The sequence below is a fragment of the Sebastes umbrosus genome, chromosome 4, assembly GCF_015220745.1.
Source record: "Sebastes umbrosus isolate fSebUmb1 chromosome 4, fSebUmb1.pri, whole genome shotgun sequence".
Taxonomy (NCBI): Eukaryota; Metazoa; Chordata; class Actinopteri; order Perciformes; family Sebastidae; genus Sebastes; species Sebastes umbrosus.
Window position 1 is genome coordinate 4,264,997 of NC_051272.1, and position 288,358 is coordinate 4,553,354.

Genomic DNA, 288,358 nt, shown 5'->3' on the forward strand with positions numbered 1-288,358 from the left:
TCACTTCACAAGACACGGGAAACCTCTGTTGGTCTGGAGGAGCTGCAGTATTTATTTCTGCACAAACATCCACTGTACATTCACTAGATATTCTCAGAGCTAAACTAACTCTTCTGCAGTGTGTAGTGTGCGCGCATGCACGTGAGAGTGGAACGAAAGCCGCGAGAACGAGCGCGGTGTGTGAGTGAAGGGAAGCAGGCAGAGGAGCAGAGTACAGCAGAGACTCCGGCCCTGGAGACCACAGCTACTGTCTCCCCCGCGTCCTCCAACCGCAGCCAACACTTTTTAACAAGACGAGCTTCACTAGATAGAACTTTGCGATCTTGGTGCTTCACTGTAGTTTGTGTTGGAGTCTTGTCTGAACAGCGTAGCCACACGCGAGCGCGCATGGGACACCAACCCGGATTGATTTATACGTGTAAGAAGTTACAAACAGTCCCTTTAAGTGTGCACTATATTTAGAATATTTTCACAGCTTCATGTTGCCATCAGACAGCCCTTTCCTTCTCCTTTCCACAACTTCTGGTTCCGTCTTAATTTGTTATTTTTCACCAGCATGAAACAATATAGCCTCCTTTGCCAGTCATGCATATTTAAACCGCATATGTGTGGACTTATGCACATATTGATGTTTCCCCTTCATCAATAAAGACTCGGGAGACAAAGGTGTGAGAACGTGGTCTTCAATAAAAGTGCATCCCGGTCATTTCAAGCTGAGCACATTACACCTAGCCTGTTGCTATGACTACGGTCAGGATGAATTCCTGTGGCGGATCAGAGCTCGGTGGACTCACCCGCAGACAGGCAGACAGGCAGGTTGAACTCTAATTTCCCCTAGCATGTTCGACAGGACTGGATGCAAAAATAACACCAACCCTAGTGGTCCATATGGCTGGTTCTGGGAGGACCAGCTGCTCAGGGCTTTCAAGGCCATAATCTTTATTTCACACTCTCAGTGAGCCATTTAAATTTCTGATGAGGGACCGGTGGTGTGGAGGCAAAAGGAGGACAATGAGTGGGAAGAGTGAACCACCTGTGTGCATCTACACTTTGATTTGAAAAAGAAAATGCAGCATTTTAGTCATTCCGATTGCAAAGCCCAACAAAATGCATCCCTGAACATATTTCTCATACTTTACTACTGTTCACAAGCCCTCTAGTTCAAACATGTTTACATGTATAAATCTTTATTGAACCCACACAACAACAAAGCCTTTCACCCATGCTGTTATGCATGCAATGCTTCATATGAATAGGAAACAAATATTGTGTATACTAAAGCCCTCTCTGGGCTGCATTAGTAATACCATGGGAGGCTGGTAATTTGATTTTGCCAATGCAAATTGGATATTTCAGTCAATCATCCAGGCAGTAAAATAATTTAGAAGGAACCTTGGCAATTCAAAAACAGGGCCCTGAGTTGTGTATCACTCAGCCTCCACCACAGCAGAGGAAGAAAACCAGGAAGAAAACATTCTTTAACTGGCTCTATATGAGAGTTAGTGTAACCCATCACTGGAGATATGGCCTTTGCAATTTCGACACTGTACCATGTCGCAAGTCAGTAATTGTGTGAAACACTTGATGTCATTCCAGAATGGGATTAAAATGGCCCCAGATGGTCCAAATTAACTCAAAAAATCCAGCTGAGTTGGTAATTCAGTTGGAATTTTGACCCGGGTAGCCTGATAATTTTATTCTGCATTAGATAAAACTCAAAGAAAAATGAATTTTGCTCACAGTTTCAGTCCCACTTTAGGATTAGTGGACTCCAGCAGACAAACCAACGCACGCTGGGCCGGTCCAACTTCAAACCAGTCCTTTAAAGGCCATCCGAAGGTAAAGCTCATACTCCACATCACACTCCGCCTCCCAGCACAGCCAGGGAGGATGAGATATGCTGAGACAGTGAAAGGAGCATCTCATCTTCTGCTTCTGCTAAGGCCTCGGTAGAATTCAGCATTATGCTGAGTGTGCATTGCTGATTACCTAAAAGGATGTAGCCACCTGTATTCCCATAATGATCTCCATGACTTATTAGACGTGCCAGCATGGCTTCAGGTATTGCATTTTCAGTCGGTTGGTTGGTTGGTTCACCACTTTGGTCCAGACTGAAATATCTCAACTATGCAATGGATTGCCGTGAACATTTATACTGACATTTATTTTTCCCAGAGGATGAATCCTAATGGCTTTAGTGATCCCCTGACTTTTCCTCTAGCATCACCAAGAGGTTGGCATTTTGGGCTTTTAGTGAAATAAGCTCATGCAAATTGGTGCTGATATTCATGATGCCCAGAGAAGTTTGGTGATCCCTGGCCTTTCCTCTTATGACACCAGCAGGTCAAATTTCTATACTGTGATAGAGGCTACCTCTACAAATATCAGCAAAGCTAATGATATTCCCATCAGCATCAGCTGTGCTTGTTTACTGCCACTTAGAATGTAACTAATATTAACATGCTAACATGCTAAACTAAGATGGTGAACATGGTAAATAGTATATATGCTTAGCATTGCCTTTGTGAGCATGTTACTGTGCTGATGTAATCACAATTCGCTACCTCCAGGGGCTGAGAAGTGAAGCCAATGTAGAAATATCTTAAACTTGCATTCTTTCTAACAGCCAGCAGGGGGCGACTCCTCTGGTTGCTAAAAGAAGTCTGATTGTATAGAAGTCTATGAGAAAATGAGCCTACTTCTCTCTTGATTTATTACCTCAGTAAACATTATGAACATGAGTTCATGGTCTCAATCGCTAGTTTCAAGTCTTCTTCAATACAGCATGATGTTCATTTAGTAAATGATGGTCCCATTTAGAGTCAAATAGACCATAAAGCAGGTCACACTCGCTGGTCCTAGCTTCTTAAATGTGTGCATATAACTGTAATCATTTGGGTTTTGCACTCTTGATCGTCTTTTTTTTTTTTTTTTTTTTGACATTTTATAGACTAAAACTTTAATCGATTAATTGACAGAACAATTCACAGGTTTATCGCCAGTGACCACTAATTACCAAATTATTTATTTCCAACTAAAAACATCCTAAAATTTCAAGTCAAGAAAAGTTGGTAGCGGAAATCAGCACTCATGATTTAGAACAATGGGTCCCATTTTATGAGGCGGATTGTATTTAAAGTGCTCCCATTATGTCTTAATCAAACTGGTTATTGTAACGCCAACCAGATACAATAAAGGTATAAAGTGCTCTGAGATCAACAGCTGTGATTTTTGTAATTCTATTAGAGAAAACAAAACACAAAAGACATCACAACTCACAATTAGCAGGATCAAAGGGCAACTCGTGTGGTAATCTGGGTGAGTTTCATCAGTATTTAAACTGCACAACGATCTCATGCTAATGTTGAATTCAAATGTATGAAAAGGAAATTGCTGCGTTTAATAGCGCCATTAATCAAACTGGTGCTGGTGGTCTCTGGAGACCTTTCTAATGCACAGTGGGAGGCATCTATAGGACGCTGCACTGTGGATTAAGTGAGTCGTTGATTCATCGCCATCGACCTTCACATCCATTTGGATTTATAAGCCTCTCATGTTGAAATATGAATGACCCCGTGGAACTTTGAACGGCACCTTTCAGCCTACAGACGTGATGTGTGAAGGCACGCACGATTGGTTCGAGTATTTGATTGAAAATATCATATTGCGTTAGTCAACGTGAGTAAACACATACAACATGCATGTGTTGTGTTTTCATTATTGCATTGCTTGTAGTCCGACTACACTCGCAAGGAAATCAACACACTCACTTGCTTCTTGTCCCCGTCCATGCAGTAGATGCTAATAACGCCATTACAGAGTGTGCAGATCTGCCTATCCATCCTGAACCCATATCCCCCTCCTACTAATGGACTGTCATATGAAAACACACAAAGAGCCGATCACATCTTTTATTACTGGCAGGTTTTTGCTCTCCGGTGGGAAATGTTGTTTTGCTGTCAACCCATCCCTCTTCCACGGGCTTATATTTGTGGAGACAGCTCCCAATTAAACACAGCAGCCAATGACACATATCAAAATAATGCATGCCAAGAACTGGCTGAAATTGAGAAAGTTGCAGCTAAATCTTTCATTTCAGCTTGTGATGCGGACAGAATGAGGCATGGGTATCTCGGCGCCCTGAAAAGACAAAGCTGTATATTCACTCAGGAACGGATGAATCACTCCGATAGATGAACATCCTAGTCTATAGATATGTAGCGGCTATTCGTTTTCCATGGAGAGATTTAATGAATTTATTATAAAACCAAACAGTATGTGGATGCATTGATTAACCACACGGAGGCCTGTCATAAAAATTGAATTCCTTCGTGCTGGGTTTTCCGGGGATATCTCACTAGGGGCCGGTCAATGAAGCTTAAACATTTTTCATATTTCTTTTTTTTCATCAGCATCAAAACATAAACCCTCTAGCACCTCTACTTCAGGAGTAAATACATCTTAATATATAAATCAGAGCACCACAGTGGAGCTTTTGCAAAAGCACTTACTGTAACTCGGTTAGAACGATTTGTACCCAAGGGCATGAGAAACTATGAACTGCAAAAGAATGGGCGAGGAGCAAATTTGGAAAACGTCCTAATATGATATTTAATCAATTTTGTTTAATCAAGAACTGATTCTTAATTCAGGAGGTCTAATTGGAACAGAGATTGCACACTGTGGTAGCTGAGGCAGAAAAAAGAATGATTATGTAGGACAAACTTCCAGGCCCAGGGCCATATCCAAATACCAACGTGAAATATTGCATTAGTTGTTTGCAAAACAAGCAAACATTTATGAAGACACACACATGCTGGTAATTTTGAAAGTGAACCTTTCACTAACAAGCATTATTTGCGCTATATATGTCATGAACTCCAAACGCTTACATGATCAGCGGTTACCAGAGGTGGACTCAGGCTGTCTGAGGGCCAGGGGTGGAAAAAAATAAATGAAAAGGGCACCAGCTGCATGCTGTGGAGCACCAGTGTGCATGAAGTATTCTAGCATGTAGGGCAGCCATATTGCACTGCATCATGTTTTCTCAATTTTAAGTCCACCCTAGAGGGTCATTCATCGCACTTTCTTCATTTAAGGCCACCTTAGAAGGCACTTTATCATGTTAAGGTCAACCTACAGGAGAAAGCATCACATTTTCTCCACTGGAAGGGCACCCTGGAGGACACTGTATCACGTTTTCTCCACTGGAAGGGCACTTAATCACGTTTTCTCTACTGGAAGTGCACCCTGGAGGACACTGCATCACATTTTCTCCACTGGAAGGGCACTTAATCACGTTCTCTCCACTGGAAGGGCACCCTAGAGTGCACTGCATCACATTTTCTCCACTGGAATGGCACTGCATCACAGTTTATCCACTGGAAGGACACTCTAGAGGGCACTTTATCACATTTTCTCCACTGGAAGTGCACCCTAGAGGGCAGAGACATCCAGTGCTGGGATGCCAACTCCAAAGGTTTTACGTGGCATTCAAATTCTGTTCTCTCTGCACCTCTGCTGCACCGCGTGCCCCTCCATCTACTTTAGCAGCATTATTCACGGTTTATGCAAACTCATAATGCTGCTAAATTGCCTGAGCAAAGTTGAGGTGCTTAAGTGTAGGTCCAGTAATCTGCCAGTCAGGAAAACATGACAACACTTAGCCAAAAAATCAGAATTAATCCTAATTTTAACCTCGCTTCGCTGACCTGATTACAAGTTACGGTTTCCTCACAGAATAAAACAAATTGCACTCGTGCTCAGAGAGAACAGTGGGAGGCATATGCAAATAACTCAGCCGATATTTGAGTTTGAATAATGCATTTCATAATCAAAAGTGGAACATGAACACTGGTGTATATATTATTATGACTGATGGAATTTGCCCACAGCAGTCCCAAAGTTCATCAACAGCGGTGCATTCACAGACATGATAACCTGCAGTGCCACAGAGCTGCCGTGCTTTTTTTTCAGTGTTTCCACTTTGATTTATGCCGTTTTCTGTGTCAACATTAATGTCATATCTACTGTAAAGGTTTTGTTTTGATTACAGACACACATGCATTTACATTAAAGCTACATAAATGACTTATTCATGCTTATTAACTTGTTTTTTTCTATTCCAAAGTACTTTTCATCTCACCTCATAACATATATTTTATATGCAGCAGAATTATACAGATTATTCAATTATTAAACAGATCCTAAATAATTATGTTTGGGTCAGTAGAGGACACATCTGGAATTGTAAAAGGGTAGATATGATTTGTCTCCTTAGACGTGTTTGTTCCATACATATTTTGACAGTATACGAGTGTAGAAGTCATCATGTGGAACTTTTAATCTATAGAGTCCGTTTACGGAGTGATAAACTGGCTTTTATTGCACTCTATGTGTTGAAGTTATTTTGAGCTAATGAGACACGTTTATTTTGGCATTAATTGTGAATTAATTGTCTATATTTCTCTGAAATTAATTCAATATTTTTGTTCCGTATTTATTATAATGTATTGTTTTGCTCTATATGCAGATGAGATTAACTCTGCAATTATGCACCATTTGGTTGAGTTAATTATAACCGTGTGACTAGTGTAAAAAAAAGAAAAGACAAAGAGAGTCAACAGGAATTTTGAGTAGAAGCCTTGAGAGTTCGTAGTCCTGTAAATGACCACATGTGCTATAATAGGGAACTCTAAATGAATATGTAGACTGTCTGTGGTCTGCTTGATGTGTAGTCGTAATCTGCGTGTGTTGGGCTTGACGGCTGACTTGACAGAAAGACTAATCACAGCTCAGAGCAACACCCAGGACTGTTCTCAGTCAAAGAATATTAATGTTAACCGCCTGACTAAGGGGGCTCATTAGAATATTGTACAGAACCAGCAGATTTAGCTTGTATTCCCACCATGTCAGAAATCTTGAATGTTAACCATCTTGGGGGCGTTTTCCCTCCAAAAAAAAAATAACATGAAGGTAATCTACCTATTCAGCTGCTGCAGAGTCATCCATCACCCTTTATGAATCCAATCTAGTAATATTGAAATTGAATGGGCATGTTGACGATCCAGTACCCTGTACTCAATGTTAGTGCTTTGTTTGGGGGAAAAAAAGCCTACAACTACTCATGTTGGCCTTGTTCTTATATAAACTTCTGCCATGAGTGATATTGAAAAGGTATAACTCATAAAATTAAAGGATTTATACCTTTTGATTACCACAAAGGAGTCTATACTCCTGTCTCTGATAAGGATTTTAGAGATGAAAATGACAGTGCCAGCTTTAAACTGCCTTTTGCTTATGTGAATAAAAACACGCTTTTCGAAATATTGAACACTTTTCAAGAAAGAATTGACTCTGAGAAAATAAATTTGTTATTTATAAATTTATAAATTAATTATTATATTAGTCTTCTCTGATTCCTGTCCAGATATTTTTCATTTGAATTTAATGCATTTGTGTAGCACCAAGGACAAAATACATTATAAAGTTAAAACAGTAGGAGACTAATACTACAGGGCAATGGTCAAAGCCAGGACTGGATCATTCAGCATTACTAATATTCTTGTATTTTTGCCATATCAAATATAATACAACGAATATAAACCATTTTAATAAGTATTTGCCGAAGTCAATTTGAAAGTGTAGCAACAGTTTATTCGAGTCACAGAGCCTGGCCACCTGTGAAAAACCCAGAAGGTTGTTTAACAACATGCCGTTGTGAAGTTATTTCCTTCAATCCTTTAAAGACTCTTCTAACCATCTGGATGAAAAAATATTCATTCTATTGCACAATAACCCGCTTTCCCAAGTTGAACCTCTTTTTCGTAAACAAATATAGATGGGTGCTGAAAATGAAATGAAATGATTGCAGACTTTTTACTACGTGAACCAAAATAAAGAATGAAAAATGCATTAATTCCACAAAATTGGTGCATTTTGATGTTACTTTTCAATATTTTCTATTTTCATACAAAAGGAGCTTTTGTAAATCAAACCATGTTGCCAGTCCTGTGAGTAATGTCATTGAGCGAGTGATTTTGATGAAAAACGATGGTGCTTGTTTTGTCTGTTCAACCATTTTGACGGAGTAACGGCTCCTCTATTCAGTCTAAAACAACCACTCTTGCTCGGTTGAATCCATGTTGTGTTATGTCAATCCATGTTAAAGTCACAAAAAGCATTTACGTGAAAATGCTAGCGATCATCACTTTAAGTGTGTCTGCAACATTTCAAGGAATCACTTGTAAGGAGGCTCAGTTTGTGGCTGTCTGTTGAGCTGACAGTGGCTGGTATGTGTTGTTTTGTGTAACGGTAAAGACGTTTTATCTGACAGGAAGCTATTGTCCTTCCATGAATGGCACCGCTGATGCTGGTGTCTCTTTTTACCTGAATCATATGATGAGTCCAGCCTGTGTTTGTCGTGTGATACGAGGGATTTGTTCAGGGGGTAAAAGGATCATTAGATTGATAAATATGACTGAGCCTTATCAGAGTCTATACACTATCAGAATCAGACACACTTTAAAGGCAGTAAGATAACAGTGAGATATTTTGCCTGGTGACATTAAAGCACTGATATGGACAATTTACAACATTAAAAAGTGTCTATATATACACATTGTTCATAGATAGAACCACAAATAGTTTGTATCCCTCATAAGAATTGCATCAGGTTTTCTGGATACTCTGCATACAGCAACTGCTTTTTTCCCACTGAAACATAAAAATATAACATAATAATAAGCAATAAAATATAATGACAAAAATAGAAATGCGAACATCTACAATTTCATGGCAACTGGGCTAACTCCATCTGCTTATGATCATTAGATATAATGGAAAGCTCCAGTACAGCCACTAAATGGACCTTGTGGTAACATTGTTTTCTCAATGAATGGTCACAGTTAAATGTTAAGAAATGTTAATATGTAAAATTTGGTATTTAAATACATTAAAGGGGACATATCATGAATACATATCATATCAACTCATTTGTTGAGTGCTTGTGCACATACATTTGGGTATCTGGAGATCCTACCAACCCACAAACTGTGAAATAAGACAACCCAGTCAGTTTTTTGTGGGCTGTCTAGATCAGAAAACATGTGATTCAATAAGCCATTTGTCTCCCCTTCCTACGTCACATGCAGGATCATTAGAATATACCTCCCACTGCTTGGGAACTACCTTTGCAAAGGTGCACCATATTTTTCTCGCCAGCCAATCCGAGCATACTGGGCTTTTTCGGGAGGGGTTCTTAAAGAGACAGGCGCTAAAACAGAGCAATTCAGACAGAGGGTGAATACAGATATATTCAGACAGACAGTATGAGAAAAATAATGTTTTTTTTTTACATTAAAGCATGTAAACATGTTCTAGTAGAAACCCCAGATACAAGTATGAACTTGAAAATGAGCATGATATTTTATATATCAATGATATTTAAAGGATAGGTCTAGTGATATTCTGTATTTTTGTTATTGTCAACCCATGAGAAGGCCAAAACAGTAGCTCAGTCCTCTGTGCCTTAGCGGTATATTGACCAAAAACTTTTAAAAACACATCAGTGAGCGACACCATTGTACTGGGTGACATGTTCATTCATTATAATGAGCATGGGCCTATTTTAAGCCAATCCCACATTCACTGTACTGCAAATACTTAAATGTGCATTGAACGTGAATCATTACAAACGTTTGCTAAAAGCTACAGTGCCCAGCTGTTTTAAGAAATTATTGAAACTTTTAAAGCAATGAAAACATTACTGACCTTATTCTTTAGACCTGTTTTAATCTTCTTCTTTTTTAACTGCACTTCAAATAGTGGAATAATTTTAGCTCCCTTATAAAGTCAGTAAAGTCGCTTGTGACCTTCAAGTTCTAAGCCCTTAAGTCATTCATTCCTTTTGACGTCTGTTTAGCAAAAGAAACTGTACATGTGTAACGTTAAATCTTTTCTCCAAGTTTTGGGATGTGCTCCTGGTGCACTTTTAATCATATAAATATCCACAAGCTTTTCAGGATTTGGCCTATGTCAATCTCAGCTGTTGTGACTCAACACACCCAGAAGGATGTATCAACAATACTGCCCTCTTAATACACGGTTAGTGTCAGTCACTCTTCAACTCGGTTGGAAACATTTCAAGTCACTACTTTTGAAAACTGCCAGGTTGACTGAACGGTAAACATAATACATATCCATCAAGATGACAGGCCTCCTGCTTGTTTTGAGCCGTTTCATTAAGACCTCAGCCTCACGAGTCTATTGATGTGTCCAATGTGATGCAGCCGTAATCTGTTCATTACTCTGTCCGACAGTAGAGTCTCATGCAAAGCAATCTAACGTGGGTCGATGCATTGAAGAACACAGGAGATGCACCAAACCTCATGGTGGCTCAACGGATCATTGGCATTTTGTCCTTTTGACTTTGATATTTAGGAAAAAGTAAAAGAAAATAACTTGCAGCAAAAGTAAGCTATTGTAATAACGCACAGATACGGCATTGATGATCAAATCTAAAGACAAAACCTTGCAGTCATTTTATTGCTTAAACTGGGATTAAAAGCACTTCTTGAAGGTATGGCACATCACACGCACTTTGAGCCTCAGTTCTTCAGATCAGCTTAGGATGATATGTGAACGGAGGAAGCTTTAAAATATAAAAGGTAAAAACGGTCGAGTGGAGAGGAGATACTGAGAAAGGAAAGTATTTTGCACTGCTATGTGCATCAAAGAAAAAAAAAACTGTGGAATGAAAGAAAATATCTAATACCTCTCACTTTTGGGACAAACATTCAAGTAAAGACTCTAAGACAATGAAAAATAAAGGACAATCTTATTCTGTTTCTCAGTAAGAACGTCCATCAGTGTGCTGTTCATAATTCATGACTTCTTAATTAGCTTGATGGATCGAATTTATGGTGAATAGATTAGTCCAGCAGTGACCTTCTGAGAGAGTTTGCAAGGAAAAGGGAAGCAATTACAATCAGACACAACACTCAATACCCATCTATATGCAAGTAAATATGCTTCACATCCAGATGTTGTTGAAAGTGTTGCAGATGTCGGAGCAGATAAAGGCTCAGTTTACAGATTACCATGAGACACACGCATAGATCCTCAGCATTACTCAAACAAGTTATGTGGTAATTCTTCTGTTTTTGTTGTAGAAAAGAATCTTTGGAGCTATGCAGACGCCACTATACTGTGATGTTTTAATGTTAAGGCTGGCCCACACTAAATTATTTTTCAAATCTTAACAGACGTTTAAAATTTTAAGACCCCACAGATAACGACATGTTACGATACATTTTGCAGTTTTGTTCCTATAGTGTGTGGTGAGCAACAATTTGGCCAAAACAGCCTCCACACATTAACAAATTTCATTCATGAACAACAATCAAAAACCACAATATGTTGCGATCAAATGCGACTTTAGTGTAAAAAAGCATGGCGGATGACGCCAGGAAGAATTTGCGATCTTAGTTCTTGCACTACTTTGTACTGAAATTTCACAAAGGATGGATGGATGAAGTCATGGAGACACGTTAAATAAACACTCGTGTTGTTGCCACAAATCAACAAGTTGGTCCTCCGTTTCTGAGGTCCGTCTTACTACTACTTTATTCTTCACATTTTGCATTAGCTCATGCATTAGCTGTGGCTTCAGTCAGCTGGGTTCTCAACTGGCTATCGTTCTTACCCACGTGACTGCGTCATCGGCTGTCCTCTGGGTTCCCCTCACACAACAGGAAGTCCGATCATAAAAATATTGAGCATGTTTATATATTTACAGTTTGAAATCGGTGCGGCCAGGATGGACTTCCAAGCCGATCGGGGATGTAAAAAACACAACATACCACACATCAAAAATGATCTGGAAAGATAATCTTTAGAACCATTTTAAAATCAGGGCTTTGCTGACCATTTTTGGGAGGGGGAGGGATCGGGCCCAAATTCGGCTTGATTCTTGTGTAGTGCCCCGCATTACCCAGAACACACCAGCATCATCTGGCAGTCAAAAATCATTGACTGTTGTGACTGTGGGACGAGAGCCTTTTCCTCTGATAACTGCATCAGATAACTTTTCCTGTAATATAGTTTATCACAAAAATATGATTCCAAGGAATAAAGTTCAGATTCAAATCAAAAACAATAGTGGGACATTGGCAGTGATGGTTTCTTACCGTGAGTCTGAACATTTAAAGGTCCAATGAAGGGCTTTTTCCTTTTTTTTTTTTTTTACCTCTGCTGACATTATTCAGTTTCATCTTTATCGTTATCCTGAGAGTCACAAAATAATGAACGCTCTTGAAGGAGCAGTATTAAAAGCTGTCAAATGAGCATTTTAATAATATCGTAGCAGCAGCTCATAATGTTAATATTTGTAATAGTTCTAGGTAGGGCTACTAACACTTACTGTCTCTTAATAACATTTCTTATCGCCCCATATTCTTGCATCTAGGCATTCCACTGATGCACATCTTCAGACCTACTTACACATTTAAACGCAGATTAAGTTTCGGTTCATAGATCTCCTGTATTACAATAAAGCTGTGCAAAATTTAGAGACCTGGCAGTGTTGCTGTGAGCCTAAAGTGATCATGTAAGAGAGAAAATAAATGAGGGGAATGGTTCAGTTTTGAGTAAAACATAGAATGAAACCATGACAAGGTTATTCAAACAAACTCTGTGACACTATTTTAATAAATCCTCACAGGTGCAGCAGCTATAATACGTACTTTATTGGAAAAAAAGTGAGATTAATCACGAGTAAAGCATTTTTGAGTCATTAGTAAAATACATTAGCTGAAATCTTCCTTTCTGCTGCGCCGGAATGATAGATTTTTTTAAACAATGAACATTTGCTTATCAATGTGTGTGTTTTTTTCCTAGGGGGCAAGGATGCCCATGAGAGAAATTTCTGCTGTTGAGAGATAACTTCTTTTTCACATCAGAAAACCTATTACTAAAAGGCATGCACCAAACATAAAAGCAAGTACAATAGCCCACCGTCGCCCTGCGAGATGGAAGAGCAAAGCAGTTCTTCACATTGTGGAGATTTTTGATATTTGGTAAAAGGTTCTGGCATTAAAAACGCAACGTGATAAAACTATAGAGGCTTCTTGAAAAGCAAAACTTTTTCATTTTTTATATATGACTTGTTAACTCTTAAAGATTGCCTGTGTTTGCAGAGTTGATTTATTTTACATTGTTGCCTTCTTTTTGGTCTGGAAACGGTGGAAATGATCACCTCTTTGACTCAGAAATGGCACAACAGCTGTCAGTTTAGTGGTCATTTAACCTGAGGCTTGACAGGATATGACTTAAAAAATGCTCACTGAAGGAAAATAATACATTTTAGCATGGACTAAATACAGCTTAAGCAAATACTTTTTTTTTATTTAACTCAGTTACAGCAAAAGACATTTTATTTGGCTTCATATGTGTAATTTAAAACAACCTATTAGACAGGACATTCTCCCTACTGACTACAATACTCCTGCTGCTAGTGTGCCTGACATGTAATAGATTATATTAAATACGAGGCGGGATATAATCCTCGCCCACTCACCAGCGGCGTGTGTGATTTTTAAATCTCGGGGAAATCAAATATTAAGATTGCTATTCCATTAGCTGAGTGAGAGCAGGTTCTAACTAAATGCAATCCGAGCAAACGAAGCTACTGTAAAGTGGAAGTTAAACCAGGAAGCCCACCTCGCTTTAGCACTCATAACAACAGGTCTGAAACAGTATATCCCTGAAGCTCTTCGCTGCATTCATTTACTCCCCTTCTTCCTGTGTTTGTTCCCAAACCAATCGGCACATTTCCTTTTTCTCTCTGTTTACTCCCAAACCATTTATCCCTCTTGTCTACGGGATACTTACAAACCTTTTAACCAATCTCCCGTTTTATCCTCATGACACAATGACGGTGTCAGGAACTTCACCTGAAAATAAATAAAAACACTGCATGGGAGATGTTTTTTTTTCTCCTTTTCCATACTTGTGAAAAAAAATCAGTTGCCTGGAGTCCAGCACTATACGGCTCAGTCGCACAGAAGTTAGTGAAATAGTCACAAAGTTGAATGTAATGATTCGTGTAAATAGAAAAAGAAAATTGAATTTTTTCATGGTGGTCAGCACAAAATTAATTTGTATGTAATCAATGTAATTGTGAACCAGGAAATATAAAGAGTGGCGAACGCCACGAAGGAAGGAGGTCGGGGTGGATGGGTGGATCAAAAAAAGACTGGACATTCACCCAGGAGACCGGTGTTTGTGTCCCATGTGAAACAAGAAGTCAAAGGTGATTTATTTGTTAGGAAACTTCCGTACTTAAATTAAACTATTTCAACTCAATCCGCGATCTTTTCCTAAGCCTAACTAATTAGTTTTGTTACCTAAACCTAACCAAGTCGATCTATTTCTAAACTAGACTAAGTTGTTTTCTTTTGAAAAGACTGGAGAGGAAATAAAATGGCACGAAAAATACCTTGTTAAAAGTCGTGCTGAGCCGAGTCGTACACGAATCAAATAGATTGCATTTCGGGACTATTTCTCAAACTGGCGTGAGACTGTGTTGGACTATAATGTCATCGCTCAGACCTGAGGCTTTAGAAAGGCAGACGGCTCTTTAGCTCACCGACACAAGCAAACATACAACAGGAGCAGCAGCAGCAATCCTGAGAGGGTGGTGTGTCACTAATGATACATGGGTTGGACAAAGTAACAGGGACATATTGCATTTCAATAGAACAAACTTCAACAAAAATAGAACTTTGTAATCTTTAAAAATGTATTTGATTGTTATATTGCAAGGTGTTTCTTTTATTTTGTCTACTCACTGTGTTTATTTCAATCACAGCAGTATTTTAAAAGCAAAATGCCCCAAAAGACCAGCTTTTTTCTACCAATTACATAGTTTTTCCTAACATATTATATAATTTGAAACATTTATGCGTTTCTTCCTTTCTGATTAATGAGCCTTAACCTCTGCTACTTTAGATCTCTTCATAATTCATGTGAAATTACTCATTCAGAAACTTCCAATCTTATGTTACACTCAATATATATGAATAGTTCTCTCAACAGGATTTAAATAAATCCATTCCTCACATGTGCGAGCGAGTGAATCATCACGTCTTCTTTTTTAGCGCAGCACAAATCCAGGAAATCAAATTGAAATATCACTTGGCACGCTGAGCAATTCTGCTCCCTCTGTCCCTCCTCCTGCAGCACAAAGTGCAGTCCCACCGTGTGCTTGATGTTCAGCCACAGGCTAGTCAGCTGTTGGCCTCCTTTTTTTTTTTTTAAATGGCCTACTTTCCAACCAGGATGGAGGTCTTTGGAACCTGGGGATAAACACTCCTACATCTGTGCTCAGTGCCGCGCAACTTATGTCTTGCATTGTGGAGCTGCAGCTGTACGTCGCATTGTGCTTTCTGAACGTATCTCACATCTGATGATCAGCTGGAGAGGAGCCAGGTAGTTTTAACCCTGAGCCAGTGGCAGCTGCACGGCTGATCTCATGCCAGCGTTATGTGAGGCTCCCATTAGGTACCTCTGTCTGGAAATGTCATTTTTTAATGTGAATTGATCTGTTTTATTTAAACATCAATATTAATGGTTGGATACTTCCTAGTTCCCATAGAACTATGATTATGTTCATTATCTCTTTAATTCTGCCTATTGTCAAACATTTAACTTTGTTTTTTCACTATCATTATCTCCGCCAGGAGATTGTGTATTCGGTCGTGTGTGTGCACATCTGTGTCTGTCTGTCCACGGCTAATCTCGCATCCCACTGGACCCATCAGCCTAATATGTGTTGTGCTCATTTATGACTGTGTGCTCAATGGCCGCACGCACATACACACAGACATCTGTACGAATATATCGGCAATTGACAGTTGTTGGGCTGACATGTCCAGCTGAAAAACTTTAACATATCGCCCAACTCTACTGGGCAGCAGAGTCCTGCGGTGTGTTTGGCTAACAGGGCTAAAACAGCTGACAGAGCTAACAGCTAATTGTACTAAACACACAGGACTGAGAGTTTCTGTTCAGTGGGAAGCATTAAAAAGTCAACATAAAGCGTCACACAGTGAACTGCAATTTAGCTGCATGGAGCCGGTGCAGACAGCTGCATAGATTAAAATGAGAGTGCATCTGTTGCGTGAGATGTGCGAGTGAAAAACACGTCTGTTACACTAGCAAGGCAACTGTGGCTTGTATTCATTCAATCAAACGTTACGTTGCAGGCACACCTGACGGAGATCTGCACTCGACTGAGTGCACTTTTCTAGATATGCTTGTGATTGTTATTCTTAGCTGCATAGATATACGGCTACACCAAACAACAAAAGTCTTTGACTGTCATAACAATAATCGCATGCAAATCCCTTTAAAGTTTCTGATAAACTATGCGCTTAATCACACGATTCTCATGCTCACGGCTAAATAACCAGAATAATGGAAAACCTCTGTCAGCATTTCAACCATATAGGATTAGTGATGGAGGATAAAACACTGCTCCTAGATTAACTAACAAGAGTCACGCAGTCCAGTGCCATGCCGCCCTGCAACACCAAGATAATAATCAGTAGATAATCTTGAATGTGATAACCTACAACTAGTGGCTCTGTTCCTCTGTCATCGATGCAGTATACCCTCCACCCCCCTTCAGCACTATGGCAACAAAACGCAAATAAAAACAAACCCCACAGTGTGCACACTTCCTTTATAGTCCAAACTGAAAATATAATTATCAGTCTGTTTCTCCTTGGTGTGTATTTTGACTCGTGTACTTACACGCTCACCTAAAAAGGAAATTGAAAGGGTATTTATTTTTCTGCATTTATGAATATTGGTGATCTCCAGTGTGTGTGTGTGTGTGTGTTTGTGGATGGACACAAACATTGCATTTTAACAGCCATTATACTGCATTTTTTAACAACATACCATGCCATACACATCCCATATAACTGCAATGCACCCAGTCAGTTGTGACTGAGGACCTTTGTTGGATGTCATATCCCCATCTTCCTCTCCCGATGTGTCATGTCCATTTCTAAACTATCAGGCATCCAATAAAGGTGAAAATGCCAACAGGTCATCTTGTAAATATCCTACTCTGTAGCACTCTATGGTGCAAGACATTATGGTCATCTGCAATCACCACTACTGAAGAAATACTGATAGACACCCTCCTGCATACGGTGCATCATAAACACAACTTTAAAATTTACAGGAACTTTCCATTAGCAATCATCAAGTGTTGCAATAACGTTTATTGGGAATTGGTGTTGATGCTAGCTAGCTTCCACTTTCCTAGTAGACAATAATTTAAGAACACCATTGTTGAATGTTATCAAGGGACAGACAGCATCACTAATGAGAGGTAGCTATGGGAATTTGTTGAATAAAGAAAAAAAAAATCGATGTGTGTCAACATGCGTGGGCAAAAAGACACGTTACAGATAATAGCGCACCATGGAATATGACAGCTCGTCTATTAGCATCGCCCACTCTCAGCTGTCACTCAACGGATGTCCACACCGAGGCTGGAGGCTCAGACGCTGTGTTTCCACAAACAGTTGTTTCCTCTTTTGAACAATGGACAAATATGACCATTAGCTATTTATAATTCCTTACACAAAGAGTGAGGAGAATTCAAATTCCAGTCTGGTTTTAACAGAATCATGTGACTGAAGGTGTCCTGTCTTATGTAGCTCCTGTTTTGCCACAGTGGCAGAAGGAAAACCAGACAACAAACATAGCAAACAATTTATGAAAATTTAAAGAGCAGATCTAAAAATAGCGAGGGCTCCCTGTAAGATTGCCAGCTTACGTGTTGATGTGCATCATCCGCAGTGGAATCTCATCAAACTGAATTAATATTCCTGCCTGAAATGATTACAGATGCACATGCAACGTATTAATCGGAGTGAGTGTTTCTTTGTGTGAAATGACCCTGAAATATTCGTAAACTGTCTTGGTGGCCCAATATTCAGCTGGGTGCTCATGGCCATTAAACATGAGATTCCTATTAAGGCATAACGCACAGTGTGATACGAGTGACTTGGGGCATGCACATCACCTCGAGAGATTCACTGGTGACACTGAGGCCAATATGTGGCTCATCTGTGAGGCGAGGAGGAGGATGAGTTGTGAATTCTGCTTGAGAAGTTTTCAATTTCTTCCCTTCCCTAGACTCACTGGTGAGGAAAATACACAATCAGAAACATTCAACACAAAAGAGCCAAAGTTTAATGAGTGCCACAAAGTTGTCGGAGGCCAAAAAGCAGCAGGAGGACGAATACGTACATTAAGCACAAGTTTATGTGCATTTCTAAAGCACATTATTATACTTTTTTTTTTGTTTCACTTTGGTAAAAAAAAGTGCTTATTATGCAGGGAGGGAATCTAGAAAGTGTGAATGCTTCTTAAACTGCAAACAGGCGGCGACCTCTGGGTCTGAAAAATGAAGCCAATGCTGAAGTGCCTTAAATGTGCATTCTTTCTAACAGCCAGCAGGGGGCGACTCCTTTGGTTGCAAAAAGAAGTCTGATTGTATAGAAGTCTATGAGAAAATGAGCCTACTTCTCACTTGATTTATTACCTCAGTAAACATTGTAATCATGAGTTTATGGTCTCAATCACTAGTTTCAAGTCTTCTTCAATACAGCATGATGTTCATTTAGTAAATTATGGTCCCATTTAGAGTCAAACAGACCATAAAGCAGGGGATGCTTTGGGGCGTGGCTACCATGTGATGGACTGGTCGCTACCACGGCGTTGTCTGGTCTGGGAGTTTTCTGTGTTTTCATCTTTAACCCTTTCACAGTGTGTTTTCAGTTCATGAAAGTTAATTGTAACATTTTGGTTGCCTAAAAATGTCTTATTCAGAGTTCGGTTGTACTTAGCTCCACCCTCTCGTGCCAACTCTGGTTCCAAAAATAACAAGATGGCGACAGTTGAAAACGAAGATTGCGACGGCCAAAATGACAAACTCGAGGCTTCAAAACTGTAGTCCACAAACCAATGGGTGACACCACGGTGACTACGTCCACTTCTTATATACAATCTATAGGTGCAACCAAATCCAACAGTATGAGCATTAAGTATTTGGTAAAGATCAAGTGAGTGATCATCCTTTTGAGGGCACAATCTTCTCTGCAATATTTAACTACATCCTGGTGAATTGTTGATCCAAGCTGAAAAAAAAAAAAACCCAGAGCTATACATCCCCCCCCTCTTCCCCCTTATTTTTTCATTTACATTGTAGTTTCACTCCACTGCTCAGCATTTACGACTGCCATAAATGGATTGTTTTGTCCAGGCATCAAATCAATCTGCCATTCCCACTGACACACAGCATTTGTTTTGCGCTCGGGGTGTTTGAAAAGAAACAAATGGGAAATTGGCCATCACCTTGGTGTGAAGTCCTCGGGAATCCGCTCGTTCTCAGTCACTCGCATCCACTCTCGCTGCTCCTAATACGCCCATATCAAATGAAGCAGTGCAGTATTATAGCACTGAGTTGGATGACTGCCATCACAAAAGCAGTGAAATGAATATATTCCTGGCGCTTTTGGAGGATGGAAATTTAATCAATTGGAAACAGGTCGAGGGTATATTATTGAATGCTTGCCAGTGCTGCCCCATTAGTAATGACCTGATTCAAAATTCAGACGCGGTGTAATTTGTAGACAGAAACTTAAAACAATGTCTCACAAAAAGGATGCAGACTCCTTTTATAAATATGAATGAAACTGTATTCTAAGATGGACAGAATTCAATTTAGCTTAGTGACTCCTGACATGCAAAGAACATGCACTTAATGCAGCGACAGATGTATAATAAGCCAAGGTCAAAATGTTAATCTGCTCAATAATCATATCCACATTGCATAATTATTGTGATATGGACACTAAAGCTGGCCTGTGAAATAGAGATATTTAAATCTTAAGCCAGAATGGCTTTATGTAATATTCCTGCTCTCCATCTCTTATGATCTCGACAAACACATATATTTGTCTGTATGTGTGAGTGTGGGTGAGAGAGGGGGATGAGGAGTAGTAATATATGAATTTTTAATATGTTTGGCAAATCAAAGTATATGCCAGACTGAAATGTAAACCTCGCATCAGAATCTCTGTCAAATAAATGGGTATTTTAGGCGTATAGAAATAAATGAAATTCCATTCACTTATTTCATTTGCCTGCTCCTAATCTATCAAGGTGGGATGCAGACAACAGATGTTCTTCATTATGCTGTTGTTTATACAGCACATCTAGCTTTAGGCTGCGGCACATTGAGCAAAGGGCTGATTCTTGGATACACAAGAACAACAAACCTATTAAAGATTGTGGTATGAACACCAGCATTACAGGCCCAGAGGAGGCGATTTCATTAATATTAGTACGCGTTTTGGAAGACAACCAATGAAACAGCAAAAAAAAATAAAAATGTCCCCTTGTTTCTTTCGTGCGAGGGACTGATCATTACTCCGCTGTTTGGTTGGTATGCTGAACTTGGAAGTGCACTGCAGGCAATATCTTGTGTTCTCACGTAGTGTTGTGATCTACTCACAGGGGAGGAGAGAGGCTATAAAATCCAACAGCCTGCAGCTGAAGCTTTACAGGGGGAGACAAATATGAGTTCCCTCCATTCAAAACAAATGGATCCTCTACTCTGACAAAATGAACAAGAGCAGGAACCAAAATAAATGATAGTACTTTTTTTTTAAAGGATAGTGGGTAACTGTTCAGTTCCTGGGTGGCAAAATGAAACAACTTCTTAACTGGATCTTTTCACAGCATGATCACTAACTGTGTACATTTCTTCAAAGCATGGCAGCAGATTTTTGCAGAGCCTGATTAATCACTTTTTAATATTTGGTTTAGAAGGTATTAGTGTATATATACGTGTTTTAATCATGCAGACTAAGGCTGCAAACCCCTCTACTCTAAAAGATAATAAATCCCCTTTTAGTACCCCTCTATAACCAATCATCATCTGTTTCATATGTTGTTTATAATAATAGGTTATGACCAGGTCAACCAAAGAGTGATTTTCTTTTCCCATTTCCCACTTTCTTACAGGGAATTGAGCAGCGGAGGTGGTAAATTTAGCCTGATTGTGGCTGTTTTTCTGACTGAGTAAAGACTCAAAAAGTTTTTCCCTATTGGTACGACGTGCTGCTCTGATTAACTACTGATGCGATGAGTCAATCAATCGCCTGCTGAGCCGACTCAGACAGTTCCTGATGCATCTCATCTGGTTATCAATAGTTACTCACTGAGGTGTACACTGTATGTGTGGCCTTTGCTGTGCAATTTACCACCACTGCTCATTTTCCCTCATAAGTATGTAATTATTTTTTTTTGATGTTAGCAGAAGCACTATTTATCTCTGTTTTATTTGAATAGTTGTTAGAGGCCTGGAGAGGTAAAACTGTGCAGTTATGCACTTTCATAGTTAACACGATAACGCGTTAACACAAATATGTTTTAACACCACTAATTTCTTTAATGCATTAGCGCAATCAATCTTTCCGAGGTTGTAGATTGTCGTGAAGGTGGTTGAATTACAATCAAAACGTGCGCTTAAATTTGACGAGGAAACACTGTCATAGCCATGTTCAAAGGGGTCCCTCGACCTCTGACCTCAAGATATGTGAATGTAAATGGGTTCTATGGGTACCCACGAGTCTCCCCTTTACAGACATGCCCACTTTATGATAATCACATGCAGTTTTGGGGCAAGTCAATGTCAAGTCAGCACACTGACACACTGACAGCTGTTGTTGCCTGTTGGGCTGCAGTTTGCCTTGTTATGATTTGAGCATATGTTTTATGCTAAATGCAGTATCTGTGAGGGTTTCTGGACAATATGTCTTATTGTTTTGTGTTGTTAATTGTTTTCCAATAATAAATATGTACATACATTTGCATAAAGCAAGCATATTTGCCCACTCCACTGGGTAAGATAAGAGTATTACTTGACAAACCTCCCTTTAAGGTACATTTTGCACAAATGCGTGATTAATTTGCGATTCATCGTGATTAAATATTTGTATCGATTGACAGCCCTAATAAAAAAAATATGTTATAGTATAATATATTATTTTATATAGCATGAGTGTTCAATTTCTGGTTTTCTGCCCATCTTATGACCCCCCCAGATTTATCTTGTGACCCTTTGAGAGGTTCGGACCCCCAGATTGATGCAGCAAACTCTAGACTGACTGTGCATTCCAATACTAACATACTATTTAGTATGCCAGAAAAATATTTAGTATGTCCCAATACATAGTCTGTCAAATGTAGTATGCCAAAGATACCAGGATGTCCTACTACATGCTTTTCTGGATATTCTGACCTACAATCTTCTGTGCAGTGGATATATGAACAGGAGGGTCAAAGTAGCATGTCCCAATTGTTTACATACTGCATGCAACAGTATACATACGCTGTAAGGGCAGCTACAGTATGTGCTAAAAGTAAAAAAGAAAAATTCTGTGATTTTAATCGTAGCCACATTCTATTAAAAAGATTCAGTTTTCTTAATTTTTTACATCATGAAAGGAAGATTTTCTAAAAAAAACAAAAAGTGACATGCTCAGGAAAAAACGGTCTGTCTTTGTTAAACGCTTCATAACTTTAAATCAAAGCTTTCAAGAAGCAGCCTCAAGTGTTTCTCTTTTTCTAAGCGTTCCCTCTGACACCACTGAACACTGACGGTACTCCGTTTTTCTTTGTATCCATCAAGAGCTGGGGTATTACTATTTCCAAAACAAGCTTAATGAGCAGTTTTTCTCAGGTCAAGAGATTCGACTCGGCTTTTCTTCACACCCAAATTTCATTTTGGAGTAAAATGTTTTTGCGTTTTTCCAGCACACTTCCCCTCAACTTGAATTCATGACCATTCAAATTGTGACACTCGCTGCCCTGGAATGAGTATTCAAGACTGGCGTTTCAATGGACAAAACAGCTTTTTCATATACGCAATTAAGGATACACAGAAAAAATTGTATTACCTTCCCCATCCTGTTTTTCTTCCATTATGCGTCTGAAATAGGTTGACACTATAAATGAAGGAAAACAAAAAATGACTGGCAGGAAGGCTTTTGGGTGGGACAGCCATATCTGGAAGATGAATGTCATATCTCAATGTGTGTGTGTGTGTGTGTGTGTGTGTGTGTGTGTGTGTGTGTGTCAGGTAAACACTTTTTCCACCAAAGTAAATTCAAATAGTTTTTCCACCCCTCATCACAAGCTGACCACCTATGGTACATCATTTAAAATGTACTATAAATATATATATACTATACTATAAAGCTTCAGAGATGCCCAAATAAATAGATTTTCTGTGAATAGTGTGTATTGCTCACATTGTGTTGCCCTAATTTTGCAGTGTTGTTTCCTATGTTCAGCGTTCCCTCTTGGATTTCAGACAAACACAGTGTTGATTCTCTCCATGAATATCAAATGCGAATGAATATTAATCCATTCCCCTGGCAAGCCTCAACCCGAGTGAGAATGGAATCAAACTGCAAGATGTCACAGTGAAGAGCAAACATCCTGCTGCTCCTCCGTCTATAACGTAGGCCTTCCACGTCTTACAGAGAAAGCAACATGAGGTCTATGTAGCCGGCACACGCCCCTGACCTCACTCTCGACAATGCAAAGATTACATTAAGTCTACCTTCGCTTCACAAGAAAGTCAAAAAGTTTCAAACTTATGCGGGGCCTTATTTCCCACATTCCCTGGTTTTGTTGAATATGCTGATGCAATCTTCTGCCCGGGATTTCAGATAACACCAGGGAGCCGACTGGCGGGGGAAAATCTATTCAAACTTCCATCAAACGGCAGACAGAAAGTGGAATCACGCAGATTTTTAAGAGGTGCTAAATTTTATTCATTACTGTTCGAACAGCAGAAACGGCTAATAAAACAAACAATAGAAATCCTGTTAACATGCTGTTGCTGAAAAAAAAAAATTTTGAACCATAGCAAGAGAACCATCACGTTTGTTTCCATAGGAGGCGATTTTAGTATGCAGGATTTAATACACGAGTTCTTTGGGGAGTTTGCACGGTGTGTGGAGAGGTGCTTACCGAGGGGATGGAGGCTGTGGAGTTGTCTGGCTGCTCGGGAGACCATGCGTGCTGCTGCACCCAGTGGGAAGCTAATGACCGATGCACACTAGCTACGCAACGAAGATCTCCAACACGGCGCTCCGGCTCTCTCTGGCAGAGGGGATTTTCTCCAGTAATTGGAGCTGAGAGCGGGTGCACATACCATTTTAGAGGGAAAAATGGCAGATGTGAGATGCCAGAGGTGATGCAGAAATAAAAACATTTCTTGTGTACTTACAATGCTGTAGCTTATCAGACATCAGTCTCAAGAAACATATGCATCACAAACAAATCTTCAAAAACACCACTTATATTTTTTAAAGGTCTTATTGATAACATCCACAGAGCCTTTAGAAAGGTGCTGAATAAAAGTATGGCTTTTCCTGAAAAAAATAGAACTGTGAATTAATCATTTTAAAGATTGTGAATGAATGTTTTGTTTATCTCTGTGGAAGATATCTGACGTTTGGTTCCCACTTCTAGCACGGCTTGTGAGCCAATAGTAAAATGATGGTGGCATCACGTGGTATCTCTGGGTCGTCAGTTAGTGTGGAAATAGCGGCTAAATGGATGAGATTGATGGTAAGTGCCTGGCAATGACTTGATGTGAAGTAAATACAATGGGACAGGGAGGGAGAATGCGACATCTAGTGGCTGAATGTTAGAATGCTAGTTTAAAGGTGCTATTTATAAGTCTGTTTCATGTTATGTTAAATGAACATTTACCTCCCAGTTCTCATTCTCTTTTGTTGTTTTGGGACATGTTGTCCTGTGAATAGCCCTGGAAGATTCATGTCTAACCGGTGTTGCATGAAAATGGAATTGAATCACTTTGGGGTTGTGAATTAATGGAGTAGTATAATTCCCTTTTTCTGCATAGTTGACTGCCCTATTGTTAGATGTCCCAAGAGAAAGATCGCCCAGGTGTGTTGTGTGTGTGTGTGTGTGTGTGTGTGTGTGTGTGGAGAGCCAGGTACAAAAATAAGTTTGCTGCTTACAGCCGCGTGTATCACCATGTAGATAAGAATGCAATGAGCAAGTGTGTGCACGAATGGTCGCCCAACACAGAGCCACACACGAGGGAAATGCTACGAAAGTTTGCTTTTGTATTGTGCAGACAGCCTTGATATTAAAAAAAAATAGATATTTAATAATCTGAAAGAGGGTGGTAGGAGGAGGACGAATGAAAACCAACTCAGGCACTCCGGTGGCGTCCTTCGGTATATTCATATGTTCACATAACTGGTGGCTGCCATTGTCCTTATGCTTCTGCTTCACTCAATACTGGGAAATCTAGCTGTTTGACACCCTTACTGCCTTATTTTCAGTTAGTTGTGTTGGATTGCTCCCAAAATAAATTCATAATGGCATCAATAAACATGAACGAAATAGAGCTATCTATCTATCTATCTATCTATCTATCTATGGAAAGGTAGAAACATATACGTTTGCTGGTAGAAATGTACCTTTTCTCATGGTAGACATTTGGATTTGTCACAGCAAGTAAAGCACAGGTTTAACTAATAGCATTAACAATGATTTATTTTTTATTTAGGTGTGCCAGTAGGTAATGAAGTGAGTCAGCATGCACAATAGGACCCTTTTCAAAACAGCCATTTTGACATATCATAGCAGGGTAAACACAGGTGTAGTAATTAAGACTGCATACTGTCCACTACATACTAAATATGTGTACTATCGTTAGACATACTTTCGTGTGAATAAACAGTAGAATGTATGTTTTCAGACGCACTGAGGAATAATTTACATCCTGAGAGCCTCCTTGCTGGTTCAAGATGTGTAACCATGGTAACCCGTGTCAGCCTCATGACTAAACGATGATTTGTGAGAATCATAATGTCAAAACTAATTTAAAATATATATTACGCCTAGCAAAATTAAATTATATTACACTTAAAATGAAGTGTTATTGACGTTACAGAGCTGTCCATCAACATCTGTTATGAATGTTGCTGTCATACTGCATTGCATTGTGGGATATTTATGCTGCTGTAGTGTACAGCACTGCACACTATATAATATTTCAAAATAATAGTAGGAAATAGTATGCAATTTACGTACTATTGGTTTCATACTAAGGTTTCGGACATGCTAAAATATATTGTGTACTAAATAGCATGTTAATGTGGAATTTTGGACGCAACCAAAATGAATTATGGTCCCGTTCTATTTAGTGTGTCACATCCATTCCTGTGAGCCAGCATGCAAAATACCAGGCCCCTGGCCCACCTAAATAGAACAGGGCCATAATTAAGGTTATTAATTACACCTGTGTTTACCCTGCAATGACATGTCACAAAGGCTGCTGTGAAAAGGGCTCTGCACCAGAAATCTGGCACAGAAACAACCCGAATGGAATACAGCCATAATAATTAATATGATTAGTAACACCTGTGTTTGACGAGTCAAAATGTCCACTGTGAGAAATGTCTACTGCAAGCTCATTTAACTGCCCTCTTTCTCCCAAATCTGCAGTGAACTGTGGACAGCTGATGAGTGATTAAACACCTCCAGTATCGCACATTACTGCGTCGCTGTCCGTGGAGCTGAACGACCATATCTGAAGTGACAGCGCTACAACAGTACGCTGCTTTCGTAGAGGGACAATGCAGCCTGCATTTTGTCAAACATTGTATCTTGACTGTCAAAGAAGCTTCATAAATCATAGAGAAGTTCCACAATAAATAGTTCCTACTCTAAACATTATCGTGTCCTGATCATGCAGTGTAATCATGAAATGTGCTCACAGTATTTATCGGTGTTCGAGAACTCGCCGGCTTCTGAATGTGTTCAGATTATGCGCATGAATCAGCGGTGTCCACAGATCTTTAAGTGCCCCGAGCGGAATTTCAATGAATTGAAGAATATGAACAAGTACTTCATATATCTATAAGTGAATCATATGTTGATGCATGTGGAATTGAGTTGAATAATGAGTGCAATTTACCACACACATAGCTTATACATTACAACTGCATCACAGTTTCACAGTTGAAACCCTCACATTATGCTTCTATGCCTGGAAATACATGTGTCTGTTTTTTCTTAGTAAACTAGAAATAAAAGTAATTACATAGTATTTGTCAGGATAAATGTGCCTTTTGCTAATGTATGAAGGTGTGAACACATTATCGAATATGAATACGTTATCTTATGTTTGTATTTGCTATATAAAGATATAGTGATAACGTTCCGGCTGCATCTGTGTGTGTGTGTGTACCTCACTGGCTGTTAGCTGCTGGCTGCCATGGATGTATAAAGAGAACACTGGCTCAGTCGTCTCCATGTTGAGAGCCGTGCAGAGGCGATCCCTCAATCATAGATAAGCTCTGAATTTCAAATTTAGCACCTTTAAACAAACTTGGCTCTCCGACTGTATAACATATTAGAACCAACTTGGCTATGTGGCAGAGCTTCCTGCTTCAGGCTTTAAACAAAACAAAACAACAAAACTACATGCTACCAGCAAATTCTTCCAGTTGGCTAACTGTTTTATCTAAGCCCCCCCAGGAAGAGCGCCAGGCTTTGAAGCACATTTTCTAAATGGCCAAACAGCGATACTACAACTTCCATATCTGTCATGTGATGCAATTGGGCCCAAAAATAGTTTTTCCCATAGACTTACATTGGGAAAGAGATTCGAGTCTGTAACTCGGCTGAGGTGAATCAACTTCCCAGTATGAACACTTGAACAGCCCTTATTTAAATCATTAGGTCCTAAAAGTTGTAAAAAAGCACTAACAGCTGAATACAGAGTTATTTCCCTTCCTCCGTTCATGTGAATGAGACCCAGACCGCTGTTGGACCGAGGACTGGGAGACGGAGTTAAAGGAAAAGAGCCGGCTACTTTATCACTCTGCAGGTGAGCAATTTAGGCTTCGTGCCCCACTGAGCAACTCTCATAGGAACGAACGGGCGCCCGCCTCCAAATCTGTATCCAGTTCTCTTTATACATCCATGGTTCTATCCTATCCTGTTTTTTTTGGCTGTTAGTAACAAGCAGTATACAACTATTGTAATACATAGACATCAGTGTAGCCTGTGTGACTTCACCTAAGGCAGTATGTTTAAGCCCTGTGGGGATGCATCCATTTGTATCTGCTGCAAAGAAGAGAGTGGTGGGTGGTCGCAGTGTGGCAGCAAGGCACGGATTGGAAATATAATACTTTTGAGCAACAGCCCCCATTGGGATGTTAAACAGATGTGTCACATACTGTGGGGTGCTTTGAGCACAGAGCAAAGGTAACAGATGTAGAGCCCTTCATTCTGCAAAACACAACGCCTGCAGAACAAAATGCATTGTGTTGCGATGGTCACAGTGGATGGAGTTGCAATGATGATTAATTCAAGCTTCACACGTGCATTCTTTTCAGCTGTATACATGTGCCGTTATTGAAATCCACACCTCTTTGAGATGCATTTACCAGATAAAAAAATAAGAGAATGAAATATAAATTGTTGTAACCATGTAATTGACAGTCTACCTGTGCTCGTGACAGAGAGATATCAATATTCATTTCCATGTCCCTGCTCCTGGCTGCTGGCAGCTCCACGCTCAGAGCTCATTTGTGACTCTGAGGAGTAATGACACACAAGACGCTGTGATACTGAGCGAATGCCTGCTGGCCACAAACACAAAAAGAGTGATGCAGCGTCCGCCAAAGAAGCTTGCTTCCCCACATCTATTTTGACATTTTTCAACATTTCTGTTCACATTATTTGTTTTGCAAATGTGTCTTACATATTCATTTCTTTTCATCTTGACGTGTTCACTGGCTAGCTAGCAAAGCTTTTTTCTCATATGAGATGTGTTAGTCAAGCAGTACAAAGGACCTACTGAGAACGAGGCACTGCTTCGGATTTTGATCCACTGCTTCAATCTAACAATAAAGAGATGAGGAAGGCTGTGATGCGGATGCGGGGTTATCTGTTATTAAATACTGCAATACGAGGGTTAAATAACTGGCTTTTGTTAAGAATGTCCAAGAAAAAGTAGACGGAAGAAATGAAAATAAATGGAGATGTGACTCCAGTATGTTCAAAATGCAATAATGCTTTCCACCAAACCTAACAGACGGCACCTTATTTCCGCTTGATTTAATGTCTCTTCAGAGACTGTTCATTGTAGAATTCAATTTTCTGATTATTTTGAAAGCTTCGCTTCCCCCCCTCTTTCTGAACTTTTGATTCCTTTTATAGCTTGCATGCGGTAAAGATCCTCAGGCATAGTAACTATAGACTCCTCCTGTGTTTAGGTGACTAAAGGTTGTTGTTGTTGTTGTGGAAGCACATTTTTATTATTCTCTTTTATCTGTGTAGCCTAATCTGAACTGTTTCAGACCTAACCATTCACTTTGTTTTCTGAGCACTGTCATCATTCATAATTATGTTTCTTAGTTGTAAAAGATGCTGCCTTTTTTTAGACCGGTATCAAAAAAAAAAATCTTTTAGCAATGATATTTGTCATTATAATCACACCTTTTTATATTGTATACCATGACTGAATTTGGGAAATTGGATTGGCTTTTGGCAATCAGCCCATGAACACATCCCAGTCATATCCTCTTGTCTCCTGACCTTGAAAGGGACATGTTAGGTGAGCTCTTGGAAATAGCTTTTTGGAGAGTGACATTAAACTCACCTCCCTCGGCGGCCCTGGAAAAGCGGTGGTCTGATCCCCTCTTGTTATCCAGCGGAAGGCAGATAGTGACTCCCTGACAACATTGGGACTCAATTGCCTGCGCTTATTATCCTTTGGCATAGAAACATCTCACGTCTTGCTTGCTGCACAGGCTGACCTCTATTCCACCACTTAACCGCTGATGATAAGATGGGGGAGACTCGAGCTGACTTATTCATGTTGAACCAAGCGAAGGTGAAAACACAGCATGTCAGAGTTCCCAGGTCAATCATGTTGACACGTGTCAGTTATTCGATGAATCCAAACAGTAATGGTGAAGGTTAGTTCTACATATTCAAGCGGTGATATCATTGTCCCTCGTGTGTTTTGGTAGAAAAATTGCATTTTGGCCGTTAAAATAGTGTTTTGCTTGAGGCGTTTTTTTAACGTATACAGATTGCGTTATTGACCAGCTTGCATTGAGTAATGTGTGGCATAACTCTGTATAAACCTTTGTGAATAATGACTACACGTACCATTAAACATTCAATATCACTTTCTACTGCAGCTGAAGGGTTCATTCTGGAGTAAAGGTCAATGGTGTAGGGTTTGGTGAGGCTATTAGATATCTGCAAGCTAAACCAATCAATGCTCGACGTTATGAGAGCGCCTTCTAGCTATAGAGTGGAGGCCAATCTCGCATATTCATGTCAAGATTGTTGGATATGAAAGGATGAATGGCCAAAAATAGATTTCAAGCATTCCAGAAATATAACACTTGCGGTAGGTATCCAACATATTAAGAGCAATCTCCTAATAATGCCTTCTTTATACAGTCTGTGTGACGTCTAAAGGCCTGAACACATTTATTTAACCAGTAAAGGATTGAATTCAGCTGGTCAGCAAAAAAAAATTAACTAATATTAGGAAACTGTTTGTTCTGTTTTGTTATTCACTTTTTTTGTTTCGTGGTAATATTTTGTTTACCCAACTAATTATCCTTTTAATAGAGTGTTTACAAGGGTTTAGAAAAGAACAAATTGCTGTTAGTCTCCACGAGTTGATTTGTTTTATTTTCTCGGGCTGTTTTTCCCATCATGTGTTCGGCTGTTAATTTATTTTGAGTTTTAGTCGCCTCCTCATCGATAATGTATTCTGTTATCTTTTTCATTTTACCATTTGGTGCATGAGAAGCCAATTAAAATATAGTTGAGTTTGTGCTTAATGTGCTGTATGAAATAAAAATGACAAAAATCCCATCTTTATTTAAATGAGAAATAGCATTGCATTAATCATGCTTTCACGTGACATGGCGTGTGGCATGGACTTCAGTGCAGACATGTGGAAATCAATCACCGGAGTGTAAAATTGGCCTTAAAATCGTATTTAATTTGTAATCGGTATTAAATGTGGTGATTGAATAAACTAATTCCAGTTTAATCCAAATTGTATTTAAATTAACAACCTAGATACAGGTGTAGCATGTTAGTGTTATCGACAAAATGACTTGTCATAGTGGACATTTTATTGCACTGCATGCATGTGGACACTTTGAATCTGTGATATGTTATCGGCGAGCGTGTCAAAACATCTTCACATGCCATCTGTCCACATTTTCAAAGGTGCAATGAAAGAGATCCTTTTAAACTCTGTAACACTAATACAGAACTCCACAATCAGACCTTTCGAGGGGATTTGCAGACCATTAACTTATAACATTCACATGCACATAATTGTGTCCAGCCAAACCATTAATGAGAGGAGGAAGCACATTTAAGTACATGCGGTGACCTGCAACATTACGATGCATGCGTCCCAGGTAGTAGAGGTTTACAATGGTGAACTGTCTGGTTTGATGAGGCAGAGATGAATGGATGCTACTTGCTAATTAAAGTGGTTGCCATGTAACTTACTGACTTACAGTCAAGACTGCAGAACTGGATATGGTTGCATACAGTGGGCTTGATGGTTCTCCTGTTATGGTACATTTAACAAGGGTTGAATGTCTGTTTATGTAAGGAATACGGGTCTTTTTTTCCTACTTTTAGAGTTTTGGCTATCATTCCCATTGATTGTGATGACATCACATCATCCTGGTAGCTCACCGGCTGAAGCTTGAATCAGTAAGGCTCCTAAGGTCCTTACTACAGATGCCTTCATCTCTCACCATCAAATAAAACAGAAATGTCAAAAAATAATAAATAAAAAAAAAAGATTATGAGCAGGATAACACAGGTATTATATGTTAACATCTCAGGGACAGAATAAGTGATCGGTCGTGGCAACTAACAGTTGCACAGCTTTTATTTAGACTTAATTTAGACTTTTTTTTTTTTGTCTTGGAGCTGGGGTCCAAATACAAATCATGTGTTGTTATTTGATTGTTTCAGGGACATGATAAAAGTATCATGTTCTGTATATCAAAACAAACAGACACAGGACTTTCACCCAGGAGACCGCTGTTCGTGTCCCGTGTGAAACCAATTCAACGTTGAGGGTTTATTGTAGTTTTCTTACGTAACTTCTGTACTTAACGGCACTTCTGTAACAAGCGTAGTTATTATACTTAACAAAAATACTTATTTTAACCCCAACCGCAATCATTTCCTAAACCTAACTAAGTAGTTTTGTTGCATAACTACCATACTTTACTGACGCCAGTCACGTAACAAGCGTAATTGTTTTACGTAACAAACATACTTATTTTAACCCCACCCACAATCATTTCCTAAACCTAACTAAGTAGTTTTGTTGCATAACTACTGTACTTTACTTACACCAGTTACGTAACAAGCGTATAATTTTACCTAACGGACATACTTATTTTAACCCAAACCACGATCTTTTCCAAAGCATAACTAAGTAATTTTGTTGCGTAACTACTGTGCTTTATTAACACCGGTTATGTGACAAGCGTAGTTATTTTACGTAACAATCATTCTTATTTTAACCCCAACCACGATCTTTTCCTAAACCTAACCAAATAGTTTTGTTGTGTGAGTAAACCTAAAAACTATGTAAACCTGCGCTGAAAGTTCATTTTGAAAAGCAACTATACTGTCACGAGTGAAACTGTATGTTTCCTGTGAACACATAATTTTATTTTGAAAAGAAACTATCCATGCAAGGAGCGAAGTGAAGTGACACGCCGTCCCTGACACGTTCAAAACTAATGCTAGAGGGGTAGAGCGTCATAGTTTGAAACGTAGAGCCACTGACCAAGTGCCAGTATTTGACAATTTGGGAGTGAGAACGTTTTGATAAATCTGAATCCAAAATTATTTGTGACATAAACAGATACAGATAGTAGCTTTGTGTTACTTCTCACTGTATGCTCTGGCCAAAAAATGTTTCAACTTGAGTAAATAACTCACAGCTATCCAGAGTTTTATGACTCCACTTCCTTAATGTAAAAAGCAGAGTGAGAGTGAAACGGAGATGCCCCGGAGTGGAAGAAAATAACAACTGGACTTGAGCTTGAAATATGTCTGTCTGAGCTGTCACACGCACATATACACAGACAAACACCACTCACAGCCTGGATGTGTGTTATTACATCAAACGTCTGTGCTGTCAGGGAACAAGGCTATCGGCTATTTGTGGCCAAAAGATGGACTGCAAAAACAGTCCAGCTGCCAAAAATGGCCAAATAAAACGAGACGAGTTGCATCTGAACACAGCTTGCTTGTGGGATGTGGCAGTTTCTTTGAGTGAGGAGGAACACTCTTACTTTTAAAACTACTGCTCTGCACTCCGGGCATAATAGTAAGCTACCGCTGCTCCCATCGCCACACCGCACCGCAGCTGCTCGGAAACAGAGGGAGCCCTGTTCCTGTAGAGTTCCCTTTTTAAAGTGCAATGAGTGGAAGCCCATCTAACCAGTCGTAGTGAGTCTGATTCAGAGAACGTGCCTTTGTCCTGACAAGCACTTACTGTAGCCCAAGAGGCTGGAGCTTCATAGAGTACCTTCCAGGAGTACCTTCATCTCATTCCTTGGGTTTGTTTGAGAGAGATTCTCTTTATTTCTAAACTTACAGTATATTAAGCTTATATCAGATGTCAGATCCACTCAAACACTGCACTTCTGCATAAACATATTCTGTCAAACTAATTCCATATGGTATTTTTTGAAACAACCATCACTCATATAATTGTTTCACCGCCTCATTTCCTTTTGTTGTACATGAATCATCTTAAATGCCAAACGTATCCCGATTCTGTCATAATGAGCTGCAAATACACAGAGTTGCAAAATTGTTAAATACAATGAGACTGATTTCATCATGATATGTTGACTGATTTCATCATTACATTTATAAATAATATGGAGGATATAGTCAGTGAAAGCAAGGGTTAATAACCATCATTTAGCATAATGTGCAGCCCAGTCTTCAGTCATGCATGCATGAAGGTGCAGTGTTTTGTAGTAACGGTTGTCAAGGGACGTTTGTCATGTGTTGTGTAGTGACAGAAGTCTAAGTTCAGAGCTAGTTACATAGTATATAAAGTGAGAAAGACCACTTACGGTGGGTGGGTGGGGAGGTGGATGGGTCCAACAAACACAGGACTTAGTTCGAGAGGTGTTTTTTTTGGTATGGTATGTTAATCACGTGACGTTTGTCCGTACCGACATTACGTTGTTTCCGTACGTGTTTAACTTAGTTTATGTACCTATTTTAAGCCCAACCATGACGTTTTCCCTTAACCCAACTAAGTGGTTTTCTTGCCTGAACCTAAATCAGTGGCTTTGTTGCCCCCTGCTGGTGCTGCACGTTCATACAGGCGTGTAATATCCACGTCTCTGGGAAGCAAAACGTGACACTGACACGCTATGCTCTGGTGGACAGGCGGGCCTATCACACGCTTTGGCGTGATACCGGGTTGTAGTGTGACATAATTTAGTATTTTATTTTTTTTATCAGAGAGTATTCATCACTTTTCTTTAGCGAATATATTTAACAGATGTTTTAGATAAGTGCTTCAGTGAGGAAATTCCAATACAAATACTCCTTTTTTATCTTGTGACAGTGATGTCATGGTGCTGTGCATTAGCTTCAGCATGATGTAATTTGTCCCTGTTGCTAAAACCACTTGATATTAATGTGTAGCACTGGGGGTGAAATTACATGCTACTGTACTCTAGCATCTCACCAGAGCAAACAGAAACACGTCCACTGGGGACCTGACACGACAGCACCTGGCATCACCAACATCACATTAGAGTGTGATTATGCATAATATGGATAATTAATACTAATGAAGTATTCCTTTTACAATATTACAATCCAAATGGCTCAAGATCATTTCACAAATTACACAAGTGTGTGTCTGTGTGTGTGTGTGTGTGTGTGTGTGTGTGGATTATTGTAGCAAAATAATCCATTTCCCAGATGGTGAAATTCATCACCCTCCATAATGTCACAGTCATGAAATAATAATTAAAAGCAGTGATACTAAAGCCTCTGAAATGCTGCAGCTCTGCTGCAATAAAGTTGTAACCTGCTCCTGCCTATTGCCAGCTAACTATCCTGCAAACAGAGAAACCCTTCAAGGCATTATATTGCCAGCTCTATAGTGTAACCAGACTTGCAAGGGCTGTTACTCAGGCTACAGCAGAAAAAGTTCAGCATTTGCACCATAAAGCTTCGTTCACTGAGTGAGCCGGCGGAGATTTCAGTACAATCCAAATCCTGGGGGGAGCTGCCAATGACTGAGCTCAAAATCCAATCAGACGAGGAAAAGAACAAAGAGGATTGATCGCACTCTACGCACACTACCTGTTCATTCCATGTAAAGTATTGACAGTGCACCGTGCTGCAGGGTAATCCAGTCAACGAGAAAGGAAAATGTAATTTTGGTCCACCGAGTCTTGGTAAACAGTCCAGCAGTTCGAGCAACATAATCCATTTCCCAGATGGTGAAATTGAACCGAGATGATCACTTATTTGTCCTCCCGTTCCACTAACTTTAAAAGTTGATTTTGGGCTCAGAGCAAATGCTCATGTACATTTAATATTGTGCTGTCATTTTCTTTGTTTGGTTAAGTTGACTATTGCAACCATTATGGTTGACTGTGATGCATACTTCTTCCTTTCCTCTAGACTTAAACGGGGCGTATCGTGCTCATTTTCAGGTTCATACTTTTGTGTTCAAAAAACACATCATTTTTCTCATACTGTCTGTATGAAGCCAAAATGGCTCCACTGCTGAGTGATAAAGTACCCGGATCATCCGGTGATCTTCCATCCATTGGGCCCATGGAGCAGGCGCAGCAGCGTTTTCGTTTTCCGTGTCCAGCCTAGGTCTGGAGCTCATTCACATGATGGAGGAAGGGAAATAACTCTTGATTCGGCTATTAATGGGTTTTCAACTTTAAGGACCTAATGATTTTAATACGGGCTATTCAAATGTTCGTACCGGGCAGTTGAGTTACCTCAAAATAAATTATTTGCTGATTTACGGACTTTTCCAATGTAAGTCTATGGGAAAAAGTATGTTTGGGCCCAATGACGTCACGTGACGGACACAGAAGTTGTAGTACTGCATTCAAAACTTCCTGGGGGCTTGGGAGATGGAGACCCAGATGGAGGGTGGTATATCTAATGAGCCGTGACTGCATTGTCTTATACATTTGGGTATCTGGAGGGCCCACCAACCCACAAACTGTGAAATATGCACACATTTTTCAGCTTGAATAAAATGATGGCATCAGGAAAATGATACATAAGCATAGCCTTTATAATACCGTTATCTGTACTTACATAATATAGTACTTTTTCTTTATCTTTGTAATACCGTATGCAACATTTTAATGCTATAATACTATTTATAGATGTAAACAAGTGAAGAATACACAACCAAGGATTAAATTGAGAGATAATCTCATCTAACAACACACATTGCAGGGAAGCTTTACTAATAATCCTGGACTCCAAAGTCCTATATCTAGGTCCTTAACTTCAGTCTCTGCTTTGCCGGCCGCACATCTTTCATATAACAGATACGATTATTAAAAATAGAGGCAACACAAAGATATGAGACTTATTTCAGCTCCTCAGCAACAACGTTTTCCTGTAAACGGCTTTCGGCTCGACTATCTGGTTTCGCTTCGCAAGAACCTAATGTTGACAAATGACGCTGTCTTGTCAAGGTGGTTTATTTATGGTCGGTGTACAGTACCTATTGTTGGGCACAGCTCAGTGAGTTGACGGCCTGACCCACCTCCACCATCTTGCATCTCTGTTCTCCCACTCATTCTGTCAGTGCTCGCCATATAGGCAAAAACATGCGTGTTCAATAACATAGCAACGACTTGTTTGCTGAACTTAACGGAAAAAGAAGTTTGAACTTTCAGTTACTGTATGTCATTCTAGAGAAATGAATGATTGAGGAATATATAAAATAATATAATGATTTATGCATAAAACAAAAGCAGGCACAGTGAATTCCAAATCTTTTCTCATTCACAGCCTTAACCTCAACGAAAGTGGCAGGATGGGTGACTCACCCCCTTCCCCTACCTTGAGCCCCTCCCTGCCCTTCCTGCGTGGTGTTTATTAAATCACAGAGCACATGAACGCTTTATTAAATGAGAAAATATTGAAATTCAGACATTCCTCTCCAGTTGAGTTTGTTCTCACACTCCTCTGCTCTTAAATTGATTTCACGCTCCGTGGCTATCTGCATGGGAAAATAATGTGCAGCATTATTAACTGGGAGAAGGGGAGGAGAAAATCACAGGGGAGGACAGGAGGTTCTGAGTGAGAATCGGGGCCCCAAATAAACGCCGCCAGTCTGTCATCTAAAGCCGCATCCAAATCTAAAGTGGGTATTCAGCATTGTTCTGTTGATGCCGTACTTCTCTGAAGGGGCCGAGTAGTTTGAGCTTTGGGAAGCATTGTGTTGATTGCGTCTCCACTTTTTTCTTAGTCCGCTGTGCCAAAGATGCCAACCTCTTCTGCCCCTCATCAGGGGTAAATTGATTTCAATCTTCTCTCTGAAGACCCAGCTGCAGGGGAAAGTCACTACAATGATGGGAAACCTTAACTTTAAACTTATGGCAATACAAAGTCTTTTGTTGTGCCTTTAATCATTGCTTCTGTTAAATTAAACTCTTCTTTTTAACATCACATTGTTTCCTTGGTAACCATGTCGTCATTGTAAAGTCAATATCTAAACAAAAGAGTAGAGAATTACATGTTAATAGCAGCATTTCAAACACTCGTCTTGCTGTGCACTCAAAGACCTGCGTGGTGAAATACAATCAACACTGTCTCCCACAAAATTAGATTCCCATACAACTAAACTGCATTCCCAGTTACGTTTCGAGGTTAACATATTGTCTCCTGGATTACATTCAAAGTTTTATAATTGTAAATTGAAACAAAACAAAACAAATTTACCACAAAATTACTTGGTTATGTTTAGGAAACACGTTCTCACACTTCCAACTCGTGAAATACCGCCGCTTGGACAATGCCCCTCGGCATTGGAGACCAATGCACAGCGTGTCAATTTACGCTCGTTACATGCATACTGTTCTTTCAAAATAAACTTCAATTTTCACAGGAGGTTAGGTTTAGGCAACACACAACCACTTAGTTAGGGTTTGGAAATGGTTGTGATTGACAATAACTTCACTAACTAGCAACTCACGTGTCTCACAGGACTGATGATCCAACTGGGTTTACAGTGAAGTTAGTTGAAAGCCTGGTTTGTCCCATACTGTCACTAAAAGGTGCCTCCGTGCGTCAGTTTCCGATGCCAAGGGGCGCTGCCCAATCGGCGGTATTTGATGAGTTAGGAATGAGAACGGATTGTAGACAGCAAAACTACTTGGTTAGATTTAGTTACACTTAAAATATGTGTGTTTATGTTATTTAAGCTACGGACGTAAATTAAAATAAGTTAATATTGATTTTTAGTTACACACGGGACACGAACAGCGACCTCCTGGTTGAAAGTCCTGTGTTTGTTTGACCCATCCAACACCCCAACCGCCTCCTATGTGCACTTCTGTGACTTTGATTAGAAACGTATTGTGATATGTCAAAAACAAGCGTAATCCGTGAGAAAATATGTTTCCCTTAATAATCCAGTTTCGTTGTATGGAACATCATTTTTAGTAGACCAGTCTGAATAAAATATACGTCTTTCAAATTGTAATCCTGTGCACAATTATTATTCTTCAGCTATCTCTTGGTATCTGGCAATATGTCAATATGATCATCTAAATATAACAATTCTTCTGTAACATATTCCTGTTAAACAAGAAACAAATTCTAATTTATTAATTCCCCTCTCAGCTCCCACCTCTGATCAAACATGATGTAGGTGTGGGTGGAGGCAAACTGTTCTCTGCAACCGTATAGCAGTTATCCCACTCCAAAACAGTGTGCTTCTTAGGGTAGAAGTACACAGAATACTAGGAGCCGCTGACATCGCCTGCACCCGGCCACCCGTGTGCAGATCAATTGTGCTGCCAGTTCAGATCCATTTTACAGCTGCTCTTACTGTTGTTGCTGCTCACAAATAAAGTAGATTCTGGCCTGCTTGTTGCACTCTGTGTATGTAGTCCATGCTCGCTACAGTATGTCATGCACACTTTTGAGCAATCAAATCAAATCCTCCATAGTAGTTATAATAACAGTTAAACCCCCACTACATGTTCGATTCCACATGTTTTGGATGATATCAGTTGACAACTCCGGGGTCTGAAAAGTGAAGCCAATGCTGAAGTGCCTTAAACTTGCATTCTCTCTAATAGCCAGCAGGAGGCGACTCCTCTGGTTGCAAAAAAAGAAGTCTGATTTGTAAAGAAGTCTATGAAAAAATTAGCCTACTTCTCACTTGATTTATTACCTCAGTAAACATTGTAAACATGAGTTTATGGTCTATCCACGGCGTTGTCCGGTCTGGGAGTTGTCTGTGTTTTCGTCTTTGAACTTTAATCCTTTCACAGTGTGTTTTCTGTTCATGAAAGTTAATTGTAACCTTTTTAGTTGTGTAAACATTTCTTATTCAGCGTTTGGTTGTACTTAGCTCCACCCGCTCTTGTCACTTCTGGTTGCAAAAACAAGATGGCGACGGCCAAAATGTCGAACTCGAGGCTTCAAAACGGCAGTCCACAAACACACGGGTGACGTCACGGTGACTGCGTCCAATTGTTATATACAGTCGGTGGATGATATGATGACTAAAAGCAATGTTTACACAACTGAGGCTGTTAAGCACCTGTAAATGGAGTCAGTAAAATGAAAATCTGAAATTGGCCAAATAAACACCACACTATACTCGTCAAATGAAATATGTTAGAACTTGCTAAACTGGGGAGAAACACTGGTGGGAATTCTCCTGTAGAAGTAGAGCCTCATATTGGATGTATCACAAGTTCTGTATATATACAGTTGTTAATGTTGTGGCATGCAAGGAACAAATTAAACACCGAAACCAGAACAAATACATTCACCAATTCGCTGTTGTTTGTGTGGCCTAGTGCTTCCTACATCAGGGGAAACAAACACAACTAAAAGGCCCCAAACATGACAGCTTGAAAACACATTGAGTCACATAGCTGGCAGCAACATTTCTGGGAGATAAAAAAAAAAATCTCCTCATCAGCTGCCCAGTATCACAAGTGGAATCCCTTGATGGTGGCAGGAAAGCAAATTACACAGTTTGAGTTCGGCTGTACCGGTTTAGAGCTCAAATCGTGTCAAGGCAAGGCAAGGCAAGGCAGCTTTATTTGTATAGCACATTTCAACAACAGGGCAATTCAAAGTGCTTTACAGAAACATTCAAGAACATTGCGACAAAATGCAAAAGAACATTAAGAAATAATTAAAACAGTTATAAAAACATAAAAACATTAAAATTGTCAAAGACCCGAACTGTGTCGATCAACCAGTTTGAGCATTTCCTGTCGTGCTGTTTCATAACCCTGCTAACAGATCTGCTCAGCAAACAAACATCGGTGAGAGTACCAACAACAAGGTAATTAACGCTTCAAATTGTGTTTCCCTTGCATAATAACTCGTTGTTTACTACAGTGTGTGTTTATCTTTCTCTGAGTTTCATGTAATCCAAACGCAATAATGTTGTTTACAGATGTGATGACAATTTAAAGACATGCTCTCTATTTAATTTAAAGCTAAGCAGGTTAAACGAGAAGGCGCTGTAATGAAAGCAAGTATTTAATTCATAACAACTGTAGTGTCGCTGCTCTAAAATAGAAAAAAAAACAAGTACAAACTTCGACAGCAGTTTAGTCTCTTACATAACCAGATAGGAAAGTGCAAATGTTATGCCCCAACGTCCTAACGGCAAACACTAAACTACAGCAGCTCTGAATCTCTTGTGAAATGTCAGTAACTTGATACTCGGGGCCAGATTTAGACAGTGTGCATGGAAGACTGGAGAAAAAAAAGTGTCTATACACATGTGAGTTCAAGTGTTCATGGGACATTTTTTAGGAATCTGATACAAGCTGGCTATGAATGAGGCCTTTGTCATCATTTGACTATTACACTTTGTGTAAGATAATTACAAATTGTGTCCAAGTTCAATTGACTATCAGAATTAATCAGAAACATATCTTTAAATTAATTACTAAAAGCACATACTGCTTTGACTCAATGTGATGTCATTACTGCTTGTCATATTTTGCCGTAGTGTCTTGACGCAGAAGGTTTGCCTATGGTTAATGTTATGAAACGTTGGTTAATGGTTAATATTGTGAATTGTGGCAGTTAGGTTTAGGCAACAAAAGTACTTGGTTAGAGTTAGAAATGGTTTGGCTTAAAGGATCAGTTGTAGGTAATTTGGAGCAGAGCCAGTGCTTACAGTGTGTGTGTATGTGGGAAGTGAGTGGTGAAGCAAGAGAGAGAGAGAATGGCGGCAAGCAGGAAAAGTTAACAGTGTTTGGTTTGTCCGTTCTGAGCTACTGTAGAAACATGGCGGTGCAACATGGCGGACTCCAGTGAAGAGGAACCTCTCCCTATGTACTGTAGATATAAACGGCTCATTCTAAGGTAATGGAAACACAATTCATATTTTTAGGTGATTATACATGAAAGAAAGCATACTTATTAATATTATATTCCATTTCTGCTAATAGATCCCCCTGAATGTTACACATTGGTCCTTTAAAATAAACTACGCTTGTAACACCACTTAAGTTATGTGACTCAGTGACGTGGCGTCACGTCACCTAACGTTAACTCAACTTTTGGATTCACATGGGTGACAAATGCCGGTCCCTTGAGTGAAAGCCCTGTGTTTGTTTGACCCACACACTACCCCTCCAACTCGCTCTCAGCGGACTTTTCTGCTCTTTATACTACGTTCGTTGCTCTGGACGTCTAATACTGACGTGGATGAGTTTACATTGGATTTGGTTGAAAGCACGGTGCGTCTCATACAGACGCTAAAGGGTGCCTTATGCATTGGTATCAAGACGCCGAGGGCCACTGCTCAAGCGTCTGTATTTGACGCCCTGGGAGAGAGACCATGGCTGTTTGACTCTATGCCGTGAGATAGTTCTGTTGTGCATGTAGAAATATGAAAATAGACATGCGATATAGTATATGTGATGTCATAAAACTTGCAAATAATAGATTAACATTTTGCCAAATACTGTTATTTGCCTTTTTTTGTGATTGAGATATGATTGATATCAATCATTTTTTGATTTTGGTTGTGATTTTCAAAAATAACTGACAGTACAGTTGCCATCCAGGCTATTTGTTAAGTATGGAGCTGGTCTGAGGATGTGGTTTGCCAAGACTGGAGACGGGGGGGAAACAGCTAACCTGGCTCTCTCCAAAGTTTAAAAATAGACATACCAACACCTCTGAAGGTGACTTATTAACACATAATGAGTTTTGCTATTTTAACCCATATATGAACAGAAATATGAAAGCAATAATTGTATGTATTTTATATGTTTCAGCTATGTCTTGATGAACAAGAACTTTGGATAAAGCTTCCAGGGTAGCTGTTTTCCCCTGCCTAACCCCTAAGCAAGCCTAACAATTCGGGACTCCATGCTATGTATTTAATGCACACAACATGAAATTGATATCAATAGTTTGATTACACTTCACAGAAAAGAAAAAAAAAATGAGTTGGTTTCTCAAAATGTTTAACTAATTCCTTTAACAAACAATATATAATCGCATATAATCCACATATTTCCACATATTTCCACATATTTACATTTCAGAAATCCAGGATCAGGATCAACCCTTCGGTACACGTACAAGTAATCCATCTGTCTGGGCTCACCTGCTTTTGATTCAGTTCACATGTCTTAGTCTCTCCTGTCAATCTTTGATGCACTGTTGGCTCAGAATCATTTCTCAAAACACTGAACACAACAGTCATACAGCGGCAAACAGGGACAGCATGAGCCATGAATTGGGATCTGGTCAGCAAGAAAAAAAAAAGAACACGCAACAAACCTTGCAATCTGGCTCGTGGTGACACAGAAAGTGCTTTTTAATCTAATAGAGAGCTTTTGAGCTGTGAATTAGTGTGTGTATGGAGTGGAGGTAGTAATCCTCAGCCTGGCATGAGCTGGTGCTCAGAGTCCTCCTACGCTGCTGCAGGCTGACACAGACAGTTCTCTCAGTAAATTCTCTTCCAGTCTTTGGCTTGTTAGCGATGTATGCGAGTATGTGTAAACAGTCCTGAGAGGACCCCGTGTCTGGTCAAATACTGAATAATGTTTTGCTGCACTACTTATTGGCCTCGCCAGCTTTTGGCCATGTGTCATCTTCACTGTCTGATGCTAACAGTGCTACATTAGACTAGAATAGTACTTCATGCTCCATTTGCGCGTAAACACACTCCGCTTAGTGCACTGACCTTGGAACAGCTTGACATCTGGTGCCTTGCTCAAAGGCATTTTTGACGATGATGGAGAGTTTTTGTAACGCTAGCTGCTCTCCAGTCGCTGGCTGGCACTCCACTCGCATCACCACCGACACTGGCGTCATCATATTAATATTTCAGCTGACATGCTCTTGGTCGCACATTTCAGTTTACCTACTTTCCAAATTGAGGAAGTGGAATTCCATGTTTCGATTCTTTAATTTCCGTCGCTGAGTGACTCACTCCCATCCAGGGAGGCTGGGAGAGATGCACGCTGAAGGCTGGGGACAGATTCACAGCAGACTATCAGTCTGGGGGATTGCTTTGGAGGACAGTGAGTGAGTCTCCAGGGCCAGCCACCGCTCTGATATACCCGACCAGACATTTCTGCTGTTTCCCCTGCTTGCCTCCTGTGTCCTACTGTCCTTTCGCTTTGTCAAACTGCAACATCCCCGGAGACAAAGGTAAAAGGAAAAAAGGGGAAACTCTACCTTTGCCAGCTCTACCTCACTGTCTTATAAATAGCCCATCATTCTGTGTGATTTATACTGAACCACAAGCAGCATCCACATGTCATTTCTATTTAAAGCTTTCTTTGTTGGCAAATGCATTATTTATTAATTCTGTGTGACTGCTCTATGTTTAATATTTGTGATGAGATGAGGAGCTACCGTTCATGACGCATTCTGAACACCTTATTATGCACATCACAACAGCTCAAATACATGGCAGTCAAGTGTATTTATATGGCACATTTAAAAACAACCGAAGTGCTGTGCAAGTTAAAGTGAACAGCGAGTAAAACATCAACAAAAGAAAAACAACAACAACAACAACAATAGATTGCATTGGAAAAATACAAGACACTATTATAATATGTGCACAAATCTTAAACAGAAACAGAATAAAACTTGTAAGAGCAATTCAATCAGGAAAGACTCGTATGAATTGAATGATGATTTATTACAAAGTGCACAAATTATGAATAGTAACAGTCTTTGGCGATTTAGACCCGATGTGAAATAATAAAGGGCAAGTGAAGCTGTAGTAGGATGTAGAAATATTCCCCCCGGGTCTAGACACTGGTGGTGGTGAAGACTGATGCAGATCCGATGAATGAAGTGGAGCAGGATTACTCTGATGTGATGAATCTGGAGGTGATGGGGTGGTGGAGGGTCGCGTCCGTTAGTGCTGAATGCTGACACTGAAAACGCATAGAGGAGAATGGTTTTTAAACTTTTGACAGCAGCATGTTATTGTTTGAGGGAGATATGGCACCCTCTGATTGGTCACTGAAAAGAGAGACGCCTATAATCAGCTGACATATTAATAGCCCATGAGAGAGAGAGAACCAGAATGAATGAGGATGAATGAGCTTGCACCCCTAGTCTTCCTGTCTGAATTTACGCATAAGCTTCATTTAATAAATAAATAAACAATTATAAAACACTGTACCAACAAACACTCGCTGTACCAACATAGCCCAGCCATGTAGTTCTTTCCTAAACCTAACTACAGTGGTTTTGTTTTGTTGTTACGATTGTTAGGCTGTTGTTAATGTTACATTATTATTTGAAAATAAATCATGATCTTTTTTCTAATCTTAACCAAGTAGTTTTGTTGCCTAAACCTAACCAATCGCTTCACAACGTTAACCACGCTGAACTGTGTTTCTGTAAGCGTGATACGAGGCTGCCATGAAAGGTATTTTTGCTTCAGAACTATTGCCATTCAACGTATTCGTGGTTTGCAGAAACGTCCAATGCCAACATTTTTTTCTGCCGCCTGGGTTGATCTTAAAAGTGTCAGTGGAGAGTGAACATTTGATAGAAAGCGGAGGGCTATTTCAATGCTTTGGAGCTAAAGACTGGAGCATTATGAAAACTAATTAATGCTGTAGAACAGATTGATGTCGGTTACTGGGTCAAAAAGCATTTGTTTTCTTCAAAGGCTTGTCTTTCATAAAATGCCAGTTGCCAGGACGTTTTTTTTTTTTTTTTTTCAAACAGATGTGACCAGATCTATTATAGATGTGCTTCAGCTCTAGCCAGTTTCCAGACCTTTATCACCCACATCCCCACAGAGATTAAGATACCTGGTGTTGTTCTCATTGTCTGTTGGTTGGAGAAACAATCAACCACTATGAGCTTTGTAAACAGGATAAAGAATGGGAACATTCATTAGAGGACACAATAATTGTGAAATACGTTAACTGCTATATGAGCAAATGCTACTGCTAACTTCTGTGTCGACTGAAAAGAATGTCAGCGATGGATATGTCACTTGCTACTCATTGGTAAGGGCAAAACAACTAACATTATAAAGTGAGATGAAATTCAGTCAAATTATCAGGCTACTTCATGTTTTGGGGTCCACAAAAACTATCTATCCATCCATTTATATTCAGTCCAGGCTACTCTGGGCGTAATGTAGGAAGACACTCTGACTGAGACGCTCATCTGTTACAAGGTCAGTTACACTTGGCGTTAACATGCGTCTCGAGTGATCCGATCACAAGTGGACAGCTCTAAGTACGTCAGTTCACACCTGGCATTAGAATGCGTCCCCACATGAGTCTCAAGTAGTGGACAAAGCCAGCTTACCGGATTTGACAACCAACTTGAGATGAGAAAAAGGAGGAACAAAAGGAGAGCCGCGGCTTCTCCTGTTACGCCCTTGTCGGGGACGCATCAGGGCGCATTAGCGTTTACACTACGAAAGATATGTGGTCACATGCGTCCCAGACCACCTCAGCAAGTGGTTTGAGTGATCGGATTTGGATCGAAATGCATATCGGTGGTCGTTTACACCACCAAGAGACATTGTGATTGCTGTTCACTTGTGATCTGATCGCCTAAGACGCATTTTAAATCCAAGTGTAAACAGGGTCTTAGTTAATACAATCTTCATACAGTACAGGCACTGGCAGAGGGTCAACAATTTAGTTTGACATCATCTAGATTTCTCTGAAAACCCAAAACTCTTTTCACAGAACATAGTTCATGTACAGACAACTTGATTTCTGCCCATATATCATTTCTAAAACAAGGTAGAGCAGGTGATTATTGATTGGGCACAATCAAACAAGACTAGACTGAACTTTTAAGGGGTGCCAAAGCAGAGGGCATTGACCAAAGAAAAAAAAATACAGGACATTTTAGAAAATGCAACCTCATTGTCCTGAAATCACATATGTGCAAGCAACAATTGCTGCTATATTACATTGTAAATTGAATTGTATTTCTACCGTTTACCTCATGATCGTTGCAACGAAAGATAATAATATGATTGCCACCGTGATAACTTTCCATAGCAGTAAAATCCTACCTTGCAGTATATTATAAACCGATGTGCAGTGTTTTGGCAGATGAAAAGCTCCATTACACATGGATCATTGTCTAACCACCTGAAGCAACACGCCCCCACCAACACATTTGTTTTCAGTCTTAATGTCCACCTGGACTGTTAGTATGAAATAAAGCGTTTCTAAAAATATGTTCAAATGAAAAGTACAAGATAGAGAGCTAACTTTTGTTAGGAAGTGTACAACTCATCATTATTTTTAGCAAGTTTTCTCCTGAATTTTTTCCTCTACAGCTCTTGCTGGGTTTGATCCGGAGGCTGAGCGGAAGGAAGAGGCTCTTGTGAGACAACTGATATGACCACAATTGTACCAGGGCTAGTCAGCATGATCTCAAACTTGATATACAGGTGCCACAACAACAATTCTATGAAATGAAGGGATTATACAGCAAAATAAACAACAGGTGGCATTGCAACTGTTTTTAGGTTTTAACAGACACACACACACCATTCTACCATCCTGTCTTGTAAAGGACAGCTTGAAGTAACAGAGATTTTGGGCCGTAGGGTATCAAGAAAGATATAAGGCGATATGAGTGTCAGACGGAGGTGTTCGCAACTTGGAACAAAGGATCACCTGTTTTCTCATGGTTTGAATAGGGTTTGTCGGGCACTAAAATTAACCATGGAAGTGTTTTCTGGAGAAAACGAGAAGCTATAGCTTTTTAGTGGAGACTTTGTGTTGTCTTCTTGTCTAGCATACAAACCAGTTCTCACTCACAGTTTGGTAAGTGCCCCTCGGCATCGGAAACCGACGCACAGAGGTACCTTTTAACAACGGTATGTGACGAACCGGGCTTTCAACTAACTCCAATGTAATCCACCAGTGGTGGATGTGTCAAGCAAACACAAGACGTTCAACCAGGAGGCCGGTGTTCGTGTCCTGTGTGAAACTAAAAGCGACGTTGACTTATTTTGTCAAATCAGTCTTTAGTCTCGTGACTCGTCAGTATCGTCAGTCCTGTGAGTCACGTGAGTCAGTGAAGTTAATGTCAACCATGACCGTTTCCTAACCCTACCCCTAAGTGGTTGTTTTGCCTGAACCTAACTTCCTTTGAAAACGGAAGTTTATTTTGAAAGGACACTATGCATGTAACAAGAGAATATTGACACGCCATCCCCAGTCCGTCCAAAAGTAACTCAAGAGGGGTGCCCCGTGCATCGGTCTCTGATGCCGAGGGCCACTGATCGAGTGGCGATATTTCCCAAGTTGGGAGTGAGAATATGTTGAGCATATTAACTCATTCACATCATCTTTGCAGCCCACACCAGCAAACCAGCACTCTCTTTTGACTTCTTTCTCTCGGACATATTTAAGCCCCAGCCAGCAATGGGACACTTTCTTATGAAGCAACAACTTTTAAGGGCAGGCCATGCTCCAGTCTGTCATCTTATTCACCCAATTCCCATTCTAGAGATTAATAATATAACTTCAAAATCGTTCTATGTAAATGTTAAACAAATCCATGTTCTGTTTCCAGAGGGCATACTTTTTCCACATTAGATTTCACATCTTATCCACCATTTCACAGAAATTAGTAACAGATAAGGTGTCTCAGATCACCCGGTAGGGCGAGAAACACACACCTTTCCAGTCATATTTAAAAGCATCGCCTCGGGCAAATTCATGAGAACGTTTCAGTGTTTTTATACTCTATACTGAGAAAAGAGCAGCAGCTCCTACGATGCTCGAGAATAGAAAAAATACCTTTGGCAATTACGGCAACACGCTGAAATCACGCACAGCTTGTCTTTTGACAAACACACTAAATCTTTGAACTATAGTGCCAGCAAGAAGGAATTGCCAAAGATTTACCAAATGTTTCTTTTTTTAAAGGAAGATAAACTGCACAACGGTTAAACACAGTTATTCAGCCATCAGACTTGTGGGAGGAGCAGGTTTTGAGCGAAGGTTTGCTGCTGTGGTACAAAGAAAGAGAAGTGCACTGATGGCATCCTATCAAAGAAGCTGTCATGAAATGTTTTGTCAGACCCTATATGCAAATGGTGTTTACCTCTCTGAACAACTTCTCCCCTTGCACTCAAGCAAGGTGCTCATGCATATGCCTGTCAAGACAGAGAAACGCATTTGTTTAAAGCGGAACACATGCGGATGGAATAGACACCTTTGCACAAGTGAGAAGCTCAGGTGCCAACTCAGATGAACACATTTGGGGTATCGGAAATGGGAAGAAACACAACATCATGCTCAATGTGTTAGTTTTTATACAACACAGAACATATTTAGCTTCCTAAGACATCTCTGTTCAAAGCAATGGTTGTACATTAGATTAATTGGATGCCCAACGTTTTTCTATAATGCATAATATTATGGTGTTGGAAATGTTCACATGTTGACTTGTTACGGTTATGGAACAAACTAATTTCTCAAAGGAGGCTAAGACGACTGAGATTCACTGATGAAGCCTGGCATCATCAGATTAAATCGATTACACTAACATGTGACTTCTTCTGCTAATTCCACTGGAGGATGAATGCAGAGGGTCAGATGACTTGTGAGCTTATTGTGTCCTGAAGCAATCTGAGTGGAGGGATGCACAATTCAAATTGGAGTTGTCAGAACGTAGTACAACATTTACCACTGTGTCTTTCATGGGAGGGCATTACAATCCTGCAAAACATTTGTGAAGGCAAAGTTCTTATGAATGCAGCTATATAAGTTTTCTTTGAATGTAACAGTCTGACAAATATAACCTTTTATTCAAATCACTGAAGGTCAATTTGACAAACAAAAATGCAACCATTGAAAGGAAAAAGAAAAAGAAGAAATGATGTTTAATACTGAAGAGATTAGTCAGTTGTCTAAATATGTTCAAATCATCGAGAATGGCAGGATCAGTTATCACACAAAATCCATCTTGTCAGGCTTCAAGTGATGCGTTTGTGTCCGACAAGCCAGATCATGGATCAATCTGGCAGCTAAGGGCATGGCTTAGGTGTGCGTGACAACACTAAGAGCTGACCATTCTAAACAACAATGGCGGCTCCTGAAGAGGTTAGCGTAGACACTGCAATACTGTCAGCTATATCAGAACTGGAGATTATTTCTTCATTCAAAGAAGAGCGAAGAGCTTCACTGGAAGCTTTTATCTATGGAAAATATCTTTTTGCTCTTCTCCTGACTGGCTTCGGCAAGAGTTTGATTGACAGATAGTTCATCCAATCACCTTCCAAATATTTTTGAAAGTGCCTGGCTGCCCTTTTCCAAACCGTTTCCAATGACGGAATCTCAGATGGTTCTGTGTAACAAAGCATCTGGCGGGTCAGGTTAATGTTATAGACCAGACAACTGATGAAACCAAAAAATAAATAGATTATTGATGATCAAAATAATCTGTGGTTGAAGCTCTAAAACGACGCATTATTTTCTATTCAATTGCACAACATTCAACTTAAGCAGTATGCTATCATCAGAGTGTTGTGTGAATCTGTATCTCAACATGATGGATTGATATCCGAATAAGTTTGCTGTTTGCTGGCTGGCATACCGCTGAAGCACGACAGTCTGAACCAGGGGAGACTTTCTATTGCGACTGATATTTGTTGTCTGAGGAGGAGCATTCACGGAGGAAAAATAACAGATGTTGCAGATGGAATTAATTTTTACACAAGAGGCTTATGAACAGATGAATGCGTGTCAATAGCTCTTAACGAGGCTGAAGGGGCAACACTTCCAATGAAAGTGGATGTAAATGATCTTCCATATAGGAGCCGTTTCACCAACCATAGGAAGGGCCCTGAGCAAGAGGCAGAAGAGCCAAGTTCCACTAGGGCCTTTCACTTTCCCTGTTAGGTGATGTTAAGGAGGTGAGCACAGCTGGCTGGGCGCGTTCTTTCCGCTTCATGCTTTCTAGACATTACAATATATCTATACGCTAGCAACTGTGAACTCATCTTCAAATGCAAATTGCAGGATGTCCAGATATTTTGTAGCCCTAAACTTTCTTCCTTTTCGTTAAGTGGTGTTTACTGAACCGAGGAGCCAGTCTTGTAAGAAAATGGTTGTTTGAAGGAGTCCAAACACAGCAACTACTTGTTTGCAGGACTCAAAGTGAGTGGAAGTAATGAAGAACAGACAGACAGAGCTTCAAAGAATATGTGCTAGAATCACGATGCCTTGAGGTTCACAGTTTTTCACTGGATTGTAGAACACCGTTGAATAAAGCTGGCACGACGGTAGGTTTTATTTATATCTGTTTAAAATCTTTTGAAAAAATATATCTACTGTATGGAGCCCATAAATGTTCAATACTAAATAAATAATATATTTAGAAACACATTGAATACATTGTGTAAACTAGCCTATATGAAGCAAAACATTGTGAAATAATTTAAGAAATGATTCAAACTCATCCTCATCATAGTCAATTTTCCCCAATAACAGCTTTTTTGGGTTTATTTTCATCTCAAAATGTCACTTTTCATAACGTGACACTTTATTTCATAATGAAATGTCACCAGTGCCCGCCTCGCACCTTTCAGCCAATCACTTGCCGTCAGCTTCTAGTCTTACACAAGCAAGCTCAACAACCACTAGCAAATTTAACATTAATAACTTATTTATTTATTTGAACACATAGCATTTAATTAAAAAAAAAATCAAATGAGATTCAGAGTCGGCGCCAGAGCATTAGGAACATACGGGCAATCAACTTTGTCATGGGAAACATTATTTTCACCTCACATAGGCTTTAATACATGTATAATTAACATTATCATGTTTCATGAAATAAACAAACTATGAACAAGAGCCATATACATACTGTCAATTATGTGCACAGGGGTGCACGCACGCATACACATGCTATCACGTCCACAAAAACAGAGGTTATAATCTTAGATGCACAACGGGAAATATAAATGTTTTGAATTCAATAAACCTATACATTGGGCCACCTTCACATGATCATGTAGCAACAATTACAAATGTGCAAATAGTACCACTCACACTGTACTTTACTACAAAGCAGGAGTTTATCAAGATGCATGATTTTGGATTTATGAACTCACCACTAGAACAGCTGGAGTCTCCGACTGCGAGTGCGAAATCTCCTCAACACAACTTCTTTCCATTCGTTTCGCAATTTTCGAGTGAGATCATGCCCGTTGTCTGGTCATACAATGTGGATATGGTAGTTGGTTTTAATTGGCTAGGGAGAGGTGTGTTTTATGGATTAGTGCAATCAAAACTTACTTCCATCACCAAACTGTATGATTTAATTTTACTTATAGCTATAAAAGTATTTCAGTTTAGTTTTTTGTCAGGAGAGATTTCAAGAGGGCACAGTGGCCTTTTTGGACGGGCCTGGACCCCCTAGGCCTGCCCCTAACACCGACACTGATGAGATTGTTATTATAACAATCATCATACTCAACATTAAAATCTATAACATAACATCCTTTTCAAGGGCAATAATCCCTTTTGCTTAAAACAATAAAGTTTAAAGCTACAATTTGGAAAGGAATCAAAAAAGCAGGTAAAAAAAATTAAATACTGGAGAAAAAAAAATGGACTCCTTGATGTTCTCTCATTCTGGGTTTATTCCAAGTCTCTTGTGCTTGTGTGTTTTTAATAGCGCCTTGCTCTTTAAGTTTTATTGATTTAATTTGGTCCATTTGAAATCTGGGGGATTTATACGTGGATAATGCCTCAAACAGAAATGTCTGAATGTGATGGAGATCTCTATCTCTGGCTGAAAGAGTCAACGCAATTCATCCTTTTTGTCCGCTCCCTATTTCCTGCACTGAGCCCACCCATTAAATCCTCCAACCCACAATACATGCAGGGAGGATCATCTATCCTCTCGTATGTAAACAACCACCTACGCAGACTCCTCTACCACTTCTTTTATTATTTCTCCCGACAAGCAGTCTGTGGATTTTCTTCATTTCGCTGTTAAATTTGAGCCGTGATAAAACACAAATCACACAGATGCTTTCGCTATTAGAGATTTGTGCAATACAGTGATGCATTGTTCTAGGACAGATCAAGGTTAGTCTTGTGTGGTCTCTCTACATGAATTATAAATAGGTGCTCTGTGTGTGTGTGTGTGTGTGTATGTGTTTGCAGCTTCATACACAACGGTGAGGGAAAGTATACAGGCCTAATTGCCCAGCAGGGATGAAGAACCCCTGTTTGGTTTGTGTAATGTTGTCTTTGCTCTGTAAGACTGAAGATCTGTGTTTGATCTGGTAAAGATTGGACTGGTTGTAGCAACAACACTAGACCATGATAAATGTGTTGTTTTGTCTTTGTTTAGTTTTCCCTCTAAAAGTTTATCAGATGACTTGTACAACTTACAAAAAAAGGTCCAAACCAACATATGAATTCTTCATATAACACAATTTTTCACATTTCATAGCACAATCTAATTTATTTATTTTACACAATAACTATGTAATTATGCAATAGAAAAAAAAAAAAACAAGCTACGTAAAGCAATGGATCCGTATTTTAGGAAAAGCCCTTATTAGCCTCCTTTTCAAGAGTTAGATGAGAAGATTCATCCCACTTTCTTCTCTGTGCATTAAGTTGAAGCAGGGAGGAGATGTGGTTATTTTAGCATAAAGACTGGAAACGTGGAAATAGCACGCCTGGCTTGCTCGCTCCAAAGCTCAAAGATACACATACCAACACCTCTGAAGCTGACAAATCAACTTGGCCTCATAAAAGGGTTCGTATGATATCTTATGAAAATATATTGTTATTATTATTATGTCAACACCTGACGCATGTGTCAACTTCAACTCCAGCCTCAAAAGCAACTTCCGTCATCACGGGAAACAACTTGGTTAGGTTTAGGCAACAAAACTAAGAAGTAAGATTTAGGGAAGGGAATAACTACGGAAGTGGCATTAATGAAGTACGTAATTTAAGTGACAAATAAATCAACGTTGGCCTTTGGTTTCACACGGGGTACGAACACCGGTCTCCTGGGCAAATGTCTGGTGTTTTTTGACCCACCCATCCAACCCGACCTACTCCCTACACTGCGTTTGTCGCTCTTTATACTTGATACCTGATTCACAATTATGTGGATTACATACTAATTTATTTTGTCGGATATATACAAAAATGCACTGCATTACTTTCCGCAGGTATAGCTAGGAACAGTGTACAGATGTTGTTGGTTTAATTTGACAGGATTGCCGCTGCGTTACCAGGGTGATGTCACGGCGGTGTGCCTGGGGTGTACTTGATAACTGTATAGATGCAAGATGGCAGCAGAGTGCTTGAATCCTGATGACAGCCTGGACAAATGAATGGACTGTATCTCGTTTGTTTAATATGCACACAAATAGGAAAACAATGTGGTTTTATAACAAATTACAGAAAAATAGCTTCTGGGTAGATGGATATCAAAGCATAGCAGTAGATAAGCTAAACTTATTGACTTATAGCTCCAGTTCTATACTTAACACACAGAGAATATTAATCTAACTCTTAAAAAGAAAACATGAGCATATTTCTTAAAATGGTTGAACTATTCCTTTAAAGTCACACTTGGGGTTTCACTATTTCCTCTCAATACTCCATCCCCCAGTATGAATAGTATTCTGTTGCAAGAGTGCTTCCATTATTAACTATGTCTAGCTCTATGGCACAGGATTATGTTAAAGGCCACAGATACCAATTCAATCCCAGGAATGTGTTGTTTTCGTACCATTGTTTTCCGCATCGTTAGTAATTTAAACATTACGCTGCATTCCCCCTTTTTCCATTAATTTTACATTTACCACAGCCTTATTGTAGAGGCCCTGTCGGTGGACGAGCATAATTGATGGTAGAATGCAACATTTTTTTATTTGGCCTCAAGTTCAGAGCAAATGCATTTACCTTGCACAGATTAGTTTCGAATTAAACTTATATAACATGGGGTCTAAGCAATCAGACCTTTCCCGGTAGCTCCCCGCGACTCATTTCTTTGAGCAAGTTTAATTATCTTTAATGGCAAAGTCAGGCTCTGCATATCTGGTGAGAAACAAGGTCCATTCCTCATAAATTCATTATAGCGTTGGGCCTTGGGTAGGAGGTGGTGCTCAAGGCAAGTAAATGTCTTGTGTCATTTATGGAAATGCGGAGAATGAAGTTTGCTGCGGTATTTTGTTTTGATTAGACTGCAAAGGAAATTACCCATCGAGACAGAAATAATTAATTGTAATCAACTTGTATAATAACCAGGCACACACCCTGAAGGATGGACATATGTTCAGATTTGTTAAGATAAATCTATATCCGATGTGTAGGTGTGTACAGGCAGGGGTTGTATTTATTTTTAGAATGAGGATCCAGTCTAAAATATACTTTTGAAGGCTTATATTGAATTATTTTATTAGATAGGGGAACATTATCTCAAAAGCACTCTTGACCAGGCCAACAAATAAAGTAAGAATTAATTTTCTTTTCTTCTGTTCTTTTCAGGCAGGCAAACCATTTTGAGCATATTTTTTGCTTCTTTTGGAGATAACTGTTGCTGTTACCTTGTTACCATGGTTACTTGTGCTTTTTGTTGAGGCATCACCTGATATATCTTTTGGTTGTTACAAAAAAGAAGGATAATCAGTTAAAAGATTTGCTTAGATAGCAGTGGTCGCCTTCTGTTGTTGGCTGTCATCGGCCTGTGTCACATGATAAAATGGTAATGTGCTATGTATCCTGTGTGTGTGAGGAAACATTAACTTATTAAATTTCATGTAGATTGGGGTTTTAAATTATGCAACCATTACTCCGAGTGAGAGGTGCTCTCCAGACAGACATGGTATCGTTGGCTGAGTTAAACCTAAATGGGTGGAGGTCAGAAATCCACCACCAACGTGTTTTCTCGCCGAGTAACGTTAGACTGAAGATCAGGGAAAGGACAAGTAGGAGAGGAGGTAACTAATACTGTCAAACCGTCTCATGCTACTAACTGAAAGAATGTAATTTAGCTAATTATTTACTGTAGGTTGGCCAGTTTACCTTACCGGCCAAGTTCACGGTCTTATTACCGTACCATTACCTCAATTACTAGGTTTATATCTGAACTTCACAATGAGGTGCAACGGATGCGAGACACAACCTACTGTTGTCATTCTAAATCTCTCTACTCAAGATTTGCACTATCCAAGTACTGGAGAAAAGTTTGGCACAAGCCATTATCATTACTAAATAGATGGAAAAAAATTCTGGTTTGTTAAAATTTCTGAATAAAATATGAATATTTAAGGGGTACACAAATATTGTGCACATGACTAATTATCTGCCCTGCGAATGGTTAGCATTCTACAGTTTTTCATCAGTTAGCTTGTCAGCTTGCTACAATATACTAAGAAAATGTACCAAAATAAAAGACACCAATAGTCACCAAAGTTAAACACCGGTTCATACTGTGGTGCAGAGCAGCAGGTGCAGTGTGTAGGAATTGGCAGCATCTAGCGGTGAAGTAGCAGATTGCTACCTGAAACATGTCCCGTGTGCCAAGCGCGTAGGAGAACTACGGTGGCCGATGCAAAAATGCGAGTAGCCCTATCTGCAGCCAGTGTGTGGTTTGTCCGTTCTGGGCTACTGTGGAAACATGGCGGTCGACTCCGCATGTAAATATAGACGGCTCATTCTAAGGTAAGAAACACAACGATTCTTATTTTCAGGTGATTACACACTAAAGGAAACATAATATACTACTATATATTATTATTATATTCAATTTCTGCCAATAGAGTCCCCTAAATTATACACACTGTTCTTTTAAGTAACAGGTATTTAAAATTGTCAACCAGCGAGATGCTGTCAGCTTGCAACTTGTCACAATCTCTCACACAATTCATGTGGGTGTGTGACTCCTCTCTCTCTCTCTTTGTGAGGGTGTATGACGTCCTCAGAAGCTTCACTTTCAATTAAATCTCACTTAAAAAAGTAATTCTTTAATATGCTACTGTATGTGCAAGTACTTGTTTCTGCTCTTGCAGTCACATCAAAGTAATTATACTAGTTAGTGTAGTTAATTGTAGATCCCTGTTGAACACGAATCACCTAACGATGTAGTGTTTTTCCTCTATCAATGCATTGTCTTGATTTACTTCCTATGCTATTTTTACATCACTTATAATGTAACATATTGACATCATTTTACATCCATCCATCGGGAGATTGAGCTGATCTGTGAAACCATACATCTGAATCTAGAGGTCCTCCCTTACAGAGCTCATCAACAAAAACAAGAACAAGAACAAACCTGCCGGAATCCCTCTGGTGTAGCCCATTTCTGGCATGGCTGTGTACAGTATCCATGGAAACAAGAAAATAACCTGGCAGAGCTGAAGAGGACCCTGGCACAAAAGACAGGGTTGTCAAGTTTATTGCCCGAGAACAAAGCAAACAGAGAGGACACTTACTACTAAAAAAAAAAAACAGCAGCGCACTGTAACATAATTCAAGTTAATTAAGAGGAGCCTTGGACCTCACAAGTGACACGTATAATGACTCATTCTCCAGGAGGCTAATATGGGTGCTATTAGCTGGCCCAAATAGCTACAATGTGAGTGGTTTTGCTAATGTGAGCCAGAGCACTATTTTGCCTAGGGCCCCGAAAAGGCTGGACTCAACTGCTAAAGAACAAAACTCTGTATTTGACATTAACCAAGACATTAGCACTCAAAGTGTTGATTAAATTAAATAAAATGTAAAGAAAATATCTTCAATTCTCACTCAAGTCACACTCTCTGTATCCTCGAGGAAATCTTGCCAAAAAGCTGGGCTATTTAAAATGTGAGGAGTTGTTGCACTAAGTCACCTGTCCTTGTTTATCGGCTTCCGAAGATGCTTTTAATGCCGTATTTGATACAGTGTGAAGCTTATGCGGCCACCCAGTGATAAAATGAAAATTGGGGACAGCCTTTATTTGAAATGTGGCACAACTGTGGCAGTTAACTCAGCAATTTCGGAGCTTTAACGCTGCCCACCTACACGAAATATATCCTTTTTTTATAGAGCACTTGGCTGCATGCTGCTCTAGTGTTTTTTTTTTTATTCCTTGTAATCTGTATCCTCTCTGCAGCACCTTTTTATTTTCCTTTATCAGGCATGCAACTCTGCAACTGCCATGAATTATCTGTGCATGTGCATCTGCGCCATTTAAATACCTGGCACATACTTGACTACCTGCGCCAGCACTTGTTTTTTTTTCTTTACTATATCTCAATCTGCTCCTGTTTCAGAAGTGCCAAGCCATAGTGTAACAACACATCTGTTTTCCACTGTACTTTGAAGAGTGGCAAGCTCTCAGCTTATGCTGCTTTCTTGGATCACGGAGCTTTGAGTCTCTCTTTAATGTTTCAAAATAGTCCTCAGGTAAATTCACCCCAGGAACACTTGGTCTCTGCTGTTGGATGTGTCACAGATCTTGTCAGAACAAGGGATATCTTCCTCACTGGCTCGTACCATTCTTCCACATGAGCTGAGCCTGGGATAACCAGCCAGAAGGTATACATTCAGATCTATTGTCTGCAGGGCGAAGCTGTGCAGCTCAGACTCCCAGTTAAAGCTGCTCACGTCCCTAATGGGGTCAAAAGTTACATCTCTCCTGTAGTGCTCATCATCAATAAGCTACTGTACAGTTTTCCCAAAACTTTTTATGTTCCCACACAATGTTTTGCTGTAGATGCACTCATGCTTCACACACAAACACTTACTCATCCACACTTTACCACTGAGCAGATTCACACCAACAATGGAGCCTGAAGAAAACCCAAAGCTCCTCCTCAACAGCAGTTTAGATGCCTTTGAGCAATGTAATCTCATTTTGCAACCCGTTCTCACTCCAAACTTGTCAATTACCGCCCCTTGACGCCTGATTACGACGCACTAAGGCATTCTTTAGCATCTGTATGAGATGCACCGGGTTTTCAACTAACTCAAATGTAAACACCTGCGTCTTGGTGGATAGTTGGGTCAAACACAATTTTCACCCAGGAGACCGCCGTTTGTGTCCCGTGTGAAACCAAGTCAGTGTTGACATATTTGACCATAGTTTTGTTATGTAACTTACATACTTCACTAATGCCGTGTACGTAAGTTAGGTAACAAGCATACTTAGTTTAACCCAAACCACAACCTTTTCCTAAACCTAACCAAGTTGTTTTGTTGCCTAAACCAAACCGTAAAGCTACATTGGAAGTTTATTTTGAACTAAATGCATGTGTCGAGGAGAAACTGTACTTTTACTGTGAATGCAGACGTTTATTTTGAATAGAGACTGAATGTTGAAGTGGAAACTGACACGCCATCGCTAACGCTAAATTACGAATCCTGCTATATGGGAAAGCATGACCTGCCCTACTATGCCTCTGATTGACTCGTACTCGCTGCCTTCATTGTTTGGATTGGTTAGGTTTAGGCATGATGAGTGAGATTGGTCAGGGTTAGGGTAGGTATATCATGGTAAGCCAATCAGAGGAAGATTAGGGCTAGTCAGAGGCAGGTCATGCCTTCGCTATAGTAGGATTCGTAATATCACTTCCCTGAGAGTGTCATAGTTTGAAGCTTAGAACCACTGACCAAGCGCCGGTATTTGATGAGTTGGGAGTGAGAATGTGTTGAATTTGACAACATAGCCTACAATGGAAATGAGGAAAAACACTGTGATGTGATATTTTTTCCTATAGCGCACAGTCCCTAAATCTAATATAAGTGTTAGTCTGGAGTTTCAAAACATCAATAGCGAAAGCTGTCTTGTCTCATAAATGGCAGTCCACCTCAAAGTCCCAAGTGGAAAGAGGTGTGCTGTCAGCAGCTGTTACAATCAAATGACTGGGCTTTTTGTTGCAAACAATCTGTAATTTTTGGTGACAACACCAGGTGGTTCCTCCAACCTCCACGTCAGATATAAAGTAGCTGGTGCAGCAGAAGTGACCTCCACATTAGAGAAAGTTTCTTGAGACGGAGTTTTTCAGAGTGAGATAGAGGCCAGCAGCAGATCACTGGGTGTAGGCAGCCAACAGTCGTGAATGTACTCTGACTAAATTCATTTACTTTTTTTTGTTGCTGAATAAGAAGAACAAAAAGTTCTCAAGCTACTCCTCTTTGGACAAATGGAGAATAAATAAACAAAATATGTGCATCTTTGTTCAGTCAAGTGTCGACAGCTGCATATGTACTCCACAAGTACATGCACACACACACACACACCACGTGAACATGTGCAAAATAAAACGATGTAACGAGCAGTTGATGGAAATTCACAAAGAAAAGCACCGAATGTGTGTTTAGTTTGTTCTACACCCGATGTTGTCCTTTTCAAAGATGCAAGCGCCGCAAAAAATCAATTATGTGAAACAGAAAAGGAGGACATTCGTTCTTTGAATTGCATTGAGTGAAAGAGCAGAAGTCAACCCACTGGTCAGAGGCTTGTAATGTGTTTGTGCAACATGCAGAACCAACCTGCCAAAGCTGCTTTTGTGTTTCCTTGGAAACCTCAGCTCAAGTTGTACTTGCTGCTGTGAAAAATGCACTTCTTGGGTATTTGGCTATTGGTTGTCCATGAACTTTGACTGTAAAGTTAAGAGAAGAATAATGTTTTCTTGCTTTTTTTACCACCCGACTGTTCTTTCAAAAGGATTTGCTTGACATAGCCGATGTAGTTACGATTATTTGTAAACTACATTTACATTTTCGTTTGGAAAAGCACCAACAAGCTACCTCAGGTGTTGAACCTGTTTGTTTGCTTACCAATTATCAGAATGTTTGGATTTATGCATTTTGTCATTTTTCTCCTCCTTCATCTTTGCTGGCATGTTAATGTTTTTCAGGGTGTTTGATAAACCATTGAAACAGAGAAGAAATTAGATAAGTAGTACATGTTCTGTATAGAGCTGTCAAAGTTAACGCGATTATCACGCGTTGCTAATTGGTTATTTGTGTTGTTGTTATTTCCAACACAGGCATTTGGGTTATTTGGAAAAATCTTGACAGCCTTTAAAATGCTACACATATGAAAATATTCTCAGTGGATTTGTTTAGCTTGTTTTGTATCCTATTTCTGCTAAAAAATGACAAAGCACTCTAACCCATGTAAGCAAGTTATTTAACCACCTAGAGATTTTAAGTTTACTTATATTGCCCTAATTAGTTGAGCCAACTTTTCTCCTGGCTTCCCTGATATTGTACTAAATGATAGTGTTTTGAATACCGCAGTCGTTTATATCTGTGGGTGAAATATGGATTTGTTGGCTACATGCTGGCCATCTCATAGTAATGACTGTTGGATAGTAATTCTTCCCTTTTAAAGCTCACGCTGAAGTAATAACTGAAAATCATCTGATGTCATTTGGTTCATTTGTAAAATGCTAAGGCTCAGCAGACCATCTGGCTTTTTGATAATGAAAGCACCTTGAGCGAGACGCATGAGTGTTGGTATTGATGTGATTTTGATACAATGACAAAGTAATTCCACAGTCAAGCAATGATTGAGAAAAAACAAAAAAAGGGAAAATAAAAGTATTTCAGAGCACTGTATGTTATTTTATAAGACAACTGATCTCAAGGGCTCTCCTCTGCGGTGTAATGTGAGAGAAACAGGATTTTCTCACCCTCATCTTTCTCCTTGTGACTCCTTTTAAATAATTGAAAGCTGAGCAAAGCCGGGCAATTCCGTCCCACTGAATGAGAGAAAAATTCTTCTGTGGGCTCCTGCAGTGAGACTGTTGAAAAAGCCCAAACAGCTTAGATTTGTAATATCTCTCCAGCTACAGTATGTGGTGTCTCGCCATTGTTGTATTGCTCATCCCCAGGGCTTTGCAAAGAGAAAGTCATTGCGGAGGCATTCAACTGGTTTCTGACATCTGGACTATTTTTACCCCGAGGGCTTTTGGTCTCAGGGAACAACTGGATTGATCATAGTTTGTGTTGTTGAGTCTGTCTCCGTTGGAACTTTAGGACATCAATTGATCTGCTGAAGTTACCCTGCCGTGCAGTTATTACCTCTTTAGAAAATTAGTAACTGCCTCTGGAAATTGCTGTATATGCCATAAAGCACACTCCGACGGTGTATAATAATTATACTGTTGTCAAATGTAAGTGATGTTTAAATATGTCTGTACTTTTTGAGAACAGCCCGTAATTAACATCAGTCAATATGGAGTACTTTCACTTCTATGTGAACAACAGTAATATGCGCTGCATCCAATATAGGGAGCACTGTTGATCATAATGATGACATAACTCGTAATGAATGAATGTGAATGTGCTCAATTTGGAAATCATGCCTCTGATTAGACACAGCTGTGTTTTGGGAATAATTTACTTCCGGAATAGCAGCCCTCAAGAGATTCAAGCGCTTCCATCAACTGCTCGGGGAATGTTTAAGCTAATTTACAGTTTTATTGCATGACATATATGATGACATTCACAGTAAAAAGACTTCAAAATGCGATGCTCTCGGCCATACCTCCTGATGTAAAAAATCATTCAATTATAGATTTCTATTTCATGTAATCCAACAGACATAAAGAATTGTGAGTTTTGATCCTATTCCCCTCAGGACTAATGGATCCTCATCTTAGAGCAGTAAGCAAAGACCAAGATATTCCAACATCACCAAGACGGCCTTGATTATTGCACTTCCTGCCTACTGTGGGACTGTAATACACGTGGGAACGCTACTTACGGACCATCCACTTCACTCAATAACTTCAGTTGATCAATTAGCTGCTAAGGAGACTAAACTATTAGTGTTGAGGCCTGGGAATTAAATAGCTCTGGGCTATTGCCTTAAAATACGAAGGCTAGCTAAGAAATCTATACATTTCTACCATGGCAACTTTATTTATATACACAAGTTTGAATCTGAACAGCATACAGCACCCACTAGCCTTACATCCTTACCTACCTTTGGAGCATTTTGTTTTGTCTTTCCCATTGTGATTCTGAAATGAAATTAAAATGTAAAGGGGCACTCAACTGAATCTGTCAAGTTGTTAACACTTCATAATAACCAGCATTTAATGGTAAATTGATAGTTAATTACATTTTTGTTAATAATTATTACTGTTAACAAACCATGACATTATAATTAATGTTTAGTAATTATGAGTAATGCTATAAACTCTTAAATGATTTGTGAAAATGTAAGAAAAGAAGGAAAACATTTATAAACATTACATAGATAGATTGGCCCGATATTAGTAACACTTTATTAATGGTTAATAATTGGTTTGTAAACCATCTATAAACAATATTTGGATGGCTATTATAAAGTTTCAACTGATGATTATTATATTATGATTATAATTATAAACAAAGTTTAATTAAATATCAATTTACCATTTATAAGTGATGGGTATTATAAAGTGACCACCCAGCTACTCTGCTTTGGTTTGGAGACTTAATTTGCAAGCTGCGTTGCAAACTGGGGCATGGCGTTTGAAAAATGTTATTACCTGATAGAGAGGGTGTAACAAAAAATGCTATTAGGCTGCATAATGGGTGTAGGATCAACCCTGTCTCCGACAAAATTATGTTCCCATACAACTACACTGCATTCTCAATTACGCTTTCAGGAAAACATATTTTCCCCTGGATTATGGTCTCAGTTTTAAACATGTGATTAATGTTGTACATTGAAATAAAACAAAACAAAAACACAACAAAACTACTTGGTTATGTTTATTAAAAGTCTCATGGTCTGGCTTAAAATAGGTATGTTTGTTATGTTATTTAATTTAGAGAAGTAAATTTAAATAAGACAACGTTGACTTTTGGATTCACACGGGACACGAACAGCAACCTCCTGGGTCAAAGTCCAGTGTTTATTAGACACATCTATCCACCCTGACCTCCTTCCTCTACAGACTATGATTACTAAGGTATTTGTGATATATCGAAAATGAAACTAACCCGGGAGAAAAAACGTTTCCTTTGAAATGTAATTGATGATGTAATTTTCTTGTATGGAAATGTAATTTGTAGGAGACATATTTACTGTTTTACCTGAGCTAAAAGGCAGGATATGTTTGCCTCTGCTGGATCAATTATGTCTGTTCTTGTTTTAATCTCTGTCTTTCAGGTCCCCCATCTTTATGGAATTACCATACTAAATTGCTGGACTGGCCCTTTAATATCAAGAAAAACAAGCTTACTTGAGTAAAAGTATCACACATTAATTACATCTCCATTATTTAAGAACGTCTAAACATTTCCTTTTTCAAATATATCATAAAGCAAATCAACAGCAACTCATCATATCAAATTGTCATATTTGTCACAATGTAATTTATAGTAAAACTATGATAAATAATACCAGATGTCTGAACATTTCTGATTTTGCTTCTAAGGATCCCATCTTTTGTTGTGTTATTCTTGTAGAATATGATGAACCTTTAACATCACTGAGATAACATGATGGCGGGGGCCTCTGGAAAAAAAACTACCCAGACGGACAAAAACACAATATCAGAAGGCAGATGGAGAAAATAATGAAAAATGAAACCCATACTCACCTGCAGATATCTTGGAACAATGCTGACAAATGGGAGCAGCAGCCTGGTCTGTGCTGTTTTTCATCAGATCACATCGTCTATCTCGCAATGGCAGCTGCCTCTGCTGCCCCATCGAATTTCAGCCGCCCGCTGTCCTTGAGGCGAGTAGGCAGAAGCCAAATTATTTGCACACTGGTTAGCCACTTCAAGGTGAAACAACAACTGAGCTCTCAATTATTTCACCGTGGCATATTCAGGCCTTACACAGGGGGATTGGAAATAGAACAGAATTATGGGACGGATTGGCCCCTTACCTACTCACCTATTTACCTTGATATTAATTGCCCGGATCACCTTGGTAATACATCTGCCGGCAAACAATCTGCTGTCCCCTAAAGTGATAACGAATTCTAGGTTCAGTATTGACACTCGCCAGCCGTGAGTCTGTTATAGCGGGCTGCCAAAAAGATGGTTTTAATGGCAGACAGATGCAGTCTTTTGGCTGTCACATTTTTTTCGAATTGGGGACTCATGACTCTTTCATGGGGTTGTTAAATAAATAAGGAGGGTAGATTGAGTTGCCTACAGAGACGTGGGCTGTGGCATATGGCCCAGGCAAAAATGGGCCTCAACAGATCGCCTTTTTTTGGACGCCATCCTGGTGCACGCTCGATCGCCACGAGCCAGCCAAGGCAGTAAAACAATAGCAAAGCAGTCAAAAGCGAGTAACTGAGGGGAGTCAGGTGGCTTTCTTTTTTAGCAGCAGGGCTCGGGGAAGTAGTGTTTATTGACTATGCAGAAGTGTCTGCTCTACATCAAAGCAACCGCTAAGTCCCCACATGGGAACCACACCAGACATAAACCCCTGAACCCAGAAGGATCAAAGTCTCACCCACTATTCAACTTAAAGCATATTAAATAAATATGAATATTCTGAATATTATGTCTCAAATATAAATAGACAACCCAGAAACAGGAAGCCATCTTTTTACGCAGATTATATGATAATTAGAAGGGATATTTTGAGAAAATGTACTGGGAGTTGTTTTTTTTTGGGAAGTGAAATCATGCATATTTACTGATCCACTACAGTAGTGGGCTATTTCCACATTACTTTATTTGCACATGCATGTTAAAAATCACACTATATGGTGGTTGGCACATTCTATAGTTAATTATTCAAAAACAAGTATGCATATGTGTTTCAAAATACACTTGAGATTCAATTTTTTGAACTTCATTTCGCTCATGTTTACATCTATTTTTGTGATTACTGTAAAACCATAGTATCTGCTGTGCCAGTGAGGGTCCTGCAGTAAACAGAAGGTCGTTTTCACCGGGGAATCATCCAATAAATGTACTTGAGGATGTGCAGGACAATTTAATATGGGATTTGGTCCTTTATCGGTCGAGCTGTGTCCCAGCTAACAATGATATGAAGCAGACTTGCTGCTGTCTGGCTCGTATGGTAGCCTCTAAACTTTATCATTCAGTCGGTGGATGCCGGTAACAAAATAAACTGTCATGTCCAGTTTCCAAAGAATCCTGAAGAGAGAAATTCAGTCAACAGCACTCCAGAAACAGACACATTGCTGCTCACTTCTGAAAGGATGTTGTTGCTTTGATTTTGACTTTCACTGTAACAAGACAAGACACTCCTACTATGTTTCATGTGTCCAGTCTCATTTAGAAGAGCTGCAAACATGCTCAGCCTTGAGGAATTTCTCAAAATGTCGATTATATATAACAAATACTGTTGAATTTCAGCTTTAATGCACACTATATTTTTTTCTATCTTTTTTTACAATGTATTTTTAACAAAATGCAAAGGAAAATTCAACATAAAATGTTATCAGTGTTAAAACAAATGGGGTGTTTGATTTATAGATCCAGTATGCAGGATTTAGTGACATCTAGTGGTGAGGTTGCAGATTGCAACCAGTGGGCAACTTCTGGGTCTGAAAAGTGAAGCCAATGCGGAAGTGCCTTAAAGTTGCATTCTTTCTAACAGCCAGCAGGGGGAGACTCCTCTGGTTGCAAAAATAAGTCTGACTGTATAGAAGTCTGAGAAAATGAGCCTACTTCTCACTTGATCTATTACCTCAGTAAACATTGTAAACATGAGTGTATGGTCTCAATCTCTAGTTTCAAGTCTTCTTCAATACATCATGATGTTCATTTAGTAAATTATGGTCCCATTTAGAGTTAAATAGACCATAAAGCAGGGGATGCTTTAGGGTGATTGACAGGTCGCTAGGTGTTGTCCATGTTTTCGTCTTACAACTTTAACCCTTTCACAGTGTGTTTTCAGTTCATTAATATCAACATATGTGGTTGCCTAATAATGTCTGAGTGTTGAGTTGTACTTAGTTACACCCTTTCGTGTCACAAAAACAGCATGGTGAAGGCCATGGTGAACTCGAGACTTCAAAACGGCAGTCCACAAACCAATGGGTGACGTCACAGTGCCTACGTTGACTTCTAATATACAGTCTATGATTGCAGCCAACTGAATAACCCTCCGCTCACTCCTCCCTTTCTAAGCGTGTTGGAGAACTAGGGTGCCCTTTTCAGGTAACGTAAAAACTGAATATCTCTCTCTAGAGCCGTTGTTTGGTTTGTCCGTTCTGGGCTACTGTAGAAACATGGCAGTGTAACAAGGTGGACTCTGTGAAGAGGACTTGCCCCCGATGTAGATATAAAGGGCTCATTCTAAGCTAAATGAAAACACAATTTTTAGTTCCAGCTGATTATACACTAATGAAAACAGTTATGAATATTTCATGCTATTTCTGCTAAAAATATCCCCCTAAATCCTACACACTGGACCTTTATTTTGTGTATTAAAATGTCAACTCACTGTTTCTTAGTATTATTTTTCGGGATAAATTTATAGGACGTTTTTGCACATAAGCCTGTGTGTTAAGCAATAACAGCCCCCTTGGCAGTCAGTCTGAGATCATCTGGCATTTTAAAATCTATTTACTTAATCCTCCTCTCCTTCCACTTATTTTTTCCAAATGTACATGAAGTACTTAGCTTGAGATGACTGGAAAAACAAATGATGTAATGTTCAACTAAATGGCACCTTGCAAAATAGGATCATTATTTTTGGGCGAAAAATACTAAATGTAAAGATCATCATTCCAAGTGGGTAATTTTAAATATGCTACAGTCCAGTGACACATACTGTGCCATGCAGGAAGTAATAGTATCTGCCATCCACGTAGAAAACTACAATAATACATTTAAAAGAAAACAATATTAATAGTTAAGCTGTGGCATGTGACTTTCTGGGAAACTGTCACTTTTCAAAGGATGTCAGACTTAATGTCTTGTGTTTTATGAAAATTGTTGTTAGCTGCTATATCCCATTTTTCCTTAATAATGCATGGAAATGACTATTTGCAGCAGATGGAGTTTTACAACAGTGGAGCAATAAACCGTAAACTACCGCACCACTCGTGCATGATAAGTTCTATCTGTCTAAGCTGAATTCATCCCATCACATCTTCATAGTGGTTTTTGACATTAGCATAAAAGAGTGTCTAACAATAAATGCTAGTCCTGTCATGTTTACATGTTTTTGTGATGATAAATGTGCTGGTTGCTCTTTTCAGTGCACCTGCCTTTGGAAAAAACAAAAACAAAAAAAAACACCAGTTAATGGACCATAGTAGTCATTTAGTATGTTCTAGCCCATTAGCTATACTGATTGTGTGTACTACATTACAGCCACCTACTTTACAAGCAGTTTTCAGATTGATTTTGACTTGTATGGACACTGGTATGTTCATTTTCAAAAGCCCCATTAGGATCTGAGAGCAATTCGATGAACAAGTTCTGTGACTATTTATCTCAAGTGGGACACTGAGCAGTTATCAAAAAAGATCGGAATGGAGTAAAGTTAATAACATTTATAAGTAAACAAACATTGATAAATGGTTGATGAAATATAGTATATATAGTATGTGTATATATATATATATATATATATATATATATATGTATATATGTTTCAATTGTTATTTATACTGTCTTACAGCTATACTGTAAAGGCAGTTCATATTTTCATACAATGGTTCGTATGATATCTTATGAAAAAATTATTTCTCCTTTTTTGTTTGTTTTCATACAAATGTCCAGCAACACGTGTCAATTTCCGCTCGTTACATGCAATATTCTTTTCAAAATAAACTTCCGTCTTCACCGGAAATTACTTCATTAGGTTAAGGCAATAAAACTACTTGGTTAGGCTGAGGGAACTTGGTTAGGTTTAGGCAACAAAATTACAAAATTAGCTTTAGTAAAGGTTTTCGTTTGGCTTAAAATAACCTTGGAAGTGGCCTTACTTAAGTACGTAAATTACGTAACAAACAAATCAACGTTGACTTCTGGTTTCTGGTATGCGGTCCTCTGGGTGAAAGTCCGGTGTTTTTTGGCCAACCCATCCAACCCGACATCCTTCCCATGTGGCGTCCGACGTTCTTTATATTTCCTGATTCACAATTACGTGGATTATACATGAAATGATCTTGTGGGATATACACGAATAACAGTGCATTACTTGTCTTAGGTATAGCTACGAGCAGTGTATGAGACCAGCCTGAGGCAGTACAGCTGTATGGATACTCAGTCATAGTTGACAAAAACAGGTTGTTACTGTATATCTACTTTTAACAGCATTATAATGTGTTATAAGGTTTATATGCTGCTTGCCGAAGACATACAAACATGTAGATAGTTTTGGCGCTAAATGCATTACACATATCCAATATGCTGTTTGATGCAGCTGCCTAATTAAAGTGATTAAGATCTAAGCACTTTCAATTAGATGTATGACATTTCAAGTAGATACTATAATTTGCTGTCCACTTAATCCTGTTTTATTAGTAAACTATTGGGATTAGTTTATGATTTAACAATTTAAGTATTTCTAATTGATGTAAGGTTTGACAGACTGGCTGAAATAGGTGGATTAAGATACAGTATGTATAATGTGGAGTTGACCTTAACAAGGGCTTAAATTGGATCCTTTGATATGGATATAATAAGGATATGAGAAACAGCTTCCCTGCCATGTGTTCATATTCCACATCTAAACATAAATCTCGACTGACTTGCCTTTTATTTTAGGCATCTGATGCTTCTATTGTACAACAGAGGCGCCACCAACAGCACATTCACACTTGTATTTGTGTTTCCCAGATGCCATTAGGCACATGGATTTGGATGAGTGCGAGGAACACCCAGAGGTGTGTCTGTATTTTCATGCTCAGTTTAGGGGAGGTGACTTGTCGCACAGTGTCAGAATCCATCAGCCTGTTCCTGACCTAGAAATTTAAGCACAGATGTAATATCTGAGGAATGAAAACAATGGATGTCTCCATTACTCCCCAGGGCTCTGAGGCCTCAAGAATAGCTTCTCTCCTCTTCTATTCTGCCTGTCTGTTTTCAAGTCAGAAGATAAATGAGCATGCTTTGATGCAGCTTGAGGAAAAAAAAGAACGTCAAAAGTCCCCATGGAGCCCTGAGCAAGGAGGCAAGGATGTGGAATAAAAAGCAATGGGACAGAGATACAAACTTAATGCAGAGCAGCAGCATGTTCTCTGAAACTAGGCTGTCCTCGTCGTATCCCTGGTCATTTCCCATAACCTTCAAAGGGTAACCTAATTTGCTTACGTCTCGCTAAGAGACACCCCAGATTAAAAGTATTATTCAATGTTAAACACCTACTATTTTTCTGTTTCATTTTTAAGTTCACTAAGTAATTCCTTTATTGTTTCTTTTAAGAGTACAAATGTGCAGTGCAAATGAATAATATTCCCTATACATATCCTAATGTTTGTGATCCTTTACTAATGGTGGTTAATTAATGTTTAGAGGCCTGGCAATTAAACAAGTGAACTACCAATGCCTTGTAAACAAGTAATTAGCGCTGAAACATATGATGCAAAATTACCTTGCGGTCTGCATCATCATTTAATGAGGTATTCACTCAAAGAAATTAAACTTTAAATTGCTTTTTTGGTCACTGATGGACAAAAAAATACACCCAAAAGCTCCGCTATAGACTTAAGCTTGTACTTGGGTAGCAATGCATTAAAGGGGTATTAGATATTTCACTTTCATAAATCTGTATTGATGAAGAAGAAAGTCATCATTTTACAATAGTGACGAGGAAAAGAGTTTCGATAAATCTCAGCACCTACGTTAACCAAACCCCCCACACACACACAACTGTCATTTTTGGCTACATGACAGAGAAGTCTTTACTAACGACACATTAAAATCAAGATAGGACCATTGTGTGTTTAAAAAAGTCCATAGATTGTTTAATACAACATACCATATTCTCAACAATTCAACATCAACGAAATTTTGTTAATTAAAAAAAAAAATCTGCATATTACCTTTATTGCACAGAACAATTTGAATGTATTTTCCATAGATTTCTTTTTTAGTATCTTTTTTTTTTTTGTAAAAAGTTGGCTTGGACTACATGGTCAATATAGTCCAGGGTCAAAATTAAAAAAAGGAATAACAGGAACAAAAAAACAGAGTCCCAAGATCACTCGGGACCAAAAAAAGGCTAGGTACAGTAGCCACACTTTGAACGAAGAGAGCATTCATAATCAGCAAGAGGGAGAACCTTGAGCCATATCCAGTGATTTTTTTTTTTTCCTTTATGCAAAACGGATTACACCAAAGCTGCTTCAGATTGCTCCATGGGTGAAACCATCTGTGTCACTCCAACCATCTGCATATTCTGTCCATACTTCCAGCCCATTACTGTGTCGTTGTCTGTAATGTCATCCATCATAAATAACTTAGCCTTTATCCTCACACACGTTCGCAAAGCCCAGCTGTCCACAGTGTGTACTTGAAAAGGAAAGGCTGTAACCTCAGATTTCATATGCAGGACCAACTGGTAGCGTACTATGCACAGTTCTTTTTTTCCCCTGACAAACATTGCATGTTTCTGGGGGGAATAACAAACCTGGAAATGATCCTGGAAGGTACTATTTCCATGGCTTTGACGGGGGGGAGCATCTGCATAAATAAATCATTGATTTCATAAAACAATCAAGAAAAATAACCAACAATGAAAGAAATATTCTACAGCTTGAGGAGCACATTGTATCCAAAAACGTGAGCACCACAACCTTTTATTTGTCACAATCATGTTGAGAACAAAGTCATTTCATTACATAATAGTTTTTGAAATTCAATTTAAAGTCAGGGATAAGCGCTTTTTTACTATCAAGGTACCAATACCAGCTATTGTGTTTGATGGCAAAACCGTATGATATATGCTGCATCTATCGTTGGTACAGAGCCCCATCGTATCCGCAACATCATTCTGTATCATGCCCTCAATCCATGTGTGTGCACTGTCTGGGTTACATCTGAAAATTAGGGATGAGTGACACTGATACTGGTATCAGATACTGGGCTCAAAAGGCTTTATTAGAGCATTTACTCAAAGCTAAAATCCTATAATAAGAGCCATATTTAACAGCAAGATTTGCTGCTACTTTTAAACACTAAATATTGTTATAGTTGTCTTTCTAAAAATATTTCTAGTGCAGTACTGAGAATTGGTATCAATAGTAAAAGTTGCCCTGTTGTATCCCTATAACTACGTATTTTGAGAGCACTTATATTTGCATCATTCTGTTTTTCAGGTCACATAATGACCAACTGTTTTACGGTACCCTTCATTGTACTTTCTTGGTCAAGAAGGTAGCTATTAATTAGCTGCTGTGACATTCAAATTAACTGTACATCACTAACAGTTTTGTATTCCCCATAATATAATTGTGCCATACTATGTTATGTATTTTCTACTAATTGCTGGGACATACTCTTTCTCGGTAGGTATCGTGACATACGTACACATTTGATGGATCACAGAACAATCATCACTGTAGGAAATGAAACAGACCATACGTTGCACATAATGTAATGATGATGTACTTGAAATGCATCAACGCTGTATAAATGTGCTCATCAACCCATACAAATCTCATTCATAACTCGACATCTAACCTTGGAAATAAAAAAACAAACAAACGCTGAATAAAAAATACAGACACAAAACAGCAATGGTCAAAATATGATCTGCCCCTCGCATTCTGGCTGTTTGAAGTGTTTTTTTTTCTTTTCTGATATATTTTCCCAGTATAAATCCACAGGAGTATGAACTGCTTATGACAAATTTGACTTTCAATGAATGCCCCCACAGGCCTTGTAGAAACCACCGATGCCCTGTAGCACTGGATGTGCTTTCATTCCCTCTCACTTGTGAAAGTCAGGAACTCTCTAGTGCTTCAGTCAGGAAAAGAAAAACATTTTACTCTAAGTTAACAGACCAGGATCCACAGGTTTGTAAGGGAGGAAAGAAAACGTCTTCTTTTCCATTTGTCTTATTTTTTAGTTCAAAATGAATAAATCCCACAGATCCGTTAAATCATTTTCATGTTAAACTTGCGAGGAGCATCCGCCGTGCTGCTGCTCATGCCAGCGTCCGATTTCCGTGGCACATACTCGATCTCTATGTTGTGCTTGGTGTTGCCTTTGCCTCTGCTCCAAAGGAAGAGCAGCACCAGGCAAAACAAGACGACACCGAGAAAAGAGATGAAGCCCATTGTGGTCGCAATGATCAACGTCTTTATATCAAAGGGGAAAGGGGCGTTGGCTCTCGTACCGTTAGCACCAGTTTCTGAGGGCTGGTTGGAGATGAAGGCAAAAGTCTTGTTGGGCTGGTGTGGCCAGTCGGGCGAATAGCTGTGAATGTGCAGGTGAGCGAGGGAGGTGTCATTTCCGCCTGCGTTGCTAGCTATACACACATATGTGCCATTGTCTTGAATCTGGGCATAGCGAACCTCGAGGGTACCGTCTGGCAACACAGAGAGCCTTCCAATTGTCTTGGTGGTGATGAACTTTTTCTGCGGGGATAGCCACATTATTATCGGAGCAGGATCTCCATCCGCTTGGCAAGCAAAATGGACAATGGCTCCCTCGTCAACAAATTTCTGCTGGGGTTTGCGATCCCTAATCCTAGACTTGCGACACGTGAAGTAGTTGGGCTGCAGGACATCTGGGAAGTCTTTGAATTCTTTGCCTTGGACAAACTCGGGGGAGGCACAGGTGGGCTGCTGCCTGTTGAAGTTCAGTCTCCAGCGTCGTCGAAAAACCCATAACAGTCGGCAGTCGCAGGCCAGGGGATTATCATACAGGGCAAGGGTTTCCAGGTTGCCAACTGAATGGAAAGCAGACTCCTCTAAAGTGCTAAGGGAGTTTCCAGACACATTTAGAATCTTCAGGTAGTTTAGACCACGGAAAGAGTAGGGCTCGATCATCGCCAGTCTGCCTCCTACCAGGTGAAATTCCTGCAGACGCAAAAGATCGTGGAGCTTATTCCCCTCAATGGTGTGGATAGGGTTGTATGAAAGATTAAGAAAGCGCAAATAAACCAAGTGCCGCAGGGCTACATAAGGAATTGTGGTCAGGTTGGCATTTGCAATGGTCAGGGAGGTGAGATTTAATCCATACAAGCAATTTGGGGTCATCGTATCCAGATATGGCCAATTGGCTATTTCCAACACTTTCAGCCGATAGAGCCGTTTGAAGGAATAATCCCGTATGACATTGATATTCAGGAGGCGCAGCCTGAGCGTGATCAAACTGTGGAGGTGGGTAAAAGCCTCTGTTGGCACAGAGGACAAGTTGCACTTCTCCAGACTCAGGTGCTCAAGGCTACTTAAGCCATGAAAAGCCCGGTGGGAGATGAAAACCAGGTCGTTATCGCCCACCTCTAATGACCGGAGGTTGTACAAATCCTGGAACATGTAGTCCAACAGGATGACAATCTTGTTCTCACTTATGTCCAGCTGCGTGAGATTGCTCAGGCCCGTGAAGACACCGAGCTGGATCAGCTTGAGCTTGTTGCTACGCAGACCCAATGTCCGCAAGCCGTAAAGGTTGTTGAACGCTCCAGGTTCAATGGTGGAAATCGTGTTTTCGCTGAGCTCCAGGTGCTCGAGGTTGGCGAAGGCGGCAAACTCGTCCGGGTTGATGGTTCTGATGCGGTTCTTGCTGAGGTCCAGCAGTTTCGTTTCTGCAGGAATGCCCTCGGGAACTGTCATGAGCTTCTTGCGGTGGCACATCACAGAGCGCTCTTGAACGTTGCACTCGCAGCGGGATGGACAGCCTGTAGTGGAGCCGGACAGCACAGTGCCCAGCATCAGGATCAGAATGGGCTGCCAGCAAGCCACCAGGTAGCTGTGCCCAGTCGCTTCCCCGGCCGCCATCTTATCGGTTACCTGGGAAGACACAGAGAAGAGGGAAAACATTAGTTGGGAAATTAAATCCACACAACTGACACACCAATGATTTTGACTTCCTAACATTCCGCAAAATTCTGATCGTTTTTTTTTTTTTTTTAGACAAGAGGGAAACTCATTGCAGATTGTGGATTATTAAAATACATCAGCTCAAACAAGCTTCAGATGAGGTTGTATGGCATGATTTGACATCACTGAGCTATGGGCTGATATTCAAATATGCAGGTCTTTGCTAAATTCTGCAATTTTGCATCATATGTATTGGAACTGGAGTACAGCAGTGTGAACTTGTATTAAAACACTTTCCTTTGGCCATTGTGTCCATTTTCTGCCAGATGGTTGGATTAACAATCATAAGTGCTAAAAGTATGCCATTCTGGTGTGACACAACTCCTAACAGAACAGAGAGTATGAATCCTGCTGCAATATTCATGGCACAGACTCTAGATGAATAGAGGTGGGCGGTTACGAGGCATAAGGTATGTGCTTGCATAATTGAGTGCTGACACTTTTGAATTCTGCATCGTTTACGTTTCTGCACAGATCTTCACGAGGTAATTCAAATGCAAGTAGCTGCTGTGAACGCACAGCATTCTATCAGACCTATTTGTGATATAGAAGAGGAAATACCGATCCTAGCAAGTAAATTAAAGGCCAAATAATTCTAGCAATCTGCATACAGCCTCGCACCGCACACTCATCGTGTCTCTTGTCGAACACTCAACACCATTGCCCCTGCACACCTTGCAGACAATCAATCAGTCAATGCTATTGCCCTGATATGAAGTGAAGGGGTGCAGCTTCAAGTGGAATTAACAGCATTTTTCAGACAGTAATCCAATTCATGCTGTGTAACAGACACATATGCTGAGCACATCTGTGGTTTGTTCTGGTACTGTAAACTCTTTTTTCAACCCTACTCTTGTCTTCCTATACTTCTAGCCTGAATGTGCTGTGTGAGTTAAAAAAAAAAAAAAACAGTAGGGGGGTGTAGCAGCAGTAACAGGAGGATGCAATCAAAGACGGATGGTGACAGGCGTGATGTATGTGCTGTGGCTGACACTCGGCTCATGCAATCCTTTACGATAAAATATAGACCATGCACCACCAGGGAATTGGATACGGAGAGATAAATACAGAGTTTAAGAGCAAAAAACAAACCATATTTAATTCCAATGCCATCTGCTAGCATGCCTCCACCCCTTCCACTAACAATGCAATTAACAATTGATTGTATCCTGTTAGAATTCCCAGTTATATGCAAAATACCATTATGGCACATTTTACATGATAGAGTGAATTGAATATGGGAGTCATCATTTATGCTGTGATTTGCAGACTTGAAGAGTAATGATTTAGGATTTACTTAGTCTTTTAACCCATTTGTGCCCAGAGATTATATTTAGTATAATAAGGAAAAATGCCACAATTGTTGTGATTGGTCAAAACTTAGACATTTATAGATCACATGAAAAATCACACTTTTATTAATAGTCAAATCAGGATTTTTGAAAATGAAGAGAAACACTAACTAACTAACTAATTAACTATCGTATCATATCGTATCGTATCGTATTGTACCGTATCCTTGTAGTTTCTGAGATACAACCATTTGCTTATCATACTATATCTAGTATTTGGGCACATGGGACTACTGATTTTTCCTCAAATATAATGGAGTCTATTGCTAAAACAGTAGTACCGCGTGCCCAAAGACTAGATATAGTATCATAAGGGAAACTCACTTTTCAGCCAAACGGTTTGACCAATTAAAAAATTCCTTGTGCTTAGGCAAGTCCAGAGAACACTCCTTGTTTTTCCCAACATTCAAGCACATGCAGTTGGATTGTAATTCACTGACATGATGAAATGTGCGAGAAAAAAACGCCCCACAGAAGCAAAATCCTTCACATCTAGTTCACACTCATCAAGACATGTCTCTGGGGGACTCCTGTCTATGTGTGATGGCCGTTGTCACAATACGTAGAATTTTGCCAGTGGTGTGCAGTTTCATCTCTCGCTCTAGATATGCCTTTAAAAGTCGATTGCCACATGGTGACATGGTGCTTTTTGCTGATCCACACAAGGTTTATGTGAAGAAGGATAGTGCACACGTTTGTGCTTCTACAGATTTCATGGACCATATTACATGTGACAGATTGAGACTGTAGAGAAAAGGGAAAAAAAAAAAAAAAGTCTGTGGCATTTTGACAGTTAATTATGGGGTGACATGTTACTGCCATTGTGGTCACCACTAATAACTTTTTCCCACTAAACCAATGGACAAGTGGACATCAGACTCATCAAAAAAGGGGCTTTATGGGTTAGATTTACTTCACTCAATTTCATTTTATTCCCTCTGAGGTCAAAGTTCAGATTGGGGATTTGATGATACCATCTGTAATCAAGTGAAACCAAGAGATTTCAGGCAGAGATGATGGCGCACCCAAGACCAGAGACCTTCACCAGAGCCTGCTGCCTCCTGTCATCCTTAATCATTCTTATTCCTCATTGATCAAGTCAGTGCTGAGGGCTGCGAGATGGAGTGGTGTGGGGCTTTGTGTGGCGTGCTAAGACACCTAAGAAGAAGGAGTGGCCTTATCACAAGCTCAATTCCATCTGTCACTCTCTATCATGTGGCTATCGCATATTGGATATCAGTCAATGAGATACTATTATGTCCGACTGTATTACAAGTGACACTGAAACCCAATCAAGGAAATGATCAAATCATAATCCCCAGTTGGTAAAGCTCCACGACTGCACCTTCAGCAGGTTGTGGACCCCGGTCAGGCTTTTTAATAAGTCCTCACACTATACAGGGTCAAAGTCCCCTCAAAATAACACATGCACTTCATTACTCAATCATAATTCAACTGATTATTTTCCAAGATCCATTAGAAAGAGATATTACAAAAGCTTTTACAACCATTCCTTCTAAATGTGAGTCCATGTGTTTTCACAACAGGGTTATTGCACATGGCTTCAGCAGCAAATATGCAGGGAAACAAGCAAAGACGGGGGACACATTAAGATGAAGAATGCCATCCACGGGTAAACATTTGCAGCTCTGTTTTGTTAATGATCTGGTGTTATCATTCCCTCGCAGGCGTGTAGTCTGAATGCAGTTCTTCATTCCAATCAGCACTCGAGTGAGCTCCCAGAGAATTACATTAATTGAGGTGAAGTGAGAGGGGGCGTGCTTCTCGGCGAAAAGGATGTGGTCGAGGAGAAGTAAGACAGCGGCGCTGAATAAATGAAGACCCGCTAGTCCAAGACCAGTAATAACTAGATCAATGAATAGTGAGATTAATGCCTTTATGACAGAATCCACTGGGATCCTGAAGACTCATATCAGGAAGTGGATGGTGCCCTACAGTATGCGCCTATTATAACAGAGTGTCGTAAGAGTAGCCATCAACGGACAATAAATATGATTTTTACTATCTTTTCCAAGCTGCTGTCATTAAGTCAAGTTTATTGGAAACTTTTAATACATTTTAAGCAATTAAAAATCAAATTGCAATCTCATAATGAAATAGTTTTTCATCAGGAAAGAGAATTTATTTCCTGCAGTTTATCTTTGGTGCTGAAGATATCCTTGTTTCTTTGTAGGCAGCAGTGTTACAATTAGTGCAAAGCCCCAATCAAAAGACCAAGCCACCAAATCTGTATAATGTAGCCTCAGGTACTTTTTCTTTTAGAAGATGAAGATCCTTTTTCACTCATTGTGGCTCCATGTTCAACAGGTTTTACGCACCCACTTGTAATACGTTGTTTTAACAGCTTTCTGTCCTCTAGTAGCGTTTACATACGGCGCTATCAATTCACTCAATCTTGTTCCACGTGTCTGAATGAGGCTGTCTGTCATCATTAAGTTCTCCACAATAAGCACAATCAAACAGAAGTGGGGAGGGGGGTATTGTTACCATTTAAGTATCGCCCAAAGCTTTAGTTTACCTGTCACAAGACATCACTCCTGAGCCTTGTTAAATACCAAAGTTAAATACCTGTAAGCTTCCGGGAAATCCCTGAGATGATGCCGAAGTTATCTGTCGCACAAAGTGTTAAAAGCCTTTAAAGCCCCTTCCTCTGCAAATTGCTTAGTCAGCTGGCAGGCTAATCCTAAATGGACGGACCCAGCCACGGAATTTTATTTACCGTATTATTTGCATGACTTTGATAGTCTATCCTAAGACAATTTGTAGCAAGCAGATGCCACTATACCCAATATCTTCCTTAAGTACATGTAACAAATTCATGTGGGGCAGTATGCCTATTTTGTTTTATTAATGTTTAACTATAATTTGATAATTATGATGAGAAGAAAACCCAGCTGCTCAGATTATAAATTAAACTGCTCCGTAAAATACTTATTGGTTCAATTCTTTGCAGTAAGTAGCAGCTTGGAGTTATAACACGGGACATGAATATTATTGACACCCACTCTTTGGCTAAATCCATCTTAACCAGGAGAGTCTGACCTTTAGCTCCCCACGTAAGATCACTTTCACACTGCTATAATGTCGCCTATCTGAATTTCGAGAGAAAGGTTACCCTTGTGTCATTGAGAAGCTAAGCTGCCTGGTGGGATTGCTGGCTGGAGCTGGGCCTGTGAAATGGCAGGGCTTAAATGTAAGCCGACGCCCGACAGATGGACAGCAAAGCCCTAATCCAGGCGAAGAAGCTGGTCGGTGCAACAAGGTGCAGAATTCCAACAGAGTGGCCAGCTGTTGTCCTGATGAAACTCTGCCATGAAACCTGTTGACATGTCCCTCCTGAACTTCACCTCCTACAGGGGTCATATACTGTTTCCGTGCAGGTGCTCTGCTTACTGATGTCTAACTCCATCACACAGCTATGAATACATTTTAGAAGAAAAAAATGTAATGTAACTAGGAAAGCATCAACTTTCATCGTTCATCTGCAGCATGCAGACATGGATAGATACATGAAATGTGTTCCTAACCTCCAAGGGGTGGACAAAATATTAGCAACACTTTGTCTTTTCTTTGTCTCTGCTGTACTCAGGTCTCTCTTGTAAAAGTGTTATTGATTGAGTAAAGGTCAGAAGAATTAAAGGTGATGATAATAATTAGGGCTTTAAAAGCTAACGTGATAATAACACATTAACGCAAATTTGTTTTAAGGCTACAGTGAAGATGATGGCATCACATGAAACTAGAAAAACTTAAGGAATCCATTGGTACCAACCATGAGACCATCTAGAAGGAGGCTAAGTAACGCTCCAAACATACACTAAATTTTGGCACAGAAAAACTGTCATGGCCATTTTCAAAGGGCTCCCTTGACCTCTGACTTCAAGATATGTGAATGAAAATGGGTTCTATGGGTACACAAGACAGGCACAGACATGCCCACTTTATGATAATCACATGCAGTTTGGAGCAAGTCATAGTCAAGTCAGCACACTGACACACTGACAGCTGTTGATGCCTGTTGGGCTGCAGTTTGCCATGTTATGATTTGAGCATATTCTTTATGCTAAATGCAGTACCTGTGAGGGTTTCTGGACAATATTTGTCATTGTTTTGTGTTGTTAATTAATGTCCAATAATAAATATATACCTACATTTGCATAAAGCAGCATATTTGCCCACTCCCATGTTGATAAGAGTATTAAATACTTGACAAATCTCCATTTAAGGTACATTTTGATCAGATAAAAAAAAACTGATTAATTTGTGATTAATCACGATACAATATTTCAATCCATTGACAGCCCTAATAATAAGGCAATACAATTCAACAGAACCACAAACTATGACCACCAAAATGACCAAAGTTAAATTAACACCCTAAAAGATTTGGCTTTCAGCTAGGTGTACCTAATAAATTGACTGAGTGCATATGCACAAATATTTAAACATGTTCCTCAAAATACTATAGGCATGTAAGAATTGGTTAAAAAAAAAGGGTAAAGGTGATAGATTTGTTTCTTGTGTTAGTGGTAAGTTTTCTGATCCAGAGGTGATACATTCAGATAACGCTGTTATCCATCATTTTTTAAGGGTCCTCAAGCCTTTATACATTAAATCCCTAAAGCCGTATGGACTGTTGACCCTTTGCTCTGACCTTATTGAGTGGTGTGGGTGGTAGGGGAAGCGATCAATTCAGTGTATTATTATTTTTGTTGTTGTTATTGGTCACAGGTTAAAGGGTTTTGTTGTATTTTCATTATTTTCCCGCTTGCAAATAATAGTTAAAAAAAAATTGGACACTAATCTTATATTAAGTGGGATTTCCCCTCAAGAGGAGTTTGCAAAACAAACAAACACATTGCTAATGATAATGGCAAAACTCCATAATATCTAAATGGGTGATACTGATGTGTGCAGGGATCAGTAGTCTAATGATTGCGGTTGTTAAAACTCTGAAAGTCATGTTTCATTGCACCCAAGTTCACCCATACTGCTAATTTGGGGCTAGCTTTTTTTTACAGATGTGGTTGATGTGTGAGAGAGGAGAGTGTGTGTCCTTATGTGGTGTTCCATCATTATTAAGCTCATTAGCCTCTTCGTCTCTCCAGCTCTATTCAGAGAAATCACCGTTAATTTTTGGGTTCTTAAGGAGATGTGTTTTCAAAGAGGAACAGCCTCCAGAATGTCAGATTTTTTGAAAGTGGATGCAGGATTTTGGAAGGACTCAGATGAGCACTCACTAATGAGAACCCACACTCCCTTTCACAACATCCAAAAACATATTAAAAAAGAAGCCTGCTGGTTATATTTATCACCATCTGACTATGTTACCTTTTTAAAAAAAGCTACAGAAAGCTGCGTGGTGCCGACAAAATCAAAGATGACATTATCTTTCACTCACAGCTTCACAGTTTTTATGAATAATATCTAACAGTGATCTTGTTTATATAACCATTATAATATTTCACCTAAAATAAGTTATCACACCTTCACGGTTCATTTCATTCAGCTACATCAGTACAGTAAGTAAGTATATCTCTTAAATCACTTAACTGTAATGCAGCCTGTATGACCAGGGAAAGACAAAAAGCAAACTGTATCAAACTATTAATAAACAATTTTGTGATATCTCTAGTATATAGATTAATCTCCTATAGCTCCACAGCTATATAGCTCCAACCAATTCAATCTCGTCTGATATGACCTTGATCAAATTTCTTCAAAGTGCCTCTAAAGTGCAAAAATATTTGATTTTATTCATGCTAAGCTGTGCATTTATGTTTTTTGAAGCATGCCATGCATTTTAGCATCAAAAGTGAAGTTGTAGTTCACTAAAGAAGAAGTAGAAGTATTCATCAAATACCAATGATGTATATGATAAAATATAGCTTAATTATGGTAAACAAGTTGCCGATTCTAAAAAAAAAAAAGCACAACATTTAAATCATTTTATTCTTCAATATCTTCACTAGACTGAGAATCTGGGAGCTCTGTGATGCTCTACTTAGGCACAGCAGTGCTATGAGCTAAATGCTAAAGTACAGCCGAGGCTGATGGGAAAGTTGTCACATATATTTGGCGTAGACTGTATATAAGAAGTGGACGTAGTCACTGTGATTTCACCCATTGGTTTGTTGACTGCAGTTTTGAAGCCTCGACTTTGGCATTTTGGCCGTCGCCATCTTGGGTTTTTTGCAACCAGAAGTGACACGAGAGGGTGAGTACAACCGAACGCTGAAAAAGACATTTTTATAGGCGACCAAAATGTCACAATTAACTTTCATGAAAAGAAAACACTGTGAAAAGTTGTAAGACGAAAACGCGGACAACTCCCAGACCGGACAACGCCGTGGTAGAAACCTGTCAATCACAAGGTAGCCACGTCCCAAATCATACCCTGCTTTATGGTCTATTTGACTCTAAATGGGACCATAATTTACTAAATGAACGTTATGCTGTATTGAAGAAGACTTGAAACTCGCGATTGACGCCATTAACTCATATTTACAATGTTTACTGAGGTAATAAATCAAGTGAGAAGTAGGCTCATTTTCTCATTAACTTCTATACAATCAGACTTCTTTTAGCACCCAGAGGAGTCAGCCCCTACTGGTTATAGGAAAGAATTGGCTTCTTTTCAGAATGCGGAGGTTGCTGCCTGATATTTGGTCATAAACCAAAGTACGAATCAAAGTTTTGACCTGATGATAGAGCTAGATGAAAAGTCAAAATATCACCAAAGATATTATAATTCACTCTGAGGAGAATATGAATGTCTGTACCCGATTTCAAGAACAAACTACACAGAGTAACTTCAATAAAGTCTAATGGAAGACCTCATGTTTCCTCTTTTTACTCATTAGAATTAACTATGCACTGGTGAGTGGGTAAAAATCGAATGTATGTATTATAGTAGCTGCATTACCTTTGGAGTGTTTGGGAGCAGAAAGTAACTAAGCAGAACAGCTAGATTGTGAACAATTGAGCTCCCCCAGAGAGAGCTGCTGGAATCGCCGTTTCCTTTCCTCCCCCTAAGGCTGAGAGAAAATGCTTCACAGGCAGGAGGGCTGCTTCTAACACGCATACACACACACACACACACACACACACACACACACACAGAGAGAGATGCTGTTATCAAATTTCTGTTTGTCTGTGTATTGCTTTGTCCCATAATGCTGTGCCCCCCACTCTGAGGCCTAATCTTTGGGTTTGGGACAACTTGCTGACAGAGCCTTCGAGGCTTGAGGTGATTATGTCACGGGGGCACACGGTTACACATGGACTCTTCTCCAAACACCGCGGGAGATGCCAACCTTCACTGCTCCGGAGCACCACTTGCTGCTAGACTGGCAAAAACTGAAAACACTGCAGCCGTGGCAATAAATGTAGGAGAAACAAGAACCTATGAAGGTCACAGAGGGCTTTATATTTCAGACTGGATGCGGATCTTGGATGAGTGTTTTAGCGTGTGGGCTGAACCTGGCTTGTTCTAGTTTGTTTAGTTTGGAAGATTGAGAGGCCAGCACTAACAAGGTCCCATGAGGTGCTTTAAGAAAGTCTGTTTCAAGCAAAGGGCCAAAGAGAATTTGTGCTTCTTTTTTTCACTCAGCAGTTCTAGTCATACTATTTTCTAAAACTTTCAGATCCCAAACTTTGTTTTTGTCTGTTTCAATGACTACTATAAAAATAGATATAAAAGGGATTAGGATTTGCAGCTTTTCTATCATTAAAATGAAAAATATTTGGGTTTTGGACTGTTGGCCAGACAAAACAAGCAACTGTCATTTACAATCAACAACATTCAGTTACTTACATCAACTTTGTAGCAGATCTGAGCTTATTAAAGGTTATTACAAATGGTTCTGGTTGCTACTTGAGCTCTGCTTTAGATATGCAGTACACAAAATAGCCCCTGAGACAGTATTACAACTTCAATGAAAATAGCCGCAAATACTTCTCATTCTTCAAAGTTGCTTTAAAACAAAACACATGACCGTTTGCACCATATGAAGGGCCCACATAAGAGTTTATATAACTATACACGGTTTGTCTTTTTGTGAACGACAATAGTGTTTTTCAATTTCTTTGGATCCAAAATTAAGAACCATTTTCCTTCTCTTGCATAATGTACCCACAAGCTTCTGATTAGGAAGAAACACTGACGTCTCACCATTATTATTGTAATGACTTCACAGGCTATTGTGCGAAAAGCAAAGGAGCTTAGGCAAATAAACAGGTTCCCCGTCGCTGCTGTGATGAGCAGCCACGAAAACATTTACTTATGTAATCATCCATTTTTCTTCACCTACATGTATATGAGACATCTACTTGTTCTTTTTGGACAAGGGCAACTGTGAGAGAATCAAAATTAGTTGTTTTTCTTATAATTCTCACATTCAACATTTTATTTTGATTACCTTATACATGTTTCCATGTATGGCGGTCAAGTTCACATCCCCAGACTGAAGGACATAAAGTCAGTTCCCTCACATATCCTGCCAGAGCATCCAAATCTAAACTAAACTTTAAATAATACACATTTTTTCGCTCAGAATTAATCATCCACGAGTGATGAGTTAATATTATGCAGCTAAATCAAGCCCTTACCTCTTCTATTGAACAAAAGCATTCGCCGAGACATTGTGTCACATTTCATTTCAGAACGACAGTACTTGTGGAAATCAAAGCAGTCCTCAAGCAGTGCTATTGGGGAAGAATCATGTTTGAAAGGTGAAGATGTTACAATTGTAAAATTGAACATAAGAACCCTCCTGAAAAATAAATCAGAGGTGGAGGAGAGGATAAATGAACGTTTTGAGAGGGGGGGGTACTGAACTCATTACTCTCCTCACTCAATTTGTTTGAATAAATCTTTTAGATGAAGTGAGTGGATTTGACAGTTGCCCTGAGAGTGTATGTGTTGGGCGGGGTGGGAGGGGTGTTTGTATTTGGGCGAGCTCTTATGCTGGCTTATGGAACAACCAGTGCATCAACTCGTCCATATATAGGATGTAGCTTTAATAGCTGCAACCACACCACAAGCTACAGTCGTTCCTCAATTAAGGGAATCAACATGGAAACAGGCCTTCATTTCATGATGAATAATTTAAGCCCTATCTTATCGGCTGCTAGGAAGTGTGATGGGCACACAGCGTGGAGCGTCTTAGGGCCATATTGACTTTAATTGTGACTGGCATCCTCCCAGTGTGGCGAAGAAAATGTCCCCTTTGCTTAGCCGGCCCCGAAGCTCGCAGTGAGGCCTTTAAAGGGAGATGAGCTGTAATTAGTTGATAGAGAGGTGACCCCGATGCACAACATGCCACACTAATGCACTGGGATCTGGAGGATAGTGCTGTTGCTGGAGAGCAGCAGAGATTGCAGACAAAACACTGCGGGGAGCTTCAACAAGGCAGGGATTGTTTCCAACATGCATTATTTTATTTCAGTATCGAAGAATTACCAAGTAAGGCTTGTCATGCTGAATAGGGTTGCATTGTTGGAGAAGAAAAAAAAAAATCTGGCAACCTGCCATTCAGTTTGCCTATCCAAGCTCACTGTACATCGGGTAGAGGACAGGAAACACCTTGGGCAGAATACAAAACAGGTGGTCTACCTCCAGGTCTGAGAAGTGAAGCCAATGCTGAAGCTCCTTAAACTTGCATTCTTTCTAATAGTCAGCAGGGGGCGACTCCTCTGGTTGCTAAAATAAGTCTGATTGTAAAGAAGTCTATGAGAAAATGACGGTAACGGCCAAAATGCCAAACTCGAGTCTTCAAAATGGCAGTACACAAACCAATGGGTGACGTCTAGGTGACTACGTCCACTTCTTAAAAACAGTCTATGTACAAAACAAACACAATATATAAAATAGTCAGGGCCAGTACATATCTTTGTCACAATCTTAGGAGACCCTTATATAAGTTTTATGTATATGTAAAATAATACATAATGGCTGATATAGCATTGTCATGTTTAAACTCTCAATATCAGCTTTAAAACTCCAGTATCCGTCAAGCTTTCTTCTGTACTGTACGTTAACCATTTATTGATCTATTTCATGACTGTTTTACATCAGCTAGCAGTCTTTATAATTCTGTAACTGTTCAATATCACTTTCAAGGACGTCGAATAATGCAGTCCTCAACTGCAACAGTCATTCCTATTCAAGCCATGGTTTTAGTGGCATTGAACGGATGAAAGCAACAATCATGCCATGCTTCTCCAAAGGCCTTCGTCCCATGTACCATTTCGAATCTCACCACTGTCACTGTTTTCACCAAAGGAACCAAAGGAGAAAAAAGAGAAGCAATAAAACAACTCCCTAGTCTCAACCTTGGGTCATTTTTCTCATTTTCTTAAAATGGCATAGTTCTTTCGAGTAGATGTTTTTGTAGGACATTGTTGAAGGTGAATCTAATTCAGAGACGGAGAGGACTGTATTCCGTGGATTTTAAAATGGATGCCAGTGTAGCCACACCTTCAGGAAGGTGACAGAGTATAAGATTCAAGACACAATTGCATCTTTAAACAATACTATACAATATATTTTCCCCGCACAGTTCTTGATTCATGGCTCTCAAATGTACAGCCTCTTGTATAAAACTGCCTGAGCAAAGTCACTTCAGCTTACTCATTTACGATTTATCTCCTTCAATGGTGTGAGCTCAGACAAAAACACTGTCCCATAAGTGCTTTATCAAAAAATCAGTTGCATTATAAGAACTGCACAAGAGCCAGCCAAAGCTCTGAGGCACAATCTGTTTCTGCAGCACAACAAAACAAATGTTTTTTTTTGCTTTTTCTCTCCTCTCTACTGCAATGTGAGAAAAGTCAAAAGGTAGATTTAACCTCGCGAATAATTAGTGACAGGTCTGCAGTGTATCGCTGAGGTCTCACCATTCATCCTTCATTTAAACGGCGAGGGCATACTGGCTGTTGTTTTAACGTGTTGACCCAGACTTTTCATCTGTTGACTTTCAGAGCTAAATATAATGAGAGTGGACCCAGAACAACAAGGCATTTGAAATGCATACAGTGTTGTTCTTGCACTGCCAAACAGTGACTCAGGATTCCTACTTCAACCAAAATGAATCACCTGATTGTATATGCAAACGAAATGGCGCCTGTTGAGGCAAGCAAACGGAGTGTAAATGAATAGTCCAAAGGCAACGGTCTGCTCAGTTATCGATTGAAACGGCTGTTAGAATAGGCCGGACAATTGACACATACCGGCAGTGAAAATAATTTACAGTATTTAGGTTGTAGTGGGGATTTGTTACACACTGTATCTGATACTTTTGCACAGAAGGCATGAATCAATCAAAAACAAAAACAACCCTGGGCCCTTTGAGGATGCAGGACCGAGATGTTTGCCCAAACTGAGTGCACTGTACTATCGATTTCTCCAAAACCTATACCACAGCTCATCAATAAATCCTGTGATTCCCACTTTCAGCATCCAATATTTATATGTTTCTCCTTTTCTGAGTATCATTTCACTAAAACAATCTTATGTCAATGCTTTTTTTTTTTTTTTCACCTCCACAATCTACGGAGAGCGGAGCAGCCTGGGCCGACCCCACCGTGGCTCCGGTGCAGAGATAGGGGAGCTTAATCCATGTCCTCTGAGAGATCGCCCAGAAAGATGAAGCCTTAATTAGCCAGATAAAACCCCACATAATGGCGCTATTGATATAGACTGGGAAATGAGGACTAAGCAGAACAAAAAAAAACAAAGACAACTGCATATGAGATGGCTGAGAGAAGAAGTTAGGAGACAGAAATCAACTGCAGTGGATGAAAAAAAAAAAAAAAGGGTGAGTTCACTCTCACTCTCAACTCCAACAGGGGAGCATTGTCTCATCTCTCGGAGCAATCCACCTGCTCCAAATTCTCTCATAAGAAGCTTAGAGAAAGAAAAAATGCTGACCTTCATATAATCAAAGATTATGTGGAGGAAAACAACAACAGTTTTTTGGAGTACTTAAGCAATAGCACTCATGGGAGGTTCGAGCAATTAAAGGCAAAATTACTTGTCTAAGCTGTCCTTGTATCCTCCCGTTCTCCATCTTTGGTTCCCTGCAGTATGAGAGGAGGTCATAAAGATAGTGAAAAGAAGAGAATCACATCTTACTAGCTCTGCTAATCCTAGGGGTACTAGAGGGAGCGGAATCTCACTTTTAGAAAGACAATCTAGGTATCTCGCATGCTACACATGGATCAATGACAAGGTGACCCTGTATAGTAATACCAGATGGCTTTAGGGTTGGCAAAGACACTGCAAATCCCTTGTCAACACTTGTGCCCTCCTTTTTAAAAGAAGTGACAGAAAAATGCATTAGAACTTTGTTCCTTTCAGCTTTGGAATCCTTGAAGTAATTCTGCTGAAATGGATTTAAAATGGTGCGTTTTGGGCGAGGTTATGTGTGGATTACTATCTCTTAGGAAAACCTCATTAGATTCCGAGTGCAACTCATATCAAAGCCCATCCAACCTCAATCTGCAGAGCTATGGAAGTGAGATCCGTTCTGCCACTCATGCCTTAATTAATGAGAATGACTGTCTGTTTCCTTTGTCTCCCCGCAAAGAGCAGTGCCTTTGTTGTAGCATGCTGACAGGCAGATGATATGCTTGTGGACACACATTTTTTTAGAATTTCATCTTTGTAGTCTCGTCATGTTAGCCTTGTTGTGATGCAACTCGTATGACATTTGCAGAGGAGACGTAAGCCAACAGCGCTGAAAACACTGCTAACTGTGCTTTTTTTTTTCTAGATAACTCTCGGTTTAAAACACAAACTTTATTTGTGCAGTCTGGATGATTAAACACATTCATATTCGTAGAGTTGGCATGATGGTGAAACAGGAATAAAAAAAAAAAAAAACACCATCATCCCTGAGAGCTACAAAACAGAAAGTTTGTGCTTCAGTGAAATGAACAGTTGTACTGCAGAGGTTCAAATGTCACTGACTACATTTACATGCACATTAATAGTCCACTATTATTACAAATATGACAATGTTCCAAATTTGATATGGGTCATGTAAACAGCATATTTCGTTTGGATATTTTGAATTAGGCCTTATTAAGACATGTGGGATATGCCGACATTATTCAGGTTTTAGGAGTATTTTATAAACATGTATACAGCACATTCAGAATATGTGTCTCAATTGGGGTTTTTACGGCAGTTTGCGACACACATCCTCATGCCTGTTTACGGCCAGCTCTGCGCGTTGTACACAAACCAACTAGCCAACAGTTAGAAATGCATGCCCAAAATAAAAAGCCTACATTTCTGGTCAGAATTGAGAAACACACCTACTTTTAAACATCATAAAAGACTTAGATGTCAACAGGTTTTTGGATATGCGCAAATATCGCAACGCAGACCTTTCCAAGAAGATAGCTGAAGGAAGGAAAGAGGGAGGCTGTGTACGCACTGGCGAAGAAATCCGCCACTGCTTACATTAATCGGAGTATTCACGGCTGCATGTAAACTGGAATATTAGTGGGATATTAATTTTCCTTATCCATGTAAACAGCTTCGTGAGAATATTGTCTTTTTGCAATAAGGACAAAAATCAATCAGTCGATGTCATTTAAATGTTGCATTTATAATGGAAATGATTAGTCAATCAATTTGTTTTTGAGCAAAATAAAGTAATCAGCAGCAATTTTGAATATAAATTAATTGTTTCAGTCAATGTTCAAGTAAAAATGCTGAAATTGACAACAACCCCATTGCGACAAGTATTTTTCCACTTTTTTTCTGATGTTTTGAACATTAATAAATAATTATTAAGCAATTAATTGTTGCTTTACTTTTTACATAAATATAAATTCAACAAAGATGGCACAATGATGACATTGCTTGACTTGTATCTGTCCTAAAGCCTGGCCATATTTGCCTCATTGCTGTTGTACTCATTATTGCCAACATGGTAGGAGCAAGCACAAGAAAATGCAAAAGAGCTGAATTATTTATTTGACATTTGCATATCTGTACGTCAGGATCAGGGCGAGGGTAGATTGGGTTATTGAGGGTAGATTACTCCTGAGATTTCATTTTAGGGCATACTGTAACACCAATTTACAGAGCCCATTACTTCTCATCATACGCAGGATTTTAATGCATAGAGTTAGACTTATACCATAGTTCCCTACAGTACAATGCATGTAAGACATTTTTTTTTTTTCCCCACCTTAAATTGACTCATTCTGTCACCGTAATAACTTTTACCACCTCTACACCTTTGAACAGAGTCCCCTGCTAAATCAGTTATGAGATGGAAGGGTTAAATTGCCCGGACCATCCTCTCGCCCCACACCAGCGCTCTGCAGACCTGATCTCTCTCCCCTCTCGATTCCCACAGGTTCCCAAACTACTTTGCACTTCTGTGGCAGCGCGTCACTCGCCAGCGTCCAACAAGGTCAAATGCCATTTCATTTTCTCGCCTTTGATCGCTGCCTGGCCCTTTCATCAGTCCCCATCCACCCACGCTCTACCACCATCACCATTTCACTGCTTAGACATCCCTCATTCATCCCCCCCCCCAGGTTTAGAGAATGTGACTGGCAGCAGCCAAAGTTAGAATATGTGTGTCCAGAGGTAATACATAAGCAAACTCGTAAAGTCAGTGCTTTGCTATTAGAGAGGATCAAACGAATAGTCCAAACAATGTGCATTTAGTTGTGGCATACATACATCTCAAAGCCTTCCACCAGTAATTCTGCTTTTCCCGTCCTTGAATGAAGCTTTCTGCATTCTGTTTTCCTGATTGACACATTGACAATGACTGAATGAAAATCTCCATCTTGCCTCTCTGCTTAACCAACCCCACCCATACTGTGCAGCTCAGCTTAGAGAGGAGACTGTGTGTTATTATGTTGTCCTGTGGGGCTGGGCAATTATGGAGAAAACCAAATATTACAAAAAATGTTGACGAAATACCTCGATATCGATGTTGCGACGATACTGTAGAGTTGATTTTTGACAAATAATCATCACTAATGTGGATTTAAGGATTCAGTGGGTAAAGGGAAATAATAGAACAGCTAGAACAGACTGTTAAGTTCAGAAAATTACATCCCTTTATTTTAATGTAGACTTTAAAACCAGGAAAAGATAACACTTATGCCATATTACAATATCCAAAATCTAAGACGATATCTAGTCTCATATCACAATATCGATATAATATTGATATATTGCCCAGCCCTATAGTCCTGCAAGGTTTCACCAAACTAACCATATTCAAAATCAAATCTATGTCACAACCGCAACACTTCAGTATGCTATTAGCTATACAATTTACATTGTTCTGGCTTCCTATTGACCTATAGGGGTTTAAGCTGCTGGCCATGGAATCTGAACATCCCTGGTTTGAATCTTCGTTACATGTCACCCCTCCTCTCTCCCCTAATATCCATCCACATCTCTGCTTTCTATCTAATAAAGGCAAATGAAACCCAAAATACTTAAAAGATTGACACTGTCCTCACCTTATTACTCATCATTGTGTATCTGTTAGATCCAGTATATTTTGCCTCCCAGCTGAATATCTCCCTGGTAAAGGATGTAAAAACATGGGCATGCATAAAAGATGTCTTATTATGGATATGCCAATAATGATAATAATAATAATATATGACACATTTTGACTTGGCCCATACTTCTGATTCCTTCAATTTTAAAAAAAACAAAATGTACGTGTTCATGTTCAGTCATGTTAAATGATTCAAGATGTTGCTGAGATGGTTAGTTGTTAAGTTGAAAATTGACTCCAGTTTTGATCACTGTTTAATATTTTAGACAACTATTGGTAGAACAAATATATATATTTACTGGATATGTCTGGAGTCTGAAGAGTTGCTTGCTTTTTCTTGCTTGTTTTCATGGCATTATAAATTGAACACTTTGGGTTTTTGGCCGGCGGTCAGAATAAATAAGCAATTTTGACACATTAGCTTGGCTGTGGAAACTTGAGTTGGGGATTTGTCATTATTTTTGAAAATGTTGTAGAGCAAATGAGGATCTTTGGGGGGGGGGGGGGTGGGGGGGGGGGGAAGTAATTAAAATAATTATTAGTCGCAGCCCTGATTCATTCTGGATTCCTCAATGTCTATTTATACATTGTGAACATGTTTTAGACCTATAACAGGAATGCTGGTGGCCAAATGGCGAGGACTCCTGCATTGTTTGTCAGATTCAAAAATAGACAAGATATGGTGCTTACAGAATACATCAGGCAATCGGCATATTCCAGCTGACATAATTGGATATGTATTTTTCCAAGATATAGACTTATCCCAAAATATATACAGAATATGGCACTTAAATTCAAAAGTAGATCATCCTCAGTGACACGGCATAAGTCCCGGTATTTCTACAAGAACTGAGATGGTGGTGTGTATCTGTAGGTGAGATTATTGCTGCTTCTTCGTGTCTAGCAAACTAACATCTCCTCATGCCACCCAGTCTAATCGATTCAGAAATCTGACCCCTTGTTTCCTCTATGCACTTTAGCTCTCCTCCATCGACAGTATTAGCACTTCTTTGTTACAATGTTCTGTCATTCTCTCTCTCTCTCTCTGCGTTGACAGTGAGTGGGTGAAAGAGAGCAAGAGTGAGGGAGGGAGAAAGACGGACAGACAGACAGACAGACGTAAAGAGAGCTTTTCGGAAAGTTAAACAGAGAGATCGAGGGAGAGCACCAAAGAGACTGAGAAAGTGAGCTTTTAGGGAACTAAAAGCCTCTGCCCCTTTATACCTCAAAGCAGGGCCCCTGTTGTCTTGCATCACATGATGAATGGGAGCAGACTGTCAATGGATGAAAAGCACCTACACTTATCCGACGAAAGGAGGGTATAATGGGCTTGATGCACATTAAAATATTTGAATGATCGGAGAGCGCTTTAATCCGAGTATCACAGAGGGTAGCCTTTCTATACCAAGGCAGCATTTGAAAAGGGGTGTCCATTTTCTTGTTGAATTCTAATGGGATTAGTGGCTGTTAATGGCACTTTTCGAGTGCCGTGAAATAGCAACCGCAACAAAGCAAGTTCCTCCAAAACCAGAGGAGACCTGTAGCAGATGCGGCGTAAAGGACAACTTCACTCCTAAGTAGATCCTCGGTCAGCCTACTAGACAAAGGAATTGCGGGTTGAGAGTGCTAGTACGGCACCTAAACACCAAACTCGGTGAACTCTGGATCTCAACAGGGTATTCTAACAGCTATTACATCAGCGAGGTGGGGCAGAAACACGAATCTTGTCCCCACTTATGGAAAATATCACACTGTACGCTCCATGGAAGAGTGGCGATATAAGTGGAGCTTCTGTTGTTCCACTATTGGGCTTCCAGTCGCCACTGAATACCACCGATGCTGAATAGAACAGATGCAACATATTGTCATTTTGCCGCACAAAAGCAATCATTACCGCTGCAAAACAATTTATTCAGACTCTAGTTATAAATGCATGTGCGGATATCAAATGGGACAATAATATTCAGTGTTTACAGATGGAAAGGAAGGCATTGTAAATAACAATTGGTATGGATTTCACACCCAAGAAAAACATTTGCTGCTTCAGTTTTTATGGAATAAGTGAAATTAAAGAGTGCTGTTTGTGTTTTACTTCAGCAACTTCTATTCATGTGTTTTTAGCTCCAGCCTCCTATCTCAAGCTGTCAGTCTGAGGCCGTCGGCTGCCTCCGCTGATGCAATTTACAGCCCACTAGCAGCTTACCAGGGTGACATATGTGTCATTCACACAATCATCTAAAATACGGGTGTCTAAGTTTGAGTCTGCCTGGCAACAGGGGTAACCAACATAGGCACTGATTAGTCCCTATGCAGTGAATACAAATGTCCTCTCCAGAGGATTGGTGAAGAGCTTTAGTAAGCACAATAACACCTCCCCAACCCTTGACCTAAACCTTGTCCACCATCAATGCCTTTTTTAATGATGCATCCTCCCAGGGACTCCATGTGGTTTATGGCAGGATGTTATTCCGGCCCTGGCAACGACTCAGAGTTTGCACCTATTAAATGTACACAATTTTTATTGAAAGCTGGAGGTAGGCGGATTCAAGGGATCATCAAAATGCTGGCAGTGGCCAAGCATTATGACAATAAAATCTAAATGGATGCTGCATTTACATGTAGACTGAGTAGGGTCAAGGCTTGTGGAGGTACAGTACTCTAACTCAAGCCAAGAATCCATTTCTGCTGGCTGTTGCCATTTGAAAACATGCGGTAATCCAGCTTTTCTTTGCGGACACCTTGATTTTCCACACAAGCATAAAAGGTGAAATCGCTCTCTGAAGCCACCTTTGCAGAAACTCTCTGAAGACATTTTTCACAACACTGTGAAGCAGATCAGAATTAGGTGCACTTGTATGAGCTTCTTACATGGATACATGGATGAATGGGCCCTACAAGCAAAGGTGAATGCACAGCATTTAGACATGCCTTTAACATGCCTTTAACAAGGCTCTCTTATAACTATAATTGGTCATTTCAGATATTATTGCTTTTTTCTGCTGCTTTTGTTAGAAAGAGCCCTGAAATACCTGTTATAAAACCACTCAAAATAAAAGCCTAGTCACAGTAGTTTGTAGATTTTCTGTTGCAATTCATGCCATCACATGACTTTGACCATATGGGATCCTTCTATTATTTTTAATAAAGATGGTATTTGCAGCTTTATGACCAGTATCATTGATGTGATGAATGCAATGTCACCCATTTTGGTATAAATTCTGGATTAGTGCATATAATATGTATGTTAATGCATCCGACATCACAAGATTAAGGACAATGCAATGGCAGTTAGACAAATCTGATTGCAGATATGACACAGTGAAAGCCACCATCACTCTGATGAAGGTAAAACAGAGGGCAAAGCATTGGCTGTGTGCCCAAATGTGTGTTTATACAATGCAGTATTTACTGTACTGTAGGAACCCAGGACACACTGGTAGATATTCAACATAGCTTTGTTAAAGCAAGCAGCATGATTTGTTTTTTTGCTTTTTGATGTTTGGTCCCCCAGAGGCTTGAAAATCACTAAACCACTGTTGTTAAGTACAAAACCACATTTTGTTGGACAAAGTTCAACACAATAGAGTACATCTGACAGAGGCATGACCGATGCATGACAACCGGCTGCTGTATTGTAAGAAACAACCAAATGGAGTTTCATTAGTCACTCTCATGTATGGAAATCTACTAGTAGTTGATAATGAGTGCACTTGATTTGAAGTTTTTCAAAACATTTAAGGGGTTGCCATAGCAATTTGCACTCCTACACCTGTTTGTATGTGAAGCTAAGCCACAGTTCAAATAAAACGTCTAAAATGAATTAGGGTTCATAACGTTGGAATTAATGTCAATAACGCGCTAACACAAAATCGGTTAAACGCCAAGGCAATCAATGTTTCGGAGGTTGTAGCGAGCTCAGTTTTTAAGTTGCTAGAGTGAAGATACTACATATGAAATTAAAAAAACCTAAGAAATCCATCGGTAACAACCATGTCATACTAGCTTGTCGCAAAGGAAGAAAAATAACGCTCCAAACTTGCACTAAATTTTGGAGAGGAAAAACTGTCATGGCCATTTTCAAAAGAGTCCCTTGACCTCTGACCTCAAGATATGTGAATGTAAATGGGTTCTATGGGTACCCACGAGTCTCCCCTTTACAGCCATGCCCACTTTATGATAATCACATGCAGTTTTGTGGCAAGTCATAGTCAAGTCAGCACACTGACACACTGACAGCTGTTGTTGTCTGTTGGGCTGCAGTTTGCCATGTTATGATTTGACCATATTTTGTAGGCTAAATGCAGTTTCTTTGTCATTGTTTTGTGCAGTTAATTGATATCCAATAATACATATATATATATTTGCATAAAGCAAGTATATTTGCCCACCCCCATGTTGTTTAGAGTATTAAATACTTGATAAATCTCCCTTTACAGTACATTTTGAACAGAAAAAAAATTTATGATTGTCATGGACAATCATGCGATTAATCACGATTAAATATGTTGATCGTTTGACAGCGCTACTTGGAATGCATTTAAATGTAATTCAAAATTGCATTGCAATGCAAATTGTATGCAAAAAGAGCTCTGATATCAGAATTATATCTGTATCGGCAGATATCTAAAGTCAGGTATCGGATCGGAACAGACAAACAGTGGATTATGCATCTCTAGTTACACTCAGTTTGGGGGAATAAGTGAAATAAATATTTGTTGATACTGTTAAGGATCTGTGCCGTGTGCTGTCTGGGACACTTTCACAACACTGTAGGTGAAAACTCTTCTGCTCAAAAGGGATTGCACTGCTGAACCTTTCAAGAAAGACCAAAAAAAGCTGATGACATCTAGACAGCACTTGCAGCTGCTTTTTTTTGCTTATCTAGTTCAAAAGCCATCCACCAAGGACAACAGTGACTGGTGAACAACAACTTCCTCCTCCCCCTCCATCAAACAGCCACTATGATCCCACCGCAGGCCTTTTGTAAACATGCCATCCAGCCCTGGGCATCCATGTACCAAGGCAGTGGCATCAAGTGAAATGGCAGCCGGGTCTTATGAAGACAACATAATTGCCGTCCCGGGTGAAAACTCCCAGCGTTGTGTCATCGTAGAATTATGCAGGCATCATGGCCTCACAACTGGGAGCTAATAAACACCTTGTCAATGCAGAAGGTGTCGGCTTTACACCCAGGGTGAGTGTCTCTAAGAGACGCGGCCTACTAACACGTCATAAGCCAGCATTAGCCCCGCTATCTAACACTATTGGTCATTTAGTGTGTTGTGAGAAGGCAAGCCATGTGATCAGTCATCATGCGCTAACATCACGGTCCACACCATCACCACCCACTCCGTCTCGACTGCCCCGGTCTGCTGAACGAAGAAGCTGATTTCTTTCACGAGTTATTAAAATGCGGCTCTCATCCTGGTCTTATTGGTTTGCTATTCCATTCTGCCTGCATGTGATCAAATTACAAACATGCCAAGATGTAACCATGCTTCATAGAAACATAATGCAGTTATGAGGAGCATGATTTCCCTGTGACATCTGATACTCTGTATTATATCGGCCACTGCGTAGAGGTTTAGCTTATTGCAAACATTGATCAACGTGTTGTAATTCAATATAGTATGTCAACAGCGGCATAATGTTGTAAGAGAGGAGGGATGGAGGGAGGGGAGCGGGGGGGTACAGTCTTTGTTACTGTGTCCCATAGCCTATCGCAGGGCAGAGAGGTGAATCCTATTGACAACTCCTAGATGGCCAAGGTCAGCGGCCGCACATTTCTTTAATGAAGGCAGCAGGGGCGTCTGAACAAAGCGGATAACACACACACCTCAGCAGCCTCTTGGCTGTCGCAGCAGCCATGATTGAGTCGGCAGCATCACAATCATCACATAGATCAACAGCAAAAACCTGACAGAAATAGGATTTTAAGCCTGTAAGTGAGCCCCTACAGGAATGTAGCAGTAAAAGGAAAACATCTGGTGCGATAAGGTCACTCTGAAGTCACTATTGAGTGCCACAAAGACACAGAGAGAAGGTATTATTTTTAATAAGGAGAGAAAATAACACTCTGGAGGGAAACAAAGAACTCAGGATGGGCTATAATGCACCTCTGAAGCCCCATGTGCCACACCCTTAGCCCCCTGCATCTGTGTGATATCTCAAAGTGCATCAGCTATCTATCATCTTGGATGGTGAGCCCATGATAAAGCCGGGAGAGGCTGCTGATGGTGCTGATGCTGCTGATGCTGCTGCTCGAGCTACGGGAGGCTGCTCCTGTTCTATCTGGCTGTCCGCTCCCTCCGGCTATTTATAACCAATAGAGCTACAGCACTTTATGAATGTCCGCAGGCACAGTATCACACAGCCTTCTGATACTCTGCCGCAACTGTGTTTTTTTTGGTGTGTCATTATAAGAGGCAGAGCTGGACAATAAAGAGGATGGTGGTGGTGGGGATGGGGATGGGGGGACATTTCAGGGGCTCCACTGTCATATTATTCTCTGCAAATGCTGCCTTGAATAACAAACAACAGACGGCGTGTGGCACACACACACACACAAGTTTTCACCCTATGTCCTGTGGAGTTGCATTGTAAAGCTATATATAGACTCCATCCCATCACTGTTGTCTTGGTGGAAATCCAAAAAAGAAAAAGTGAGGATCAATGAAATGCACGACTCCTTTTTGCAGCAGCAGCATCCTGCTTTGCTTTATAACACGCTGCCCATTTAACAGATAGCCATCTTTGCAGATGAATAATAAAATGGCATATGGGGAGGATCACGACTGCCTCACACTTCCACACAATGTGAAGTGTTATCTCAGCAGAGCCGGCCAAATAAAGGCACACACACACACACACACACACACACCCTACATTCTCCCTCTCACACACACATTCGTGGGACAATTACATTTGATTAATGTCTTAAGCCTTGGTCCTCCCAGACAAGCACACACACACACACATAGAAATGCACAGAAAATGAGATTACACTGTCAAAAATTGTGCAAGGATAACAGATCTCTAAATTCATTTCGGATGTGGAGTATTAGATGCATGTTTTACCTGCAGAGGACGCGCCTAACCACACTCCAAGTCCCCTCGTTTGCTTTTCTGTCCTGTCAACCGATTCTGCCCTCATCATCACCGCGGACTTGCAGGGATATTTTAGCCGATTTGACATCAGAATGAAAACCGAGCAGTTTTATGAAAGCCTCTGGTATGAACTGACACAAGATTGACATATTTTGAGGGATGTTTTTCTTTAAAGTAGCCCAGAGAGACTGCTGCGTCCTGGATATATCCACCTCTCTCTACAATCTTGGCCTCACATTATTGAAACTGCATCGACATGAGAATGAACGCTGAGGAGGACAGTAAAAAAACTCCTTTTTCTAATCGGATACTCACCTGCTGTAGCCTTCACTGCTTCCGAGCATCCTTTCGCATTTCTCCCCGACGGCAACTCCCAGCCACCAACACTCAACACAAAATGTAGATGCACTATCTCAAGTCCATCGCCTTGAAAAAAAAAGACAGCTTTCAAAAAAAAAAACAGGAGTAGGAGAAAAAGACAAGCCGTTTTCTTGCAGATTCCCAAATGAGATTCTCCACAGCGGTTCTCTAAGATGATAGTTAAAAACAGGCAGCCCACACACACACACATGCACACATATATAGGCACGCACGCACGTACAGCGCACAGATCCTCCCTCGGTAATGGGACTCCCTGTGCGTCCGAGAGATGAGTGTTGGAGAATAAAGAAAAGGAATGCAAATGGCAGGTAGAGAGAGAGAGAGAGAGAGAGAGAGAACAACTCCCACGCACGCACAGCTCCCGATGCGAGCGCTCCTTGATGCAGTCTCTCTCTGCACAGCCGCGCACTCACAGCTCAGCTCTGTGTGTGACTGGCTGGCGTCAGCGGCGCAGGCAATCTGCTGGCTGAGAGAGGAGAGGAGAGAGGAGGAGGGACGCACTCTGCACGGTGTCCTACTCAAGTGTGTGTGCGTGTGTGTGTGGTAAAACTATGTGAGAGTGTGTGTGTGTTTGATCACCGTGCTCACGTGCAGTCCGTTTGTCAATTTGCTGGTTTATTTATTTAGACTGCGCGTTTTGTTAACCTGGTTCTTATCTGTCCAGATTGGTCTGTTAGCGCGCACACATGGCGTTTACGCGCGCGCAGACGCACGGGTACACGTGCAGCAGGACACATTTCAAAAAAATTCTGAGTCTTCTGAGGGTGAATTGGAAACAAAATGGCTCACATTACCCCCCTTTTGCAACATGCAAATGTTTCAGCGACAAAAGCTGCTGGCAAATAAAGAAATAAAATCAGATTTAAGTCTGTGAGAGTGGAGTGGAGACATGGAGAGAGGTAGGAAGGAGAGAAGGAGGGAGGGTGATCTATAAGAAAGCAGCAGTTCCTCTTCTGAGAGCCTGATGGCACTGTGGGCTTCAGATACTGCAGACAAACACACACACGTTCACAACACACAGCCTTTTGCAGGAGGCAGGCCATGCACATTACATATCTGATCCTTTGTCTATCTCCTGGGATTTTAAAGGGGGTGTAAGGCAAACCAGCCAGAGATTGTAGGTGCTTTAAAAAGCAGGAAGAGTAAATATTTCATAGGAGCAAACTCTTATCTTGTCAAATCCACTGTTCTTATTTCATTGTCTTTAAAGCTAGGGTTGATAATCTTCTTCAAAAACACGTTATATTTGTTCAAATTAACTTCCTAGCAACAATCAATAAATCAAATGCTCTGACGAAAAAAAATTAATCTGGTATCTGTGGCTATTGCAGGACTGTAATACCTATACCTACTTACCTGCCTGCCTGTCTACCTACCTACCTGTGCACCATGCACGTGCCTGCATTGTGCATCGCCGGAGTCTTCCATAAGATGCTATCTTGATAGTTGTGAGTACTAACAATAGCCATGGTCATTGTTTAAGTTCAAAATGAATTTTTTAGGGGAGTGGCTTTTGAGGGTCAAATACCGAGGCTTTGTCACGACCTTCGGCGTGTGATGCCGCCACACAAGGCACCCTTTAGCGCCTGTATGAGGCGCACCGGGCGTTCCCTTAACTACAACGTAAATCCATCTGTGGCAACAGTAAACTCTCCAAGAAAGAGTGCCGGGAGTGTGGTGACGTTGTTTAAAGAGCCACTAAAAGCGAGCGGGGGTGAAGGTTGATGGGTCCAACTAACACAAGGCTTTCATCCAGGAGACCGCTGTTCGTGTCACAGGCATTAAGTTTCACTTTCACGTTACAATCAGCTGTTTGTTTGTGTCCCGTGTTCACAATGTTCTGTTTCATTTTCACTTTACAAATGTAGTAGTTCAAAGCCCAACCATATAGTTATTTCCTAAACCTAAATGAGTGGTTTTGTTGCCTGAACCTAAAGTGACACCAAGGGTAACTATAGTGGTTCTGATGCCACAAATAAAGTGACGCCAAGGGGCGTGACAAAGCGGCGGTATGTTACGAGTTGGAATGAGAATGTGTTGGCTAGATTTAAGGTATTTTGGAGCTACTGCTGCTAGCTACTTTCATTGGAAAAGAGATGGTAACACTGGGCTGGGTTTTTCGGTTGTATATATAATTTTTTTTTGTTTTCAATCTAGCGTACTCTTGCTAGTTTCTTAATATTACCAACCCTAGCTTTAATGTGATGTCAAAGTGAGAGAAGATCAGATTGTCGTTCTTAGATATATGACAGCCAGTTGAATTCAGCATCACTGGATCTCCTTAACTATTCTGGGATCAATTCATGATCCATTAAGTCCGTTTTAAAATGCATTTTAGTAGCTGAGGGATAGGACTCGTTTGTAATCGCTGCCCACGGTGCACATTGATTAGCTAAGGTTTGTGGGAGGACAGCAAATGGGATGGATTCCTTAACACTAGCCTCTGCTCACCCACGAGAGGCCCCAGTTAGTCATTAGTGTGCTGCACGTTTTTAGCGGGGGTGGTTGAGGGTTATCTCATTTGTGGAACCAGAATTCACCAGCTTGTTGTTATAATTTGAAGTGGTCGGTCTTGTTTGCATTTTATTCATTCATTTAGGCATTTGGAAAGATGAGAGGAAGACAACAAGAGAAAGTTCCAATCAGAATTCATCTGTAGCTCTTTGGCCAGTGACAACACAAATACTACCATTTTAACATTACAACAAATCACCACAGGTATTTGGTATCATTTCCATAAACAAACAAGAGGTTTATAATGTATCTTACTCAATAATGAGCAGCAAATTGAGAGGTCCAACCCTTACTAATCATCATTAAGTGTAACTTTGCATAATTGTAATCTCCACATCTATAATGTATTCTATTGTTTTGTGGGGTTTTTAGCAAGAGTTGTGTCCAGGCACTACTTCTTTCATCCTGTTGTGGGAATTGTTTGAAGGACGCTTTATAGAGCTGGAATTCATGTAACACAGCAAATAGCACCAATTGGTGCCCTGCATTATGAATCCAGCCAGACAAACTGCTTTTAGCATCAGTTCCACCACTTTAGCACACTTATTTAATGGATTGTATGTCAGCAATTACAAAGTGCTATTGTTGGCTAATAGTTGCTTTTATTAAAGCTGCAGTACATATTGCAACTCTTAAACATGACATATTTGTATCACCAGTTTTGTGAACATCCACATCAGATATCAAAACCATTTGATCATTTTATTTTACAGATGTTTTACAACGCTTATTCAAAGTTGTGGTGCTTAAAGCTTCAGTAGGCAGATTGTTTTTGGCATCATTGGGTAAAAATTCCATAATAACCTTTCAGCATATTGTAATTCAAGTGTTCTGAAAGAAAACTAGACTTCTGCTCCTCCTCATGGCTCTGTTTTCAGGCTTTAGAAAATCTACCCCGTGACAGGAGACTTTGGCCAATCACAGGTCATTTCAGAGACAGCGTTCCTATTGGCTGTGCTCCGGCTGGCCGTCGGTGCTTGGTATTTCCTCAGCTGATCCCAACATTGGTCACAAACTTTCTCATTTTACAGCTAAACAGGACACTACAAGATGTTTCTGAAACATGGACGGCAGACTTCAGATCAACTCTGATTGGTTCATATAGTGACCATTTTTATTTATTTTTAATCATATTGCCTCCATGTTTACCCACTGCAGCTTTAAGTATTTGCCATATTATTTTAATCAAGAGAATTGGCGTGTGTAGAGGATTAAAAAAACAAGGACTGTAAATATTCCATGTGTGACAACTCAAGTATTGCTATGAGTAAATAATTGGTGACACCTGAAAGGGTCTTGCGTACTTTGTGTCTCTTGGGATTAGTTACCTTTAATTACTGTATAATGTAATGTATTAGTAACTGAGATATAGTTATCATTTATTACATTAAATTTGAAAAAAAAGATGTTTTGCAATGTTTTGCCCTTCGGAAGTTTTTTTAAAAACATCCACATTTAACATGAGCTGAAACTGACGTGTTTCCATCTTGTTAAGTGGTTAGAAGAGAAACAGAACTCAGGCATTAAAACTCAAATTACATTTCATGTGTCTAACCTACCTTGCATCATCTAACACACCCATCACGTGTATATTCCAGTTAAGTTTTCACTCACAGCCCACAACAAGGAAAATACCGCCAAAGTATTTGTCTGTTTAAAACGTGTCTCTGTCCTTTTTGCATCCTCAAGCTTCTCCACTCAGACCCTCAGTGCAACTTAAGCCATTCAGGCATCACAGCTACATGTGAATGTCATCAGCATCAGTTCACGCATGGCCAAGGCACCCATTGCTATGAATACAGGGTATTTTTTCTGTATTTTAGAGCTGTTTCCCACTGCCTGGCTGTGAAACCATTCCTTAAGGGGGGACACAGGCTTCTTCTTTTCCAGATCAGTACACTAGACCTGCGCGGATAGAAACTCAGCTAGTCTAAAAGTCAGTTGACATTATATTCCCCTATGGATATGACATTAAAGAGTAAGCTATTTAAAGGTGCTCAATATGAAATACAGAGCATAGCTAGTGCCTCCCAAGCTCCCAGGAAGACCGTCGGGCCACGAAGCAAGTTTTCGTAGTGGCCAAACGCCGGTACTACAACTTCCGTGTCCGTAACATCCCTCCTCCGTTCATGTGAATGAAGAGGTGGAGTTAAAGGAAACAATACTGCGCCTGCTCTATGGGCCCAATGGATGCGGAAGATCGCCGAATGATCCAGTTACTTTATCACTCTGCAGTCGAGGTATTTTGGCTTCATACGCCACTGAGCAACTCTCATAGGAATGAACAGGAGGCCTCCTCCAACTCTGTATCCAGTTCTCTTCATGGTGCCTCCACAAGGCTCTCGACATGGCGACGGCTGAGCCGGTGGCTCGCAGCTAACGGTGCTAACAGCGCTAATATTGCAAACAACATCAACAGTGCTGACAGAGATAACAGTGCTAACCTGGGGGAGAACCGGAGGGTGGGTGCTACGCTTCTGCAATGGCGGCATCGGTCAGGAAGGCGTTATCAGCTTTAACCGCCGTATGAGCGCAGTGCAGAGCAGCCGTGAGCTAGCCAGTAGGGCACGCTCACATGCACTAACATGCACTAAAAGGCACTGGGCTATGTAAACAAAGCACAGAGAAACTCGGATTACAACACACACATAGGGAGAGTGACTTCATTCTCTGCTCAGGTTGACATTACTCATCTATATCTTTACATATCAAATAACTGTTTGATGCTACATTAATGCTCTGAATATTGTATAAAGCACCATTAAATAGGTTTAAACAAATGAATGACATTTTTCATCTGAGCATGTGTGAGACATTCATATGCTGGTCCTTAGTTTAACAAATAAATAAAAAAATAAACCACCAATTTTCTGCATAGTGGCAGCACGGGTCAAACGTGTCTGGAGTGTTGCTAGATGAATAAAACCCAGAAAAGATGAGGTTAAGAATGAAGTCAAAAAAGAGAAAATTAGCTTTGGCAGGATGCATTCATGGGAAGGAGGAGGGAGGCTAAGTTCGTTGGTCTTTATCCCTGTCTGCCTCGTCTCCATCCTCTCTAAGAGCTCCAAACAACAACAGAGGTAACAACAGATACCTAGTGACGCCACGGGCTTTGAAAGCATCCCATCAATAATTAATTTGCTCTGCTGTGCTCCTCGACACTGGCACGCACGCTTGTCCTTAATCTTTTGCTATACTGGGTGAGAGATGTCCGTCACTCTTGACTCTGAAAAATAAATGGTTCTGTGATGAGATGATTAAATAACCATTTGCTTGTTATGATGGAATCACGTCCCCTGTTATTCAGCAGGTAAGTGGTTTTGCATACTAACCCGCAAGGCTGTCACTATTGCAATTTTACTTTATTGATGAACTCCACCTTTTAATGAGCATCAATCATATTCTGATAGTAATATACTTCACAACATCATTATAATAGAGTCACACTATTGCAAGATTCTTGTATAGAAATGCTACCATATGTTTGAACTCAATCGATTAAAATATTTAATCACGATTAATCGCATGATTAATTGTGAGTAATCGCGAATTAATCACACATTTTTATCTGTTCAAAATGTACCTTAAAGGGAGATTTGTCAAGTATTTAATACTCTTATCAACATGGGAGTGGGCAAATATGCTGCTTTATGCAAATGTATGTATATATGTATTATTGGAAATCAATTAACAACACAAAACAATGACAAATATTGTCCAGAAACCCTCACAGGTACTGCATTTAGCGTTAGAAATATGCTTAAATCACAACATGGCAAACTGTAGCCCAACAGGGAACAACAGCTGTCAGTGTGTCAGTGTGCTGACTTGACTATGACTTGCCCCAAACTGCATGTGATTATCATAGAGTGGGCGTGTCTGTAAAGGGGAGACTCGTGGGTACCCACAGAACCCATTTTCATTCACATATCTTGAGGTCAGAGGTCAAGGGACCCCTTTGAAAATGGACACGCCAGTTTTTCCTCGCCAAAATTTACAGTAGCAAAAAGTTTTGAAGCATTATTTAACCTCCTTCCTGACAAGCTAGTATGACATGGTTGGTACCAACTCTGCGTTAAAGAAATTAGTTGCATTAAATTAATTTGCATTAACGCGTTATTATCGCGTTAACTTTGACAGGCCTAGTTTAAACTAAATCTTGAAATGTGTCTGCAAGGGAGAGGAGCTGCCATTCATTTTCCCTCTTTATCAAATTTAATTCTGGTGTTTGGAATGGATGTTTTTTTTTCTCCCAACAATAGATGACAAATGGAAACTTGAGAGTGATAAATAATACAAATAGGCTTTTGTCCCTTTTGCATCCTTCCGAATAAAACATGGCAGCTAACAAAATGATATCTGATTGCATTCGACTGTACAGATGTCCATGATATTTTTGTTGAAAAACTACTCCAGAAATAGTGTTGCAAGCATTGCAGGCACTGTATTCAAAGTACAGCAGGCGCTGGCTCTAACACATGGATGCAGCGGACCACTTTATAGCACAATAGTTTATGATGTCTACTGTATATCATAAAGGGCCGACGATGGAAAAGACACTCTGAAGGTGGGCTGATATATTTCAACAGCAAAGAAAGAAAGATGTTAAAGTGTCGATGGAGGGTTTCTAGTTAAGCATTCCAACAGTTTTTTGGGGGTTTTTTGGTAGTGAGTGAGTTTTTTGTTTCTGCTCAAGACCTCTTATCAGAAAAGTTTTTGACTTTTGTTTGTTGTTGTTTGACTTTTTTTTAGGTCTAAACAACACTTTGCACCATGCTGTGACAGAAGCCCAAACTCAATGTTGTGTAGTTTTTCTCTCAACACAGGATTTTTGACAGCTCTTGGTCAGAGAGGAAGTTAGCCAAACCTTCCTGCTGAAAACAAATACACACTAAAAATGTGCTCTACATACAATGGATCTCCCTTTTATGGAATTCATATTATAATTTTTGAAAAAGAAAATACGATGCTTTTCAGCAGTAATGCATGCAAGTAAGTTTTTTCCCCTCTCCTTTTAATTTACTGTTATAGCCAAGTCAGTTTTATTTATATTGTCCAATATCACAAATTTGCCCCAAGGGGTGTGCAATGTGAGCATGTACAGATTGTGTACTTTGCAGCTGTGTTACAGGCTGCTAACAGTATGTGTATGCTGTGATTTCAGGACCACGGAGAGCGTCAGTCATTGGCCTGCTTTTTATTCTGTTCAGCACCACGGACAGAGCCAGACTGAGGCAGCTTGGTCCACAGCTGCAGGAATGTCATGTTCTCTTTTTACGGCAGCATAGAAAGGAAGCTCAGATACAGTAGAGCCAAATGATTTGCCACCCTCTTCTTTATTTATTCCTGTCAACAACAAGGACAGTCTCACTTCCCGCAGCAGGAACTCAGACAGGAGGAGAACCCAGACGTTCTGCTCCTAGGTGTGAGAGGGTTATGCTTATTCATGTCAATATGATGTTTTTTTTCCAAGATCTGCAAGGCGAGAAAAATATTCATGCCTGGCAGGTGGATGTCAAAGTAGCAATCAGGCAACTGGCTTTGGAACAAACACTACATCCAGAATTAATATTGTAAAGATACATGTCTGATTATGTATTATTATATATGTATGTAAACATGACCACAGCTGACAGCTGTTATGGTCATGCTACATGTTTACTAAAAACCCAATAGTGTAAAAGTTGCAAGTATCCAGTGATGGAAGAAGTATTAAGATATTTTACTTAAGTAAAAGTCACAGTGGTGAGAAGTAACTAAGTACATTTACTCAAGTACTGTACTTATATACAATTTTTAGGTATTTGTACTTCCCTCGAGTCTTTCCATTTTCTGCTACTTTATATTTATAATCCACTACATTTCAGAGGCAAATATTGCACTTTTTATTCCACTACATTTATTTGTTAAGCTACCCAGGAGAATATAAAGTAAGTAAAATTACCACTACATTTATTAGGTATATATATACCTAATAAATGTAGTGGTGTTAAAAGTACAATATTTCCCTCTGAAATGTAGTAAAGCATACAATTAAAATACTCATGTAAAGTACCAGTAACACAGAATTGTACTTGATTAAATATACTTAGATACTTTCCACCACTCTACTGTAAGTATCATATTATAGAATCTGTAAGCTCCGGTCTGTTTTTCATCTGTTGGTGAGCTAGATTAATACCTAAATCAATAACGTTCACCAGCAGTTTGCACAAGCATCCCAAGCACTGCCACAGCACCACCGATCAATCTTTCTCTGCTCTACCCCTCGTGGCCTTTTTAGCAGTGGCTCCCTAAAAGCTTCTGATTTACCACCATCTTGCAACATGCCCATCCTTCTGACCTTTAAATTGAATATATAGTGGCACAGGCGCTTATTACAATTCTGAGCTACTCTCGCACTTCCTCGTGGGTTTCTTGGCAAAAACACCACACACAGAAACACTCTCTGCACTCCCACTGTATGACCACGGGCACACAAGCACATGAATATTTCCTGTATGATGCATTCTTCGCCATTTTTGTATGTCACATCCATTTCACATTATCAGTGCATGTGCAGACATTAATGCTAATTAATTAGATCATGGTTTGCAGAGTAGAGCTCGTTCAGAGGAACATCACCAATGTTGCTTTGTGAAAACACCATTTCATTCACAGTTTAAAGTGGCTCCACATTTGTCTTCTTGTGATATGATGATGAAGGTGTGCAACTTTAGTTATCACATTTTTTTTTTTTTACCTCTTTCATTCTTGATGTTTCAACTTGCAACATTAATATTCTCATTTATTGCATTTTAATAAGATTTTTCTGTGATAACTTTGAAACAAATTTGGTATCAGCACTGTAGAGCAACTTGGCTTTGTACATTTGCATTATATTTCATCCATTTCTATTTTATATTTTCTTTTATATAATTAAAAGTTTAAACATGCATGTGTGCATCGAAAGTCAAATTTATTCACACAGCGTGTTTTTGCTTTGTCATTAGGGTGCTGTATCTAGACTGGTGGCAAAAAATGTCTTGTATATCTCTATGTATGTGTCTATACATTGTGATATGAATGGATGGATAGATAGCATTTCTATTTGTAGCATTGTACAAATGTTTACACTTATTGAAGTCTTACACCAACAGGTCCAGTAGCTGTAGTGGAGAGAATTGCCATAATTCCTTACAAATAGCCCCACACCTTCTAGCTCTCACACATACATAAACACGCACACACACATGCATTGACTCACTCATTGTCACTCACCCTCACAGTCACTCATTTGCCCTGACTTGTATTATTGTGCTGTTATGTGAAACGCCTGGTGCGGTGAAAAAATGGAACGCAGTGTGTTTGGCGAGGTTGGAGGGGAAAACTACCCTCAATAGGCTTTGAATTGCCAAGAATAAGCATTGTAATATGGGCTTGCAGGCAGCAACCAAATGTGCAAGGAATTGGATTTGGCATTACTGACATTTGGTTTTTATCTTTGCAAATGCATAACCTACAATACAGATTCAAAATCTAACACTAATAACATCCTGTCAATGCTGTAAAGGGTATTATCGAGGGACTGTGTGGGATTTTAGGGGTGGTCATTTTGGTTTTGCATTATGACATCCAGGGATGAAAGATATTTTAATGACAGGCAGTTCAAAGCCATTATGTTGCAAAGATGTCAAACCAAGGTGATAAGGACAATGTCACTGAGATCATGATAATATGTTTGACACAGTGCACCAGAGGACAGTCTTTGTGATGGTTACAACAATGGAGAAATATGCGCAATTTGCAGCTATACAAAGCACCCATAATAATGGCTAAAATACACAATAGTTTCAACACATGATTGGAAACACCTAAGGAGATATGGCTATCTAGCTCCTTTGTTACTAACTCTTAAGCTTGTGTTGCACTGAAATAATCAACTAATATCAGGTGTGCACTGCCTATTCTATAATGAACACTAAATACTTCAGTAGACTATCTATTCAAGTGACATTAACAAAAAATCTATCCTCTATTTCAGAGGGATAAGAAGGGGCTTATTTACACCAAATGCAGCCTATTAGACCTAGCTCTGTTAGGCCAGTGGTCATATGAACAACACTTTTTCTTCAGTGGTTTAGATTCCCCACAAAACAATTGGCAGGCTGCTGCTGCTCTCTCTCTCTGCTACTCAGCCTCAGTGCTGTGCAAGAAGTACTGCAAAGAAAAATGATGCTCCCATGCTACTTGCACTCACTGCTCTGGGCAGGCTATCATTCCCATTAAACTAATAACAGTTAGCTTCTTATCTCACAATGTCTTGGCAAAGTCACTTCCACCCTTGAACAAAACACAATGTCTTTGAATGCCGGGGCTTAATCTATCACTGAGGCTCAAATGAGACCGCATAATCCTCTGCAATTTGCCGTCTTGTATTCTACATTATCACTGATTTCTACTGTGTTTTTTAGTACACAGATTTCTCTGTTTGGGGACAATGATGTCGTCCTTCAACTTCCCGAGCAGGCAGAATGTAATTATTTTTTTCATCTTTCTGCTCAGACAACAAAAATATATTGCATTTAGAACATCACACAGGGTGAGAGTCTCACAACAACACTCTCATCCCATATGCAGTATACTTACAAATGTGTGTTTGTTCTTTTGGTAGACTCATATTAACATTTGAAAGTAAATGTTACTGTTTAAGATTCTAGTGTAAATATTTAAAGTTGGATTAAACAAGTTGAAGCCACTAGAGGTCAGAAGGTAGGCTTCAGGTAGGCTTTTAAATCTTTAAAGCATAGTCAGTCAGCAAACGGTGAAAGACCAAAGGGTGACAAGGCAGATTAAATTCCCCAATAGAAAAATAACATTTTGCTATTATTACAGTAGTTGTTTCTCTGATGCCATGTTAATCTCTATAAACATATTGTACATGTACATGTAGAATCTGTAGGCAATGCAACATGATTTTGGCATCAGAAGTGTTCTGGTTTCTGTTTGTAGCCCAAGTAGTATTGACCAATCACGTTTGAACAGGCTTTGGTTGAATGCATGTAAACAGTCTGTGTGGAGAGCAAAAGAGGTGGAAAGCATTGGCCGAAATGCAATCTTGGAACCCACCAGCTGTCGTCTGATGATGATTTATCTTTTTATTGGTTTAGAATTAGCGTGCAAACTGGCTTCTTGTGAAACAATCCGTATGTACATGTCTTCTCTCAACTCCATCTCAAGTTGCTAATCGGACTGTAAACAATGAGCAGCGAGCAGAAAATACCGGAACCCCAGAAATATAGCCCCTTGCCCCCAGAGACTTATCCTTTGTAAGACCGGATGCCGATGGGTTCCGAGACTGATGCCATGTTGTCATGGAGTAACACATGGAAAAAGATTAAATGTGCTGCTAGTCCCTGAAAACAAACAGTCTTTAAATCAAATAGGACAGTGCATTTCCATTGTTTTACTCCTGTATTGTGTAACTAAACCATGTTTTAAGCGTCCTGATCTGAAATGCCCAATAAAAGGGCTTGTCATGTAGGATTATTCTATGTACCTTAAGAGGTTCAGTTACATCCACTTTTCTGGAAGTACTGCAGTCTGTCTAGCCATTAGTGGAACATTGAGAATTTTTTGAAGACCAGACTGAGAAGTCTGGTACAACAGGGTAACCTGCTTAACCATGACATGCAGGATCATAACCATGGGCATTGTCTATTTATTGATATACTCTGAGAAGGATCAAACTCATCAATTTTGAAGTGAACATGTGGCAATGTTTTAAATATTTGATATTTAAAGAAAATATCATCTGCATAGAAAGATATGTGGTGTTTGTTTTGAACTTGAGAAGTTGAGTTGGGTTCTACCAATGATTTAAGGGAATTGCTAGTCATTATAATGTATGTATTGGTCAGGATGGTGTTTTGCTCATACTGATACATTAGATGTAAAACCAAACCAAATTAAAAGTGTTCATCAATTTCCAACTCAGTCATAGTCAAATGCCTCTTCAGTGTTCAGAGACAGAACTGCTTGCAATTGGATTAATTTGAGCCTGTATTACCAGGGTGGAAATTACGACTGGTTTTACCTGGGAATTATGTATGCTACCCTTGATGATGGGACTTTTGTTGAGTTGAGTTTAATACTGAAATTGGATGAAAACTATATTTCAAATGGATCCTTTCCACTCTTTGGAAACAAATTTAAAGACAAGTTTTCAACTCCTATGAGAGGTGTCAGCCTTGACAGAGTAATTTGGCAAAATAGGTCCAATTACATCAATGGTGGCAGACAGGTCCTTTGATGCCGTCTAAATCAGGGTCTTTTGCTGTTGGCATTGAGTGCTAAGGGTGTTTAAGATCTTGTAGTATGAAAACAGCATCCAAACCATTAGTCTGGATTTCAGACAATGATGGAGGGTAAAGGGAGTTGAGGAATGGTATTATTTTTGTTCCATCACCTTGAGAGTCAGAGGAGTATAATTTGGAGTAAAGACTTGTAAAAAGCATTATTTACCTGTCAACATACTGCTAATAACTCATTATTTTTATAGAACGTTACGTTTATAGAAGATATAGTTTAAGGAAATGCATTCTTAATGTGTGAACCTTTCTTGGGGAGGACCCGTACTCTCACTGTCAAATCCCTACCCAATATACTATATATGCAGTGGTCATATGAAACTATGACCATACATTGAGTGGTCAATAACTGTAGATTATGTTTTATCTTTTTTTGTTTTATCTAGCCATTTGGGTTTTCATTTTGCCAGTGAGACAAATGTGACAAATGTGTTTCACTATAGACAAGCTATTACGAGCAGCACTTTGGCCTCAGACCCCTGCAGATATTCCGCTCATGGCCTCTGAAACAATGGCTCCATTTTTATTTATTTTTTTCATCTGCAGGGCACCATCCATTGCCAGGGCTACTCGCCTGTCAACTCCGCCGCACAGACAATAGCTTCCTGACATGAGAGCTCCTTGTAAAAGATGTTGCCACCTCTCGATCTCTGTGCAATACAGGCCCACACATAAAAGTATGTGCACAGACAAACACACGGTCGCCACAAACATGTGGGTACATGAACGCACATACACACAAATGTAATCCGGCCCTGAATCAAATCCCATCCTTTTGTTTTTCAGACAGTAAAATAGGTGAGGGAGTGGTTTTGGGAGTAGTGTACACTGGTAAAGTAATCACTATTTCAAGCGTTTTTTGGGGTCACCCCCCCCTCCCACACACACACACACACACACTCCTCACCAACAGCACACCATTCCAAAGGGTAGAGCGATTTCAATCACTTTATAGCTGCCACCGTGGCTTTAGTAAATTGTTGACAGCCAAATCCATGTCGATCCGTTGAGTGATTGCATGCTGCAAAAGGTCTAATCTTATTTTCTCTTCAGCTTCTGATTCCCTGTAAATGAACACACATTAAGTTTAGGTCTTCAGTGTATTTTACTCTATACGGTGCGATGTTGCATCATACAGCTAGGGTATTTTATGAATTGAAATTAAGTTAAGAGCAGTATGGGAAATCACCACTTACCATTAAAGCCAAAGTGTTAGGGAGCTTTAAAGGTCCCATAACGTGCTCATTGTCAGGTTCATACTTGCATTTTGTGTTTCTACTAGAACATGTTTACATGCTGTAATGTTAAAAAACAACTTTATTTTCCTTATACTGTCTGCATGAATATGCCTGTATTCACCCTCAATCTGAAACGCTTCGTTTTAGTGCATTTCAATGGAATTGCGTTGCTAGGCAACAGCCTGGGTCCATGTTTATTTCCTGTCAGTTGATGTTATTTACATACACTGCAACAGGAAATAAACTGGGACACATTTAGAATGTTTATGATTAAAACCGTGTAATGGTCTAAATATTGTATATTTGTGACATCACAAATGGACAGAAATCCTAACGGCTTGTTTCAAACACACAATTTCTGAATACGGGCTGTGTGTATTTCTCCCTATATTGAGCGTTTTCATAGTTTAACAGTATTTATAAAGCACTTAAACCTGCTTTATAATATAAAAGACATGAAAATCTCACTTTTTACAATATGGGACCTTTAATACAGAGTTAAGTATAATAAAATTGTCCATTCTGAAAAGTGTCACTTCCTTGAACTGATGCACGCAAGTCCGGCCTTACAATATGAACACTATATGATTAAATCACTGTACACTTCAGAAAGGCTTCACAAATATGTAGATGGTCAGCGTTCATCGATTTTGCTGATGTGACACACAGCATAAAAATGCTTATAGAAGCCCAGTGCCTCTGGCTTATTTTCAAACGCCTGCACTCTTAATGCTTTTCATGCATTTAATATTGTCACAGAAAGACATGACTCATGGAATAATTATGTGCAATATTAAAACAGAATTAAAAAAGGGCTATTTCACACACAAACTAAACTGGTAGATACCGAGGAGCATGTTCAATAATGATTGTATAATACTGCTGATTATAGCGACACCTGCCTCAAACACTCTCCTGTTTATTGTGTCCTTTGAATTGAATTAGAGCACTAGCAGCTTTGGCAAAAAAAAAGTGTGAGACATGTGAAACCAGAATCTATTTTAGCATAGCTTTTGATGAATATTGTGAGGAAATGAATACACCTGAAATCCTTCAGTAACTGTGTGCAAATAACTGCCTATTCAGCCACATTTACAACCATCCCAGGGGGACCTTGTCAGTGCCTACTTTGTAATTCTTTGCCGTTTGTTCTGTTTTGTGTTACGCAAATTCATTCAACATGTTTGTCTAGTATTTATCAGTTGATCACACTGTATATACTCAAAAGACACATAGATGTACTGATGTATAAATATGATCATTTTATCCACATTACAACTGGAATGGAAAGTCCCGTCATGTTGTTATCGTCTCAAATCAAAGTTTCAGCCTCCCCCTCTCGAGCGTCGCTTTGCAACATGACAAACTGTCTCCAACACGCTGGAATTATTTGTCATCTGCCGTACATTAGAGCTCCACTGGGGCATCAAAAATCCATTACTTTTTAAACATCATTTGTTTTCTCAGCAGAACATTTTCATACTACGCAAATGACAGACGGCTCACTTTTTAACCCCTCACACATTTCAGTTTCACAGTGAAAATGTCTGAGCTTGCACAAAGCTAATGGCTTGCATTTGATGCCTCATTTGAACAAGGTGGCGACTTGGACCAAGAATATTCCCACTCTGTCATTTGATTTCTGAAGGCTAGCACCATTAACCCTAATGCACTGATGTTATGTATATGTTACAGGCCTTCAATGTAGCAATCTCTGTTTTTTTCCTTAAACCCTAGACCGTTCGGCGTGTTCTAACATCCGGGGAAATAAGGTGGGCTGGTGACCACAAAGATGGCCACATTTTGCTTTGATAGGTGCAGTGTTTGCTGATGCCAAGGAAGAAAACAATAGGTTTACAGATTCTAAGATACTTGCTGGGTCTGCAGTGTTTTGTAGTGTTCCCAGTAAATACGCAGTGACATCCTCCTAACAACAACATTCATCTTATTGCTTATTCGTAGCATCTGTATAAGCTAACTTAAGCCAGTAGGCAGAAGATTTTTTGGCATCATTAGGCAAAAAGTCCATAATAACATTTCAGCATATTGTAATTCAATTGTTCTGAGAGAAAACTAGACTTCTGCACCTCCTCATGGCTCTGTTTTCAAGCTTTAGAAAATGTAGACCATGACGGGAGACTTTTGCAAATCACAGGTCATTTCAGAGAGAGAGCGTTCCTATTGGCTGTTCATTCAACGGAGGCAGCTGTCAACCACTCACAAACTCTGATGAAACGATCAACCTAGGCAGCGCTGATCAAATATGAATTCATATTGTTACTGTAATGCCTATTTCTTGTGTAAAATGTTTTCAAAAACATCTTGTAGTGTACTGTAAAATGAGAAAGTTTACTCCGGCTGGTGGGCGGTGCTTGGTATTTCCTCAACTGATCTTAACATGGCTGCCGGGTCACAAACGTTGTCACTCTAGCTCGACTCTGATTGGCTGTTTTCTTTCAGTCAGTGAAATCTGGTAGATGCCATTAAGAGCACCGGAGGACACCAAAGGACACAGAGGCACTTGCTTTTTTTCAGATTACCTATCTCATGCACTACTGGATATAGTGACCGTTTTATAAAAACTTTGCTCCAACATGCCTACTCCAGCTTTAAGTTAGTTTGGCAAAGCATATTTTCATTTAAAAGGACATATCTTGAAACACTCACATTTTCAGTGCTTGTGTACTATACATACATTTGGTGTCTGGAGTGCCTACCAACCCACAAACTGTGAAATAAGATAATAGCCAGGTTTTGTGGGCTGCCTATACAGTAGATCAGAAAACTATGTTGTACGGTCATAGACCTGCTCTATATATAAAGCGTCTTGAGATAACTTCTGTTGTGATTTGACGCTTTACAAAAATAAATTGAATTGAATTGAATTGAAAACAAGCCATTCAGATTTGGCTCCCCTTCCTATGTCACATGCAGGCTCATGTGGTCTAAATAAAGAATATAGCGCCCCCCCCCATCTGATTATCTCACATGACACATTTCCTTTGTGTAAACAGAATCTGTACAAACTCACTGTGCTGTGCTGCGCTGCACTCTAAATCATCCTCCCCTCCTGTATTATTAGTTGAAAGCCATTCCTCATGTAACCTTTGTTTCCCTACAGTAGTCATTTGTCTGAATTTATTTCCAGCATCGTGTCCTTTACCATGATTCACAAACTCCACCTTCTGTCGTCCAGCCACTGCGACTATACTGTGCCATATTCGGCAAGCAGCCTTTAAGAAGCAGCCAAAGTTAATATTGTTTGAGTATACTGGACCACTCGGGGTGCTGTTATGGGCATTTGACTATATTGGTGATTAGTGCAATGTGCCTATCTAAGATTGTGCAATTAAATTAGGGTTCACTCATCTGGGTCACATCTTCATCTTTATCCTGTGAAATTAGTTTTGAGTCCCTGAGTATTTTTTTCTTCTCTGACCTTGCTAGAAGTCTACCAGCTGCTATCTGAGTTTAGCACAAAACCACATGGTGTATGGCTTATTAATCACAATGAATCAAACGAAAACAAAATCCACAGTTCTGTCTTGTTTGATTTACAACATTCCAGCACGGACAACCCACTGTGATCCAAAGTCTGTCAGGAACGCAGTCAAACAGAGCTGCATCTGTCAACATTTGCTTGAACACAAACCAGTAGAATTCACTCAACTGAGAACATGAGTTTTTCTTTAATCACCCTGTGGGGTTCTTTTTTTTTACTTTTACAATTTGGGCTTACCAGAAGTGTCAAGAGTGTTAAAGTTAACAATTGTATTGGCTGTAATGTTGAATTGTCTCCTCAGCAAATAAATCTGGTACTTTATTGATCTCAATAGAATAATTATCTTCTTATAGGAAAAGTGTTTTAGCTTTAGGGGGAACTATATTGGCAGAAATGGAATATAACATTAATAAGTAATTAAAGCTGCAAGCAGCGATGAACGGGCCCTCGCCCCTACTTGCGCGTCGGGGATGCTGGCGGGACGCCGACCGACGCGGCCGGGCACCGTGAAGCCGAAACTCTGACGAGCGCCACGACGCCTGCTGCAAGGCTCTACGACAAGCGGTTCACGAGTTAGAAGGGGGGCGTGGCTAATGTGTAGGGGGCGGGCATAACCTTCACCAATGAAATAGGCACTCTCTGCTGAGTGATATGACACCTCCCACAAGACTGTACTACAAACGGATCATGAGTTATGAAAGGGGGCGGGGATAACGTCTTGGGGCGGGGCTATGAGTATAATTTTTCATATACATGTCATCAGTACTGGACCACCATCATACCTGAGAGATTTGGGGCAGATCGGACTATGTACAGTTGAGTTACAATAACTGCCTGTTTCATGGCGAATGGCTCAAAATGGCCGCCACGCTACGGTCCGGTCGTTAAGTGAACACTCATCATTTTAATAACTTTTCATCTTCAAGGTCTTAAGATGATCCTGACCAAATTTCAAGTCGATCAGATCAAATCTGTAGGAGGAGTTCGTTAAAGTACGCGGCCTATAAAACGCTAAAAATGACATGAAATCCAATATGGCCGACTTCTGGGTGGGCGGAGCTAATGAAATCCAATGAGGAATATGTTTCAAATGATGAGTGGGATATGCATACCAAATTTCATGAATATCGGATCAACTTTAGATTTCGACGCGTTAGGGGGCGCTATAGAGCCCGCTGGCGACGCCCGTTCCCAATCACTACAGAACATTGCAATTTTCGCCACTCCCGACGCATGTTCCAATTTTGGTGAGTTTTGGGGATGGCTAAGGTCGTCAAAAACGCGTTCTTGCAGCAGAAAAATAATAATACCGACAAAAACAATAGGTTCCTTGCACTTCGTGCCAGGACACCGTTGGGTCCTGGCACTTTCGTGCTCGGGCCCTAATAAGTGCTTTTGTTACCTTAGAATGAGCGTTTATATCTACAAAGGGAGCGGGTCTTCTTCACAGAGCTGGCCGCCATGTTTCTACAGTAGGCTGGAACGGACAAATAAAACACTGGCTCTAGATAGGGACATTCACATTTTCATGTTTTTGTGTCGGCCACCAGTTCTCCCACACGTTTTGCACATGGGGGGAGTTTAAATTAGTTGCAATCTGCAACCTCACCACTAGATGTCACCAGATCCTACACACTGCACCTTTAATCAGGTCTTGATTAGGTCATGATTAGCTACAAAACATCATGTTAGTAACTATTTGACAATAAGTGATCTAGATGCTTGCTGCCTGATCCCTGCTATTATGACTGAAGGGCGGAACCTCTATTCATGTCACCTCCCTGCTGCCTTCACCAATTAATAAAATGTTGTCCAATAACTGGTAAAAAATGCTGGACTGTATTAGCAATTATTACACGGCTTTGTTGAATACTCAATTCTCATTGGTCAATAACGGCGTTCTACGGTCTGTTATTTCTTTATAGCAGACTGTTGCTATGTATAACAGACCGTTGCTATGGGCGCATTTCTGATGTGGAGGCGGACTGTTTTTCTGTCTAATTATTGATTTCTTAAGTAAGTAGCCGTGTAATAAGCGGGATAATGTACAGCAAGTGGGTCATTGTTGTGAAATAAACCCCGACAGGGCGATTCAAGACCCCTCCGCTGTCGGGGTTTATTTCACAACAATGACCACCTCGCTGCACATTATCCTTTACATAAATGATATGCAAGAACAGCATATCAGCTCGTAGACTTTAATAGTCCATGGCAGAAGCTAATGTTTAGCCTTTTCATCAGCTTGTAACAAGCTGTTGAGCTGTCAATCAATATATTTAAAACATACTTCTGAATTTAATAGCCAAAGCTTATGATTTGAATAGTAAAGAAAGGAAACACAACTTTTAGAGGAAATCTTGCAGTTTCCTCTCCTGTCACCAATCTTACTCAATCCTAGTGGCTTGCTGGTATCATAATGCTCTGTAAAAAGCCGTAGGATGAAATCTGTTATCATAACAGTGTCATTTCTTCCTAGCTCAGGTTAGACGATAGATAGAGCTATGATACAACAGCAATTTCACAGGAGCATGGAGATAGGATTTTCCGCAGCGCAAACAGGCAATAGCAAATAAAACCATTTAACCTCTTCAACCTGTCTAACCCTGTGGAGGCAAATACATAAATGTTTGGGCATATACAGTACATGCCACTGCTCACGCATACACACACAGCCAAGACAGCAAACTGTGGAGAGGTTGGATACAACATATATTGCAGTCACTCTGGCCACTGCATTGGTTCAGCGGAATCTCATTACCATGCAGTTTCTGAGGCAATTATTGGGTGGGGAAAAGCTAGCTCTCTATTGGTTCGGTTCTATTTGTTCCAGGGTTATGACCATTCCTCAATGTGTGGCTCTGAGCAACATGCCGGCCCCCCTTGTGGTGTGTGTTTGGTGTTTGTGTGTGTGAGTGTTTGGAGGATAGGGAGTGTGTTGGGATCATTATTAGCCGTTTCAGTGACGGAAAGCCAATGCTGAAAGGGCTGCTGGGAGTTAAAGGGTAACTTCGGTATTTTTCAAACTGGACCCTGTATTCCCATGTTTTTGTGTCTAAGTGACTAATGGGGACAACAGCTTTTGAAATTGGTCCAGTATTGAGGGAGTATGCTGTAGGTGACAACCGCTTAACAGGCTGCAATGTAATCGCTTTGGGCAATTCCTCACCGTCAACATACGTATGTTCACTAAAAGTGCTTGTTTTTGTCACTGACCTGCTCAAATTGTTATTCTAAGTGTCTGACAACATTATGGAAAGGATCCTACAGAGATATAAGACATTTTTTCTTACCTTTTGCTTGATCCGGTCTGTTTGTTCTTGTGTCTAACCAAGTCTTGCTTGGAGAAGTCTCGTTTTGAAATCTCGTGTCACATCCACATTGTCGAAATCATCTACATATTGACATTGAAAATCTAAGCTACACTTAACAACACAACAAACTCTTACATCACCGACACTCCTTGCTACAGCTCTCACAGTTGTCTTCCGGCAACAAGTCACATGACACAATAACAAACAGACCAGATAAAAGCGAAAGGTAAGGAACAACATTTTCCATAAGTCCTTTCCATAATGTTGTCAGGCACTTATAACAATCTGAGCCTGTCAGTGGCAAAAACAAGCACTTTCAGTGGACGTAAATGGCAATGCCAGCTTGCCCTGAGCAATTACATTGCAGCCCATTCAGCGGCTTCTGCCTGCGGCGTTCTCACTCAATACCGGACCAATTTAAAACATTGTTGTCCCTATTAGTCACTCAGACACAAATACATGGGAAAATAGGGGTCCAGGTTGAAAAAAACAGAAGTTACCCTTTGTGACTTAAGGGTCAAATGTCAAAGAGGTAATAAGAGAGAGCTGATCTAAACCACGCTGAGCAGAGCTCAACCAGAAACAATACAGGAAGCTTCATTCTGCTTCTTCCCCAAGTTTCTGATGCAATAATTCCCTTGCCATTCAGAGGACACAATTGATTGAATTATGTCCGGGACTTCAGAAATAAGCCCAGGAAGTATTAATAATGAAGTGAAGTTAAAGTTTAGCTGCTAGCAGGGATATGGTGGCTGCAGATAAGCAGTTATCGTATGAGGAATAAAAAACAGAAAAACAGAAAACAAGAAAAGAAAGAACAGTCACTGGGGTTGTCCACTTGATCATTATGTCCAAGCCACCTGTTGTACTGTTAGCTGTCCTTGTAAATGATCCCCGTATGAACTGACTGATTGATGCTTTTGTTTAATCATGTCATGAACTCTAATTGGGATCAAGCTTTCAACAAGTAGAAACACAAAGTGGTAAAATGAGCAGCATGTGACTATGGGAGTGGAGGCAGAGGAGGAAGGAGAGGAAGATGGGGCAGTTGTCTGTATCTTCTATTTAGTTTTTTTGTGTTTAGATCTTGTGTTCTCTCCATAGAACATTACTTTTTTGTACATTTGCGGTTTGTTGATGCAGTCAAATTAGGTGAGCTTGCTCTTCTTGCAGCAACATAACAAATTCATACATATATCATTGCGTTTGGATGGAAACATGGGCCCTAAAAGTTTCTCAACCCCCAGAGAAACATGTTGCAAAATGCATTTGGTTTATGTTTAAGAACATGAAACACGTTTTGTACAATTGGTTTAACTTTACCAGTCCCGGCATTTACTCTACTCTTTATATGATTGTTGATGCATGGCTTAGTGACTCTGACATTAAGTGCATGATTTTCCTGTGAGTATATAGGCTGTACGGCAAGAGGTTCACCGTTCTGTTCTGTGAATTAAGTATTCTAAAGTAATAGCCCAAGTAGTACACGCTGTCAAATATTAAAGCCTTTCATCGTGGGAGGACCTAGCACATATTAACTGTTTCCTGCCTCAGAAGAGCTATTAATAAAAAAGCAAGTGACCTCCTCCGCACAAGGAGACCCCTGCTGTGCTGCATTTCATTTATAGAATTATAATTGACGGTGATGAGTGAAACAATGATTGATGGTAATAACATACCAAGACTGAGGTGGGGAGCCATGTAACTAACTAGTCAACCATCTCTTCTCCAACAATGGTGCCTGTGATATTTGAGGCTCAGTCTCACTGCTGAACCGAGTTAAGCCAATCAAAGAAAACAAAACAAGTCATACACCGCAAATGATGAGCGATGCCTTTGGGGACTTTTAGTGGCATGTCAGTCTACATTTGACAAAAAAAGTGCAATGGCATGCATTATTCCCCCAAAGTTAAAGGGGAAATATCAACAAAAACTCACTTTTCAGTGCTTGTGCACATACATTTGGGTATCTGGAGTGTCTACCAACCCGCAAACTGTGAAATAAGACAACCCATTCAATTTTTTGTTGGCTGCTTATATCAGAAAATGGGATTCAACAAGCCATTCAGATTTTGCTCCCATTCCTATGTCACATGCAGGCTCATTAGAATATACCGCCCGCCCCCCCCGCCCCCATCTGAGTTTCTCCAGAGAACTAGAACATTGTTTTCCAGCCAATCAGAGCAGACTGGGCTTTTCCGGGAGGAGGGCTTAAAGGTCCCATATCGTGCTCATTTTCAGGTTCATACTTATATTTGGGGTTTCTACTAGAACATGTTTACACGCTTTAATGTTTAAGAAACGCTTTATTTTCCCCATACTGTCTGCTTGATATACATCTGTATATGAATATACCTGTATTCACCCTCTGTCTGAAACGCTCCGTTTTAGTGCATTTCAATGGAATTGCAACAGAATTGCGTTGCTATGTATACTTCCTGTCAGCTGATGTTATTCACATACACTGCAACAGGAAATACAAGAAAATTAGCATCTATATGTCCCCTTTCAATAAAAAGACTCACATGTGGTATCCATATTGTACATGACACCAAGGAAACTACAAAGGGATAAAAATGTTATTAATGTCATCCCTGGCTTTAATAACCCCGGTTTAACTGTCATGAATGACAGTCATGAATAAATTTACTCTTTGGTTAACGGACAGTGAAAAGCATAAGCAGCACTTAAGATCATAATCATTTTGCCTGTCATTTTATCACACATAACTTTATTTAAAATTCCAGTCATGATCCTTAAATTTCAAATGATGCCAAACTATGTTAAGATGACTGTCAGAAGACATATACAGTTTTTTTTTCCATTTGATGTAATGATGTTGCAATAAAAAACAAGATATTTTAGGCTTTAATATTACACTGAATATTAGCATAATATCTTCAATGCAATGCTGAAACTCACATATTGGACGAATAGAACACATGTCAGTGTTCATTACTGAAATCCACTGAGAAGGATAATGTGATCAACCAGAAAGAAATGAAAGGGTTGTGTTACTGAATCTGTGTGAAGTTCCTAAGATCGTCAACCTTGCTGCATAACTTGCAAGGCAGAAAATTATGTCAAGCTCTCCTATCAGTGGATTTATATTCAAATATTCCAAGTCCTGTACATACACTGTAAAACCAGGTCTCCTAACAAACAGGATACCATAATCACTTTTCCTTAATGGGTTTTCTCACACTGCTCCTTCCCTTCAGTCTTGACTCAGCACTAATCTGCTGGCAACAATACCCCTTTCTTTCTCTCACAGGGAAGAAACAAATATGTACAAATGTCATCCACCAAAATGATGCAGACATGCCATAACTCAACCTCATTTGGCCAATCTGCGAATATTATCGACTGAGAGGGTTAGGGCCTTTCAATTTCAGAAGTGTTGACCTTCAATTACACTGCCTCATCAGACCAATTAGTGTACTGTAAAATACCAAAATAGTGTGCCAATATTTAGCATCCTTGCATGACTCATCACATCAGGGCAGTTTCTGTGACATCATGTATTGGTTAAAAACATTAGTTGTTCACTTTAACACTTTTTCGTTAAAGTTTGGTAAGTCATGGAACCGTAGTCAGATTCAATGGATGTAAAGTGTGAGTATATGTCTGCCTTTGGCTGCGTATCTCATGCAGCATTCTCCTCCCCTTCAGCTGTCTGTGCCAAAGAACGTATATTGCTAAGAAGTAAAAGTCAATTGTTCGTTCCATTGGAACATCAGCACCCAGCAGCAGAGCTACACCTCCGGCATTTTTAGATTGAAAACGACTACCGGATGCCAGTAAAACGTCCACCTACAAAATGCCCGCCTACAAAATGCCGTACAAAAGTAAAACAAAACTATTTTTATTCGATTGTCATACTTTTAATGTCTCTACCAAAATGGCCTGTGTTGAACAATACAAATATACATACTATTATAACTATTTATTTACTAAACTTGTTTGCCCGGATGGTTCCCAGAAGAGCATAAAGTTAGTTATGGACATTAATGAAAGTTAAAAAAATCCAGCACACAGATTTTGAGAGCAATCTCACATTTCTTCATGTCAAGGATCTTAAAAATCGATGTCCAATAGACCACAGACCATGGATGTAAAAGAGGTTATGCCCTGTGCTTTGGCCCTGAGTATAAATAGCCTACAACCACACTAAATCTTGTTTATGTCATGCTACTAGCACTACTAGCTACTGGCCGATAGCCGTTTGTTTGAGAACAGAGACGTTAATACATCCACCACGGCACAGGCTTACAGCATACAGCCCATGGGTGTATTATAAGATAATAAAAGTGATGAATTACAGCCAATATATTCATTATTACAGCCGCATATAGCTACAAGAAAGCTGGCAGAACCGGATATGAGTGTGCAGGGCAGTGCGGTCCCGTGGGTCTGATGCACGTTCATTATGCCGAGGAAAATAACTCTGGATTCTGTCATTAGTGAACTTTACAAATTTTAGGACCTAATGATTTAAATGAGGGCTATTTTAAGTGTTCATACTGGGAAGTTGGTGTACCTCGCTTTCTGTGACAGTTCTGTATATATGAATGTGCTTCACGCTATACACAGGAGCTTCACACCGGACCAGAGTTTCCAGCTGATGGCTGAAGTCAAAGAGGGACTTGATGCAGCCTTGGAAGGAATCTCAGAGTTAAAGGTGAGGCAGGCCACCACAAGTATCCTACTGATACTAAAGCCAATAAACACTCAGTGCTCCCAGCTGGAGACCAGCCAATGCCACAGGGAAGCAGCAGGATTAAAAGGTCTCCTGAACGATTGATAGGGCAAGGTGGGCTCAGCAAAGTGTGTACAATGACACATGCTGCGTCGCCCTGTATTAACAGTGGTCAGTGATGTTTTTCAGCTGAAAACACGTATTATTGCTGCATGTTTCTATTCCTTCAACAAATTACAGGGGGAAAACAAGTCTTTCATCATGTTTCACACCGGAAAAAAAAAATGTTGCTAGTGGTCAAATAGGCCACCTGACTGTGTACAGGACAAAGGAGTTAGTTTCCAAGCCAAACCAGTCGTTTGTGACTATAAACATCACATACATCATTTAAGAGTTTAACTAGATGAAATAAAAGCATTTTATTGTTTAATGTTTTACTGCTACCATTACTATTGTAATCAGTAAACATTAATGACCAGTGGGCAAACTCCCGGTCTGAGAAGTGAGGAAGTGCCTTAAACATGCATTCTTACTAACAGCCAGCAGGGGGCGACTCCTCTGGTTGCAAAAAGAAGTTTGATTGTAAAGAAGTCTATGAAAAAATGAGCATACTTCTCACTTGATTTATCACCTCAGTAAACATTGTAAACTTGAGTTTATGGTCTCAATCGCTAGTTTCAAGTCTTCTTCAATACAGCATGATGTTCATTTAGTAAATGATGGTCCCATTTAGAGTCAAATAGACCATAAAGCAGTGGATGCTTTACGGCGTGAATACCTTGTGATTGACAGGTCACTACTACAGCATTGTCCGATCTGGGAGTTGTCCATGTTTTCGTCTTACAACTTTAACCCTTTCACAGTGTGTTTTCAGTTCATGAAAGTTAATTGTAACATTTTGGTCGCCTAAAAATGTCTTATTCAGCGTTCGGTTGTACTTAGCTCCATCCTCTCATGTCACTTCTGGTTGCAAAAAAACAAGATGGTGACTGCCAATAACCAAGATGGCAACGGCCAAAATGCCAAAGTCAAGGCTTCGAAACAGCAGTCCACAAACCAATGGGTGATGTCACAGTGACTATGTCAATGACGTACATTTAGTGTTACTCCATTTATTTAAATTGGAAGTGGGGCATCCTAGTGGCCAGGTGATTAAGGCGGTGAACACTTCAATGCCCCTGGTTTGTGTCGGGGACCTTTGTTGCATGTCTCTCCCCATCTCTTTCTCCCTCATTCTTTTTGTCTCTCTACTGTTAGCTATCTAATAAAGGCATAAACTCTAATTCCCCTAAATAGTGGAAGTGTTAGCAGGTTCCAAATGTTGGTAGTAGCACTAATTTTTTGTTTCTAATTGCATCACAGATTGTGCCTTTAGCACGTGTAAGCATGCAGGCATTGTGGCAGACTGAGAAAATATAAAATACATTTTAGTTTTTGGTTGATAAAGCTGTGTTTGTTTTGGAAGGAATCCAGAGTGTATTTATGGGTGCATGATTCTGCATTAAGTGGGAGTCCAAAACAAGCTTAATGCCAGCTGCTTGATGAAAACTATTTACTACACTATTCTTTCACTTTCAATGTTCATGTCATTATTTCACCAACTGTAAGCTCACACAAAAAATTTTGTAAATCTCTTCTGTTTCTTCCCATTTCACTGACAAGTGGTGCGCTTGTTTTTTATTTAATAGGCTTACAGTATTATATTTATGTGGCGAAATGGCATCCGACACAGCCAGTAAGGGGGAACCTTAGTTTAATGTATGGATCGTCATTATGCAAATTCTGCAGAATTAATATTGTTTATGAATGAAATTGCTTTCGAAAAGGATTCCAGACTGCAAGTTTTCTAAAAGCAGCCCCATGTGTGTATTTTTCTCTTTTCGGTGCTGTCAGCATATCATAAACTTTTTAAAGTTTCCAACAATGATGTGTGACTCATAGGGGCTCGTACCATCTATTTGTTTCACCGTTGAATAGATTAAATTTTTTTTTTCATGAAAATTTGTTTTAAAAGGACTGCTGCACCAGAATCAAAAGAAGACCTTGTGTCATTATTTGTATTAATCACCAATCATCAATGCCTTACTTCAGTTGTCGTGACATGCCTAAATGGCATTGAAATAGGGGCATGTGAGTGAGAGGCAGTGAGCTTTTCAATTTGAAGTAGTTGGTAATAGCAGTGTAAACATGTCACACAGGAGGACTGGGACAGAGTGTGTTCATAAATATAATAGAGGAGAAGTGGAATTATTAATATTAACGGTGTGATCTTGATCGGTGCTGGAGCGCCTTGTTAGCCGGCTGGTTACAATGCATGACGTGTAATCGCAACATCCCGGGTTTTATTCTGGCCTTGGGACCTTGTTGCACGTCATACCCATCTCTCTCCCCCCGCATTTCTACACTGTTCTGCCAAATAAAGGCAAAAATGCCCAAAAAATGTATTTCAGTTTGAAATTGGTGGCTTTTAAAAGGCTGGACATGTCATTTATCCGGAAGCTCTACCACTGTGAAATGCGGATGTTTATTACAGAGCACCGTGGCTCCTTACTGTGCATCTACTGAAGCTTTTAAGGGTTGTGCCAATCTTAAATGTGACCCTGTAATTAATCTCCACTTCCCAGATAGAGCGGAACAGTTCTTCTACCACCTTTGTAAAACCAGCCTTTGCACTAGAGTGAGGTCTAAATGTGACCTTGCAGTGGCATTTTGCACGGCCCCTTGAGTCCTACTTAGCACTTTACTTTTAAGGCTATTGACACAAAGTTGTGGCATGAAAGGGCTTTCGAGACAAACACGCTGCATAATTGCTTTTGTAAGGAACCCTTTTTGAAGTCTCAAGGGTTCTAATGCTATTCCCATGATAGTGCCATTATCTAACATTGCGTTCACCTTCCTACCGTGATACAGCTCAGAGCTGCGAGTAATCATGGGTCGAGGAAAAGATTAGAAGCTGCGCTCTGAGGGGTTCTGGTCGGTGTGTGCGATCACCTTGATGCATCTCTTTTGTGAATGATTCATTGCCCTTCACTCTTTTTCAATGATCCCTCTTACAGATCATTAAAGCACCTTTGGCTTGAACTGTGGCGTGGCACACATCATCTCCCCGCCCACTGACCCGCACCTCCAATATCGAGAAGCCATCCTTCAACGTTCTGCAAAAACAGCAGCCAACAAATCGCTCCTCCATAGGGAGTAAATGGCTCTTTCACAATCAATGCTATTTTCCTCAGATGCGACGCATTAGTTACTGCCACTTGGTACCGCGGCAGGTTATTTGTCAAACAGCTGGTTCATGTATGCTTTCAGCGAGGCTACATTTCTAGATTGGTTTCCCAGTGAAAAGCAGCAAAGAGACTGAAGGATCATTTCAACATTAAAGCGGGCGTGATGAAGAATCCAACATCACACGTGCTATTGAACACTCCTGAACCTGACGGAGAACATATAAATCATCTGCATGCAGGTGCCTCAGATAATGTCAGCTTAAAAAGAGTGCTGGAGGACCACACACCAGCGTTCACACGCTGCAAGTTACTGACTGTAATGGATTCTTGCTGTGATCTGTGTCTTATATCATCGCAGGCAACCGCAGTATTCTCCCTGTTGGTTGTCCTCATCAGACTCACCGAAACCGGTACTGGGACACCTAGTCTCATTAAACCAATGTGCTGCTCGCTGTAACGCGGCACGCTTAGTTGCCAGCAGACAGAATAATTGGCTGTATCAATTAAGGTCTGCTTACTGTCTTACCATCACACTGGCACACTTCACCGCTCTCCAGGGCGGAAAAAGAACAAAGGACGTCCAGCTCCACCTGAGTAAAGCTACAACCAGTAATTTTAGAACAAATTATATGTTCATTAAGTGTTTTTTCATACTCCGAATAAGGGAATAAGAAGCACATTTACCACTACATTTCAGATCTGGTAAATTTTCATTATCTCAGCATTGTTTTCCCTTGGAATCCACGGCCTCCAAAAACAATTTATTTGTTCCTTTTCAAAGCCACTGTCAATCTTTTCTGACTGAACTTGTGTGTACAGAAAGTAAAAAGAAATATGTGAGGAATGAAAACATCAATTTTATTTGTATTTTTTACTTTCCATAGGAGATTTATGTTTGCCACTGGGGATAAAAAAAAGCAATTTCTTGACTTCTCTGTTTCGCTCTTACACTTCTACTCTTGACCTTGAGGAGGAGTACCTCGGTGATCATTGTCTCTTTTATTCCCACCCGTTTACCTCTGGCTCGGAATATTCGCCATTATTTGTTTCTTTCTCTGTGTATGTAAGTGAGTGAGACAGAGATAGAGAGAGAACGTTTAGATTTTGCTCAGTGTATCACATGGGATTTTCAGCTTTGATCATCATGCAGGAAAAAAACATTATGAATCCAGGAATCCTAGAAACACACAGCCCCTTCACAGTGAGATCAACACTTTGAAATTATTTTGCGTGGCCGAGCAGACTGTATTTATTCACGCCGTATCTTATTGTGACATACAGAACACATGCACTGCTAACCCAATTAGATTTTACTCAAAACTGTTGTTCTGCCAAATGTGTGCCAATGAGGTGCGACTGTGTTTGATTGTAAATGATGATTATATACTTGCTGTAAAAAAACAACTAAAAAACACACACTTTAAAGGAACAGTGTGTAGCATTTAGGGGGATCTATTTGCAGGAATTGAATATAATATTAATAAGTATGATTTCATTAGTGTATAATCACCTGAAAATAAGAATTGTTGTGTTTTTGTAACCTTAGAATGAGTCGTTTATATCTACATACGGAGCGGGTCCTCTTCACGGAGGTGGCCGCCATGTTTCTACAGTAGGACAAACCAAACACCGGCTCTGGAGATGGCCATTCGTGTTTTCACGTCTTTGAGTCGGCCACCGTAGTTCTCCTAAACGCTTGGCACACGGGAGAAGTTTCAATTGGTTCCAATCTGCAACCTCAGTGCTAGATGCCACTAAGTCCTACGCACTTCACCTCTTAAAGTATTCAAATAATGCGTTAAAGCACAATGAGAATAGATGAAATTGTTTCATCTTCTTTTCTGAAATTAACATTTTTCAACCGAGGTATAGGTCCTGAGAAATGATAAAATCATGTAATTTTGTGAATCTGTATTTCCAAACTGTCGTCATGTCGAGCATTTTAGTACCACGTTTATTCACTTCAAAGCTTTTATATTTACCTTCCTCGTGTTAGACAGCAAAACAGGCCAATATTCGGCCCATCATTCTCACTAATGTGACAGTATTTATGTCCTGGCTGGCAGAATAAATAACACTTTGGATGGAAAAAAACTAGTGTAAGAGGAAATGTGCATAACAGTTCACCCTTTTAGGTTATTTCCAAGCCGTAGTCATAACGGAAATCACCAGCCAAGTAATGCTATCTTCAGCGGTAACACAGTTTTAGAGAATAAAGTCATATTGTGTCATTTCCATGGAGCTGCATCTATTGATTTAACATCATATCTGGATTGTAATCAAACACATTTCAGGCTGAAACATTCTCCACATAGCCCATGGCAAATGTTGATGACCTTGGCATGATGGCTCCAAAGCAACATTCCTATCCAATCAAAAAGCCATCAGGGCAGAGCAACAACATCTATACAGCTCCCCCATGAGGTAATATGGAGACCAAGCCGTTACATAACTTCCTACCTTGACACATGCATGGTGTAAAACACATATACTTTACAGTATACAACATGTGTAAGGACAATTGATGAGTAGCAATAAGGGCAGGCTGAAGTGGTGCTTAAAGCATTCCACTGTGCAGTGCAGCAGTCGCTGGCAAATAACAGCTTTATAGATGTATGGAACTGAGCATTTCTATAAACCTCTCTTGTATGTGAATGGTTGTGTGAACAGGGCAGACGATGGTCATGTGTGAGCTCCATTTCAGCAAGTTTCTCTTTTCACTTCAAGATGTCACAAGGGGCAAAATTAGTCAAGATACAGTATCTGCATGGCTGAAATACAGAAAAAATAATGTTCAGGAGGTCAGTGAGGTGAAACTCTGTACAATGGATGCAATAAAATGTGCCTCAGAGATGATAAAAAAGAAACGTGAAAAAGTAAGAATATTATTAAGAAAAATAAAGGCCACACAGGAAGACAGTATATAACTACCCTCCTCATTTGTAACATGACAGGAAGTGTAGGCCAGTATAGTTGTGGAGTCAGGGGAATTGTGCAATTTAGCTGAATGAGCCCAACAAAAACAGGTAAGTACATAACACCAATACAAATGCCACATGTGCGTCATAGGTTATGATGTGCTTTTTCTAAGCAGGCAGGAGAGACAAACCACGCATTTTGAAGAATGCAGCGAGGTCATACGAGAGACAAGACCGAAATGATTCCGTCTTTGTGTGTGTGTGTGCGCAGAGGTGGTTGTGAGGTGCGGGGGCGCATTAATCAGGTTACGGAAATAGAATTGTTTGCTCCTGTGTAATAGAAAATCATGCAGTTAGTGCAGGCAAGGTGGGTACTGGTGGAAATAAGCTTCTTCTTCTCCTCAAAGCAGACCGAAAAACAAATCATGAGTACACGGCAGCTTCCTGTGTCCACTGAGCTACATCCCTCACTGAGGAAATCACCAACAAAACCAATGAAACAACTGGTAAAAAACAGTGAACACTGATGGTGGGTAGCATGCATTTTTTTTGACTGCCATGGCTTACCCTTAAATACAAATAAATACGGTTTTCCGAGTCTATAAGTACAGCATTTCATAGTGAGTAGTAAGATAAAAAACAATCTCAAGCATGGACAGCATAGTGACCTAGAAAACAGAGATACAGACCCGTAACCAAAAGATAATAAGCTAGATCAAATTGACAACAGCCCATGTGTCCATTGTGACAGCCCCTGCTTAGTCTGCTGGTGTGTGTGTGTGTGTGTGTGTGTGCTGCATCAGTTACTGGGTATACGTATGTTATTTTCAAGGTGCCAGAGGAGCCTGATTTAGTGTCTATCCAGATCTGGAGCACCTGGGCCCAGTGCTCCACAGGAAATAAAAGTCCCAGCTTCCAGTGTGGCAGACTCTCTCTCTCTCACCAGCAACCCTGAATACTTTGCTTAGTCTTTTGTTTTACTTTTTACTTCACAGCTCACACTACATCATTCACACACATGAACATGTCACTGATGAACACACCGCAGCTCAATTTGCTCCTCAGTTTATCTTCCTTGCTACAATAAATAACGTATATCATTTGGCACTTTGTGTCCGTTCCCATCGACAGCTATACCCGGTGAAAGCGTCCTTGACCTTGAACAAGATACTAAAATCCAACAGACTCATTTATTGTAAATCAAGCCTGATAAGAACATCAGCCAAATGTCAAAAAGAAAATGAACATAATCAAACCCATGTGCCAAGAAGGACTTATCAACAAATCTCAATGTAAAGCTAGAATTACCGCCTCACGGTTGTATGTCGTATGCCAGCCAGTCAAATTGCAGTTTACATCCACGTCTGTCCAAAATGACATCAATTCATCATTTTATCGTATAAGACATGTGTGTACAATTGTCATAATTAGCACATGAATTCTTGAGTTATGGCCAAAAACGTGTTTTGTGAGGCCATGGTGACCATTTACCAACAAATTCTAATCAGTTCATCCCAGGTGGCTACCTCCAAATCTGAGAAGTGAAGCCAATGCCAGGTGGATGTTTGTGCCAAATTTGAAGAAATTCCCTCCAGGCGTTCCTGAGATATATCGCGTTCACGAGAATGGGGCGTACGGACGGACAACCCGAATACATAATGCCTCTAGCCACGGTTATCGCCAGCGTGGAGGCATAAGAAAACTCTTATTGAGTTTACTGAACAAAACCAAGAAATGTTCACAACATACAGGGTATAAAATCAGTTTTGGAGTTATTGCAATATGAGTTCACTATACAACAGACTACTGAATTATATTCTTTTCCATTTCTTTTGTATTTTTGCGATTCAACACACTTTATTGTAACTGTAATTTATAACTGTGCATCAGATTCTCCCCCCTGCAACTCCGTGTTTCTTGGTAAACTGCATCTGCTCTCTCTCCGCTGTGCTCCATCCACTGTAAGCCATTTCTCGTCAGTTAAACGCATCAATATTTGATGTACAATCAGCTCTAAACCATTACGGCCAACCTTGGATGAAGCTCGGTAGTATAATCTTTGGCAGCGTAGTGCACCCACCAATATGAGAGGCGATGACCTTCATGCGCTGATGCTTCGCAATCATTTTAAAAGCAGAATCACACCACAACAGCGTCGGGAGATAAGACTAAACCTTTACAAGAGGAAGTTGCTGCTCACCCTTGAGCCCAAAATCTGTTTGCAAACTCTAAACATAAATCCAACAAACTGCTGGAACTCAGAATATTCAAGAGACATACTCATTTCAACCCAGCTGCACTTTCTTAATACGTAAACTTTGAACTTTAGACGTAAAAAAGGAAATCCCATTGCCGACTATGATCATTCATTAATTTAGCAAACACATTGACATCCTACTGTCAGTCCTTCTGAGCAAGATCCTTGTAGAAATAATAACAAAAGCCATTTCATATTTAAGATTAATGACTATTGAATATCCATTTAGAGAACCATTAAAACTTACATCAGAAGCAATGCAGATTAATTCCCAGGGACATTTTAATATCTCTCCACACATACAAATTGTAGGAAAACATAATGTTTTTTGCATTTCTTGTCCCGCTGAGTGTCAATGAGTGTGTTGACATTCACATAAATAACACTTCAAATCCCAGTTGTGCTATTATTAGAAACAAGCTTTTGTGTATCATTATGATCTATTCACAAACACCCCTCTATATGTGAATGCACTGTCTGTTGCCATGGCAATAGCTTATGGCAAAGACAAAAACATAATGTTCATACATGTACATTAAAGAGACAGGCGTCGGTACTGAAGGAACCTGTGCATTGCAGGGATCTTAGTCAGCTTCTCTATATTATATTATATTATTATGTTGGTGTGGCTCAGGGGATAGAGCGGATCGTCCTTTAATCACAAGGTTGGCGGTTCGATCCCCGGCTCCTTTTGTCCGTATGAGCGGATGGGTTAAAGCTAGAGGTGGTATTCTTCTTCAAAAACATTTTGTTATATTTGTTGAAATTAATGAATACCCCACTCATGAATTTTGAAGCCTGTTTGTCATAAAAAAGACGGTTGCTAACAAGTGGCTAAATGAGACTACTGCAATAATTCAAAACCCAGTGGAACAATCTCATTGGCTTTTTGTTGAGGGAACCAGGGAGATGCGAACTTTCAGGTCGGCCTACAAAAATATGTCATCCCTGGAGCACTCTATTGCGCGTCACCAGAGCCATGTTTGCTGTTCATAATGATAATTTTGGGGGAGTGGCTTCGGGGGGAGGCCTGAAGGGACGGACTGTCAGTGTTGCAGACTTGGCAAATTTCTCGCTAGATTTAGGGACTTTTGGAGCTCGTGCTGATATCTGCTTTCATTGGAAAAGAGTTGTCAACATTGGGCTGTTTTTTTTAGTTGGATAATTTTTTTAATCTAGTGTATTCTTGCTAGTTTCTTAAGATTACCAACTGGCTTTAAATCCTGAGGTTGAATTTCATATGTGACAATAAAATAAAGTTTTAGTTTTACCCAGCATTTAGAGCCTACTTGGTTGCTTACTCTTTTATGCTACATTTCAAGCCCTGATTTTCTGTGTTACACTGATATAAATAAGAGTATTTTTTTCTTTTAATCTGAAGCATGTGTGTCTGAGCTTTCAGTGCACTATACTGCCACCACTGTGCAGCCGTAAAAAAACATACATTTCAAAGCATATTCCCTACCTTTTCAGCCTGCGCCTTTGCTTTGTGTTATGTTAGACTTTGTGTGTGTTCACGAAAAATATGTTCAACTGGCACGCATTCTAGACAAAGGTAGTAGAGCACTCATGTACCACAAAGCTGCGCTCCGTAAATCCTTTGACATGATAGAAATATGGCCCCTGCATCCTTTGGAAAGCTGACCTTGGATTCTTGTTTTGCGCTTAGCAGCAAGGATTAGAGGAAATCTTCCACAAACACACATTTTGCTCCGAGAGATCTGGGCCTATTTTGCCTCAGCTTTATTTCAGAAACGCAAAACAAGGCTACTTTTGAACTGCAATCTGTGGCTATTGACAGAAGGGGAAAATACTGTGCAAGGGGTTGATTTTTCTCTTATCATCTTTCTTTTGGTGCCAAAAGTAGGTCGCGCTGAAAGGCAAAGGAACTTACTGATATTCAGTTCTTTGAGAAGAAAAGACTTTTGAAAAGTCAAGCTAAACTCTTGGGCAATGTGACCTCCCCATAAAATAATGAACCTTTTTTATTATACTCTTTTTAGCTCTCTGATGTTGCCGTAGCTGCCTATTTGTGCCAAGTATTACTAAACTCCAGATATGCTGGATGACATTTGGATCGGACAAAGTAAACTTCTCTTAATAATTTGTCATTAGCAGCATAAAACCAAAATCTTGTAGATTTTCTAAAGCTGTCTTGGCTTTAATAATTAATTTATAATCCTGATATAACACAGATGCTGAAATGTCTCTTGCCTTTATGGATTTAAGGCATTTAAAATCTCATTGTGGACTAGAAGCTAGCAGGGTTTGGAGATAATAATTGTAACAATCAACTAAGAAGGTATAATTAATAGGAAATGTCTCATATATCTGGAGGGCAGTCCAGATTTCCCCACATACATTCATAAAATACATGATCACAAACTTTGAAGATTCCATGTGATGGATATCAAATGTCTGAACTCTATGTTTTTTAATCTTAATTTGGACACAAACAGTGATGATTATGGGTTTATTCTAAGTTCAGGCAAATCAAAGTAACAGTGGTATTACCGTGATCCTGACCAGCTTTACTGTCTTTCAGAGGCAGTAGCAAGTTCAGTTTTAGAGCTAGATTAAAGGAAGATTATCATATGTAACTAAAACACCTAAGGAATCCATTGGTACCAACCATGTCATACTAGCTTGTCGGGAAGGAGGCTAAATAATGCTCCAAAATTCTGCAAAATTTTGGCGAGGAAAAGTGCAGAAGTGCTCGCCATCTAATAGTCGAAAAATGCAATTCTTGCAGAAATCTCCAAATGTCAAAAGTTTGTAATACCAAATCACAACGTGGCTTTTTCTATGGTGTTCCTCAAGGTCTTGGTGACTTAATGTGGTATTTTGGAGGGATTATTGTTAATTTTTATCAATTTTCGATCAGTAATTTCTTTTAAAATTTAGCACCAAATCTCTGCAACAAATGGTATCAACCCAAAAATTGCTGCAACAACTTGTGAGACATAATAGAGTGTTTCTCAGTGCATCTGAAATTAATTTTCAGGTTCCCAGCTTTCAGATGATGTATAATACTTCTATATGACATCTACTGTTGACCTGCTATCTCTCCCTAAAGATCCCCTGTACCCCCCCAAAAAAGACAAAAATGGGTCTATTGTGGGTCTCAGAGGGTTAAGGAGAGGTCACATTTAACAAATGTTTAACTTTGGGAAACAACAGGTAAAATAGGGATTTTATTTTAGTTGTATAACAAGTTACGTAAAAATGTGACATGGGTAATTGGAGTTGGAGACAGATGTTCACACCAATCCCTTACCTCGGCTAAGACATAGCAGGTCAGTCTAGTGGTAAAAGTGTTATGGCACTTCCTTGTTAAACCATTAGTGCACTGCATGAATAGGCTTTGGAACATCTCATAATCACTGAAGCACACTTTACTCTGAGCACGAAGGTGGAAGTGCTTTGATTACCTTTTCACACAGTGGTGAGCTGGTGGGACAGCTTATCTAAATGTAATGGGAGTTGTTTTAATATATCACACTTGAGAAGCTAATGGATTCCTTGAGGGACAGTTGTTGAGTTCACAGGGACACACTTTGAATTGAATGTACAATAGAAATGTTTGTGACTGGCTGTTTATCATTCTACATGTTGCATTCCATGTTTCTGAATTTTGAGTCTGCAATTTCTTTTAAGTCTGCTGCCTCCTGTTGCTTACAAGACGTTACTATTCCCCCCAATAACCCAAGTAGGAAGATAAGGACAGTGAAAGCCCTTGATAACAGACAGTATGCATTCAATGAAAGCTTGCATGACGCTGAAGCTCTGCAGCTAGAATACTGGAACAGGAGTAAACACTGGTCGTGGCCCTGGCATATTTAATGCCTTAGGCAAGGTCATGAATGAAAGATTTCCATTTGTTACTGAGGATAGTCTAAGTTTTCTTCCGTGTGTTGAAGGGGCAGAGACGCTGTGCCTTTGGTAGCATGCTTGCATATGGTGTGTTGACAACCTTTGATATTACCCAAACACCGGAGAGCAGTACTTTATGACAAACAAACTTGCCTCCTCCGTCTGCCAAGTGAACTGAATACACCGCAGAGCACAAACGGTGAGGGGGAGAAGGGAGCGACATATGTCAAAAAAGCATATGACATAAGAGGGATCTTTCTTTGAAACGGATAATGTAGCAACGGACAAAAACTCTGCTGCATCTAGGTAGCTGCTGTCTCAGATAACTGCCCGATCTGACCACCACAGGGAAGTTATTACTTGAAAAAGTCAAAACAGTTACGGTTTCCTGCAATAAAATACAGTTTTGAAAAGCTTTGCAAATTCATAATATCCAGTTTAAGTCAACAGCTGAAGCTAGTACACCATAAAAACAGTAGTAGTGATGGTAGCACAGAGTAAACTGCAGCAAGGGGCTAATTACATATTGCCTCAAAATAAAAATGTATACTATTTCCAAACTGAGCTCATGGGAAGGCGTATAAATAGCACAACATTTTTAAGGACATTCCGCATGTCATGATAATGCATTTTAGGCACCAACCTCCAAAGAGACAGTGATCAACCCTCAACGGATTCAGGACCAGCAGCCCAAGCCCACTGTGTGCTTGTGGAGAGGAGCAAACAGAACACATCATTGAGGCTTGCCCTCTCCAAAGACTGAAAGGAGAATTAGCCACCCTCCATACAGCAGACCAGGAGGCAACTGCTTAATGGCTCAAGGACTTTGCATTTGCATTTGCTTTCCATTTCACGGCATGGGGTTAACATGGTGAAACTGCTTTTCGGGTGTCTTTGAATGCCACATCATTACAGTAAAACACGGTTAAGTTTAGGCCAAAAAATACAGTAATGGCTGCAGTTAGGTTTAGGCAACGGAACCATTTAGTAAGGTTTCGGAAAAATATCATGGTTGGGCTTAAAATAAGTTTGTAAAATATGTATGTAAACAATGTAACATAAGTATGGAAAACACGTCACAAATGTCACCAACTTCTAAATAACTCAACAAAACTTTGGGACATGAACACTGGTCTAAGAAAGTCTAAGCACACATTTTACATCACTAGATCTGAACGTAGCATATTTACGTGGATGTGTTTACACTGCAGTCGATACTAACTACATGGCGTGAAATGACACGCCAAAAGCAATAAAAAATAGCGTTGTTATTGCACAAGAAATGACTTACAAGTTGCCGTTCATTCATTTGGTGAGACCATGGTGACTACTTCATTCCCTTTAAGTGCTGTTGGAGAAAAAAAAATTGTGTGTTCTGGAAGTATCCTAGAAGCCGACATCAACCCATTGCTTTTAAAGTACTGTCTTTGAGTGAGTAACAGGAAATGCTCTACACTAAATACTAAGCTTTCATGTGACATTGCATAAATTGTAATTTTCTTAGTTTCACAGCAGCATTTGTTGGGGGTATGTGGAAAAATACAAACAGTGTCAGTGTCTGCAAAGCCTGCAGCAACAAGACTGAAAGTGTGTGGCTAATTAAAAACAATGAACTGCGAGGGTTGTCCCCTCAAAATCTCTGCAACTGATATCATGAATCTCATCAAGGTTTGGCAAAATTTGAGCTGTACAATTTAATTGTACCACTGAGATCCATCAGCCCTCAGACAAACATATATTTATCTACACCTCCTCCTTTTTCCTAATTTATCCGTTCATTCTGTTGTAGTTACTTAACAGTGAATTTATCATACTTTTCTCATAGGATGGGGTATCATATGATATCTCATATTGTATAATATTATAGAGACTGTTCAGGCGTTCTCCAGTAGGGGGGAGAGTAGGCAGGACATTCATAATGCACCCACATCAGAATCAACACACCCAGCTTGGCAGAAACGCAAATGGTAGAACACACACCACCGCAGTGTTATCGGCCATTATCAACCACTACTGCCAATTTGCCGCCTTGAAATTAGAGATGGAGGCATATTTGTTTTGATATGTTAATTATATTTTTTGTTGGCTTTTTTATTCCCAGGTGTTAATTGGTTTCATTTAGTTTCAACTTACAAATGCAGGTTAAGAGAATAACAAAAAAATAACAGCTTTGTGAGACCGATGCACCTGATTCAACTGTTATCAGGCCGTTAAATAGGCATTATCAGTCGCTATAAGCACAATAGATGCGGCTCATTAGGGGCCTACTACGTTGTGAAAGTGAAACTTAAAAGTAACACGTTCTAATATGTTGAATTGAATGAAACGTCATGTTTTGGACAAAAACAAAAAGGCTTCTTTAGGTTTAAGCAACAAAGTTACAACTTCTTTAGGTTTATGGAAAAAAGTTTAGGGAAAAACACTGTGTTTTGGGTTAAAATAACTGTGAACACAAATACAAATACACATTGTTGCTTTCACACGGGATGCAAACTCCAGTCTCCTCGGTGAAAACCCTGTGTTTTGTGTCCCATCCATCATCCCCGATCACTAAAGGTCGCTGCCATGTTCTTTTATACCTTCTTTCAGTGATCTACCATGTGAATAGATGATAAAACCTACTAGTGGGTGTAGTAGGCCCCTATTGACCCACATCTATGGGGCTTATAGCGACTGATAACGCCTATTTAATAGCCTGACAACAAGACTAAGAGATGTCTTATGTCTACATTGCATTATGGACTGTCGAGGCTCATCAAAGTCAATGAAGTTACTGAGCTCATCCTTTTTTTATTTTGGTGGAAATGTACTTGATATCAGGGCAGAGACTAGAAAGAAGTCTTGAAAGAAGGGGCTGACATTGACTCAGTGTTGGAAAAAGTTAGTGTTATCAAACTCTACAGAACCTTGACACAATATCAAGATGACTAGTCTAAAAATACACCCCCAACAAACCAGGCCAGTGGTGGATGCAAGTTAGAGCACCCAATGTTTTGTGGTGGCATTTTAAGTGTCTTTGAGATCACTAAAAAGCGCTATATAAATCTAATATATTATTATTATTATTATTATTATTTTCTTTTGGTCTTTAATTTTAACCGATGCAAATTTTTGATCAGATGAAATTAAGAAAAACAATGCTGACAAAAAGGTACAACACTTATACTTGTGTCTTTGTTTCCTCGTCAAAGTGTTTCAAAACCCAATGTGCAAGATTTTGAGAGTATTGCTGTCAAAATGATGCGTCAAATCGGCTTTCAATGTCAGTCCAGACAGGAGTATCTTGTAATGTATTGTTCTGAGAGCTCAGACAAAGCTTACATGGATTCTCCTAAAAGTGACAAAGAAGATTCCAGTGTAGCTTATTTGATTTTAAACGGTTGGTGTGAAGCTATCCTTTGGTGAAATCAGAATATAATTATCTACTTTTGACAACTTGCATTGAAGACTAACGAGTCCAACTGGAGGGAAATTGTCCCTAATTGGACAAAGAACGATACACTGCCCCTAAAGCACGAGAAACCAATTATGTTGCAGGTGCTGAAAATAAACAGGCGGCTTCAGTCAACTGTTCTTCGAGGAGAAATTGAATATCCAGATCAATCAAATACAGTCAGGGTGTCTAATGATGTGTACAGATAAATCTTGCATTTGAAAATTGACAGGGCAGCGTGTTTGAAATGCAGCTGCTGTGATGGAAACAAGACGAGGCTGAAGCCAACTTTACCAGCCTGAATGTGGACGTTAGCTTTCCTTTAAGAATCTGATACACAGATTTCATGATACTTTCTCAGCCCTAAACAGAAAAAAATGTAAGAGCACAACGACTCACAGCCATTAACTAAATGGCATCTCATGATGTTTTACTCTACACTCGTCTCCTGTCTCGTCGACATGGATGCGGTTTCACGCAGTGGAGAATGTTCATAATTCAAAGGTCAAGTCGTGGGGGTTTTGTATGCAAGGTGGAGTGCAAGCCATCGAACAAGAACGTTTCTCATTAGAGCTCGCTGAGAGGTGTCGCTTCATTGTTCTTATGCAAATGATGAATCATTTTCTGATGCTGCACATGGCAGTTATCCTGTGCAGCAGAATATATAATCTCCATTCTTAAGGCACAGTACAAGAGCTTGTTTTACGTTTATCCTGTATAAATTGATATTGAATATTAGGGGATTAATCCAATATTTGGGAATTTTGATAATAAATTAATTATGCGTCCATTGTTATACAAACTAGCTGGCTTGTTTGACCGAGTGTTTCCGTGTAGAAATTAAGAGGATTACGGTGATTCGAGCAAGGGTTTGAGAAGAGTGAGTTTCTGGTGCTCCAAGATGTTTGTAGTGATTTCAAAAAACACTGGAAAATAATTGGCCTCGATAATTCAGAGCCAATTACAACTTCCAAATTATTGTCACTGATACAGTTTGGTGAGATAATGTCAAGAGGAACTCTCAGCCTCTGACAATGAGAACAGGAAATAACAATGAGTGAGCAAGTGAAGTGGTTGTTCTTTTTATTTATTCAAATTTATTTTGATTGTGTTCTAGATGCCAAATGGATGAATTTTGAAAATGGGTGTAGTTTCCCTTTAAAATAACTGCAATTTGTTTGGTGGTATAATGACTGTAAAGACAGTCTGACAGTGTGTTTCAATATTAGTGAGCCATATAAAAACAAACAAACAAAAATGTCAGGAAGCTTTTAACTCACTATCCTCCAAAGATTGAGATGCCACATCCCAAAATGCTCGGTTCAGTCTGAGGCACAGTAAGCATCGCTATTTTCCCCGTTGGCACCTTACGGCGGCGCTGAAAATACAATAAAGCAAAGCCCCACTAGCTCGCCTGCACGTCTCATACATCTTCAGTCATGCGGAAGGCCGTCCGTCAGTTTTACTGCACATCGGCTTCCTCTCCCCGCAGCATCGATGACTGATGGCCCTAAGTGCAACTAGATAACTACGGCAGGGGATGATAAAAATGTGAAAACACACATCCTAGACAGGAAATTGGCCATTTTGGAGCAATCGACACAGAGGAGCTGAAGTGATGGCACTTCCTGTAATGCTCATCCCCTGAAAAGCGGAGATGTCTGGTTGTCCGCTGGGAGAAGGCTACAGTCAACTGGACATATTACTGAGGTGTGCTAACCTAATAGATCGCAATTATTTATTTATTTTCTCTATGGCTTTTTATTCTATTTTATCTGTCATGGAGTCAAACCTAAGATAAGATGTCATGGAAAAAAGGTTTCAGTCAATACCCTGGTCATCTGCAGCAAAAAGAATCAATTGTTATGAGGTAGAGAAGAGGTGGAGTTAAAGAATGGCCTGGTAAAAGTAGGGCGATGAGGAAAAGTACCTACAGTATGAAAACGGATCGCTGGGTCTTAATGGCGAATGGAATATTGAAAGAGACAGACAGGCGTATGGAATCATTAGGTGACTTAACTGTACTTCAGAGTGTTAAGCTGGGCATACATTGTACAAATTTAGCCCGTTTCTGGCCTGAATTTTGAGCTGCACGACTCATTTTAGAGTTGGACCGAATTTCTGCTTCGTCGGGCGTCGTTTGCTGTGTCTTGTACGGGGGGGGGGGGGGACCGAGGACCGGTTAACTCCTCCTGACCGGCTGTCGGATGAATTTCTGACATGTAAGAAATTTTGGTCGGCCGTCCACAGGATCTCGCAAAGTTGAAGAGAGCCACGAGTCGATTCCCTCAGTGCCTTTTTTCTGCTTTACTTACAGTAATCAGAGCGTAGCCATCAAGATAATAACGTACAATAGATAAAGTAAAACGTAGCTAGCTTACCTCCAATTCTCTCTGCAAAATGGACAAGCTATACTGTCCACGTCTTCCTAGCTACCTGCGCGTCCATATACGCCGGCGGTTCTTTTTTTATGACGTTTCAGCAGACCAAGGCAGCAAGTTTCTGCCTTGTTAACATTGTGACCCGTACAGACCTCTGCTAGCAAACAAACTTTACCTGCCTCGGAGCTTTCAAACAAATCTTTATTGACAACTGTCAACAGCCGATTATCAGACCGTATAGTGTGAGCACATAAATCGTAAGCTTTGGCTTTACATCGCAAACGATCTACTCGTACAGTAGGAGTAGGAGTTACACTCGTACACTGTATGCCTAGCTTTAGTTATCGGAGGTGAGGACGATGATATCTGAATCTGTAAATACCTGTTTTTATACTCAACCTTTTTCTTCTCACCCTTTACCTCTCTCCTTCTATGCACCACTCGTGAAATAGTGAATTGAACTGAATTGAATTGATTGACGATAATGTGACAGCTGCTCTTCCAGGGTTATAAGCACACATAGAGGTCAGCAGTTTAACCTTTCTTATGGAGTGCAATCAAGGAAGTATATATCATCTCTATATCATCTGATGTGAGTAATGGCAATCACGTCAATTGATCTCAGAAAGACTATTCATCAGTGCGCAAATGTGCTTTAATGGATCGTGTCTCCAGCAGATATTTTTATCACTGACATAAACCTCGTTCACATGGTAAATCTCCGCTAGTTAAAGCCAGCCGCCTGTATACAAGTGGGTGTGAAAATCACTTCAGTGCTGATTAATAATTCATCTGTGTGTTGTCAGAAAGTGTTACTGGTCTAATGCTTATCAAATTGCATTACCTCTGAGACCAGAGGATTGCATTGCAGGGGATGATTTTCTTATGGACCAGCCGTAAATGAAATGTTCTGCTCTTGATTAGGCAAAGCAACTTAAAAGGCAAATGGAGGAGGATTTGTGGCACTACAGCAATGACGGAGAAAACAAGTTCATTTATGTCATGTTTAGCACATAATTGAATACATCAAATGAAGGCAAATCAAAGGTGCACTTAAAATGCAGGGTCTCACACTGATGAATTAAAACACTCCCAAAGCTTTTGCCACAACACACATTCAGGACAGTAGTGGAGTACTATGGTAAAATGAACCCAGTGTCCCAGAAATGACATTCATATACAACTAACAGCAAATGTATTTTGTAGGAAACATAATGAGGAAACGTTGTTAATTCATGTATCTGGCAAGTTGCAAAAGTGTTGATGGTGAACATCTCAGTAAAATATTCATTAACAACGGATTTCATTTCCCTACTATTTCCACTCTTGTAATACAATATATGCTGATGGCAACTAAAGCATTATTACACTTTTGAATGGTTATGTTTAGGGACTCAGCCAGGGACAGTAGCCCAGAACAGACAAACCAAACTCTGTTAGCTTTTCCTGCTTGGTTTGAAGTCAATGGCATTATTCATTCCCATCGCTGCCACTCTCTCTCTCTCTCTCTCTTGCTTCACCACTCACTTCCCACGTACAAACACACACTACGCACAGGCTCTGCTCCAGATGGCTCTATACAGGGCCATTTGCGTTTTTGCGTCGGCCACCGTAGCTCTCCAACACGCTTGGCACACAGGAGAGGCTTCAGTTGGTTGCAGTCTCCTCACCTCACCGCTAGATACCGCCAGATCCTACACACTGGACCTCTAATCACTAATTTTCTATTGAAAAAAATATATATTTAATGTTTTAATATTTTTTCAGGGCCCCTTTCAGTCGCAGACCCTGAACCTTACCCAAAGTGCTTGTTTTGTCTAAACCTAACCACACGCAGGATTCAGGTTGCAAACCCTGTTAAATAGTCACAAATTACTGTTTTCAAATAACCCAGCCAGCTGCTTGAGAAGCACATAAAGTCCATCTAGAAGTCCATGTATTCTGAGAGATGCTTTGATTGACATGTACGGTGCCGTGATGTTAATGTAGACTATTGCACTCAGATGAGGTGATCAGATGTTTCTACATTTTAAATGTGACCTCTGTGAGATGTGTTGTTAGGTCTCTGTTGATAACACCCTCAGGCAATAGCATGCAAGATCGTGTCATGTTGTTTTCTCCATACTTTCCTTAAACTGATCTAATTGATGGCTGGTTTTAAAATGTGTCAGACACAGCCTGCTAAACCAGTGTATATCAGCGCACTGAAGTTAGAAATGATGAAACATTTTCCGACTGCACTCAAATAGTGTGCACTGCGTGCTGATCAGCAGGGACGACTCATAATTCGGGTAGTGCGATGATACTCACAGGCAGTAACTGCTGTCCTGCTGATTCCAAAGAGCTGCTGGAGCTGCTTACTGTGCAGACGTCGGGAGGCTGGAGGTGTGAGGTGGGCAACGACTCCCCTTAATCCACATACCCTCACAGCATTCCCTCTTCACTTGATCAGCCACCTGCAAGAACCAAGAAACAGTGGAAACCTTACTCCAAATACATCAGATAGTCAGGCCATTTACTTACTGTGATACTTGTCTTAACATGTATTACTGAGTTTTCATATCTGAATGTGAAACATTTGAGGAAGTATAACAGCATGTAGAGAAACTTTTTTATTCAAACAACAACAAAAGACACATTTTAATCAGGTACCATCATATTGTACAGTATGTACATGTAGTTCCTGTTTCTTCTGTCGATTTAAAATACAGTTTATTTGCTTGAGTAATTTGCTTTTTAATTATGCTCTTTTAATTATGCTCCACAAAGTCAGAAGCAATTTAAAAGAAGACATGTTTCAGTGGGTGTTCATAATGATTGGAAGACACCCCAGGTGAATAGGGTAAAATTAATAATGTAAAATTTGTTAAAACAGATATCACCATGAAACTTCCCCAGTTGATTGCTTACATTAAGACAATTATTTTTTTATTACAGGTTGTCTGAATATATATGTTTAAATGTGTAAATGAGGTATTATATTATTAAATATACACAAGTTTGCATACATTTCCAGAACAGACATCTGAACATTGGATAAAGCCAGGTTCAAAATGTCATTTTGTTGACATATTGGAGTCAAAGGTTTTTTTTGCAGGAGGGAATTTTGGATATGTATCTCCATAAACCAAAAAATACTGTCAACAACTATAAAACAAATCTATTTTCGCCATGTTTTTAGAGAATAAAATGTCAAATAAAACCGGCTATAAATGATTTATGAACAGACCCCTCTGCAAATAAACCTTCAGAATATAGATAGAAATTAAACTAGAACGTTTGGTGTGTGTAAGTACTACTGAAGTGGAGATTTCTGGCTCAAAGTATGAGAAAAAAACTCACTTTGAGAAAATGGCCTTTCAACATATGTACTGTAGAATTCCATACATTTTGCAAGACACTACAGAGGAATAGGGTACAAATATTTAACTAATAGATATCACTATGAAACTTCCATGGTTGATTACTTAAATTAAGACAATTATTTTTTTTGTATTACACAATTTCTGAAATTGGATTATCTGGTCTCCATCAACTCCTGAGGGAAATATGTGGCTCATTCGCTGCTCAGTGCTCCACTATGTTCACCAGTTAGCCGCTAAATGTGTGTCTGCTGTTTGGTGCTGGGCAGCTAGCGTGAAGTGGGTTTAAGAGAGCAAAACATCTGACATTTATTATTATAGATGCGGCTACCATTCGCAATAAGATTATATTCACACGTGCAGCAACTTTGCTACTGAAGACGCAAAAGAGAAAAACAGTGTTTCTGTTTTTGGACTACTTGCTGCCAGTAATAACCACACGCTCCATTTCCCTCTCAGCAGGGAGACGCGATCAGACTTTGGTAATGCCAAAGAGATCTCCAGTGTTCAGATGTTGTGGATGTCACAGTTAAGTTGTTCCTTCATTACAGAAAATAAATGACAAAAGAGCTTTTAGTGAAATTATTAGGCTAATATTCACATTTCACACCAAAACTCAGAAGCAATGACTTTCATAAATTCCTATAATATCATTTCACCAGCGGAGTTGCATTTATCATCAAACAGTGCAAAAGACAACGACCATCAAATGGCTTGGCAAACACTCGATCTTCCATATTTTGATACGTACACATGGAACTGGCTGATGCATTTGAATCAGAAGGGACGGACTTCCCTTTGTTTTCCTGGCTGGGTGAAAGCGAGACCTTGGATCCGAAGCAAAGTGCCGGAGCATCTGTGCTGCTGTAACTTGTCTGCAGAGTTGTTGGCAGTAACAGAGACACCTTGTTCTTCCTCGGCAAGATGTTCTACATCTCATCCGCCTCATTACTGGCAAAACAATTAATTTCAATGCATGGCATTCGGTTCCAGATTATTTACTAGCATCTGTTGTACAGTTTACATGTCACATTATTGGTGACAGAGTTTGGGAGCAGCTGTAAAGATGCGGCTGCAAATTCTGAACTTATACGTTCTCTAAACATTTGGCATTTGTGGCAGGTACCATTTTGAAAATGGGCAGCAGCAGTCATTACTTTATAATTGACTTACTGGATCCCAGTGGCATATTTATATAGTATGAGGCCGTCATGTTTTTAATGTAAGTAATGCATTTAATAATCATTTTACTCAGACTTTCTTGATGATCTACTGTTGGCAAGATTAAAGATGTCATCTGGTCTATAACAAATGGCAATATGGAGTATGAAGTGGTAACCATGCCATAAAAAAACAACCATAAAACTTATGGTAAAGCTATAAAATTGATGAGAAGCATTAACAACAATGGTGTAACTTGCTTTAAGCACCTTGCTAACAATGTGGGGGACGCTATAATAACAAAATAGCTTTTTAGTGTCTTGTTCGGCCAGTTAAAGGTGCAGTTTGTAGGATTTGGCGACATCTAGTGGTGAGGTTGCAGATTGCAACCAACTGAAACTTCTCCGGTGTGCCACGCATGTAGGAGAACCAGGGGGGCAAATGCAAAAATGTGAAAATGCAATAGGCCCTATGTAGAGCCAGTGTTAGTTAGTTGGCTATAGAAACATGGCGGCCGGCTCCGTGAAGAGGACGCGCTCCGTATATAGATATAAACGGCTCAATCTAAGGTAACGGATACACAATTCTTATTCTAAGGTGATTATGCACTTAATAAAACATACTTATTAATATTATATTCCATGTCTGCCAATAGATCCCCCTAAATGCTACACACTGTTCTTTTAATACATCTGGTGCATAAACCAACTGAAGGAACTCTCGGTTGACATTTGCTTGATTTGTGTCAGTTTGCTTTCAAAAAGCAGTGAATAAATGGATAAAAAGACCCACAGCTTCAAAAGAGGTCCTTTGTTATTTATAACCCGTACCCTGGATTTTGTGCAGAAGTGGGCTGAATCAACAACGGCGGACGATTCATGAGGTCAAATCCCGGGGTCAGGGAAAATCAAGTGATATACTGTGTACAGATGATATTTTCTTTCACCCATAATTCACTTTTATAACAAGCCATGTGTGATCTGATGTGAGGTATTGTGTTATTCTCCCTATAGAGTCCTCGCTGCTTTATTTAAGCGTTAATGACATTACTTGCTGAAATCGCAAACATATTATGCTTGGCTTCCCTCTGATAATGCACAAGGAGCTGCTTGAGGGAAACCTGGAAGTCAGCTCCCCCATCACAACTGCTGCTGGGTATTTTAAGAGTGAAATAGAGCCCGATAAGGGAATTGGCACATTGTTTCCCCACTTGAAAGCCGTCAGCTTGGGCATGCAAAAATTATTCCTGCCACTCCGTCACATTGACGGGACCTCCGAGAATATCACTCTTGCCACCGCCGCTGCCACCGCCTCGCTACCGTCGCCTCGCTACCGCCACCACGGCATGCAGAGTAGCAAGTTGCTACTACTGTACATGTTACTCTGTAAAGTATAGCTGAGATCCAAAGGCAACAGGGATGCTTTAATGACATATTATGAAGACAGACTTAGAGGGGATAACAGGATTCAGATAATAACCTGAAGACAAGCAACTTCTCCTTAGTATACCTTGGGCGCAGCTAAAAGACAAAAGCATGCACATTTTAGTCTAAAAAGAAATTGAACCCCACATAGAAAACAGGGTACTGGGGGAGCGGGAAGATGCGTCATTAAATGTTAAATGCTGTGCAGATGATATGACGCTGGGGGTCTTGTGTAAAATCCCACCAGTAAGCTCGACAGAAAGGTAATTTCAAAGGTAAGAATATGAAATAATAAATAACATAAATGTATGCATAAGTGAATAACGGATGGTGCCTTTGGGAGCCTTTGAGAAGGAGAAAAAAAAAAAAAAAAGTCTCAGTTTCTGTCATGTGCTAGCATGATTTTACAAATCATCTCCGTAAGCAGAAGTCTTTGCAACTGATAGCTTGGGACTTTCCTTTTTTTCCCCCCTCCGTGTCTGTGACAAGATTAGACTATCTCTCCTTGTGCACATGGATGACTGACTCCTTGGGGCCGGTCGCATCTCTCTTGCACCCCCCCCCCCCGCCCCTCCATCCCAAGGCAGAAAACATTTCTATTTTCAACAGGATTAGCTCTCACCACAAGCCACCTGACAGGCAAAAGCATCGCCCGCATGGCACACGCACCCCAGGCGCCCAGCAGGACATATCATGGCCTCGGTGACTAACAGGGATCCTGGGGAGTTTACCTTACAGTGGCAGGCACACAGTGGGTAGCACAGTCCCAACCTCTGTAATCTTTGAACCGCCCCTGTCTCAAACATTAACCACGCAGGATGTTTGAGACCTATCTTTCAAGCAGTAAATAAGACGAGACACCGTCTCTCAGCAGAGTTAACAAAGAACATATTTGGCAGAACGTTTTTTGGCATCATTGGGAAAAAAATCATAATAACGTTTCAGCATATTGTCATTCAAGTTTCTAAATAATCTAGCCCGTGATGGGAGACTTTGGCCAATCACAGGTCATTTCAGAGAGAGAGTGTTCTTGTTGGCTGTTCATTCAACAGAGGCAGCTGTCAATCACTCACAAACTCCGATCAAACGGTCAAACTAGGCAGCGCTGATGAAGTATGAATTAATATTTGGTTACTGTAATGCCTATTTCTCTCCTGAAATGTTTTCAGAAACATCTTGTAGTGTACTGTTTAGCTGTAAAATGAGAAAGTTTGCTCCGGCTGGCGGGCGGTGTTTGGTATTTCCTCAACTGATCTCAACATGGTTGCCGGCTCACAAACTTTCTCATTTTACAGCTAAACATATTGAGTTTTTTAAATAACTATTTTTAATCATATGCTCCAATTCTACCTACTGCTGCTTTCACTTTAGAGGATGGATTGGTTCAATATCCCATATTATAAAATTGCAGACTCATCCTGAAGCAGAGACATAAATAAATAAACAAACAAATAAAAAGTAGTTAAGATGACAGCGCTTAGTGTGTGCCAAAGTAGTTGGAACATCACTTTGCAAGAAAAACACTGTCCTTGTGTTGTTCATGATTTCAGTAGTAATCCCTGTTCTTGTTCCTCTTATCTTTATTGTGGGATAAACTTTCTGTCAGTGTGTTCTGTAATACTTTTCCCCTAATCTGGCCTATGTAATCCTTAACCAAAAATTCCTCAAACAAGGGATGATACAAAAAAATAAGACTTTTGAGAGACATTTTTATGTTTTTGAAATGTAGCCTGATTAACAAGGCAGAAAGTATCAGATTTTTTTACAAGCACAGATTATCAGTGGCAGTTGGAAAAGTCTGAGACTCACCTCCCCCTCAACAATTAACAGCTTTAACAATAGCTTCGAGGTGCCTCCGAGTGAGACACTTAACCCCAACTGCACTGTGGGGACTGTTCAATGACCTGGAGTAGAAAACTGCCTTTACGCTCGCTAGCTCCGGGGCAGGAAGTGTTGTCGCTGACTGAGTGGGTTGGTGTATTTTGGAGGTAAATGTGTGAATGATAAACCTTCACTTACCCAATTAAGGGAAAACACGAGGAAAATCAGCAGTAGCTGGATAATCTGCTAAACCCTGACTATTATAAATTCTATGTAATAAAAAAGGTACTTTTTCACATTTAGTAATTCTGTTGGGTACACCTATTTCTCTGAATTTTCTACAATTCAAATTCTCTAGAAATAAAATCTGACTTTATTTAGTGAGTACATTTATAATCACTAAGTCATTGCTAGAAATTTGGGTTGAAATTTGCATGAATTAAAGTAAAACAATACAGTGAATTATGATTTTATAATTATTTCTACTTAGATAAACAGTTGGGCATTTTGGAAAATGTGTTTGTTAGCTTTGTTGCTGAGAGTCAGATAAGAAAAGTGATACCATTCTCATAACTGTTGATTAAATGTAAAGCTGGAGCCCGGAGAGATGGCTTAGCTTAGCTTAGCATAAAGACTGGAAACAGCTGAGCTCTGTCCAAAGGTGGAACATTACCACAGCAGCTCCTCCAAAGCTCACCAATTATGTGGTTATGTGCCTGACTATTTCTTGGCCACACAGTGTTGACAAGATTTCCAGTCTTTATGCTAAGCTAAGCTAAATTCCCCCGGCTGTAGCTTCATATTTTACAGACAGATAGCCTATGAGAATTGATCTTCTCATCTTCTTCGATTGTGGTTAGTTATATGCCTGTACTAAACAACACAGCATTAAATATAGCACATTTATGGTCATAGCATCAGAGCAAATGAGAATGACAAATCTTTTTCAGTGTGCTATAAGTTTAAAGCCAACTGCCTTCCCTCTGCTCCACAACAACTAGGAGGAAACAGAGCGTCTCTTAAACCAATGAATATTACATGCTCTGCTTACTTCCTCCTCTTCAAAAAAAAAAAAAAAACATCAAATCCCAAGCAGTCATTGTGTCCTGGAGGTCACGGCAGTGTTCAAATACAAGCAAATAAAGCAAATCCCCACGGCACTTCTCTGAAAGCCGAACACTTCTTCGTTTGACTTTACCCCTATCACATTATTCAAAGAAAGTACCTGCGATTTGATGTGATTAAAGATAATTTCAGTTCCAATTTATGCCATTTTCTTGCCCTTCCTCTGATCTTTTGTTTTTAAAAAGCACAAAAGGAAGGAGAAAAAAGGCTGAAGGCTACAGGGTCATGTGGACCTCCTCTCAGAAAAGTCCAACAGCTCAGATCATTAAAGGAATACCTTCAACCTTGACATTCTGGCCTGTTATTTTCTTCAGCCAACTCTGTCACAGTGCAGTGAAAGTTTGTGTGCCATTATTGTTAACTGAAAATTGCACGTTAGCATTATTACAACAATTTCTGAGCAGCTCTGCACGTTATGATGCACATAACAGTGACGCACTTTAATTTCGCTGCTATCTGATTAACTGTCAAGATGGAAACAAGCGTGATTTCAGACTTGTTAGTGATGACAAATTCTGCAGGAACATATTGTATTGTTGAGCCCTGCTGTTTTCACAGTGCAGTCAAAGTATTAGGACAGCATGAAGTTTATTGTTTTGGCTCTTTACTCCAGTAGTATATCGGATTTGAAATGAAACAATGACTACCAGGCTGACGTCTGGCTTTAAAGGTGTAGGATTCCTATTATACATGATCCTCCACTGCAAGACTGCGAGTGGCTCAGTAACAATGATCCTAAACATTCAGATAAAGCAACCAATATGTTTTTAGATCATTTTCTACAATCTTCTTTTAATGTGGATGTGAACACTCTCAAATGAAACTATACGATAAAGCTGTGAATGTAAAACATATTGCCGCACAAGCTTCAACAACAACAACACACATTAAAAACTATTTGTAACTTTCGCAAACAACATTCACATAGGGAATTAAGGTTAATGCTAAAATGTAGTGTAACAGTAGCACAAGTAGAGAGAGTCATAAAGAGTCATGAAGTCATTGTAGGGACTCAGTTTGCTAACATGAGCAAGCATTAACCACCATAAACTACCGGTCATATCCAGACCAAGTCAGGTTGTTAAAGGCTGTTAACAGTTTTGGTTTAAAGGAACAGTGCGTAACATTTTGGGTGATTTATTAGCAGAAATGGAATATGATATTTATAATTATGTTTTCATTAGTGTATAATCGTTGCGTTTTAATTAACTTAGGAAGCGGGTCCTCTTCACGGAGTCCGCCATGTTTCTACAGTAGCCCAGAACGGACAAACCAAACACTGGCTCTGGAGAGAGCCTTTCCAATTTTGACGTCACCTGAAGGCCACTGTAGTTCTCTGACATGCTTGTGAAACTAACGTGATTCGCAGAGTGCAAAACTGTCTGACTTCCATTGTTCCTAAAGTAGTGTTATTATGGTACGGAACAGCGGTACCACGGTTTTGCACTCTGAGGCTCACATTACCGCAGTCTTGGAGTGAGCGAAGGGGTATTCAATTGGTTGCAATCTGTAACCACATCACTAGATGCCACCAAATCCCACACACTGTCCCTTTAAAGAAAAACTAACAGATATACTAAACTTTATTTAAAAAAAAAAAACGTAATTAATTGAATGACATGATAGTAAATTGTATTTTTTATGAAATATTATAGAGAAGCCTCCAAACAGACTGAGGTAACCAAATGTGTAGGATTTCAACATTTCTACGTCTGCATACTACATAGTTTTAAAACTTGAATAAACGGGAGTCAGCCTTTTCCCAATAAGCTATAAAATCTACATTTCAGGATCCTTCGTTATACAGGAAAACTGTCAGCGTCAAGAACATCATCTCTCGACTAACTATAACACATTGTACAGAACCACAAATGTTCATTTAATTGGTAAATGTGACTTAATATTCATGTTTCTTCCCTTTTAAAAGTGGAGAAAAGTAAGATTCTGTCTGCTTCCCATCTCATCAGCACTACTGTCTAGTTTAGAAAATTCCACCACCTGTGTTATTGAATCTTTTCTTCTCAATTCCCCTCAATTACTAGGCCTTAAATTACTCCTGTTATCTATTTGAAATCCCGTTGCACCCCTTTTAAAAGTGAAAGTACACAATATTAAATCATATCCGGTGTTAAATCATTCCACATGGGCTATTAGACGGCTCTGTTGGAAAGCAGAACACAATTGTAAGAGAGATGAACACCAGGTCTCTTTTGATATTTTTAAAGATCTTTTATTCATTTATCACATTTCTCTCGGCCAGATGGGGACAGAAGTAACTTATTTTAAATTCTAATTGGGGTAAAATAGACTACAATGCATCTGTCTGTCAAAATTTAGAATTAGATTACAACGTTGATCACGTGGCAATGTGTGTTTCTGCAAGCATGATATGAAACATATTCATGAAACATGTTTTTGACCGAGGCCGAGGTCCATATGAGTAATTATTGACAGTTGTGTGTTGTGTACATACGAGGTACAGTTATATCATTTAGCACAGACATGTTTTGTTTTCAAAAGGTCCATGTCAGTAAACTTGAAACTAGTTTTGTTCATGTGTGATATGCAAACAATGTGAACCAGGCACATGATCTATGACAGTAGTTATGTACTTTTAGCACGATTCCAAAAGCTTAAATGCTATTAACTCCACCTGCTGATGGTGAACTGTGAGGGAAGCTATTTTACAAATGATCTGAATATGCAATGTATATATTTATAGTAACCATGGTAACATACATACACAGGAGTGCAGAATTTTTTTCCCGATCAATCAGGAAGTGAAAATTATTTGTTTCTATTTTGAGCTCTTTTTGACACCCAAGAAAATACATTAACACATAATAAAAAGGAGTAAATTGCTTCATGACCTGCTGTCATATAATTTGATTTCCTCACAAGGGTCCATGTAGTACTGATGATGCAGAGTGTTTTCAGTTACTTGAACTGTCCAATCAATAAGTTGCTTATCAGTCCACATGCCTTCATGTTTACAGCTCAAAGCCAGTATGAACAGAAAACTGACTAAAAATGGTAAATTACATGAACTACGAGTATGAAAGAAACAAAAAACACGAGACACCATGTTTATTGGTAGTGTCTGTAAAGGTAATATTTGGTCTTAAAACTGTGACCAGATTTTGCTTTTTATTTTACATCTACACTTTACTACCTTTCCATTCTCCAATTTCTTCTCAGCATAACAACTTGAGGGAATTGGCTATTTATGTAGTAGTCAAGCTTAAAAACACAATCCAAATAACCAGAGTCAACGTCCCATGAGGCAACACAAACCTTTTGACATGCAAAAGTAATCATGTGCTCCCCGAGCCCTTGTTTTCACGGTCCATGACTCCTGCCTCCCCCACCCCCACCCCCTCGCCTCCAAAAGGAATCTGAATTCATTTTAATGACTTCATTTAAAAGTACAACGCAATCAAGGTAATAAGTGGAACCTAGCAAAGTTTGGGTGACTGTCAGGTCTTAAGTCCGTGTCATTAAGGCAAAAGATGCTGCAAAGTGCCGGCCGTCACATTAGTTCCAGCTCTAATTGGAGGGCAGCAGTTTAACTGGGGCAGATGAAAGAGTTGTCCAGGGAGCTCCGCAGGTCCACTTTAATTAACGGATAAGCAATTAATCAATTACTCATTTGTGAGGGGCAATTAACAAAAATTGCATGAATCTGATCTTAATTGTGGTGTTGTTTGCTTTAAATATACACTGTGCCTTTCCAGCTTTTACCCTGCAGCCACTGGTCCAGCGGCGCTTAAATAGATTACCATATGTTTTGGTCATTTCAGTGCACGTTGAGAAATCTGAGCACTGTCATGATTTCCCATTTGCACCGCTCCATCCCAATTTCTAAGCAATCCATCAAATAATTTGCTTCACACAAGCAAATTAATCTTCGATGTATAATTATAATACCATTAAGAGGCTGTGTATCCCTGAAAATGATGCCTAAATGATTTCATGAATCATTCCGTCCAAGGTGTTTAAAAAAAATAATAAAAAAAAATACAGAAACACTGTGTGTCTCGCCAAAGAAAAGTTCAGCTTTGTTAATTCTATCACACAACACATTAGCACACACATTTTTTGGGTCATGAGCCATCATACCAAATTAACTCAACACATTATTTTCCATATGATTTAACAACAAATAAATGCAATCATAGACATAGAAACAATAACTCATAGTAACTCATGCCCCACAGCAATTTATACCCAGTTAGTTTTAATAATGAACAACAAAATCACCTTTTAATTTAACGGGATACTGTCTTATACACGTCATTTTTCAAGAAGTGTGTAAAATGTTAATGGTATGTTTCTCGCATGTTTATTGTAATTGCCACACATAGCTTATTATTATTTTATTCCGCTTTTTATCATATATTCCACTTTATCTTTATTGGGCAGTGAGGAAAAGTGAAATCCTTGACCATTGTTTATAATAAATGTAATTGTAAATTACTGTAATTGTCAAGGCCAATAAAACAGCCAAATGTACCTTGTGTCGTGGTACATAAATGCTTGAGATAGCTGCAATTCAATGAGTCACCCTCACACTAAAAATATATTTTCTTTAATGCATATTGAATGTACAGTAAAATGACTGAATAGTGCAAACAGTCTCATAACTGCAAACTTCAGCCAGACATATCAGTAGAGAAGTCCTGGCAGATGCCACTTTTTTTCTTTTTTAATTTTTAATTTTCCTAATGGGTGTCTGTCTCATAATAAAATATTGCCCTCACTTACTGTAATTGCAGTCTTGGGTGGCCTATGTCTGCAGAGACGCAATTACAATATTAAGAAAAGTTTACCGACGGGCTCAAGTTGCTGAACTTTTTTACCTCCTAAGCATATTTCTAGGGGCATATCATCCTTTCAGTGGCCATAAAGGCACCAGCATCTCTTTGAAGACCAAGTCCTTTTACTACATGAGAGGAGGGAATGAAGTAGCAGAGACCTATTATGACAGTGGCTTAACTTTTAATAAGGTAAACAGTTTATAGACGCAGTGCCGCTTTAGGGTCAAATCAACGACTGAATGATAACACTGGGCAGAGTTTAGTATTCATCTCGCATTTTAGGACAGTACTGACACGGGGTCAGTCTCAGCTGCCACATCAAAATGAATGAGATGAAACAAAAATCAGAGGGTTCTAACATTAAAGGAGACATATCATGAAAAACTTTTTTTCAGTGCTTGTGCACATACATTTGGGTATCTGGTGTCTACCAACCCACAAACTGTGAAATGACAACCCAGTCAGTTTTTTGTGAGCTGTCTAGATCAGAAAACATTTGATTCAACAAGCCATTCAGATTTGGCTTCCCTTCCTATGCCTCATGCAGGCTCATTAGAATATATAAAGGGTCGTGTCTAGAAGGTAACCCAGGAGTCGGGAAACTTTTTTGAGATGGTTGAGTTTAGGTATATTTACCTTTGATTGACTCGAACAGTTAAGGTTATACATTGACCTCGAACAGTTAAGGTTAGGGAAAGGTCGTTGGGCAGCGAGTCTCGTGAGAGTTTTTGGAAGTTTTTGCAGATTTCAGATCAGATTTTGAAAAAAAAAAAAAAAGAAAGACTGGGCTTTTTCCGGAGGGGGTCTTAAAGAGACAGGCGCTAAACCGTAGCGTTTCAGACAGAGGATGAATACAGGTAAATTTAGACAGACATTGTGAGAAAACTAATGTGTTTTTTTAACATTAAAGCATGTAAACATGTTCTAGAAGAAACCAAAATACAAGTATGAACCTGAAAATCATGATCATCAGCATGATATGTCTCCTTTAAAACTCCTCACATGCCCATACAGTATAGGCCACACATTTCTACGTGATTAACTTTGGCAGTTATCCATTAGATCAATCAAGGGGATGCTAAGGAAATGAGCTTAGAAGAAGAGGAATAAAAATACAACTTAGAAGAACATAACTATGCATTTATATGCATGATATATCTACTCATTAATGCATATCCATTAGATGCATACTTATGCCCTGCATGTTTTGGTCGGATGACTGTCTTGACAGGAGAACCACGCACAGTTCATGTTGACCTGTTGGCCTGTAGCTCAGACATGAATATTAATGACAACAACATGAGACGACGACACTCATTATAACGTCGGGCCATTATTGCAGATGCTGGTGGATTTGCAACCTTGGGATCAAATGAATCATCCTCATGATACTGAATTTGGCCACTTTAGATTAAAGGAAGACCAACATACAGCTGCCAAAGTAGGAGTAAGTAGACTTCTAACCTTAATTTGATTTCATGGCGTTAATTTCATGATAACATAGAGCATACATTCTTTCATCTACAGACTGATTCACACATGCAGCATTCAGTTTTCCCAGTTTTTTGTAGAGGCAGAAATGCAATTTAAATTGCAAACAAAACAGCAATCACTATCAGCATATGCACTCCACCATGAGCATGTGTCTTTGCATGTGAGGACTGTTGGATGATTCATTTGCAGTGTCGTAACAGCTACTTCTATCTGCATTACATGCCCTGACTGCAGCAGAAAAGTCTCACCATGAATGATGCTGCACTGTATCTGATGGCCAGATGTTGCTGTGGCGTTACACAGCCTCAGAATACACACAGGTCCTTCCTCACCTTGAACCATCCTCATTAAAAAGGTCAGCAACATACATTGCCTTGTGCTGACTCAGTATCACAACGGCTATCACTCTATCACCAATGCCATTGGTGTCTTGGCTTCCATCCCCCCTCTCATCCAGACTGATTACCAGTCCATTATGTTGAAAAAGAAATGAACATCCGGCTCTTCCTCTTCTGTGTAAACAATCACTAATAATGCAGTGGCACATTAAGCCCTCCCTTCCCCTTTTAATAATGATTTTATTGTGACACCAAGTCCCGAGACACTTGCTGTTGGTATTCCCTCACTGATGCTTAGGAAATGATTTATATTAGCGCTGCAACCTCATACCATATTCACCACATGACACTAAAGGCAAAATAGTCAAATTAATACCCGGAGAGACTTAATTCACAAATGGATTGAGGAGTGGTCCAAGGAAAAGAAAGGAAAAAAAAAGAGGCAAATTCTAGAGCAGCAGATGGTGCGAAATGACTTGAGATTTTGGTGTGAAACAACTTGAGATTTAGTGCATGACAAACAAAACAATGCTGCCAAAAGCACTTGAGCTGATTTCATAAGCACAAATGAGATTAAGTGCAATGGAGTTGCATTTTTAGGGGTCTTGAGATTGATGGCGAATGTTAATCTGTGACTGTAAGACGTCCGAACGCCTGACAGGCTCGGGCTCAGAAGTACAAACAGTCTGAATAAGTAAGATAATAAGTTGCTGACACAAAAAGTTAGCCTCTCACAGTGGTTGAGATCTTGATTACGGATTTTAGTTTTGTGTTTTCAGTTTGAGATGAGTGAGAGAAACCTTGTGTTTGGCCAAATATAATGGCATTTTCCAGGGTTAAATGCCATAGAATGTAAAGACAGCATTTAAGTCATGAGTGTGCAGTTCTTACTGTATATCTCAAAAAGCATAGCTGTTATACCGTGCATCAATATATTAATAATACAATTACTAAACATTATTTATCATCATTTTGTTGTTTGTAAACAGTAAAATAACAATTAATGTAGTTTAATTAACTATCAATTTACCATTTATAAATGATGGTTATTATAAAGTGTTAAAGTTTTGTCTAATCTTTGCTTTTTTTTGTTAAATTTTTTATAATCTCTCCTGTTTGAACCACAAAGAGGAATGCAAATGAAACCATCTGAGAAGTTCTTTCAAGTTTGATAGAACTGCTACAGTAAAAACTCAGGAGTCCCAACTATTCACTGCTTTTTTTCTTAAAGTGTTACAATTCAAAAAGGTTGTGAACCCCCGTTTTATTCTTTAACAATGCATTGCATTTTAGCATTGAAGATACAAGCATATCATTGCATGTTTTTTTATGTTAATACTTAATTTGAAAACTTTTAGCTATCAAATAAATATGGTGGAGTAAAAAGGAAGATATTTCCCTCTGAAATTTAGTGGAGTAGAAGTATAAAATGGAAATACTCATAAAATACAAGTACTTCGTTAGATGTACTTAGTTAGTTTACATGACTGCTATTGACTGTCTCCAGATGCTTGTGAACTGTGAATTTAATTAGTTATTTTTAATATTTTGTGCTCACAATGCAAATCAACATCCCCTTGGGAATAATAAAGTTTGTCAATTAAAGCTGAAGTAGGCGAGATTGGAGCAAATATGATTAAAAAAAGTTATTTTTATAAAACGGTCGCTATGTCGTCACAGTAGTAAGTGAAACAGGTAACCTGAAAAAAAATCATGTTCCTCTGTGTCCTCCAGTGCTCCTAACGGCATCTGCAAGATTTCACAGACCGGAGGAAAACAAGCAGTCAGAGCTGATCTGAGGTCTGCTGTCCAGCTGCCGTCTATGAGAGCCGGCTGTCAATCACTCGCGAACTCCGACCAAACGGTCAAACTAGGCAGAGAGGATCAAATATGAATCAATATTATGTTATGTTAATGCCTATTTCAAATGTTTTCAGAATCATCTTGTAGTGTACTGTTTAGCTGTAAAATGAGAACGTTTGTGACGCAGCTGCCATTGGGAAATCCCTTGAAGGAATGCCAAGTCTCCCGTCACGGGTTAGATTTTTTAAAGCCTTCTAACAGAGCCATGATGAGGTGTAGAAGTCTAGTTATCTCTCAGAACACTTGAATTGCAATATGCTGAAAGGTTATTATGGCAGTTTTGCCCAATGATGCCAAAACTATACTGCCTTCTGCCACTTTAATCACAGTCTCAAAAGCTCCATCCATCCATCCTATAGAGTAGTTAAACAATATCACAGATTGCATTTCGATATCGGAAATCAATAACAAATAAATCTCGGTCACAGCTCAGACGAGGTGCACACAGGGGTCCTAAATTCCGAGCGCTGTGGGCTGCCCTGAGATTTCTCCCCTCCCTTCTCAATAGCCTTATCTGTGATGTGCAACTGATGAACTCCTGAAAGACTGTCCTGGCTTCGCCCGTATGGATCAACTGACAGAGGGACGGGGGGGCTTGGTCCATTTCTCTCTCGCTGGGAGATAAGCGCCGTCCGTCAGCTTGATTGACGTATCAAAGAAGGGCAGCCTCTGCCATTGTGGGGGGACTTGACTTCCAGATATAGCTTTCTCAGCCATCCGCAGGGCTAGTTTCTCATACAAACAAGCTAGCCAGACAGACATGGCTGCTTTGTTTGCAGCCATAAAGAGGTATTATGATGCGGCTGGATTTTTAGCACAATAAGACCTGAGAATTGAATAGCAGACTTCAGCAAAAGCAGAAGGGGACGGTACGGCTTGAGAACGGACTACAACGGTGAATTCAGGATCCAGGATACATGTCTGGATTTACAGATTGGAGTGCAGTGTGACTTCTCAGGAGAAAACATGATTCAAGTTTGAATCAAAAATTTCGGTAATCTTTGACAGGCCTTTTTATGCTAAAACCCACTGGCGTCATTTGTTTTGTTTTGCGCTCAAAGTGGCATTGAGAGATACAGCAGTATACTGACTGCTGCTTAACCATCTGAACAAATAATATAAAGCTTTGAGTAGCTCTCGACTTATCAATCTTAGGCATCATTTGGGAGAAATATTTTCTGCAGAGGCTTGTTGACTTCAAAGTAAATAAAAGACTGTAAACACTGACCGAGAGGCCAACTGTCACACAGCGAGGCAGAGCGAGAGAGTTTCACAGTGAAAGACCAAGAGAAGCCTTCTCCTTTGATACAGGAGCAGGCAGTTTGCCAAAACACCCTTATCCCCAATTCACCACTGCTCAAATGAGGCTTCAATTATTTAGCTAGAGACCGGCGAGGAATCATAAGAAGACCTTGTGCACATTTTAGTGCTAACAGGGCTCTCTGATGCAGTTTTCCAAGGACTTCTAAACACCTGACGGTTTTCCAAAAAACTGAGTAGTGAATACTGCAGCAGGTATTCGCATTTAGCACATACGCACACAACACCGCTGCCAAGGAGGTTCGCCTGACTGAAGTTGACAACAAGTGTTTCAAACCTGCATTGACTTCCTGGTCTGTTCTTGTTTGACAATACATAGCATTACAACAAGCACAACAACAAAAAGGTGCAAGGGGAAACAACCCATACATATTTTAGCCGTGGGCTCACACGGGGGCTTCATACATCAAAAGGCTGGAGGGAGCCGGCTGCCGAAAATCACAGAGGCTGTTTAGCATTCACCTCTCCGTCCTTCAAAAGCGGTTCGGCTACCGGCCCGACTGGAGAAGCCACAGAAAAAGTAATTGGAAATTCAGCCCCACACAAGGAGCCACCATTCATCAGACAGTGATGGGTACAGTAGCATTTTTACCCAACTGCTTTTTTTTTTCTCCCCAAGTGGTTTGTTACAGATGAGTCTTGTGATGTAGCCGGGCAAGCAAAGTGTTTTCATGTTTGGCCAGTCGTTGCTTTTATGCAGCAGATGGCTACAGCTAGTATGATCTGATCAGGCTGTTGTCAGACATCGTTCGTAGATATACCTATTCCGTTTTAGGATTAATAGAACTGTGTGAAATGGTACGGAAGATATACTGTAAATCTACAGAATTTTCTATTTTAGGATTAACAGAAGTGTCTGTGAATGGTAGAGAGGACATCCTGTGAATCAGACAGAAACAGAAATTTCCGTTTTAGGGTTGAAGGAAATGTCACTTAAAACACTTAACGGAATATGTACTGGTCATTTCTGTTTTTCTACGGATTTTTGCATACAAAAAGTAATGCACGTACCCCGTGTGACATCATAGTCAACATTGACTTATTTGTCACATAACTTCTCTACTTAAGTTACGCCACTTCTGGAGTTATTTTGACCCAAACCATGATCTTTTCCTAAACCTAACTAAGTACTTTTGCTGCCTAAACCCATAGACTGTATATAAGAAGTGGACATAGTCACCGTGACGTCACCCATTGGTTTGTGGACTGCCGTTTTGAAACCTCGAGTTCGTTATTTTGACCGTCACCATCTTGGTTTTTGGTCCTTGCCATATTGTTTTTTGTAATCAGAAGTGACTTAGTACTTAGTGATGAAGCTAAGTACAACGAATGCTGAATAAGACATTTGTATGCGACCAAAAAGGTTAGAATTAACTTTCATGTACTGAAAACACACTATGAAAGGGTTCAAGCTGTAAAAATGAAACGTGGATAACTCCCAGACCGGACAACACCGTAGTAGCAACCTGTCAATCACAAGGCAGCCACGCCCTAAAGCATCCCCTGCTTTATGGTCTATTTGACTCTAAATGGGACCATAATTTACTAAATGAACATCATGCTGTACTGAAGAAGACTTAAAACTAGCGATTGAGACCATAAACTCATGTTTACAATGTTTACTGAGGTAATTAATTAAGTGAGTAGTAGGCTCATTTCTCATAGACTTCTATACAATCAGACTTCTTTGTGCAACCAGAGGAGTCGCCCCCTGCTGGCTAATAGAGAGAATGTAAGTTTAAGGCATTTCAGCATTGGCTACACTTCTCAGACCCAAACGTAGCCCACTGCCTAAGACTAACTAAGTAGTTTAGTTGCCTAAACCTACAGAGGTTTATTTTGAAAAGACTAGGGCGGTTACTAACATAATATGCATCACGTTTTTGAAATTTGTAGGAAAGCACATGAAAATGAGGAATAACTTTCCGTAAGATATCATATAGAACCGTTGTATGAGGGTGCATTGATCTGATCGCTTGAAGCAAAATAAAAACAAATAAAAGCAAAAGCACTGCATTTCTCACATATGCATTACCATATTACATTTATATATTTAGTCAATGTATTTACATATATATAATTGAGTCATTACCTTCCATGAATAAACTGAAACTCACCAAATAGAAATTAATAAAAACAGAAATTAGTTAGAACTGTCGCTGCAAAGCAAGGATGTTTTAATCAAAGCCACTCAGCTCTTTCTGTGTACACATCCTCACTCTCTTCATCCACATCAGAGTTTGCCACCAGACAGGCAGCTCAGGCAGTTTGGAGACTTCAAATTGCCTAAAGTATGGATGTGAGTGCCTGTAGAGTTGTATAACACCAGTGATGGAGTGACAACCTGCCCGAGGTTTCACCCTGCTTTCCTCCCAACTCAGTGCCCTTCTAGACAGTTTATGACTGTTCGGACAATTTCTGGGCCCCAGAAATGTTGTTCATCTTTTGTTTGCTTTTGACACTTGTTGAAGTTGCCCCTCTCCCTCTAATTAATTCAGATGTTGCACACAGGCAGTGTAGCTGGAGATATCAGGGCTAATTGGCTGATGGATTAATTGACTAATTGTTCCAGCTCTAATTACAGTACAGTACAAAAAAAAAATCATGAAAGGAAACATGGAACCCTAATTTGTTTTTGTTAGGTTTTTTTCCACTCTCCTGACCTTTTTATCGGTGCATGTGTTATGTTACCCTTTGCTTCCTGTCCATAAATAGTACTGTTTCTCACCTCTCAAGCTTCATTGTTAGATCCATGTCTTATTATTTGTTGAATCTTTGTTATCTGGAGCAGCAACTTAATAGTTTAGTATTTTTTTTTTCCTGACATTATGTATAAAGATCTAATTACTTATGATCTGCACTGCAATAATTGCTTGCTAAATTAATAGCTACACCGTTGATCTAATTTACACCATGGTTACCATTTAAATGTTGCCTAATGCCTGTCATTAATGTAATCAAAACGTTGTATTTTATTTGACTGTAAAGTAGCATCTAGGTCTCGGTAAATGTGAACAGCTCTCAAAAATGTGCATGCGCCTCTAAGCCTAATTAGTTTAGTTTTAAGTATTTTGCTGAATCGAGTTATTTGAGCTCACCTCGACAAACGTTAAAGCAAGTCTGTTTTGCGAGACCTGAAACAGAAAACTGTTTTTTAATTATTTTTTGCTGGTTTGTTTACCAATTAGAAGCGCTGACCTAAATTTACTTCCTGTCTAAAGTCTACCCTATTTCCTGTTTACTGATACAGCATACGCCATCTGTTTGCCATAACCATTAAAATCCAATGACTGACACCCCGCTGGCAGGCAGGGAGCGACGTGATTGAGTGAAAAGGAGCAGACACTTTTTTTATTGTCGAGACAGATTTCAAGGTGACAGCAGAGGTGTCGGAAATTTGATTGATCGCGCTCAAATCCAATAGAGTCCAATAACACACACAGCTGAGTCAAACCACCTGGATCAATACAGTTCCAAGTGACTGAGATGGATATGTATTTGTCTCTTCTGTGAGAGCATTATGTCATAAATCAAGTGCAGTTGGTAATTACCTCATATGCTAACTGCCTGACATTATGATTAGCTTGGGAGTCATGCTTATTGCTTGTTATTGCCAAAGTAACTGAACATAAACAAGGGGCTAGTTTCACATGATGTGCAACTTGTGAACACTCAACACGCAGGCTTGGTAGCGGGACAGATGGGAAGCAGAAACACTTAAAATCCCAAACAGTACCACACTGCAGTCATCTAGTATTTTAGTATGACGTACGTACCTATATTTTGACATTGTGTACAGTATTTTCTGATTACTGACTATAGCGCTCCACATATAAACTGTGATATTTCAAGATATCATATCTATAATGGCGCCACATTGAAAGGTCACTTCACCCAAGAACCATTGAGACCTATTTTCTACCAAAGTACAACCACCATTTTTCTCAATGAAACCGTAGACAGCAAGGTCTATGGACTATTCCCATTGACATAGTGATATTGTGTCTTGAAAGGTGTTTTTTTGCAGATTTTTCGAAATGCTCAAACAACAAATGTCCTGCCTCTCCATTGGTAGGGTGGTGGCAGATGTCTAAAATGTACAATTATATGGATGACTTAACAATTGAGCAAGAACATTCTTCTTTGTTTTCCCTGCAATATGGGGGAAAACACAGGAACAATAATTGAAAATGCATGGTCATTGCGTTTTTATTAAGAATGTACCAATCCAATAAGACAGATCAGCACTGATATTGACCCTTTTAAGCTGATCAGATGTTGGCCATGACATAACCAATCTACATTATATTCATTTTTCTCAGTGTCATAAAATGCAGTTTGAGTTTCCTCTATTAGTTATATTCATTCAATCACGGTCAACCACAGCCATCCCTGATCCCATGTTAGCTCACAAAAATGACTCCAATTGTTTCCATGCAGTTAAGCATGTATGTTTAAATTTTGGAAATAACTGGTGTTGGATCGTCACTCAGTATCCACTTTGAGTTTTTTCTGGTATTTTTTTAAACCCAAAAACTTCAAATACATTTAAAACACAGTAAATACAAGTTCAAATAAACATATCCATGTGATTGCCTCCAAATTGTATGATATTCTCTGCTGCTACAGTATGATGCTATAACTAAGCTTACATGCACACTAATATTCCACTATTATTCCGAACATGAAAATAGTCCAAATGTGATACAGGTCATGTAAACAACATGTTCAGTTTGGATATTCTGAATTAGGCCTTATTCAGGAGGAGTATTTAACCATTAAGACATGTGGGATATGCCGATATTATTCAGGTTTAAGGAGCATTCTTTGGATATGCGTTTTTTTTTACGGCAGTTTGCGACACACGGCCTCTTGCCTGTTTACATCCAGCTCTGTGCGTTGTTTACAAACCACCTAGTTGACAGTTTGCAGAGATGCATGCCCAAAAGAAAAAGCCCACATTTCTGGTCAGAAGGAGAAACGCACGTACTTTTAAACAATATGAAAGACTTGGATATCAACAGGTTTTTGGACAGCAACCTTTTCAAGAAGGTGGTTGAAGGAATGAAAGAGGGATGGTGTTTTCACACGGTTGAACAATCCGCCTCTGATCACTTTAATCGGAGCATGCACAGCTGCATGTAAATGGGAATATTAGTGGCATATAAATTTGATTAGCCAGGTAAACAGCTTAGAAGGAATATTGTCTTTTTTCAGATTAAGGGCAAATAAATGAATATCTTGTGCATGTAAACAGGCTTTGCTAGTATAATATATGGAATGTGTAGATGATTTTTAACTTTTAACAACACATGTACATTTTATGTAATGTGCTATAAAGGTGGTAGTATAATTGCAAAGCCTAGTAGAGTAATTTAACTGTAATCACATAACAGATGAAGGCATCAACTATGAAGCTGAATAAATGAAATCCTTGATGAATTGGTAATTATAATATGTCGCTTAGTCGTCATTACAGTATATTTTAGAAACATGTTAAAGCAAAATGTGAATTCAACAGGCCCTAAAGCTGAGTGTATGGGCCCAAACTAAATCAAGTGCATAGACTGCTCAACATTTTAGAAAATACCTAATTATCTCACTCTCTTCCTAAATGCAAACCCTTCTCAATCAACCTAATCTTCACTTTACATTCAGCTCCACTTTCAAGAACATAAACACAGTTGTGCAACAGAACAGAATCTCTCACTCAACTTCAGCCAAAAGACTGCACCAGATGCTTATGTGAGATTATCATGCATACTAATAGCAGCAGACTTTTCACAGCACTGCATCAAAATGTTAATTTTTCCCCAAGATGAAATAATCTAACATTCCGCAGTTTTAATTAGCAGTTAGTTCTCCACAATTTTGAAAAGATGTTATATCTGTAAAAGCTATTATTGGGGGCCTGTCAGAAGGGAGTCGCACTAGTCAAAACCTGAATTTGCGAAGAACAGATATCATTTTTCTAACGTCTTTGTGGACACTATATAGCTCATGGGTCACTAGTTTTTGAGGCCACACCAGCAACATAAAAGGAAGCCGGTATAAGTGGCAAGGAAGATATAAGATCATTTATTTCCCCAATCCCTTCAGTCAAGATGATTCTGGATTATTTAAATCTGCAGAGTGTAAAAAGACTAAATGGAAGGAGTTGTGCAAAATCAGGATGTGCCTAAAATAAATGAATGTAATAGAGTCAAGGGCCACTTCATTTATTAAAATGTTGTGAGTAATCTCCTATCTTAGTAAATGTATGAGACCCATAGTTTAGATGTCATATCTGTTTATATTTTATGAACTGAATGATGATGAATAACAGATGTGACAACAACAAGTCTTTGCGTACCTCAACAAGTTGCAGGGAAAACAAGATGTCTACTAGACATCAACCAAAATAGCAGTTAGATGAACCTGTACACATAAATGTTCAGACTATAAACCAGACAGTGCAAGTAGAGTTCAAGTACGTCCCCAGTTCTTCACTCTGTTCTGAATAGTCTTCTGCCGCTAACATTTTAATTTAATGCTCCTGAAACGCACCTATAACACCAAGAGTCTCCTGTTTTATGAAGGTTATGACAGTACACTCATCAACCTCTTCACACTGTGCCATTTGACATCCAAAGTAATGAGTATGAGGGCTAAAACTCAAACTCAGTATGGCAAATAATGGTGTTTTATTGGAGTACAGGAAGCAGGTTATGATAGCCATACACTATGTAAGCATTTATCTGCAGGATTATCATTTTAAAAAGCAGAAAGACACGACAAGTGTAGATTCTTCTCAGTTATCCAGGTAGTTGAATGTCTGGAGTACATCACAGTACATTAATAGAGTTTCATATCCATCCAAGCCTGTCACAATATATTACCTAGGGAGAAAATGAATGGGACTTTAAAGGTCCCAAATTGTAAAAAGTGACATTTTCATGGCGTTTATATTATAAAGCAGGTTTAAGTTCTATATAAATATTGTGAAAGTATAGAAACGCTTAATCAACAGGGAAATATAGACAGTCCGTATTCAGAAACTGAGCTTTTGAAACAAGCCGTCAGGATTTCTGTCCATTTGTGATGTCACAAATCTATAATATTTAGACCATTTCAAAGTTTTAAATGTAAACATTCTAAATGGATCCCAGTTTATTTCCTGTTGCAGTGTATGTGAATGACATCAGATGACAGGACGTAAACATGGACCCAAGCTGTTGCCTAGCAACGCAATTCTGTTGCAATTCCATTGATATGTACTAAAGTGGAGTGTTTCAGACAGAGGGTAAATACAGGTATTTTCAAGCAGACAGCATGAGGAAAATAAAGTTTTTTTTTTAAACATTAAAGTATGTAAACATGTTCTAGTAGAAACCCAGTATACAAGTAAGAACCTGAAAATGAGCATGATATGGGACCTTTAAGTTCTGAAACCAAGATTGCCCAAAACAACTCCACCCACTTTGCAACTTTATCAGACCGTATGGCAGCAGAGTGGCCTTGTGAATAGGAGACCAGCCTTCAATGTGAGGAAAAGCGTTTCTGTAGATATATAAACCTCGCTCAATTGTCTTTACAGGTGCAGTGTGTATAGGATCTGGTGGTATCCAGCATATTTAAACATGCAATTTAAGAAAACTTGTAATGTCTTAATGTAAGTCATCTACTGGGGAAGATTCATGGTGATATGACCATATGCAGCTGTAGTGTCTTGCAAAATAAATGAAATTTTACAATCCATATCTTTATCTCAAAATGAGGTTTTCTCAGACTCTGAGCCAGGACTCTCCACTTCAGTAGCACTTACATACATCAAACTCCTCAGGGTCATTCCTATCTATACTCTGGAGGTTTTTAGAGAGGGGTTTGTTCATCATTCATAGCCTAGTTTATAGAACATTTACTGTATTCCCAAAATCGTGGCGAAAATGGATTTTTTTATGGCTGTTGACAGTATTTTCTGATTTATGGTGTGATAAAAAGAGATTTCCCAAATCCCCTCTGTAAAAACATTCGACTCTAACATGTCAACAAAATAAAACAAGAATGTTTGAACTTAGCTTTATCCAATATTCAGATTTCTGTTCTGAAAATGTACAAATTAGCACAATTGTGATAAGATAATACCTAATTTGCATATTTAATCATACAATTTCAGAAAACTTGTAATAAAAAAAAACTGTCTTTATGAAAGTAATCAACTTGTGCAGTTTCATGGTGATATCTATTAGTTGTTGTTGTTTTTTTTACCCCTTTCACCTGTAGCGTCTCCCCTTAAACAAAGCACCGAGTCGGTATCAGCAGCAGGATGCTGTTGTAGCCGCTGACTTGATGCTCTGACCTTCCTGTGAGGGAGGGCAAACAAAGAGAAAGCTTATCTCCGATGAGCAAGACAGTAGCTTCTTTTAAATAATGCAGCTTAGCTATCGTTTAAGAATTCCAGTTGATAAGCATTATCTTGTTTCTGAATAGCCCTTACAAATTTTAACACAGCCTCATGTCGGTTAATCTTTGTTAATTCTGGACGTCAAAAGGAGAAGAACGGGATGTGAAAGAATTGAATGAGTTAAACCTCTTCACAGCCGTACTTCCCTACTCTTTCCTCCTGTCTTGTTCTCAAAGCTCGAGGGAGCTCTTGTAGGGAGCGAAAAGGGATATTTTTAGCGGGATCCACAATCCCTCCTGTAAATAATTACCCTCGTTGCTGTTGAAGCTGCCAGCTCATCGGATTGGATGAGTGCACAGCGTCAAACGTCAAAATAAAGCAAACGGGGATAGGGACATCACATCTACGCAGGCCTCTTGGTGATGAGAGACCAAGGATACTCGCCCTCAACACAGTGTAATGGGAACACTGGAGGGATGGAATGGGGGGGGGGGGGGGGGGGGGAATGTGAGCCAGCATATTTTAAATACACTAGGTGAGAAAAAAACAGGGTTTGAAATATGGGAATGGGGAGCGCAAATCTGCTTAGGGAGCTGTTGACGAGAGGTAAATGTGTAAAAATGAACATAAAGAGCAAGATAACCCATTGCTTTAAATGAACATTTTAACACCCCCGACTGCTGTAATGGAACTGCTCAGTGGCCAACAGCAGGCTGCAGTAGTAACGGGCAGTTCCCAAATGTGAGTGTTTATCTGTGTAGCCCTCCCTATTCTTGCAACTACTCCCATAGGCCATTGCTGTAAACAAGAATATGCTCTTAGCCAAGTTTGCCTGGTTAAATAAGGATGAAAGAGAAGAAACTCCAACAAGAAGGTCAACTAAAGTTTGCTGTTCCCCCGTCTTGTCTACTGCACTGGGACGCTTATACGATGCTGCACATTAATAATGATAACGCTGGACTCGATTCAAGTAGGGACAGTGGTGTCCCTTTGTGTTTGTATGTTTTGCTGTGAAGCTACTGAATGGATGGTATCCTCAGAGTGGCAGGTTCATACACAGCCGCTATGCAAGCTGCTCAACTTTTTTATAAATTTAAGGGATGGTTTTACTTGCACAGCTGCTGGATTCTCACGATATCATGAGGTCACACGGAAATCCATCATAACAGTCTTTAAATAATGTGTTTGTATCCGAACCACAGTAGTTAGGACCAATCAGTGTCTTGTGAGGTGCTACTGACAGCTACACGCATGGTTTAGGTGTCTGTTACGAGACAAGGAGAAACAACAATGGCGGCTCCTGAAGATGTTAGTGTAAATGCTGCAATAGCATCAGTTATATCAGAACTGGAGAGTATTTCTGCAAAGAACGGCACTGAAAGCTTTTCACGATGGAAAAAAATGTTTTTGCTCTTCTCCTGACTGGCTTCAGCAAGAGTTTGATTGACAGATAGTTCATCCAATCGCCTGCCAAGTATTTTTTGAAAGTGCATGGCTGCCCTTTTCCAAGCAGTTTCCAATGACAGCTTCTCAGATGGTTCTGTGTATCAAAGCATCTGGCACGTCAGGTTAGGACATGGTTCAACCTTTTGGGAAATACACTTATTCGCGTTCTGGTGGACAAGTTCGACATAGATCAATACCACTCTCATATCTGTCCGTTAAATATAATGCTACAGGCAGCAGCAGGTTGGCTTAGCTTAGCAAAAAGACTGGAAACATCGGAGAAACAGCTACCATGACTCTGTCCAAATGCTGGGACCAGAATCCAGGAAGTTACTGCGTCCGGCCAAAAATTTGTCTGGCACATAACCCCCCTGAATTGGCGGACTGTTGTTTTTACATTTCAGCTTTTTGTACAAATTAAACCAACATATCACCAAGATGTGATATGTTAATTACTGATCTGAAGCATATAGGCGCAGTTTGAACTTAAAGGTTTGGGGTTCACAAAAAAAAAATATCTAAAGGGATTGGCTGATTGGTGAAGTTAAAATGAAGAGTTTTCTGTATGATACCTCCTCTTTTAACTATAAAAACCTAAATGATGGCTATATTTTATGTAATTTCCAGTAAATATCACAATATTGAACGTGTGTTCTCTGTTTAAAAAGTACAAACATTGGAAGATAGCAAGTACTACTCATTCATCTTCTAATTGGTTACGTCCCCAGTCTGATCTCAACCACACGGCTGATATGTAGGCTACGTGGTTTGTTTGCATGACCTGAAAGTGCATATTTAACGGTGGGTGGACAGAGGGCGTTTGATATTATTTACCTATAAGTAAATAAAAAGACCACAAATCTATCTTCTTATTGTGTTGGTTGGTTCTGTCAATAAGAAGACATAATAAGGACGATATTATTCCTCATTACAATAAATTATCAGTTCTGTGTTATTATAAAAAAATGTAGATTTATTTCTAAGGGGTTCAGTGAACGCAAACTGCACATGTGAGCTTAAGAGGTAGGCAGATGTTGTTACCTACTAACAGAAACAGGGTAGCTGTTTCCCACTGTTTGCAGTCTTTGTTCTAAATGAAGTTAAGCTAACCGAAGCAAGGCTGCTGGCTGTAGCTTTATATTTAATGGACAGACGTGAAAAGAGTAACAAATTACTTATCTAATTGTCTCATGTATTTATCTATTGACCCACATCAAATACAAATTGTGGTCAAATGTGATTAATGGTAAAGTTTCTGATTCTGAATCTGAAAAACAGCTTCTTTGAGAAAGCATTGCATCTCTTTGATGAGCTTTATAGTTGCTCAGATTGAACTAAGAGGCTTCTCGGGGCCAAAAAGCGGAGGACTGTGATTACAAACGCACTGTCATCAGATTCTCAGGGGCCCACTCTTTTCTGAGGAGAATAGGCAGTCAGCCCTCCTTTTTGTGAATTTATTAGGACTGTTTGAAGATGCTGACGCAATTCCCCCTCTGCTGTGATGTCACTGATGTTAACTATCTGGCTTTCATCTTTTTTCAGCTTTACTGCCTTAGCAGCATGCTGCGTAACTGCCTAATTTTTCTTTCTATCTAAAGCCTGCCTTATTTCTTTTGTGTGTGAGGCAGTGCGTTGATTTTTACATATCCTCTGGGCCTGCATAAAAGAAACCTAATTTGGCCAAACAATGTCAAATCCTCCGTGACATGTACCAACCGTGAACCTGCTAGATCAGATCAATTATCATCAACGTCATTGACTTTCAATAGCCGCTGCCAAATACATGTCCAAGAGAATTTTCTCAGCTGTCCGTCTCAACCTCCCGAAATCAAAGCCTTACTCTATAAGCTTTGACACACACCATCTTTGCTGCGCACAAAGACACATTCATGTGGTATTACTGTGAGGTAACTGCAACACATTCCTCGGAGGCAATGTTTGTATAGTACATCTATAAGTTATCCATGACATAGCAAAAACCTGAACCAATTTTTTTTTTTAGAGTAAATCACCAAGATTTATGCTAAAATTATTAATATTAAACATACAGTGTGGAATCAATGCAAGGTTTGACTAAAATTTACCCATCAAACAAAACATCGAAATGCATACTGTATATCATATCTTCAAAATGGGGCAAGGGAGTAAGCTTTTTTGCTTCGGTCACTTAAAGCAGCAGTGGGTAGAATTGGAGCAAGTATAATTAAAAACTGATATTTTTTTCATAAAACGGTCACTATATCCTGACAGTAGTGCGTGAAACAGGTAATCTGAAAAAAATCATGTTCCTCTGTGTCCTCTGATGTCCTCTGGTGCTCCTAACGGCATCTGCAAGATTTCACAGATCAGAGGAAAACAACCAATCAGAGCCGAGCTGGAGCCTGCCGTCTCTGAGCCGGCTGTCAATCACTCGCAAACTACGATCAAACAGTCAAACTAGGCATCGCTGATCAAATTTGAATCATTATTCTGTTTCTGTAATGTCTATCCTCAAATGTTTGTAGTGTACTGTTTAGCTGTAAAATGAGAATGCTCATGACCCGGCAGCCATGTTGAGATCAGTTGAGGAAATACCAAGCACCGCCCACCTGTCAGAGCACAGCCAATAGGAACACTCTCTCTGAAATGACCTGTGATTTGTCAAAGTCTTCTGTCACGGGCTAGATTTTTTAAAGACATGATGAGGTGCAGAAGTCTAGTTTTCTCTCAGAACACTTGAATTACAATATGCTGAAATATTATTATGGACTCTTTGCCCAATGATGCCAAAAACATTTTGCCTACTGAAGCTTTAATGTCCATTAGTTCTGCAGTGCAGATGTTTAGTTTACAGACAAGATGGAAATCATGAAACAAAAAGTTATGATGTCTATAAATAACATATCCACACTTGTATGAATACATTATTTATGGATAGGCTTGGGTCATACAGTATGTCTGGGGTGAGGCTGTACTGTAGTTCGTTGGATTTTAAACTAGATGGGAAACTATAGGTGGGGTTAGTTCACTTCACACCTTCCAAATGCATCTAAAAAGGGGTGATGGAGGAATAAACTCAATATGTATATTAGCAACATCTCACCCCTTTTTCACTACTTTCATACATCCAAGCAGAGAATAGCTTAGTATGGTGTCATCACACCTGGGAGGAAGTTAAAAGCTACAAATGGTTTCGGGAACATTTATATGTTAATTACATTCACAGAACTGTATTGTGTTTGAATCCTACTGAGTTATTCAAATGATAGACAAAACTCAGACTGAACACTGTGATTGAACCACGAGTTCAATGTTTAAAGAACAAAATCATGGCAACTTCCTGCCAACCTCAGTTACAGTACAATGGCTGAGATGATATATTTGCCATTCATAATTCTTTTTTTGTTTGCTACTGTCAATTTTTAGAATAGAGAGTGGTAGACTTTTCGCTGTGGTATAAAATAGAAAGTAGCACTACTCGGTGCCAGGCGCACACCCCCACAGCTAGTCTCCCAAAGTGTACGAGTATAGAGAAAGAAATAAAGATATGCACTTTGCCCTCTTTTACTCTCAACTTCCTGAGTGAATTTCACTCTGACGAAGTCGGGTTTGCAGGTTGACGGTTAAATGTAAATCTTTAATTAAATGAAAGCACTTGAAATCACACAGTTTAGGAGGACAGTGAAGCATAACATAAAGTCGGTTGAGAAAAGAAAGAGGATCAACACAGATACAACTAAGATTATTTACATTCAGAGCTCATGCTGAACCATTTCACATCTATCCAGTGGAATTTCACAGTAGACATTTTTTATTTTTTCCGCGTTCATTTTGGAGCTGTACAATACGTGAAACTAGGGCTGTCAATCCATTAGTTACGTTTTTTTTTTATTTGTTCAAAATGTACCTTTAAAGGAGATTTGTCAAGTATTTAATACTCTTATCAACATGGGAGTGGGCAAATATGCTTCCTTTATGTAAATGTATGTATATGTTTATTATTGAAAATCAATTAACAACACAACACAATGTCAAATATTGTCCAGAAACTCTCACAGGTACTGCATTTAGCATAAAAATATGCTCAAATCATAGAATGGCAAACTCGAGCCCAACAGGCAACAACAGCTGTCATGTGATTATCATAAAGTGGGCATGTCTGCAAAAGGGAGACTCCATTTGCCAGTGAAGGGACCCCTTTGAAAATGGCCATGACAATTTTACCTCGACAAAATTTAGCACAAGATCGGAGCGATATTCCTTCTCGATGAGCTAGTATGACATGGTTGGTACCAATGGATTCCTTAGGTTTTCTAGTTTCATATGATGCCACTCTAGCTTTAAAACTGAGCCCGGTTCAACCTCTGAAAGATCAATTGTGTTTATGCGTTAAAGAAATTAGTGCCATTAAAACAAAATTGCTTTTACACGTTATCATTGCGTTAACTTTGACGGCCCTAGTTGAAACAGCTGTTGTTGTATCATGGTATAGGACTCCTCCGTCTAAACGAGACATTTCTGTAGCTTTAATAGCTACTTTCTGTACTGAGAGAATGGGACTTTATTGTTGTGATCAATTACATTTTTAGTGCAATGAGAAGAATCTTAAAGGAGGCCGGAGGATTGCTTTGGGATGACGGTTCTGTTGCCTGGTTTTGTTGCTGTAAAACAAAAGTGATTGTAAGTATGAAATCCCACTCCATGGACCATCAAAATCGATCTCCACAAGACTATATGCTTATAAAATATACAGTACAAAACATTTTTTTAGATATTCAACAGTATTCCTCTCGGAGTGCTTTGGGAATACTGTATATTCTTCGAGTGAAGGTTCATCTTAATAATAAATGAGCATATGGAATGCTCATCGCCATCGGTGCACTAGCGTTGCCCATTTTAAAGCACATGTGTGCCTTTGTAACTTTTTACAGGGGGTAGTTTTGACCTTCCAGGTCTATGAGACCTTGTTTGTCATAACTATGTGATGTTCAAGTGAGCACCATACCCTGTGATGTTCAAGTGAGCACCATACCCAGTAGATTTTAAGTAAGAGAAAAAGCAAAAAGAACTCAACATGCAACATGCTGATTGGCTGCCCTCTTGCCTCCTGGCTGATACGGACCTCTGAGGCACTGGTGGGAGCCTTTGTGTTTCTGCCAAACAATGAATTCACCTCAACAAATAGCACTCAATGCTCCCATCAGAGAGTCCTTTAGAAGACGTCAATACTTTCCCTTTTTCGGGGGTGTTTGTTGCACAGGAGTAGAATAGAAAGTGAGATAGGGTGCTTTTTTGACTTGCAAATGGCAAGCCTGCTGGGACAACCTGAAGATGCAGCAGTGCAGTGCAGATACCTTTGGTTTACGTCTAACACAGTCTCACTCACAACTCAACAAAATACCGGCGCATGGTGAGTGCCTCTCGGCACTGGATACCAACACCACTAGGTACCACTTCTAGCGTTAGTGTTGGACGTGTCAGGGACGGCGGTGTCAATATACGCTTGTGGTTTTCAGAGTTAGGTATATGCAACACAACCACTTAGGATCAGGAAATGATCATGGTTGACGTTAACTTTACTGACTAACGACTCACATGACCACCAAGTGCCTAGACTAACAAGTGTACTAACAAATCGAGTGACTAATGACTGATGTGACAAAACAAGTAGTTTAGTTTCACACGGGACGCGAATAGCGGTCTCCTGGTTGAAAGTCCTGTTTGTTTGACCCATTCAACCCCCCCCTCCATCCTAAGTGGACTCTCGCACTCTTTATACTACTTCACTTGCTCTGACGGTCCAACAATATCACGGGTGGGTTTATATTGGAATTAGTTGAAAGCCCAGTGTGTCGCAAACAGTCGCTAAAGGGTGCCTCTGTGCGTTGGTCTCCAATGCCGAGTGGCACTGACCAAACAGCGGTATTTGACGAGTAGGGGGGTGAGATCGGGCATGAGTGTAATTCTGCAGTGAATGAACATTGTGTTGAAGATCTGCCTTGGCCATCCTCACAAAACAGTATCTCATCTTCAAGTATATTATGAAGATGCCAAAGTAATTTGTAATAGAAAAACAAGTGTAAACAATGTGTAGTTCATGCAACAGGTGATTCATGTGCTCTTATATAGCGCCTTTCTAATCTTCCAACCACTCAAAGCGCTAAAACATTTACCCATTCACACATTCATACACTGATGGCAGAGCCTGTCATCCAATGTGTCAAACTGCTCATCAGGATCAAATCTAAATACTCATTCACACACACTGACACACCGATGGCACACGTTCAGTGTTTTCCCCAAGAACACTTGGACATGCGGACTAGAGGAGTTGGAGATTGACCCGCTCTACCTCCTGAGCCACAGCTGCCCCGATTAGATGAGATGAGGAACAAACAATGCAGTTTGGCAAAGGGATCTTATCTCAAGGTGTATTTGATAACTTTCTATCAGATTTCTTGATCAGTCTCTCTGTGAGATGCTATTGAAAGCTCTAGAGAATGCTAGTAAGCGGACCTTGAGTCATGAATATGTTGCCGTTCTACTTTATTTGTTTATTAAACCATTTGGTTTTCTCAATGGCACGGGCGTAGCATAAAAGACTGGACCCTGTGCATAGCCCCTCCCCTCTTAATATAACGAAATCTACAAATAAATGCATGCATCTATTTTTTTGCAAATAAAAACAGACTTGGAATTCAAACGTTTGATCCCTTGTGAGTTAGTTCCACTACTCCCCTTACTGCTACGCCCCTGCTCAATGGTACATTTGCTGATGATCTTTACAAAAACGAACATGTGTGTTTCTGTAGTTTTAGGTAACCTCATCATCACAAAAGGATCTATGCAGTGTGCATAATATGGCAGGTCTATGTGTGTCGTCTAAACAACCAGTAATACTTACTTGTCTACTTGTTTGTGATTTCTGTGTCAGACCCAAGGCCTATGGAAAGGAGGCTGGGTCTTTGGGGGTATAACACATGCGCAGTAAAATCTCATACCCCATACCCCAAGACCCCTGTTCGCCCGTGACCCAGCCTCCTTTCCATATAGGCCTTGGTCAGACCCCAGGAAGGCTAGCTGTCGTCATGGCGTCAGCTAATGAAGATCCTAATAAACTAAACTAAATGTGCTACTTCTCTCTACTTACTGAAAGTTAAAGTCTTCTAAATTGACACAACTCCCACACACTGAATATGTGCACCGCCTCATTTACTCCACACACAGGTACTTGTATACATACTGATACAGTGTTCATTATATTCATATTACAAAGCTGTAATTTAATGACTCTGCTGAGCTATTGATGTCTCTGGCTCACACTGTGATGAACACATATGCCTCTTAGGGACTTTAAAGTCAGAGATGAATCAGAACAAGCAGCGCATTATTACTCACGGAACATAAACAACTTTGTTATAATGATCCTCCGAAACTCACAAGTCATAGTTAGTCATCGCAAAATGTGTTCCCCCCTCTTTTTATGTCATTGCCTATAGCCACAGCAGCATTTCCGTCTCCTGGAACTCAGTCAGTAAACTCAACAGTAAAGGATCATACTAAAATAGTTTAGGAGTAAGACTGATGAGGACTGTCCGTGCCAAACAAAATGACTGTTGGGGAAAAACGCTCTTATATGTTTTTATATGAATTCATTATACCTGTTGTAATATCACACCTTTTGTATAAAACACTACAGTGAAACATTCATTTCAATATGTCGTTAAATATGGCAAATGAGTTTCCTACATTTTCTCAGTGACTGCTTTTATATTCACACAACCTACTAAAACATTCAAATAAGCCCCAGATGTCTACAGCGAGACTTAACCCGAAACAGCCTGCTTTAGTGCTATTTGCCACTGGGCAACGTATTCTCATACAACGGTTCATAAAAATATAATTTTTCGTGCATTTTCCTACGAATATCCAGCGTCGATTTCCCGTCCAGTCTTTTCAAAATAAACTTCCATCTTCACAGGAAACAACTTTCTTAGGTTTAGGCACAAAACTACTTAGTTAGGTTTAGTGAAAGATCAACTTGGTAAGGTTTAGGCAACAAAGGTACGTAGTTAGGTTTAGGAAATGATTGGTGTTTGGGTTAAAATAACAGCGGAGGTCACAAGTTTATGTGATAAATAAATCAACATTGACCCCTGGTTTCACACGGGACATGAACATCGGTCTCCTGGGCGAAAGTCTGGTATTTTTTGACCCACTCATCCACCCTAACCTCCTCCCAAACCCGCTTTTTACACTTCCTTGATTTTGTGGGATAATAAAGTGCATTTCCTTTAATATGTATAGCTATGAACGGTGTATGAGAACATCCTGCACTGGGTCACACTATTCTGTTTTAAGGCCACAGTCTATATTATATATCTTCCACAATGATTTATATTCTGTATTCACTCAGCTTTAGCAACGTTGTGTACAGTAAATCTTGGAAAACTCCAATCAATTAACATTATCAAGGGAGAAAAAGCGATACCAACTTTGTGCCAAAATCACAAAACTGCACTTAAAAGTACATCATTTTTTTTAAATTGGCAGGGAAAGCAGTTTTAAATGTAAATTATTATGTGTTGCATGTCTATACATACTATGAGAATCAGCAAATCTAAGAGACCATTTTTAAAGCATCACTGGAACCATCAGCCACATTTTGAAAGCTTAAAAATAGATATTAAGAATCATATCATACTAACTTCTTCAACACCTTGAAGATTTATCACGTCCGTGTTATTTTCGCCTGTCAGCACAGAGTTGGGTATTGTTAACTGCTGTGCTCTGAAGGAGCAGCTACAAACTTTGTTGATACTCAAACGATAGATTTTTGGGTGAAGTACCACTTCAAGGGGTTTAGTTTTATACATGCTGTGCCTTTTTACACATCCAAGCACCTTTTAGATGTTTTTCACCAACAGCTCCTGAGCTATTAGTGAAACCTTTCAGAAAAACCACAGCACGTATAATTCTGCTGACACTAAACCATCAAAGAGAGATCTGTGGCAACAACAAAGGTCCTTCCAAGAACACAGGTCTCTTACTTTTCAGGCTGGGTGATTCAGGGATAAATTCTCAAACAAAAAGACAATGCTCCAGAGTTCGACAGACTTTCAATGTGCCTGCATGTGACAGCATCTAAAAGGAAGAAATTAATAATTATATAAGCTGAAGAAATAAAGGAAATGGAGGGGAAGGAGAGAGACAGAATGCTGAGTATTGGCCCAGTGAAGAGATTCAAGGTGGGAACAGGATGAAAGACCTGGCGGGAGACATGGAAGTGTAAGTGAAATGAGAAAGAAGACATACTCTTTAAAATACACAAAGGGAGAGAGAGAGGAGAAACTGGTTGTGAAGTGCATGAGGGAGGGAGAGAAAAAAATGGAAGGATGATAAAGAGATGGCACCACATCTAAGACTAGAAGCAATTCTCGCTGTCCCTCCTTCCCTCCCACTCCCTCTCATTATCACTGTGTTCTAGCCAGCTTCTCTCAAAGTGTCAAGCTCGAGACAGGATGTCGCTGTTGTTGTTGTCGTCAAGATTATTTGTGCATGTAAGGCGCAGTTAGTGGAATGTGGGTATCTTCGCTCCTGCTGCATGCAGGCAGAAAACAAACATCTGTCAATCAGCTCGCTGGGAAAGGTGGAAGAGGTAGTGCTTCACTGGAAAAATGAGCACAAAGCTAGCGAGAACTTGGTGGGTATCCAATGTTTACTTAATGATTCCAGGTGGTTTGAACAGTAAACAAGAGAAATGAGAGCCAAGGAACCCCCCACCAATTCTAATGAGCATATTGTGATCTACCTCCCCTTTAGTTAAAGGTTCTATATTTGGGAATCAGAGCATTGATATAGCATCAAACAACTATTAGCATGTAAATATATAGAGTAATGTCTACCTGAGCAGAGAATGAAGTCACTCTCCCTCTGTGTGTGCTGTAATCCGAGCTTCTCTGAATTTTGTTTACATCAGGCATTTCTAAAGACTGGGTGTTTGGGTCGCCTCATGAATTTGCAGACTTTCTTCAATCGTCAACATTTATATCTGCAGCACATCTTCGAGCCACATGAGGGGGCCTGACTGTTCTTATTGTTCTGATAATTGTAACCTACTTACAACATTGAATGTAATATGAAAGGCTAGTGTACATTCTGTTTGTTTTACTGATGAGAAGAAAAACACGAGAGCCTGTTAACTTCACCTACATGCATTTTCTTGGTCTCATTTATTAAGTATTTAGCATGTGTATGTTTTCAATAACAGATGCATAAAACAAAGTTGTGATTTATTAAATGTATATCTTTTCAAAATGTCTGATATACCTATTCAAGTTAATATAAGGTGATGCAGAAATGACCGGAAAAATGGTCAAGAGCAATCATTTGCGCATGAATTCACTATTCTCACGATTTATAGATAAGGCCTATTGTGAACTGGGTCGCAATGGTTTGTCATAACTGGGCCGGCCGTGCATGCATTTTAGTGCATGCGAGTCCCATGTGTGTGGCCCACTGGCTAGCTAATCGCCTCCGCTCTGCACTGCGCACACACGGCGCTCACACGGCGCTCATGCACCGCTCATACGGTGGTTACCACTGATAACGTCATCCCGACCTATGGCATCATCGCAGAAGTGTAACGCCCACCCTCCGGTTGCAGTTAACACTGTAAGCTCTGTCAGCAATGTTGCCGTTGTTTGTACTGTTAGTGCTGCTAATTGCCGGCTCAGCCGTCTCCATGTTGAGAGCCGTGTGGAGGCAATAGAAATGCTCCGAATGCTGTATAGAGGAACTTTAAAGCTGCAATTATTTATATCAGCGATGGATCAAATTAATACGTGCGATATGACAAAAACGTAGTGAATTATCATCCAATTTTGCAGCATTCCTCGGCTGTGTTGACCATTGTAGCCATTTTTAGCTCATTGTTTAGTTTTTTTGTCCCATAAACTCTTCTCTTAACCTTATTTCTAGTTGTAGAGTTTTTTTTTTACAACAGACAAAGTTAGCAAATACATGTTGAAAAAAAAACAGACAAACAGCTGAAGAGCCAGATATTTTGTTCTGTGGAGTTGGTGGAGACCAAAAGAGAGCTAAAAGGAGTGAATTTTGGATTTACATTCATCAAGTGAACAGAAACATGACTCCTAATTAATGCTGACGTTGCTCCATGTCTGCAGAATATGTACATACATAAGCAGTTGGTATCAAAAACGTTAGCCATCTCAACTTTATGAAATGTTCCACTGCCCCAAATTAGACACAAAAATAACAAATAATGCAACTTTAAGGCATGGTTAAATGTAGACAAGTTAAATATTCCTGACCTGAAATCATGAGTTCAGGTTACCTTTAACACTGAACATCATATTGCGATGGCACTGAAAGGAAATATAAATTATGTAGTATACTGTATGTTTGAACAAACGGATAATTCTGTATTTTTGCTGACAGAGACCCTCGCTTCCTCCAACATATCTAACAGCAACATGATGGTTGAATCTCATTTGTCTCTACAAAACAATAATAACCATCTTTGTTGTTCCCTATTTCCTCAAGCTGCGTTTCTTGACTAGAATTACTTATAGTTAATGCATAAATCATTACACAACCTACTCACTAAAAAATATGTAAAATTAACTTTTTCATAAACCACTGTAAGCCTTCATCAAGTCAATCCGGCGTCTCTTAATACTGCTTTTCAATTAAGCTGATGAAGAACAAAACAAAAGAAGCCATTAAAACTCAACTGAAAGTCAGTCCTCCAATCCCAGATCACATATCTCACCTTTTTCACTGCAGGAAGAAAACAATTTGAAAAACAATAAATGTGTTTTGAAAGCATGAAGTGTTGTGTGCACCCAAACAGATGGCTGATGGGATGTCTTTTAAGACGCTGGTGTGAACACAACAGAGGAGTGAATGATTCATTTTCACAAACAAAAAAACAAGCCATTGTGTGTGTGTGTGGTGCTCCCACTTGACTTCCCAACCGTTAGTTAAACCCCATAAAAGCATCGACGATGATCGTCTTTTAAATCTCTGAAGACACATGTTTACTTTAAAGGGGACATATCATGACATATCAGTGCTTGTGCACATATATTTGGGTATCTGGAGTTCCTACCAACCCACAAACTGTGACATGAGACAACTAAGTCAGTTTTTTTGTGGGCTGTCTAGATCAGAAAACATGTGATTCAACAAGCCATTCAGATTTGGCTCCCCCTTTCTATGTCACATGTAGGCTCATTAGAATATATCGCCTGGCTTGAGAACTACTTTTGCAAAGGTGCACCATATTTTTCTTATCAGCCAATCAGAGCAGACTGGGCTTTTCCAGGAGAGGTTCTTAAAGAGACAGGCGCTAAAACGGAGCGTTTCAGTCAGAGGGTGAATGCCGGTTTATTCCGACAGTATGAAAAAAATAATGTGTTTTTTGACCATTGCAGAATGTAAACATGTTCTAATAGAAACCCCAACCTGAACATGAGCACAATATGTCCCCTTTAAAGCATTTAATATCCTTTCATTTATTTACTTCCTCTATCCCAGTAGCTGGATTTATTTATTGACTTCAGTATGATGAGGGATTTCTCTTCCCCTTTGTATCCAATGTCTCATAAATAGGAAAAAATATTGTCCCTGTTTCTGTATTCACAGACTCGTATGTATTTATGCATATCAGCAGGTTTTTGTGTACAGAGTCATTAGAACAGATACTGCTCCGCGCTGCTTCTCGCTGAGAACTTTACACTGTGCTGAAAATCATCTCTTCTTCCAAATTGTCTTCCTCACAGCATAAAATTGCTGTGCTAAATCCAGCATGGCCTTTAGCTATGGATGTTGCTGTGCGTCAACAGAGTGATGTATAAGGATGGCACCCAACCTTTTCTCTTCATAAGGCTGCTGATTGCTGCCTCTTATTACTCGGCTTCATATTGATTTCATGGCATGTCGGCGTGTGATTGTGATTCACGGGAGTAACAAGTGCTGTATCAACATTTTCGCTCCTCTCTGACCCGATACGACTCGGCAGTGTCCTTGGGTCGGGTTTATCACATTAACTGAAGTTTACAGCTGTAGTTATCTCAGATTAATGACAGAGAATGTCAAGTAGAGACATATGGAAGTGAATCCATACTCCGCACTAGTGTTATTTACATGAACACTATTGATTTTATATAGCCCGTACTGACTTTTAACCTGCAACAAGGGCAACACTATCTATATGTATGCTACTTAAAAATAATCTAAACAAATTTATACCCGGAAAAGAAAATAACTTTGCTTCAGGCGAAGGAATAAATAGAAACAGCTGGGCGTCTGTCTAAAGTTCAGCTCAAAACAGCGAGCCACATCGTGCTGTGTCGCTGACGGCCAAGACATTCCAATAAAAAAGGACATGGTTCTTAAGCAGTGTTGTTAATGACTTTGCGGAGCACAAGACATGTAGGATAAACTTCTAATGAATGAGTACTGGTTTCTTTTTGTTATTATGGAGTGGGACTAGGGATTTAAATAGCACTGTAATTGTTAAGTCTCATATGTTTGAAGATGTGCACCTACTGAAATCTGTGTCTGTGATGACATTTGGCTGCTTAGTCCAGGGCAAGCTGTTAAATTAGCATTGATAAATTTGGCGCTCCGGCTGCTGTCCATGGTGCTGATATAAGGCTGGTTGGTTTGCAGTATGGGAGTTGCACAGTGAGCCTCTCCATGGTGGCATAGCAATTGTCTGTTTTGCAATTGTCTGGAGTGCGCTTCTGTTTGGGGCGAGGGCCCAACAAAAAAAAATTGCACTGGGGCCAATCTCAATTATGTTACGCTGCTGAGCTGCAATAATCAATATTTTTTATATTATGGATCAAATTTCACAAGACTGCTGTTCCCCTTAGCTAAAGGGAGCTTCATTGCATCTTTCAGCTCACTGTTTTGGTTTAACAGCCTACAACGTTTGATTTTTTTGGTATTTGTTTTGGCTCAGCACTCTCGCCAACGTTGTTTCCAGCTGCAGCAGGTGTTCTTGGCGGGAAAAAAGCTCTGATAAACCCACGTACACTATCTGCCTAACGCCAAACAGCAAACAGACACAACTAGTAAGTAGCTCATGGAGCATAAGAGCTGGAACTTTACCTCAGAAGTTGGTGTAGTTGGGTTAATTAATATGGATGTCTAAATGGTTAAATGTTTGCTAACAAGTTCCCCAAGACAGCTTGTGTTTATGACTTGTTCTGCTGCCCCCAAGTGGCCAAAAAAAATCCAGCGTCCCTCTTATCAGACGTACTTCTTGCAGGCACTGTAATATAACTCATGGTATATATATTTGCACAACGGATACAGCAATGCAAATGTAAGTCACAGCAAAGCATAGCAGATTGAGTAAAATGCCTGCCATGGCTTTTTCAATTACAGGACAGTAACATTTGTATCAGAAACTGTATCAGCACGGCCTTAAGAATCTCATTCCACTGAGGATACTGTGCATTTCATCTCTGAAGCTGAAATCTAAATCAGGAATTCTATTTCCTCTGACACCCATAAACCCGTTCACGAGAGTAGGTGTTTGCTTTTGATAGTAAGGCAGTCCAGCTTGTATTTGTCTTTTACACTAGTTGCATCTGGCAGATTGTGACTTTGAAAAGAAGATAGTCCAACAAATCAACTTGAGAAAGAAATTTCTGTCAGCCTTGGTAATTACTGAGTTAGGAAATATAACTGCAGGGTATCTCTTGTATTTTTTGGGAGGGGGGTTCAGTTTTAAAGCACAAAGCCTAATTACCAATTTGGTTGATTATTCATTAAAATGTGTCCACATCCTCCTCGGTGGTTTCCGGCCACTGCCTGTGCTGACTGAGTGCAAAGCAGGGCAATAAAACAGATCGGTTTTCACATAGATACAGGTGGCCCAAACATCTACACCCGGGCCGGTGGTGGCAAAAAAAGGAACACATATTGGTTTTATCTTACTGAGGAGTGACAATGACAATTAACATTATCAGCAGTCATTTTATAAGGCAGGGGACCCATAATTATTGCTGCACCAGGAGCAGTTATATAACCCACATCATTTGTGCAAGTACAGGTAAGAATTCCAGAATATATATCATTTTTTTCCCACCTAAAATATGATAATAACATGTTTAGAAAGATTTTTAGAGAAATCACATGACTGAATTTTGTGCAAACTATTTACAATAACATTCTGATCTGTGATGAGTCTCTGAGGATAGAGTAGGTCCTCTAAATATCAAAATAGCATCAGAAAGGACGGGGCAATTGGCCTTGAAATGGCCAATTAAACCTCTGTAACCACTTTAGATTGTGTTGGTTGATGTGAGGCCACCACATTGTTGCGATCTACGGTAAAGGAGGACATAACATGCAGATGTACTCCTAAGCAGTCCCACTCCACACTAATAGCCTCCTGGACAAAAACAGCATCCAGCACCACATAAGACAACATAGAGCAGATCACCTTTAGATGACTGCTGTTGTTGGCAAAGGACTCCTGTAACTATACTTATAATTTGCAACACGGAGGGCTGTGTACTTCCTGGAGCATTTTCATTAGTGCAGTTAGAAACTTCAGAGCCAATAGCCCGTCCTTCATTCCCTGTCATGTTGCCATGGAAACAAGAGGAGAAGTAGGGAACACACAGGAAATGCATTTATATTTTCTCAGAGTACAAGGACTAGTCAAGTCCTCAGGTTGACTAATTGTGTGCTTTTTTTTATTATTTATTTTTTCAAAAATAAAAAGAAGCAAGTAGCCCAAACAAGTAATGAAAGGAAATAATCTAGAAAATAAATACATAATTTAAATATGAGACGGATGGCACATTCATGGTGTGATCATCTGCTATCTTTGAGTGGGCGCTGATGCTGCGCATTGCTTATCGCACATTATTTTCAGTGTTTGATTACAATCTGCATAGACATCAAAATGAGCATAAACTCTCAGTGACTGGAAGTTTTATGATACGGCTCCATCTTCTGTTTTCTAGTAGAACTTACTGTTACAAACTGGACCTATGAAGAAGGACCTCCCACCTGATTCTAAAATGCCTATTGTTATTGCTGAGAAGCCTTTTGTGTCCATCCTGCTCACACTTCGTCATGGACAATGCAAGTTCATGATGGCCAGCCAAGTAATACATCAACAAACAAATCTCTCTGTTATACCTACTTTAGCAGTTTTGAACATTATAGCATCACATCACCCTCCCTTAATACTGTCTTGAAGGAATTTTTTTAAATTATTATATGAATTAAATGCCAAACCACCATTGTCATCTGTAGTGATTTGTTGAGCATCACCGCTAAGGATTTCATCTAAAAGGTCCATACCATTTTACTACTACAAAAGACTACTACAAAACTATGAAATCCAGATAACATGACTGAACGTAAAGACATTGGGCCTCATGCAGGAAGCGACATACAAACAAATTTCTTCTTTGTTTTGTTCGTTTCCACGATTTGTTCTTATTTTGTTAGTACCCATTGATTCATAGGATTCATTTTTGCTCTTCTCTTAGGTGAGAGAACTTTTTACAAGTGGTCGAGAGCACTCTCAACAAGATAAGACAAAAACATCTTGTTTTCACAGTCCACACATTGTTTGTCCAATACAAGGAAACATCAGTTTTAAATTTGTGGAACAGAAAATGCATATCATATAATCAAATTTAGATTATTCTATGTTTTAGAGTAATTATAATGATTGTATTATTCAATTTGTGGACTAAAGAAATACTATTGATCCATTGATCCGTTCAGCTTCTGATTGGCTTACATACTGTTCTTAGATGCTTTTGGATTTTCCTGTAACACCAGTACTGACGCTCTGGAAAATCACGTTTACTTAGTTTAGGTTTATGTAACAGTACCTCAATTTCACTATTGCTGACGTTCTTGTTCTTAAACATTTTTTGGTGGTATCTCTCCAATTCTAGGGCATTTGCCAGAGTATTTGCACACTGCACATCACCTTATATAGTGTTTAGGGGGCGTTACATACAGTATGCTAATAATAAACAATCGGCCATACGCCTTCATTCAGCACACCTAGGTTAGAGCAGATTTGAATGGCGTTGGATGTTTGGTTAAGGCTAAAGTTAAGATACCAATTCATGACCTTGACTGACTACTATACAGTATGTGCATACAGTATGTATAATTCAGTGATAGTCTAGAGATCTTTGCACCATTATGTATTTGATTTGTGTGCACTGCTGTACAGTACAGTGACAAACTGCCATAGAAAGTTGAGTGAAAAAAGAAGACTTTTGGTTCAAAATAATAGGACCGTGCCTCAAGGCATCCTAGTGGAATCACTCCCCCTTCGGAGGGAGGACCGGGTCATGTGTGATTACATTATATAAGGCTCTCCCTGTGAGAGCTGGCCTACAGTTCCACAGGCCAACTCCGTGCAGTTATTCAACATGCAGGTTGAATTGTATAACACGAAAATCCTCACATAAACCAGAAAGTTTGTCCTGCAGACGCAGGGTTACTAATAGCTGGTGATAACGGCTCACTGTTGGACAGCATGTGAACGAGGTTTTTACAAATCAGCCTGATTGAGAGTAGTTCATACAATCTGAATTGTTTGTGACGATAAATAATACACTCATCTCAACAACAGCACTAAGCTACAGCGTGCCCAGGGGAAATCTATTGTTTGTGTGTGTGTGTGTGTGTGTGTGTGTGTGTGGGGGTGTGTGTGTGTGTGTGTGTGTGTGTGTTGGGAGGGTGAAGTGGATTTTCAGAGTCACAAGTCAATAAATAATTGAAAAGCTGCTCTTGTTCCACAGTTTTCTCTCTGTCTGCTTTTGTCTTTAATTAAGAGGTTATGGACCCGCTAATCCACAAGCTCTGTGTCAGGGAGACCAAAGTCACGAAGGACAACGCGAGTCTTTCAAGACACAAACAAACTTTAGCAATCGGAGAGCACAACAACTGCAACTTCAACAGAAGTGGGAACCCGTTCTCTTTCTCAACTCATGAAGACCCCTCGGTGTTATTTTTCCAGAGACTCTCCCATTTTTCATTGCCCACTCCCGGTTTCCTCCAGGGATTATAATTCTCTGGTATATCTCCCCATTTATGGCAAATTTTCACACTTTTTTTTTTCCTTTTCGTTATCTCAAGTTGTTTCTGGCACTGTACAGCGCATATAAGCCCTACTGTGTCCACCCGGGTAACAATAGTGCTACACCAAATGTTGTATCTGGGCGGAAGAGAGCAGCGCTCGCCACACATCACAGCTTGCAGTGCCCAATGTTGGGCTTTGCTTGACGCAGCAAAAAGCCGTTGTGGCGCGGCACAAGCCATTTGAAATAACAGGTCTCAGAGCGGAGTGGTGCCGTTGTAGCATTGTGTCTGAAAGGGCCTACAGTGAGTGAGAGTTGGAGAGAGAAATGAAGAGTACTAAGAGAAAGAAATACTCAAGCACGGGCAACAAATGAATGAATGAATGAATGAATAAAAACTGATGAATGATAGTTTATGCCAAAGATTCACACAAGTTCATGCCAGAGGGGCAAATTATTCAGTTTCCTTTCTTGAGAATTAAAAGTAAAATTAAAAGTAGGCCATTCATAAAAATGCTGTTGCAGTGTAACCTACTTATTATTTAGCTATATTCATTCTTTAAAAGTCTCCAGAATGCAGGAATCAAAGTCTCTGAAATTATGGAGGAGGACACCCCCAAACCACCCCGCGTTATGCTTTTAAATCCTCCCTATTTTTGAAGTCTCAAGATTGGCAAGTATGCCCACGTGTCAAACTATGATGCTCCACTATACGGGCACAGTAAATGTGTGGTTAACATTGTGAATTCAATCACAAACACGTGCTTGGGTTTGGGCAAAAACAAAAAAAAAACAGCTAAGTTTGGATGATGGAGATGCATTGATGGAACACAGTTACAAGACAATGCAAGTTAATATATATATATACATATATATATGTATATATATATATGTATATATATACTGTAGCACTCAACAACAAGGCAATTCAAAGAGCTTTACATAAAACATACTAAGCATTGAGGCAAAGACCAGTCCACTTCTCTCAAAAATAACATTTCCTGTCCTGAATTTTGGCACTTTATGTGCTACAACATACTTCAGGGCCAAAACTTTATTTTATCTTTTTATGCCTTCAAATTAAATTGCTTTAAGGTTGAAATCAAGCTTCCCTACTCAAGGCCTCGCCTTAGTGAGTTACAAGGTAGAAAAACTGCAAGGAGCATTCTGATAGGAAGCGTCGATACAATTGACCAGTTAGCCTTGTGAACTAATCAATCCACTAAGTGGGTGGATTCTCTTATTAATAAAAGCTCCTTTGTCTTGCAGGGGATAAACAGTGGATAGAGGCCTGTCGGTTATACAATGTGCATTAATTAATTTCCACTATTACCATATGGGGAGATTGCAAAATATTTAAAAAAAAAAATGCATAATAATAAAAACATTCTTGGCTGTAGATATACTATTCACATTTTTACTGACTTACCTCACTGGTAAGTGAGGAAGAAAAACTGAATCTTACTTTATACATGGAGACACAATTTATGTGTTCCCAAAGCACCAAGTGCTTTCAAACATTATTTTCTTTTGCATTTTTCTTCTGCAGTAAAAGCAAAATAAGCTGCCTTCCTTGCTAAAGCAAACTGCAAGACAGATAAGAAGTGTTATTTCACCTCTCTTGCACAATATTTCACTTGTCTGTTTCATTTTGGTTTACTCTGCCCTTAAACGCGGTGAGCATCCACCATGTCATGTCTGCAAAGTAAAGTATAGATTAAGCCATACATTGAAATTGCTATTGATGTGTGTTGTGGTTGTTTTAGGGCCACTCATCTATGGGTTTCTTGACTATATGTCAAGCTTAAAATTACGAAGTAGGTTGGAGGTAAACCACTGTGAAGTGATACCATTAAAACACTGACTCTTTATGCTTATGCAATAGTTATGCTATAATCACTCATTATCTATAGAGGAGGAATGCCAACTCCTTGTTACCTCATATTCTCTGTAAAGGAGGACCTCGACTGAAATGCTCAAATTTACACTAAAAACACACTCAATTTATATTATTGTTACATGGAATATAGATAGATAGATAGATAGATAGATAGATAGATAGATAGATAGATAGATAGATAGATAGATAGATAGATAGATGAATAGATGTACTTTATTGATCCCAAATTGGGAAATCAGTGTATTACAGCAGCAGGTTATCCAGGCAATGCACAGCAACAGTACATAAAATGTACATGTCAACACTAGAGAAATATATCCAAAGAATACAAAATATAAAGAATATTGGAATACGCTATAACTTTACCCGACTACTACAACTAGCATAAAAATCTAAATTTTAATCAAAGAATAACCCACTATATACATTAGCAAGGGTGCAATAACATACTATAGCAAAGTGTGCAAGTTACAATGTCTTGATATTTAATACAAAATAATTGAGGTAGTAAATGCGCAAATGTAGATGTGCAACATTCAACATGTGCAAGAATATTACAGGACTAAAACAGGATGGTTGTTGTTGAAAAGTTTCACTATGAAGTAACACATTTTTCACCTCACCCAACACAGCTCTCGATACTTGCAGTTTGCAAACAGACAACATATCCAATACTGTACAGACCTTGGGAAAATGAGGAGGCTTAAAAGTGCTTGTCGTAAGGCGAGGACAAGGAACAACGACCTTTTCTGTAGCTCTGAGAGACGCCACCATTCACACAGTTGTATTTGCATAACTATCCCTACCTGCACATAATTAGTCAAATAACCTTGAGTCGGCCAGTTGAATGAGGTGTGACTCATTAACTGAGCAGTTTGTGCTCAAACCTTTTCGACTGGGCTTGTGGAATGCTAGGGGCACAGAAATACAGAGCCATAAAACTCCTCATCGGGTACTTGAAGCAGTAAGTTTATGAGGAAGTTACGATTACATGTGCAGACTGCAGAGCGATATAGCCTATGGTGACTCTTACCATCTTTGTCCGTGGTGGGAGATGTAATTTAAGAACGAAAAAATCGCATGAGGTCAGACTTACTTTTCACCCATTTTGACAAAAAAAGCAGAAGTTGAACAAGAAGAAACACATCAGATAAATGCAGATTTAATTCTAATAGTGTCACAAATGGGCAGAGAAGAAGAAGAAACTCATTTGGACTCACATCAGACAAGCACCCAGGCTTTTAAGGAAGACATTGCCATCTAAATGTGTCATTTTGTTCTTTTATCATGTTTCGTATTAACTTTTTCTTGAAGCTATTCATCTAAAATTATGTCAAATGGTGAATAATGTGTTTCATATTGCTTTTCAACCGTATTTTCGAATCAGATGTTATGAGGGATGCAATCAAAATGGTGGACCCTGATTTGCAGGCATTACCGTGCCAGTAGCTCCTGATTGAAATGAAGGAAACCTGCTGAGTGTAAACATTCTGGAGAGAAATGACAAAGCAATTACTGCGTATCTGGCTGATTGGAGGGGTTAGACCGGTTGTTTAGGATACCAATCAATATCAAGCCCAAATAGAAAATGACTACAAAATGGGAAACTCTTTCAAACTGACTGCAAATGTTGTTGTTCAAACTCTTTCGACATCTCACACTCTGACTCGATGGAATACTCAATCAAAAGTGAATGTGGAACTTTTAACAATGATGTGTTTTGGATTGGAGCCTTCGTCTCTCTATCAATATGATGTCCACAACTGGCTGCTATTAACATACGATTTATCAGACAATACTCTGAAAAAATACTGGCAGTCAACAAAAACATGTAATATGAAGGAAAGATCACATTATTGAACATCAGAAACTGAAGTTACAGCCCGTGGCCGTAGTTATGGCGGGAGTAAAGGAGGAAGTCAGGTTATGTAGCATAAAGAGCGACAAATTGCACTTGGGGTAGCAGTTGGGGGCGATGGATGGGTCAAACAAACACAGGACTTTCACCCAGGACAGAGGTGTCCGTGTCTCATGTGAAAACAAAAGTCAATGTTGACCTATTTTAAGTTATGTAATGTTACGCAATGCAGCATATTTATGTAGGTTACCTACCGTACTACATCACGTACGTAACATAGCGTACGTAGTTGCGTGACAAACATACTTATATTAACCTAAAACACAATATTTTCCTAAGTAGTTATGTTGCCTAAACCTAAACTAAGTTGTTTCCACCGACGCTAGAGGGGGTACCTAGAGCATCATAGTTTGAGGCGGAGGGCCATTGACTAAGTTGCCCTATTTGACGAATTGGGAGTGAGAACGTGTTTGAAGTTGCAATTTGTTCCATCAATGTTTTTGATGAAATTACCCAGCCAATACTAACAATACAGATGTGCAGCAATCTTTTAGAAGGTAAAGGAACAAAACTACTGACGTAACTGCGAAACTTACCTAATTGCATTGCCAAATAATACAAATGTGTACTGTAACCAGACAGCCAGGCAATTATCAGAGTGCCTCATACTGCCACAGCTAACGTGACGCAATTCCAGGGGTTGTTGCTACAGTGCAGCTTTGTGTAGTCATAATTAGTTAGTCCACATGTCAAAGGACCCTCTAAGGGTGTTTCCCCTCAGGAGAGCATTTATGTAATGTATTTATGATTTAAATATTCCAATTAATGTTGCCCCACTAACACCAATTACGTAAGGATAGCCATTTAAGTTTAAACTTCGGCCTCAGGCAACAGTAAAGCTTGTACCATGCCAGAAAGAACACAATTAACTTCCTTATATGTGGTAGAGTTACAGTACTGGGACTGAACGTGATCTAAACAGTGTTACCAGTTGTTGTTACATTGATATATAACTTATAACAAAACATTTATCAGACTTCCAAAGTTATCATCCAGCAGTCAGCATTTTGAATGAAGTTTCCAGGCGATTCTGGCATTGAGCCTTTTTTGTCATGTTTATTTAATATCAAACAATAACACAAATTAGAAAGACCTCTCGAACTCTGGGCTTTGATTGATTAATAACCATCCATTCAGCAGATTTTCTTTTCTTCTCAAGGTCAAGAGCCTTTGGTCAAGGTATAGATCAAAAAGTATCTGATATCTGCACTCTGTGTAATCACTTTTGCTTCGCCGTCAGCAAAGTAGCTACAGCCCGAGGCGTGGACTTCACTATAAACAAACCAACAGAACAGCCATGAATTCCAATGAGATCTTCTCAATGACATCATCTCCTATACACACCAAATAAGAATTTAGCATGCACCCACTAACTCTCACTTGTGAGCATATCAAGGGCGAAATACTGGGGAGGGGTGGTCACACGTGGGATAAATCAATAATCAGATAGAGGTCACTGATGAGCATTTACTGCATAAAAAAGTAATCAATTAAGCCTAGGTAGTTCAGCTCCTAAATAGTCGCCTGTACTGTAGGAGATGAGCATAGTAGGAATACATAAATAAATAAGCAGCAAGCACTATGAAACCTGCTACGGCTGCAGAGTGAGTGAAACCAAAGCAAGAAGAGGCTGATTGTTGGTCGTAGTGGTGGTGAAAAGCAGCATCGCTCATCACACACTCAGGAGTGAGCAGCTGTAGTGCTAAGTGGTGGTCACTTCCAGTCAATATAGTCTGCGTCCCATTAGTCCAACATGCCTTTCCTCTCATTACTAGCTGTATAAACAAGTCACAAGACGGACAACACAGTCATTTTAAGTTTAATCAAATATAAGCCATGTAGATATGTATTATTATAGATGTATTAAAATAAGGGCCACTTTCACCTTCAATTCTGTAAGTTAAGCTTAACTTATCATTATGAAGTAAATGTTGATTGCACAATATAATAGCTATAGACACCATTTAGATTGGTACCCTATAAGCCTCTCTTTCACTATGCAATTCTGTCTTTCACTATGCAATTCCATCAACAATTGAGCAATCAAAACAGGAAAAGGATTGTTTTCTTCTTGTTTTATCTTGTTTTACCTGGTAGCTATCAGTAGCTATTCCAGTTCAATGTATCCTCATACAACAGTTTGTATGATAGCTTACGAAAGGTTATTCCTCAGTTTTTGATGCGTTTTCCTACGAATGTCCAACAAAACTACTTAGTTAGGTTTAGGAAAAGTTTAACTCGGTTAGGTTTAGGCAACAAAACTACTTAGTTAGGTTCAGGAAAAGATTGTGGTTTGGGTTAAAATAGCAAAGGAAGTGTTAACTTTGTAACTTTGGTGGTTTAGGTACGGAAGATGCGTGACAAACAACCAACGCTGACTTCTGGTTAAGAACACCCAGGGTTAAAGTCTGGTGTTTTTTGACCCAACTATCCACCCCAACCTCCTCCCGACGCAGCATTTGTCGCTTTTTATACTTGCTTGTTCAAAATTATGTGTATTGCATACAAATTTGTGAGATATACACAAATTGCAGTGCATTACTTTTTGTAGGTATAGCTACGAACGGTGTATGAGAACAGCCTGCTCAGTAATCAAAGAGTATCAATAAAAGTTTTTTGCAGGTATAATGTTTTGTTCACCATCTAAGTTTAGCGTTTCAGTGTGCCAGGATTTTCTAATTGGTACTAAAAACAAAGTACAGCTGAGGCTGATAGGAAAGTTAGTTTTGCAGATATTTAGTCATAAACTGAACGATTTAAAAATTTGACCTAATGATGTAGCTGGAAGAAAAACCAGGGGATCGTCAAAATAATTAGGATTCATCCTCTTGGGACCATGGATATCTGTGCTTAATGTTATGGCAATCCATCCCAGATTTGTTCAGATATTTCAGTCAAGTCCAAAGTGGTAGACCAACTTTGACATCCCATTGCGAGTGTGGCAAAAGATATCAGAATCAGCCTTTAAATCATGTGAGGTGTTTAATTATATGATGATGACTCCACTTTATATGTCCTTAAATCCCTAGATCCCCAGCAATGACCTGAAGTGTCCTCAGATTTCGCTCTGATTTTTACATTTTTAATCCTTTTTGCTAAACTATTTTGAATTTTTAAAAAGACATTTCGAACCACAGCTTCACCGTTCCGACATTAAACGCATCGGGTCGACCGGGGTGCAGCTGTTTTGATGAGACAAATATTGCTTTTGTCAGACTGTCAGAGGTACCCATTCTTTCAACTCTTTTATTGCTCGTAAAACGACTCCCTTCTACCCAATGACTGCGATGCACCTGTGCCACCATCAATAAAAGCAGCTTTGCTGAGTGTTTTAAGCAGCTGTTAACACCTCCTGCAAAAAAAACGGGACAGCAGGTAAATTGAAATTGTAAACCATTTCCAGATCAAAGACAAAAGGAGATACTGAGGAACTGACAGTACCGCCAAAGACAGATGCATTTAGGGATACAGCAGAAGCAGTAAGATCATGGGTGCATTCATGCAGTCTCTGCTGTGTAAGATGACTCAAACTTGAATTGGGCCTGATGTCTGCCTTTGACATACTGTGAAGATATTTTTGTCTTTTTTTTTGTTCTTCCTAGTTGGTTATGTGGAGCAGACAAACAGTTCTTTTTTTTTTTTTTTTCGATAAAAATGTGTGATCTAATTGGAGAGGCGCAGCTGCAAAAGACTAACTGTGAATCTAAGTGTCCTGCCAGAACAGACTTCACTCTACAAATTTTTAAATCATGAGACACTAACGGAGAGAGTGTTCTCTGCGACACACCAGCAGAGCTTAATAACTATACCTAATTACACATGTGAAGAGCACTATCAACACCTAAACATCCCAAACTCATCTCAAGTTTAGGCGGCAGTCACAGTTTATTTTAGTCCCATCATGTATTAACAGATTGTTTGGTGCTACTTCAAGCTGTGAGTAATGCAGGCAGGAGCAGCTACTTCCATTTCAGTCTTATGTTATCAACAAGGGCAAATAAATAAAACACCAAAATTGCTTTCAGAGAAGATGTTAAGTCAAAAATAGTTGTATCTTTGTGCAATCTAGACATTTCCTTAATAACCTCAGTTGACGTAAATTTAATTTTAATGTCAACCTAAAATAAAAAAAAAAAACACCAGCAAATGCCAAAGCAGTAACAGTGTATCTACAAATATGTCAGACAACACAGCCACATACTGTATAAATGTTATATAATATCTGAGCCACAAAATGTACAATTTTCAAAAAAATTAATTGCAAAATTCCTGGATGTTTACAATGATTTGTGCATTATTTTTTAAGTATTTAATGATTACGAAATTATTATGTAAACCTTTAAGAAATTATTTGTAAAACATCTATAAACTTTACATAGATAGATGGACCAGATATTTGTCACACTTTGTTAATGGTTTGTAAAAAGGTTGTTAAAGGTTTACAAATCATTTAGTAGTCATTACCGAATATTTAATATTGAATGTTATAATGTGTGCAGCAATAAACTGTTAACAAATACTTTACTGATGTCATCTTTTACCAGCAACTATACAATTTATAAACTAAATATTTCATATTACACAAACTAATGATACAATATCAAATTATAGCATCACTAATAATTAGTAAATATTACTAATTGCCATTTCTTATTTGTGAACAGTAAAATAACTATTAACTGAGTTTAATTGACTATCAATTTACCATTTATAAATGATGGTTATTATAAAGTGTTATCTTTTCTCTTAATGTCTAAACCTGCTACTATGGCATACTGTGCTAATTCCCCACAAACAACAAGAAGACATTTAATGAACTTCTGAAAATAAATAGCCTCCCTCAGTACTGTGTCTACAGCGACAGACTTAACAACTCCCTATGGCACACCGGCATGCACAAAAACTGAGTAGAAATGTCAGAAGGGACCGGGGCAAAAATCCCAGCGGGAGCCAGGAGTGCCTCCACCACACTGTCTTCCACTAATAGCAAAATGTTAAATGTAAATTCAAGTTTGTATTAGAGGTGTTAGTAACACTTTCAATCAATGAGTAATTTGCCAGACACCTGCACTTAATTATGCTTTCAAAACTGTCTGGCTTGTGCATTTATTTTTAGAGGAAAGATCAGTGCCTAAAGGAATTTCAAAACCAGACTCACAATAACAGACTCACATTGTATATCTGCTCAACAGTGGGGGGGTGGTACTCTGTGATGAGGATGGTGCTACAACACCATGATGCAAATGACAAAGAGTTACCGTTATTGCAGTAGTTTACATCATGATATTAACTTTATTTCAGATGGCACAATGTTTTGAATGTGACTTGTTGTCACTTTACCAGCCACCACAAGCTGTGTTCAAGCTGTTTTCCAGTTAAATGTTGCACTCGTTCTATTTTAGCGTCCGGGATAAAAAGAAAGTAACGGGAGATATCCACTATGTTCCTTTTATGCATTAGTTCTGGTTGGCTTCGAAAAAGTCAGTTCAACTGTTACTTTTCTATTATCTAAGACACAAAACAACTGCATGACCAGGGCATTAAAGATAGGTTTGGTTAAAGCTGAAGTAGGCGAAATTGGAGCAAATATGATTAAAAGAAGATATATATTTTTATAAAACGGTTGCTATATCGTGACAGCAGTACATGAATCAGGTAACCTGAAAAAAACCATGTGCCTCTGTGTCCTCCGGTGCTCCTAACGGCATCTGCAAGATGTCACAGACCGGAGGAAAACAAGCAGTCAGAGCTGATCTGAGATCTGCTGTCCAGCTGCTGTCTATGAGAGCCGGCTGTCAATCACTCGCAAACTCCGACCAAACGGTCAAACTAGGCTATGAATCAATATTATGTTACGTTAATGCCTATTTCTCTCCTCAAATGTTTTCAGAATCATCTTGTAGTGTACGGTCTAGCTGTTAAATGAGAAAGTTTGTGAAGCGGCCGCCATTGTGAAATCTGTAGAAGGAACGCCAAGTTCTGGTCACATGACCGGAGCACAGCCAATAGAAACGCTCTCTCTCTCGGAAATGACCTGTGATTGGCCAAAGTCTCCCATCACGGGCTACATTTTCTAAAGCCTGAAAACAGAGCCATGATGAGGTAAAGAAGTCTAGTTATCTCTCAGAACACTTGAATTGCAATATGCTGAAAGGTTATTATGGAATTTTTGCCCAATGATGCCAAAAATATACTGCCTACTGCTGCTTTAAGTATAGTTATCACTCTACACTAAACATATAGCTGCTATTTACATATCCAATAGTGATGACATATAGGGCAAACACCACATTGCATTACTACCCTTCACATCTAAATACGTATTACCATCCTTCATATAATAACAGCTTATTGGGAAAATAAGATCCTTATGTAGTTCATCATTCATATGTCGTGATATAAGTAACATACCCGGCAAGAATCCCATTTCTATCACTCACATTATACTAGTAGCAACATCTGTCCCATCTACCACCGCCATCGCGGCATCATTTATCACACTGCTTTCAGACACTTATCATAATGATAATAGCATGACCTACAGGGCATTTCTCACAAATCATGACAATAATATATTTCATGTGATAACATTGCCAGCTTCAACCTAGTTAGCCATTAAATTTTGCATTCATGTATTTCAGAAATACCTCCTGTCTGTTGTTCAATTTAAAAATAAATTGTTCATAATTAGCTATGTTGGTCATTTTTTCCCAACCATTCATTAAAAGGGATGATATTTTTTTTTGTTTTTTAGTGCCTGAGCACAATCCTACAACCTGTGGGCCAACCTTCACCATAGATTCCGCTGAGCCGATAATCCCACCCCCTCTGTTATTATACCTATTAAAGTCTGTAGCAACTCTGTTCCAAGTACTTGGCATTCATAAAAGATGTGCATGACTGTGCCTCTGCTCCTATCACATCTCCAGCATATATATGATTCCTGTAGCTTTAGTCTTCCCTCTTACAGGGAGTCCAATAGCCCCTATGAATGACCCTATATGTAATATGCAGTAGGTAACCTTCATAAAAACAACTTTTTTATCATATTTGCTCAAACTGTATTTCCTGACAGTAGAACAAGAGACAGATAATCTGTGAAAAAATCAGGTTCCTCTGATTCCTTTTAGTGCTTCTAATGGTATTAGCCAGATTTCATCACGCCGAAAAGAAAACAACCAATCAGAGCCGAGGAGTCTCAAACGCAGCTGTCAATCACTGCTCATCAATTCTGATTAAACCGTCAAAATAGGCAGCGCTGATCAAATGTAAATCAATATTCTGTTACTGTAATGCCTATTTCTCTTCTCCAATGTTTTCAGAAACATCTTGTATGTACTGTTTAGCTGTTAAATGAGAAAGTTTGCTCTCTGGGCAGTGCTTGGTTTCGGCTCGACTGTTTTCAACATGGCCTCCCAAGCTCTCTTGAGACCGCTGAGTTTCGGTCGGTGAGATTGTCTCATAAGGCTATAAACTCTAGCTGCCCTGCCCGTTTGCCCCTTAACTATTTCCTGTCGAAACTAATTTTTGGTGGGATGGGATGCATGTTCCAAGTGTCATTGTTAAGAGCAATAAACAGTAGCAAAACATAGAACATTTGATTTATTAATAACCCTTAAGTTGGACATTTTTTTTCAAATGTAGTAAAGCTTTTATGTCCAAATAATGCACAACTAAAACCTACATTTTCTGTCAGAAATGCGTCATGATCGAGGTGCCCTGGTAGCTCACCTGGTAGAGCATGTAGCAAGGCTGAGTCCTTACCGCAGCAGCCCGGGGGTTCGAATCCTTGGCTCTTTGTTGCACATCATCCTCTCTCTCTCCCCCTTTCATCGCTATAATTGTCACTATCTAATGAAAGCAAAAGCCCAAAAATAATCTTAAAGCCTTAAAAAAATCCATCATGATCAGTGAAAATCACCAAAAACATGACCAGGATGAGTGAGATGTCAGTTTGAGACAGATACTGAAAAGTACATCCTCTTCAGCAACGGAATGCACCCTGAGAAGGGGGAAACACATTGGTGGTGTGATAAACTGGTTCCCCCATGGTAGAGGATGGTCCATCTGTTTGCAGCGCCAATGAGATGAGATGAAACTTTTATGATTTCTGCCGGGAAATTGGGCCACTGCAGCTGCAAACAGTAGCTGGATACAGCAAGTGTAAATAAGAATGTAGAGGCCGGGTTATACTGACACAACGAGACGGGATAGCAATCCCATTGGGGACATCTGGTCATAAACAACTTCAACACAATATTTTAGCTTAAAATAAATGAGTATTTATAAAATAAATTGTAGTAGTACTGTATTAGACTTGTCAGACTCTGCCGGACCATTTTTGTGTCAAATCATTGATTCTTTAGTAAGTAGCCGTATAATAAGCGGGATAATATACAGCTATTGGGTCACTGTTGTAAAATAAACCCCTTCAGGGTATGACAGGGGTCTTGCATCACCCTTTCTGGGTTTATTCACAACAATGACCTACTTGCTGTACAGTATCCATTACATATATTAGGACGCATGCTCTCACAACAACAGTAGAGAACCGTAGCGTACCGAAGAGAAGACTGCTCATGTGCCCAGAATTTGATGGAACATGGATCCATTTTCTTTGATATTGATACTCAAAACAAGACTAGGTATCGCTAGTATCAACACGATCTTCTGACATCCTCCTTCAATTAAAGCTAGAGCATGTAAATCATCAAAATTAAAATAACAAAGTGTGCTCAACCCATATATAGAAAACTGTACTCTAATTCATAACCCAGGAGAGATAGTTTGGAATAATTTAAGGAACTATATTTACAAAATAAATAGAACAATATGAAAAATTACAAGTGGAATAAAGACATTTGTATCAAAGGGCCTGCATCGGGTCTTTAAAACATGCACGCACAATGTGACCAGGCTTTAAATGTGTTCAAGTAAAGCTGTAAATACAGAGAGGCAGAACTGAGTGTGTACGTGTGCCCTGCTAGCTCTCTATCTTATCAGAAACTCCAGATGGAAGAACAATATGTACAGGAAGATGACAGCGTATCAAGCACATGTGTGTTATTGTCTTTTCGCCTGACTGCAGCGATAATCAGACTCTATTTATAGACAGGAGTAGCTACTGTACATACAGAGAGATCGAAGGTTTTAGAGGTATGCATCAATCCCACATATCAATCAAAAAGATAAATATATACATATATGTGTTTCTTTGGAAAAGAAATATGCATCCATCCAGGAGAGATTGCATATATCTCGGCTTAAACATAACAGCTGTTGGCAAGAATACTAGTCTGTAGAAGACATGATCTCACCTAAAGGTCATGAGAGACCGCCTTGTACTGTAGTTCTGATGCAAAACATGTGTTCCTGTGTATGCGAAATATGCTGTGATTAATGAGAAAGATAACCAGATCTTGTGTCTGTGTTTGGTTTTACCAGCCGGAAATAGTTTAGGTTTATAGGAATCACAATCACTATCGTATTCAAATTGCTCCTCATTTACCAACTAAATGACCTAAAAGTCATATCTGACATTATGTAGGAATGTTCTCTATGCCTTTTGTATTTTTTTTATATATTTATTATTTGTATCCTTTATAATAAAGCCATGAAACAAAAGCCAGTGAGCTCGGTGGAAATATGTGACAAAGATTAATTTATTAGCCTGGCCTAGAAGAAGTCAGGAGTTGGCAGGAAATGGCAACAAAGAAAAAAAAAAAATAACACCCAGGAGGAATCATGTGGAAATCAATTTCCAACCGGTTTCTGGCTGCAAACTGAAATTGGAGCACACACCTGGTTTTTGAAGATGATATCATAACCAGTTGAAGAATCTGAGATAATCACTTCTATAGACTCTCGTAGATAACTGCACAAGTCATTTTAAACAAAGTCGAGAAGCAGCTCAGTCGATGTGCATAGGGCATGAAAAATCCATTATCCACGCTGAAGCATTTTCCCACAATTTCACGCCAACCACTTAAAGGTAACATCCACAATCATATAAACGCTGCCGCTTCACCACTTTCAAAGTGACACTAGCTTTCTTCCTCCTCTTCCTCTGTCTACACCTTAAGGGGTTCGTCCACCGTCTGCTCACGTTGTAACAATTTTTTCCACGCATTACGTCCCGCCACAACATTCACTTTGAACTTGGAAGTGTAGTGCGGATTACTGAAGCAAGACACTCTCCAAATGTGGCTTCGAGTTGTCTTTAAAGGCTTGGAATCCCATTGATACATTTGAAGTATTCACCTCCATTACTGCGAGACACTTTGGATAAAAGTGACCCAAAAAAAGAGAAATGGGATATGTTATGCATATTTTATGATACCGTTGAAATTATAAAAGGTTACACTTACTCACACACACACACACACCAACCCATGGCTGTGTCTTCCCATACAGTGAGAGTCAGATTAAGAGCAAAGAGGGGGCACTTCGATTACAGCAGTAAAGTGACCCGCTTCACACAAAGTTCACCTCATTTTGGTTGCAAATTAAATGTCGGCTCTGGTTTAGAGAGCTGAGCGGGCGGCCTCACAGAATACCAATATGCCATGGCCATTCCTCTACATCAACTTTGTAACCCTATAGGGGTTGTTTAATGAAATCAATTCAACAGAGGTTTTGCCTTCAATATATATTCATTCCAATGAAATACACAACGTGCTCATAAAGAGAATAAAACTAGAGGCGTTGAACAATTTCAATTCTCACAGTGGGAACACAAAAAACCTGTCTCATCAGCTTCAAATTAGACTGTAGCCTCGATCATATTAACAATACATCATCATCATTAGTGGCTTGACCTCAAGTGTAATCACAGCATATTGTAGGCCAGTTAAGCAACAGGGTGGATGCTTCTTTCCAAAGCATGTTACAGTGTGAGTGGATACATGTTTAATCTACTGTAGGTAGTCCCTGGGGGAATTAAAGGGGACATATCATGCTCATTTCCAGGTTTATACTTATATTTTGGGGTTTCTACTACAACATGTTTACATGTTTTAATGTTCAAAAAGCACATTATTTTTCTCATTCTGTCTGTCTGAATATACCTGTATTCACCCTCTGTCTCCGTTTTAGCGCCTGTCTCTTTAAGACCCCTCCCTAAAAAGCTCAGTCTGCTCTGATTTGCTTTTGAGACAAATATGGTGCACCTTTGCAAAGGTAGTTCTCAAGTTGTGGGCAGTATATTCTAATAAGCCTGCGTGTGACATAGGAAGGGGAGACAAATCTGAATGGCTCGTTGAGTCACATGTTTTCTGATCCAGGCAGCCCACAAAAAAACTGACTAGGTTGTTTTATTTCACAGTTTGTGGGTTGGTAGACAGTCCAGATGTCCAAATGTATGTGGACAAGCATTGGAAAAGAGATTTTCAATTTAAATAAATGTCTGTTGAGTCACTATCTTTCGCAGAATGAGATACCACAAATGGTGATTAAACATATGGCCCACTTATGAAAGTATGGATATATTTATATATTTGCAGTAATCTGAAGTGCTAATACACATTTCCTACTGCCGCAGCTTCACATTAAAAGCATTTAAGTGGCGAAATACAATAAAAGTCAACTTTTATTAGGAAGTAGTCAAAGGAAATGCAATGTGTTTGTCAGTGAGCTTGACACGGACTGTTATCGTTCATCAAAAATGCATCTACAAAACAAGACAACGGTCATTTTTAGTCATTTTTTGACAGCATATCAGTTTGAAATATGGCTGGGAGTGATGGAACAATAAGTAGCAGACACAGAGAGCTGTCAGATGAAGAGCTGCAGGTGACAGGCTGCACATCTTCAACTTCTCAGCGAGGTAACCAACCACTTTCACTTTCGCTGTTCGAGGACCCATGCTGTGTGCGGCATAAAATCAGATCACGGTTGTTCACGGAATGATGGAAAAAAGGCCAATTATTTCCACACTTCTTTACTAAAACAACAATAGTTTGGTTTGCTGCAACATCTATTCTTGGACCTATAGTATTAAAACGCATTCCCTGTTACCACCAATGAACAGGGTGTCGCCAGATCAACCAGGACTGAAATCTTACGGTTGCCACTTTAAGTCTTTAAACCTGACAGTGCAACCATGAAAGCATCATGCTCTTCTCAGTGAACAACACAATATCACAATCATCAAAAGAGTCCACTGAGTTCTTACTGTTCCCCTTTAAAGCCCTTCACCTGTGTATTTTTAGAATTATTATAAGACCCATAATGTTTTCCTTAAAGGCAGAGTTGACGATGTTATCCAGTAAACACTATTTGTTATATTGGTTGAAATGGTCTTTACACCCTTTCCAATGTCGTCGACCCTACCTTTAACTACAAGAAGCTCATCTAGGTATAATACTTCCCCAAACCCCTTCACAGACAGCTCACCAGTGCCACTTAGCCCTCTGCTCCGAGGGTCTTTTCCAATTCGACTTAAGTGGAAAGCTCACCTGAGCCTGGCCCACTTAAGGTCGTTACAGCTGAAGACTGCAGCTACAGGGAGCCGTCTCCTGTCTGAACCTCTTCCATCATAATCTGCTCTCTCACCTCCTGACAGCGTTTACTCCCTCCCGGAGCAGGTGATGAGTAGCAACGCCGCGTTAACGTAATGCTATGTAGATCGCTTGTCCCAGGTGGTGATGATACTCAGTCACAAACACATGCTGGCAACATGTGCCATAATGTGCATTAATTCAGTGTATGCATAAGCAGGCACAGCATGTGGTGCATGACAAACAGAGCTGTGCATTACCTGAATGTAAAAATGCTTTTTTTAAAAGAGCTGTTTGCATGTATACATATATTAAAGTTAAGAGCAGCTCAGTGCATGCACTAATACATACAAGTACATGTATTGCATGTAAACAAGATTGTTGATGAAATAACCTACTTTTAGTTGTTGCTCACCAACTACAAACTGCATACGTATAGCCTAATTTTAGGTCAGTGAGTACCAACTACAGACTGCATAAACTATCAGGCAAATCTCTCCAGAGCCTCCTCCAAAGGAAAAAGAAAAAGTTGTGCAATCCCAGCCAGAGAGGAGGATATGACAGACTTGTCTAGACTGTCTCTCATAAAGTGTCTCTTGCAGTCTCCCTGTAGGATGTCTGGTATGAAAAACTATTATCAAGTGAATAAGGCAAATCTGATGTATACCACTGAAACATTTCCAAAGCATGAGTATCACGTAGTTAAAGCCGAAATGGCTGAGACAGACAAGCACGAGCACGACCGCGGCGAGGTGATGACTGACCGACTGAAAAAAAAAAAGGTTGAGGTTCAAAGCCTGAACGCTGGACGCAGGTGCTTTTATTTCACCACGGGTAATTAGCCCTCTGCAGCTGAGCCGTGATATAAATTGAATAACATCAACAAAGTCCATTTACTTTATAACATTGATAAAGGTGTAAGCTGTACGTGACCCAACGGCTGCAACAAAACCAATAAGAGAGAGAAGGAAATGTTAAACATTCACGTCTTTGCACAACCACACCGTCCTGAAAAGAGACCTGATCAGACACCGTGAGTGAAAACACCCGTGTGGGAGGACCACTGACGTGCAGAGACAACTGAAACGTCTCCAATTTACTTCTTCTATCTTTTGATACCTGGTCATGGATGAACAAGACAAAAAAAAAATCTGGGTGTTTTCGTCTTACAACTTTAACCCTTTCACAGTGTGTTTTCAGTTCATGAAAGTTAATTGTAACATTTTGGTCACCTAAAAATGTTTTATTCAGCATTTGGTTGTGAAAAAACAATATGGCGATTGCCAAAAACTAAGATAGCGGCGGCCAAAATGCCAAACTCTAGGCTTCAAAACGGCAGTCAACAAACCAATGGGTGACGTCACGGTGACTACGTCCCCTTCTTGTATACAGTCTGAGTAAAAGACATGATGTGGTGTATTCCTTTTGTCAGCAACAACACACTACAATACACCTTAATGGCCTTAGTGCTTCGCCATATAACATACTAGATGAACTGAACACACAGGAAGCCAAACAACAGATATCATAACTAGGTTTCCCGACCCTTTGAGGCCAGTCCAATGTCCCAACGTTTAGGTGACAACATCCTCACAAGCTCAGACACTGGAGCCTTTTCATGTCATCATATCAATGTCATATTCTTGTATTCGATGTACAGTAGCATATTGGAGGTCACAAACGGCATTGTACAAAAGATGATATATTACCTGTCCCTTAATCAGTAGAACAATAATACATCAGTCTAACAGAGACAGTCTGCATATCAAGTGACCCCGCATGGCATCTCAAATCCAGTGTTGAGGGACCAGATGCAATAGAAAAAACACACAAAATGCACAGTATATACAAAGTATTCTGAATCTGCTTTGTCTGTAATCTGTTGAAGAACATTTTAACATATTTTTCACAGTCACAGTGTCCACTGGCCTGCTCCGGTATAATTATATGCAAAAAGGATGATAAATTTAGCTGAATAATCAGCAGGATTCAGCAAATGAAACAACTGAAAGGCACAAGCCCAAAGCCCCTCTTCTTCTTATTTTTTTCTTCACTCTTAAAAAGTGCCCTCCTAGAATGTGCGCATTAGCATTCATTAGCATTAAGGGGCTTTTGTTTATTTATTTAAACCTGGTCAGTATTTTACTGAAAGAGACTGCCCTGTACAAAAAGGAAAAAACTAATTTCAGATGGGAAATGGCCAACCAAGATGAGAGTGCACAGCACTGACCAGAATACTAATGATAGAGACCTGGTGAGGAGGTAAGAAGCTTTTTCCATCACATAAAAACGCCGGACTGCTTGAACCCTGTTAAAATTAACATACACAGTGACAGTTATTCGTGCCAGCTATCGGCCCGATGCCGTTTTTTTTTTTTTTTTTACATCTGCCGCATTTTCATTTTTTGCTGAATATCAACTTAAGGTATGTTGCAGATAGAATGAGTTTCTGTCGGGGTGGTCAGGTTATTTTATTTCTTTACAGCACTGCTGAGTAATTCAGTTCAAACCATCAGGATCAACCATGTCTGCGTTTTCAACTTCTGTTTCAGTGAACTCAGAGATGCTTTGATCATTTTGTATGGTATCAGGAAAGATATTAACATTTTCAAAATAAAACTTTTGCACAGCTTTATGCTTGTTTGAATATGATGATCAGGCTTCCCTTGTTTTCTTCCTTTTTTTTTACAGTAACTACCAAAGAAGCTCAGCTGCTTACTAACACGCTATTACACATTCAACATATGCTCATACAATGATTTGTGTAATATCTTACCAATAAGTTATTCTTCCTTTTTTGTTCGTTTTCCCACGAACGTCCAGCAAAATGTCGTTTCAAAATAAATTTCAATCAGGAAACAACTACCTTAGGTTTAGGCAACAAAACCACTTAATTAGGTTTAGGAAAATATCGTGGTTTGGCTTAAAATAACACCGAAAGTGGCGTTACTTAAGTACGTCAGTTACCTGACAAATAAATCAACGTTAACTTCTGGTTTCACACGGTACACTAACGCTGGTCTCCTGGCCGAAAGACTGGTATATTTTGACCCACCCCGACCTCGATTGTTCACGATTACTTGAATTCCACACAAATTGATTTTGTGGGATATAAATTAATTAGATGCATTACTTTTCGTAGGTATAGCAACGAACAATATATAAGACCAGCCTGGCACATTTGACAGTGAAAGTGAAAACACACATCCATCCTGTTACACACAACAGTCAAACTCGTATGTGCAATTTTAAAAGCCGTCCAAGTAACCATATGATTTCCTCGGGCCCTCATTGGCCTGACTGTGCTGAATAAGTCATTGTATATTTACTGCCAATTTTGATCGTGACCTGGTCTTAAAAATAAAGTTAAACAAGTATTGACTTTATATTTCATACCTCCCGTGCGTTCTCCTGCCGCGTTGATCCAAAAATAGAGCTCTGGGTGCATCATCCATGATAATTAGAACTATTGGCAGCTTGCTTTAGCCTGTGTTTTCACTCTCAACTGACGCTGATCATAGTGGAGACTTCAGTACAGTCAGGACTGGGAAATGATCCAGGAGCGACGTTGGTGGAAGAGGCACCTCTCACCCAGCTGTGCTTATGTAATAGACTAGCTCTTTTGAGCCTGAAATTAATCTAAAACAAATAAATACTGTTTTCATGGTTTAATTATATCTTGTTTTAGCATGTTTCCAAGCAAGCTGTGAGAGTTACAGCTTTTGAAATATTAGTCACAAAGCAGGATTTGTTGGGAGCGTGTGTTCCAGGGCATCGGAGTAACAAACACGCTGGGGGCCGAGGGAGAGGTCTCAACTAAATGTGTTATTATTTTTAATTTACCCCCGACTGTGAATGAGTGAGTGAGTGTGTGTGTGTGCGTGTGCATTGGTGGAGTGGGCAGGACCAATTTCGAGATTGGAAAGTGATGTCAACCAGCCAAAAACGCAGTATTTTAATAACGCCTGTTTGTAAGTCATCGCCATGCTGAGTCACTGACATTTACAAAAGCTGTGCACACACGGGTCCTACATACAGATGGCCTCAGTTTTCTTCACACATTAAGGCCAACAATTGTAGGCCCATCCGTCCCATCCATCGCCCCCATTCTCCATCCCATATGGAGTCATAATTACTACGGTTGTTAGAGGTCGCTGTCGTCTTCTTTTATACCTTCTTTTGGTGATCGACCATGTGAATAGAGGATAAAACCTACTAGTGGGTGTAGCAGGGCCCTACTTACCCACATCTATGGTGCTTATAACCACAGATAATGCCTATTTAATAGCCTGATAGATAGCCTATGTACCGGTGAGTTCCTTGGCGTACCATGACTGTTTCTTGCGTACTTCTTGGTACTCTTTTCTGCCCTCTCCATATCAGATTCTCTGGGAGATTCATAATGGCAATGCATAACGGCGCAGCGCCGATATATTGGCGCCATGCCTCACAAGCTGTATAAACATAAAAACTATGTTGGGAGCATCTGGAAAGCCAAAGGACAGCACGGAGGAGGGTGAGAACGAGGGTACTGTAATTTATCAATACAATGTTCATGTCCTTTCTGTCCCTTTTTTATTTGTGAACAAATATAATTAATGAAACATTATTTAAAAGTTTTCTGAATCAGCTCTTTTAGGGTAAACGTTTCCAGAATAATTAAATGTTCAGATGAAGGCTGTGATATGTGTAAATAATAAAATATCCATTGAACTAGTAATAATAATGGTCCAAAATGATGTGAAATTGTATAGTTTTAAGTCAAAACCTCCAAATTTGCTTGAGGGATGACTCCCAAACCCAGTATTTCTTAGTACCTTTTATTCACTGTCAAAATTCAGAATGTGTCTCTTTATTCTGCTTCATAATATGTAGGAGCATCCTGACTGGGACACTGCCCCTAAAACCTGAATGAAACCTACTATAGGCTACAGATAACACAGGAAAGCACTTTAACTTTTAACATTAAACACCTTAACCCTATAATGTTCCAGTTGGAATATAATGGGAGTATTGTAGGCTAACTATAAAAGATGCATAGCCTAAGTTTAATAATATAGCTATTAAACCACAGCTACTTATGACTGACAGTATAACATGCTTAAAGAAATAATGAAGAAATAGGAATAAGTCACAAGAGATTGCTGTTACCGGCCGATACACACGCCAACATGTGAATAAGAGAGCACTGGCACTTATTTTTTTTCCACTTCAAGCTCTGCTGCAGGGACTGTTTAAAATATCCCAAACCACATATTGATAGGGGATCAAGTGGCACATGTCATTGCCTAACAGGTGAGAAAATCACCAGCACTCACATGTACCTAATAGATTGTGCACAAACAGGTCTGAGAAATTGCCTCTGATGCTTTGTCCCATGCTTTTTGACTAATTAATATTCATGGCGGTCTAAGCCTAGCACCATAGTGGAGGAATTAAATTAAGATAAAATGTGTGTTAGCTGTCATCCATTGGACAAAGCTCTTTCAGTATAATATTTGCAACTGAGCAGGAGGTTAACCCCGGTAAAGTAAAATGTTTTTTAGCTTGCTGTTTTTAGACACCCAAAGGAAAAATACCGATTTACCAAAAATATCAAGCACTTCTATTAATATTGAGCTACAGCTTTGCATGTTGAAGCTAGCAGCTAAAAACCCCACACAATCTCCTCACTCACATCCGCTGAAAAAACCCCAGAAAAAAACAACCCAAGAGCATCTGGATGAACATTTGGGATTTCTCCAATATGACCTCCCCCTCAATTCCAGTGGGCGGCTCGCTACGTGCGCCAGCAATCACAGAGAATCTATTGAGCTTCCTCCTAGAAGTATTGTTTGTCCTTTCCTTCGGCTGTCGGTAATGGACTGGCACAAACAATTTTGACAGAATTAACAGGTGGGACGAAATGCCAAAGACTTTGTAAATTGAGATTGAACGGTGATTTAACACAGTGAAGGCCACCTCCTTGATATTAGGCAGAAAATAAATGTATGTATTTCTGAGTAGAGCTGTACAAAATGCAGGAGTCTCGCTCCTCATTGCATACGTACATCACTCCCTCCTTAGTAACACTTTCCGTTGGAAGCGGTTTCACTTGGCGGTGGTTTGATGCCAAAACATGACGCGGAAAGGAAGAAAGCTGATGCTTCCTATTCGCAGCATGATTCTGATGAACACAAGCAGTGTTGGCTCATGTGCCACCATTTTTGAGGTGTAAATACACTACAGGAAGTATAGATGTATAAGTGAATCAAAGTGCATTTTCAGCAACCAGCAATTGGTTGTGTCACAGTAATTATAGTAAGCAGGAAATTTTTTTAAACAAAGGCCAGGTTTCATTAAGGAGAGCTTGAATTATATCATTCAGATTTAGATTAGAGCTACTCATCATGCCATGTTTGGAAACAGGCTTGTTCACATTGTAGTTATTGTTGTAGTTTCTTTAGCATGTGTACGCTTCAGCAGCAAGCTGTTCAATACATTGTACATCCTTAAATACCAACTCGGTCCCACAGGAAGGCGTAGAAATACCACTATATTACACGGACATTGTGCGTGTCATGAGTACGCATTTTAGCCTAGTTTAGTGTGTCATTTTTATGCCATGCAAACGTCCACAGTTAGGTTTAGGCAAGAAAACCACTAATTAGGTTGAGGCAAGAAAAACACGTAATAAGGGTAAGGAAAAATCATGGTTGGGCTTAAAATAAGTACGTAAACGATGTTACCCAACTACGGAAAAGACGTTACAAACGTCAATTAAAACATTAACGTAACTTACAAAACAAAATATCGGTCAACAACGGTCTCGAATATTGGTCTCCTGGTTAAAACTTGTGTTTGTTGGGCACATCCACCCGCATCTGCTCACCATAAGTGGTCTTTCTCACTTTTTATACGACGTCACTAACTCTTACCGTAGTATATTTACGGATATGCATTTACATTGCAGTCAGTACAGGATAAGTGGCGTAAAAATTACACGTTGGAAATCAAGAAAGGCGTACTCATTGCACCTAAAACGCCTCGCCCATTATTGTGATATTTATACGCCCTTTCGTGCCAACGGGCTGTAACTACAAATGAGTGGATGGATGGGTCAGCAAAGTATGTGACTTTTTGTCCATTTCTAGTCTATAATCACATCAAGCATCATAAAAAGCATCATCTTCCTTCATAAATAATGTAGGGTCCATATTGGCCAATCAGTAACTAATCTGTCCCCTTGTAACTGTAGCACTCCTCTTGGGCCACTCATTGTCATCCTGAAAATGCTGCAATGCAGTAGCAAAAGCCTTCATTTCCCTAAATTCCCTCTTAATCTAATCAGAGATTTTGCACATGCCACATGGATAACCAAGCAAACCATAGTAGTAGTCTAGCCACTGTTTATTTTAAGTGTGTGAATGAACAGATGAGCAAATTAATGCAGATTCTTATCCATTTGCCCTATTTCATCATGAAGAACAAGAACAAAAGTCTGAATAACATTTGATTTGCTCTTTGAAAGAATTTCCATAGAGGCAATGTGTCTCAAATGAAAACTAGGGCAACAGAGGAGGCATTTTGATGTGATTTTGTAGAACAACAGAATGCACAAAAGGTCAGTGAGGGTTGAATCCTTTTCCTGAAACAACAACATATAAGAATCACTATTGTGTTGGCCTAGCAATGCATCCAAATGCAGAAGATAAAAGCCGTTCCTGAATTATTTATACAATTTTCAATTTATACCATTTAGATTCGCTCAGCTGGCCGGAACAAACTAGGCAGGGGAAGTGAACAAATCTTGCTCTCTCATCCTACATGAACAACTGCTGAGTAATGTCCTTAACCCCCAACTGCTGCAGACTACAGCTGTATTTCACAAATCCCAAATGTGAGTGCATGTGAATGTATGAGTGTGGATTCTAGAAAACACATGTCACACTTTGTAGCAGATTTAATAACTAAACGAGTGACTCATCTTTTTTAGTGTTAGATAAAATGAAATTCCTATGATGGATGATTATATTTTATGTCTAATAAAAGGCGGAGATACTACGGTTCTCTTTTACGTTAGTAAATTCTTACTTTTTACAGTATGTGATACTGTGAGCCTGGTATTTTGATTAAACATCTTTAAAATGTAGGGTATTTAATTTATTGTCCTGCTTGATTTGTGAAAAACCATGCAGATTAAGACTCCAACTATTCAGGTTGATTGTTTTTTGTCTGTGAAGGAGTTCCTCAGGGTTCTGTTCTCGGTCCTCCACTATATCTGCTACATTGGACAAACCATGCCTTATTCTGTTTTCTCTTCCTGCCTGCTGTTGATAATAGGGATCCATTACAGTATATGAATGCCTCAGATCATTGTCTAGCTGGCACACTGCAACCTCACTGCTGAGTATCTGTTGTGATGGCATCACATATATCAAATAATGTGACATTTTGTCACGAATTAGAGATGCTCAGCCACCTACACATCAGATTTATGACATTGTGATGCTTAGTTTGCATAATACACATGACCAGAAGCCCACAACTGTTAACAATGCATTTTCATTAAAAAACAATTGGTTTTAATAAGGTTTGTTCAATGTCCAACTAATACAATTAATTAGATTCATCCATATTTTATATAATTAAAGAGTATAACACTGCACTGGTTTAGTTGGGATGAGAGATATGTGGTACTCCCTCTCCTGTCAATCTCACTTTCAACCCCACCCTATATCCAATCTGCTCATAATCTCCTAAAACCTTCTCTTTGACAAGCTTTTTATATGAAGTTTTTGTTAAAGGCGTTAAATGCCATATTAGCTAAAATAAGCTAAACCATCATATTATAACCATCATAGTGAGAGTTATTGAGTTTTACATTAAGGGACGGAACCTTGGATATATAGTGTTATGAGTGGGTATTAATACAAGGATCAAAACAGCTCTGAAAAAGATTTACATTGACTATGTGTTAAATTGTGTCTCGCAAGAGACTGCACTGGGATGAGAATCTCATACCCACAAAACTTAACAATGCTAGCCCACCACTACGGACACCATTAGCTGCAGAATCGCTGTGACAAATGGGCCAACTTCATTTCATGCATCATGGTAAATCATGAAACCACATCGGTAATAACCATCATTTGCTATAACGGCCTTAAGAATAATTGCCTTGGAGGTTGAGGAAAAGAGGAGTTGTGAATTTCTTATTCGGCGATGGGCAGTGTGAAGGGTTCCTGGCTGTGGGTGGAGGAGCATTCACGGGCACTGTGAGTCACTCTCGGATGTCACCCATTGAATGGCAAGCTTTTACTGCAGCCGAGTCGGGTAAAAATGACTCCTGCTAGCCACATCCTGTGAGCGTGTGCCTGAAGGGGACTGAGATGGAAAGAGGGAGACATCACTTAATAATTACCAATCAATTAGCAGAATACCTTCAGTTCCAAATACAGGAGATCAGCTCTGAATTTATTAGTGAGGCATCCTCGGATATCTCCTTGATTCCATCTTTCATCCACACTAAAAACCCTCATGAAAGCTTCACTAAGCAAAATCCGATCTGTGTTGTTCATTCAGAACCCTTAAATCCAAACTGATAATGCATTTCAGCTCAGCTGTAGAAACTAATAAAGCATTCAAACAAAAATATGCAGCGACTAGATATGTGATACACTAATGAGACGAAACCGTTCAATACACCGCATTAAATCCAATCTGCTCGAATATACGTTTCACAGTTAGCATTGCCCGTGTGCCAAAAGCTCTGCCATACAAACATGAACTGCTGTGGCTGCACCTGTATAGCCTTGCCCTAAGTGCTGGAAAGGAATTATAAAGGAAACAGAAGGTATACCCAAGGTGGGGTAATCTGATTTATCTTTTATTATTGTTCCATCCTCCGGTGTTATCGTGGTTTCTTCTCTGAAATGGGAAATGTGATCAATATTGATGTCCTTTGCAGGAAATGCGGCCGGGCATGTGTTGAGATGCAGGCCGTGGCCTATCTATCAGGTTTTCCGTTGGAGAGCGTGGATGTGTGTGTAAACTGAACCCCTACCAGGAGCTTGAGCCTCAGAAGAGGTTTGAGGCTTGTTAGTTAGCACACACTCACTCCTCCTCTGTCCCTTTTCGTCCTCTTGTCTCTGGCTTCCTGTCAGTATTTCATTGCCATATCCTCTCTCCTTTGCTCTCTCCCTACTTCACCTTCTACTAGCACCTCTCCTATTCTCTTCATTGCTTTCAGTGCCAGTACCAACTCTCTCTATCTCTCTCTTGTATTCCAACATCTTTCCCCTCTAACTCTCTTTACTCTCGTCCCTGAAGAGTTCACAGAGACAAGAGAGAGATGAACAGAGAATTAATAACAAGACAGCAGTAAAGATAAAAGGGAAGAAGCTCATCCAGCATGCAGATGGGACCAAAAATAGCAACATCAACTTCGCCTCGTGCTTCCAACTGACAAAAAGTGAAATAAACACGGCATCTTTGTCTATATGTGATTAGCATTATATCTTCTTAAGGATGTGAATGATAACAAACACAGTAAACTAAATGTAAAACAAATTATTAAAATAATCCTCTATACGCATCCCGGTGATGTGCAAGTCAGCCATCTCAGATCGGCGTCTGGTGATCTCTTTATAAGTCAGAGCTGTTGTCGAAAGGCCCAATCAGGTAATCAGACAAATCAACATGGTGGGAAGCTGCAATTTCTCACTCCCCCACTTCAGCTGAGGAGGTCTCTACGAGAATATGTATAGGTATGCAGGCATGCATCCAAAGTAGGAGTATAAGTCCCACCTTGTCGCATCACAATAAGCCCATCAAGCACACACACACATTCTCTACAAACACAAATTCACACGTCCTCATACTCTCCCCCCTGTGCTGTGAACAGAGGGCAGCACACATTTAAATATGCACGTTAAATTCAGACATTACTAATGCACTTCCGGCTACAGAATCAGAATTTACCTCTTTATTATGACAAAGTCCCTTCCTGTCAGCGTTCACAAATCCAATGCTATCACTGTCAGGTAGACCATGCAAAGTTGTCTCTAAGGGATGGGAGCTGAAAATAACAGCAGATCAATAGCAAGTACCAAGTGGAGCATTTTCCCCCTCCAGCCTCTGAGAGCATGAGCAACACTGCTGGTGTCGGCACACATTTCCGTTCCCTGCTTCTGTCCCCTACACTCTCTCTCGCACTCCCCAGCCAGCCCATCCTCATTTTCTCCCTCTCTCCATGTCCTAAATAGCTCGCCCTGCTTCATTTAACTGCCCCCCTATCCCATAATGTGTGCTGCCTGCACCTGTCAATATGTTATGAGAAGCAAATCAAGTAGGAAGTGCGAGAAAAAGGAGACGGATATACAGAAAGAGAGTGGAGAGGGAGGGAGAGAGGGAGAGACATGTCCTTACCAGAGCTGTAACGAAGGGAATCCAGAAAGTGCTTGCTTCATTCCACGGTGGCTGCTCATTAAATCCAAGATACAGGGGGAAGGATTGAAGATTCCATCGAGATGCTGCCCCGAGAGGAGGGAAATGAGATTCTTTAATAGGTGGATTTTAGAGTGTCTTTAAAAAAAAATGTGGTAAATATGCATAAGGAGAAGGATCTGATATCCAAGTCCAGAGCACTTCATGAGTCCTTCCCGTCAGCTGCGAAGCCACATGTGTATACACACTGACACATGCGGTTCACACGGCAAGCCACACACATACACACACACACACACACAGGGAGGGTGTATCCTCGGTTAGTCTCAGCTAGGCTGAAAGATTGAGGGAGAATGAAGGAGGGATGGAGAGAGAGAAACGGCAGAAGGGAGGGGATCTGGAGAAGGGCAAGGTGGAGGGAGGAGCTGCAGTATGTGATGAGAGATTGAGAGAGAGGGGAGGGAGGAGGAAGAGGGGAGGGGAGGGGAGGAGAGGAGAGAGTCTCTCCATCCCTCCTTATTTCTCCCTCAATGTGAACTGCAGTGGGATCTGCAGAAACGTAACAGTGGGAGTTGATGGAATCATTTTTTACCATATCTCATGTTAAACAGCTAAATACAGGGATGAAAGCGAACAACACGGGAAGCCGTTGCAATCTGAACGCTGAGTAATACCCCTTCTTCGTGCACAAAGCCGATCAGATATATAAGATGGGAAGATGGCTGAGAAAGGGAGGAGGTTGATGCGCTGGGCAGAAAGCCAAGATCTAAACACGCCCTGGGTAGGATAGTATATCAACTTGGTGCATATCAACTAACTTTGCAAACAACTATCACAGCACCCCATCTGTAACCGTGGCAACCGCTAGCTCTCATCGGCATCTCCCTGTTATCGCATTTACACAGACATAAACTTACTTGCTAGTCATGACCACGATCCGATCAACGTTTCCTCATGCAGCGATTATATCTTAAGAAAATGTATTTTGTTATTTTTTGTGCATTTCCTACGATTGTCCAGGCATCAACAGAAGTTAGATAACAAATAAGTAAACGTTTGGGTTGAAATAGCTACGGAAGTGGTGTTACTTATGTACGAAAGTTACATAACAAGTCAACGTTTGGGTCAAAATAGCTATGGAAGTTACCTAAATATGGAAGTTACGTGACAAATAGGTACACATTTGTGTAAACATAACTACGGAAGTGCCGTTACTTACGTATGGAAGTTATGTGACAAATAAGTCAATGTTTGGGTTAAAATGACTTTGGAAGTGGCGATACTTAAGTACGAAAGTCATGTAACAAATTACAGTGCATTGCTTGTGTACACTATGAGAACCGCCTGATCCGTTCTATGCTAATATACTGCATACAGTACATGACATGGAAATCTTTGAAAATCACAGCAAAAGCAGCAAGATATTTTACTGCGTGCCCTCTTTATGTATGACTCAGATGGCTCAGAAATGTGTTTTACTATGGAAATAATAATAAATAAAGTCAAATTAAGTCAAAGGCGACTGTTATTTTGTCAAACAACAAGACAAAGTTTCTTAGTACTTCCTGAAGCAACTTTTTTGAAAGTGAAATGGCACCTGATATATTTATCGTTGAGTCTTTGCCCTACAATGTATCCTCCAGTATCGTCCAACCAACCACGCACAAGACAAAATATTTCCGCCAACGCATCCTTTGAAAAACACAGTGGGCATCCCTTGACTGACATGACTCACTCTATATAATCCTACACTGATGATTCATGCTCTAAATCAGCGTACACTTCAAGGCAGGGGTTAAGAATATGGGTGGCATAAGCGGTCAGGACACCCCACTGCGCTCAGCTTACAGACAGGATTAAGAATCAGTGGTGGACGAATGTGAGGCTGTTGAGCAGGGCTCCGAGGATATCTCTCTCCTCAGTGGAGCCATGGTTGTCAGCGGATGCCCTTCAGTGGTTGAAACTCTTGGTTGGCCTTAAAGGATGAAGATGACTGTCCTTTACACAGCTGGCTTGAATGTTATCGCTTCAAGTGTGCAAGCTGACAGAAATTGGTTAACACACCATACAAAGATTTCTTTTTAGAATATTTTTTCTTTTTCTATTTAACATAAGATGCAACACTTTGAAATAGACTGTTGTGATCTCACTGAAGTTAGTCTCATTGTCTGTTATCCGTACTGGCTCTGTGAGGTTGCACTTTGGCACAGTAGTGCTTTAAGCCAGCTTCAGCATGCTATCATTCTCACAATGATAAAGCTAACATGTTAATAATGTTTAGCAGGTATAATGTTGACTACGAGTGTGTTCAAATCCACGTACTTCCAGAAGTACACTTCAATGTAGTGCACCGTGTGCACTCTGAACTTACTTGAGTAGTGCGTAAATTTCAACGGGGTAGGGTCGTCTCAAATCGAATACTCTGCGGCGCACTGACCGGAAATGACGATCGCAACATTTGACCGCGGCTCGCTACCCGCCAAAATATCTTCTTCTTCTTCGGGGTTTTACGGCAGCTGGCATCCTTTGTGTTGCACGGCTGCCTCCTTCAGGTTTTACCCATCAACTATTCGCCAAAATATCTGCCTGCTTTGTTGAAGAAAAAAATTAAAGCAAAGTGGAAATCAGTTTCCAACGTCGTCGCCTACGATGTGTCCTCCTGTTGGCTGAAAATGCACCGGTATGTTTACATATTGTTTTATTCTGTTATCTACGTATGTTTGAATAGTGGTCGTGGTCCCTCCCCTTCCGCTGTGTAGCCAAGATGGCGACAATTGAGTGTGGAAAGTGTCCAGCGTTCCACTCTCAACGATTTGACCGTTTTGAGTACAACATCCAGGTACTTTGAGTGCACTGCATTTTGCCGTACTTCCCAGTGTGAACGCACTTATGCACTCAAAATAGTAAGTGTAAGTACAGAAGTACGCGGATTGGAACACACTCTAAGTTCACCATCTTAGCATGATAGCATGCTAACATTTGCTAATAAGCACTAAATACAAATGCAGCTGATGAGAATGTCTATGGCCAATGGGAATTTGTATTGCAGGTATTTTGTCATAAAGCAAGGTATTTCATAGGGCTGTCAATCGATTAAAATATTTAATCACTATTAATTGGATGATTGTCCATAGTTAATTCCAATTAATCACCCATTTTTTTATCTGCTCAAAATGAACCTTAAAGGGAGATTTGTCAAGTATTTACTACTCTTATCAACATGGGAGTGGGCAAATATGCTGCTTTTTGCAAACATTTGTATATATATTTATTATTGCAAATCAATAAATTACACAAAACAATGACAAATATTTTCCAGAAACCCTCACAGGTACTGCATTTAGCATAAAACAATATGCTCAAATCATAAAATGGCAAACTGCAGCCCAACAGGCAACAACAGCTGTCAGTGTGTCAGTGTGCTGACTTGACTATGACTTGCCCCAAAATTGCATGTGATTATCATAAAGTGGGCATGTCTGTAAAGGGGAGACTCGTGGGTACCCATAGAACCCATTTTCATTCACGTATCTTGAGGTCACAGGTCAAGGGGACCCCTTTGAGAATGGCCATGACAGAAGTTTGGAGCATTATGTAACCTTCTTCCCGACAAGCTACAGTATATGACATGTTCGATTGCGTTAATGCATTAAATAATTTAGTGACGTTAAAATGAATTTGCGTTGACACGTTAATATCGCGTTAACTTTGACAGCCCTAGTATTGCAAAATTAAAATTTTGACTTGTTTAGCTGAGACACCTGCTCTCAAGCCACCAAAACAAATCTAATGCCAATTAGAGGAAGCAACAAAGCCACTCCTTCATGAAAAAAATATATAGATTTAATTGGCTTTCTATGCACACAGGACACAGTTTCTACATTTTGCAACGTATGCTGGATCAAAAGCATTACAGAGCGCACTAAAGTTGACAGAGATGTGCACACACAGATCTCTCCAAAAAACATAAAACACATTTCATGTTGAGTTTTTTCCCTTTTCACTTTGCTCTACAATTTCTCATCTATGACAAATTGAATCGTCAATAAAAATACAACTTTATACGTGAGTAAGACAGGTTTATTTAATAAGACTCACCAATATAATGTCTCTTCGTGCCACTGAATGTAATATGGGTTTTGCCAAAACGTTAATTGAACGGCTGTTTTGCTTGTTGCTTCAAAGTGTTTTTTTTTTTTTTAGGATTCTTTCCTCATATTTTATTAAATAATTGTAGCCACCACGCAGCAGCAGGAACAGCATGTGCTACTACAAAGTGAGAGAGGTGCTGTGCGCAATTACACACCTGGCACAACAGCCAAACTTCATTGATTATTCACCAGCATTAATTGTCCTTGACACACACTGTAATTTTCACTTTAGACAGGAATGTTTACATAAACAGAATCCAAGTTTATAGGCTACAGTTGAATCATTTGTAACACATATAGCCGTCTGAGCTCCATCAGAGCTTCCGGGACATTTTCATTTTACTGTATCTGCAGACTGAGACAGAGCAGACAGGGCTTTTTTCGGGAGGGGGGTTTAAAGAGACGGGCGCTAAAACGGAGCATTTCAGGCAAAGGGGGAGTACAGGTATATTCACACAGACAGTATGAGAAAATGAATGTGTTTTTTGCACATTAAAGCATGTAAATATGTTCTAGTAGAAACCCCAAATACAAGTATGAACCTGATAATGAGCATGATACGTCCCCTTTAATGCTTCACAGAGTTTAACTTTTTCCCCCCCTGAAATCCACGGGAGCCTCTCTCCTCCCGGGCTATTTAAAGGGCCAGTTCCCCCAAGGTACTACTAAAATTACTATTTTCTACATAACCTCTTGTGGTATCTATCCAGTTTGGATTTTTTTTCCAGGTGTTGTAGGTTTGTAGGTGAATGGAATTTCATTTGTGATGGTCACAGCATAAAAAAGTATCAAAGGAATAAATAAGATTCAACATCTCTTTCCAGAATAAAATACAATGGAGGTGAATAGATGATCCTCAGAATTACGGGTCTGCAATTTTCATGAGAATCATTTACTGCTAAAGAAATGGTCTCTATGAAACTGTGAGGTCTATTGAAAATGCCACCTGTATTGTATTAGAGTGGAAGCAACAATCTCAGAGAGAGATGTCTCACCTGACCTAGGCTTGCTTACATTATACCGCTTAATCGTTGTTATAGAATCGACTAAATGCAAGTGAAATATTACTAAATTCTCTGTTATTGTTTGAGTTGAAGAAGCCTCTAACCTTGTTGTGAAAGTACTGTCTTTGTCACTATAGAATATGGAGATGTGTGAGTCCTATAGATGGATGTACAGAACAGGCTCCAATGGTTTATGTCAAGCTTATGTGCAAAGGTCATGGGAGGAAAGCGCTTTCTGAGAAACCCACTCCCTCTCCATTGTGATTTTTTACTGCTTTGTTATGTAAGAATCTGTAATGTTGAGGATTATAAAAGTATGCAGGGTCTGACGATTTGCATAAGGATACACAATGTTTTCATGTACGTTTGTATTAAATCTGCAGGTCTGTATCGAAAGCAAAATGTGATCACATACATATCCCAAATGCAATGCTTCCTTTTGGCTCCTGACATGACAAAATCACAGTCATGCCTCACAATGTCTGTCAGTGGTGTTGCTGTGTGTGTTGATGAAGTGTTGATGATTCATAAGTGTCTGAACTGTAAATGTACTACTCACCAAAGCACCCTATAGAGTGTTATTATTTAAAGAATTGTGAGGAATGAGTGCACGAGGGAGAGATTTCAGACGCAGCGCATGGTTTCCTCTCTTCAGTTGACAGATTTTGTCTGCGTAGCTTTTTTTTTGTCACAGCTTTTAGCCATATCTGAATCTTGTTTCCTCCCTGACTGACTGTTACCCGAGAAGCTTGCTTCACCTTGCACGCCTGCCAGTTGTTTCTGTTAGCTTGACTTTGAAGCTCAATTAAGTTAGCTGCTTTTCAGTCTAATCCTCCTCCTAACTAATGAGTTCTACTTCCAGGTTGCCAGTTGCCAAAACTGACAAAAAAAAAAGGATGAGTTTATTTCCAAAACATCACACATTCAAAATAGGGAAATATATCTGAAAGTCATCATCAAGTACAGAGAGTCTAATTATTTTTGTCAAACTAAGGATACATCACTCAACTGTGTTAAGTCAAGTGCTAAAGTTAGAAAAATTAAGGCCAAGTCCACATACTGTATATACAGGTATTTTTGTAAATGCCGTTTTGCCCTCCTTCATTCTCAAAAAAAATCTTGTCAAAACAAGCATGGGTTTTAAAAAAAATCTTCATCCAGACAAAAAACGCAAAAGCAAAATTGAAGCGCTGTCAAAGCCAGTGGGCAGGTTGGTCCACACACACACACACACACACACCGGAGACGGAGTCTGTGTCGTGGGAGTTGCATTGGATAAGTAGCAGTGACCTGCATTCAACCAACGCCTGCTCGAACATGGTTGGTCGATACTACTCGGATTGGATTATTAACGTAAACCAGAACGCTTCAAATATCAAAATCTTGTCCTGTTGCCGACAGATTATGCATTCATATGCATATTATAGAGATTAAATATTAGCATACAGACATGAGAGTGGCATCTCCTCATCTAAATCTTGGCGAGAAAGCAAATGAGCGTATTCCCCAAAATACCGATCTATTTCTTAAGAAAAGGCCGGTGGAGGAATAAGAAAATATAATATAATATAATATATAATAATTTGTGCGCAAAATACAATATCTTGCAAGAGAACAAGATGATCATGTGTGACATGACAGCAAGGTGTAGGATGAGACAAAGTTTCACGCTGTAATCGCTCCTGTTAATCACTTTTCTGTGAAATAGGTGTAAAATAACATCTTCTGTTCGAGAGACAACTGTTCACAGTGGTACGTGACTGAATACTAATTCACTTTGAATCATTTGAACTGCATACAGGAATAGACACTATTATGGGGGAAATACTTTCTTTGCTCACATCCGTGGTACCATCTTCAAAGCAGAAATGTCGTGATCATCATTATGGTACACAGAACAAACAGTGATTGCCTATCTGTGTGTGTGAAGTCAATATTTACCGATAGTCCTATGAGCTTGGATATTGGATTGATTGCTAGCTGTTGTTTCAGGGCGATGTCTGCATGCATACTGCCACCCAGAGACCTACACATGTGGCAGTGAATGATGGCATTTATTCTCCTCTTATTCCCCTTTCTTCCCAGAAGTTACAGTAAATATCCACAACGAAGAAATATTGCACCTGCAGTTTCTTTATGCGAAGCAAACAGATGCTTCTGCAGGTTTGTGGAAAAGGGGGTTGGTACTCGCAGCCAATCATACACAACCATGAATTATTAAATAGTACCTCCAGCAAAGCCTGGACTTTTTGTCCATCCGCACAGAAGACAGTCCCAGCTTTCACTGCCATCCAGGCGTTTTTGCTCTTGTCATTGTTTAGCACGTGCGGTGCGGTCCCCGGGGTAATGCAGGCTTCAAAATCGTAGCTTTGTGAATGTCATCATTTCTCCCTTCTCAACACCATTGTGACCCCAAGAGGTGTTCAGCCTCTGAATTTCCCAATGGATCACCCATCCAGTGTAGCATATGCATGCCTCCATCATGGAAAATAGTGGGATTGATGTGTTTGTATGTGTGTGTGTGTGTGTGTGTGTGCACATGATTGCTTCAATACTGTTATAAATTGCTTGAGCTCAAGCAATCTGTTGTGTATCCTCTGCAGACAGGGAGGCTTACTTTGAATTTCCAGCAACATTACACCTATGTGACAGTTGGTGCTGTAGGTCATAGCATGCACACAACATGGGATACTTAAATTATATATTGTTTCTCATATTGAACTCTCATCTCTTTGCAGATTGTGTTGCAGGAGACTTTGAAATAATATGTTATTATAATAATAATATATGTTGTTCAAGCAACAAATGACTCAAATACATGATTTAGTGAGAATAAAATACAAATACAGGAAAATACTGTATAAAATGGTTATTGTGCATTACAAAAAATAAAAAAAAAAAATTCATATTTTACACATTTTGGATTTGAAGGCATTTAAGGTATAGGCACATACAAAAAAGCCTTGATCAGCAGACTATCATTAGGCTCTTACTGTATGTATAATAAAAATAAAAGTACACTATTTTAAATTGCCGTATACACTTGAATTAGTGATATTCCTTTGTGCTTACATAGCAGTTCGGCCAGGAAATATAATTATCCAGCACATATCTTTGGCCTTATTACCTTTTGTAAACTTCATTTGTACTACGTTTGTTAGCAATGGCATTGTTTCTTAGGTAAAATAAGAAAAAAAAAGTAAATGATGGCCATGGAGGCGCAGCCTTTTTCCTATCCTTTAATGAGCATGAGATCCATAGACAATGGGAACGTTGTGTCTCTAATCCCACCGTGCAATGGAGTAGTTCATTATATGCTCAAGTTGGCAGTTGTATTAGCAGTTTGCTACACAATGAAACTGGCCGACTAGCTGTTGCATTGTCTGTGAATGCAAGTGAGAGTTTTACTTTGCATAACCACTAAAAAGGAAGAGCAGAGGACATGGAGGGTCAGTCAAATAGACACACAGACTCACACTGTGCCACCCTCAAAGAATTCATCATTTTCAATATTATCTCAGCTTCTGTGGAAGCATGCCATTATAATTCAAAACAATTGCTCATCAATGCTGTTGTAACTTCTGCAACAACAACGTGATAGTTCATATTTTACACAAACAATCAAAATGGTTGCTGTGTATAGGGACCTTGACATGGGATCATGGGCAAATGTTCAACTCTCTGTTGACTTTATAGTACAGCACAAAGGGGCATTGTGACCACAGAGTCCAGTCTCACAGCAAAGTGTGTAATAGTCCCGCCTGTTCACCGGAAGAATTTGTGTGAGTGTCACGTTTTGCCTCATGGAGACATGAATATTACCCGGGGGCTGGATGGGTCCAACAAACACAGGACTTTCAACCGGGGGCTGGTGTTCGAGACCGGTGTTTTGTGTCGTAAGTTACTTTAATGACGTCTGTCACATGTTCTGTAATGACGGTTGTCACATGACAACCGTTTTCCGCACATAAGTTACGTTGTTTCCTTACGTGTTTTACTTAGTTTACGTAGCCTACTTGTATTAAGCCCAACCATGACATTTTCCCTTACCCTAACAAAGTGTTTTTCTTGCCTAAACCTAAGTGAGTGGCTTTGTTGCCCCCTGCTGGTACTGCACGTTTATGCACACGTGTACTATTCACCTCACAGGTGGGTCTGGACAACATGCACCTTGTCGAAATACTTTAGAAAGAACAGAGCCCTTGTTATAGTATTTTTCAGTCAGTGTGAATCAACAACTTTCCAAGATTGGTTTTACACTAAGCCACACACACACGAAAAAAACAACAACACTTCAGTATACTCATTTGAGTCTCATATGACATTTTTACAGTAATTATTGTCTGACTCCAAGTATAACTCTGCCTTACATCTTTGCTTACAAACATTACCATTAACATACCAGTTATATACATGCAAAACTAATGTCTGGTTGTAAAATCAGTCCACTAAGGGAAAAAAAAGATCTAACTGCTCAATGCATATTAGTAAAAAGCAATTAAAAGGTGACAATGTTTGCATAAGAGCTGTAATAATACAATTATACCGCAGGTCATTCAGGTGTCAACTAAATTTAGTACTACGGAATTATGCAGACAGTAATAAGCCACTAAGACTGATGTTAATGAACTTGCAGTGAACACTAATGGAGCAGCAGTTTTTTGAGCCAATGAGCCATTGTGTAAAACATGTTAAGGTCATTCTGCATGTGAATGTATTATCTGCAGAGGGGAGATCAGAAACTCAAAATGAAGACAATTCTTTCAATATGATATATTCTGCAGCTTTGTAATGTTTTGGTAATATTTTAATTATGTGTTTCATTCATTTGGATGGTTTGCTGAATGTAATCAATTGATTTATGTGTTTGTTTATTTGACAGAGACAGTGCAAAGCTTTTTAGCTGCACCACAGTAAGCTATAAGCTGCTTTAAAGGAGCTGTGTGTATCTGTCGGCATCTAGTGGCGAGGTTACAGATTGCAACCAACTAAAACCTCTCCCGTGTGTCAAGCATGTAGGAGAACTACGGTGGCCAATGCAAAAACGCGAATGGCTCTCTCTCTCTAGGGCCAGTTGTTGTACGAAGAGTAGTGTAGGTCATTTGGACAATAGCAGAGCCAGTGTGAAGAGTGTGTACGTGGGAAGTGAGTGGTGAAGCCAGAGAGAGACGGGGGTTAACTCCAGAGCGAAGTAATGTTATCGACTCCGGCTCAAGTGGGAAAAGTTAACACAGTGTTTGGCTTGTCCATTCTGGGCAACTGTAGAAACGAAAAAACAATGATTCTTATTTAGAAAACATACTTATTAATATTATATATTGGGCAATCAAAGTTTATGCAATAATAATACATTAACTCTAATTTGTTTTAACGCCACTATTTTCTTTAACGTATTAACGTAACTTGTTATTTTTGGGTTGTACCGGGCAATTTATTGTAATTAACTATGGTCAAGCATGCGATTAATCGAGATTAAACATTTTTTCTTCTGATTGACAGTCCTAGTTATATTTCATTTCTGCCAATAGATTCAATTTAATGAGCTCAAGACTAAATGTGCTTTCAGTACAAGAGTACCACTGTTGCCTCTATTGTTTCCAACGTAAACATGATGGCAACCCCACTGAGGTAAGCGGCAGCAGCCGTCTGAATTGACAATAATTGTTGAAATTTATATCTTGCTTCCACGTCCTCTTTGTGACCATAGCAACCAAAGAAACCACGTCACAAGAAACAATCATTTCTTGGTTTACTATTTGAGTACCAGTAAATTATACACCTCTTCACCAGCAGTGAACAAACAAATCAATTCAGCAACATCAGTTTCAAAGTGTATTTCTCTCCTCTAGGCCAATAAACAATGTCTAAATTTTAGTTACTAAACTTCCAGTACCACCTATGTTATCTATTTTAAGATAGCAGCAGCCAACATATAGAACACTAGCTTTGCTGGGCGGAGTGGTAGCAGCTTGTGGTCTGAAGGCACTTCATGCATTAGAACAAGCATTTCCACCAGCAGCTAATGTGCAGCGCTTAGTGGAAGAAACTGTTCTGTCCTCTTGCTTATACAAAGTTGAAATACATTTTCATTCTGGTGACCAATAGCTCTTTGAAACGCTTGTTGAAACAGTAAACACAGACGTGACGGGAATTTTCAGTAGCATCTCAAGTGGATAGCTAGCAAATGTGTCTGTTGGATCCCCACCTCGATTTCATCACCCTTCTCGACTGATTTCCTGATGAATTTTGCCTTTCGAAATGATTTTTTTTACAAATGATAATAATATCCTCAGCTCGGTTGATTTAGGCACGCATTAGTTTACCGTTCCATGGTGTGAAAACAATCAATGTTCCAGACATCTGGCCTGGCTAATTCCTGTGTCAGTGCCCCCCTCAGCTCCCTCTCATTAGCTTGACCTCTTACCCTGCAGTTTTAATAATCCACAATATTACTACCCCTAGTGACCCATGCATATTTATAAAGCCCTCATTATGCCATCACTCAAAGTAATCATTATCCTGGGGCCCATTATAGCAGATTTTTGGCACTATCCATCGCGGGACTGTTTTCTAATAGACACCGCATAAACGTGTGTGCTTGGCAGACTTTTACACCTTGGGGGATCACAGGGATCACAGGTGGCACTGAAGAGTGACAGAGAATAAACCTTGCATATATTGCTCAATATAAACAAGATATTATATTAAAATCATCTGGCCAAAAAGAGCAAAGGGGATAAAATCATATAGCCTGCTGGAATGACTCAAAACAAAAAAAGGAGAGGATTGGCTATAAACCGGAGCAATTTCTTCTCTCCCTGCCTTCAAGGACTCTATCCGGGAGTCTTTCGCATACTTTCCAGCTCAATAACTACACTAACAACCCTCTCTCTCCCTGTGCTGCTTGTATGTTAGTTTTATTTGCTTTTAGCTGTGTATTGATTGCTCCTGTTCCTGCTGTTGTCTGTAAGCCAAAGATACAGTGTTTATTGTTGTTCCCCAGATCTATCCTGGTGCTCATATTGTTTGGATTGTGCAGCTCGTTTCAGTGTGTTCTGCTGTTGGCCTGCTGTTACTGACTCTGCTTTCTCTTGTCCTTTGCTTCGTTGTTGTACTGTATTGTTCTCTGGCTTTGCCCCCCATCCCCTCCCAACACAACATGAGCTGATTGGGAGTCGCTGATTGTTACTGACTTGAACCAACCTGTGTTTGATCAACGTATCCTCATACAACGGTTCGTGTGATATTTTACGAAAAATGTATCCTTTGTATTTCATTCGTTTTCCTAAGAATATCCAGCAACATTTGTCATTTTCCGCTTGTTATCTGCATACAGTCTTTTCAAAATAAACTTCCTTCTTCACAGGAAACGACTTTATTAGGTTTAAGCGACAAACCTACTTGGTTAGGTTTAGGAAAATAGCGTGGTTTGGCTGAAAATAACTCCGGAATTGGTGTTACTTAAGTACGTAAGTTACGTGATAAACATAAATCAACATTGACTTCTTGTTTCACACAGGACACAAACGCTGCAGTCTTCTGAGTGAAAGTCTGGTATTTTTTGACCCACCTATCTACCCCATCCGCCGCTCTTTAAATTTCCTGGTTCACGATTACATGAATTACACAAAAATTGATTTTGTGGGATATACACAAATTACAGTGCATACTTGTATCGCTACCAACAGTGTATGAGACCAGCCTTAATGAACAATAATTCTTGAATTCAGATTTCCACCTGTGCTTTCAAACCCTGACCACTCCAGCTACTTATAGAAATTGTAACCTTTCTAATAGGTGATAGATCAGTTGAAAAGAGAATAGAACAGGATTATCTATTAAAATCTAAGGTGTAGTTGACGTCACTTTGCAAATCCCGCTCTCATAACAGCTCGACTTAAAGATACGTGTCCTAAAAAATAAAAATAACGAAAAAAACTGCCAGCTGAAATACTCTGCAGAGGTGGCTGATATCCCAAAACAAGTGCCTTCTGAGTAGGGATTCATTTTTTCATTAATTTACTCAGAAATATGAAGGTTTTGTCAGGAAAGCTCTTGAGGGTATTATCTTCTTCACAATAGAGTGGCTGATTAAATGAAAAGTGGCAGTGTCGCACACAATGGTACATTGTGCATTCAGTGGCACAGCGGAGGTATTATGGCTATTTTGGAGATGTAACCTTCAGTATGTTGCACCAAGGTCGTGCTGCTCATCTAGTACAGTAGTGTCTGCCATTAATTACCGATCTCTCCCCGGCGCAGGCTGGCTCTTGCCGGGCGCATTTCTTTCGTTGCAGTGCACGTGACCGGCTATAGGTTGGCTAAGATAAAGGCCCGGGCCTTGAACTTTAGAGCACCCCTCGCCTCGCCCACACCTCGCTGCTTCCTGGGGGGTGAGGTTTGTGGGTGTAACTTTTTTGCTATGTCTGCATCATTCATATCTTTACAACCAAAGTGTTTATGGATTTAATTGTTAGAGTACAATATTGTTTACAAGAGCACACAGTTCTTCATATTTTTAGCTTCCTCATTTTGCTTTTAAAGTGCACCAGATTGATGATGAAACTTGTACACAATGTTCTTGCTGGGGAGCATGACTCTGTGGTCCTCTAGGGCCTAGAGGGTCCGAGGTCCACCCACCACAGTCTTACAAAATCTTGTGGGAAACATCAGTGAAGTGGGACAAAGCCTGGCCAATAGAGCTGAATTTTATATCACTCAGTGGTCAAACATTTCAACTATTTGAGCATGTTTATGGTTGGGGTTTTGTTTTTGCCTTTATTTTTGTGCTCATTATCTAGCTAGAAAAACAGACAGATTATTAGATGCACCTTTGCTGCCAGATTTTGGACGCTGCAATATACTGAAACATCAAACAGGTCCCTTGTGAATTATTTTTCAGAGATTCTTTTTTTTTTTTTTTACGTTTGTGAAAATACCCTTTTGCTTTGTTGCCAAGGTTTTTGTAGGTTCTGTGAATCTATGCACTTGTGAATTAATCTACTGTATGTATTGATAGATAGAGCGAAAGCTTTAGTTTTTGGTGCATAACCTCAATGTCAGAAATCCTATTATACTTTAGATTTCCATGAACATTAATCCAACAAAAAGACAAAAAGGAATTGTTTGTATCTGTTACAAAAAAAGACAACAGTAAGGTGTCTTACAGCTAGTGACGTCATTTCCACGTCAGACAGTTTCTCATTATCCAGTAATTTGTTTGGTGGTGTGATGCATATAGCTCTAGGCTTCCTGCAGTGGGAACTTCCTCCAACTTTTCAATTTTGCTGCCAAGAATGTTGCAAAATGTGACCTGCCATGCCCTCCCATACATATTTTAAATGAAAAGGTATAAATGTTGAAACGATTATGAAAAAGTTAAGACCCCATCCTAGTTTTAGTGGCTCCAAAGTTTAACTATGTATCTGCATGAGGAACAACCTTTGCATTATTTAAGATGTGTGGTCGGTTGCTACTTTGTCTCATTAATTTTGTGCATTGTGGCCTAAACTGGTGGTAAATGGTAAAAATACCGTCTTCCGACTACTCAAAGTGCTTTAAGCCCTAAGCATTCATAAAATGCTGAATATGTTTGATGAAATAAATGCATGCAATCTGGACCTATGACATCTTATATGTGCATACATACCGTATACTGTATGCTTCATTTGATAACTGACAGTAGCGTGGAAACAAGGACGATGGGTGAGAGATGTGGATACAAGTGACAGAGGCTGGACAACACAGGTACTTCATTCCATCTTTGTGAATCACCATGAAAGCTTTTTATTTTTCTCTGCAGATAAATTGATAATAAAATGTTACATACAGATACATAATGTGCCCTGGTCTTTCCTTACCTTAGCTCTAATTTAATTCACCTGATTGACTATTGAATTTTGGCTGGGCTATGATGATGATGATGCGACAGTTACTATGGCAACTCCCTGATCCTCTTTCATTTTGGGTTGTCTGTGTGTTATCAGCTTTTGATAGGTGGTAGTTGTTGTATTTCCATAATGATGATTGTAGGTGGATGGCAACACTCTAATATTTGTTTTATTATTTTTGATGCTATCAGTTCTCAAGGGGGAAGTAGTCCTATTTCAATAATAATGAGACTTCTAGATGCTCTCACAAGACTCAGATTGTACTTCCTTTGCATCAGGGAAGTTTGTTACATTTATATCTATTGTAAATATGATATGATAAGATGTATCTAGGACATGACAACCTCCAGGTTTGTCGCCATGGTTATTTGATATTATTTGCCAACTTTGCTCTTGAACTGTTAATTATTTATCAACCTTACCACTTCCTGTTCCCTTTTTCTTCTTACATTTTTTTGTCTTTAAACTTTCTTCTATAAATTGTCATATTTTATGTTTTGCCTGGCCTTTATGTCATAGTTTGACTCAGCTGCTTTGGCTTAACGGTTTGACGATAGACTGGATATAAGAGGCGGATGTAGTCACCGTGATGTCACCCATTGGTTTGTGGACTACGGTTTTGAAGTCTCGAATTCTGCATTTTGGTAGTCCCCATCTTGGTTTATGGCCGCCGACATCTTGGTTGTTCACAGAACAAGATGGAAGTGACACGAGAGGGTGGAGCTAAGTCCAACCCAACGCTGTCATAGTGACCTGTCAATCACAAGGTAGACACGCCCTAAAGCATCCCCTGCTTTATGGTCTATTTGACTCTAAATGGCACCATAATTTACTAAATGAACATCATGCTGTATTGAAGAAGACTTGAAACTAGTGATTGAGACCATAAACTCATGTTTACAATGTTTACTGAGGTGATAAATCAAGTGAGAAGTAGGCTCATTTTCTCATAGACTTCTATACAATCAGACTTCTTTTTGCAGCCAGAGGAGTCGCCCCCTGCTGGCTGTTAGTAAGAATGCAAGTTTAAGACACTTCCGCATTGGCTTCACTTTTTAGCCGTGGAGGTTGCCCACTGGATTTGACCATAAATACTGTCCTTATGTAAAGATATTTGTTTTACTAATCATATGTTTTCACATTGTGACCCAAGTTGGACAGTAGTAATTGTGAACTTGCATGTTGACACATACTTAATCCTACTGTACCATCAACATTAACTCTCTAAGCATTAAAAGTAATCTGTAATCCACAGCGAGGTACAAGTGTCCTCTGTCCTCCTAGAGACTCATTGCCGTCACAGAACTCAGTCGATGGGGCAACAGTGACTAATTTTAGGTAGAAAGTGCCTGTGGATTATCCAGAGTAACCGGGAAATTGATTCTGGAAATTGGTGTTGCTGTCGTAACTTTTAAATGTCACTTCCCAATGAGGTGAGCAACCAAACAAATCTAGTTCCATTCACCTCCAATGTAATGGGGTGGAGGAAGAAACCTAATAGATTGATAGCTCAAAACCTCTCAACCTGGGTAAATAAATCCAAAATAAGGCATGACACCCCTAGAGGAGGATATGCTTTGTGGTGAAGCGGCCCTTTTATGTAATTAAATTCTACACCACAGTTTGAAATCCAAATTCTTCCACAGCTGTGGAGAGTCTGCGTCCGTAACAAGGTGCTGAAATCAGACTTGACTCAATCCTTGGCTGCAGTAGAGTACACATATCAGACTGAACGCAGCAGAAAGTCTCAGAGACCTGGATTAGATATTTTTTACTGGAGTAGCAGGGTTATTCAGAGAGCTTTTTGAAGAGGCCTGGTTAATGTGGCACCAGTGTTCATTCTGCTGCACCAGAGCCAGAGGATGTCTGCCACTGGGGACTCTAAGTGTGTGTGTGTGTGTGTGTGTGTTTGTGTGTGTGTGCGCGTGTGTGTCAAAAGGGATGCACTGAGCCGCAACCTGGAGCCATTCCAGATTATCCCTCTCTGAGCTTCAATACCCCCGGTGTGAGTGGCACACATACAGACGCACGCCCACAGACACCCAACATGAATGGATCCAAATGAATGGATGAACGGTTTTGACTGATCCTCTTCCGGGTTCATAAGTTCTCTCGTTGTCTGTTATGAAATGCGTTGAGTAAAATGAAACGTGTGCATCACCTTACTTAATATATTCCTTCATGCAGTAATACTATTATAATACACACTAACACATTTGGTAACCCTTACCAGTCAAAACAACAGGTTGAGGAAAAGAGATTTGGGGATAAATGTTATAACTAGGGCTGGGTATCGGTACTAACAACCCAGTACCAAGTAGTATCAAACTTCTTGAGTCTTACCATACCTGCATTTGATCCTTTTTGTGCCCAGATCTAGTAAAAAGATGACTGTTTTGCTCACAGCCAATCAACACGAATGTTCTTCTAATTATAGCCTGCACACGGCTCTGAGCACGGAGATGTCTGAACCGACAGCTAGCAGCTAACGGTGCTAACGATGCTTACAGTGCTAACAACGGCAAGTGCTGATAGCTCACACCAGACGGCAGCCGTTACGGTACCAGGACAACGCGATCCCGCAACCGAGGGTCGGGGGACGGCATTATCAGCAGTGACCACTGTATGACCGCTGTGCAGTGCGATGGTGATTAGCTAGCCATTGGGACACACACAGCTTCCATTCACATGATGGGTATCAAATGAAATACTCCATTGGTATCGGTATCAAGTTAAGGATATTGGTAATGGTACTGGCTTTGTATTTTTTTTAAACGATACCCAGCCCTAATTATAACGAACCCTGTTTTTCAACTCGGAACATATTCGTTGACATAATAATGTAATTAAAACCCTCAGTTGATGTACTTCAGAAGAATACTGCATAGCTATACAGTAGCAATATATATTAAAACCGAGAAACAGCATGTAGATGTATTTTAGTAGCTGGCATATTCAAGGTATATTTCTTTCGGAAGCCTGAATAGAGCATTTCACAGGTGACCCTCGAAGCAGGTGAATCCCCCTGGATATCTGAATGTTACATTATTCCATATCACTTAGTACAGTCAAAGAGACCTGTCAGTATGGGGATAAAGTCAGCTTATTCTTAAAGGCACCCTTCCCTTTAATGCTTACAGTGATAACTGAAGGTTACCCGCTCAATGGAGCTGCCATGATAATTGACATTTAGTGATGAAATGCCTCACACAATGAATGCTAAAAGGGGAACTAATTACTGCCTATCAAAGTGTCAATAGCGTCTTCTGCTCTCTTCTAAATGTCAGTTTTACATTGAAATGCTGGAGGCACGGCTGCCAAGCACTAATGGCTGGTCATTGACAGCACTAGCTTTGGAACACACTCTCAGGTAGGATGTGACGGACATTATGACGGCTCTCATCTCCAGGCTGCTGCTTGTCCTAAAAGCTGCAATAATTGAAATTTTCACATTTTCGAAATCTCCGAATGACCACCTACTATCAGATGGCATCATTAAGTCCAGATGTCCTTCTCTCAGTGTGTTGACGGCTTTGCCACAGGATGCATGTAATGTGTCTAATGCAATAGTGTAGTCCATTTAGCACCCACACTTTCTGCCCTCAGCTGCTGCCACTAGCTAGTATCCAACAATATCCAAAGGTGTGCATCACCTGACCTCTAGACAAAACCGTAAGGGATGTCAGAGTTACTTAAGGGAACAATATGTAACATGTAGGGGGATATATTGGCAGAAATGGAATATAATATTAATGTTTTCGTTAGTGTATAATCACCTACACTCTGTTCCTTTAAAATAGTATTAGTAGAAATTACCCTGTGGATGGATAGCGTTCGCCTATACCTCCATTGCCACGGGCATCAATCGACTACTTGGTGATAATATAATTTTAGGCAGCATCACCAGATCTACGATAGTTAATGTGTAAAACATAAATGCCTGTACATATTTTCTGCTTCATTCATCCTGGCATGGCACCACTGTGATCCATTGTGCAAAATATTACCCCCTACTTATGATTATTAACCAGCGCATTGTCACAGCAGGGACCCGATTGCTTTTTTTCTGCACCATTCAATCACTGTAGTAAGCTAATGATAACACTACTAACACAACACTTCCCTTTACATGTTTCAAAATAAATGTATTTTAATGTTAAGATAGCAGTAGGCCTATACTGGTAAAACAAACAAATCACAGTGACGATGCTTGTGACACATTAGTGATCACTTGACTTGTCATTTGGTAAAACTGGACTTCAAGAATGAACTATTTACTGGAGGAAATGAAACACTCTGCAGGCTCTATGTTGTTGCGCAGTTTGGTTTTGAGCAAAAAGATGGCTCCATGCATATGAATTGGTTCGATGACGGGCAGAATCGTTTTACAGTCTGGGCAGATGTCAACCCTGTAAGGTAATATAATGAAGATGAGCAATACCTCCTGCTCATGTACTTGTCCTGTGGACATACAGAGGGCAGCATGCCTGCAGCGGGGCTCTGATCCCAGCTGTACACAGCAGCTCAGGGCTGTTTGTAAGATATGTTTGGTATCTGTTCACAAAACTAGTAGTCCTCAAGTCAAACATGACGGCTGCATTACAGTGTCATTAGATTAATAATGATCTGATGGACTGTGACTAGTTGACAAATATTTTGCAAAATCCTTCTACAAGTAAATATTGGAAAAATCACCTGATCCAGGCGCAGGGACAAATCTACTGGATTAGCCATAGTTTGACAACTACTGGTTCATATACTGTATGTGTGCCTGTATTTTACAGTACATAGCATTTAGCATTCTTTTATTAATCCACTTTGAACAAAAGTCTTGGTGGAGACAAGTCCCTTATCAATTATATGTATATCTTTATAGCCACCTGTTAAAGCTAAAGCTGTGCATCCAGGGGAAAACTCGCCATCATTTATCCTAAACTTGTGTGTCTGACTGTCACCATTGTTGCTCTGCTGGGTTTGTCTCCAGCCTGACCCTTACACAAGGCTGTCACAGTGGAGGTCCTGGTACTCATTACCAGTTGCAACAAGGGGTCACAACCACTCTGGTCCTGGTGATGGAGGGTCAGGGCTAATCACAGCGACATGGCAATCATGTCAGCTGAGAGAGAAGTGTTGAATGTCAGGGCTCATTATGCTAGCAGTGACATTGGAGGCAAGTTGGCAATATTGCATCCCTATACTTGGTCTCTCAGAGGCAGCGTGGCTTTACTTTAGCTGCTCTAAGTTCACTGTGCCGAGGATTTGCTTCGCCTCAGTCCAAATGGAAAGGGATGGAAACTCGAGATGCATAATATGCTGCGGAGACAGTAAGCATTTTCAGCATTTTCCTTTTGCTTGTTATCCCTCTGGCTCTGGCACAGAACAGCTCATTCGTTATCACTGCATTAAAACTCTAACTGGCGACCAACCTGTTTGCCACTGCAAACTTATAGTAAGTTCAGTTTAACTTTCCACTGTCAAACACTATGATCAATGTTTGGAACCTTTGGGCCCAACAATTTTATTTGGGAAAGAGATACAGCAATTATAAATTATACAATGCCACATATTTTGCAAATTACATAAACATTAAATGCAAGTTATGTTACTGCTGTATATTAAATACGTTTTTTTGTTTTTGTTTTAAGCAATGACAGTTTTTTCTGCACTTTGTGTGATGTTAAAACTTACAATGATATTACTGAATTTATGTAGTGAGCACATATATCAGCATGTATACATTAACGGTGCTAAATGCGAGATTGGGAGCATTTCTATTGCCTCTGCACGGCTCTCAAAATGGTGATGGCTGACAGCTAATGGTGCTAACAGCTAATGGTGTTAACAGCTAATGGTGCTAACAGCGTTAACAGTGGAAACAACTGGAACGATGCTGACAAAGCTGACAGTGTTAACCTGCGTATGAGCGCAGTGCAGGGCGGCAGCTGTGAGCTAACCAGTGGGGTACGCTCATATACACGAACATGCACTAAAAGGCACAAGCGCCCATCCTGGCTATGTCAATAAAGCACAGAGAAACTCGGATTACAACACACACAGAGGGAGAGCGACTTAATTCTCTGCTCAGGTAGACATTACTCCTCTATATCTTTACATAGCAAAGAGATGTCTGCTGCTATATTAATGCTTTGGATATCGTATAGAGAGCCTTTAAAAAATAAGATCAGTAGACTTGGACTGGTGCTTATTAGACATACTCGTTCGCACATTCTATGAATATAATATCCAAAGGAATGTTATCATGCCAACGTCGTGGTAAATGTATAACAGGCTTTTTTGGTCTCTATTTAGAATAATTCACTTTCCACTCGAGAGGGTAGCAGTGTAACACTCTAACAGATTGTTGTTCATTGCAGTGTGAGATACTTTCATGCTCCCAAAAGCTAAAACATCTCCGAACACGTGGAGATCTAAGAGGTGCTGACAGGTTTAAACAGTAAGTAGTTATAATCTCCAACGTTGTTTCGATTGTCTTTTCTAACTGCCATCAAATTGCTTTTCCATGTTGTATTGACCCCTCGCATGCAGGCGGCATAGCTCACGGGTAAATAAGGCTGAGAAACATGGCATGCATGCGAACAGACTGCTAATTTATACAGTCATGATGGGAGAAGCCTCCCACAGGGTATTTGCCGGCTGCTACAAGGAGAAAAAAGAATGATAGTGCCACCTGATGTAGACCAATCCTTCATGTCCCAATCAATTAGTAATGGCTCTGCCATTATGAGCCGTATAGTGAGTGACTGATGGAGGTTAAGTGTTCAGCGGTGGTCCACCACGTTACATGTCAATAGTAATGGAGTGGTTATTTTAATGTGTTTTGTTACAATATAATGCCTTTGCACAAACATAGTATTAAAGGGTAATTTCACCCAAATCACAGCAACAGAATTCCACTCATAAGGGCTTAAACTGGGCATGCAGGTAGCCAAATGGTTACGGGCGTCTATATGTAATCATAATGACCTCCTAGTTCAGGGACCTTTATTGCATGTCGCTTCTCTCTCTCCCTCCTTTCCTGTCTGCCTTTAAACTATACACAAAAAAAAGATTCCAGACACTACTCCCTCGCCTTAGTTTGCGTGTTTGCATGGAGGATTTTCCATATTATAAGCGCCATCCCATGCACCATTCTCTATATAGTGGAAATCGAATATAAGACCCTGCAGCAGTGTGTCTGCACGGATACTGACTCCACTTCCCCCAATATAAACACACGAAAAATCAAACAGCATCATAAAAATAGAAGTTCTTTCTTGCGGCTTCATCGTATGTTGTTTTGGTCACACATGCACACATACTGCCCATCTTTTCATATTGCATCTATTATTTCTTATTGCTTTGGGGATGTTTTTGATTTACAAGGGAAAGGCGCATACTATAACTCTGAGCATGCATTGTGTTTATTAGTATCCGTAGCGACAGATGTCCCCTGTTTATGGTGGGGAGTAGTAAAGGCATCCTGCGGTTTACTTGCTTATTAACACCCACCCCCTCTATGTGGAGTACCCTCAACAGATACAGTATGCAGAGAGAGACTTGTGAAGGGTAAGTGTGTGTGTGGGTAATCCTTTGAGAAGTGGCTGGGAAGTCAAAACAAAGATGAAATGTGACAAGATTTTTGAAGGATGAGGAACAGCAGAGTCAAGACATAGACTCCCCTTTCTCCCAGGTTACCCCTCTGCTCTTCCTCTCCCCAGGGCTGGACTGGGACAGAAAATCGACCCACTTTATGATAGCGTCACAGTTATGTCATCTTATCTTACTATCATCAACCTGAATTGAATTAATCATCATCTGAGAGTTAAAAGGGACCTATTATGCTTTTGTGCTTTGTGTGTTTTTCCCCTTTCCTTTAGTGCGTTATATAGGTTTTTGTGCATGTAAAATGTTTGCAGAATTACAAAGCCAAAGTCCCCGCCACAAGGAGTTACTCTCCTCTACAGAAACACTGCTCCTGAACTGCCTGAAATGCCTTGCTTGAAGTCCTGCCTTTTTTTACAGAAAGTGATGATGTCACCAAGTAACACATTTTGCCTGGAGGCTAGTTCGGCACACCCTGAAACAAAGCTAGTTAGAGCGGAGCTGGAGTGGAGTCTGAAGAGTTTGGTGCGGTTGACCAATCATAACAGTGGGCCAGCTGACCAATCACAGCAGACTGGGCTCTTTAGTAGGGGAAGGGGAGGAGCTCAAACAGAGCATTTCAGACAGAGGGTGAAAAAAGGTGCTGCAGCACAGCCGGTATGAGAAAAATAAAGTGTTTTTTGAATATTAAAGAATAGTAAACATGTTCTAGTAGAAACCCCAAATACAAGTATGCACCTGAACATAAGCATAATAGGTCCTCTTTAAACCCAAAGCTACACCATGCTTACCGCCTCAACTACATTCTCCTCCTGCCCGTGCTCACTCTGTCCCTCGGCCCTGTCATGCTCACTCTGGCCCTCCTCGGCTTCCCTGTCACACGCCTGCTCCTCCGTCTAGCGGTGGCCATGGCCAGCCACTTCCCCTCCTTCAAGTTCCACCTGTTGCTGTACCTGTCGGGTACTGTAGATGTTGAAGCTACTGCAGCCCCTGCAGCAAACAAATCTGTTATTTTTATACATTTGGTTGCATCCGCCTCTAGATTTTTCCGTTTTTTTTTGTCCCTCAACTTATCCACACCCCCCCGGTTCATCCATTTTCACGCCCTTATCCATCCTCGGATTTTTGGCTCTGAGCCACGGCATCTGACATGAGTAACAAGGCAGGCAGAGAGGGGGGGATGGGGCCTTGTAAGAGATGTGATTGGGCCAGTGCAGTGTTAGTATAGAAATTGAGCCAATGGGCCGCTGTCCTTGCTTTATGAGCCAACTTTTATTTTTTAAATTATAAATTTAATTATATCGGCCCCAAGATGCGTCAGCCCACTGGGAAAATGCTCGGTATGCCTGATTGCCCGTCCAGCTCTGTCTCCCTCCACCTGTTCACAGACCACATTGGCGGTGGGCCCCTGACCAGCTGTGATACTTTTCCCCACTGCACAGTTATGACATCTGCCTCTCTTTCCCCAGCCTGTAAAAAGCACAGCATGTCCAGTTAGCTCAACTGATTACCACCACTGTGAACAAAATACAGCGAGTACTTGCTAAAAATCTGTTGGGTCCAGGTTATGATGACAACGAGACTGTTCCCAGTATACGCCAGGACCAAGTGTGCCTGTTACTTCCCTCTTCATGTTTTGATAGGTAACAGAATGAGATTCAAGCAGCAAAATTGGGTAATGTGTTATTTTTTTAATGTCATGTCAGACTGTTCTGGGGTCTTCCATTAATACCGAACAACCCCATTCATTCAGGATATATATATATAAAAACATACTCATGCATCTTCATTTCAAGCATTAAAAAAAATGTATACCCTAGTTGAATTGAACTGTTATCATATTTAGGCACTTTCTGACGTACATTTTGTTCTCATTCTTCACAATTACATGGCTCCAGGTGTTCTGGGTCCAGCAGCACCTGTATGTGTGATTGTTAATCCAGAATCCAGATCCAATCAGTCACATAATGTCGTCATCAGTGACCTGGGGGAAACTCATTAATGCGTGCACTGATGGTATAGCTGCAAGACAGACATTTATACGGACCCATATTGCCGTGATATTTAAGCATGACATTCTCCAAACATGGAAAAACAAATAGCTTGGAAGTGACATGTTCTCCCAAAGGAGTCCTCATGGAAAAGCAGCACACATACTGTATAGGGTTGGGCCGATGAGCGATGATTTCAAGCCAACATGTTGTGAGTGTCTGATAATTAAAACCTTTTCAAAAGGTTTCTCAAATGCTGATAGCACCCTTTTTTGTTTCCAGGATTCAGCAGACTATTGATATTCTGAAAATATCCTTAACTTTCATGTTGTGTATGCTAAACATACACAGCATTCATAAGCGATGGCATGCACCAATACAAGACTAAATCCTGGACAAAACCATATAAAACTCTTACCAATATTGATGCCACACGCCATACAACCCAATATCACGCCAAAGGGGGTAATCGACCCATCTGTCCAGCGTGTCAGTGTCGAATTTCACCTTGCTGAGGCGGGAATATTACAAGCATATATTAAGGTGCGGTACCAGCAGCGGGCGACAAAACCACTCAGTTATGTTTAATGTAACAAAACAAATTAATTAAGTTTCGGTAAAACGTCATGGTCAGGCTTAAAATAAGTACGCAATCTAACGTAGAAACAATATAACATCTCTACGGAAAACACCTCACAAACGTTACTAACGTGACTGACATGGTTCCCCTGGTTGAAAGACCTGTGTTTGTTAGACCCATCCACCTCACCTCCCACCTGCCACTCTAATTGGTCAATCACGGCGTTTTACGGTCTGTTATTTTATTTCTTTATAGCAGACCGTTGCTATGTATAACAGACCATTTCTCTGGCGAACCATTTTTGTCTCAAATTATTGATTTCTTAAGTAAGTAGCCGTGTAATAAGCGGGATGATGTACAGCTAGCGGGTCATTGCTACCCCTTACTTATTCTACATCATCACATGCAGTCAGTACAGACTCCATGGCGTGAAAATTACATACCTAAAGCAAGGATGCTGTTCTAATTACTCGTTTTTGTCTTGCACATTATCGTGTCATTCACATGCATTTTCAGCTGCACCACTAAGCTGATTAAGTTTAAGGTAAGGAGCCTGTTAGGCACAATATGTATGTACTGCTCAAATAAATACATTATGTGAGGAAACAAGACATATCTAATAAATGAAGAACAGTCTTCACCTGAGGCTAGATTCTTGTACTTAGAAGCTGTTTCTCAGACTCATTTACTGATGAAATAAATGTCATTAGTGCACGGCAGGTCCCCCTAGAAAGACCACCTCATTGCATATTAGATCCATTAAGCTTTTTGAATAGGTTTATGTAATATGTTGTCACCGCGTGATGATTAAGCTCCTCTCCGGTCTAAATGAACACATCAGTTAGGAGGAGCTGACATCTGGTTGAGAACGAGTTCGATAATGCTTTTAAATTTGGGCATCGCATACACATTTCAGCATCTGTGCTGTTTGCTAATTGCCGTCATCATCACAAATCAAACAGTAATTTAAAGCTAAGACAGCTGTAAAATCAGTGTTATGTGGCATCCTTGTTATAAAGAATGAAAATTATAAGTAGATAATGTTTGGCGTGTTAGATAAATTATCTCACAAGTATGTCTGTTCAGCTTTCAATTAACCAGATTTCCTTTAACTTTTGAGTCAGCTGCAAACATTGGACCACACAAACATTAAAGTATATCACTTTTTAGAATGTTTTGTCTATTAAGTTTAAAGTGGTCACAGTATATAAAAATATAGACACTGTTGAGCCTCAAATCATTATAGCCAGACTGGTCTCATACACTGTTCGCAGCTCTACCTGCGAGAAAAAAACAAACATTTGTCACGTAAGTTACGTATTCAAGTAACACCACTTCTTCCACGATCTTTTCCTAAACCTAACTAAGTAGTTTTATTGCCTAAACCTAAGGAAGCTGTTTCCTGTGAAGACGGAAGTTTATTTTGACTGTATGCATGTAAAGAGTGGAAATTGACACGGTTGCTGGACATTCATAGGAAAACGAACAAAAAAGGAATAACTTTATCATAAGATATCATATGAACAGTTGTATGAGAGTACGTTGTTATATCTGATAATTCAAAGGAAAGAGAAGTAGTTCAGCTCTGACCCAAAATATGCACAGAGGTTCATAAAAGGCCTTACATTACTGTTTAAATCAGTTTACTAAATGTGCTGATACCTGTTATTACACCAGTCCAGAGCAGACTTGTGTTGGGGTCAGTTTTAATGTGCCAGATGCTATTGCAGGCTCCCCATTTGTTTAACAGGTCTTTACAGCCCTGGTCAAAGCTAAATCACGCTTTGATGGAATCGTAAAATTTGTCCATGAGCTTTATTTTGCCGTTTGTCCCCACCTCAGCCATTATATGAGGCAGCTGGTTGTATAACAGCAAGAATAAGACCTTTACAGTGGCCATACTGAATGGAAACCCACCAAAGCCCTCATTGTTCATCTGGGCTCTATTAAGCTTGCATAATGATGCAGAGAAAGTATCAAGGAAACAAACCAAAAGAGCATTATCATTCCTCACCGCCTCCCCTAGGAAGCCAAACAATGCTTGTAAACCTCTGTGACTTCTCGCCGCCTCCTTAAGGGTAATGAGCCTGCCATCGGAATTAAAGGCCAATGAATTAGCCCTCGGCCTTGCTTTTAATCAAGCGTCAGATCAGCGGCAGATTGCTCATCACTACCTCTCCAGTTTTTGCGGGCTTAATTATTAAGAACTTTGTTCATCCAATGAAGTCTGCACCGCCACAAATTAAAGAGTAGGGAAATACCAAATTTACAAAGAGAGTACAATTGTGATTGTAGCACGTAATACCTGCTTCAGTGGGATTCCCCTTTTTTAACCAAATTTATCTAAGTGTCTGAAATCAGGGGACATACGATAAAATGACCTGAACAGCACCACATTAGTCATCCACTGAAATAAAACACAAGGTGAATCATGTTGAGTTAAAACTGGTTTAGCATGGATTGTAACTGACGTTTCGCAAAGTCTTACCTTTTGCATTGCACATAATGCAAATTAATATGATAACAGTTGGGGGGCATACTACCCCGGAAGAAAATTTGTCAACCGGTGCCATGCCATTGTTCCAATGGCCCATCATTCTGAAACCCCATGACCCGCCCTACTCTACCTCTGATTGGCTTACCCTGATATTCTTACCCTAACCTTAACCAATCTCACTCCTCATGCCTAATCCTAACCAACCCAACCAACATAGGGCTGAGAGAATATTGTGTTAATATTCATATTAATGTTATTGTGTATTTGTATTTTGATGCTTTGGCAACATTGTTTTCTGAAACTTTCACGCCAATAAAGCCACTTTGAATTTGAAAATAGGGCTGAGGGAATAGTTCTGACCCCATCTCATGAAAATTGACATTAGAGCAGGTGGACACCTCTTTTTGTCCATCCCTTACACTTTTACTCTTGTGTTTTGGAAAGGCAAAAGAAACACGCCTCCCTCCAACTCTTTAAATGGTTCACTTCAACATGTGGAAAAATCCAAAGCTTAATAAGCCTGTCATGCCTAGTTATTGGTGCTAAGCTATGATTGGAAACGCTGGTTGGGAGAGGGGTTTTGCAAAAAGTCAGCTGTAGTTATATCTCCGATGATTATGTTTCAGCTCCAAGTATTGCAACTACACTCATTCAGGTGACAAATATATCTCCCTCTTTATCAGGGAGTGTAGAAAGATTGTCAGTGTTATTATGGTTTACTGATCAACTGTCCAACACAATATAAAACTTAGAATGGTCAAACAATTAAGACACTTTTAGACCGCAAAGGGTTGGCCAGCCGCAGCAGGGCTGAGATGAATGTAGCTACTTTCATCCACCAGCTACCAGACCGGGTAATCAAACTTTGCAGCTGATGTTGCTCCAACCGTTTCTCATTGATCTGTCTGCTGGGGAAGAGGTGTATCATTCAGGGAACTGAAACACCAGTAAAATCATCTCCTGTATCTGTTCCCTCGCTGTGGTTTCTGTGGTTGCCATGGTCACACAGTGAGCCACGGCGGAAAGTTGAAAAAGTTGAACCATCATAAACTGTGAATGCCATGGCAAAGAGCCTACCTCCCTTTCCTTACCGCCTCCATCCGAGGCTTCTTCTCTTCCTGCTTTGATCTACTGTACATTGAAGCTGTGAAGGTGTTTTAAATTTGTATTTTAGGGTCAATACTTGGCTCATAGGAAAGAGAAATAAATCGAGCATTGTGCATAGTTTAAAGCCAATTGCTACAGTACGATCAATGTATTTAATGTGTGCAGTAAGGGTTGGCAGTGGGAGGCGAATTGTACAGTAGCGAACACATTTTATGACTTGATTTCTGTTATCTATTCCGTTCTTACAGCTGATTATTTAAAAGATAATTATGCCGAACAATGACAAAATGTCATGTTGAGGTGGGTTTTTGTGTTTTCAACACACTATTAAATAGTTACTGGCATTTGCTTTCTTTTTTTTCTCGACCAACTGGAGGGGAAAAAAGAAAAAAAAAGAAACTAAATCTGAATGAAAGAACACATTCTATGCTTAACATTTGCATAACAATCCCTGGCCTTTCTCTGACATTTAATATAGCCTATGAATTATAATCAGCCCCAATAATGAGATGAGAAATACCAAGTGTGTCAGAAAAAGGTTTGCCTCAAATGAATCGCAACAAACCCCCGCACCCTCTCCCCCCCCCCCCCCCCCCCCCCCACCGCCCACACACACACACACACACAGAGATAACTGTGTCTTATGTATCCTGCTGAAGGAGACTGTGTGAATAGAACTGCTCCGTCTTGAAATGCAAATTTTAATTTAAAGGCACAGTCCAATTTGTTAACTGAAATCTTTTCTGCATTACACAAGTCTCCCCTGAGGACTGGTGGGTGCTTTGAAAAATGTTTGTCTGCTCAATGCCTTAAGTGTGAAAACATCTATTTAAAGGTACTGAGCAGGTGTCAGCCCTGTGTCATAGAACCAAGGTTGCGTGACACCTCCCATGCATAATACTGGAAGGAACTACTGGGCCGTGTATGATGGACGTTTGGCCAGGTAATAATAGTTTATTACCAGCCCAGTCGCCAAGAACAAAATGTTAGCCTTGGGCATTTGTGCAAACCAGAAATACATTGAATGGCGACGTTTTTGCCTGGAAACAAAACGTTGGCATTGGACGTTTCAGCAAACCAGAAATACGTTGAATGTCGACGTTTTTGCATTCAGTCAGAACATGTGACGTAGTTTAAATAGCAAAAAGAGACACACCGGGCAGACGGAAAGGGAGGAGGATGGGTTCAACAAACACAAGGCTTTCATCCAGGAGGCCACTGTTCTTGTCCCGTATGTCATGTTACAATCAACCTTTCCCTTGTGTCCCGTGTTCACATTGTGCATTATTGCATTGTTACGTTGTTATGGTTGGCTTAACCAAGTAGTTTTATTGGCTAAGCCTAACCAATCGTTTCACAACGTTAACCATGTGTGATACGAGGCTGATGTGAAACATATTTACCGTATGAACTGTATATTTGGTTCAGAAACGTCGCCATTCAACATATCCATAGTTTGCAGAAACGTCCAATGGCAACATTTTTTCTGGCGCCTGGGTTGTTATCGAACGCTTTTGTAAGTTGTTTAAAATATATTTGTATTGGTTCCCAAATCACTTGCTTCAAATAAGTGATTGCCTTTCAAATAATTCGGAAAGTCACGTCTACACAACCTTTGAGAAATCTACCGCCTACTTCTTTCTACTTAGTGAACTACACATCTTTGTTATTTCCAGTTGATTGATCAGTTTTTTTCTAGTTTGGGGTGGAAAGAAAGGGCTTCATGAGTGTAAACAGTTCCTTTGTAACTGAAACTTTACTCTCAACAGAATGTGTTATTTCAAATAGATAAGACATCAGGGTGACTGGCTGGCTATAAAATGTGTCTGACCAGAGAGCGCAATTAGCACCCCGTCTACTACCAACAATAATTGGCTTTATTCAGTAACATTCCAGAAACTCACATCTCCACAGCCTTAATGGGCAAAAGACAGATGCATGTCGGCATCATCAAGTAGCCTACGTTATGAAATACTGCAGAGAAAAAGCCCTGTGATTGTGATGTGCATGCTTATATGCTTTTGCATGACCAATCTATGAAAAATATACAGTGCTGCTACAAAGGGAGGAGACGGCTGCCTCTCCTTCCCGCAGTGGCTCAGAGTTTGCTGGTCGCCAACCAATCACCAGTCTACCAGGAAATAAAAGAACAATCCGTTTAAATTGTATAGGCTACATGCACAAAGTAAAGCTTGTCCATTTTACTGACACACTGTCACTTTGATTGGATGCATTATTTGATTGTGCTGTCTGGGCTCTGGCAGCCACTGTGCTGTGGAATTTCTTGGATTGGTGGGTTCTCGCTCCAGACTGTGATTTACTGCTTACTTCAACGTTTGGACAACATCGGGATGGCCTGTTTGAATGTTTGAAATATGAGCTACATTCGGCGTTCTGAAATCTGGTGCAAAAGTCCGGAAAATACTTGACATTTTTACTACTCATGTAGAAACCGCGCCTGTAGCCTGTCTTTTTAACTGCTGCTGACAGAATTGGAGGCTACAGCATGCATGAAGGAGTACCAACACAGGAGCAAAGCTGTGGATGGGTCCGGCAGCAAAACATATTTTATCTACCAAAGAAAAGGGTCCCCTAAAAAAATAGATATCAGTTTAAGTGTACGCTATATATAGAATACTTTCACCATTTTATCTTGCCGTCAAACAGCCCTTTCCGACGGGAAACTGAACTGAAAGTGAAATGTATTCATGCTCTATACAAAGCCACCAGACTTCGTTGACAAAAACAGTATAGATAAGTTTCACCTTCAGTTCAGTTCCCCGTTGGAAGATATTCAAAATACACTGCAGGACTCTGCTGGCTGCTAATGGCTAACTAGCTCTCCTCCTACTGACAGAAGAAGATGTGCTCTGTTGTAGTCAATGCACGATTTAGTTTGTCATTTGTTAAGCAACAGTTATACATACATAAATACAATTGTCTTACCTATGCGTGCAAATTGAGAGGAACAATCCGTAATCCATAGTGGAAACAAGAGTCCAAACTGAAGCAGTTGTTAATCACTTGTGGGCCCTACCGGCAGGTTGAGAGTAGTGAGGAGTCAGCAGTCAATGACCTTAAAAACATATGTTGTTGACTGTTTTATACTAAGTGTGAATCACCGCAACCATAATACATAATCTCTCATTTGAAAAAAAATCCTTGAAATTCTATGTTACACGAAGAAAACGTTATTTTTATACACATGGTCCTTTGAACCTTTATGTTAGACTGCACACCAAAGATCAGCATTCAAGGGAACTGTAGACCCTAACAATGCAGAAAAACCTACAGCATTATCATCTCTGGTCTCCCTCACATTTTCTGTTTGTATTCTTGCCGCAGGCTCAGCAATCCATCTCTGCCGGCTTGTTCCACATGCAAACTTAATCGAATCACAAAACAAAAGAGGCAAAGCTCTCCAAGAGCTTGTGTCTAATTGCATTAAATTTCATTGCACAGGATGATACTTTCATTCACCATTGTGTTGAAATTGTGTAGGGTCTGCATTTGGTTTTCTACAGAAATAGTTCAGTATCATAGTTTTATAGTAGTATGGATGTCCAATTAAATGAATAATATCTGAAATTGTTTATTTAACAGTAAACACAAGGCTGTATTTCTGGAGAGACGGTGGCTTTTGAAAGTGTTCAGTAGTTGGATTGGTTTCATTGGATTGCTTCCGGTTAGGCTGCAAGCTTTTTCTTTCCCTCAGTTCATTTAAAAAATCAAGAAAACGCTACCTGCTTGCATTAATTAAGGAACAAGGGTTATTTGCCGCATGTCTTACTTGGAAGAAAAACAGGCTTCATAAATTGTGATAATTTGGACAAGACTATAAAATACACCTCGTTAAAAACACATTTGAAGCACCTGGATATGCCTAAACAGCAAAATAGAAAGTACGTGTTCATCTTTTGTTACACATACTAATTACCTAAGTTGGTCAAACTTGGTTTTATCTGCTTAGTGTTTTTTTTAGATATCACTCAATTTTGAAACTTTTTAGTGATATTGATGAAATGACTAAACTGACACTTTTCATGGCGGCATTTGAGGAAATCCAACATATCAATCATCTTGTAGCGAATCATCCAACGGCCAAAATGAAACACTAATCTTTTAAAATCCATCGTTCATCCACAAGATTTTAAAAAGATATATTTTTTTAAACACAGAATAAAAACAGAATGTCAAACTGAATGTAGAAATCCTTATAATCAAGTAACATTTCTCAAAATACACTCTATATGACAAGACCATATATCTGTCCAGAGCCATAAAAACATGCACTGTATGCATATCACTGACTCAAGGTTGGCTGCTGAGGGAAAGTAACCTGCGACCTTCCAGCCAGAGAGCGATCCCTGTCATCCTCAGAAATATGAGGCCATATTGTGTCAGGGCCTGACAATAATTTGGCTCATAGTCAGACTGTCAGGAGAGCACTGCAGACACTCCTGCTGTATACTTTTAATAACAATATTTAACATATAATTGTATTAACATTAGGGCTGTCAAAGTTAACGTGATTTTGTTTTAGAGCCACTAATTTCTTTAACGCATAAACGCAACTTTTTTAGGTTGTAGCGGGTTCAGTTTTAGAGCAAGAGTGTAGATATTGGCATCATATGAAACTAGAAAATCCTAAGGAACCCATTGGTACCAACCATGTCATACTAGCATGCGAATGCAGCTAAATAACACTCCAAACTTACTACATTTTGGCGAGGAAAATCTGTCATGGCCATTTCCAAAGGGGTCTCTTGACCTCTGACCTCAAGATATGTGAATGAAAATGGGTTCTATGGGTACCCACGAGTCTCCCCTTTACAGACATGCCCACTTTATGATAATCACATGCAGTTTGGGGCAAGTCATAGTTAAGTCAGCACACTGACACACTGACAGCTGTTGTTGCCTGTTGGGCTGCAGTTTGCCATGTTATGATTTGAGCATATGTTTTTATGCTAAATGCAGTACCTGTGAGGGTTTCTGGACAATATTTGTCATTGTTTTGTGTTTTTTATTCATTTCCAATTATAAATATATACATACATTTGCATAAAGCAACTATATTTGTTCACTCCCATGTTGATACGAGTATTAAATACTTGACAAATCTCCGTTTAAGGTACATTTTGAACAGATAAAAAACAATTATTAATTGTGATTGAATATTTTAATCAATTTCAATTGATTACATTTTAATATTAATTTTATTATTTATTTATTTATTTATTCATTCATTTATAGTTGTGTCCAACATTTTGATTTAACATGAAGGTTAAATTAAATACTTGACAAATCTCCCTTTAAGGTACATTTTCAACAGATAAAAAATTTGCGATTAATCGCGATTAAATATTTTAATCGATTGAAAGCCCTAATTAACATATCTTTAAGATGTCATTATTAAGGGCATTTTAGTCATGTACTTGAGTCATGACATAATAAGATTAGATTGTGTCCAAAACAATGGGTGTTTTAGTCTTTTGCGAGTAATGTTTTTTTATACTGATTTATAACTGGCACTGAAATTATATAAAAACACTCAAACATAGGTTGAATGCCTTGCTCACAAGTATAGAGAGAAACAAAACTGCTCGAGGTGTCTCACCTTTAAATTGGAACTGTGTCAAGTCTCCCCATGTATCCTCTTCCACGTCACCTTTACTTCCACCTCCTTATCTTTGGACAACTGTAAATGAACGCATGCGACACGCAAAAAAAGCAGAGAAAGCATAATTTCTGTTTCTTATTATTGTATCAGCATTACTTTGTTTGTGATATATAAATGAGAGTGGCTTTCACCATGCATATTTTAGGACATGAGGTGGACTGTGGCACCTAGTTGCTCTCAGTGGGTAGAACAGATTGCTCACTTACATTTTTGTCTTGTCATCATTTCCGGCGGCTGAAAGAATTGGCTGATCTTAGCACTGCTGGCAGCCAAAGTCCAGCCAATTTGTCAAACTTTCGAACAGAAGATGAGGTAAACACTGTGTACAGACAAATTAAAAACAACGTACTAATATGGAGGTATGGACCCTTGTGTATGACCTCTGTCTCAACAGTTTTAAAGCCTAAAAATCCCCCTTTAACCAGCCACCTTGCCTTGATCTATATTTTCACCTGGGAAATAGTGAAGCTAATTGTTGTGCACTTGAAGTTGATCTGAACTGATTACGATACCCAACTTTTAGAAAAATCACAGCTTTCACTACTTTGAGTAGCTGTTCATTTGTTCTAATGCTTTTCAGTTGGTGTGAATAACTAAGAGTCTTTCTGCTGCAGTGTTAAGAGATAGGGGAATAATTAAATGTACCCATTTGCCAAATATCACAATGACACTTCATTTCTGAAAGGTACAATACAATACCCATTGGTAATAAGCCTCTGTGCAACTTAAATTACACAATCATTACTCGTAATCAATCCTTTAGTGCATTCCTGGTAGATAAATTGGAGTTTAATATGTTTTCATGGTGGCAGCTCGTACAGCTATCACTGTTCCGCAGGCTTGTGAAATCGAGCGCTTGCCTTAAACAGCGGTCCCCCCATTTATCTGCAGCACAAATGATGGCCTGGTGGTTAATCAGAAATTGAAATCAGCAACATTGCTGTTGTGTGGTGTTTAAGGACAAGACTGTGTAAACCTGTCACGGAGTAAATTCCACCAGATTTGTGAAACAGAGCACAGCAGGCATGTAATGTCAGCTCATGACCATGATAGATGAGTCCTTGTTAAAAAGGTGCACTCTCCTGCATTTTACCCCATAACCCACTGAAATGTATGGGGCTACTTACAGGGCGCTCTAATCATTCTAGATAAGACATCGGCTATTTGCATATGAAGGCTTGCTATCATCCCTTGGAGTTCCCGGGGTTTCAAGGCTTTACAAATAGGCATGTGACACAAGATAGCTGTAGCTTTAAAGCAGCAGGAGACAAGATTGGAACAAATATGATTAAAAAAATATATATTTTATAAAACGGTCACTATGTCCTCAGGTGCTCCTAAAAACAACCAAGCAGAGCCGAGCTGCAGTATGCCGTCTCTGAGCAGCTGTCAAACTCCGATCAAACGGTCAAACTAGGCAGCGCTGATCAAATATGAATCAATATTCTGTTACTGTAATGCCTATTTCTTGGATAAAATGTTTTCAGAAACATGTTTTAGTGCACGGTTTAGCTTTAAAATGAGAAAGTTTGTGACTTTCTCACTTTTCAGCTAAACAGTACACCACCATTTGATCAGCGTTACCTAGTTTGACCGTTTGATCGGAGTTCACGAGTGATTGACAGCTGCCTCCGTTGAATGAACAGCCAATAGGAACGCTCTCTTTCTGAAATGACCTGTGATTGGCCAAAGTCTCCCGTAACGGGCTAGATTTTTTAAAGCATGAAAACGGAGCCATGAGGAGGTGCAAAAGTCTAGTTATCTCTCAGAACACTTTAATTACAATATGCTGAGTGTTTATGGAATCTTTTGCCCAATGATGCCAAAAATATTCAGCCTACCCTCTCTTCAAAGCGCCTGAATAGATAGCTATTTATTTTGTAACTTTTTGGCTGTGAAATGGTTAAACATTCAGTTTTTGTCTGTGCTCATGTTTTATTTATGTAAGATACATTATTTATATGTAAATGTAAAATTGCTTAATGTTTAACGGTTGTACAGATGGCACTATTTGAATCAAAAAGTAATTTCTGTAAAACTGTAGATACAAGCCAATTTCACTTATTATTACATAATCAACTAGAAGGGCAGTCAGAGCAGCCCTGTCTCCTCAAAATGACGTTCCTATACAACTAATTACGTTTGGAGGTAAACGTATTTTGTCGCGGATTACCTTTGTCTTTGACGTATCACAAATAGTCCACAGGAAACCGCAGCAAGTGATGTATATAAATTAGTACAACGAGCGTGTGCTGAGCAAGTGACGTGATATATCGAGCGACCGTTAATGACATTACGAGGAATATTAACATTGTTGAAAGTTATGTGGTATAATAACGAATATAACACGCCAGAAAGTCAACTACGGGTGGGAGGGAGGGGTGGTGGATGGGTAAAACAAACACAGGACTTTGCCACAGCAGACCGTTGATCGTGACCTGCGTGAAACTAAAACTCATCATTCACTTAGTAGTAGTATGTAGTCATGTTAAGCCAAACCATGATGTTTTTTTAATAAAGCTTACTGATTTTGTTGTGTTTTTTTGTTTTGTTTCAATTTGCAACACTAACCACGTGTTTAAAACTACGACCGTAATCCAGGAGAAAATATTTTTCCTTCGAAAAGTAATCAAAAATGCAGTTTAGTTGTATGGGATTGTAATTGTGTAGGAGATGGGGTCGGTCAGAGAGTACAGACCTCTGCCAAGGTCAAACGCCCTATCTCGCAATTTTAACTAAATTGAAAAATAATTACTGATTCGGATCAAGTTTCATGAAATTCAGGACGGTATTTTTCCATAATCTTGCTGACAAACAGACCAAAAAAAAGAAACAAAAAGATAACTTTCTTGGTGAAGGTAAAAAACATAACCTCATTTGCGGAGGTACAAATACATAACTTCCTTGGTGGAGGTAATAATACACCACTCACAAACGTCACTTACTCATCATTTAACTGAGTTAATTACCCATAATGTCATCGGGGCTTTTGACTTGGTCTGCAGTGGTTCATATTTAGAAACATAATACATAGCAGAAGTTGTAATAAAGGATATTAAAAAAAGCCCCATTTTGGCTTCAAGGTCTCATTAATTATCTGACTTGAAAAAAATGACAGCTCTGTGAATAGGAACCCTGCGGTTTCTAAGGAAAATAATGAATTTATTCTTTTGTGATGAGCATCTTTTGCCTGCAGATTTGATCACTGCTCCGCCGCACTGTAGGCTACAAGCTGCTGCTAAGTGGACACAAAGAGATGAGGTTATGATCACATTCCGGTCCCTCTTTTGTATTGCTACACTATTTATACCTTGAACTATATGATTAAAAAGTGCCTTTACATGTCACACTAAACACTGAAAACACATTAGACATGGCAAATGACTACAGTCCTTGTTCCTGGTCAATTTGGCCAGGACACAGTGTAGACAGAAGGAGACAGTGACACAACAGGGACACAGAGGGAGTCACTAGCTCAAAAACAAGGTCATAATCCCTCACTGGCTTCCCACCCATTCACGCTGTCAGTTGCGTTCTGTGAGGCCAAGCCAGAAGCAGCGCTGCCAGTACTGCTGTGGTGGGCGAGTGCTGTTTCTCCTTTGCCACCCAGCCAATCACTGTGCTTCCTATGATGCCTTAGCTCGGGCTGAATTGGCACAAATGTGTATCTAAAACTATTTGAAACTACTCTGTGTATATTGACGGGTGAAATGATATGTATTTAGTCTGCAGAGGACCCATTATGTCCCTGTTATGATACTGTGTTATGGCAGCGTGCATAAAAGTGTGCACAATATCCAGCAGAAAAGGAAATACTGTGACAGCCAAGACAGCAGCTTATCAAATCCTCAAATTGATCCACGCCTTCAAGCACTGATAGTCAGATTTGATGTGATGTTGGAATAATCTAGAAAAATACAATTTTATTAGACTAAGCCTTGGGCACCATTTCATAAAAGCAAGCAGCAAGTGTCTTGTTGCCATAGTTACTGAAACACTGACTGTGAAGAAATACGTATTGCTTGAGCCCATAAATATGCATTTACTTCACAGTATATAGGAGTGGGATATCCTCCACAGACCTCCCGTGCTACAATGAAGCAGAGAGATAGTGATGCAGGTTTAACTGTGGGGCTCTTCGCCCTTGGGAGTCCAACCATGTGTGCACTGCTTAAAAGAAGCCAATTAAGGGATGGACACTGAAACTGGAAATACAAGAAAAGCTCAGTACTACAGCTCCAGAGAGTACCACAATAGTTACACGTCAACCCTTTAATACAATTAATTACTGAAGGAGAATACTATAGCAAAGCCCCACATACCTCATTAGGACCGTATGTCCGTTTACATCTCACTGCTGGTGCTCTGATAGTATGCGGTTGTGTAGTTTGGGTTGTGAATAATGACGTTAAATGTCTGTATAGTCTATGCAGTATTTGCCACAAAAAAAAAGAGTTTGTGTAGCACTTTATAGATTATCATTCCCTATGCAGGGTCACTTATATGCTGTCCATCAGGTTGACTCTAACAGGACTTTATGCTCCCTTTGTTTTTATGCAGGCAAGGACATAAGGACTTGATTTTGAATGTTAACTGACTGGACTGTCACATTTGCAGGCAGCTCTACTGTCAACCCCGAGATGAACAAAGATACCTGTCGTATCGCCATGTTCTCGTTTCCCCGCTAACCGCAATAGGAGGTGAAGCCTTGTCCAACTGTGGTTTTGTTGCACTTCGCTGTTGATGCGTGCAATTTAGAACAGTCGCTGTGCAAGATACCTGCTGCCCTGATGGTTAAACTGCCATTATGCTTGGTAAGCTTTCATATTTTTGTGTGTTTTACTCAAGGTCTAAAAGACCAAGGGGGGGCATGAAAACAATAAAGCTTTTAAATTGGGTTCTTAAAAATAGCAGAGCAGTGCTCAAGCAACACTCAAACAAATATGTATTTTAGGGCTGCTGGAGAAATAACCGAAAAATACATGTAAAATACATGCTGTGCAAAAACAGCTGTCTTTTTTTTCTACATTTGCTGATTGACTTGTTCGTGTGAAAATGTATAAAACAGGATTGTAATATATTTCAGCATGTGCCTATGCTTGACATAATTGAAAAGCAGATTTGCATTTCAAATCTTTGTTTGAACTAACATGGTTCAGGAATTAAGAAAACTGCACATCTTTGAAAAATCTCCAGGATTTTAATAACAATAATAATTCCCCTTTTGGTGGACGCTTTCGCCCAAAACACCTACACAATGCTAAGAGTGCATACATATCAAGGCTTGTTGTTGGCCCCAGCGGGAATCGACCAACCATAGCAGCCAAATCAAGACGAACAACAATCCGCAGTGCAAAAGCATGTTGAAATCAAATCGCTCTGTAGCACTTCAGCTGCAATGGTGCTCTCTACAAGCAAGCATGATTGCACCCTTTCTTACTTTGTGTGAGACCTTCAAGTGTATTTCCATTTGCACACATGTTGACGCACACACACACACACACACAGTCGAACACAAGAGAACGAACAAGCTCCCTCAGGAAATAGCATGTGACCCTCCACCTTATCGCTTGCAATCGATGACTAACAGTGTTGCCTTAGCACTTAGCCTCTCTGACAATTGAGCCAGTTTTTCTCCCACACAACCAAAGCCCATTTCTACAGGGAGGGGAGGCAGGCCTACATCAGGCATGCCTGGGGGGGTCTGGATTAATACTCTGTTGTCATAGTGTATTAGTTTTAGGATTTCCAGTTTGTTGTTGTCTAATTTATTTACTCAGTCTCCATATCTCCTGTAGAGACGAGCTTACTGAAATCAAATGAAATTAAAGGGGCACTCCACCGATAACACGCAAAGATAAATTTACTTGAGTACTATACAGTATGTAAAACACTTGTAAACTGTCTTCTGTGGCTCCGAAAGGAGCTTAAACTCTGAGGAAACAACAAAAGACTTTGAAAGACACAGGCATTTACCAGGCAGGGAGAGTCAAAGGAAGAAACACTTTCAGCTATTGTTTTCTATCTTAAGCTCACAAACTGGAAATGTAAGGCTGCAGTACCTGTTGTATTTGCCAGCGTTGACACATGTCAAAGCAACTGAAAGAAAGCAATGTTATCACATTGCCTTGAGGGATCGGCCCATACTGTACCTCGGCTACTTCTTCTGTCTGTGTGGTGTGTCCAGTGTGTTATGGGTGTCATTGAAGTGGTGCTGTGCAAGAAGACTGTTGTGTGTCGTACGTAAGACTTGTGCTATTGAATAGAACAGAAAATAAAATTGGTTTAATTTGCCTGTAAGTCTCTGGAACTGGAGGCAAGATGGGAAATTCTCTCAAAATATATTTCCTCATTGATGTTTTAATGATGGCAGTATAGAGCGCTGTCTAACACGTCCCTTAGTTGTTCAAATGGGTTGTGATCTGACAATGTATTTGCATGCAACGGTTCATATGATATGTTACGAAAAAGTTATTCCTCCTTTATCGTGCGTAATTCTACGAATGTACAGCAACACGCGTCAATTTCCGCTCGTAACATGCATACAGTCTTTTCAAAATAAACTTCCGTCTTCACAGGAAACAACTTCCTTAGGTTTATGCCAGACTTAGGAAAAGGTTGACTTCGTTAGAATTAGGCAACGAAACTACTTAGTTAGGCTCAGGAAAAAGATTGTGGTTTGGATTAAAATAACTCTGGAAGCGGCGTTAATGAAGTACGGAATTTATGTAACAAATAAATCAACGTTGACTTCTGGCTTCACAGTGGACACAAATGCGGGTCTCCTGGGCAAAAGTCAAAGCTATTTATATTTTCTTGTCCACAATTCCTTTTCGTAGGTAAAGCTACAAACAGTGTATGTGACGGAAATGTGAAGGCCATGGCATATGATTTATACCATTTTCATGCTCATCAAATCCCTCAGTGACTCCTCGTTCCCTTTATGGAGACATCCACCTTTTGCTATTTGCTCATTTATTCAGGTTTTCCCTTTAATTTGTCACACTTGTTCACTTGCTGTTATCATATCCATCATTATTTTGGAATTGAAAATGTGTTCATTGGATTTTTCCAACAGATCAAATGTACCAGTATCATCAGCATTAAGAAGCAGCATCACCTTAGCTGTGTGAAAGTGCTTTCCTGTGTGTCTGACTTATTATATTCCAGTGATACATTACTTCTAAATGATCTGTCCCACTGTGCATTCCCCTGGCCACATCCCACCACTCAGACCTGCACGAGTGTGGGAGGAAGTGAAGTGCTCTCTGCCTGTCTGCCTATAGGGCCATCCACACGATGCTGGTGCCAGAGAGCCTCGGATGAGGAGCTTCGAGTGTGCATATCGAAAGGCCAATGGAGACGGATGGAGGACAGGGACGTTTAGACAAGCCCCCTCTCGTATCGCCTTTGAAAACATGCGAGGTATTTTTCTGCCTGTCATCGCCTGCGGTATAAATCACTGCTTACCCAAAAGAGATGCCATGCACGGCGTAAGAGAGATAAATGGTTTGCATGGTGCTGGCATGGAACGCCGGCTCCCCGTGCACGTCACTGATATTAGCTGAACATTACTAGCAACGTCTCCTCAGACCTCAGTCGGAAAAGACAAATGTCTGGCTGGCGTTTGTGTAACTGTCACATTCCTCATGGAATTTTTCAAATCATCTAAAACCCAGAAGAACTGAGAATTCCTAAATCAAGCCATAATTCATGGGGAATTGAGCCTAAATGGCTTTCTGGCACAAATGCCTTTCAAGTGATGTGGCTTGGCGCTGCCTCTTGCCATGGGGACGAGTCTGATTAGCATTATGGTGATGGATCAGAGCAGGGGTACAGTCATCATTTAGAGGACCTTTGATACTGGTACACTAGATCCAGAGTGCTCTCGCTATATCACTGCCTAACATAATGTGTTGACAGCTCTTGACCTTGCAGTTGTTTCTCAGAGAAAATAACTCCACAAATCAACAAGCTCTGCTCTTTTCGCCTATAATACAGTCAATTCGGGAGTGTAACCACAAAGACGGCGCGGTGCCAGTTTTCTAATCTCCGTCATGGCAGGGATTAGTTAGGATTGGATGTTGGTGGAGGTTGTACCACGTGAATTTTGTTTTTTGAATTCAGCCAAGGAATCACTTTCATCCAAACCTCACAGAACCTGTTTAGTCGAGAAGCAAATGATTCATCAGCGACATCAAGACACGATTATCGGTCCTCACACGTCTCTAAAGTATGGGCAATTTATCAGTAGCATGATCTTTATGATGCAAGGAGGAAATAACTCTCATTAATCTAGTTAAAAAGCATCTCCCCGTGGTACAGGTTAATGTGGTTTGTATTTAATTGATGTGAGCCTGATGAAAAAGACTGTTATCAGGTCATTAAATGGGCGTTATCAGTGTTTATAAGCCTCATAGATGTGCGTCAATAGGGGTCTGCTACACCCACTAGTAGGTTTTATTGTTCATTCACATGGGTGATCACTGACAGAAGGACAGACAGAAGGATAGATAGATGGATAGAAGGAGAACATCTCTACCTGATTTCTCTGAACTCTCATAGTTTCATCTCGTGAAGAGAATCGCGATGTCAATGGGAGCCAAAATGGAAATTAACATTTCTTGATACCATTATCTTCAATCGCCATGGGACTGTAGATGATGATGAGGACCGGTATGAAGTTGCCAAAATGGACCTTGTGGTGTTTCCAAGGTCAATAATGATCTTTGACCCTCAACTTTTCAGGTACACGGATAAAAAGTCTTAGAGTTACTCAGAATGATGAAACGTTTAATCATCTCTATACTCATCTCTATACAGTCACTGTGTGATAATGTCAAAAGCTCCAGTGTGCAGTGTGTGAATGTAGTCGTCTGTCTGTAGTTGTTAGCCCAGACTCATTCAGGGTCTGCCTCTCACCCAATGTGCACTGCGACAGGCTGGAGCCTCCTATGACCCTGAACACGATAAGCGGTTTAGCAAATGGATGGATGGCTGGATGCCTCCGACATGAGCATGTCCCTGTTCTTACAAAATGTAAAATCAATAAAGTTGCCCTCTGTGTTCAGTCACAACTGGATAAATCATTCATACGTAAACAGTAACAGATTGAATCTCCATTCATGTGTATTTTACACACTTCCTAATCTTTAACATCTTTCTTTACTTAATATCGGACCATAAATGTCCATGTCTGACGTCTCTGTTTTTACACTACACATAACAAGTTATTCTATTCTACACCATTATCTACAAAGATCCCCACGGGGACATTGCTCATTCACCCACTAGGAAAAGGAGGGAATGAATCATTTATTCCTCGGGAGCCGTTGGGTCCTCTTCTTTGGCATCAGCACTGCTACAACCGCCACAATGAGCAAGGTCATTAGTGGAAAGGGAGAGAGAGCCTTTGGTCCACTGGGGCGTCTGGGTGGGTATTGGACATGATCCAGCAGTGAAACATACAGGTGATGACAGAGAGAGGAAGCGAAAGAGACAGAGAGACACAAAGAGAGTCCGAGACAGAGGTGGGAAGAGGAGGTGAAGCGTAAGAGAGGTAGATAGGGGAGAGAGAGAGATAGAGAGAGAGAGAGAGAGAGAGAGGGTGGAGGGGAGGGGAGGGAGTGGATGGTCTGGGCCAGAGCGATAGAGACAGAAAGGATGAGAGCGAGGGAAGAAGAGATGGCCTGTTATCTAGGGAGAGTGGCAGTTTGGGGGCTTCTTTTTCTGCAACGCTGCCATCTAGTTCAGTTGCAGACACTGTTCTCATTCACTGTTCGTACTCATACCTACGGAAAGCAGTGCACTATAATTGCCAGAAGGGGCGGAACGTTGGCAAAAGCCATGGGAGCAAAGGCATCCAACTGGAGAATTACCGACTGGTGAAGTAAACAGAGCGGGGCGACCACAGGTACTGACACAAAAAAAGTGTGCTAAATTATGCAGGCTTTGGTCTAATAAAGAAAAATAATAATATATAAAAAGAATAACTGATAAATATTTGGGTTTGAAAACAATGGACTCATTATGCACTCCACAAATTTGAGAACAATTAAGTGCAAATCTAACTATCTGACTATCTGTCAATGTACATTTAATCACCATACACCTTATGTTAATTGTATCATATAAATAGGTGTGTCATCAGCATAACCTGATGTCAGACACAGGTGCAACAAGAATGTTAATCTTGTGTATTTTCAGTAGAAATTCTGATCATAAATAATAATATAATGCAGTCACAAATCATAAATATTTCTGTTGATACTTTAAAAGGCAGCATACTGAAATAATACACTGTTGGCGACCTCAAAGCAAGATCACCAAAAACATTTTTTTTCCAACTCAAACACCACTGGCAAGTAACAAGTTTGCTGACTTACTCAGGGCCAACCAACTAAATGCCGTTAAACTTTTGAAGTGCAGAACAAGGACCAGATAAACGATGTGTTCACACAAAAAACATGTGTACGCCTTTTCCAAAATATAAACTGATATTTTTAAAGGAAGAATGTGCTGTGATAATGTGCGCACCTCATGCATATTTCAGACCAGGCGTACACAGCTGCGGGGGATGTGTCAAGGAGGGGATTGAAGTTGAGTGATGGGTAACCTTGTCTTGCCAATTTCAATGACTGTGTTATTACTTTTGCAGGCTACACAGTTCTGTGAAATGACAATCAAAGGTGCATTTATGAACATATATACAATTATTTATGATTGATGAATTTCATCATACCATCATATCCCTATTGATGATTGTTTCATTTTATCCTGAATTTAAGAAGCACTTTGTAAAGTCAGTTTCAACATGAGCACTATGACTGAATCATTGTTCATCCTTCTGACGTTTAGCCTATTAATAATAATAATGATGATTGAAATTTGACCGTAATGATGTTTTGCAGAAACACGTGATGAATTAGTAGTATGGAAGCTAGCAATAATCACAACTGTGTGTAATCACAGCTGTTCTGGCACTTCACCGATGCGACACAGTCGGAAAAATTGCACACTTTACCGTATTTTTCATTGAAATTCATTCATGTCCAATGAATGTAGAGCGAGACAAGTATACATATGCAAATGGATGTGTTAGGGCCAATTCTACATCCATTGATGGCTACCTGTGGGTGTGGAAACGAGGCTCGTGTTCGTGCGCTCAGTTCCATAATGACTGTGATTTAGAAAACAGAATCTGGCGTACATGTGGCTTTATGAATTTTACGAAAATAATGCGTACACAGATGTTGTCCTTTGAGAAGGCATGGCCCTGACATGGCACTGACCATACATTTTTAAAAGCTAAAAAACTGGAGATTCAGAAAACATCATCATCCATCACAACATTACATAAATCTGTCTTCGGCAGTTGCCAGTACACCGAACAAATAAAAGAGAGCCATAGGGTAAAAACACATCAGACAAACAGTAATGTTGACATGCAAATATATTTGACTGTTCATGATACTGACAGCAGTCTGAATTTAGGATTAAAATCCCTAATGAGTCTGTGTTTGTCTTGGCCATGGGGACTTTTCATCTGAGTGCTGGAAATAACTGCTGGAGGCGAGAGAGAAGTCCTGTGTCTCGTCTGACAGACACCAACCAACACCGTCTAGTGCTAGTTATAGTATTTCGCTTGCATGGTTGATGACCTGGAAGAGTTTTGCTTTGCCTTTGGTGGAGGAAAAGTTGTAGCAGGATGCAATACCAATCAATAAGAAACACAGCTGTTAAAATGTCTTTCCTAACACTGAGTCTGCAACTCAGCTTAGACCATGTGGACTTCATGTGCTGAAATTGAAATCTGCACCATATGGACTCTGACAGTTGGGGCGAAAAGGGGCTCTGTACACCAATCATGAACCGGAGCTTTAAAGCTTTCTACTAACAGGCCGTGCTGGGGCTTCTTATGCACTGTGTCAGCATTTTTGGGGAAAGACAGAGGGCAGTCTATCTCTATTTCCAGGTAATTAAAGGCTTTGACCTGTTTCATCACCTGGCATTTGAGGCTCAGGGGTTTGAAGAGTGGGTAGGGCATTACATGTCCACCTCTCCCCACAACAGAGATCCCTGGTCTTTGAGGAGTTGAGATCCAAAGAACTCTTTGATGTCAAGGTGTCCATATACTAGCGGTATGTCCAGTTCAAACTCAACTGTAAGGCTGCTTTCAATCCAAAAATACTAAGGCGGTGGCATCACCGAGTGCAAGGTGCAACGTGAGGCAGTGGGAATATGAAATATAAGAGAGAAGTCCAGTTTGGATAACACATTCACCATGAGTTTGAAGGTAAATCAGATGAAGACAATAAATACAGTACACACACAGACTAGAAATTTGGCACCCATATGGCTCTACAAAATGACAGGCGAGCATTGCTGCTTCGTCCTTTGACGATATTGGAATATTGATTTCTGTCATTGTTGTGCTCTGCTGAATGTCAGTTCTTGGGCTTTTTATGAGATGTCTAACAACAACTCTGAATGATTGACTGACGTTTTAATGAATAATTTAATTGGCATCCCAGACTTCGGCTACAGGGACAGGGCAAAAGCTGAGGACGAGTACACAACATGTATTGCCTAAAAATACTGTTGATGGACAGACGACCAAAGCACTTTAAACCAAACTTCCAAAACTTTAGATAAACAGCAGATCACTCAAAGTGCAGAAGCAAATAAAGAAATGGTTGGCTGTTCAGTTTTGAGGATTTTTTTTATTTTTTAACTCAATTTTTAGGAGGGTACAGGGGGTCTTTAGGGGGAGATAGCAAGTCAAAAGTAGATGTCACATAAGTGGTGTACACCATCTGAAAGCTGGGAAACAGAAGATTAATCTGAGACACAGCTCAGCATTTTGTGTCAAGTTGTTTTAGTCATAAATAAAACAGAAATAAAAAGGAATGAATGAATGAATTAAAATACATTTTAAAAGTGTATAAAAGCGCAGAACATGATGATAGAAGTATATTATGACCATTCCCATGCTTTATTACGCCTCATAAGTTGTTGCAGCAAATTTTGGGTTGATACCATTTGTTACACAGATTTGGTGCTAAATTTCACCATTTTTTACCATTCGAGAATTGATCAAAATGATCAATAATCCCTCTAAAATGCCACATTAAGACACCAAGACCTTGAGAAACACCATAGAAAATGCCATGCTGTGATTTGGTATAATGTCGGCGATTGGATGGCGAGCACTTCTGTTGTGTAAACTGCTCAGAAACCCCCTTATTGTCAATTTACCTAGGAAAGCCATCCATCCTCTGAATGCCCTATGTCTCTAGTTTGTGGTTGTGAAGTTTCATGAGGCTGTGATTATCCTAGAGGTCACAATAGGTCATTTTATACAGTGAAGTCAAGTTTCAAAAAATGGTCTCACTACAATGAAATGTCTCCTATGGGGACTAACATCATCACACATGAATACAGTTGAGCTCATTGGATCTACAAGAGTCTCAGCTTTACAGTCAATTTATGTAATTCCAAGACTGTTTAGGGACCCCAGTATGCAGAAATATTCAAACACATCATTTTTAGAATAGGCGAAAATTACATGACATGGTCATAGATTCCTGAGTTTTTTTTAGTTTTATATGATATATGTAACTTCACGCTAGCTCTAAAACTGAACCTGCTACAGCCTCTGAAAGTCAGTAAAGTCGGTCGGAGATCGCGGGTCTCAGGGAGTTAATCTATACCATGTTACTGACCTATTATCACATTTTACGAACACATGCTGTTTAATACATACAGTTTGATTCCATTTATTTTGAACTGAAACCCAAAGCGGTGCAAAGACACCTGGGGGCAACGGGCGGCAAGGCGCTGCTCACCTGGAAAAGCAAAGGGAGCTATTGCAGAATATAGAGTGGATTTTAATTATGCTGCTGTTCTAGTTTTCACTCGAACAGAGGGCCATTAATTCAGAGAGACAATCATGCCCCGGCCCTGTAAGCCTCCAGAGAGATAAAGGCACCATTGCTTTGACGATGTCAGCTTTGCAATAAAAGACCTCATGCAACATATTCGATGAGAAGCGACACATTGGTGCAATTCTTTCTGACAATGAGAACATAACATTATCCCCATAATCAATCCAATAACTATAGTCTGTGTAAATGAGCAAGGTTGCTATTATCGATATAATACCCAAGAAGGATGCAAAAGATGATTGGACTGTCACATTTGACACTTTAAAGTGATTTATATCATTCATGTTTTTTATTTTTACATACATTTACAAGGAGTCCATTTGTGTGTATATATGTAACTTAATCAATATTAATTCTTTATCTACATGCCTGCATTAAATGGTTTGCCAAATACAGCGGTGAGAAACAGAGGCTACAGACTTATTTCCATTGAATTCATAGCAAAAGCTAACCTTACTGTAAGCCCCCTGCAATAGCTGCTGCAAAAATAGACTAAAACACTGAATATAGAGAGACTCGTGACAGAATTCGGCTGCTCTCGCTGTGACCTTTTACTAGCACTCAGTAAGTATTGGGACATCATCTGACAAAACGATTTTGGAGTTTTTCTTCTACCAGGGTTAAGAAGTTAAGACCATGACAGATAAGGCTGCTAACAAGAATCTAAGGTGGCATTTGAGAAAGACAGGTGCTGGCAAAACCTGTCTGGAGATGCAATCTGTGGTCTTTAGAAGTTAAAATATTAGATTTGATGCCCGTCACTGATTTCTTTTTTTTTTTAAGCAGCCAAGAAAAAATTAAAAAGACGATTATTATCCCACTCGAGTACTCTTTAAAGAGCTACTCCAGCTTTTCTCCAGGATAAAGTCTTAGATGTACTGATATCGTGGCTATTGCAGCTGTTAACTGAGAGAACTCTCTGATTTGCTTTGTTAAAACAATCACATCAAAATAGAAAAGTCAAAAGTAAAATGTTTGTCAGCAAACTGTTGAATGTCCAACATACAGTCTACTATGTAAGACAAGGGCTATACAGACGCTATAATCTAAACACTAGAATTATAGATTGACACAAGTGGAAAACTTTTTAACTGCAATTGAACAGAACTTGGCTAGACGTTCGTGGCAATGCGCCTCCATGAGGCAAGGTGCTGCGTTGGCCAAGGGAGTAAGTGCAAAGTACACATTTCTGACAGAGTCATTTAAATGGTGTATTTCTACTGTTTACCTTGTGATGTTTGCAACACAGAATACAATTTGCTGCCGTGATAACTTCGCCGTATTGTAAAATACTGTCTCAGAGTAGTTTAAACCGCTGTGCAGTGTGTTGGTGTCTGATAAGCCTTTTTAAACTCATGGATTGTTACTCAAAGTGGACTTCCTGGATTAAATTGCATTGTCTCATGGTACCTGAACAACACAGCCTCTTTTTTTTCTATTTTTTTTTAACCTTGGGCTGTTTTCTGTCTGAACACCCAGCATGTCAGAGATAACAACATTTAGTTTATTAGCCGAAACCAGTTGGTGATTTGTTTACTTTTGATAGAGGAGATGCCCCCCTGCACTAAAATCTTTTGCTACAGGTGGCTTGGTCTAGGGGGAGTGTGTGTTAAACAGCAAAGATGCTACTGAATGATCATAGAAATAATTATAGGACTATTATAGGAATACTACCGGCAGCAGTGTGTCTCTATGATCCTCTCACACTTCCACAACTACACTTAGCTACTTGTCACTTTAATCATGAAGGTTACACTACTCTGCAGAGTATATATGAGCTAAGATATAGTATAGAATTGAGTATTTATAGTATATAGTTCAGAAATGATCATATATCCAACCCTAAACTGACAGAATGGCGGGACAGAGAGAAAAAAGCGCTACTTCAGCACTACGGACAGCACCGTGGATTTATCAATACACAGCACAGTTACAGTATGCTGCTGATATTTCAGAGCCGTGGTCGGGGCCATAGATTCTAACTTTCACAAACCTCAGTCAGATAAAGGATCAGTGAGACAGGCAGACTAGACTTAATAAACATGTTCAACTAAACAACCCCTCTGCCCCGGCACTCTCTCTGCCACTAGGGGATGGAGAGGAGTGATGGCAGGTTAACAAGAGGGCGTTTTAGTCATTTTGCTAACAAGGGGGGTGGAAGGGGTTGACATCACCCTCAACTCATCTACTGGCCGAAACCAGTAAAGATATAGTGGAGTAATGGCGTCCTGAGCAGAGTATGAAGTCGTTCTCCCTATGTGTGTGTGTGTTGTAATCCAAGCTTTTCTGTGGTTTGTTTAGGTATAGTTGATCTGGATGTGAGTCCCAGTGTGTGTGCGCGTCACTGGCTAGCCAATGGCCGCCGCTCCGCACTGCGCTCATACAGCGGTTACCACTGATAAAGCTGTCTCAAACAACGGCGTTGTCGTGGAAGCATAGCTGTTAGCTAGCCACCGGCTCAGCCATCGCCATGTTGAGAGCCGTGTAGAGAGCCGTGTAGAGACAATCCCTCAATCATAGATTTTTCTCTGAATTTCATGTAGAGCTTAAAGGTTTTTAACTTATTTTTCTAGCTGTATATCCATATATATAGTAGAATCCACAAACTAAAGATGCAAAGTAAATGGATGATCAAACTGCCCAGTAATCTGATCTTCACACTTGTGCATGTGGTAATCTGGATTGCTAGAAATCACATGTACTTTGACAGTTGTTAGATTTTCTTGAAATAAATTTACTTCTTCAATGCTTTTTTTTCTCGCATTTAACTTTAACACATAGCTGAGATTTTGCACAGATGCCAAAGAAAAATAACCAAACAGACAAATTTGATATTTTATTACTTAGTTGTATGTATTGAATAGAGACTTTACTGTCCGCAAGACATTTGGCTCCCTTGAAAATATCAAACCAAACCAGCTCGGTCCAAATAAATGAGGTCAACGATATACAAATAAATTAACTTTTGACAAAACATGCAAACACTATAGAAGGCCTTTTGTAAGTCTAATTCAGATATTAAGGATACCCAGACTATCTCAGATGTCCTTTGTCACCACCATGCTGTAGGGACAGAGTGCTCTGAATCAATTACACTCCTCCCTGCAGCCGTCCCTACCATGTCCTGCTGTGGGCTCTGGAATGCAGTAACCCCACAGCCATATGCTAATCAGACTCACATATGTCGCCTGTGAGACTATCAAAGGGCCCGGAGGACCCAAGGGACAGAGGACGGTGCTGTGACTGGGCTGTAGGGGGGGTGCTGGATAAGAGGCAAGTTGTTGTCCTGTGCATGTCTCTGGGTTACAGCGTGGAGAGAGAGAGGGACGGGGCAGCGACTGGGACAGTCTGGCTTGCAGTGCACTGCCAGATGGAGAGATTGCCCGCAGACATTCGCACTTAGTAGGAGACTAGTGCACATACCGGTGCCAGAGAGCATCCGAAATAATCTCCTCTTTGCTCAGCATTCTTTTTGACGGTAAAAATAGCTTTCAAGATGTTGGAAGCCTTTTTAGGGATGTCCGCGTATGAACTTATAATGTCTACAAAATCAATCAGTATTCCTAATTCCACTGTAATTCTTGATCAAAATCAAATTCGTAAGTCAGTAATTTTACCGAGATTTCTATCTTTGAAATGTCCCTTTCCACTTGTTTCACTCAGAACGTTTCTTTCTGATTTGATAGGAAAACCTTCCATCAATTTGTGACTAAATTCCCTCTGCCGGCTCACATTTTCATTTGCCCAGTGACGGCCCGGCAAATGCTGTCACAAGAAATTTCAATTATAATGGCTGTGGAGCCTTGTTCTCTTACCAAGGTATTCACATTATTCCAGTGTTTTGCATTGTGGTGTACAGTATTACCTCTTCACAATTCTGAGTGGTCTCCAGTCTAATTAACTAGCTTTTTCTGTTGTAAGGTGTATAAACAGATTATGCAGGTTGACTAGCAGATTATTTTTCTTGCTGACAGAAGTAGCCAACTACTTTACGATCCTTATAATTTTAAGTCTATTTGGAGGACTTCTGATCTCCTTCATTTATGAAAAGCACTACAGATAAAAGAACATGCAGTGTCTATTACTAAATGAAGTCAGGTATGGATGCAAGATAATATACATACTGTACATCTGGCCCCGGGTGAAGAGCCATGAATGGATAGGAGAGCAGGGTCAAGACAAAAGTGTCAAAGAGCATGAATTAGTGACTAATGTTTTAGCAGGGGAGCGTAGTTGAGCTTCAGACTACTTTCAGACTCCAGACAGCCCGGAGGCAAAGCTGCAGACCTGACAGCAGAGGAACACTCAGGGTCACTGGATACTCCTCGGCCTCAGTCAAAAGCCGTGCACCCCGCATGCTGCCGACATCTCAAGGCTGAAAGGTCCTCGGTTCGAGACACTCGGGCACACTTCCTCCAACGCACGACTAAAAATATACAGACAGGTTCTCAACGTGGGAAATTTGCACTTACAGTAATAAGGGTTTTGTCAAATGCTGTGAACTAATCCAGCTGCTTAAATCACTGGACCTGATAATCATAATAATTATTCTACTACAATTAGTCAATTGCTGCGACACATGGATGTCGTGTTGGATGGTTTCTTACGTCTGCACAACTTTCCGAGAAAAGACCTTCATAGTGCGGCCCCCTGAAAGTCGATGAGTGAAATAAAACTACGGTCCCCCCCCCCAGTGTTGTTTTAATGCCTCCTCGCCAGTGACAGCAACAGACATGGCCGGGGGAATTATGCTTTTGGGTCGTCCTTCCATACATACGTCTGTATGTATGTACGTCTGGTCCATTCTAATGAACACATTATCTCAGGAACGCCTGATGGGGATTTCTTCAAATTAGGCAAAAAGGTCCACTTGGACTCAAGGATGACCTGATAAGATTTTGGTGGTCAAAGGTCATTGTGACCTCATAAAACACGTTTTTGCCATAACTCAAGAATTCATGTGCAAACTATGACAATTTCACACAAATATGGAACAGGATAGAATGGTAAAGTGATGACATTTTGTGCACAGACATGGATGTAAACTACAACTTGACTGGTTGATGGAGGCATACAACCATGAGACAGTATTTTTTTAGTTTTTTTATTATTTTTTTTAAGAGGCTAGATCTATGAAGAACCTTGTTTTTGTAAGCGATTTTGTGCTCTAGCAAATAATTTAATCATAAACACATTGGTTGGAGGCTATGATATGAATGGTGATGACAGGGCAAAAAATTCCCACAAAGGAAATGCACCCGGCGAAGACAAAGCCAACCAGTGCCGGGGAGAGGTCCCACGAGCGGATCCTCCCACACCGAGCGACCGTCCCTGACCGGCCGAAGTTGAATCGCCCGGTCACCCAACCCGCTGAGAAGTGTAAAAGTATTTTTGGTTCATTATGAAACTGTGCTGGGCTTAAGTATTGCTAGATAGTCTATATGAAAAAAAGGAACAAATAGTTGAATCTTCGTATTGAACAGCCTAATCTGATTCAAATCAAACAATTCTGATTGGGGTACAGCCCTAGACCTTCATGTGTATAAAGTCTGTCCTCCTGGCAATCATTTAGCTTCAGACACCCGATGATACACACATATTCTAACAGCAATCTTCCTGGCGATGTGTAACAGCAGGAAATAAGAAATGTAATACTTGAAATCATCCTGAGGATGTTCCAGCAGTTTTCATTACAGGTTTGATACGGTGATATTGCAGTATCACACTACTACAGTATATTAGACGGTATATGATATGTTTTCCTGTCCTGAGTGAGACTAAACACATGGTTATGAATATCATCCATGAATTTCGATAGCTGAGGGGTTAGAATCATATCTCAGTGTTTACTACAGGTCAAACATGGGTGGGTGGGGTTACAGCGAGTGGGCGCTGCAGACAAATAAGGCAGATATGAAAATAAACACAGGTTCTGAGCCTCTCAATAATATTCTTTCATCATTCCATTGATCATAACATCAAGAAACATGCACAGGCAATGTCCTTCTATTTGAATGAGTATGCGATGATGCATATTTTCGCAGGTTTGAGAATTTATAGCAGAGTAAGTCAGGTCAAACTGTCTCTCTATGACCCTCAGCTATTTTTAAGACGGGTCACAAGTACAGCCTAGTTTGGCAAACCCAACTCAGTCTGTTTACTTTGAAATCTATGAAATGTATTTTGAACCTGGACACACAGAATTGAGATTCATTGTGTTATTTAGACAGTCCTACCTGGTACTTCTATTGCTGCCTCTGGTGGTGTGTGGATCAGCCTTGGCAACAACTGGAGACAAAACAGAAAAAGAAGAATTCAGATTGTAGCCCATTAAACTACCTCCGGAGCAACTGAGGTGCCCAGGGGTGGATTTTACATCTAAAGACATTCGAGTCCTGCTTCACTCGACCGCAAAGGCTGTCATGTTAACACATATATTCCATGTCCAAGTTCATAACCCATGTACAGAGTCCTTGTGAGCCACAATACAGTATATTGTTGTCCACAATAAATCAAGCATGAGTACCCGAGAGTCTGTCATCTAAAGCCAAGGAAATGCCAAACAATATTTTTGGAGTTTAATTGGATGAAAAAGCGTCTTCAGCTCAGTGTGTTGTGCTTTGAGTCTCCGAAGTATTGAGTGTCTGGATGCGATTAATCAGAACCAAATGATCCTTACTGAAGCATGCAGCAGGCCAAACGAAGAATAATGCCGTAATCTGCACTGTATACGAGTACAGCATAGAATAGCACAATTTGTATGAGTGATATTTAAGAAATATGCACTCCTTTGAATGGTGTCTAAAGCTCAGAATGTTTGGGGCGGTTTCTGTACCTGTCAGGGTGTCAGATTTATGACAAAATACTTGTGCGACACCTTCTGTGTCAGCTTTTCATAATAAATGGTGACTTGTTAAACCCCATATTTATATTTCATCCTGGGTACGACGTTAAACTGCATCCGGTTGTGGAGTTTTGACGTGGATGAATAAGGTTACCCTTAGCTGACCTCACCAGCATGTACACTCAGCTCATGTCTGTCGCATGGAGGATGGTCGCATCCCTAAAGACCTCCTCCATTGAGAACTGGCAATTAGGAGTAGAACAACAGGCCGCCCCCAGCTGCACTTCAAAGATGTCTGCAAGCGAGACATGAAGGCCTTAGACATCGATACAAAGTCCCGGGAGGCTCCTGCGCACAAGGTGGAGAAGCACCAACACCTCATGACAGGGGAGCAAAAACTGAAGGACGCAGCGGCAGACAAGAGGGCCCGCGGAAAAGAACGCAGCAACGCAGGTAGACCAGAAACCACACACAGATGCGACCTCTTGCATCGGGCTTTTCAGAGACGCTGTCCCAGACAGCCAGACCTGTAGGATGCACCAACCATGGTCAAACCCAGACCAATGGAGGCCTATGATTTGTGACATCATTGTAGATACAGTTATGTGTGAACGTAAGCACTTAAAGATTAGATGGAGTGATAAATAAACAATAAATTACAAAATATGTGCTGAAAACTTAAATTAATATAATATTTATTTCAATAGTTAGAAATTGAGATCTAAGTTAATGTCAAAGGAGTGTCACCACTGATTGGTATTGCATCAATATTCCAAATCTGTTAAAATATGTGTCATAATTGACATCTTTAAGATGTTTTGGAAATTTAATAAAAAAGATTTGGTCAAGCAGAAAAAAAAATGTAACAAAAAATAACATCGGCCTTGGTGAAATAGTTTGTCAAGAACATAGATTTGTGTCAGTGACTGATACACCCTGTGGAATCTGTGTTATATGGTGCCTTCAAATGCAACTTGTGAGCTCATGAGGCCTTCAATTGAAGCTTATGAGCTAAGCAACGGCTATATTAACGTTATTGTCGGTGTCTAAAAGCCACAAAGGTTATCAATTTAACAAGCTAGCAAGTGAGTAACACAATGTAGGAAACGAAAAGGCATAATATTCCCGACTGCCTTATCTTTGTCCTATGTCATTAACATTTCCCTCAGACATATTATAAAATCACAAAGCAAAACAATATACGACTAAAATCACAATACTTTCACTTATCATGCATCAAAAAATCAACTTCCATGGCCTCCGCCATTTCTATCAAAAAACACGTCACAATTCGTGAACTCTGAGATTTCTTAAACTTTCCTAGTATGAGGTTGTGCATACCACAAGAGGGGGGCGTACATATGGACTTCATTTGAAGGCACCAATAGCTTTTTTTTTTTAATTCTCAATACCACAATTCATTCCGTGGGCCACCGGCCCCCGTCAAAAAGATACTTGCCACCGGGCCTTACAAATTATCTGGTGGAAACTCTGCAACATTTCCCATTTGAAGTCTGTATCCAGAGGGAGTGTCCTGCTTTTGTGAGACACATAAAAAAAAGAGTTCAAAGCCCAGTCCAGGGAGAGAATCTGTCAGTAAATAAGCCGTGAGATTAACACAGTTTACTTCCCAGTGTATACCATGGACCCTGCGCTCCGAATGTAGACATACGATGCATAATGCATTTCCCAGAGATCCACCGCAACGGAGGTGAAGGTGCATTATCAATATCAGATATTGCATGTACAACTGCAGAGTCATACATTAATGTGTGCAGTCTAGTGTGGATTGTGGCCCTGCATGCAGTGAGTAGAGAGTCAGTACTTATTGTGAACTATCGACTATCTGTCACAAAAACATTTTCCCTTGCAATCTTGCTTGCTTTCTACAAATCAATCTTGAGTTATATGCACAATTCTCAGTGGTTATAAAATACATATTTAAACAAGTATTTTTTAAATCATATATAAAATATATATACATATATATATATATATATTAAAGTAAATAGTATCTCATGAAAATGAGTTCATTACTTCCTTGATCTCATATGAAAAATCAACCTGCCACCTGAACGGTTTATTTCCGCAGGCAATGGCTGTTTTCCAATAAGCAACGTGCCTCTAATTAATCAACCTCAGAACTGACAAGACCGTTCACTCCTCAATTCCTAACCCTTCAAACTGCTGCGGTTATGGTAACGCCCAACATGTTTACATTTTATCATCTGTTGTTGACATTTTTCTGTCTGCCCTTATTCATCATCCCCTTCAGAATGATTCGTACAGATTAATTATATGTTATTATTGTATGCTACTGTGCAGAAATAGCTCTCAATCTTTGCAATTGCATAGTGCAGCACGGTTGTATCATTTGCTGAGGGGGTAATTGTACATTTGGTTATGATTTGTGCTTATTGCATCAATGGCATACCAATAATTACAGTGAACCCCTTCCAGTGATTACCGCAAGAGTAACTAATGATTTGTCTCCTACTGTATGCCATCCTGCGTGTTGGCACACTCGCACGGCTCTCCTGATGGAGAATTGACAAGCTATGCATCTAAATTCTTGTGTAGAGTGTAAGACTGGAGAGCTGCATTGGAGTTGTATTTCTACAGACATTTTGCAGCTGTGAAAGACACAGAAATAATCAGATTTCACAAGAAATTCTCACTCTCACCTCGTCAAAAACCTCCGCTTGGTCAGTGTTCCTCGGCATCAGATACCAATGCATTATTATACCCTTTTAATATCAGTTTTGGATGCGTCAGGGTCGGCATGTCTTTTAAACTCTTGTTACATGAAAAGTGTCTTTTCTGTTTTCACAGGAAATTGGGTTTAGGCAATCCAACCACTTAGGGTTAAGAAACGATCATGGTTGACAAGGGCTTTCCCGAATATAATTTTTTGGGCTTTGAAGCTTCGGCGAGAAATATTGAAACGTATTCGAAGCTTCGCGGAGAAGCGCAGCAGGCTGACATGTTCTTCTGTCTGTCTGTCTCCATCTCCCCTGTTTCAGTGTCCAGGACAGTGATACAGCGATATCCATCTGATAATAATAATGTTGAATATGAATAATAGACAATGTATTTAATATTTAAAATTGAAGCATTGGAATAGTGATTTGGAGGTTGAATACCATGGCAACGGTCGATGCTTTGAAGCATTCGGGTCAGCCCTATGGTTGACGTTAACTTGACTGACTAACAATTCAGGCAACTCACAGGACTAATGATACTAACATGCCACGTGACTAACGAATGACAAAATAATATTATTAATAATAATCAATGTTTACTTTTAGTTTTACACGGGACACAAACAGTGGTCTCCTGGTTGAAAGTCTTGTGTTTTTATTTATATAATTTCCTGTATACAACAGTGCATATTTTATTTGGAATCAGAGTGATCCCCATATCTGAAGAAATGTTAAAAACTATTTGTCTGTCTTTCTCTCACAAACAGACCAACACACACACTTCTTGTCAACATCGTGTTTTCCATTTCCATAGCCTAAACAATAAAACGATGCCTAGGCATATTTATTAAGCCTCCAACCCGGAGAATAACTCGCAGCTCACAGCCATCTGACTCAGCACCTACTAAATTGTGCTGCCTCTGGATACTGAAAAACTGTCAGTCTCACACTGGGCAACATCTGTCCTCTGCTGCCACACAAAATGCCTTCCCCTCACATTTATTTTAGTAAAGCAGCAATATGAAGGATAGATTATGGACGGGTAAACAGGCGAGGGAGAACAAGACAAGGAGAATGTCAGATCATCGAAACACGCTGCATGGCCATATGCTACAATATGCTAACAGCAAAAAAAAAAAAAAATCCCAAAGATAATACTTTAATATGCATGACTAAGAGCTTTAAAGTCTGCTACATTATGTTTAGTAAGCTAAGTCATGTTCAGTGAAAGAAACAACACTTTATATTTTTGTACAAACATAATGCTTTGATCTGGATTAGCCATATGATTTAGTCTGTGTTGACATTTAAGAGCAAAAATTGATGTTTAATAATGTTGTGAGTCATGACAAGAACATTTAATTTACCTCCAAAACAACAGTAAATGACGTAACAAAGAGGCAGGCAACACTAAGTTAACCAACACTGTCTAGAAGACATTTCCCCGTTGCAAAAAAAATGTTAATAGGAGCATTTTCTGATCCGCCCCCTTCATTGTTAAAGGGGCAATGTGTAATGTCTGGCCACCTGCTCCAAACAGTCAACTACTAACTAACAGCAGAATATTTTTAATCAGCAAGAACACGCAAAATTTGACCACACAGCTCAAACTCTGAGAGACGGTCAAAATAACACTGCTGTCTTATAATCTTCACGTATCGTTTACGTTACCCATCTGTGTGTTTGTGACACTAACCGGCAGCTGCACGGTCCGTGTCCGTTTTGATAGTTTGTTTATTGGATTAAATAAAAAAAATGAAAGTGGCAGAAACGTGAAAACAACCCACACCTTCGTCTCGTCCTTTGCACAGGAGACCACCCCATCAGGAGTTGAGCGTGCAGCGGCTCTGGGAAATGGACCGAATTCAGCCAGCTCAAAGCCCAGCGCCGGGAGTCACAGCGGGCCGGTGGAGTGCTGGGACTAACCTGTGTAACGTCAGCAACAGAAAGTTTGCTGATCCGGCGGGGAGTTGGGTTAATCCCTCGGGCCCATGCAGACTCTCTGTGCTGGGGTTTCCACCACTGTGTGATTTTGAGCCAACTGCTAACTGAAGGTCAGTCTCCAGGAGGACGAACCGAAAAGTCGTTTTCTTGTTTCTTCCACTTTGGATTGAATCCAATAAACAAACTATCAAAACACACACAGACAGTAACTTCAACGTGATTGACAAGCCCTCGGGCAGCTCTACATCTTCATCATCTTATGTTGGACTGAGGGCAGACTGGACGCTACAGTGACTCACTGTCGCCATGGTATTACAAGACAGGACGGGCCGGGGCTAGCTGGTTAGCATGCTCATTCCAGTAGATATCTCTGCAACACAATACATAAACGTCTTTGGCGTTACGTCAACGCTGTAACCTCTTCATATTCTGTTGATAATGTTAGTATATTTTTTTAATGTTTTAAAGATCACATATTATGTTCATTTTCAGGTTCATACTTCTATTTTGTGTTTCTACTAGAACATGTTTACATGCTGTAATGTTCTGTCTGAATATACCAGTATTCACCCTCTGTCTGAAATGCTCCGTTTTAGGGAATTTCAACAGAATTTCGTTGCTAGGCAACAGCTTGGGTCCATTATTACTTCCTGTCAGCTGATGTCATTCACATACACTGCAACAGGAAATAAACTGGGACATATTTAGAATGTTTATGTTTAAAACCATGTAATGGTCTAAATATTTTATATTTGTGACATCACAAATGGACAGTAATCCTAACGGCTTGTTTCAAACACACAATTTCTGAATACGAGCTGTGTGTATTTTTCTGTATATTGAGCATTTTGATATTTAACAGTATTTACATCGCACTTAAATCTGCTTTAAAATATAAAAGAAATGAAAATCTCACTTTTTTCACAATATGGGATCTTTAAGCTTAAATTCTGGCCAGATCTTACACATTTCCCCAACATTGACTGTTTGTAGGCAACCCTACATGCTTTAGGTGCAAGAAGCAAATATTGTATTGCAATTGCAGCTGTTGTAGGAAATTGCTGCTGCAACTTGGTTGTACATTTTAAGAGACAGGGTTGTTGTAGAGGGGATGCACTACACAGTGGTGGTGTCAAAGGCCCTTACTTTTTACTCTTAGCCATCCACCCCGACCTCCTCTGCAACAGTATAACAACATCATATCACTTCACGTCATTATGTGCACCACCACAAGAGGTCACATGTTAACAGAAAAATACAGTGGGCTGTTTTCATTTGAACAAATGATGAATGCTGTTGGTTTTGTTGTGAAGGAACTCTCCACAATCCATCAAAATCATTTTGGTACTTTCTGATCTGACAAGCAAAATCTGTCAAAAATCACAACTACTGCCTCCCTTGTTTTTAAGATGCCAACATCTGTCAGGTTCCCATCTGAGTTTCCACAAGCCAAACAGAGACAGCTTTGTTACCTTTTGATTTGAAAAAGAAAATGTCTTTTTGATCGTTAAGCTCATTTATCTCACTGAAAGTGTTAGGGATTTTAATAGGAAGGAAATGCTCTATCAATATTTCCCCCTGAAACAACACACTGCTATATTATAAAATGCTCTCATTAATGTAGTGGCTTAATGGGAAGTGTTTCTATTTTAAACCATCTCCTATTCCACTCAATTCATTGGGAACATATTTGTTCATATACTGAAGAGCGTATAGGGGCCTCTACAGAAGATGAGTTCATTATATATGCACTGTATGACACGTTCACAATGCTATACAGCTCCAGCCAATGATCCATGACTTGAGTGTTCGAAATCAATCTAATTAGCACTTCTGGCCCGTACCCAGGCTTTTAGTGTGGAAAATTAAACCGAAGGTAAGTCTTTCTTCTTTATATTTTGCATCCATAAGACGGAGTGAATTTATAGTAGTTTTGATGCAGGTTCAGCAGCTGTTGTGAAAATCATTTGCATGTGGTCTGTGCTGCTCATGGTGAGGCTGTATTGATTTTTTTCTCCTCCTGTTTTTTCCCTCCTGTTTCTGAAGCCCTTCTAGCCCAGAGAGCTCTGATGCTGCTGATTATCTTGGGGGAGCCTCTGAATCAGCGGGTTGTCGTTCCACCCAAAACCCCGAGCTTAACGAGCCTTCACCTTGATTGACCCCGGCTTCACCCCATCGCCGCTATAGCTTTTTATTAGGGCGCTAAGTGCAGCGGGGTCTGCAGTACGTGCTATTCCGGTAGGCCGGCTGTGTATCGTTGTTTTCGTTCCAGCCTCCATAATTAATTGGCCTTGATGAGCATAGCGATGGATACTAATTGGTCGGTTAGGGATCTCTTTGACTTCATGTTTTAACATGGGGATGACACATAACATTTTAAATGATTCAGCCTAAATACTGTGAGTGAAGCGCCTCTCCGGCGACTCTTTGCCCTTGGTAATCCTCAATATTTATTACTCCTGAAATATCTCATTTATCAAACGTAGTTCATTTCTCACTGTTGTGGCTTGAAAAGGAGGAATGGGAGTTATGCCTATCAGTTTAAAAGAATCTCAAACATCTTGTACTATTTTCAAAGTAGCCTTCATAAAATATCTGGGTACGTGACAAGACACTTCACACAGAACTCTTTTTATCAGTGTTACAGTATTTAGTGGCATGAGCTGACTTATACATTATTGTCCGTGTTTGTTTTGTATTTGATTTGATGATGCCTCACTAATATTTTTACCAATAGTTTATCATTAACTATGAACAGTATATATATATATATATATATATATGTATGTGTGTGTATATTGTCTGGCAAATTTGTTTTAACGCCACTAATTTCTTTACCGTGTTAACGCAATTGACCTTTCAGAGGTTTTAGCAGTCTTTAAAGTTAGAGTGATACTGGCATCATATGAAACTAGAAAAAACCTAAAGAATATATTGGTACCAACCATATCATACCAGCTCGTCACAGAGGAGGTTAAATAACGCTCCAAACATACACTAAATTTGGCGAGGAAAAACTGCCATGACCATTTTCAAAGGGGTCCCTTGACCTCTAACCTCAAGATATGTGAATGAAAATGGGTTCTATGGGTACCCACGAGTCTCCCCTTTACAGACATGCCCACTTTATGATAATCACATGCAGTTTGGGGCAAGTCATAGTCAAGTCAGCACACTGACTCACTGACAGCTGTTGTTGCCTGTTGGGCTGCAGTTTGCCATGTTATTACTTGAGCATATTGTTTTATGCTATATGCAGTACCTGTGAGGGTTTCTGGACAATATGTCTTATTGTTTTGTGTTGTTAATTGATTTTCAATAATAAATATATACATTCATTTGCATAAAGCAGCATAATTGTCCACTCCCATGTTGATAAGAATATTATATACTTGACAAATCTCCCTTTAAGGTACATTTAGAACAGATAAAAAAAATTGAATATTTTAATTAATTTCAATTTATTAAATTTTTAATATCCCTATTTATTTATTTATTTATTTATTTATTTATTTATTTATTTATTTATTCATTCATTTATATTTGTGTCCAACATTTTGATTTAACATGAAGGTTACCAGACATTTCTTACGGCATTCTCATATTATAAACACTCCCCCACCCACCCTATATCTCCATGACTAAATAAGTAATGCAAACGATAAAGATACTAAGCAGTAGTATAGTACAAAGAGGTAGGTTCATCTGGAAAAAAATATTAAATAGAATAGAATAAATACATATGTAAGATTATGTATATATCCTAATAAATAATATCTTAGAAGCTAAAACATGCTTGTCCATATAGATGTGCTGACCCTGGCACATACACAGCTCCTCTCTCAGTAACTGCAGACCGACCCACTGACTGTCTCTTTAATAAATCCTCAGATTCACCCCCGGTGCAACGCTAGGCAATCTCCCCTTCCTTTTTGTCTTCCTCTAATTAGTCACATATTAGAAATGCAGTGAGAAACAATCTAATTAAGAGGGCCTGACTCAATTTGCTTGTGGAAAGTTCAGTAATGGAGGTGGGGAGAGCGAGGGTGAAACACAAGGGAGAGGTGAAGTGGTGAGAGGGAGCCTAATCTAAGCCATCTATCTATCTGTCTCCAAACCAATTAATGAATCTCGATGCGCAGACATGCAAAGGACAAGCAGACGCGGGAAGCTGCGGCCTGTCATGTTTGTTTTATTGTGCACGTCTTTGTGTATGTTCCTACCTGCTGCGAATTGAAACCTATCGAGATTCACCACGCTGTGTTGAGAGTAGCGATTAATCAGCACAAGTTGGACTATAAGCGTAAGCAATTCCCTCCCCTGTGAGCGGTGCATAAACAAAACATACTGACAAAGCAAACGTATGGAGATTAAGCCATTTATCTTCAGGCTAATTTGATTTAATACCTGTAATCGCCTTAAGACACAGTTTGGGGTGCATTTATCTTTTTTTGTTAATCAATTTTTTATAAAACCAACATTGACCTAGCACCTTAAAGACATAATTACATTACACAGCCTTGCTTTTCAAGTTGCACATGTTTAAGAAAAATGTTAACTGCAGAAGCTATTTGTTTTGACCTGTTCTTCAGTATTTTGCGTGCAACACACAGCTAGTTACAAAGGTTTACATTTGCTTTATGGTGTGTTGTCACGTCATCTCCATCTCTCTGAGGGAAGGTGGCTGTCTTCTCTGAGACTGTCCCCAACAATTAATATCGGTCTGTATTATTAATTCATATTGCCGTAAATAAAATGGTTATGACCATCGTTTGGAGCATGCATCCCACTGAAAAGATATATGTACATTTCATATACAGGTTGAGAGTGTGATTTTTCTGCATAGAAATAGAATATAGGGGTAGAACAGACTTTCCCACTCAAATCAACGTAGCAGGATGGTCAGAGCAGCGACCATTTTTACGTGAGCTGTTTCCATAGCAACCGTTGTAGCGGGCTGACTTCCACATAAACTAAATTGACTTGCGGCGAGTCGCATACTCACTGAGGTGAGGGTTTGCAGTAATGATGACTAAACGAGCAGTGGAGTAGTAACTGTATGATGCACATAGAAAATATAAATGAGTCAAAATAAACAACTTATTGCTTCATCCACACACTCCGGTCACAGCGGAGGAAAGCACATTGCTATCACCAGATGAGGGACAACTTTGTTCGGCTCGTTTTCTGTAAGCAGAGTTGCATTGAAGCATGGTGGAATTAGCAAGATAGCTAGCTCTTGGGCTGGTTCCGCCAGGCTTTGGTGCTGCACTGATTACGGAAAACGAGTGGAACAGCAGGCTGGTGGTCGGCGGCAGCGCCGGGTCTAAACGGCCCCTCTGCCTGGAGACAAGCTACCTCACTAACTATCCAGCCAGCTGTCTATGGGAGCTGCGTCCGTTCTCTTCCTCTCGAGCTGCGACCACTTTACGGCCCCACTTACATGTGTTCTGTTATCACCATAACAACTAACAACAATCTTTTGTACAAGTCAAATTACCGTAACAGTTCAATGACCCTTCCTTCTACTCCTATTTTATTTCTATGGTCTGAAGTTTTATCTTTTAAAGAGAGTTGATATAATGACCCATCACAACTCGCAGAGAATGCTATTTTATTTGTATTTGTTTTTTTCCATGTGAAATCACCAGGTAAAGGATAAAATGTAAATTGATGTTGCTGTTATTATATAAACTTTAAAAGTTACTTGCATTATGCATAACGGTACAGAAACAGATTTAAGGGGTTATCTAATGCATAAGGGCAGAGGGGCCATATTTTGGTAGACTCTTTCCCACTATCGTTTTATTATTCAAAGCAAGATATTCAAATTGGTTTAGTGCAGAGAAGGAAGGAAGCAACACGCAGTGCACAAAACATTATGGGACTTCCATAACAAGCTTTTTAAACAGACAGAAACATACCCTTGTGACTAAGAACCTTGATTTAGGAACCCGTTAAGAGGCTAATGTACTTTACTGTTACATTACTGGTTCATAATAAAGGTGTAGCCTATATTACTGTAAGATTAAAAGCAATCTGTATATTAATAACTGATGGAAAATTATATTAAATAGTAGTCCTGTAAATATTTTCAGCTTGCATTATCTAAAAGTTCAAATCAATTAAAGACATAATTGTAGATGTAGTGTTCCGCTAGCTTAGCTGCTAAACACATAAAACATGTAAAAGCAATACTTACCCCAACTTCAGTTGTTGTTTTTTCAGTTCAAGCCCATTGGTACCACGTGAGAATGACCTGTAAATAAAAATCAATCATAAATGAATTTACTGCACCATCCCTCCATATCTTTTCATCTGCATCTCCACTGCCGGGGTGAAGTAGACTCAAGAAGTGAAATCGATACAGAATTATAGCTTTCACTGGATTGAGCAGGTTAGTCTTTTTCCTGGGAGGAAAACTGCTTTTTTTTTTCTCTCTTACATTATGGCGGCAAATATATCGATTTTTTTATGTCAAGTCTGTCAAAGTAAAAACATCTTTGCAAAATTCAGTAAAGAAAAAGTCGATTTTAGAGAACAGACCTGCATACAGTAGAAGTCTTTATATTCTCATTTAATAGTAGCAAAAGGGCAGCCTTTATTATTAATATTTATTAATTTTTACTTTCACTGGAATGTCAGTTCCGTACTGTATGTCTGCAAGGTTATTACCACAATGCAGGATTCAAATTGAGTGCAAACAGGAAGTGGCATTCAAAAAGTCAATTTGAAATTGTATGAAGGCCATTAATTGAAGTTTCACATGCTGGTTACAATAATCAAAACTGTTTTCAATATTACACCTGCAACATTGATTAACAAGTCATACAGAGACACAGAAATTGTTTTTCCCCTTTCAGAATGCAGCTTATAGCAACAGTAAGATAGCTAACGTTGGCTTAACCACCTATAGCAAATGTTGACTAGCGTAACGTCTTGTAAAGTTGATCAAGGTAATGAGTAATCTAAAACCTGCCTTTATTGAAATCAAGCACAAAGAGGATATTCCAATATGAAAAATAAACTACTTTAGGGTTTTTTGGGGGTTTTTTTGCAAAGAAATCTGAGTTACTCACCTTGAAGATCTACACTGCCTTCATGGTATGGAGATCCAGAGGCACACTTTTTTTCTCACCAGGTGTATTTTATGAAGGGTTTTCTGTTCATTAATGCAAGAAGGAAATACTTATATTTAGAAAACAATATACAAAATTAAAAAAGCGGTTGTTAAGGATAACATAGTAATAAAACACGGAAATAGTGTGAAACTAATACCTAAATGATGTGTGTCTGTCCATGCTTAAGCTGTATATGTTAATTATTTTTATGATGCCTGCATAACTGGTTTGAAGCCAGTTTTTTAATAGGAAATTATAATGCTATAGCTAAATAAAAACACAACCCTAATGCGACATTTTATGCATCTTTATAAGGTTGGCAGGTATCTTGTTTGGCTTCTTGTCACCATCATTTGTGAAAAGTAAATTAAAAAAAAAGAAAGAAACTTTATAATCATATGTTGGTGAACTTTAAACTGGGTTTTCATGTACAAAACAATGCAATTATTCTACTTTTAATTTGATATGACAGTCTCTTACTTTTCTACATATTACCCTCATTGACCTTGTGTGTCGTTTTCCCAAGCAAGGAAATCATAGCACAGATTTCAATCGTCAAAAACGTGCTCCTGTCATGAAACTCATTCAGCTGGCGGTGACTTTACTTCATTAAAAATGTGCATGAAAGTCCGTTTCCAGGACTCTGAGAGAAGAACACATATATCCAGTTTACCGAATCAGTTACAATTAACTGGGATACAGGTTGACAAATGCGTTCCTTTCACAACGTAGAGTTAATGACAAGTGACACATGCGGTCAAAAGGTCATATCAAATGCAAAAAACAAGCCGTTGAAAGTAAACTGCATATAAAAGTCTATATATAACATATTATGCAATGCTTATACAGTATGATCATTGTAAAGCTGTTTTTTTAAATTGCCAGTTTATGTGTAGAAAAACTCTACATAAACGCAAGAATTTTGTCTTTATGATGTTTTAACTTTGTTTAAAAAAAATGATGGTATGTTTCCCATCAAATACATTACAAATTGGTTCAGGTTTATCTTTAATTAACATTCACACACACGGCTCTGATGTCTTTCTGTGGTTTATTGGTTCACTGTATCATTCAATGTATTATTATTAAGACAGATTTTTTTCGTCCATCCTGAGCATGACCTTGATTCGGCAAGCTTCATTCATTTTGGCACCTCGTCCCATTTCTAAGGAAAGAGTCCAAGAAACAAAATGACAATGGATGGACTGTCTGAAGGTCACTGTGCTGCCCACTAATGGGTAAAGCACTCCCCACGGTGCCGCTGAATAAGTCCCTGTTCTAGGACAGTGATTTCCTACAATGAAGCAAAATTAGGAAGAATCCAGAGGCAGCCCAGGGGGAAAAGAAGCTATAGGTTGATTTCTTGGTCTACAATGTATTGTGAAGATTACCACTGAATTTGCCTCGGTAAAAGGTCGATGTGGTATACCACGGTACAGAACATCATGGCGTTGAAATACTACAGCTTGAGCAGTGCATGTCCTGTATTTATTAAGCCTACTATAGAAACCTTTAAATCTCCTGCTCCTGTATCTGTTCAACAACAACAAAACGGAGCAGTGGCAGGTGAAAAGTGTTCCCAGTGATTACAATGAACCTCGAGGTCAAAGGGGGTCAACACGTAAATGGAAAACAGGGGTTTTAATCCACCACACATTGTGGGTGGTGAATCCAAAATAATTTGCCAGCTAAGTAAACAGCCAAAGGCAATGGTGCACACACTGCCAAAACATTGTGTCCAAAATCTAGCCAAAATAATTACTAAAAGGCAAAGACAGGGAGACAAAGAGAGAGGGGAGTCTCTACTGTTCAAAATGTAGAGGACTAAGCTTGTACATTAGCTGTATTTTCTTGGTGGATACTGTTTATTTAAAAGTCACAGTAAAACTAATGATACATTGACCCTGCAATACATAAAGTCTACAGTACAATGGTCTGTTTTAAGTGTTAATTCAATCGTATGGTCGTTGGCAAAAGAGTTATCAGGGCACTATCCACCTCATTAGATTCAATTACTTCACTGCCAGGTACCCTTTTAAACCTCACCCATGTTGGGCAAGTTACTTGAAAATTGAATCATTTACACATTACATATTGCTCATTAAAACAGTAATTCCATTACATTACTAATTACTCAGAGCAGCAAAAGCAACTGTTCACTCCTCAACTTACATTCGTCACTCAGCCCAGTGTTCCGTGTTTTCGTCTTACAACTTTAACCCTTTCACAGTGTGTTTTCAGTCCATGAAAGTTAATTGTAACATTTTGGTTGCCTAGAAATGTCTTTTTCAGCATGTCATGGTACTTAGCTCCACCCTCTCGTGTCACTTCTGGTTGCAAAAAGCCAAGATGGCGACGGCCAAAATGCCAAACTCAATGCTTCAAAACTATAGTCCACAAACCAATGGGTGATGTCACAGTGACTACGTACAGTCTATGATACACACCTTATATATCGATATATCTTGTATATTTAACTCATGTAGAAAAACAAAACAAGACATTGTGGTTTAACAAGCAGCCAGCCTAAAGTTACTAGCTACCTGTATGGTAAACAGGTCGACCCACAAATTTATGGAGCAAGGCACCATTACTGGGATTAGTACCTGTAATGTAAAAACTAAATATCAAATTGTAATCATATCCCACCACTCATTACTGAAAAAAAAGTAATCACATCGCTGTACACCACACATTTGAAATAAGCAATGGAACTACAAGCTGAATAAAATGTTTTTCCTCAACTGCTTTTGCAACATGTAGCATTTGTATTCCATGAAAGACAAAACCAGACAACAGACAAAAACTGCCCTTTACATTTATTTAATGATTTTCATCTGGAAGTTTAAACAGCCCTGAAGTGAGTGATGGCTCCATGCTGGTCCGCCACTTTCCTGCCCTCCAGGGTGACGAAGCGAGGCTATTTTTGCAAAATGTTCCTATAGCTTGCTCTCCATACATCCAACTCAAAAAGGCACTTATTTAGCTTGAGGCTGGAGGTGCAGTGTAATTTCCCATAAATGTCTGCACTACATTCAAGCGTAAACACTCCATTTGCACATCTTCAACCGGCGGTGCTGGGCGATAATCATTCTTGCCACACTCACACTGCCTGCATTCATCATTTGTGACTGGTGACTTTGTGAATATCTTTGAGCATATTTTACAAGTTGGCATTACCTTTCACAGGCACAGTGGGGTGAGCGGAGGGGCATACATAACAAAAAGAACTACTGAATAGTTGTATGACCCACGGGCTCTAAGGACAGATGGGGAATACTTGATAGGCGTCTTTTGACAGCTACTGCGACAAAAATCTCAATCTGTTTGCCAGTTTTTCATTTAGAGAAGTCAAATGCGAGTGTCATGAGACAAAAGCGTTTGAAGTGCAAAATTCTCCAAATGTTGGAGACAGAAATTGTCAGAGCTGTCTGCTCGTGTTCAAACAACATAAACACAATTTCTATCATGCATTTAATCCCCTTCCACTTACTTTTGAATGCATTTTATCGTCATCATCATCAGTCTTTGATGCAATCTCACCTTGTAGATATTCCTCCAGTACAGACTGATTTCCAAACTACAGAATCAAACACTGGTTTGTAGATTTGGATGAGTTTTTGAGGCAGCAGTTTTACACCTAAGCAAACCGTGCCACTCAAGAAAACGGTTGAAGGCAGTTCTGGCAGTAGAAAACTGGGTGGGAACAGCTTGTGTTGTGGAGACAGCAAGCAGGAGGGTTAGCATAGGAGGAGAGCTCCGGGGTTTGATAAATGAGGCTGCATGGCGGCTGCAGCACTAAACTGCTTCCCTGCTCAGCTGTGGTGACAATGTGATTAATATTTGCACGGCATTAAGCTAATTTATCACGGCCACGTGCGGGCCTATGG

General features: G+C 39.7%; 1 protein-coding gene across 2 annotated transcripts; it reads right to left on the bottom strand.

Moving 5' to 3' along the window:
* Positions 1–70,801: 70,801 nt before the first annotated feature.
* On the bottom strand, positions 70,802–217,759 carry lingo1a (leucine rich repeat and Ig domain containing 1a). 2 transcript variants are annotated; one of them, XM_037767412.1, is made up of 3 exons: positions 217,389–217,759; positions 145,338–145,483; positions 70,802–74,823 (listed from the first exon to the last, which is right to left on the bottom strand). In XM_037767412.1, exon 3 carries the CDS (start codon positions 74,809–74,811, stop codon positions 72,964–72,966), a length of 1,848 nt encoding a protein of 615 aa, XP_037623340.1. In that variant the 5' UTR covers positions 74,812–74,823; positions 145,338–145,483; positions 217,389–217,759; the 3' UTR covers positions 70,802–72,963. The 2 variants fall into 2 exon arrangements, with proteins under 2 accessions (XP_037623340.1, XP_037623339.1); XM_037767411.1 differs by lacking the exons at positions 145,338–145,483; positions 217,389–217,759 and adding an exon at positions 99,260–99,763.
* Positions 217,760–288,358: the final 70,599 nt, after the last annotated feature.

Coding starts and splice junctions, on each gene's coding strand:
- lingo1a (XM_037767412.1), bottom strand. CDS start 74,811: ATGGCGGCCGGGGAAGCGACTGGGCACAGCTACCTGGTGGCTTGCTGG.